We start from the raw sequence: 287,396 nt of genomic DNA, 5'->3' as shown, positions 1-287,396 counted from the left end.
GTTGAACCTCAATATATTCGAATATAAAAAAAACATTCAATGTTAAAATGTTTTAATAAATATAATCTAAAAGTGGAAATATGTTTTAAATTAGTTTGGCTTGCTGTACAAAACGTTTAATTTTCGTGCAATTTTTTTAAATACGTGTTCTTTTTAAGCCACTTTTTCTTTGTAATCCTTATCAAGCGCATCAATTTAATGTGCTCAACGCTCAACCAACAGCCACACGAGATGTCAGCCACTCGCTGCACGCTGTGCAAGCTTCACTTTCGCCACACGACGGCAACTGCAGCACTTGACTTTGCCATGGCTCTTGGTCCATGTGAACCGCCACGGCCCCTCATCACGATCCATCTCACCCATCCACCAGACTATGTCAACTTGGTCTTTTTGGCTTTCGGGCGGCAAGCGGTTTCATGCCTCACGGTAATACACTGAGAGAATTTGGCATAGAATTAGCTTACCTTAAAATGTGATCTATATTTATAATTTATTTAATTATTATAAACCATTTGTTTTCTATACCCTTCGCAACCCATTGACATCTAGGAATCTAAGACTTTTTGGGATTTTATCTTATGAATGCTATATTAATTCAAATTTCCGGTCAGGGTGGGGGGGATTTTCTCGCTGTGGCTTGGAGCCCGGTGCCTGGCTATTAACACGCTGCATGGCACGCAGCAAAAACAAAGCGCATACTTTGACGTCTGCCCTCCTAATGACGACCACGAGAATAACGACGACATGGCAGCGGTAGCAGCTTCCCAAGGGGCCACGACTTTATTCATGTTCAGTTGGCATTAGTCGACACCCCTCGCACCCCTTTGCCATACACCCTATTCCCCCAGCTTGCCCCCATTTTATTTTTTTTCGAGCTAGTCCCCAACTTTTGTTTTATTTTACTTTCTTTTATTCACCCAGCTGTCTGCGCGGGTGTGTGAGTCTAGCAGCCATTGTGCCACCAAACGCAGTAAATGGTTAAGGGTGGAGTGAAGTGAAGTGGGCTGGGTTTGGGGTAAAGCGGCAAACCGGGCGCAAAGACGCAGGTGAAAACCCCAAAGTGCCCTAGGACAGTGCGAAGTGCTGAGTCAAGTGTCAACTGCAAATGACATTTGCATTTCGCTGGCAGGGATCAAGGGGCTGATGACGGGGGGAGGGAGGCTCTGGAACCGCTCCGGTGGCTAGTGGCTGGTGGCTGGTGGTCGGTGGCAACGCGTCAACTACGACTGACATTTGTTTTAGTTTTTCTTCCGCTTTGCGCAAGCCATTTGGCAGTTCGCTGTGTTTCCTGGCCAACAAGAGCAATGGGCAGCGGCGCCCTGAAATATGCAACGAAAAGCGCAGCACAAAAAATGGCTCTGTGGAAATTTAAACTGTCATGGGTGCGCTAATACGTTTGGAGGCCCTTGCCACAGCTTCATCAGAGCCGATTCTGCAAACTTAAGAAAGATACGAGTTAAAGATTTCAGATACATTTATCAAATATCTTATCATCATATCATTGTTTTCCCTTAATTGTAGAATCCCCAACATGGCTGATCTTAATGCTGAACTGATTGGCTTTCGGTTTATGAACACTCAACAATCCAATTGATTAGTATGCGTCCGGAATCCATCAGCATCAGTAATATAATCGACCCAGACAGTATGCAAATTAGATATAGCCAAGGCAATGCACCGCATCTGCGGTAGCTGGCCATGTTAAATTGTGGTTATAAACTACATTAGAGTGCCATATAGTATCTATGTGCATCCATCTCGGCTTGAGTAGATGTGCATAAGTAGAATGCGATGCGTTTCATGCTTGAAATTGCTAACAATTTATCTGGCTTCCAAAAAAGCTGAGTTCAATCTCTTTATATCATTCGACAAATAGAAAATCGGATGACTTAGCAGTTTTGTAAAGAAAAGATGTAATGTATCGTACATCAAATTCAATATGCTGTATATAGGACTTAGAAAACATATTTCATATAATATGCCCTTAAACTGATTCTTCTTAGAAAATGCTTCCACAAAAAGCCCCTTTAAACATTTAAAACTGATATCGAAAAGTACATTCAGGTTTTGTTCGAGTGTGTTATGGCAAATGAAGTCACTCCACTTAACTGGCATTCCCCAAAATAAGTACAACAAATGGCGTTTCGAAACTATTTTTGACTTTTTGGCAACCGCCGGCAGCGGCAATCGCTCGATATTTCTGCCCTTTGTGTTTATCGTGGAACGTTGAATGTGGAGTATTGGAGTATATGCGTTTTCGATCTCCTATGGCTGTCAGAGTAAAAACAAACAGAATCAGACATCTCAACCAGAAAACCCAACCCATTCAAAAACACCCCACCATCCATCCGGAAAAATAAGAGAAAAAATTGAAAATCCCCATCACTCCCACACAATAAAATCGAAACTTTTGCATTGTACATGTAAATTGCCATTGCCTATCCCAATGATGCTCCCTGTTGTGGCCATTGTTGGATTTGCTGGGCGTTATGCAAAAGCAAAAAACTTTTCGCGCAGCGCATAAAATTTTATTTGTTGCTACTTTTGGGCTTGCGCTTGATTTGGCAGCTCTCACACTCGTGCACATGTGTGTATTGTATAATGTATGGGCCATCCTCCTCACTGATATTTGGCATATTTTGCGCACATCAATATCTCGCGTGCTAGTTGGCATCCATTCCAATACCAAGTGCACTTCGAAAAAAATAAATGCTGTCAATCATCTTGTCAAACATCTAATTCTTTTTACATAATATAAAATATAACTATATAACTATTAAGTTACATACTATTTGTTGCCTTGTATTATTACATTCTATTTTCTTAGAATTATGTATAGTATATACTTATACTATGTACTATACTATATATACATATTAATATATTAGTAGTTCTTAAGTATCTTAGTTCTGATATGAATAACGTTTTTTCTTTTATGCCACAGTTTTTTTTTTGCTTGTGCAGTACCAACATAGATACCCATTCCCATATCCCAATACCACCCCCTCTGATCCCAAGTTACCATAGACCCGCGGGCGTATTGGCTGCGCGTTTTGTGGTGCACCATTGAGCTCAAGCGCGCGAGTTGGTGGGTGGCAGTCGGTCTGAAATGGGTGGTCTGAAGTGGGTCGGAGTGGGTTGGGTGCTCAGTGGGTTGCATGTGTGTCAGAAACGTGCAGAAACGGAACCCAGTTGCAATATGAAGTGTGCGTCTGTGTGCCTATTTCATTCTTCTGCTATCTGAGTTTTGGTTTGCGGCATTTAAGCAAATGTTTTCCAAATGCACTGCGTGTCGAAGTCTAAATTTCTCCCGCAGCTTTTCTCACAATTATCGCAAGTACTTGCAGACTTTGGTGCGTGACTTTGGTTAGCTTGCGTCGTATTTTGTCTAATGATTTTGTATGATTTTTGAGCTGTTTAAAGGACGCCACATACGTACGTATATGCAGAAATAAATTCTAGTATTTAAATGTTATTTTTTTAACAGCGACAAGCACTTGCATTAACATGGGAACACATTGTGTGTTCAAGTGGAGCGGAAAGTGTAACAGAAATGTTAATGCAATGAAAAATCCTAACACTCTGTTCCCATGTTATGTTATACCTTTGGATCTACATGTAGGGGGTTGTTTATGGTTGCGCTGTTCTGATTTTAGCATCCACAAAGGGGTTTTTATGGTCACATAACAGTAATGTAAAGTTTGTCTGTAAACATAAGGATTGGATCCACATTATATGGCCATCCTTAAAATGTTAAATCTTAACATACATAATAAGGGGTGGTTTATAGCATTCTGGAACTATGTTAGACTGCAGAAATCCTATTTTAATGGAAGATAAAATATAACTATTTATGAAATTAATATGATTATACAGAAATGGTGTATTAATTAATCTGAATTCCGATAAAGGTACATTTTACCTTATGAAGGAACTACTAATTTGTTTTAAACGAATCGGCATTCCAATTTCATTTTCATTCAAAGCTAAGCTTAATAAATTTGGTACTATGCCTAATTGGGTTGCGGCAACACTGTTTACGATTTGACCGATTTCATCAGGATCCTGTGTCCTTTTGTCGCAATCCAAGCAACTGGGACACTGAGGCGCCTTTCTCCGCTTACTGGCCACGTGCAATTTAATGTATGCTTCTGGTCAATTTCACTGAAATGTAGTTCAAGTCTGCAGTAAGGGGCGGAGGGCGGGGCGATTGCCATTTCGATAATTAAATGTATGCACATGTGTGCGAGAGTGCAGGCTCACTCACACAAACGCACACAGTGAATGGTTGTATGCACCATTAGTGGTAAAATGTTGTGCATTTTTACAGTGTGAGTGTGGCTGGAATTATGCAAATTGAACCGCAGAAACGCTTTTAAAATGTTTTAAGTGCATTTGCATGAATATTTCGGCGGTGCGCACACACTCGCACACACATACAAAGTAGCTGGAAAATAAAAAGCGAGTGCACTGCAGTTGCTGCAATGTGTGTCAACCAATTTTAGTCAAATTGAAATTTGTAAGCGCAGCGACCTTCTCGACTCAACTCGCCGCCACTCGTGACCCCTGACCCCGGCCGAGAATCGGAGTGAAAGCATTTTCCGCTTCTCCACTGGCCTTCTGCGTCTTCTTCTTGGCCAGCATGCTTCTCATTTGGCTGATGAACATCCGGAATTTTTTTGTGCATATTGAAAATGAAAACCACAACAAGACCAGAGCAAAAACATATTATGCACGAGGAAAAATATTTCAATTATACATTGTTGCATTCTACTGAAATCAAAAATTAATATGAAATTAAAGGAAACATTTTAATTATACATCAATATTTAAGAACCACAAATTGTATCCTTAAAATATTGTATATAAACATATTTGTTTGAAATTTTAAAATGCTATAGTATAGAGTTAAATTTTTGTGGGATTAAATGTTTATTAAATATTTCCATTTCCTATTACAATGACTATTTCTCATAACAATGACATTTTTCCTCGCTGTAAAGGACAAGTAATCATAGAAATAAATACGTACCATGTCCGCGGAAGCGTCCTGCCAAAAAGTGAACGCCGGACGGATGATCCGTCCCCGTTTCTGGTGTCGTATTCTCCGGCAGGACCAACTAATTGAAGTGCACTGAATCGGAACCGTTTGCCAATCTCTGTGATAAGCCATGCAGAATCGTGCTGCGAGGCGTAAATTAAAAATATAAGAAGCGGCCGACAGGAAAGCCGAAAAAGAAGAATACCAAAATGAGATACGATGCCAAATGCGCTCGAGTTGATTAAATTCGGTATCAATCACAAGTTTATGGCCTCAAGAGTCGGCAAAGATTTTGATGGATTTTTTTTCGGAGGCGATATTTAAGCCCGTCGGCGAAATTCGCGCTTAGGAAGAAAGCACTGAAAGCACTGAGTCCGAAGAGGAAATCGCCGCCATCGCCGCTTGATTGCTCGGCCACGTTTATATCTTTATATAAATCGCCATCAGCAGGATGCTCGCTAGCGCATTGGTATTGGTGCAGCTGCTTCGTCGGTCAGTTAGTGCAGCCGGAAACGGAAACGACAGAGTCTACACAGTCGACACAGTCGACACAGCATAGCTGAGTACAGTACATCGATGGCAGTCGCCGCTCAATTTGGTAATGAAGTCCTTGTCGTTGTCGTTATCCTTGTGCCCAAACGAAACGATTTTGTTCCAAATACCCGAACATCTTTTCTTTCTTTTCTGTCTGGCTTTATTATGTTTTCTTTGGCTCAACGCTGGCATAACAGGAAAATCATTAGGCCATGCCGATTTGACCCGCCCCCGCTGATTGCCGAGGGGCGAGATTGCCTGCTGCTCCTGCTCCCGGTGCTGTTGTAGTATTTGCTCCACTGGAATGCTAGTAGCCGCCAGCAGCCAGGACCATCTGATCCTGATGCTGCAATTTTCCTTCTACTGGACTGCAATTAATTAAATTTTTCGCCCCCATTGTTGTTCTCGTGGTTGTTGTTGTTGTTGTTCTTGTTGTTGCTGTTGTTATGTTGGCCGTCTGTCGCAGGAACTGCAAGGCGAAAAAGCGGCGAAAGGTTGCCCATGGTTGCAATGCGTGCGGCTTTAATAAATTTACAAAATTCATTAAATCCTTTGTGCAGCATGTGGGCATGGTCGCTCATCCTGTGGCCAGCGCCCTTTCTACCGCCCAGTCGCTTTTCTGGGGGGGAGGGCGTGGCATGGCTGGCAAATTAAAGGGGCCAAAGTAATATAGCCATTTGTGGTCTTAATAACCAAGTCCGGTATAAGAAATCTAATCGGAGCTTAAAATGGTAAAGACCTTAAATAATGTTAGAATTTAAAAACATTTTGGCTACCAATTTTCTGGGTTTATAAGAATTGCGCATTTCGTTTGAAATTTGATGTGTTTGTCAAGACTTTCTGTCAGTTTAAATAAAGCAGATCAAAATGGCCAAGTTTTAAAGTCATGGCTTTCAATTTAATACTGGTTCAAGAGCATAATACTCTTAAAACTCGTGTATCAAATAAAGCTTTTTCCATGATTTTAAAATCAATTTTGTTATTGACAATATGAGCTAGAAATGACACTTGCTTTTCAAGAATTACCCATTAAGGCCAGAAATAATTAAATGCGATTAATTGTGATAATTAAAATTGAAATATTATGCATACAAATTTTCTAAAGTGAACTTTCAATATGAAAAAAAAATGATTATTGTATGTGAAGAATTTAAATAAATTGATTAAATCAAAGAAATAAATTTAAAAATGTAACAGATATTTGTGAAAGTTTGATATTTTGATTAATACTGATAGGCGGATATTTTGTAATTAGTGATATTCAATTGGAAAAATACAACCATAAGTTAGGCCTTCGCTAATTATTTAATTATTTTCCCAAAAGTCCCCCAGCCTAATATATAATTTTGTCATTGTATTGCCTATTGGTTGTCATGAAATTTGTATCATTCAATTAGGCCAGCGACAGAGATGGATTTATGGGCCAATTGGGAGACAGAACGGTATGGAGCAAAAATATAAACATCAATAAGCTCTCGTCTTCTATCTGTTATTCCATTTGCCTGGTTTTTTTTTTGGGTTTTTTCTTTGTTGCGTCTGGCAAATAAATCACATGCACTTATTTATTTAATTAGACTAACTTCTTACAAGCGCTACAATAGACACACACACACACTCGCATGAACTCACACATGCTCACAAATTGACTGGCTGACATGCCACGAGATTGATTAGCTCAGCCGCAAGCTTTGCTTTGCTTTCCTCGATTTTTCCTCGGCATGTGTAGTTGTATCTTGTAGATTGGTGTAAATTGTGCATGGAAATGTAACTTCTGCTCTGCGAAAATTCACACGGTGAGAAAAATTTACCTGGCATGGAAATCAGTAGTGAATAGAAGAGAATTTATTAAGCATTAGTAAATTAAAGTGATGCATATGAACAGCAAAATCATCTTTTTATATCGTTATAATGTAACTAAATTAAAGCCAGTAAGAAAACATACCAGTTTAATATACGCCTATGTCTAATACCTTTAATTAATGCCTAATTAATTCCTATTTTTTTCATAATTAATTTTCATTTCCACCTTTGTGTTTTCAATATTTTTCGCAATGCATTAAAATCGGTTCGTTTCGGTTAGGTTTCTTTGCTTGCTGACATTATAAATTACCAAGCAGCAAGAAGCAGCCGCAAGGCAAAAACAACTTGAACTCATTAATGTAAGTGATTTTTCTTGCGGGCGCTCGCTTACATAGCCGAGTCCTGCATCAGCCCACTAAAATGCGCCCCAAACCCGCGCTCCACCCAGGACACTACCCCTGATCCTGGAACGGATACTGATGGCCGGGAGACCGAGAAGCAGGGAAATCATCTTTCAATTTCAATTGATTTTGCTTGTTGCCATTGCACGTTGATTGATTGCAGCGATTTCTTAGGGAAATTCTAGCGTAGATCCAACATTTTTACTTACGGCATCTTCGTCTTTGGTCTTATCGTCTAAGTAATTGCCATTGCAGGGCCTTCTTCGTTACCTCTCCATTTTCGGCTCCCTGCCTCTGGGCCAATTATTTGCCAGTTTAATTTACATAAATTAAATTTCTTGCCTGCTCGGCTCTTTCGAGCTATTGGTTGTATTTTGTATTCTATTTTGTTGGTTTGTTTTTCGCCTGGCGAATGTCTTTGGGCTTTTATGACCACAATGGACATAATATTTATGACCAGGGGCCCTGAGTCCTTAGGCCTGTTTCCCTGCCTCGTAGATAGGCGATGGTCATGGTGTCTCTCGCCTTTTGGGCCAGTTGCCTTTGTTGGCTTTTATTGCGCCAACTTTACGAGTGGCAACTTTGGCACTTGTCAAATGACCAGCCCCAAAAGGGGTCCCATCATACCACATATCATCCAACCAACTATATTGGGCACGAATTGTTTTACGACATTCACGCGTGGCAGTTCTATAATATAGGAAGTTAAATAGGGCAACTATTAGGGACTTGGCAGATGATAACTTTATAATGTCATATATTCCATAAAATAGTAATTATTTAATTTAAAGTTGAGAGCCACCGGGATTATGTTTAAATGACGTGTGACTTTTTATTAATAGCAATAAAACTGATGATAAGTATATAACGAATTATAAAAGGGTACAAATAACATAACACTTTAAGTATCTAATTTCATTGGATGCATATTAGAAATGCCATTAAAGTTGCAAAACCAATGAACTTGAAACTTTATAACTTTATAATGTCGAAATCGCGGAAACATAATTGCTTAACTTAAAGTTGTTGGCACAGTGAAATCCGGACGACATTGCGGCTGCGACACGTGTCATTTAAGGCAGAGCCACGCCCCACATTTATTACCGCCCACCCTTGAGGTGAGCATGTCTATCCACTATTTAAGCCAGCATTGCGCCTATTAGCGGGCTCATATGCTAAGCTTTCTACAATGGATCTCCGTTCACAAGCTGCCACCCACCACCCCACCGCCCATCGACGGTTTGTGCTAATTGAATCAGAGCGCGCGACGGAAACGGAAATGTCAATGGCAGCTCAAAAACGGTGACAACGGCGGTGAAAACAAAATGTGCGTGCCTTTGTCTCTGCGAATGTGTGTATGTGTGCGATTGGGAGTTGCTGGGTGCAAATGTGTGTGTGTTGTGCGTCTAATTGAATATTGAACGAGGCTTTTAGTGTTGACTTTATTAGCGTTGCCACGTTGCCCGAAAGTGCCGATAGAAAACTCAATTAGGCAACGAAAATGTTCATAAAAATCAAGTGCCTATGTCCCGCCTCCTCCCTGCACACCGACTATGTACATATATACCCAAATCGAAAAAATCGGCACAAATTTCCTGAAAATTATGACATTTAAATAACCTTAGCCCGAGGTCAGTGTTGAAATAACCATTAAGGTAATTAGTACACTGGCCGCAATCAATGCGTTTGCGATTGCAACGTTCACTGCATCAGTCAACAGCTTTTGTTGGTTGGTTGTTCAAAGTGCGAATAGAAGTTGGTCAGAGAGGGGGTGGGGGCGTGGCACAAAGGGAGCGTTTTAATTGCATTTACATGTCCTGCGGCGTACTTGGTTTGCTTTTCGCTTGTTCTTCTTCTTTTGCCGCGTCCCTGTTCTTCCTGTCATTGTTTTTGTGCCCTGCCATTTGCTGCTGGCTTTGTAAAGTTTATTAGACAGAATGCAGTGTGTGTTTTTCGCCTCGGGGCGACCGCTAAATGTGCCAGTCCAATATAATTATGCGCCATTTAAAATGCTCTTAATGTTGCGAAAATGCTGACATCACCACCCAAAAAGCGGCCACTACCCACTACCCAATGCCCATCGTCCGCTGCCCCCCTCCATTGTCCCCACTGTGCGACCACGCCCCACTGCACTTGTCGCCGGAGAAGCGGGAAATTGGAAGTGGAAAAGCGGGAAAACCAGCCAGCGAGCCATAGCCCAAAATTTAATTGACATGTGTCCGGAGAACTCATGTCTGCTGGTCCTTTGTCCGCCACTTTGCACACACAGACACAGGAAAAAAACCATTTGCTTGTGTCCTTGATTAAATTACCTGTCGCATTTTGAAGAAATAAAACTTGATTTGGGTAATTGTAAAAAAATGTACGCTAAACTGTCGAAGGAGTTTAAATGGGGTCTTATGTTTGGAATATCACATTGAAGCTATCATCATATCATTATCATTGTGATCTATATACTCGTACACTTGATGTTTAAATACCTAAGATTCGATAGCAAACTATCAATAATGATTATTAATATCCCCTTGTGTTTACAGTTAATACAAATTTTAATTACATCTAAGGACTTTCTTGAATATTCTTAAAATGTTCAGATTTTTGTCCTGTGCAACTTTCTTTGCTGATGGTTGGAGTTTGGGTCCAGTAGCCCGTCATTATTTCGCTTGGCGGCCCATCGAAGGTCGAATAAAATCGATGATGCGTCTTTGTTGTGACATTGTGTTAGAGGCCCTCGGACTGGCATTAACATTAGAATTAATGGTGCAGAACGGTTTTTCCCCGCTTTTCGTTTGTTTTTCCATTCGATTTTTTTTTGCTTTCTTACTTGTGCTGACTGTGATTTGCGAGCTAAATGTGTCTTTAATTTGAAAGTTCAAACTCGAGGAGGCAAGAGGGCGGAAATCAGTTGGAAACTTATGTGTGTTTAATTAAAAGAAGAAAGTTTCCAAAGGACCTTTGACCTTCACAGGATCCGGATCCGGTCAATTAACATGTCAGAGCCTCGAGCTGTGATTGAAATCCAAAGTTTGTTGTACCAAGTTGCCTGGCCGACGGGATAGATCCCCCCTCCTCGTATTTCCGTTACCTGTATATATAGTACTATTTAATAAATGGCTGCGTCCTGCAAACAAGCATATGCATATATATATATATATATACGTGTGCATGTATGTATGCATAATACTCTTGGGGGCGGAGATATCGTCATTAATATGCCGGCATAATGTGCATTTAGGTCGGCTATTTTTGTGTGTAACTACGTCAGCTAAAGCTTCATAACTGTAATTACGTATTTGGGCACTCGGCTGTGGGTAATTCCAGATCTAAGCTCACATATGACTGCCTGTGCCACACACACACTTCACACACACATACACATACCCACACACACACAGTCGAAGCTAAGCCATTCCTCATTTATAATTTGACCAAATTAGCTCGGAATTATACAGACCTCGAAGAACGCAGCCAGAAGTTGGGCTTAAGTTTATTTAATATTTTATGAGCCACAAACGTTGGCAATCCATTCGCACAATTAATCATTACATTTGTTTTTGACGATCTTCCACAAGCTCATGCATTAAAAATTACCACATTTAAGCCAACGAACGAGCGCATCTATCAGATACTCAGATATACAGATATACAGATATACGGAGACACCTAATGAGAAGGGCACGTGCTGCTTTTCCGGGAAGTTCCGGGGCACTTTCGATTGCATTAAATGAAGCATGAGAACCTTTATCCCCAGACCCTCGCATCCATCTACACATCCAACCAACCAACCATCCATCCATCCATCCATCTATCCATTCAGTGAGGCAGCCGATAAGTAAACATGTGTCAATAAATAAAACCATTTACTTGACGCCCCAACCTCAGCCGCCTGCATCCTTCCTTTATATTTCTTTTTTTTTTTTTGTATTTTTGTAATGCCCTTAGATTCAATATTGTCTGGGGCAAACATAAAACGGCAAATGAAGCGAAAAACTGGTAAAAGGCTTTTAAAATTCACTTAAAAACCAACAATGACAAAATAGCACCATCCAAAATATAGCGAATTTATTTCGTCGAGACTATTTTTTTTATGAATCAATTTTCGTGCGGGTTAATGTTAATGCGGCGCTTGTTTTAGTGTCGCCAAATCGGTTAAATGGCTTAAAAGTTTAAGATATAAAAAATATGTGCCCGAAACGTTTAGGCCTCTTAATTTTTACGCTCGCTTAGCTTGGCCAAGTTGTTGTGCCATTTTATTTTGGCTTAAACCTCGACTACTTGCCAGTCACGTGCGCCTCTAAATTGGCAATCAATGGCAGTCATAATAAAAGGTTTCACCACCCCCGCTTTTCTCGTCCATTTTCTCCATTTATATATATATATTGTATATATATGTAGAAATATATCTATTTATAGTTTGTGGGCGTAGCACATATTATGCCAGTTTAGTGTCTGTTTATTATAGGTGGATATTGGTAACGGAACTTCGGTTTGGAACGGACTTTATGGCATCACAACAAACAAGCCTTAACGACTTAATAGCCAAATTCAATATTATTGCAATTTTCCACTTGCTCGCATGTCGCGAATGGGTTTCCGGTTTTGGATTCCGATTCCAGAGAGTTTTTTTTTGTTTTTTTGGGTGGGGGGGGGGGGTTATTCTTGGATCTGGAACAGCAGTCAGTAGTGACAGCAGTGACCGAAAAAAAACTTTTGCAATTCAATAAAAATGCAAATTTTTTTTTCACTCGCTGCAGTTGGTTGCAATTTTTGGCAGTTTTCATTTCGTTTTTAGTATATATATTTTATTTTTTTTTTGTGTGTGTCCTTTGCCCGAGTCAGTTATTGTTGTTGTTATTATTTTTTATTGTTGTTTTGCCAAGCTTGGTGCGACAGTTTTGTGAAAGTTATGACAAATTGTGAGCGCTTTGCCTTTTCGAGAAGCTCTCTTTATGGAACAAAGTTTTTACTCTTTGTCAAATGAATGTGAGGATAGGAATCCGAGTGAATTGTGGCTGAGGCGAACTGAAAAGAAAGCCAGGGATATTTTCAAGTAAATTGAATTTATTGAAAGGTAATATTTCCGATTGTCTAATACTTAAGCTTAAGGAGAAAATCACAAAATGAATATTAAGTGTGAATCGTCTTAAAGCCTAAATGTACTTCTTTTAACTCCTTTCATATACGAATTTATTAACTTACTTACTCATAATCATAACTTTTTCTGTCAAAAATAGGGTACTTCCCTTTCGACTTGATTATAGCTCTTTTGTTTTACTTTCTTGCTGAGTAATTTAATTTAGTGCAGTTATGCAAAAGTGAACTAAAATAAATAAAAATTCAAATGTACTGTCGCTCTCTCTCGCTCGCACACTCACACACATATACGCAGAGTATTTTTTATTTTGGTGACAAACAAAATGGCGTCTGGTCGTCTAACTGGAACGCCAAAAATTCACTTTCGCGCATTGAAAGGTAAATCAAATTTGGCTTTAAAATGCCACAGCACAGATTTTTCCGTTTGCCGAACACACGAAAATTCAGCTGACGAAGGCGATGGTTATGGGTTATGGGATATGTCAGGATATACGTATATATGTACATACATAGGGTATATATGTGTGTGTAAGGGGGGCGTGCGGCCACGCCCATCTAATGCTCAAAGTGTCAGGCATCTGGCGGTGGGTCATGAATTTTCATGTACTCGCTGACAAAGTCGCTGGATGTGCAATTTTTTACGTGTTCCCATCACGAAATGTCAGTGTGCATGGGAATCGAGCTGGGTACAATTTATAATGCAAATGTCAAGCGAGGGCAGTTGTCTTTTCAGCCCAACCAACCCAGTTAACACCCCCTTCTTAACCCGCCCCGCGGGAAAATGGGAGCGGGGTCGTGACCAAAATTGAATTAAATTTTCTACGGCGTTCACCTTCGTCGAGTTCAAGGAGTTTAATTAATTTTCTTTTGTTGTGTTGCCCTAATTAAATGATTGAATTTTCGCATTTAGCTCTGCCCCACCGCCATCCGAGATCATAAATCATTAGCAGCGCCCATTTCGCGAGGCGAGGGCGTGGCAGCCAGTCGCGCCAGTTGATTGATGAGGCGGCACATTCAGCCAGGTGTAGCCCATCTCGCCCAACTTTCCTGCTCATTGCAACCTGTGGGATTTCGTTTGAGATGCGAACAAAGAAAAAAAAACAAAAGCCGCAAGTTGTTTGCAGTTCATTCAATCATTTGCTCGCTTAATAGACAATTAAGCATGATGTAATTTCTATAATTTAAATTACTATTTGCAATCGCACACTGCATTGCATTTAATTCAATTTAATTAACTAGCAGCGTAAAAACGACATTTTTCGCTTATTGTTTGCAGTCAGTCTCAAAGTCATGTCAAACATTTGTGTTTATCAAAATTTCATTTAACCATTGCCCGAGGGACGGCCATAACAATCAACAAGAACAACATCAAATTCAACATTGGCCATAAATAACCGCATATGAATGCATACATGTTTACAGATAAACACGGTGTAGAAAAACACATTCCACGGCCAGAACAGGTGCAAATAAATGCAAAACATATAGCCGAAACGATTATTTTCAGGTGACCACCAATTGAAATGCCTACGGGCTGCGTTTGTTAGATGATATATGTATATTAGCCAAATCTGCCATCATTGCGAATTAATTAATATGATAAAAAGCCAATACGCATTTGCGGTGCCTTTGTCGCATTTAGAATGGAAAATAAAAGAAACACAAAATGCCTCATTTAACCAATAGTTTGTTTGTTTTATTTTATACACTTGCTGCGAAATTGAGACATTATTAACGGGATCAATTGGTGGCTCTAAAATAAATAACAATTTTTGGAATATGATGCGTTGCTTTAATTTCATTATTTTGCCATTTTATTTCATTTTTTGTTTTTGGCAGCCAAACGAAATGTCGCTTTAATTTCAACATTTTTTTTCTGTACTGTTGTGCGGCTGTATTCATTTTTCTTTTTGTTTTTCATATTGGCCAGAGGTTGCCATAAATTTTCGCCGTTTTGCTATTTAACGAAAATGTAACATTTGGCGCAGACATTTTAGCAAGAACTTTTCGGCGTTTCGGTTTCCGCGGGTGATTTATGCACGTAACTTCAAGTGGAGCTGGCTGGACCCGCAGTGGGTTTATAATAAGGTGGTCCACGTTGCGATAGGTTAAGGCAAGTTGTCGACAACTGTTGATGCAGTCCCCTGGATTGCTGAGAATAATGGCATTTGCATTTAAGGGGTGAGGTGCGCCAATTTAATAGCATACTTTCCAGGGCGGCCATTCGAATGCGCATTCGAGCGGAATTCATTTTGCGGTAGGCACACTGCGGCATTTATCAAAAGTTTCAATTATTACCTTCTTTTCTCTCTGCTGCTTGTAATTAGTGATTTAATTGAATTTAAGTCACATTTCACAAGCACAACGCTGGCGATGGGAATCGCAACTCAAACCAAATTCTAATTAGCACGCAATGCGTAAATAGCTCGGTTGCCTTTGACGCTTACGCTTTTGGCCAAAAGTCCCACCACCTTCCATTGTCAATGTAACTCTCACACACACACACACACATACGCAGCAGGAAGCTGGTAGAGCCGGGAAACACCTGAACACGGTAGCCTGTGCGTGATGTTTCAACTTAACGCAATTAACATGTCCAACTTAATTGATGCAATAAATGTTTGCCCTCGTGTGTGTGCGTGTGTGCGTATACGTGTTGCCAACTGCGGCAGCCTTTTGCGTGTTGCCAAACTCAAATAGCAGGCTTACACCGAGCGCCCTTCTGACTGTTTGACTCCAATTCGGTGACTGCGAAGAGAATGTGCCACATGTACCATGTGCCAAGTGCCGTTTGCCTTTTGCCGTTTAAGCAACGCGTTTGCCCAACAAATTTGAATCAATTTGTTGAAATTGACTTTAGGCGTTCGCTTGATTAATTACCATTGTATTTAAATTCAGCCATGAAGGCATAGCATGTGTGGGTGTGTGCGATGATTTTATGGGGTATTATAAAGAGTTAATTAACGGTAATTAAGTTTATCGCCCAGCCCATCGATTGGATAAACAAAATATCATGTCATGACAAATTGCTTTCTTTGCAAATTTTGAACCACAAGTTCGGTCCCTAATTATGTTGTATTAATAAAGCCGGATAATATACTTTTGACAAGATGGTTAAATTGAATTGAAAGAGAAATTTTCTTAATTGGTCACACTCTTATGTTGAGCGCATCAATCAGCACCTTGGTCACACTGCTACCTTTTGCAAGACCTTATTGACACTTATTATCTTAATTGCCCCAAAAAAATATCATCATCTTTAAAATAGCTTGCTTTGCCAACCGGCATGCATAATTCTCAGCCACAAGCTTTCCTCTCAATTTTTGGCCCTAATAAAAATACACCCAAGACCACTTGGCACGCCCAGTGGCTGCAGTTGTCATATTTGTGGCTATTATGTTGGGCCACACAAAAACACCAGCTAAATATAATGTATACATATATATATATATATATATTATAGATACGATGTGTTGTTGCAACAGGACGTGACTTGGGTGACTAAGAATGCAGGGCAGTCGGGATTCACAAGTGCTCCACGCCAGGCTGTATGACATAGGAAATAGTTTTTTTTTTCACCTGCTGTCCTGGCTGCTCATTTTCTGATCCTCTGACCTGTCTGTCCCAATCCCCATTTCCTGCCCCCTGTGCACCTGTCGTGTTGTCAACTCATGTTGGCAATTTTCACCTGTTCGTTTAGTCAGCCGCAGCTTACATGCTACAAAATGCGGCAGGTGCTTTTTGGGGTTTTTGGGGGTCCTGAGAATGCGTTTATGATTTGCGACATGTCCTTTGCCAAATAAATCAAATGCAATCAACAGTCTTTCAATGGTCAACTCTCCCATTATGTCGCCTGCTTAGCACCTGCCGTAAAGGTAAAAGTAAAAGAACTGCAATGGAAATTCAATTTCTACAGCAATGAAACGCAGCAGGGGGTTAAGAAATGGCCAAAAATGGGACAGGGGTCGATTGCAACTGCATTTCCTGGTGAAGACAAACGATGCAGGCGACAAACAATCTCCAATTCTCCATTAAATATTACCTCCCTTGGGTTCTTTCCAACTTTGCCGGAAGGATAAAGTTTAAACTAACTTTTGGAGTGAGGAATTTTCAATATCCATGATGTTAAGGTTGCGAGGTTAACGAAAGTGAGTGAATGACTTGATGTATAGAGTCAAATGGAATGGTTTTAATTGTATATAAAAGTATTTGAAATATGTCAATGATTTCCTATTTTCTATTTAAAAAAAAGTTCAGTTAGCTTCTTAAGAAGCTGTGAAGTTAATAAATCAAATTGATTGGCTAATAACAAGTCTTAAATGTTAAATTCTTCACCTATGAAATTTTGTGTTGTTCACCTAAGCTGATTTACTCATTCCAGAGTATTAATCGGTTGACCCTTTTCCGAGTTCTCACATATCCTTTTTCCAATATTGAAAGGAAGTTGGACTTTTTCCGAACCGAAATTCTGTTTGCTCCGGCAGATTGAAGGCTATGTGCCGGCGACACTTGAGTTGCACCCGGACATTGCCACGCCCACTGCGAGGAAACAAATAGAAATGGTTAGCCAGTATGTCTTGGACCATGGCACAAAGCTTTGACGGTGCTGGGTGTCCTTGCATTGGAGAGCTCACTAGGATATCATTACCAAAAGCGATTCGAGTTCGGTTTGATTGGAAGTTCGGTTTGGTTTGCCTTGGTTTTGCATTGCTTTTTTTTTGCCCTGATTGCGTTGGGTTTATCCTGGCTCCTGGTGTATTTTTTCGAGCATTGCCTGGAATCGTTTTTATAATTTCTTAAAAATACAAAGCAAATATTGCATAAGACGATGGGTCCCAAAAGCGCAGCGGGAGCTCTTCCCATCTCTTTCCTTCTTCCTATTCCCCTCTCTCTCTCTCTCTTTCTTTTCCCTTGGCAGCATTGACAGTTTCGACAAAAAACTATGGCGAAAGTGGGCGAATGTAAGGCAACAGAGAAGGAAAAAGAATATGAGCGGCACTTTCGAAATTGCTGGCAAAACATGCAACTGTGTAAGTTTGTATCTATGTATGTGTGTGTGTGTGGGGAAGTCTCTTGTATTTTATTGAAATTGATATTCTTGGCAGCAAATGCATTGGTGCCGAGCATATTACTTTTATTATATGTTGTAGCTGCCTTGCTGTGTCTTTCTCATCTGCGTCCTTCTTTTTTTTTTTTGTTCAATCCCCGCTGCCATTAGCACCCATGGGTATATTGCATTCGCAGTTGATTCGTATATTTGTCTGCAAATAGTGAGAAACTCTGATATCTCAAAGTGGATCAAGTGTATTTTGTTTCAATTTCATTTCACTGAATCTTGGAAATCTCTAGGTGCTTCAAAAATATAACAGCTCAGTTGGAAAGTATTTTCGGTTGATTTCCTTTATAAGGTTTATAAATAAATGGAAAATACTTCATATAACTATTTTTTTTTCTATTCAGATAATACATTTGATATTTTCATCAAAAAGTTAATATTTCACTGACCAATTGTGAGGTATTTGTTAGTCCTTGAAGACATTTCTATTCCCCTATTTTTTCATTTCAAATTTGTCCTGCTTTTGTTGTAATGGCGGGAATAAATATTGAAAATGGCAAATGGGAATTGCACACAATGGCTGCTTGATCTCGCTCTCTCCGCCTTATAATATCCATATCGATAGAGTGTGTGTGATATTATTGTCAGGCTGTTAGTTTTGGCCCTGGGTGTGGAGAAGCTGCAAATGAGTCGATTGCATGTCGGCAGGATATTTTAATATATTACGTGCGCCTCAGCGGAGAATCAAACAATATGGAATGACATTTGCATTATGCTCGATTTGATTTTGCCTGAGTATTATATAGATTAAAAACTTGCACCCAACAAAATCATCGCTATCATCCAATTAATTCTCAATTGCCTAACAAGCAGCAATCATTGGTGAGGCGACGGCTTTGGCAAATCATTTTAAAATTAGTTCGCCTCGTACAGAAGCTGGGATTGCATAATAGAGCGCACACAATTTGGTTAAAATGTTAGAGCCTAGCTCTCCGGTTGCATGTCCATGATGCGAAACATAAGCAAACAGTTCATTATGCAAATGCAACATGAAACTTGGCCCGGAGAGGAGGTGGATCCTGGCCTGACAGGATCCTCTGCCAGCCTCTGCTTTATGCCGCGCTCTCTCTCTCTCTTAGTTTTCCCTGTTTATTGTGCAATGGCAGAAGGCAGAAAGGAGCACAAAGCGCCAGGATACGGTGGCAGGCATACGGAGGGGCATAAAGGATGCCGGCGATGTGCAGCCAGATCCAGGTGAGTCGCCGTGCAGCGGCAGAAAAATAATTAGAGCCTGCCAGGTGGGCACGCATTGTGCCCAGGACCCAGAGACACAAAAAGGGGTCGGCAAATTCGGTGAGGGTGGGGGCAAAAGTGAGTCGGGGTATTGTTTACCAGCTACTACCACGGGCGGGTTCTGTTTCTGCCCCTCTGGCTTCAGCTACCCATTTATCCACCCTACCCATCTCGGCACCTCCTGCTGCAACTCCTCCTGCGTTGGTAGTTCGTTGCCGTGACAGTTTCAATGTGCAAATCTGCATAAATGCGCATTTTAATTTTGTTGCACATTTTGCCGGCTGCCTCGTCTAATTGAAATGCATGCGAAGGGGAACGACAAGGGATAGATGTCTATATACACCGCTTGACTTCTGCTTTAAGATAGGTCCTTAAAGCCGGAACATACAGAAATGTATGCTCCTGAACGAATGTCCTGTGTTTTTACATTGTTGGCAGAAATAAAGTCGTAATAAGGTCATATATTTATAGCTCGTTCAAAATATATTATAGATTTCTCCACTTTAAAAGAAGAAAAACCGTGTTTTAAAAATAGATTCTTAGCAGTATAACATTTTGGATAATTAAGAGCCTATAATTCTGCAGCTTTGCAAATACATTGGTAACGCTTCATTCGTGGCTTAGATACTTTCATTATCTGTACCACCCCATTTTCGCCCATCTAGCCAGCTTTTACGACATTCCCATTCCCATGAAGGATGTGTCTGCGCATCTTTTTCAACTGACTGGCCCATTAGCAAAACCCTTTTGCGTTTATTTACCTTTATTTTTTATTTATGCGTTTGCATTTTATTATTGAACGGCCACGCGGCATGAATTTCAATGAATGTCAACCGAAACAGACTGTAACATGCCACCCGGCCATCGTTTTCGTTTTCCGCCGGAGGGCAATGGCATTCCGGCCGTATCATTGTCATAAAACGAGCGTGTCATCACAAATGGCAACAAATTTGGCAAATTGCCAGAAATAAAATTTAAATTAGCACAGCCGGAAAGGGCGACGGCGACGGAGGCCTATTAAATGGGCCAGTTCCTTAAATCATTATCTCTCTCGTCTTGATTTCACCTTGCGCTGCCATCCTTTGTGTGTTTCGCTGTCAAAGACATAAATAATCGAGTTTTTGGATGGGAATTTCATGGCTATTTAGGCACTTGTTTTGCAGCCAACTGGGCAATTCATCAAGTGCCGAATGGTAAAACATCAAGCCGAACAGGCCATACTCAAAAAAGTGTCAGCTATGATTTAATTTTATACCATTTTAATGTCACACACAAACTGAAACGGAAAATAGACTCACTCGCATACGCACACACACACACACATATGTAGGTATATATGCAGCGGGTACAGTGCTCATTATGCAAATTGCATGAAAATTCACATAAGCAGCTCACCAAAACTAATTTGTCACTGTCTTTTGCTTGTTAGCCAAACGAGCCAAAAAACTCGAATGGTGCCGAGAGGGCCAAAATGTGTGTGTGTGTTTGTGTGTGTGGGCCACGCTTTTGTGGCTTACATTTTTATCACTCTTTTGCGGCTAGAGTAGAGAGTCCTGTGGGGTGTCACTCGGGCCGTGTGGGTGGTGTTTATGCTTGTGTTTGTGTTGGCTGATAAACTACGGACAGGACAAACATGCAAACAATTTGATAAAGTTGGCAGCCACACTCACATACTTGGGCCAACTTTAATCGTTCACTAATAAATGCTAACTGATATTAATGGTAAACTTACATTTTACACTTAGCTTGTGTAGTACCATAGTTATATATATTTTATGACTGCCATAGTTTGGGCCTAGAAAATATCGTATGGTTACACAGAGCCACGCAATTTGCATAAACAAGTTGCCAAAAATCTCACACAAACTTAACCAAAAAAAAAAAACAAAAATTTGGAAATTTACCCGCAGAATACGTGAGCCCGATCAATTTGACGGTGTTGTGCGAATTTTCGTGCCTCATTTGAGGCAGACTATTTGATTCGCATTTTGCTGATTTCCCTCGATTCCGTAGGTTCCACCGAAATTATAATTAAACGCTGCATACTTGCGGTACTGCTTTCAATTTAATTATCGCACCCGCTGCACAAAAGCGAATTTCAGCACTAATTAATGAAATTTTGTTTCCAGTGGAGATGGTTTTGGCTTTCGGTATTCATTGACTGCACTCTGGAGAGCACCTGTGTGCATTCATTCCACTTCTGTTTTCCCCGAATCCGAAATCAATCGAAATTGTGCATTTGGTCGTTGCCAGATATTATGGGTATTATGCGTGCTGAGCATTTGGTCTATTGATTAGCTTTACGTAAATATTGCACGCAATTAACTGAATTGGCATTATACAAAATTAAGAAATTCTCGCGCTTTACAAAAAGGGTTGACCTTATGTGGTGTATGTATAATTTTATATTTACATTACACTTTGATTTGATACAAAGAAGGATGAATATTCAATGAATTGAGCTTTTAGTCAACGAGTCTATCTTTATTACAAGAAATAATGTTGATACTACATATACATATATATATATATTTTAAACCTTTAATTAATACATTCTCGTTATCTGGAAGCCTCGTAATATTTAATCATTTCCATTATCTTTAAATGGAAACCATGACTCATTGTAATGATTTCTGGTTGCATTCAAATAACTCGAATCTATGGGTTTTCCCAGAGCGTCACAGCCATCTCTTAATATACTTTATCCACACAATTACCTCGTTGGCTACACGAGTTCATGTCAGACCTTTGCAAAAGTTGGCATAATTTTCCTGTTTTTTTCTTCGACTTCTTTTTTTTCTGTTTGTTTGGTTTTTCCGCAGCCAGCCTGTTCAGATTTCGGCCCAGTTTGCTTTGGGTTTTTCCATCCTCTGCATGGCTATAAGCTCCAAGATATTCGACTGGCCTGGCTTGTGTATAAACTTGTCAAATTCAACTGTCAAACGCACCTGTCAAGCGTAACAATTAGCACGGTGAGCACGCTGCAGCAGCAGCAGCAGCAACATCAGTGGCAGCAACAACTTCAGTGGCAGCAACATGAGCAGCGACAACAGCAACATCGTCGACTGGCATTTGGCATTTGGAAGCGGGCAACAAAGGCTCCAACTCAATCCCAGGGAAGCCGCCGTGGGGAATTCCGATGGCTGGTTAGCCCAACCAACTATCCAACTGGACGGGCCAAAAAGGTGGCAATGATTTACGAGCGTTTGTCGAATTTGTCAAATTTTCTCGTCGCTGCTCTCACTTGTTCGTTTCATACACAGTAAAAATGAATATTATCTTAGGGTTGAATTCAGCAAATAAATGTGATCATTTCATTTTATTTTATTTAAAGAATGTACAATGTATATATACATATACCTGATTTTGTGAAATGTTTTTCTTACATTCCAATAACGTTCAAACGATTAAAGAAACTAAATTTCTTGCCAAATCAATTTCATTTTTACAAAATCCAGATAAGAATAGAAACTGCACTAAATTCTTCAAATATTTCCAAAATGACCATAAGACTAACCAACAAAATATCCTTTGTGGCACAGGGATGTCGAATCGGGCTGCCTCCAGCTTACCTCCGAAAATTTCCTTTTGCCACCCCGTTTATTTTTCCTTTGGCAGTAATTTGTCGCACGTCCATTACTTATTTGGTCAATTAGGTGGCAGCAGCTTCATTCCGCGACCATTGTCAATTGCAAAAACTAACGCAAACAATTTGCTGGCTCATGCTGAAAGCCTCGTCCCTTGATGTTGTTGGCCAAATTGCGGACCGCTTTATAAATGGCGGCAATTGCGACGGAAATGTGGCGCGTTCATGGCGTTTTTATGCGGAAATGACATTGTTAGTTCGGTAGCGTCGAGAAATTTGCATAATAATAAAGCAAAAAAAGGCGAGTTAGGCCTGCCCCAGCATTGGCTTTTAATATAAAATTGGGTGTCGACGTTGGCCACTTAGGCGATGCAGCAACGGTTTTGCATTATTCGGCCAGCGTGTTTTTGGCTAACAAGCCCACTAAGCAACGCGTAGACCTAACTACCTGCCTGGCCAATTACCTGCTGCAAATGCCAGGCAAATGGATTCAATCAAAAATGTTCCACTAGCTGGAATTGTTTGCTTTGGCATTCTGCTTGTTTTCCTTGCCGTGCAAATTACTTCAACAATGGAAAATAGAAGAGAGTGGGGTGGAGCAGAAAAAAAATAAACATTACTTGGGCAAAGTTTCATGAATTTCCAATCGAAGCCTCGGGCGGGGGGTTTGTTACGCGTTCAAGAATTTAATAAGAAATTATTGTAAACGTTGGCAGAATGGAATGGGGCTAGCTCTTAAAGTTGCCATCAAAATCAGCTTCACCTTCAAATTTTAAGTTCAACTTTTGTACATCGCTCTTCACGGCTTTGGGGCATTTTGCGCATAAAGTTTAGCTGTATTGGTAAGTGTTTTGATATCAAAAAGTTATTTGGCCAGGCATTATGAATGCTTTAAGGCAGAATTCTGCGTAAAATGTTGACCCACAAAAAAAAAGAAGACAAGTCTGCGGGCTGGGGAGGCACGTAAAAATGCGTCACGCAATTCATGAAACTGCACAAAAAGTTCAGGACGAAACAGGTGTGGTCCTGTGTATTTCACTGTATTTGTATGTGTGTGTTCGTGTGGGAGAGTTATGACAGCAGGACACAAAAAACTTGAGATTTATGTGCAGGAGTTTACAATTTGATCGTCTGTTGCTGACATTCGCTGTTGCGCTCTTCTAGTCTTAACTCTCAACTTCCAGCACCGAACAAGTCGTAAATAAATTCGCAAGCATGACAAACTTTAAGTGCACGTTGCACGTGTCGTATACGCAATTCGCACAATTAGTTCTGTTGCTCATATGCCGCTTGGTATCTGGGTATCTGCTGCGCTCACAATTTATCAATTTTCATCAATCAATGTCGATTGGCAAATCTCTGGCGTTAAACGGGGCACAGAGAGGAGAAATTTTTTTTGAAAACGAAATTATTTTTCAATTTTATTTTTTCGCAAAATAAATGGCCGCCATTCGGTGACATGTGCGGGTGTACCACCCTCTATCTCTTTCTCGCCCGCCATAGCCATCTCTTTCTGGCTGCACAAACGTTGATTCATTAAAATTCAATTTCCATCGCTTTTCCGTGTGTGCATCGTTTAATTGAACCCTGTAACAGATTGCGTTACATCAACATATAGATTCCATAAAAAAAAGAGGCTAAACCCAACGACCTTGAAATAGCTAACTAAATTGGACATAAGCATCGGTTCAAAGGTCACCAACTAAGCTGAGCGATTTTTTCTGTCCTCCAAATACTTTTGCATTTTAGGAATAATATTTTTGCTTGCGGTTTTTAATAAACTTTTAACAGCACTCATAAAACTTGGCCAAGAAGTTTTGTGCGCAAACTTTTTGCCAAGAAATTGATGTAAAAAGCTTCAAAGCTCTTTGCCTTTGCCTCTCGATTGAGTCGCGGAAAATTAAGTTGCAACTTTGCAACAAAGATTAATTCAAATGGGAAGTAAGAAAACGGAATGCGAAAGTATTGATGCCAAAATCTCAATCTGTAGACAATTAGATGGGGGTTCAAAACTAATATTTGCGGCAAGCCGCAGAAAATCAAATGTCGATTCCCATCGTCATTATTCTAATCCCCCGACATGTCGGCCATCATCCATCACTTGACTTGTTGAAAATGATTTCAATCAAATGTTGCTTAAGTTTTGTGGGCAGGTAACATGAGAAATTAAGTTGCCCCTGTTGTGATTGATGTGCGTGTGGCTGGAGCTTATGGCCCAAGAATTTCCCTGTACAAAAGATGTTGCCCCGGAAAGTGCGTTCGAAAGGCAGTCGAGTGAAAACTTTCAAGGATCCCCGACAACGATGACTCCTGTTTGGCTTTGGCCAACGGATTTGAGTATTTTTATTTGTCTGTTTGTTTGTTTTCTCTCTTTGTCTTGACTGAATCCCTGTGTGTGTGTGTGTGTGGGTGCTGTGGCGTTGACGACGACTTGGCACTGCCAAATGTCAAGCATCATTGGCCAAAGCCAGCAGAAGGAAAGCTGCACTGGAAAAAAATAAATAATATATACAAATTGCTTAAGAATATGGAATTTCTTTAAAAATACATACCACTTAGGTAATTTTTAATATTACGTCTAAAAATATTTAAAATACGTCTAAAAATAAAAAAAAATGTACACACGGTAATTAAATCTTTAGAATATCATTAATATTATTAAGTACTAAAGTTTCTGTTTTACATATTATTTATTTATCACATCTTCATTAATTTTTCTTTGTGTTGCGGACTGGAAAAAAGATCGTGATAAGTGTGGTTGAATATTTAGGAAGATGCAGCAGCCGCAAGGAGTAAATCCCCAGCTGAGTGTTCCGATTCCTATTTCTATTTTTATTTCTATTTTATTTCTATTTCTGTCTGCGTTTCCTGCATTATTTGCTAATCTTCAGAACGACAAAAACGATTTTCAAATTCTTTGGTCTGTGTGCGTATTTATATTTTATTTGTGCAATTCTAGAAGCATTTCAAAGGGGTTCACTTTCTCTCATACCCTCAGATGATGCTTCAACTCCAGTTGGATTTACATTTTGATTTGTTTAGCTTTGCGTAGTTTTTTTTTCGGATTTTTTTTTTTGTTATATACCCCCTTATCGCTGCAGTGCCAAAGTTTTGGCAGTTTTCTCCCTGTTTTTGACACCAAGTGCTGAATAATGTAATTGATTTAGATGACTTCAAATGAATTTCTATTCCGAGACAATGCATTAACAATCTTGCCTAGCACCTGGCATCTTATCTCATCTCATCTCATCCAGATCCTGGCGAACAACATCGCATTACTCATGTTTTGCGGTGTTGAAATACATACACAGATGCGCCTGAAAGGAAAAAGGGAGCAACTTCTAAGACATGACCGCGTGTCTCGGTGTTGAAGTGAAAAATATGTGAAATTTAATTTTCCTAAGTGATTTTTCATGTAATTCGGCACCTGCTATTATTTCTTTTCAATTTTTTCGTTGTTGTCTACTCGTCTACTTGATAACACTTTTTTATGCTTTGCACCCCAATCCCAAGACCCGCCTGATCAATTGTTAATGCCATGTGGATGTAACCGTTCCGGGTTTTTTTTTTTCTTTCTTCCAGCAGCCAAGTCTTCCTCCGCCCCTCAATTCTTTATGGTAGACATTTCAGCGCCTTGTGAACTTGGTAAGAGGCCAGCCATGCATCACTGGGAAACTTTCCTTCCGTTACTGTCGTTGGCTTGCCAGCAGAACATTTTGGCAAGAAATATGAAAATTACATTTTCTATATGTTTTTTGGTGGGCCGAAGAAGTGGTGGGGTGGAAAGTGGGGGCCTTATGGTTTGTGGCGGCTTTCGGAGCAAATGAGCCCTGCAAATGGTGCATGCAAAGTGTGTGTATGTGTCCTGATTGCGCCCAATGATTGCATGACGGAGCGTTTTGGCCATGACATTTCCCCGGGAATTGGGTTAGCAGATGCAGCACTATAACTAACTGCAGGGCCACATTAAGCGTCCCACACCCGTTTATCGCACTCACACACACAGTTATATACACGCATACGCACACACCATACCCACTCACGAATTTGACCCCACGTAGCGCCTGTGAACCCATGAACGCCGGAAAGTATGCCACAGAAAGTTTAAAGCTCAGCGAAGTTCATAAAAATCACCACAACCGATAACACAACCAAATGGAATAAACTGGAGTTAGGCACTCTTCATGAGGTATATGAAAATTCCCAACAGTAATTACATAATTTGTAACCCTAATATTTGATTTAGAATATTCAGTAAATTCATTGATTTATTATTTGCATACCCATTTGATATTATGTTAAATCAAATGTTGTATGGCAATTTCCTCTGAATATTTTCGAATCTAGCTAAAATAATTGTATGCACTCATAACGAGGTGGTTATCACAAGGATCATCATATTAGCAAATATATTTGTTACACATTTGGAACTGATATTTTTCTACAACAAAAATAATAGGAATAGCAAATTGGAAGCATGGAAAAGAAGAAAATTGAGATCTTGGATTATATTTTTAACGAAAATATTACTTAAAATGTAAAAATTGCACATTTTATATACAAACACACATTACAAATTCTACTTATTTTATGAAAAATATGTGCAAGTTATGAAATAAGTGGCTTAAAGAGCATTTGGTAGTTAATGTTGTGGCATTACTTTGCTGGTGTTTTTCCGCATTTCGGAGACGATTGTGGGCGGAAGGGTGTTAAGTTGGAAGAGAGGGGTGAGCCCCATAAATTTGCGGCGCTAATGCCATAATGCCGTTTTATGAAGATGAAAGTCGTGCGTTTATTTCATTAAACAAATAATAACAGCCGAAAATAAACCGCAGCAGCAGGGCTACCAAAGCGACCGCCCGTCCCACGAATTTTCCACCCCCTTTTTTTCCTAACCAAACCAAACCAAGTCGAGCCAGGACATCCCTTCCTATCCAACGGCTTAATGAGTTGCTGCCGGCACATGCCTCATTGAAGGTCGAAAGGCTTACTTAAGATACACTCCCCACAATTGAATTTATGGCATCACAAATATATATATATATACTAGTCGTTTAGACATACGCACATGAATAAGAAGTGGATAAAACTGTGTAAATATTTCTTATGGCATTAACGCAAATTTGTTAACAAATTTGTTTGTGCCTACAAACGAATTAGCCGACATACCCAATTAAGTCGAGGTTGATTTCCAACTTGCAGTCTCAATTTCGCAATTTCTTCCCCTTTGTTTATTTGCCCTCCGGTTGGCTAAATAAATAAGCTACCCCACAATAAATATGTGCAAAAATTTAAGTTCGAGCTACGTCTGGGTTTCATATTTCAAGCTGCTTGTTAAGTGCATGTTTTATGATTATTATCGCAATAAAAACTCCCGAGCATCAGCCAACAGGCGCCTGGGAGCCTTTGCCACAAACAAGTAAATGATATGCCCTAGTCGCATGGCATGGTAACAGAATCCTGGCAGGATGCAGGGCTCACAGGAATCACAGGACTCGCAGAAGGGCAGACAGGTGGGCCCAGTGCCTGGTCGGAGCATTATAAAGGCAATAAGATTTTCAAAATACGACAATTTATGCAATAAACTTTGAAATTTATGCCATTTCGTCGGCACAGACGTAGCAGACATTCAGCTTGCTGCTTCCGCCAACCTCACCAATTTTTTCCAGGACTATGCCAGGACTCTTTTGCTGGGTAGCCTTTTTTCTTTATTGCCGGTTCAGAGTGCTTATGTACCCGGTGGCTGACGTCTTAAAGTCAATCCTTGCGCTAATCCCCGGCAAGTGCGTTCCCGTTGACGTTCACTTTTGACTCTGCCCTTCCCCATTTTCCCATTTTCCCATTTCCCCCCCACCGAACTGCAACCTTATTTGGCGAAAAACGCTCCTCGGTCCTTCAGTTCATGTGAAAGTCGATTGTCGCTAATGTAAATTTATTTGCACTGAAAGTTCTGTGCTTTTTGGGGCTCGGGATTTGCATGAAATGAGATAAACAAGTGGCTTTTTGCCTGGCAGGCATGAACTGGGCTCAGACTTGGTTGTAGCTTTGTTGGGTTAATAAGTAGAAGTTCTGGAAGCTGGTGCACTTTGATATTTAGTCTTTACACGAAAAATCATATCCTAAGAAAAGGGGTAGATTTAATTTTCTTAGTACTCAAAAGAGCATATAGAGCTAAGAAATATTTAATTTTTGAAGAGCTGACCGATTTTTATCCAATTGTTTTGCGAATTCTTGATGCTTGTTAATTTTGAATAAATACTCATTTTAAGCATCTTTTAAAAGTTTTCTTTACTGTTTTTTGTTTACGATGCTTCCCGTTTGATAATTAGAATTTTTGTTGCCTATTCCTGGCCGGACCAATCCATTCCCCTTTCCTTGGCTTTATGAACTCGCTAAAGGCGGTAAATTATATGACTGCTGTAGGTGTTTATATAGCCATAGAGTCATAAAAATTGTTCAGCGCTGGCTATTGGAGCTTTTGTTGAGAAATATAAAAAAATATTGCCTACTTTCCGGCTGAACGTTTTAAGCACCACGCGCATTCGTCAGTTGAGTGTGTTTTTTTTTTGTTGTGTCTCGGAAAGTCTCCTTTTTTTTGGGGGGATTAGGCCAGCGACCGACCGCCCCTAATCTTTGGCAAATCAACACCGCAAAGAGGGAGAAAAACATTTCAGTGAAAATCTTTTTTTTCGCCAGCACACCTGCACCTTTCAATTCGGGCCATTCGACTGGCCATTTTAGCTAAGCTACCGCTTTCTTTTTTCTTGACAATATATTCGCACCTTTTTTGCTGATTTTTATTTCGATTTTATTTCGGCATTCGGCATTTTATTGGTGCCCTTTGCCACGCCCATTTGACGCCCCTGGCTGGGGCAACCTTTCCCTGTGATTATTACTATGACTTTGATGCCCAAGGATATTTCTCAGCTTCTGGTCCCAGATCATAAACGAGCAAACGAGCTTTTGTGCGTAGCTATATACTTGTTCTGGTCTTTTTTTTTCACTGGCCTATTTTGCCACGCCCACACTTAATAGACATATAGATATGTGGGCGGTTGTGTAATTTTCTAGCATGACCATAAAATATGGTAACAAATTTTATGCGCAAGGAAAAATCTCAATTATTTGGCAATCAATATTATAGAGTCGCCCAATGGCATTTTGGCGCCAATAAAGGGGCTATAAATTATATAATAAATGTCATTGCCAATGTCCTTGAATTGGTGTATTGTTTAACATAATTTAAATTTATGTTTGTAATCTATGCCCGAGGAACAAGGACACCGACGATTTGACCGGAAGCCGGTTTAGTTCGTTTCGCTCGTGAGTCCTTTTATTTCCCCAAGGACTCGTTAATCAGCGTTTTTTACGCTTGCCTGCTAATGATCTGTCTGTCAGTGTCTGTGTGGACTATGAGGGTATAATCTATACGTTTGTATCTATGTAGATACATATGTATGTGTGTAGCTGTGTTGGCCAGGTGTTTTTACGTCTGTCGCTATTTCTAGGGATCTGCGGTTTATGCTGAAACGAAATTATGCTATCCATAAAGTACTTCAATAAAAATTAAGCAATTTTAACTTAAAGCGGTATGGTTTTGCAATATTAAATCATAAATTATTTCCTACTCGTTTAATGCTTGATGTATTAACTGATTCATATTCCGGATAATTTGTACGACATTCACAGGTAGGTTTCATGACTCAATTGTAGGGTGTTTAGTGAAGTAATAAGATTTCAATTCGGCAAACTATTTGGGCTTCGGATCCAAGGAAGTTCTCAGGTTCCTTCTCTCAATGTTTCCAAACACTCGGATTCCCTGTCATTTTGACACACTTTCAGCAATTACAACAATGTTTGTTTGCACACTGCTGTGGCCACTCCCTCCCCGCCCCACGCCTCCCGCAAGCAGGGTGATGATGGTGACATACTTGCAAACACCTACATAACACGCCAAGCAACATTTATAGCAGTTCCCCCGAGGAGCATGGGGCGTTAAGGAGGCGAGGGGGCGTGGCAACCGTCTCGTTGGGTAACTCGATTGCTGTTGCATATTTGATTTCAATTGAATTGCCGTTGAGTGCTGCGCACACACCACACACACCGCACACACATTCGCATTCGCACACGCATACACACACACACACACACACATGTGGGGCAATGCAACGCTTATTTGACAGTTGATTTGACTACATTTTCAAAGTGATTGACATTTGGCACACAGCATAGGCCAGGGAATGGCTATGGTCTATGGCTATGGAATTGGCAATGAACGAGGCCCATCGATAGCCTCAACCCCATTTGACCAGTTTCGATCGGGGTCGGGGCATGAAAAACACAGATGCGGTCAAAACAATAGTGCTTAGATACAGGCCCATATAAAAATCTAATAATATATTTATGTTGAATAAGAATTATAGATTTTACTATTATTTTAGTATTTGTCATTGTAAAAAATATTAGTGCTTTTAATATTACTACTACCATAGCGGCAGGCGAAATAATAATTCTGTTGTACATATGTTTGCCTGAGTTTTAAGTAATATGTATGCTTAGACATTCATCTTCTTGCCAACAGGTATAGTTACATTTCCATAGCCCGCACTATACGTTCATCCGCCGTTTCAGGACTAGCTTTAATGCAAAACTTATGGCAAATCATTGGAAATTGCTGCTGGCCGAGTTGAAATTGTTTTGCGTGCTGCTGCATAGTTTGAAGCGCATTAGGCCAAAAGGCTTTTGGCTTCCAACGGACCACAAAACTCGTCAACGCAAAAGGAGGGGCTAGAGCGGCAGGGGATTGGAACAAATTAGACGCCATCACTGTTGCTTCGAACCAATGTGGAGGTCAGGACAATGGGACAGGCTACATGCAATGGCTGTAACTCATAGCACTTAAGGGTTCAGTGGGGTCGGGTTGCTTATAAAATGGGTTTGTATGTATGCATGTATGTATGTAGGAGCACAATCCCCTGGATGTCCATAAACTCATTTGCTTATCAGCAGCAAGAAGCGATGTGCGAAAGCGCGGCAAATTGTTACGCCAGCCAAAAGAAGAGAACTTGTTTTGAAATACTTTTGCTTTAACCGAAAAACCAGAACAGAAAGGGATCCTTAAGCAAGTGGCTAAAAGGAGTAGCACGAGCAGGAGCAGGACCGGAACCCGACCAGTTACCAGAAACAAATGATGCAATAGAATTTTATGAGCCACACTAAATGTGGCTAATAGATTTCAACAACGTGGCAATAGAAAAGATACAGCCAAAGTCTAAGCCAAGCAGATTCAGCTACTGTGTGTGTGTGTGTGTGTGTGTGGGCTTGGCGCTTTATTACAACAATTTATTTTTATATTTGTTTGGCAAGTTGCGTAGAAATGGGCCAATGTGAGCGCATTGAGCCACTGAAAATCGCTCAAAAACTTCCAAAGGGCGTAGACCGACACACTTACGCACATACACACGCACACCCACACACACTCAAGCATAAGAATATTCGCTCAGGACTCACACTAATGTGCATACTTGTGGGTTAGTTGTTCTGCCAAGTATTTAGCCGAAAGTATTTTAATTTGTCGGGGGTAACTTTTTTATGTCCGTCATAAGTTTTTGCGGCTTGGCTCGCATTTGAATTTATGCGTCTTAATATTTTGGCAAATTCCTCAAGCTTTTCGTGGCCCAAATGATTATCAATTTGACACTGCCTTCCGGGAGAAAGTTGTGTTTTCCACACGCATACAAACTCGCATTTCAACAGGAAGGCACATAAATGCGACACTCATTTCGCTTGATGCCACCTTGGGGCGTGATTATGAATTGTGAGCGGAGATTTGATGTTCTGACTTTTTCCCATGCAAATTTTGTGCCATCAAAAATTCTGGCAAAAAAAATCCAAGAAAATAAGAGAGAAAAATAAAGACTAAAATGAAGCCATTACAAAGTTAGGCCAAGAAATTTAATAAGCTTCCAGAAACTGCCAATGAACTGGCAGCTGAATAAACAGCGACTACAGCTCTTTCCCAAAAGTCGACTCAACCTTTTGAGGTAACCGGAGCGCGGCCAAATTGGTAAGCACAAAAAAAAAAAAAGAAAATGAAAATATAGAAAAAAATTTTAAAAATGCCCTCCACCAAAATCAATTTTCAGTCTGTGAAAAATACGAAAGAATTCATAGCAAGCTGCTGGCCAAACAAACGACCCATGTCAATTACGAGCTGAAAGCAAATATATTACAATATCATAAAAATGAAAACTCAAACAGCCAAAAGTCGACTTGCAAGGAAGGAACTTTGGACCCTGTCCCGCCTTCGATTACCGATTCCGGGGATTCCTTTTCGCATTGCCGGCAAAAGCGCAGTACAAACAGAAATGAAGAGGGGACAAAATAAAAAAAAGGGGGAGAAATGGCAAAGAGAACACTTTGTAGCTAAGACTCAAGTTACCAACGGCCCTCATTATACCCTGAAATCGAAGGGTACGTTTTCATATACAAAATGCCCCAAGAAGATATACGAAATTTTTAGCGGACTTCTTTTAGAACATAAAATGTTAATTAGAAACTCATGTGTGATAGGTATATTAACATTTTCCAAATCATCAAACAATATATTGCGCGATTAATTTCAAAAATGCATATGATATGCAAATTTTTGTTTCATATGTGTTTTATATTCATATGAAATTAAAATATACTTTGTTATTTATGTTATTATTTAAAACCAATTTGTTGTGCATTTATCGTTCATGCATTTATCTACTTTACTCACATCTTCATGGTTTTGCAGTTCCCTAAAAACACTTATGCAAAAGTGAAATACCATCGATTTGAAGGTGATTTTTAGCCGCTTGATTGCGATACCTCAGGGCATTTGGCATTCTCCATTCCTTTCAATATCGCACCCATCCTGACTTTTTTCCAGTCTGTTTATTTTTAGCAAATTGCGCGCATTGACTAACTTTCGCTGAGCACGAAACGAAACGAAACGAAACGAAAGTTGCGAGGGGCCAATGGCCAAAAGGCTACTAAAGTAAAGCCAGAACTGGCAATCAAATGTAGCCGATTTTACTTTGTGTTGAGTGCAACTTAAATAAATGGTCGAAAAGCGGAAGTAGCCCAGTTTCTCAACCAGAATCGCAGTGATTTAAGGAGCCAGTGAGCCGTGTTCCGTGCTAGAAACCTTTAAGGCTTCCCCCATTTTCCAGCTGAGCCATAACTTCCCATTGTCACACGAACAGACACAAGGGGATCAGGGGCTGAGTTGGGTGTAATGCCGCCAACTGGCTTCCCGCCATAATGAGCAAAACCCAGGAGGACGTCCAGAACTATGGCCAAATGATAAGCAAGCATCGAGGGCCCCGAACGCATTGCTCCTGTTTGCCATGAGGTCTGAAATCTCAAATCTGAGGTCTGTACCATGTGCAATGGTGCACAAAGCTGGGACATGGGCGATAATTGAAACTATCATTAAGCCAGGCCAAATCCTTTGCCAAATAAGTTGCCTCCGCCTGTCGCATCTCCTTCCCCATCTAACCCCTAATTTTTTTTTTTTTGCCACACTTCCAAAGCGCTTTTGTTGGATATTCAGGTAAGCTGGTGATGCCCATCAATGGTGTCCAGGCAAAATGATGGCCAAGGGAACTTAAAAACTTTAAATCTGCAGCACGACTGCAACTCCAGATATGTTATCTCTCTTGCTGCACTGAAAAATCTGGTATAGTTTTATTATTAGGAAACTTGTATATTTGACCAAATTTACTTTTCCCTATAAGAATAAACGGATATAACTACAATTTTAGACCAGCATTAACGCTTTTCAAAAACACGACTAATCCTTAAATGTCCTTCGCTTAAGGCTGTATATTTTTTGCTCTGTGCCCAGCCAGCTGATCCTGTTAGCTTTTGCTTTGACATGCCTTCCCAGGTGGGTGGAAACATCAGGCCCGTTTGGCTTATGAAATATGCAGCAGGACCACTCATTGGCAGCACATTTATGCGATTAGGTGCAACAGGAAGAGGAACAGAAACAGGAACAGGAACTGCCAACTACCAACTGGCAACTGGCAACTGCCAACAGCCGGCTGTCAGCCGACACTGGGATTTCGAGGACCCGAGCTCAAGCCCAAGGAAACTGCTGCGTTGACAGGACGCATAAAAAGCTACCCTCTTCACACACGCTGAGGAATCAAAAAACACAAAAATACAAAAAAAAAAAAAAAAAAGGAACGCAATAAAAAGGCAACAAGCCACTGACAGTTGTTTTTGCTTCGCTTTTTCTTCGCAGCTCCTTGGGCGCTCTAGCATCAAAAAAAAAAGGTGACAATGGTCCTGGGAAGAACAAAAAAATGGCCAGAAAATGGGCATTTCCGGTGGCTCAACTCGTTTTCACCGGATCCGCAGCATATGCGATATTACAGTGTGCTATGTGACCAGCTTGTAAGAATCATATTGAAAACGAAATCAAAACTAAACAACTGCTGTCGTCGGCCAAAAAGCAGGGTCCATTAAATTATTAATGCCAAACCAATAAGCTGGAAATCACATTTTGTATCCATTTGCAAATTTAAAATCCTTTACTTCAGCACATACACGCGCAGGACACTCGCAAAATATGACGCGCATTTGAATTTTTTAAACAGGTTCTTGTGCTTAAGTAAAAAAGCCTATTACTTGAAGATAAATTTTGCAAAATGTACATTCATATAAAAAAATATTTGTTTATAGATAAACGGACAACTAAGTGTTACAAAAATAAGTTTTCTTTCATAAACCATCTTACTTAAAAGGATATAAAGATTTTTTTTTGAGTGGCTGCTTAACAATAACTACTGGCAATCAGACTGGCAATCGTTTGCTGGCCGTGTAATTGGCGAGATTTCTGATTTATTCAGTAATTTTGCAATGCCTCTTGAAATCAACTCCACTGGCATTCTCGCCGCCGGTAAATGAGGCATTTATTCGGGTATTATCGACATTAAAATAATACGCAAATTCCATGCAGTCAGTGCAACTGAAAATCTGGCATAATCATTAACTACCGAGCGGATAGCCGTGTGTTTATCTAGACGAGTGGGCATTGGGCATTGGATTCTGGACTCTGGACTCTGGACTCTGGACTCTGGACTTTTGGACTCACACAAGCTCAGCGTGTCTGCGGTAGCCATCAAACTCTGGCCGACCAAAGATGATGACCACTGGACTGTTGGGCTGCCCGATTGCCTGGCATTATGTTGTTCTCCGGCCCGTTCCTGGTTTTTCGATTCCTGGTTAATGCACTCCGGATCGTTTCGATGGCAGTAAGCCCCTTTTGCTGTGTGCCGCATTGTGCAAATTACAGCTGATTGAGTTTAAGCTGCAAATGCACTCGTCCTGCAGCAGGACACAAACAGAAGCTGAAGCTGGAGTAGGAAGAGCAAGAGAAGCATTGGCAGGATCAGGAACGAGGGCTATAAACCGAAATTGCAGCAGTTGTTGAGCATCAGTCGAGTTGCTTGTTTGCAAATGGGGCTAGCATAATTTTTTGGGAGCGCTTTTGTTTGCCCCATCCCCTGGATGGCATTCTTTTCGCTTTGCGCTTCTTGTTTCCCGTTTCTGATTTCCTTTTTGACCATTTTGGCGCGCGAGTTGCAGTGGGTGGTGGTTGGGCGGCAAATTGATGAGTGGCGAGCGTGGAAAAGACACGTTCTTCTTCGCCGCTTCTTCTGCCAGTGACAGCAACAATAAAAGTTAAAAAATGTTGCCAACAATTTGGTCCGAAATGAAATGGGCTCGGGCAACGCAACGAGTCAATCGATCAACGTACGATGGCCGGAAAAGTCGCCTTGATTTTGACATATTTTCGTCACAGTCTTTATTTGCTTCTGCCCTTTTCGTTACTGCACCCCAACGTGGCTGCCATCCTGGGGATGCCTTTATTCGAGTTTCAGGCTCCGCCAAGTGTCCTTTAAAGTGGCAGCACTCGGCGAAAGTTTAATTAAATTTTCACAAAATTGTTTGCCCTGCAATAACAAAGTAGCAAAGTTGCAAAACTACTGCAAGTTCTTAGGCAGCTTGCTAATTTGTTTGACAAACAGCGCGGTTACCGTTCGGAGTTTCACTGAACCCCCTGCTAAAAGCCGAGGGGGTATTCCGAAAAAGGGGATTTAGCTTGGGCTTAAGCCGGCAAACCGCATTACCACAATTAAAATTAGAAAGCAACGTGCTGGCACTTTTTGTGCAATTTAAATTGTTCAGCTTTGTGTTGCGCATACGCCACGTAAGCCGCTCAGAAAACTTTATGTGCTTTGCCACATGGATTGCCATTAGCCATTAGCCATTTGCCATCGTGTGAGATGACGTAGAGTGTTACACCGGAAGTACTGGAAATTGCATTGAACATGATAGCTGGTTTTGACCTCTGTGCCCTTTCATTTTTCAGAATTTAATTAAAATATGCTATCTGCGCTGTAATTACATTTCGATGGCTGTCCACTCAAGTGACGCCTTGAAAAAATGATGCCAAATTCAACACAACAATTGCCCTTTCCCTTTCCGTTGCCATTTTGGCACATAATGAAAAATGCTGACATAGTTCTGTTTGCCAGCAAACAGTAAAAACCAAACAACAAACAGTGAACAAATTCGTTTTGCGTTTTTTTTTTCGCCCGCTGCCCAAATCGCATTTTGTTTGTTCATTTCTGTTGTTTGTGCCGTGCATGTTATTACTGTCGGTTGGCAAAAGACCAACGATTTTATTTATTAATGTCGCTGATTGCCATTTGTGCCACATGCATTTTTCACTCCCGATTCGCGATTCGCGGACCAATGGCGAAAAAAAAAAACAAATCAAAACCAAGCGTTCCGCAAGGTGCAGGCCAAAAAAGTGCACGGGCGTCAGACAAATTGTTAAAGTGGTAAACTGCATTTATTATATTTATTCATGTCAACGTTTTAAAAAATCCTGCACCTGGCAGAAGTAACGCAGTCACTGTGGAATTGTCACATACCCAGCGGATTCAATTGGATTCAATTGCTCAAATATGGAGAAAACTCACTTATAAAGTTGTTGGGTTGAATTTACCGGAAGTGCACTTTTTAAGCAAACTTCGTCAGTGATTTTAACACTTTTGTCATTTTAGAAGCTGCGATTTATTCTGGACTTTGTTTATGTTACCAAGTCTGCGACTTCCTTTAGCTACCCTGTACTGGCTTTACATAAACTGCAAAAAGTTTGTATTGGCTCGGTTGGCAAGTCATAAAAAAGAGATGGCAGAGTGAGCAAAGTAAATGGGTAAAAACTATTGCCAGCTTGATTATGCTGCTTAACGGCGCGTTCTGATTGACATATCCATTCTTGAATTTTTGCCAGCAATTGCAGTGTCCCCGGGCCAGTGAGTCGAACATAAAGCTGTCCTATTTTATTTACTTCGTTCGCGACTTTATTGATTTTAAAGCACCCAGCACTCGCATTGATTTCAGCTACTGGCTCTTTTAGCAAAAGTTCATCGAAATTTTCTCCTCGCCACTAGGAGAAACTCGCGAAACTTTCATTTATCATGAATAATTTATTAATTTCAAAGTTGCCACTGTGGCAAAGGAAGCGGCGGCAGCGGCCGCGGCAGCACTTGTTGCAGTTGTTGTTGCCGCCGTTGGCTGCCTCAGCTTTTTGTTTAAATTTTCAAATGACAAAACTTTGCACATGGCAAGCGTTTCTCTTTTCTTTTTTTTTTTTTGCGCTTTTGGCATTGGCCAAAGTTTTTAATTAGTCTTTGATAGGAAAGCCACCAAATGCGCGATCCCGATCCTCTGGTCACAGAATGTCCCAGTTTAGTGCACTTTTCTGGTGTTCTGTGTGTGTTTTTGGTCGCACACCAACAGCAAATGGGTTAATCAAAGTTCGTTGCACCTGGGGCCGCTTAGCTTTTAGACTGTAGCTTTGAAGTTACTGTAACCGTTGCTTCTTGTGATGTGGCCGTTGGCAAAACCATAATTACGAATACGCCACGTTGCACGCAAAAGGCAACTGCCTCGTGGCGGGTTAGAAAATTGTCAGTGTAAATTGCAAATTCATATCAAATTACGAGCCTGGATCGGCTATAAAGCAACTCGGAAAGCCATGTCAGTTTGTCACACTTATCGCAGCGGCAAACGGGACGTATACGTAATGCAAGTCCTTGTAGGGACATATGAAGTATACGTACTGTTGCATCTCCCTCCAACTGCATCTGTGTTTGGTTCTTCTTCTTCTTTGGCGTCGTCGTCTGGCATTTGTTTAATGTTTTTATGTTGCATTTTTGCCTGAAATATGCACACGCTACTCTTTTATTGCCAACTCCCCGCTGGGATTTTCGTGCTCGCCTGCATTTTACACATGGCAGCCCCATAATATCAAGTTTGCAGAGACAGCATCGTTCTGCCCAGCCCCTTCGTCCGTACGCCCCATTTCCCCCTTGGCTCCCATTGTTTAGCTCTAATTGCTTTTTCGCTTAGTTTTCATGTCGGTGCTCGGATGGCTTGTGCTTCTTGATTTCCCTGCCGCATCGCATCGCATTTCCGCTTCCTGTCTCGGCTACAACTATAGCTAAGGCCCTCACCCTTCGGACGGCAAAGTGAAAGTAAATACTTAATTATACCGAAAAAGGATGGCACATTTCTTGCTCGGCTTACAAGCGGCTTACACTCACTGCATCCTGTGAATGGTTGGGAAGGGGGAAAATGTCGGTGAGGACAATTTAAAATCCAGTTAAAGCTGCAGTTGGCCATTTGCGGTAATCAATTTGGCTGGTGGAAAATGTGTGTGCAAAGTATCTTATAAATACAATGAAGCCGTACATCAATTTTCCACTCACTTCGCCACTCAATTATCTATATCTGTCGTCTTGGGTCGAATAAAATCAAGTATATGCCGGGGCCAGCTTCGATTGCAATTTATTTCCGACAACTACTACTGCACTTGGAGAACTCTTATTACCTTTCATTGGCTTCACTTCGATTAGTTGCAGCCAAAGCCATAAAACTAAGCAATTTGCATCTGGTTCTCTTCACACCCACATTCACATATACCCATTTCACACAGCCACCTGCGCTTTTCCGGGCTCTTTAAGTTCGAGCTTGATCCCCAGCCAATTTATTTTTATGCTGCAAATTGCAGTGCGCTTCCCTTCGACCTCGTCGTCTTTGGTGTCCTGAGGATTTGCTGTCATTTGCGTACTTTATTCCTGCCGCTGGTCAAAGGCAAAAGTTTCCTCTGAGGCAGTGAAACTTTCTAATATTTTTCAGCACCTCAGCACAAACGATAAGATCTCTCGCACGCTCTCCTCAGTTTTTCCCCACCTTTCCTCGCCCAGCGTCTTAATTAGTTGAGTTCTATGCATTTTCCACCACCACCAGCTAGTAGCGAAGAATTGGCCAGGGAAAAACTGTAACCGGCTAAGGTAATGCCGGGAAAATAAAAGAACTGAAAATATCGCCAGGAAGAACAAGTTTCGCTCTTTTGGCATAACTTTGCTAATCTTTTGTTACGCCAAAGTTTCGATGTAGATAAAATGTGGCAAATAAAAATTGTTCAGGCGTGTGCTGAAATTCCTATGGGTCGTCCTTTGCCTTTGGACAGCGAAGTGATGACAATTCAGGTAGTAAGTAGAGTCAGAAAGTTAAACAACTGATTTATTAAAACTACTTATGTTCACACGCGAGATTTGGATTGCAGCACTCGAATGCCTTTAAAAAAAAATTAAGTAGAATATTCCCATACAAAATGTTGCGCCCAAAAACGTAAAATTTGAGTTTTTGTTTCTCTCAAATATTTAAGTTAAAATGCCAAGTGTATTTCTATATCACTTTAAACTGAATTTAGACAATTCCTTTTCCGCTTTTGAACTGATAAATCTTGTTAACAAACCTATATCGTTGTCGCATCGTTTATGTGATTTTTCGGCATTTTCCGCACTTTCCGTCAATGCAACTGACAAGTTTTCAATCTCAGCTCTCTGGCAGCGTCAAAAATAATTGCAAAATGCATCAATCAGCTGTCAGAACGCCGACTCGTCTATCCTTTAGTTTGGTGGTGGAAAAAAAGAAAAGTAGTAGTAGATTTTACCAGAAGTTGCCGTCGTCGGTCTGTCAGATGCAGTCGCTGTATTAATGCCACGGCAGTTCATATTTTGACATATCCACAGCCACTAACTCAACGTTGTATTTCAATTTGTCCGTGGCGACACTTGAAGCAGTCGTAACTGCTCATTAGCCGGGATTACGTCTAGACCGCATTTCCGATAATTACTCTTGTATTGGCAGACGGCAAAAGTTTTTCGGCCCGAAACTAAATCGAGCACAAAGGCCACCACAGGAGCCACAGCAAAATCGAAGGGAAGATGCCGTGGAGCTGCAGGATCTGCAGAGGCGAGGAGCAGTAATACAAGGATGAGGACTTGGGCATGTTCTTGGTCTTGGTCCTCGAGGTTCTCTGGTTCAGCGACTGGTTCTGGGATTATGGCCAGAGGACAAAGCGCAATCAGCAAGTTGACTGCGGTTTCTTGCCTCCCAACTCATCCTTCATCATTGCTCGTCTAGTTGGCCAGCTAATGCGGTCGATGTCATCGTCCTCTGATTGATTTTTACATGCCGCTTTGTGGGCGATACTCGTCGTCCATTCCACCGCCCTGTCCCCTGGGATCGGTCGTAATACTTTTAATTGACAATTGCGGAAATGCAAGGATACAAGGATAAAAATCCAGCAGCTGACCGCACAAAAGTTTTCAATATTTCAACAGCAGCCGCCGACGGGCGGCGGACAAGTGACGGAATGAGACGGCAGTTCAATATCCAAAATGGAATCCACATGTAAACGGGAAACAAGCAAATTGGTTAACACAAAAACCGCAAACCTTTTAATATAAAAGGGCCAGATGGGCGAACGGGCTAAGGGAAAATGGAATGTCCTATAAAATGTGTGTAATAATGACCTATTGGAACTATTGGGCGAAATCGAGACAATACTGTGATTTTTGATATATTCGCTATAAGAAGTGTTTCTATATATGAATTATTCGTAAAGCTATGCAAATTCGCTTGCAAGTATTTTGATTTCTGTTTATTTGTATTTACCAAAAATATTTTCAGCTATCTGTTTGGCAAATTCAAATTTTTGAATAGTAATCAGAAACTGAAATTCAAAGATTACATTCCCCATACATTTTACAATGAAGCAATTGAAATTATTATAACAGCAAGCGGTATCATAAATGAGCTCATGAATTGTAAACAATTTTAAGGTGTTATATTATGCATTTATGAATTTCGTGTAAGTAAGAAAATATAATAATTGTAGCATAAATAACCAGCCAAAGGATGGCCCGCAGCCAGGACTCGCATTTAATATTCTTGAAGCGTTTCGATTGTTACGCAACACGAAACGTTCGTCCAAGACAGACGCGCAGCTCCCAAAATATCAATTATGGGACCGAAAAATACGAGCCCATTGCGATGGACCAAAAAGGGGGCGGTGCATGTGGCGTGGTCGGTTCTAATATAACGGGTAATTAAGGCGTACGCAGACAGGACCAATTTCCCCGGCGGATCGCTCGCGGTTACCAGTTCTTCAGGGGTTTCAATGGGTCGGTGAGGAGGGGAGGTGGAGCCCCATTCGAAATGCTGGCAACGTAATTTGGAAATTTACGTGGACGCTGCAGTACTTCAGTAGTAGTAGTAGTAGTTGTAGTAACACAAAACTTATATGCGGGAGTTGAATTTCAATAAATATGCTAGGTAAGTGATATGGACGCCGGCGAATGGCATTACTTGCCACTCAAACCTGCCACACCGTTCCGCTACCATTCAACCGGCCAGCGGCTGCGGAAGGATGGTTAAAATAAATTAAAAATTGTGAATGCATATTTTGCACATTAATTGAAGATGACCGCTCATTAAGCCCGTCGGAACAGTGGAATAAACGGAGCTGCACTCGAAGCACGCATGCCGCGTCCTAATTGGAAATACACTGCGCAACATGGGTGGGGAATCGATTATTGGTTAAAATAAAATAATTTATCAAATACGTAACATAAATATTTTAGATCCCATATTTATTCATAATGTACTCCATAATGATGGTGGTCAGTGAACTTTTTTGTTTCTATCCACCATTATCCTGCTGACCAGTGTAATCCACTGGGCTTTCGCTACTCCATTGCCATGTAAATTGAGGCGCTTTAGCCCGCCCTCATGCATTTTCATTCAACTTCGTCCGATAATTAAGATGTGAGGCAAGTGGACGCCAATCATTTCGATAAATATTTAAAACGACAAACGCGGTCGGCATAAATCAATGGAAAGTGTAAGGCTGCCATGACAGGACTCCACCGCCACGGCAACCAAATAAATAAACACATTCGGGCAGATTTATTAGCACATATAGTAGCTGTGTGCGTGTATGTGTATGTATGTAAGTGAGGCGGTCTGGACCATCCAGGCCCTCATTATGGTAAGTGATTTCGCTGGCTGGTCCACTTCCGCAACCAAAATCCAGAATCGCAGGCGGCATCGGGCAATTGATTTGGCGCTTGCCTTTGATCGATTAGAGCCATCAAAGCAGCGCCCTCTGGCCCGGCAGCCTATTTACTTTTGCTATGAGAAATGGCTGGACCCATCCGGAATGTTTGCCATTTCATCACGGAACGCTCGACTGAACCGCCCGTGGAGCGAAGTGCCAGTGCACGTTTGGGGCCTCATTTGTTTTTATGCCTCAGTCGAAAGGGACGCGGGGAGCAAAGCGGTGGGGACTTCGCCAATCCGAAAGGTATTCGAAAATGTGCAAGCCGACGCTAGAGATGGTAGCTACTTTCGTGAAAAAGTGAGATACTTGCATGCGGATATTTATTTGCTTTTTCGAACTGTTTATTATTATCAGAGAAATTTTAATTCACAGCAAAGTACTTTTAAAGGTGTCTTTGATTATGTAGCATCAATATTTTCTGTGGTCGAAAAGCCGCATGAAATCAATTCTTCTTTCTGCTGCCTACTTGTGAACACCTCATAAGTGATCAAAAATGGGTTCTTTGGCACAAGCAAATCATTTCTGTAATATTTACATATTTGTTTTGAAAAATCTTTTGAGCCATTAGTCACGTGTTCATCCACAGCTTGAACATTTTCGGACTCTTCTTTTTATGATTCCACTTTTGGCTGGCCTTTTCTTTGTTTGCTCAGTGTGTGAGTTTTGCAATGGGACGAGCATATTTGGGGAAAGAAATGGTGGTGTTTTCTCGACCCCACATCTTTCACCCCGCACACACACACACTCCATTTCCATCTGATGCCTTTTGTGTGTACTGGGCAAAGTTAAAAACGGCGCTAATTTTATGACGGCCCAACTTTGGCACTTGTCAAATGGAAAATTTCATACCCCAAGGGCTGCGGAGGGTCTCTTGGCCTAAAAGTCTCACGCTTTGGCCCAGTGGTTTTTATGCTAATGCGGAGTGTGAGTGTGCTAGTGGGCGGTTGTGTGTGTGTGGTGCAGATCTTTTGAGGTTCGCAGTGGTCTTTATGCGTACAGAGGGGCCATCCTTAAGCCGCCTTGCTAACTCAGGCAGTTGGCAGTTGGTTGGTTGGTTGGTTGGCAGTTGGTTCGGTCGGACTGACTTGGCTGTTTGTGTGTTAATTACTGCGGCATGTGCGGTATCGTGAATCATGGCTTCCGACTTGCCAGCCATTCCGCCAACCCGCTTTCTAATTATGTTGCACTAGAGTCGGTGGCAATGGCAACAAAGCAAACGGCAAGGCAACAATTCAACCGCAAACGCATTTAGTTCATGTTGCATACACATCCCAGGAATCCAGTAAATAGTTTACCGAGTTCCGAAGCAGATGGCCTAGCTACTCGGCTTTTGAGCAGTGATGGGTATATGTCAGTGGTATAAGTTGTAAACTAAGATAAGCACTAATTATCTTGATGTGAAAATTCATACGAATAGGAACAAGTAATAATAGGATATTTTTGGGTATCAGTTGCACAACAATTTAATTACGATAACTCCGTTAAAATAATTTATATGTATATGGTTATGCTCAAGTAAACGACATACCTTTCCCACCTCTGATTTTGTGGGTACTGCGCTGTTTTTGGGTAGTTCGTGGACGGTGCTCCATGTCACTGCATTGCACAAGGAGACCTCATAATAAAGGCATCCTGTGCCACCCCTTTGTGTGCGTGTGTTTGTGTGTGCAGCATTTCTCAGCTGCCGCATGTGGCAAGTGCGGTAGACCGTCAATTTGTGCAAATGCTTTTAGCTACCTAAGTCAGTTGGCTTCCACCGGGCAATGTACTATTAAACAGCCGGGTTTATTTGCTCAGCCAAATTTATCTTAATTCATTTAGATTAACGATGAGCTGGGAAGAATGGAGTGCTGACACCTTGAAGGAAGATGAATAATTCATTTACTCATTTAGTTACCAGATGATCCATCAGATTCAAGTTAACTTACCACCCACTAACCGCCTCAAATAAAAGAAGGAATCGTTTAAAATGTTTATTATTATGCTAGTTTTATTTACCATCTTTGTTTGCTTTCATTATGCTTTCACTTCGGTTTCGGGCAGTTAAATGCAATTCGATAACAATATGTTTGCTAAATGTTAATAAATATATCAAATGTCTCGCTCCGACCGACGGCTGCTCATTTCCATGTATTTACTTTAGTAATATTTTACAAATAAATTGGAAATTTATACACGTGGTTAGGCAAGACTATATTGGAGGGCGGGCGAATAAAAATGGCATCTCAAAAGGTTCCCGGGCTAAAAGTCAGAACTGAATCAATTTACGTGAAAGTGTTATAAAATAAAAGTACATTTTTTTTTTGTATTCAAATTTAGATTTTGACTTACGGCTATGCATTTTAATACTAATTGTATTTTGATTTCTTTAATATTGTAGTCATGTTGCCGGGGGCAAAATTCGCTTGAATGCCCATGTTTTTTTGTTTGGCGGTGTCAATTGAGTTTTTTTTTTTTTTTTGGCTCTGTCTCTGGATTTTTATTATCTGATTTGATTCGTAGTCCTTCCTCTAACAACACATTTCTAGTTTCGCACTTGCAAACGCATCGGTATATATGTATATATAAATACTTATTTGTTTAGACAGTTTACCATTTATATTTATAGGTATTTACTCTTGCACTTGAACATACATATATCTCGGTAGTTTTATTTGAATTTTCTGTTTACTATTGATATTAAATTTATTTATGCACTTTAGCGGCTTTGTTTGATTTTCGTTTTGATTTTGTCATAGATTAAATAACGAAAATTGAGTTTAAATGCAATTCACCTGCAACAGTTGTTGTTTGAAGTCTCCCAGCCTGGCTTATAAAACATTTAGGCACCGGCATTCAACCATCCCGAAAAACCATAAGGAATGGGAAGCGTAAACCGAAGTATTGAATGGTTTTAAAAATAAATGCTCTCTAATCAATTTTATGCACACACAATTTTTGAGCTAACAACGATAAATTCATAAATATTTTACAATAGTTTTAAGTATTTTTGGATTTAACGGTTTGTTCAACTTGTTATGTTAGCTTGGATAATATTAGTACCATTTTGAATGCCTTTTGATATGACTTGATCATTGTTATGGTATTTCGCATTCCTTTCCACTTATTATTTTTTAGTGTTAAACTTTTTCCCAATTATTTTGCATGTTTTATGTACAATAAAGAACGTGATCCATGCCAATGCAAAGTATACTAAATATGCTAAAATTTAACTACTTTTAGAGTTGATTTTATTCATTAGTTTTTACAATTATTAATTTACAGCTACATTCTGCTTGCTTTGACCAATTTCAATGCGGAAGTATGCGGCATTTGTTGTTGCTTGATTTGCCTCACAATTCAAACACTATAACTAGCCTATCCTAATAGTTTAGTTAAACTACTCACTGGAAGGGGCGGAATACAAAATGACATCCATCAGGATAGGAGTAAAAAATATTTAAGTAAATCTGGTTAGAACAAAAGTGGATTTAAAATAGCAAAATGTAATAATCTGCGAAAATTATTCTCACTTCGCACAGCTCAGAAATCAAAACAATTTCAATTAAAATAAATTTAATTAAAATTCTGATATTTAGCCACTTGTCAGATTTTTTTTCAACTTGTTTATGCTGAATCCACGAGTCCAACTATGAGTTAAACTATTTTCTTTATTCAGCGCTAATTAATTTATTACAATATTTGTGCTCGGGCCCCCGCCTGACACTCGCTTTGTATTCATTGCCTAGCCGTTTTTTTTTTTTGCTAGCCAGTATTTTCTGTAATTTAATTATAAACAAATATGCGACAACAAATCCTGCCATGATAATTGAGGAGGAAAAAAATTGAACACTTATCCCATGTTTTGTGCGTGTTTTCACAATTTTTCCTTTTAGCTATTGAGTTGCGGCGCATTTGTTGTTTTTGTTTATTAAAAATATTAATCAGTCATTTGAATGCAATGAATTGCAGTGTTTACGTGTATACATATACTATATATGTTAGTATGCAGTTGGCCGCTTATTTATGTGTGTGTGTGTGTGTGTTTATGGTTATTTTATGTTTGGCATGTTGTCCTTTCCGCCTGTATGTATGTTGTCATTTGCTTGTTTGTCCTCGCACCTCTCATTTCACCACTCCACCTGACTGCATCTCATCCAAACCGAACCGAACCGAACCGATCCGATCCAATCCAATCCGATCCTGCCCAGCTCAGCTGACTGTTAACAGTAATGCAATAATTTATACCATTCATTTGCATTGCCCTGCCGACAGGCTCTAAAAAAATTGTTTGCCAAATGATTGCGCAGCGCAATTATTTGAATGCGGCCGCATAAATAAAGCTGCATACTTTGCTGCATCGCACGGCTATGAGATTTATTGTGAAATTCTTGCGCACTTATTGCAAATTAATAACTATCCATTTTATTCTCAACGCGAGCTATGCATTTTTCAACGCATTTTCCTCGCATTTTCACTTTGGAAATCGAAATTGAAATTTAATTTTCAAATTACTTGCACTTTTCAATAACGCAAAAATTTTTGGATGAAACGATTTAAGTGCGTTGCAAAATTTAACGCATTTTCGAAACTGGTTAATGATTTCGTGTCTTATATGGGTCGATTTTTTGAATAAAGCTTACATTCTAATAACAAGTGGTCTTGGGTAATGATAAAAATATTTATAATTTTTTAAAAATGTGGTTTAAACAGCTAAATTTTTAACTAAATTTTTTTCTCAAGTCAAAATTGTAAAATCCTGTTAAAAATGCCGCGCTTCAAAGTATGCAGCGTTTTTTAAGCTTCTGACGATGTGTTACTGCGTGTGCTTGGTTTGCGGCTTCTCGTCCGGCACTTACGACTAGGTGTCCTTATAGCTAACAACCCATCCGAGCACTTACTTGCCATACGGATGCTGGTTGATGTCCGGCGAGTGGCGCATCAGGGTGGCACTCCCGCTGCTCGGCGACAATGCGAGACTGCCCTCGTGGCTGCCGTTCATGCTGCTGGAACAGGTGGCCGGAACGGATACGGTCACTGTGCCGCCGTGACCGCCGCCCATCATCTTCTCCGTCTCTTGGCGGCTGTTGGCCATTATTCGGCGGATCGTGGGCGCGCAGGGAGTGCGTCAGAGTCGCGACTCCTGCGCATGCTCATGTCAGACCTGCCCGTGGGCGTTCATGTGCAGGGAGTCCCCGGCGTCGGGGGGCGTGGCCGAGAGCTGGGCGGGCGGATAGTACTGCAACGATGCGCAATTGAGATACTGTGCGTGGATTAGAATCAATGCTTGGATGAACATCGCAAGTGCGTTAGAAATAGAACGTAATTCTAGCACTCTATAAACTGGTGCCGTACACTAGGAAAAATAAAACTGGTATTTACATTTTATTTTATTTACAAGTATTAAATTTTAGATTATATTAAATAAGCCACTTTTAAGCCAGTATTCATTTTAAATTACTTTAATATCAAATATGTTCTTTTTCAAGTGCAACTTACCCCGACGCGTCCGTTGTCATAGTCGCGACTCGCTTGAATAGTCAATTTCGCCTTGGCATGCATGGTGTCCGTCAGCGTGCTCCTTTGATGTGAGGACGGCATCCCGCCGGGCACGGCGCTCGATGGACCCAACATCATGGATCCATTGGCCTTACCCAGACTACCGCCACTCATGCCGCCGCCCAGTCCCATGCCCAAGCCCATGCCGGAACCACTGGACGCGGAACGCGAGTCCCTGCTGCGGAAGCAGTACTCCAGAATGGCGACGAATACGCTGACGAGCAGGCCGCCAATCAGGATGTAGAATATACCGGCCACATTGCTCAGCGAAAGTTCGCTATGCGATGTCTCACCGTCCTTGTGGGTGCTGCATTCCGCCTTTTCGTACCACCATTTGTTCCGCAACTTGATCAGCTCGCCGTTTTCCTTTAGCGTCAGCACGGCCAGATTGATGGGGTCCCTGTTGAATGGGGAGCGGCAATGGAAATGAGAATGGTGGCGCTTTGTTAAGTATGTGGGTTAACTTTCATCTCTGGCTGAAAACTCCCCAGTTTCTCGCCCGTAAAAGGCATCAATTTCTGACTCCCCGATGTCAAACAGATTCCGTAACTACACATTAAATAATCTTTGACATTTATATAAATAAAATATTTTAAAATATTTAATTTTCGTATAAATTTCATGATTTATGCTTTAAAAATTCTATTTTTTACATATTTTTACATGTTTCGAAGTGAAAAACTGAACAGCCCACTTAAGTTGAGCCCATTTCACCGCAGTGTACTCACTTGAGCGCCGAACCGAGCGGCGTAGCGATGCCAAATCCCTTTGTATCCAGATTGCGGCCCACTTTCATTGTGTCGCAGGGCTCGCGGGCGTTCACATACTCGTTTTTGGGCGACTCCACCAGGAGGGCGTACTTGCCCTTGGAGTTGCGCACACGTTTAATCCCCTCATCGTAGGTTGGCACGAAGACGTGCTTGCGCGAGTTCATATACTCCCACATCTTGTTGTGTAGTCCGATTTGGGAGCGCTGCGGGCACACAAAAGGCGAACGGGTAAATATAAAGTACGGAATTCGGATATAGCGTATACGCCCCGGCATCCCGGGACAATCGAATGCATGCGTATAGGGACACCCGTTTTGCCCAGATATCCATCAGTATAATGCTGAAACCGAGTGCCTAGTCGGCTACCAACGGTTGTCGTAGTTATATATGAACGTACATAGTATACGAGTATACCCAAATATATAGAAATATATCTGCACACATGGCGGGGCAGCAGAGCGTAAGTGTGCTTAAAAGCATCTCAAATAAATGTAGCCATAAAAAATAGAATTGCGTCCCATTTCTTTTGCATTTTTGGCCCGATTGACGGCCGGAGAAATGGAATGTGGATTGCTGAACGGCAGCGGCAAATTGCTTTTTATTTCTCGTCTAACACAAATTAATTCGTGGCCCGGCTGGGGCCTCTCTCAATTTTGACGTCTCAAAAGGCTCAGCCAGCAAATTCCAATGGTTTTCTAGGTCTTGACTGTTGGCTTTTATTGTCTTTGATTTGGCCATTGTGCGGTTGTCAAATGAGTGTGACATGAGCACCCCCAAATTAATTTGGTTGCTAGGCAATCGGGACTTGCAATTCCAAAAGTAGGCTATCAAATGGGAAGTTATCTAGGTATACAGAAAGAATATATTCTTAGATCATTTTCTATTAATTTTAACAATATTAAGGATGTGATTTGTGTTTGTATTCACATTATAAGCAACTACTTTAAGACAGTTATAACTTTCGAACTTTCGCAGACTGTTAATCCTTCTAGGATATATGGTGACCCACTTTTAAATCAAGGAACTTATGGTCCAATTACTTTCCCTCAGTGCATAGTTACCTGTCAGAATGTCTACTCACCCGGAAGAAATCCCATGTGGAGCCGTGCAGCAGAGTGCCGTACTGCACCTCCGTCTGCATGGCCAGGTCCTCCGGTGAATTGATCGGCGTGACCATTCGTTCCACGGTGAGGAAGGCGGCCAGGTTGGCCGTGTACGAGGAGATGAGTATCAGGGTGAAGAAGAACCACGAGGCGGCTGCAATTCGTCCGGATACAGACCTCGGCGACAGATCGCATCCCTGCTGCATGAAGGCGGCCAGCGAGAACCAGAAGGAGTTCCAAACGCTGAACTCGTTCACCACCGCCGAGGACGAGCCTCCGGATCCGGGACTTCCGGCGGAGAGGGCCGCTTGCAAGGCAGCTGCTCCTGCTGCCGTTTGGGCGCCCGGTGTGGGTGGTCCCGGTGGAGCGGGCAGTGGTGCACCTCCGATGATGCCGGGCGGCTGCTGATTGGCAAGCTGTTCGTGATGTGCATGCGGATCTAAAAAGGGAATCAGGCGGAAAAGGGGGCGGTGAGTTGGCCGCAAAACGAAACCGCAGACGGCAAACGCAGTCTGCTAATGCACAGTGAGAAAAAGTGCAATACTACTAAACTAAAGACACAGAAAACATTTAGACTATGTGAAATTTAAATCATTAAGCCAATCAATTTGCGATAAAAGGTCTACTTCTCTAAATATATATAATACATATGGTAATAACATAAAAATGTGTTTCAGATAGATGATGAAGTGGTATCCCATTTTGATCATACTTAAGCTTTTAAGTAGTCTTCAAGAACATAATTAATCATTCTAAATTTAGTTCGGTCGCCCAGTGTGAATTGGATTCGGAAAACAGGGAGTGGTGAGCTGTCAGTACGTGCCCATGTCGACTGTCCAAGTTTCAATCATTTCGTTTGGCTTGGCTTTTTGCGCCTGCTCTAATTGATATGCAATCAAACCCATAGCCAAGTCTCTGTTCCCCATTTGCTTCAATTGCAAAGCCATTGACTGTCGGGTGGAGATGTGATGACATTCGTCCTTTTACCAGCCAAGTCCTGCTCGTGAGGCTGATGTGGATGCTGATTTTATTGCCGGCACGGCGTGTCCTTTTTCATGCAGGAGCATAGTCCTTGTCAGGTTTCATTTTGCACTCGCCTTTGTCCCACTCTGTGGCACTGGGTCTCTCTGTTTATCTATCTTCGTTTTTACACATTCTGCAAACGCTGCCTGCATACAGAATGTTGTTTACTTTCCGCTAAAATTACATTAAGGATGTTTTGCAGGATGTCAATAGATTGTTATGAACAGCCACTCCACATCGCCGGCTCTGATTCTCTCACTGTGACTAGCTTCCCCAGTTCATACGTACGTATCTGACTCTCGTTCCGATTGTCAACTGAATTCCAGCAAAAAAAACAGCAGTGCCAGTGGCAAATTGGATTAAAATAATTGAATTTTCAGTGAAATCAAATAAAATCGAATGCAAAACAAGTCAAAAGTTGTAGCAGATGCATACAATTACGGGATTTTTGGGTCTTCCGCCTGGAATCATCCCTTTTTTGGCTTACGCATATTTTCTCGTTAGGATGCACTCAAAGAAATTGTGCACTTAATGGGGAATTAAATTGTATCTTAAAAAAAGTGACACAATGGCAGCGGCATCACTACCAATCAGTAGAAACGAAGAACATGTGTTATAGGTGTTTAAGTATTCTAGATAATATATCTTTACAACCGAAATCATGCACGTTATGGCCAAACTTAAAGCTTAGTTTATATAACGAACAATTGAAATCACATGTGAAACTAAGTAATAGTAAACTACCATTGTTAGGGTATTTAGAATATAAAGTTGCGCAAATACATAATAATAATACATAAGCAAATACATAATGGTTTAATGGTTTACGTAAAAATAAAAATGAAATTGTGCTCAACGCATTTGCCTTTTCTAAATTAAGACAATTACATTTGTACTAATCGAATGCAAATTTCTAAGCGCTTTTACGTGGGCAAAATCCACGTATTAAAAGATTGCCTATTCCGAACTTTTCTTAAGCGAGCAATTTAATTCAATATTCAAATGCCCAGGCAGGTGGCACCACAAGGGCAGGTGTGCGTACAGTACTCACCTGGCGACTGTGATTGCTGCGGCTGCTGTTGCACGAGCCGCCATTCATGTGGCGAGAAGCGCGACACAAAGAATAGCACGATGCTAACGCCGATGTAACTGAAGATGACGCTCACCTGTTGGCAGGTGAAAGCATAAAGAGAAAGAAAAGAAAGTTCGCTGTAGGGATGGTTGGTAAACATGAGACATGAAATTCGTGACTGGGGACATGGAAGGCTGGCTGGAATACCTGGCATCTGTGCAAGCAGCCACTGTTGCCGCTGCTGCTGCTTTTTTCATTAAATTTTCTTAACTAATTGAAGCGGAAGCGGCCGGGGCTTCCTAGAAAATAACGAAACATTAACCTAATGGGGCGATGGCGCGGGGTGGCAGGCGCTTTCGCGGCAGGAAGAGCCAGACAATAGCACCCAAGGACATCGACAAGAGCAGAAAAGCTGATGTCGACTCTACGGCAACATTTGCCACCGTTGGTGTTGCAGCAACAGGACGGAGAAAAAAAAATTGGTTGCATAATAATACTCGTAGATTTTCGAGTATAAGATAGAGATTTTGCTCATAATTAAGCATTTAGTATTGTCCCTTACAGGACAATAGGGTTTTTTGTAGAATACAATTTATATAAACTTTCTGACTCAGCTGGCTGTGGACATATAAATGTTTATGGACTTGTACCATTTCTTTTCGCCCAGTGCAGAGTCAGGTGTTTGTGTGTGTGTGGGAGCTGTCAGCACCTGAATGGCTGCCATGGCAAGCGCCTTTGTGCGGAAGGAAAGGTGTGTCCTTGTCGTTTTACGCCGCCGCTTTCATATGCCTGAATGGCTTCACCACACTCACACGCACACACACACACACTTACACTCTCCTAAGCAGGATTGTGCCGCTTTGAGTGCGTGTGTGTGTGTGTGTGTGTTGTGGAGTTAGAGTGAGTGTGCAGCTGAAATGCTTCATTTAATTTATGATAAATTTTTTGTAAAAGACTTTTTTATTAGCTTGTTAACTTTGCGCCTTGGCTTTTGCCTTTTCCTTTTTGGCCCGCTACACTTTCGCTGGCATCTTCGGTGCGCTCAGTTGAGTTACTCCCGACCCCGGGAAACTAATTTGCATTTGTAATTTTTTTTTTAGCTCATGTCAAATTACGCATTAGCTTTCACTTTGGCGCGCTGTTCGCCGACTTTTATTAGCATTTAATTTTGCGTTTGTCGCGCTGTCAACACTCTTTGACTTTCGAGATTCTGATTTGGGCTCTGCCCCCCTTTTTATGAATTTTTTATTGTGCGTAAATTTAACGGCCTCCGTCGTCGTCGGCGTCTTCATAATTTTGCGCATCTACAGCGCATTAGTAGCAGTCGCCATCTAATTTGTTTAATTGTCTACCCAGTTATCCTTCCAACGCGCACCCAACATTTTTAGTAGTGGATGTGAAACGCCCGGGTGCAACATAAACATCAACTAAACGCTCATACAAATTTGATGGCTTGCCATTATTTAAACAAGCCTCGAGCGGCAAAGTTCGGACCAGAGACTAGCGTTAAATTTAAAACTTGACGGCCACGTAATTTCGGGGAAAACAACTCCCATGGACACGAAGTGCTGTGCTGCTGTTTATACGAGTAATGTTAAAAAAAAAAAAGCCAAACAGTGGCAAAAGCACAAAAAACTTTGTCGTTTACTCTATTAAACTTTGGGAGCTTACGTGGTGCCAAGTTGAAGCCGAAACCAGAAGAAATAAATATACAAGTCGAAACTTTTGCCGCAAACTTTTCCCCGAGCAGCGCACAGCCTTCTTCGCATCGGGCGGGGCAAAAAAAAGGCGGCGTAGAAAATAATGAAAATAGGGGCGAAAAAAAAATTGGCAAGCGTAAAAATTACCAGGCAACGGCGGTGAAACAGAAGCAGAAATGAAGAAATTGTTTAAAAACTTTACTCATTTGTATGCAGCGCGATTTTTGCAACATTTTGACTCGTTACCAAAGTGAAAATAAACACATTGCTCTATGTGTTTAGCCTGAGTTGCTTTTAGTTTTCGGTGACGGGATATAATTACAAATTTCGAGTCGGTGCCAAGTGCCATAGCAATGATGTAAAATGTTCTTGGCTCTGAGGATACAGGTCCTGGACAATCCACAATCGCAGTCGCGAAATCCTGGTGTAAAATCTTCAACTCCAGTTGCAACGCTTCACTGAGCGCCAATGAGGCAAAGTGCATGCAGCCAAAGGAGAGGGGAAATGGGGCATAGTGGATAGGGAAACGGGGATCTACGGGAAACTACCTAGCATATACGCACCCAAATTTCCTGTGATAAAGGATTCATGAAGCTGAACACGCCGGGCGTCTGCTTCACTGGCTTCTTAATCATGATGGAGATGCCCAGCGACATGAACGGCTTGCTGAAGTCGATGACACGTTCGCGTTCGGCGGTAATCGTCATGGCGGCAATCGCAATATCCGCTTCCTGCAATGCGAAGGAGTTCATTTGGTAGGTGGTTCGTGTCAGTGAGTGCGGAAAGGGGAACAGGATGGAGCACGGAATGGCTCCGAGCGGAGGAACTTACCTTGCGCACCAGCTCACCCACCATTCCGTCCCAGCCGCCATGGGCACTGGATTTCTCCGAGCCGTAATTGCCATCCTTGACCAGGCGCAGCTCGTCTGCAATACACATGGAGTGTTCACACATGAACACGAATATATTTAAAGACTTACAATTTTGGGCTCCGTTCATATCTTATGTAAATGAATCGAGAGCGATAAATTATATTTAGGATTTTGTTATCTAAGGCGACATGGGTGCATTGCTCAAAAACATGTAATTTAAGTGCACACTACATGAGTCAGTCACTTGAGATCGTTCCCCGCCTCCTAAAATAGTCCCTTAGTGGGAGACCACAGATAAGGTCCTCGCCGCTCAAGATAGGCAGATGTGCCCGAGCGTGGGACCTCGATAAGGCGGGGACTATTTACTTAGGCCTCTGCGTAGGCCATTTACTTTAAGATGCGATTCTCATGTCACCTATTTAAACCGAAGATATTTCCAAATAAAATCAGTTTCTTACAAAAACTCAACGAGTAAAGTCTTCTTATTTGGGATTTTACATTTGGTCAATCGAGCCTTTAATCGACTCTGCAGTTTCCCCCTACCAAAGGTAAGGAACTCAGAGAAAGGCCAGCTCCTTTAAGCATCTTACAGCTAAAGGTAGCAAAAATAAGTGACTCTTGTTTCCCCCTACCAAAGGTAAGGAACAGAGTATAAATATAAAAAGCAAAAAGATACAAAAGAATCTTTTATGTTTTAAAACAAGCACCTTATAGTCTATAGCTAAAGGTTGCTTTGTGTACCATTATAAATTGTGGTAAGGCGTGCTTGAGGCCATACATCAGCAATTGTGAAATTAAAAAGTGCATAACAAAAGTGCCTTATAAATGCTGTAATAGCATTAAATCAGCTCAAAAAGAGAGTGCAGTGTATATGCCAAAAGAGCATTAATTAAATAAAAAGTGCCTGAAAACAGTGCCTTATAAATGCTCTAATAGCATTAAATCAGCTCATAAAGAGAGTGCAGTGTATATGCCAAAAGAGCATAAATGCCAAAATAAATGGCTAAAAAACAAAAAATCTGACTGGACTACAAAAATAATAAAACGTGCCAAAAAAAAAAAAAATCATCTTTAAACATCGACGGAGCCTTAAAGAAGAGAAGGAAGTCAAATTCAAAGGAGCCTCTACCAGCAGCAGAAGCAGCAACAACAGCAGCAGCAGAAGCAGCAACAGCAGTAGCAACAGCAGCAACAACAGCAGCAACAGCAGCAGCAACAACAACGACATCAGCTAAGTCAAAACAAGAATTTTCTGTTTATCCAAACACACATATATATATAAATACATATAAAATACATATACACGTACTATATATATTAAGAAATTACAAAAAATTTTCAAAATGATGTCAGAAAAGACTATTCAATTCCTTAAGAAGCAGTCCGAAATTATTTTGGAAATTAGAAAGTTGGAAGTAAAACCAACATTAACAGATGTAGAAATTCTAAAATTAAATGAGCTTCAAAAATGTTTCATTGCTAATCATAGCAATTTGTTAAAGATCGGCGTTGTCGATCATGAATATTTTAACGCGAAGCAGTATGATTTAATAATGATGGTGTTAGAAAAAATTAAAAATAAAAATGAAAAAATTAAGGGCGAGTCGGTAGAAAACACTTTCCCTAAATCAAACACTGTCCCTAAATCAAACCCTCCCCCTACATTAAACCTTGAAATGCGTGGTCACCCTGAAAAAGAGGGTATAGCACAAAACAACGCTTTAAAAGTAGAGCAGGCATTTCGTAATAATGTTGGCCAATTTCGAGTATATCTAGAAGATACGTCTAAACTAATAGACAGTAGTCCAGATTTCCTTAAAATAAGGAAAAATAAAATTGAATTTTTATGGCATAAAATAGATAACCTGATTGAACAGGTGAATAGTCATTTTGAGAGTTCGCTATTCGAAGAAGAAATTAGCGAACTTGAATTTGACAAACAAAATATTCTTACAGCCATTAATAGTCGACTCAGTGGCACAATAAATAAAGCTGAAATGTCGACGGTTGTTAAGGCGGAGGAGTTACCAACCCTGCCTAAAATACAGATTCCCACTTTCTTTGGTGATTCCAAAGAATGGGATCTTTTTAATGAACTCTTTACAGAGCTCATACATGTGAGAGAGGATCTCAGTCCTTCTCTCAAATTTAATTATCTAAAGTCAGCATTAAAAGGAGAAGCCAGAAATGTGGTTACTCATTTACTGCTCGGCTCTGGAGAAAATTATGAAGCCACTTGGGAGTTTTTGACCAAGCGATATGAGAATAAAAGAAACATATTCTCAGATCATATGAATAGGCTTATGGATATGCCAAATTTAAATTTAGAATCCAATAAGCAAATAAAGACATTTATTGACACGATTAACGAGTCAATTTATATTATAAAATTAAAGGCACAATTACCAGAAGATGTGGATGCAATTTTCGCTCACATAATTCTTCGGAAATTCAATAAAGAATCACTCAATTTATATGAAAGCCATGTTAAAAAGACAAAAGAAATACAGGCACTTTCTGATGTCATGGACTTTTTAGAGCAAAGGCTCAATTCTATATCATCATTCTCACAGGAAGTAAAACCTGTAAAGAAAATGATTAATAATAACAAGAATAAAAATTATAGTGACAATTGTGCATATTGCAAACTACCAGGGCATTATTTAATTCAATGCCATAAATTTAAAATAATGAATCCAGCAGAACGGTCTGACTGGGTAAGAAAAAATGGGATTTGCCTAAGATGTCTGAGGCATCCGTTTGGTAAAAAATGTATAAGCGAGCAGCTTTGTTCGACTTGTCGTAAACCTCACCACACGTTACTTCACTTTGCAGGTCATAATCCAGAAAAAGTGAATACGTGTAGAACAACAGGTCAAGCCTTGTTGGCCACGGCCTTGATTCAAGTAAAGTCGAGGTATGGAGGCTTTGAACAATTAAGAGCATTGATTGATAGTGGCTCTCAAAGCACAATTATTTCAGAAGAGTCTGCACAGATTCTAAAATTGAAAAAATTTCGGTCTCATACTGAAATAAGTGGAGTATCTTCCACAGGAACGTGCATCTCCAAGCACAAAGCGGTTATTTCGATAAGAAATTCTCCGAAAAATTTAGAAATTGAAGCAATTATTCTCCCAAAACTTATGAAGGCACTTCCAGTCAACACGATTAATGTTGATCAGAAAAAATGGAAGAACTTTAAATTAGCCGACCCCGATTTTAATAAACCGGGTCGCATTGATTTAATCATTGGAGCAGACGTATATACTCACATTCTGCAAAATGGAGTTATAAAAATAGACGGTCTCCTTGGGCAAAAAACTGATTTCGGGTGGATAGTTTCTGGATGTAAAAAATCCAAAGGAAAAGAAACCATTGTAGCCACAACAATAGAAATAAAAGAGTTAGATCGCTACTGGGAAGTGGAAGAAGAAGAAAAAGATGATATCGAGTCTGAAATCTGTGAAAATAAATTTATCAAAACGACAAAAAAAGATTCAGATGGGCGATACATTGTGTCAATTCCATTCAAGGAGGATGTCACCTTAGGAGATTCAAAGAAACAAGCGATAGCTCGTTACATGAATCTGGAGAAAAAACTAAAAAGAAATGAAAAACTTAAGGTTGACTACACTAAATTCATGAATGAATACATGGATTTAGGACACATGATTGAAGTGAGTGATGAAGGCAAATATTTTTTACCGCACCAGGCAGTGATTAGAGATTCAAGCCTTACGACCAAATTGAGAGTAGTTTTTGATGCTTCAGCAAAAACTACGAATAACAAAAGTTTGAACGACATAATGTGGGTTGGGCCACGAGTTCAAAAAGATATTTTTGACATTATTATTAAATGGAGAAAATGGGAATTTGTTGTTTCGGCAGACATTGAAAAGATGTACCGACAAATTAAAATAGATAATAATGATCAAAAATATCAATATATTTTATGGAGAAATTCTCCAAAAGAAAAAATTAAAACATATAAATTAACCACAGTCACTTACGGAACTGCATCTGCACCATATTTGGCTACCAGGGTTCTGGTAGATATTGCAGATAAATGTAAAAACCAAGTTATTAGTGCAATAATTAGGAATGATTTCTATATGGATGACCTAATGACTGGAGCTGATTCGGTAGAAGAAGCTAATAAATTAATAACATTAATTCCCCATGAATTGCAGAAAGTTGGATTCAACTTAAGGAAATGGATTTCCAACAATTCCAAAATATTAACCACTGTGGAGGACACAGGGGACAATAAGGTTCTCAATATTATCGAAAATGAATGTGTTAAAACTTTAGGACTAAAATGGGAACCTCAAAAGGATTTATTTAAGTTCAGCGTAAATTGTAATGATGAATCAAAAAATATAAATAAGCGCGTTGTGTTATCAACACTAGCAAAAATATTTGATCCGTTAGGATGGTTGGCACCAGTCACGGTTTCAGGAAAACTTTTTATTCAAAAACTTTGGATAAATAAAAGTGAATGGGATCAGGAATTATCCATAGAAGATAAAAATTATTGGGAAAAATATAAAGAAAATTTAATAGCTAGCAAAAGTAGAGTCAACCCTATAAAAAATAGGAAGACAATTCCCAAACTCGAGCTGTGTGCAGCTCACCTGCTTAGTGAATTAATCCAAAGACTAAAAGGATCAATTGACAATATAATGGAGATCTATGCTTGGAGTGATTCCACGATTACCTTAGCATGGATTAACAGTGGTCAAAGTAAGATCAAATTTATAAAAAGAAGAACGGATGACATTCGGAAATTAAAAAATACTGAATGGAATCATGTTAAGTCAGAGGATAATCCAGCAGATTTAGCATCCAGGGGAGTGGATTCTAACCAGTTGATCAACTGTGATTTTTGGTGGAAAGGTCCGAAATGGCTAGCAGACCCAAAAGAACTTTGGCCTCGGCAGCAGTCTGTAGAAGAACCTGTCTTAATAAATACGGTATTAAATGACAAAATAGATGATCCTATTTACGAATTAATAGAAAGGTATTCCAGTATAGAAAAACTTATACGTATAATAGCATACATAAATAGATTCGTGCAGATGAAAACAAGAAATAAAGCCTATTCATCAATTATTTCAGTAAAGGAGATAAGAATAGCGGAAACAGTTGTTATTAAGAAACAACAAGAATACCAGTTTAGGCAAGAGATAAAGTGCCTTAAAATCAAAAAGGAAATCAAGACAAATAATAAAATATTGTCATTGAATCCATTTTTGGACAAGGATGGGGTTCTAAGAGTTGGAGGAAGATTGCAAAATTCCAATGCAGAATTTAATGTTAAACATCCAATCATTTTAGAAAAATGCCACCTAACAAGCTTATTAATAAAAAATGCTCATAAGGAAACATTGCATGGAGGGATAAACCTAATGCGAAACTATATCCAAAGAAAGTATTGGATTTTCCGGTTGAAAAATTCGTTGAAAAAGTATTTAAGAGAATGTGTAACGTGTGCAAGGTATAAACAAAATACAGCTCAGCAAATAATGGGTAACTTGCCAAAATATAGAGTGACGATGACATTCCCGTTTCTTAATACTGGAATAGATTACGCAGGTCCTTATTATGTTAAATGTTCAAAAAATCGTGGCCAAAAAACATTTAAAGGATACGTTGCTGTATTCGTTTGCATGGCCACCAAAGCCATACACTTAGAAATGGTAAGCGATCTAACTTCAGACGCATTTTTAGCAGCACTCAGAAGATTTATTGCTAGACGGGGAAAATGTTCCAATATCTATTCAGACAACGGAACAAATTTTGTAGGAGCTGCAAGAAAATTAGATCAAGAGTTATTTAATGCAATACAAGAAAATATAACGATTGCAGCGCAGCTTGAAAAGGACAGGATTGATTGGCATTTTATTCCCCCGGCAGGACCTCACTTCGGAGGTATTTGGGAAGCTGGAGTTAAGTCAATGAAATACCATTTAAAGCGTATAATCGGCGACACTATTTTGACTTACGAAGAAATGTCAACTCTTTTATGTCAAATAGAAGCATGCTTAAATTCAAGGCCATTATACACTATAGTTAGTGAGAAGGACCAACAAGAAGTTTTAACACCAGGTCATTTTCCAGGAAAACGGTCAGGTACGGAACTTAAGGAGGTGTATACACTGTTAACAGCCAGGGGTTTATTCATCGACGATAAATTGATCATTAGTGCAAAAGTGCCTCTGTTTAGCAGGCATCCATCCAAATTGTTCAGGCTTATTCCGGTGCCAATTCGAAATGAAGATCGGATAATAATGGTGCATACAACGTCCGAATATTTAATTTATAATTTTGAGATAGATTCCTATCACATAATGACGGAAGCCACATTAAATCAATGTCAGAAATGGCAACTAAATAAGAGAATATGCAAAGGAAGTTGGCCCTGGAATTCAGCGAATGATAATGCATGTGAGATTCAGCCTCTAAAGCCAGATAAAGCGGCGAACTGCATCTATAAAACAGTAGTCGACTCTAAAAGTTACTGGGTAGAGTTAGAAAAGAAAAGTAGTTGGTTGTTTAAGGTTCCTGCGAATTCAAAAGTCCGTCTGCAATGTACTGGCTCTCAAATTGAATTGTTTGATTTGCCTCAGCAAGGAGTTTTAAGCATTGCGCCATATTGTACGGCAAGAACCGACGATAAAATTCTAGTTGCCCACCATAACATTCAGTCCGAAAGTGAAGAATTATTATCAACACCTTATATAGGAGAAGTTAGTGAAGCGCCGAAGATTATTTGGGATCCGCTGAAACTATCAATATTAAATCATACTGAGGAATTTGAACGATTGAATAATGAAATTAAATTTATGAAAGAGAACCATCAAAAATTGAAAGATTTACATTTCCATCATATTTCCGGACATGCTGGATTAATTATTGCTTTAATACTAATGATAGTATTAATAATATATTTCATACGGAAATGTGCTGTGCAACAAAGAATGCAAGCAATAACCTTTGCAGGTCCGTTGCCAGTACTATAAATATCAATAGTAAATAAACAATAAAATAATATAACAAATAAAAATATACAGTCCACTATATCGTTGTTTAATAGAAAATGTACTTCTACATAGAAAAAGCAAAATGTTTAAAATAAGTTAATTGAGTACAAATTGTTGAATTAAAAATAATATAAACCATAATTGTAATCCAATAAAATTAAAAGCCAGAAAAACTAGGCCCATTGAAATCTTAGTTGCAAAATAAATGAACATATATCAAATAAATACAGTCCACTACTGTTATAAATGCAACTAATATACTAATGTACATCTCAGCTTGCTGGCCCTTTGGCAGAATGTTCACACATGAACACGAATATATTTAAAGACTTACAATTTTGGGCTCCGTTCATATCTTATGTAAATGAATCGAGAGCGATAAATTATATTTAGGATTTTGTTATCTAAGGCGACATGGGTGCATTGCTCAAAAACATGTAATTTAAGTGCACACTACATGAGTCAGTCACTTGAGATCGTTCCCCGCCTCCTAAAATAGTCCCTTAGTGGGAGACCACAGATAAGGTCCTCGCCGCTCAAGATAGGCAGATGTGCCCGAGCGTGGGACCTCGATAAGGCGGGGACTATTTACTTAGGCCTCTGCGTAGGCCATTTACTTTAAGATGCGATTCTCATGTCACCTATTTAAACCGAAGATATTTCCAAATAAAATCAGTTTCTTACAAAAACTCAACGAGTAAAGTCTTCTTATTTGGGATTTTACATGGAGAAATTGGGATTACAAAAAATATCGATCTTTTTAGACAAGAACTTATTATAATTTATAAAGTTGAAGCAACTAATTTTTGTGAATTTAGAGAGTGTAGTTTATTTTGCTACATTTAATTCTTATTAAGTATAACTTATTTCAGGCACAACACTTTTTTTTGAGTGCACGACTATCGTGAGCCGGCTTGCCCTCACGGCCGATTAAGCAGGGCATCGCCCATCGCGCATTCACTTACAGTTAATGCCCAGCTCCTTGGCCAGCAAATCGGCCAGGTCCTTGCAGTATCCCTCGAAGCGATTGTTGCCGTGCAGCTTCTCACCAAAGGCCACCTGCTTCAGCATGATGTAGGGCTCCTCCAGGACAGTGGTCACGATGTAGGTCCGGTTCTTTTCAAACTCCACGTGCGGACGCAATCGTACGTACTTGGCATTTAGGGGCTGCAGTCCGGCATCGTCATTCCACTCGGCCACCTTGACCTGGGTTGTCAGAAACGAAGAAGATGCCCCCAAAGATTATAAATTACTGAGGTCGGCAGGCCATAAATAATGCAGACATCGACACCTAGATGCCCACATGGGACCAAACCGAATCGATATTTGCCTAACTCTGAATTATTTTCTATTTCTCAGCGGAGAACATCGGAAAGGGGAAGCTTATTTTCATTTGGATTTGTTCATTTGGGTAAGTTACAAAATGTAATTATAGTAAAAAATTGCACTGCTTCCAAAATTTAATATATTTTCCATACTAAACTCAAATCTGTTAAATAAAGTTGTATCTTTAATTCGACTTACAACCGAGTGCTGTGTATTTAGACTAAAAGTTTTATAATTTGCTTGTAATTTGTTTGTTTCACTTATAGTAATAGATTGAAAAGTTGAGATTTGTTTTTTGGCTAAACTTCTTATGCTACTAAATCGAACTTTAAATTCTGGGCTCAAATTAGAACAACCGAGCTGCCTGCCATTTCGCCTGCCGAAAATAGCCAAGTGAAAACTAGTCCCCAGATGTGGCCCAGTGCAAAACAGCGCAACGGCTTTAACTTTTTCCCGGATGGCTCAACGCCGCGCGGACCATTACACACAGCCCCAAACAACACTAGACAACAAAGCACAGAACACAAAACACATACCATGGCGCTGTTTACTGTCATCTCGACGACGTGCAGCGTGTAATTGACGCGTCTGCCGTCATCGTTGAATTTGATGTCCCCGGTTAGGCCCTCGATTTCCACCTGCGAAGGTAAAGATACCAACGGAGAGATATCTGTAGTGCCAACTGGGCCGTAAAATAGGAGCATTGTGGGAGTAGGGAATGGGTGGGTTTTTGGCGTGTATGTGCTTAATTGCTTTGTCAGTTTGCACGGCTGGCAGGTGTATCGATGTCGATGATGTTGGTACATTGTGTCCACATCATCGTCGCGAACATCAATGCTTCTAGCTCACCTTTCTCAAATAACGCGATATTTTATCGCCGTGCTCCCAGGCATTCACCCATCCCTTGGCCGTATTGCAGTCCAGTGCTCGCGAGGCCATGCCACCGGATCCTCCGGAATCGCTGCCAGCAAATCCACCGCCGGCACCACCATTGCCACCACCTCCACCGCTGGCGCTGTAGTTGTAGCCATCGCTGGACGTTGAGGCCGCCGCCTGGGCCACCATCAGCGTCTGACTGCGACGTTGCACATTGTTCCGGAACTGGTCGGGCTTCTTGCGCAGGATTTTGTTGAATGCCTCCACCAGGACGAAAACGGCATCGTACATGAGCGCCGCCTGGGCCTGAGGTTTTTTTTTGGTGAAAGAAAGATGTGGGGGTTCCGATTAAAAAATTTACAAATGGTTGGGTAGTTCTTAAATATAATGTATTACAAGTGACGTATTCTAATTTGAACTTTATAAAAGTATAAATCATAAGATTTACAATGAAAATACAATTCAGTAAAGGACTCTTAATAAATAATTTAAAAAATATGGTGGACTTAAATTGTTTACCAATTTTAAAATGTTATTAAAATATCATAATTTTGAATAGGGTATCCAGGTGTTTACTATAAACCCTGCCAAAAAGCATTGATTTGGGAATAATCCAAAGGGATGGGTTCGTGGATGTATATGACAGTCAATAAAGCCCCCCGTGGATTCATTACTGGTAAGGTTGTTTAGCTGCTGGCATTTAATGAGTGCATTACACGGTGTTATTCACAATTTTGCGAGCCATTGCCCTCTGGGGCAGAGCTATCTTTTGCTTATTTAGCCCAACGGAGCAGCAGGTGTTGTGTAACTAGGGGTTAAGCTAGCTAGGCCCAAGGCCCCCGAGAGAGTTCATCCACGAAACGTGTCGCAGATTAACCAGCACAAAAGAGCGGGCATAACTTTGATTTAATATTTCGCCGCTGGCTGACTGGATGGATGTGCGAGTCCTCTTAAACTGGCCTACTGGCAGTTAGGCAAACACGGAATGAGTGAACTGAAAGGGAATGCCACACAAAGGCTTTAATGTGAATTTCCCCCAGCATACACCCACATCCAAACTCACGCACACACACACACACACACACGCAAGTCAACAAAACAAACAAGTGCTGCCAAAGAGAGCAGCGGTCCGCTGGACCGGAACGGACTGAATAGCAAGGACAACGGTTCAGACCGGACCGGACCATACAGAACCGGACCGGAGAGAACTGTCCTGCAGCAGAATTCAACTAACGTTTAAGCGCCACAAAGTGAAATCTTTGTCAACAAGGATAATGCCAAGGAAATACAAATATAAACAGCCAGCCAGCGCAAAATAAACCAACTTGCTGCTGCCGCAAGGCTGTCCTTTTTACACTAAAAGAAATTTAGTTTAGCCACAAAAAGTCTTCAAAATTGGTTATTAGGTAATAATGATTTGGGCTCACTCTTAAGTATATAAGTATGAAAATTTTAAATTTGCATCTAAACATAAGACAAATAAAAGATCTATATGCTCTATAAGGAAATCAAGTAGAGAAGAAACATGCATGCGAAGTTTTAAGGTATTTTAGATATAAAAGGTTTGTACTTTTGTGTAACAGTTTTCTAAATGCAAGCATGTTTATTTCCCAGTTTTGTTAACTATCTCTTGCCATAGTGTATATGTCTGTGTCCCGACAGCATTCACAAGGACAACGGAGCAACAGCGACAAGGACACATGTGCCTTTGACTGCAAGTTGTGCGATAGCTATCTGTCTTCTGGCCGCTTGGAAAAAGTGAAATCTGGAATCTGTCGCCGGAATACTAGAATACTAGACGAGTATTTGACTACACGCAACACAAACAGAGGCACAAACACAAATGCAAACAGAGCGCAAAGCGGCGACAAAGCGCCGCAAACTATGCTACAGTTCTGTGTCTCTGCCTCACTCTCTCTCTCTCTCACTCTCTGGCCAAACATTAAATCCCCGCAAATATTTAACTGTCAAATAAGTGTGTGCTGGCCTCGTTCGGAACGGATAGCGGCTATGACTATGGCTACTCACCGAAATCGATTCACGGCCAGCGCCCACACTCATCTGGGGGTCCAAGCGCTTCCAGCTGTCGTAGAACTCACGGACCAGCCGCCGATTCGTGTCCACGATGCGGAAGCCAGTGATGTTAATGGCGCCAAATTCGATTATCTCGCTCTCCCAGCGATCGTCCATGACCTGCAATGCAAGACAATGGAATGGAAATTGGGTTGATAAGGCTACAGTGCGAAGAATCGGTAAAAGGTCCAAATACAAAAATATTAATATAAGCCATTTTATGCACGTTAAATTAACCCTATTATGAAATTATAATTTTACATTATTTATGAAGTTCATGTGATTATTTGAATCACAAATTAACTGTTGTGCGATACAATGTCTACAAATATTTTGGTTTTAATATTAATTATGATATGGTATATATGTGAACCATCTATTTTTAATCAAAAATAAAATCCCTTAACAGAAATTAAACATTTCTTTTTGTATAAAAAAATACTGACTATTTAGTTGTTACTAATCCTTGATGTTATTTGGTTTCAGGATCTTTTATAGCCTTTGTTTCGGGGCGCTTACTGGTTGGGTTTTTGGGGGGGGGCAGTAACACTTACCAAACCACTCAGCAAATAGTGGTAGGTACGACGGCCCAATCGCAAATCACGCACATGTTGGATGAGTATTTGCTTGGCCATTTCCGTGGGGCAGTCCAGGACGATGTGCTTGTTCTCGAATCGGCCGATCTGCTCCAGCGTGTGCAGGAACTCGATGGCCATGCTGACATTAGAGATGCGTTTGACCAGCTCCACTTGGAAGGACTCGTTGCCGGGCCGCAGGCCCTGGTATATTTGCTGTAGGCGCAGCAGACCTGCGGGAGTGAGAAGGGTTTATCAAGTGTGATCCTGTTAATTAACTGAGTTTCGGGGCAAATTTACACACATTCTGGGCCATCCGGTCATATGACCAGATCCAGAACCAGATATATAGATGCATTAGCTGAGGGCACACAAATTACAGCCATCAACAGTTTTGCGAGTCGTTAGCCACTGGAAAGGAATAAGCCCCGGGCCCTTTGGGTCCCTCGACGACCAAGGCCACAGTCCCTTATCAACAAGACGAACATTTGCAACTAACAGGAAGCCCAAAGGCTTGGTTGGGGTCAGACAAGGGGCTACTAATACACATAACCATCCAATCCACCCGACGAGAAATCAAATGCGGGGCGTTATTCACGCCAAAATCTGCTTATGCACAAAGCTTGTCTGAAGTGAATTGAATTTAATTCGGTTGTAAGCCCCTTATTTTATTGAAACCGCTGCTAATCAGCTGATGCTATCAACTGCGCTTATCTTAATTTTCCAGAGAATTGTGACCAGACCTCATTGCGATAAGAATGAAATGCAATTCAGGTGCTATTATTGTGTAAATATAAAAAGCCATCAAGAGTTTTTTTGTCCGTACATTTTAAAAGTAAATTTTCGTATTTAAAGCAATTAAAAAAAAAAAATATGCATAATCGATTCGAACAAATCTTAAATTGTGTTAACAAGCAAGACTTAAATTCAATCTTTTAAGAACTATGTTTATTGGCCTTCATTTGCTTTCTAGAATGTAAGCTCCTCAAAAAGGATTACAAACCGATTGATTCCACTTTTCTATCGTTTAATGCCCATATTTAAGCACTTTCACTTTTAATTTCTGATTTTATTTCTTTTCCGACTAAATCCTTTCGAATCTGCCTATACAACGCTCCAGTTTTCTTTGTCGCCTGACCCTTAACATTTGCTTTGTCTAAAAATAGGCCACACTCGGCCCCACTCCCCCTCATCACCCCCTCCACAAACAAAAGCCAGAGGAGCAAAATCAGTTTCAATTTGAAATTTACCGAAAACGGATACAAGGATGCGCACATGCCACTGCGTATCCAGCAGCATATACCTCTGGAAGGGCCGCCCAGAATTTAGGCCAACTGCGGCATGTTTGCAATGCCAGGGCCCCGAGGCAAGGCCAAGTTTTGGACCACTTGGCAGGAACGTCGTTATCCTTGTGGGCCGTATACCATATTCCGTATTCAGTATACCATATTCCGGCATTATCCTCGGCTCCATAGTTAGCACGATATGCGAACGAGAGGAGAATCCTCTGGCAGCGCAATTTGCATTTGTGCTTATTGAGTTATGGCTGCAACTAACTGCTTTCATTCGCACTTAAACCGAGCACTGGGCCTTCGAGCTTCAGCTCTTCCAGCTCTTCCTCTTTGCGTCCTCCCGCAGGACTTTCCTCAAACTTTACGAGTCAAAACTCAACGATTCAATGCGCTTGGGACCGAAGGAAACGTACAAACAGATAGCCTCAGAGACAGACGGACAGATGATTTGTATTACAGCTACGCAGCAAACAAAGAATGGCGATAGACGACGGGGGAAAATGTGAAGGAGCAGCGGAAAACCAAGGAAAAGCCAGCAAGGAAACTGAGTGAGGATGGTGAAATCTCGACTGGCTCTCGGTGGATGTCGCATGAGACATGGCGGTGCAACTTCAATGCGCCTTCAATTTATGTTTGCGGATAAAATGGGATTTGCTTTTTGCTTCTGGCTTCTGCTGGATTTTGATTTAGACATCGCTGTTGCTGTTGTTGCTACTTGCCACGCCCACTGCTACGCACGGGCGTAGCGTACTCAATACTTTTCCAATTTGTTGTTGCTTTGATTTGCACTATGTGGGGAGTAGAGTACATATATATTCCGAAGTTTCAGGGTACTCACGGGTAGTTCGGGCAATTCGAAATTTGAGAGAGAAAGAAATAACTTTACTATTCCTTTACTTAACTATTGTATAATATTCCATGTCCTTGGAATTGACTTGGCACATAGTTTTTAATCTTGTACCAAAACTGTTTCTCTGATCAAAATATATAATTTGAATACAAATAGTTGCAGACTGATAGACATCTTTTGAGATATTTTCAGAAAGCGAAGGATTTCAGTGACATCCCTTTTAGATTTTTTCAAATATATATTTCTACTGAAATATAATACTAAGTATATAAATTGTTAAGTAACTATAACTTGTACGTTTTCATAAAGACAGAATTTCTAAATGCAAAGCACTCTGCATACGAATACATTCTAATCAACTCAGTTGATTAGTGGCATACATCTTTTCGGGGTATCAAATTGTCCTGAATAATGCAGAGACTCCCGATTCTATATCTTCTAAATGTGTGCTTGTGCGTGTGTGTGTTTGTGAGTGTGTCCGTGTGGATGAGTGAGCGGCCATTTTTTGTGCGCTCCGCTCGTTGTGCAATAAATTTTCTGCCTTGCCTTTTATACAATTTCATTTGCTGGCACTTCCTCCTCTTCAGCGAACCCCATACATTTCGCTTCCATTCGCATGGCTTGTGTTTGGATTTGATTTTTGTGCTTTTTTCGATTTGAGATTTGCCGCTCGGATTTGGGGTATGCGTATGTGCGTTTGTTTCTATGTGTGTGTGTGTGTGTGTGTGTGCGAATCGGAAAATCGAAAGTGTAATTGAAGAGCATGCTGTTGCGGCCGAGGATTTTGTTTTATTTCATTTTTGATATCAAAACATTTTTGTGGCTCACCCCGCCGCATATAATTCGACCTTCCCGATTTCCGATTTCCCGTTTGCCTATCGACTTTATGGCTCGAAATTGGCATCCCTCCCAGATTCCCAATTCGAATCCGAATCCGTATTCAAGTCCCCATCCGCTTTCGTATCTGTGTGTGTGTGTGTTCGAGCATTTCCGTTCATTTTTATTGTTTTATTTCGAATTGTGGCCGTTGCTCTTTCATTTTCGTTTATGTAACGAATTTAATTCTCAATTATATATATATTTTTTTTTCTTCTTCGGAAACCACCGGCCCAAATTCAATTTGTTTTCGAGTAGCAAAGAAAAAAAAGTGAATCGAAATTGAATTTGAAAAGTGCCTAAAGAAGAAGATTGCAGGGCTTTGGCTGCCACTCAATTTGGCCACTATCTATGCAGTGGCTATGCAAATCTGTCACAGCCACAGAGCCACGCCCAACTTTCACTCGAATGCGAAAAGTAAACAAGACAATTTGTTATGTTAAACAAAAGTTAGTTTTGCGGAAATGAAGTTTTGCTGCCTTTGATAGCGACACCGGCTCACATCACGCAGATGCAAAGATACACAGATAGGACTAGAGATACGGATGCGGATCCGGATGCGGACATCAGATATCACACACACACGGCCAACAACTTAAGGCATTCGGCAGCATATTTTATGGAGAAAGTTGACAAGAAATAGGGGATAGTAAATTGTGGATAAACAAATGTAATTACTACAAGAAAAGTTGCCGAAAAAGTGATGGCCATAGTAGCAGCATTGCTGTCGGCTGGTTTTTCATTTCCCGATTGACTGCAAAACCAAATATTCCATATTTTATGCATTAACTGCCCGTAATTAGGATACACCAGAGGGCGGGCCACGCCCCAATTTAGCAACTTGTTATGGTTTTTCACTGGTCTCCGTTTCGTACTGCCTGTTGTGCTATCAAAAACTTTGCCGCTTTAATTACTTACAAACTGCGTCGTCTTTGGCGGCCTCGTTCGGTTACTGGCTGGAAAAGTGAGGGAAATTATGCTGACAAGCTCAAAGGCTTTGCGCATATGTTTTCAATGGCCTCGAAAGGGGAAATGTAGTGGAAGGGGGGGGGGGAGGGGGAGGTGGAAAGCGGTAGCTGGCAGCATTAAATGTATCAAATAACATGAAAGTGAAAGCGCCGTAAACCCCATAATGGTTAAATTAATGGCAGTCAGCCGGAACTGGAGGCCTCGTCTCCATTTTCTGGCCAAGGACTTCTGTTCGTTGTCGTTGTCTTAACGCAATTTGCGCTGCCATTTGGCGCAGTTTATGCAAATTCATCTGTGATTTAAATTATGTAACACGCTCTATGGTGGCAACAATCAGCGCTCGCTTATTATTCATGATGCCCACTCTAGCCCAGATTCTTTTCAGATTTTTATATCCCCACAAACCACTCATATTGAGCATCGAACTGGTATGCCATATACATATTTGATGTAGATATCGATGGGGATTCTATTTTTTTTTTTTTGGGGCAAAAGACAATCAAGTGTTTCATCTATAAACGAAAACCATTTGCATAATTCTGCAGTTAGGGTTCAAGGGTCGCATTGATTAGCCGTAGGGTTCAACTTTAATATATCTAGGCGCTGACTTTGGTGTCTTTAATAAACAATAGTGGTCAGTCGGTGAATTGCTGACGTATTTATTGCAGCATGACCAAGCAGATTCTCACATGTCCTTAAAAGAGCTAACGCACCAGGACACATACACACAAATATCTGTATCTGTGCCGCTGTCTGCTGCGTATCTGTATCTGTGACTCTTGCGTGAAATGTTTATTCTTTTTTCTCGCCCTGCCCCTCGTAATAAATTTCATTTCACGGCAAGTCAATGTGCTGTTAACACGGCAATGGGCAGGACAACGCCTACTCAACGCGTTTCTTCTTTATTCCCAGATTCCTTCTTCATTTTCGGCAGCTGCCAGGACACACATGGCCCACATATACAAAAATAAATATATATGTATGCATATATACGTACATGTAAGTAAGACATTTACTTTCATTGCAGACTGTTGATTGTATGCTTTTTCATGCAGAAATATCGATGGCAACGTGGCAGACTGAAGGGGTCACGGAAAATTGGATTCTGCCTTTATAGAAAACAAGCGAAATAACATTCATCCCAGTACTTTGTAAAAAAGAACAAATTAATGATTTGGTGAACCGAAAGAATGAAAAAACAAATATTGAATCAATGAAGTGATTTTTATTTTTTTTCGGCCTGTCTCATGGATCCTTGCATCTGGCTGGAAATCGGCTAGCCGAGCATCGCCACCTGTCACTTTTGCCTGTGCATGTCATTTGTTCTAGTGTCTCGTACGTGCAAATACTTTGCGATTCATTGGCACTGCCTGTCTGTGGGAAATTTGCTTATACGGCTCATTTGACTTGGCTGGCTTGGATGATGTCGATGACTGGAAGCGGGACAGCTGCTCGGAGCAGTTAGCATGTCAAAAGGATGGGCCACAACCAACCAAGTTGCCAACTTGCCACATTGCCCCATTCGAAATGAAGTTATTTCAGTTCGGTTTGTTTGCTGCTCTTTTGCCATTTCAATCGTACAAGTGGAAAGCGATAGGATTGTGCGACACAAAGTGGGTTTTTTTTTGGGATATTTTATTACATTTCATTTTCATCCCTAGAACTCAAATCGAACGATCGAAAGTTAACAGTTCAACATATTACCAATTAAAGGTTAATGTATGGTGCTTAAATTTTTTTTCGAATTATCTATTAAGAACCTGCATTAGCAAACTCATCATTTTTAGACTTAAAGGCTAAGCTGCCGAAAAATGAATATCGCTCAAGACCAAGCCGCGAATCTCGTGTGCGGATTGCTTTAATGACCTGTGGATGTCCCGCCCGCTTTTCTTGTCTGGAAAATCCAATAGCCGGCGGTGGCACAAGTGTTTTTTAGTGAACAATCTCACACACTCGCGCACACATAGACTGCGCGTAAATAAAATGAAGCATAGCCGCTGGGTCGGCACGTATTGGAATTTTCCGGCATCCCAGCGAGAGCGGCCAGCAAATACAATAATTTCACAGCTAAAAGGAAAATGTGTGTAAGCCAATTTCTTGGCCAAGTCGTAAATACAAGCAAGAATAAACTTATAAGCCGCTGGCACACTTCGCATGAATTAGATTCTGTGGAAGGCGGGGGGAAAAACCCATAACGAAATATTGTTTGTGTTTGCATCGATGGTTGTTTCTGTTGTGATTGTTCTACACGCCACTCGAAAAATCGTATCTGAAGCCGGCCATTGCCCATAAATAGTGTTCTTTTTTTTTGGAGCATTCTTTTCGTTATTTTTTTTTTTTTTTTGGGGAGGCAAGGCGCAAAATGTTTTTCCTATTTCTTTGTAATAAACTCGTTGGCGCGTTGAATAAACAAAAGGAGGAAGCCATTCCAGGACAAAACAGTTGCCTGGCCAAAAACAATAGGACGTTGAGAAGGCGTAGGCGCTACGTGCCAGAAGTTGCTTTGTAAACATGGCCATAAACCAAGCAGGCGAAATGGAAATTTATGAAAAATGAAAAACGGCCAAGCAATTTTGTCTGCCCCATCACTATTAATTGGCCATATCTCGCACTATGGTCTTAAAGTCATATGCCGGCAATCAGATTTTATTAAGCTGCTAACAAGAAGCCACAGAGTTGATTGAGTGCCACTAAGCATTTGGCACGGCTTAAAACAGCCGATGAGATACCCACCAACACAGGCACGAAGTGAAAGCGGGATGAAGAGAGATTAACAAACACAGACACAGACACAGAAAATCCGGGCGGTGCTGGGATTATTATGAACTGGCTCGAATTGATTGAGTGCTGTTGGCCACCGCAAAAGATTTTCACGTGGCATTCATTAATAATAATAACGCAAGAGCCAGACACTAGACTCCATCCATCCGGACATCTCTTCATGCCCCCAACCATTCGTCGGTGGCCACATAAACCAATTGTCCAACTGCCAATGGCGCAAAATGTCAGCGAGAATGGAGAAATGGAGAAAGGGGACCCCAATGCAGACGACTGTGTCATTAAACTTTATTTATGCACTGGGTAAATGGAAAATGCTTGCAGAAACTTATAACAAAGCAAATTTACGCTGCAGTGAAGGAGGGAAGGCGGAGTGCTTACAATTTCACTGGCAGAAAACTAAAGAGCTGATTTTGTCTCAAATTTTTAATTATATTGCTTTGTTCTTAAAAATATTATACAAATATTTTAAGAAAGAATTAAAAACTCTTTTTTTCTCAGATGGGACTTTATAATACGAGTGTTTGAGCTTTTACTAAGTTTCAAAACATTTGAGAATAAGTTTGAAATAGTCCGAAAATGTAATTGGCATTAGTATTTCATTATTAAATCCCAAAAAAATATTGAAAATTTTTCCCACACTATTTTATATGAAGTTCCTTTTCCGACCCCGACTACATAGTTTGCATAGATGAGGTTGCAAGAAGCGAAAGCGGAAAAATGCTTATTGACTCGTTCAGCTTCCTTCGAATCCGCATCCCCATTCTGCGAATGTATCTATATATCTGTTGATGGCCATGTATTAGTATGCATGCTGGCTGTACTCACCATCGTGGGAATCGTAGAGATAAATTATTTTGCGCCAGCCATAAAATTGTATTGTATCAATGATGGCCTGATGATAATCCGGGCGCATGCTGAGGGCAAAGTCGAGGAAGCCAGACGATGGCGTAAGCACCTAAAACGCGAAAATTATGGAAAACAGCCGCAAATCGGTTGGTGGAGTGAGCAGGAGGAGGAGGATGAGCAGTGTGGTGGGTAGGAAGAGCAAGGACATGGCGAGTTAGTAAACATGAATCATTATTGAGTGCTCATTGTTGTTGGAGACTTGGTTTTGGTCTCGTTTCGGGCATTTGCCTGGTTGATTTATTGGGCAAACGGCCTAAGCGAGGCCAAAAGTGTGTTATAAATTTTTAAAGCGCACGCACACGACACCAACACCAGCCAGCCAGCCAGCCGAACCAACCAATCGGCTTGGGCCAGGACATCATTAGAAACAAGTGGCCAGGGGTTGACCGACTCGGTCCCAGCTCGCTAGTATTAATAATGATTTGTACCTGGGCGGCTCATAAATATTTTCCAACTGGCCCAGCTGTGCTGGCGGAGTGCTTTTTTGGGCTTTGGACGGTGCGCTTTGTTCGCTTTTCAAGGTTACCAATTTATATTGCGAGCCAACAGTGCGTATGATTAATATTTCATATTTAAATAGCCAAACGACCTTGGCACTCGCTCTGGTCCCACTCGCTTTAATATTTATTAATGTCTTAATGGGCTCACCTTCTCGGGGAACCAGGGCGTCACGAAGGGCATCTGGAAGGTATTCGAGTAGGAGTGCAGTGTGTCGAAGGAGTCGGGCGAAACGGCTCCCAGCATCGAGTATACGCCTCTTGAGAACTGATTGCAAACTGAAAGAACGAACGGGAAGAGCACATACAAATATGACATTATATTCTATGTAATTTATTGAATGTTTGATAAATCTTAAGCTTGGGCTTTTGCTCACAACGTAATAGATAGATTTAAGTTGCATTTATGATATTTATATCTGTTTTAATATTGAATCATTAGTTTTAGACATTCAATGAAAGCAAATTCTAATTAATGAGTTATTGCTCAAATGAGCTCATTCAATATTCTAATAGTTGCAATGCTGACTTGGGTCATTTACAATTTAAGTCAATAGAATATAGAATGAAACTCCAACTATAGCTAAATGTAGACCAAGGTCCAAGGAAATTGAAAAAAATAACAAAATACGTATAATGGCAGACTGGCTAAAAATGCGCATAATTATCACATTTTTTGCTACATTTCAGCAATATTCAGCAATTTCTGCATCTCATGAATTCAATTCAAAGGTGCGTCAAAATTCAATGACGCAAACAACCATCGCCTTGTGTTCTTGTTTTACTCAATAGATTTACTGAATATTACTTAGATACTTACTCAGTCGTGACAATTTAAATGCATCCGCCGTATTGATCACATCCACGTAGGCCTGCAGCTCGAATCGACGGGATGAAACGTTCAGATTGTGATTGAGCATCGCGTATTTGAAGGCCGATTGCACCTCGTCGGTTCCCTGCTCGAAAATGGCACCTGTTTCAGGTGAAAGGCAGCAGCAGCAGCAGCAACAGCAACATGCAAAGATGTGTAAAATTGCTGTTAGTGCTCGACTTGGGGAAAAGTTTGGGCTTTTTTTGGGGTAGCGGTAGCTGCTCCATCGAAATTGTCAATTAAGTTCAAAGCAAAGGCACTTTAAACTTCGTAATTGCTTTTGCGCTCGAATTTTATTTGTGTTGTTGCTCTTGTAATTTTTTCTTCGCTTTATTTTTTGTTTTTGGGCAAACTTTGTTGCCGCCTTTCAGGCAACTGTTTTGTTTTTCTCGTTGTTGTTGTTGTGGTGGGCAATTTGAGCCAATTTTTAAGTGGCGTTTGCAGCAAGCTAATAAGCGTGGCGTTTCAGTTTTCAAAGTGGCCAACATAAAAAAAAATTGAGGAATAAAACGAAATAGAATGAAACTGACTCCTTGCAAACTTCAAATTGTTAGATGATTTTTCGGACAAAGAACGACAGAAATTTTGTTGCGTCTTAGCTTACTAAAAATGTATCTTCTAATACAAGTTAAATGCGTAAAATATTTGCAGCAATTAGAAATTGCAGCGCATTCCATTCTTTTCAATACTAGATATACATTTTAAGGTAAGGTTAGCCCAAGTACTTGAAAACTTTTAACGTAGCCTGTTATTGAATCAATATTTTTTTCCCCGAAAAGGTATTCTCCTTGAGAGTTTTGGAAATGGTGAACTTTTGCGCGTTTCAGCCATTTCCCAGCCAGCTGAGGCGTGTGCAGCTGAACGTTTATAAAATAAGAGTAAGTGCCAGGACAAAACCAGGACACGAATAGCTGGATGCCAGGATGCCAAGAGTGGGTGGGTGGCTGATCCTGCTGCTCGGGTCGCTGTCAGATGCATTGGGCTTACGGTTACGGTTACTCACCTAATGGGATTTTCTCGGTTAATGATGGCTGTGCGCTGACTCCCACCCCGCTACCTCCACCGCCGCCACTGCTCCATGTTAGCCATAATAAAAAGCTTGGCCAAAGGCAGCTCAACTTTAAGCCAAAGCGCATTTTGCAGCCCGTTGATACTGCTGCTGATGCTGGCGGTGCTGCCTTGTTGTTATATTGCTATATCCTTGCTATTCCTGCTGAACAGGACTCCACTTGTTGTTGCTGCTGCTAATTCTGCTTTTCCGCTTATTTTCTGCAGTTGTAGTTGTAGTTGTAGCTTGTCGTCGCTGGCATTGCGAGCATTTTGCCGCACTTAGCGCAGCATTTGCATAATTTGTGCTGCCTGCATATATTTTCGGGTCAGCGTTGAGTTTTTTTTTTTTTTTTTTTGGGCAGAAAGCAAAAAGGTTAGGTTAAAAGTATGTTAAATATATCTGATGATTTTCGGGGAGATTTCGTGTTCGTGTTGGGTTATCATGCAAATTGCGCCCCGTGTAAGTCGCTTAAATTTTCGGCTTTGTGTGCTTAATTAAACGTTTCCTGCTTATTGGGGCAAATTAGTGTGTATTTTTTAAGTCCACCCTTTGAGCCACCCCCAAGCTATAGCTATTCACTCCGGCACGCGTTGGCCCGCACGTGTCCCCAACACCTGGAAAACTGACAAATGCACGGGGAGAAAAGACTTAAGCAAGTCATTCATTTGGAAAGTTATTGCCTAATCGTAATATCGTACAAAAGATACTTTATAAATATGGCTAAAGAACTTTCCAACTGAAATATAGAAAGTCAACTATAGTTTAAGTATATTAAGTTATTATCATGTCGTTTATTGACGTTATAAAATCGTTATATATTCTTTATTGGTTAAACCAAATTTAGCTACGGATTTGCTCATCATTTTTAAACACAAGACTTGACTTGATAAATATATTTATTTTTTAAATAGGCTAGGCTAATTAACAGATAAAAAAGTATTTCATTTAGTATTTTCTTGCTCTGTAGCAACAGGTAAACTGGCAACTGGCACCTGGCACAATGGCAGCCGACTGTCGCGTTTCATTCACTTTCCGCTGAGGCTCGCATTTGTTCGAGTGTGTGTGTGTGTGTGCGTGTGCGTGTGGGTGCGAGTGAGTGAGTGTGTGTGCCCAGTGAACTGTATGCAAATATGTACACTTGGTCTATATGCATGTGTCTCCGCCTGCAAATCCTCTTGTGCTGTTGTCTTTGTGCGTTGTCAGTGTGTCACTGTGCCAGCAGCTTGTGCAGTTATTGTTGCGCCTCGCCACCCACCAGCCCAGCCGCCAACCTGTCCTCCTGCCACGCCCCCATTTCACCTGACGCCTCCGCCGCCCCTTCCGATCCTTCCACCCCGGCAAACACCCTTTGGCGCATATCCCCCAGTCGTTATCCTTTCGGTTCGTTGAATGTTTTTGTGCTGATTTTGCGCTTATTTTAAATGTCTTTTATGCATGTTGTTTTTTGTTCGCTGCTCGCTCCCTTAGCTGCTTTATTTTTGTTTACGTTTTTGTTTTATGCTTTTTATTGTTAATTATTTAAAATTGCAGAGCTCAGGCTGACTGAATGACTGCCCGCTTGGCTGTGTGACTCTGGCGGTCGGTCTGTTGTCGGTATTCGCGAAAATGTCTGTTTTCCATATCCCTTTGGTCTTTTTTCCCATGTTTTACCGCCCCCACATTGGAGCCAACCGAAAACGCACGCTTATTGGAATTTTATTTTTGGATCGCCGTTTTATATGTGGAGGGAGTTTTTTTTTTTGTACGTTTCACGTTTGCATTCCCCCACGGCTTTAATAATGGTTTAATTTTTGAAATTGTTTTTAAATCGGCTTATTTGAGGTGGGCCGCACACAGCTGGGCCCCATCTGTATGTATACACTTCGTTCTCGTTAGTTCGACAGAATTTTTTGGACTCATGTATTTTTCAAGGATAAATATTCAGAACTTGGGCATTGCTTATCTGATATTTCGGGGCGAAATATATCGATTTAAGTTGTGCTTTACTATTTCTGTAAACATTTTTCATAACTAATATATGCACAGATTTCATCTTTACGAGAATGTATGAGATAGTAAAATAATGTGGAATGGTTGCCAATAATAAAAGTCAGTATTTGTGGCTTATTTCCACTACAATTTCTTGTTACAATTTCAATGCAGAATTTTAAAGAGAATTTCTAATTAAAAGTTAGGATGGCAATATACGTAATTACAAATTGAAACAGAAACTGATTGGGCTAACTAAGTTATCTGTGAATCGAGGGGGTAATGGAAAATCCCCAACCGGAGTTCATTACCCCCTCTAGAGCTGTCTGTATAAACTCCATCCTTTGAAGTTTGTCTTGCTGCCTAACCACTCTTTAATCATATCAGTTACAGTAACTAATCCCCGGGTAGTGAAATGGGAACCCTTTCTCCGCAACTCTGGGCCCATTCATTCATTAGGCAAACATTGACCAAAGCAATCTACATAAAAACCACTTGAGTGAAAAGTTGCACTCCGTTGTCTGTTCATTGTCTATTTTGAGCTGGGCCCATAAAAACCAGAGTCCACACCCGGATGCCGATCCGTAATCCTGGGAGTTTGAGTTGGTGCTGTGGGTGGTGTAGCACCAGCGACATCGGGATTATTTAGCGCATTTAGAAAATAGGTTAACAGACGCTTTATATTCATATAGCCGGGGCGCTGCGAACTTTATTCGTTATAATGACGTTGGCAAAACTAACGCAAAGTGCGACGAGAGTCGAGTGGAGTCGAGTCTCGGCCAGTTTCCATTAAACGAATGATCCCACTTAATTAAATTTAAATTAGTAGCCTAAAGTTGAACGTCACGGACGTTTAAGTGGCACCGAGTTGAAGAGCGGGACTTGGCTTATTTAGTGGGTCCGAAAACAAAAAGCCAGCCGAGATAAGTGAAATGAATGAATGGACATTTAGGCCGAAGAAGCAGCAGAGTTGCTGCCATGTTGGAGCAGCACTTCCTTTAATTAAATAATTATTTTGTAGCCACTCGCTGATTACGTTTTGCCCCTGTCTCGCCTCTATTCTTTCGCAACTTAACACGTTGCTGGGATCCGGAGATACGGGTTACTGTCTACGGGATACGGGATACGGGATACGGCAAAAACTGAGCCATATCCGTGAAACTGACCTTCGCGAGTGCCCCCAGTAATTTACAGCTCGCCAGATGATAGGCATCGCCCGGAGTCGGGACCTTCAAAATTTGCCTTTCAAAACGAGTCGCCCCCGCAATGTTTTCCTTTCTTTTTCCTCAGTTCGTTTTGGTTTTCCCTTGTCGACGGGCACGTGCCAACCGTGAATGGAAAAACAAAACACGATGGCAGGTATTTAGCGAATCCGGCGAGATAAAAATGTAACAGGAAAATTATTAGGCCGCAGATAAAATCCATAATATAAGGCGGCTCATTTGCATATCAATGAGGTGATTAGTATGCCAATGTCATGCCGAAAAGGCAAGGTAACCATGCCCAATAATTGAGGATATCTGTATTTCTTTTTTTTTGGGGAACCTGCTATCAATACCAATTTATAAATACGACACTTGATTAGATCTTTTATTTTTTTTGTTTTAGCATTTATACTAATGTCTCTCTTTTCATGTTTCGTATGCCAAAATGTATTTGCGTTGTAATTAGCTTAAGTCCCGCAGTGAAAAAAAGTACTTGTGGCAATCAAAGACAAGTGACCCGATAATTGATAATTTATTTTTTTTGCCTCCGAATCTGACAGCTTCCCATGCCAACGAAAGTCAAAGTCACAAATAATGAGCACAAATTCCGCTGTTTATATTAATGCTCGTCAATAAACTAAAGGTCGAAGTCACTAAGTCATTTCCGCAGTCAGCCAATCAGTCAGTCAGTCAGTCAGTCAGTTAGTCAGTCAGTCAGTTAGTCATTCAGTCACTGAGTCAATGGGGCCTCGACAAATTTGGCAACTTACAAAAAAGAGGGCCGAGCATTTGTCGCTGTTCATTTGCGGCTTACAATTCCTTCCACTCCTTGAGATTTATTTTTCCCTTAGTCCTTTCGTTTTTTTTTTTTTTTTTGGTTTTGTTGGTGGCTTTGTAAGTTGTTTGGTCACACACAGCACACTTAAATTGCGGCTTTTCTTGCTTAGCTTTTTCTTCGCTTTCTTTGGGGCGAAACTTGAGAAATATTTGGGAATTGGCTCTTAAGCGACTTTTACATTTGCATAAGCTGGCACACAATTTTTAAAATGATTGCCGCTACTTTATTATCACTTAATGCGCGCTCGGTTTTCTTTTTGCTTAGCTTTATCTTTTCCTCCTTTTTTTTTGCCCAGCCGTTTCTTTTATCACTCGACTCGATTTCGGTTTTTGGGCCCGATCTGTAGTTCGTTGGGGTCCGTCTTCCGATTTTCCGATTTTCCGATTTCCCTATTCCGCTAGAGAGCCAACATCCTCGAGACTTTCCGCCGTAATCGTCCTGTTTGACGCGCGCACGACTGAGTACTGAGTTGGATGCTGAGCAGGTGTGGTTGCGAATCGAAATCCGGCCGGGCGACAAAACTACAAAAATGCCGCGTTCTCTTGTCGTTCGGAAAAACTCGGAAAACTGGGAGGCTGTGCTCAGTGTACTAAAAAGGGCGGCTTGGAGAGAGATTTTTCCATTGCGGAGAGCGAGCGCACACGCACTTGTCTGCAAAATCGGCGAAAATGCGAGAGAATCCGCCTGCAGACGCGTGTTTCTGGCAGTGTTACTGACCTAGTAACCGTTTTTTTTTCAAGTTTACTCTTGGCCAGGACATAACAACAACAGCAACAATAACAGCGGCAGCAGAACCAGCAATAACAACTGGAGTACATCTTGTCGTTCTCTGGTCGGTTGCCCTTTTTATTGCCCGCTCGTGAGTGCAGCACAATCAGCAATTGTTGCTGTTGTCGCTGGCATTTGGTTAGTTGTTAAGCCAAATCCGAATGTTAGCCGGATTCCATAACAGGCACTGAGGAACTAAGGAGTCGAAATCAATTAAACCCCCTTAAGTATACTCCTTTCGATTGTCAGGCGATGTAATCACAAAACAAAAATGGATTTTCAACGGTTGGGTTTATGGATAAACATTCTTGATATACAAATGAATACAAATATGCATATGATTACATTACACCATTATATTTCATTACAAAATTAAAAAGAGTTACCACATAGATAAGTGCTATAGAAAGGTATCGAAATAAGGGCGGAACAAGTAAGATGCTACCTGCACTGCTGATAATTTTTTCATGAATCCAGTTTGCATTGCTATGCACATTGGTGTACAGGGATGGCAAGTGGCTGACGCCACATCCAGCGAGAATAGTGACGATCCCGTAGACGGTACCATTGTGCAACATTGGAGCACCCCAATCCCCGCCACATGGCTGTTGGGCAGTAAGATCATCGCTATCCACGGCGCACACATGCTCAACGGATGGAACTCTTAGCCATTTGGCACATGCCTCGGAATCTATCACCTGCACATCGATATACAGCATGTACGAGGCAAGCGGACCGCCCTAATGGAACATATGTTTATATAACTTACTTAATTACTTGAAACAAAAAATGCTGATTAATTGCACTCACTTTATACATACGCCCCCATCCCATAACTTTACATTTTAGACCTGGTAGCGGTGGATGAACGGGCAATCTAGCTATGGATATATGCTCATTATTTCTAGGGAATGGATTCTTCACCTTTAACAATCCGAAATCCTGTTTATTGCGCATTGTGAAGCTATCGGGCAACCAAATATGCGTTACAGGAGTAACAAATGTCCTGTTCGGAATGTATTTAAGGCGATTGAGAGTGCCAGCAACAATGAGCAGGACTCGACTGGAAATCAAAACCCTTCGTTTGCTGGAATTTTGTATAGTTATAATAGTTATGTCTTTAAAAATATTTATATTCAGTTACCCACTTTATTAAACAATGCGCGGAGGTCATAACGAACATTGGAGCCAGAATAACGCCTGAGCAAAAATGATTATCCCCAAAGAATTTTTCGGCAGATCTCGACCTTAAGGATACGCAATAATTTGACAGTGCAATGGAGTCTTCATCGAAATCGCCATCAGATAGGCGTTTAACACGATTTAAGGAGGAAAATGCATTTCTAGGAGAATCTCCAAGGCAGTTATAAAGTGGGAAAAATGAAATTACCAGCAAAACGAACAAATTTTGACTACTCATGACGATTTTTCAAAGTGTATGTGATAAAGGAAATATGTTTTGATTTGACATCAAAGTAAAATAACTGGCAGAATACCTTGTTTTAGTCCCGGATATCGATGAAAATTTCACTGTGGTCATTTGGTTAAGGCGTTTAATAGCACTTTAAGCCATTAAGAACAAACATTTTACACATTTTCTCTGTGTATATGCATTCCTCTGCTGAATTTAGAGTGCCCCGAGAAGTGGCTGCAACAAAATTGGAGGGATTAGGTAAGCGGCAGTAGAACAAACCGTTTTACATGGCAATTATGCAGGAACAAGCCTGACCCATGATGCCTGACCCTCGGATCCTGGGCCGTTTAGAACTAGACCCATTTCAGGCAGTCAATTCAAGGATGAAGGACGAGAGTCCTGCAGGAGCAACATGTGTGCACGCGCCGCTGCTCATTGGAAATTCAATTTTCAATAAATGCACACAAATTGATTTCCAGCTCGGGGCCTTTCAAGCGGAGTTACGAAACACAGTCGCACGCACGCACACAAATATGTACCTACACACACACACCCACACCCACACTTACATCGACCACTCACACCTGCATTAAGAGCAAAACTTTTCAATTTACGTTCTGTTGTTTTTCGAGCATCAAATATCCCCGGCTGTCAAAAGTATTTGTCGAGAGATTTTCACCTCCACAAGAGGAATGGATTTTTGTGCTCCGATTTTCGATCTGATCGCCGGCCCTTTTATCTCCGCGGCTCGTTATTAGACTTTTTTGTGCGCCACTTAAAGCAATTCCCCATCCGAATTCCGGAAAATTGCGTCGAATTTCGTATTCAGTAGTATTCCATTCGCACACCTCCATATACCGTATTATTCCATATGCCACACGTATCGCTCGCTTATCCGCGCCTGAAATTCCGCATCATGCAGCGCAAACACTTGTTAATTACTTTTATTATATCCACAGCTTCACTTGCACAGTCACGCAATTCATCGGCGGCGAATCCGTATCCGGGTATGGGTATGGCAATGGGTATGATTGGGAGTCTGTGTGCCGTGTCCCGTATCCCGAATTCCATATCCCGGACAAGTGGGCTCCGGCTCCGACGAGTGCGGCATTATTGCCTGTTGCTTTTGCCAGTGGCACTGCCACACCACAGCTGATGTGGTCGGCCGTAAACATGCGGCAGCGAATGAGTGGGCGTGGGATTCCGCCGTAGTGCACACTCCGTATGCCGCACACCGTACCCCGTACCTTAATACTCCTTCGCCGTACTCGACAGTAACGGGTCGTCGTCACACACAAGTAATTGCAATCAGCACCTTGGCAACAAGCAGCTGCGTCAAAATGAGGAAAAAAAGAAGAAACTCGGCCACGGACGTATTTATTTATAAAGCAACCCGTAACTCACTGTGCGTGCTGCCGTATATCTTAACACCTGAATGCCAAACGAACTCTTGGAATTCAGCTCAAGCGAACGGATTTAAATTTATTGGTAAGTAATAAGATCTCAGTCTTATTTCCATTTGATTTAAAGCACACTTTTGATCTCTTTTTGGCGGCCTTCGAGTGTTAAATGGTCATCTGCCTGCCATTTATATGCTAATTAAGAATTTTTAATTGTAATTTCTTTTGCACTCAGAGAAAATTACAATAGGATGAGATTATAAAAGGATTTTATATAAAGTATATATATACATATCAACTTTTATCTAGTAGCATATATTAACGTATTTTTGGGGTAGCTTTTGCAGCAGGGCCTTCTTTATAGATGGCACAAGTGTCGCTTTGCCAGCACAATGGGGCGTATGCTTTATGTGTGTTTACGAACGCCCCCTGGGTAACCACGCGGCGTATACGCAACGCCAGCTAAGCCAATTTTCCGCGGAACGAGTGGCGCAATTATGCGGTCATATTCCATGTGGAAATTAACGCGAATTGCCAACCAAGATTGGCATTGTTTTCGTCGCGTGTCACGAGTGTCAAGCGTGCCGCAAATCAAATTGAAATCAAATGTGCAACAATAAAGAGCGACGCAGGTCAGAGCTATGTGAATCGTATCGATTGGCTGTCACTTGAGATGCGGCCGTGTCAGCCCCGAGTGGTAATAATTTAGCAACTAATTAAGCGACGGAAATGAGGAGGAATAATACACAGATACTTATACAGATACGGATACAGATACGGATACAGATACGGACAGGCATGAACACAGATTTTTCTGCACACACACACACACACACTGACGAATAGATCCCATACAAAATGATGAACGTACACGCACACAGAGAGATGGCTTTTCCAATTAAATTTATAACTTATTTATGATGGCAAGTAATCTTCTTTGGGCATTAGGAGATGTAATAAAAATGATTGAAATATAATTGAGAATTGACATAAAAGCCAAACAAACACACAATCATCCCACACCACACGCTCACACACACACCACACGCTCACACACACATAGACGCGAGCAAACACATCTAGCTTATAAAATCCTGTCGGCTGGCTTGGCAGGCACTTACAATCAACGATTACCTTTACACCTGCCATTGTGAAAATAAGCCATAAGCGGAAATTACATCAAAAGGATATTGTTATATCGATGAGCAGCCATCGAGGAGCAGGCGTCACAGCTGTAACCGAAAAGCAGCCAAATAGCAGAAAAATAAAGTATGGCAAAAGGTGCCATAAAATAAATAACACGAGGTACCAAATAAACATTTTGGCAAAGGGCGAGCCTTCAGACTCCTGGATCCAGCATCCAGCAACCAGGATTCAGAACGAATCCGGAACTTTCATGTGCGCCATGTGGCATGTGTGCACGGCTGTGTGTGTGTGTGTGTGTGTGTGTGCTCTGTGGGGCGGATGTTTTGGCATAAAATAGACTTATCCTAATGAAAAAAGTCTCGCAGGCACGTTAAGTAAGATATGTGATACCAAGAGACTATGTTGTGTAGGGTGGGCCAATGGCTGAAAAGTGGAACCCGAAGGCAATCTTTAAGGCGTCGAAACGTTAAAAGTTAGGCCTGGCAATAGTAAAAGCTAAGCGGCTTATGGCCCCAACAGCATTGGCAACAAGGACATCGAGAAAAAGGTGGAACAAGGACTCTTAAAGATTGCCAATGGGCCCGATTTCCTTCGACTCATTTGCGTAGTTTGCTCAGATACGATAAGAATTTAAATTGAAATAGTTTTTATACTAGACACTGCCTGCAGAGATGACGACACGAAATTCGTGTGTTCCTATTCCGACTAATTTTGTAATTTATGCGGGACTCACAATTTACATAGGCAAATGAATGCCGACGGAACGTGCACAACCCTCCAGGGGCTTTTAGTTGTATTAACTTATGTTGATGCCCCAAAGATAGCTTCAAACCCAGGTAAGTATCAGTTCAGCATTGCTCGCATATTTGCGACTGCTGCCAAGAAGGCATAAAGAATTCACATCCATGCTGCATTCCTTATTTGGGTCAATTGGAGAGCATTGGAACTTTATAGCTATGCCGCCTCGGTCGGCTCTATCCATTTTTGCGCCTCAGAAGACCACTTGAAACCTCAAGGACCCAAGGACTCCTCGCGAACCACTCGCTTCATTTTGTCAGCCCTTTGTCTTAGCCTGCGGTGAAATGTTTGCACTGGGCATTGTCATCCGCAGGACGGGCAAAAGCCAAAGGAGTCAAGTGTTCATTATGCTCAAGGATGCCGCTCTCCGCTGGCCACTTGAGCAGTGTGAAAAACTGGAGGCCATAGGACTCCGTGCACTTGAAAAAATAATTACGATTTCGGCCTTGACCTAAGAAAATATTATGGGGCTTTCGACTTTATTACGACTAAAAGCTCTAATTTCAAATGCTTCCTGTAATTTAATCTATGGTTGTCCTTCAAGCTTTATTTGTAAAAGCTTTGTCAAGTGATAGTCATTTCATTTAAGTAATAGAGATTTATAAAAAATATAGCATTAAAGATAATTTTCTACAAAAACATAGTTGTTTCATGCCTTTTTTTCTGAAAATTTAACTAATATGTGCATTTTTTTTTAAGTGTTCCGAAGGCTGACAGCCTTTTGCCAGATAAAACTGGTAAATAGAAAGGCTGCAGATGCCGCAGCTGCTGTTGCAGTCGCATTCCGTGGTTATTGTTGTGGCTGCTGGTGGCGAGGAGGTCCTCGAATTCCAAGTGGCCGGGAAGTTGCGACGTCTGCAGATTGTCTGTTTGATTATTTGAGTAGAATTTAATTAGCAATCGCGGGCGGTTGTGAATTTAATGCATAAATCAAATGACAGTGGGTTCTGTTTTTTTTGTTTTTTTTGGTTTCATTTAAGAAGTTTTTTTTTATTTTGCGGGTGGGAAAAGTCGAAGATGGGATGTAGAAGGAAGCGCCGGCAGGCAGTACGGCGACCTAATTGCCAAATGACCTGCATTTGGGCTCAAGATACAAGGAGCAAGTTGCTGGCCGGATTCGGGAAACAAGCGGAAGAGACGGCTGAAAGGCAAAAAACAAACAAACAGGAGGTAACTTTGTCGTTATTACCTTTTATTAACTGAGAAGCTCGGGATTTGATGAGTCCCCGAAAAGGTCGGGATGCCAGGACTCCGGAGATGTATCTTATAATGTGGGTGGGAGCTATTTAAAGAATTATATTTTTCACGGTGGTCCTGGCGCAGTGCATCATTGTGTTGGTTATTCTTAGCTGAAGGGTATAACCAACTTCGTTGCCCGACCTCCAGGTTTCCACCTTTTCATTTCTGGCTCGCGGCATGTTTTTCATTTTCCTTTTCAATTACCCCGCCGCGACGTTCAGTTGGCGCATTTCTCATATATTTTTTTTGGTCTCGGGCCCGGAATTGTTTGTCTAACAGGGAGGAGGAGCAGCAGTGGCAGTGGTTCGCAGGACCAGGACTCAGGAACCGGTTTCCTGAATCCAGGATACGGGCGCTGCTCCTTGCACGGCTGCATGCATTTAAGTCTAATTGCGAGGCTGCATTGTGTGCGATATGATATTTCGCTTCGTTTTGGACTTCAGCTTGGCCGGGGGGCTTAGGCTAAGCGCCTCAGTTTAAGCCTTTTTCAGCTGCCAGCTGGCGACTTAAAGCCACGCAGCGGCTTGCCAGTAGGTAGGCCAAATGAAATAAGGAAATCACAAGGCAAATACAGGGGAATTAACTCAAAAGTTGCACGCAAATATCGAGAGTAGGATGTGGCCATTCGAGGTCGCCGGATGTCGCTAAAGTGCTCCACTTCCGGTTGCTCTCACTAACTGTTAACTGTTATTGCTTGCTCGTTGCTCGCTGAAAGGAAACGGTAGCGAAGTATAAATAAAAATTCATGGCCCATTTCTACGAGTAGCGCGCCCCTGATTCCACCACATACAACATCTAATAAAGCAAATTTTCGTTAGCTCATTAAAAGGGGCGTCCTGGCAAAAGTGCCGCCATCGCCTTGTGGCTATGCATTGCGTACTGCGGATGCAATAAAGTGCAGGATTTATGTGATTGCCAACCGGAAATTGAATTAAATTTCCCAATGCAGCCGCAATCGTGTCTTGTGGGTCCCAAATTGGGTGGCTCAAATAGGGGGTGGGTTGCGGTGTGGCCAGCAAGGACGACTGTCTGCAGTAATAACTGTAATTTTTGGCAAATGTGCACGTCCTTTGCCATCTTTCCCAACTCGTCATATGCAACATGGACTGCCATTCCTTTGCAGTCGCATTACAATATGCTTTTTGGCTCTGCACTTGATATTTATGTCTTAATATATGCACACACGGCCGACCCCAAAAATCTAAGTAATATTTCTTAACATCTCAAAGGTCCTGCCTGTACTCACAGTATGTAGAATCCTGCTTTTGTCATCTTGCTGCTCGTTGGGAATGTGTAATGAATTATTTAGGCCTGGTCCATGACAATTTATCGCTGCATCCATTGGCATTAGTTAAACTTAATTATGTGCGCTCCGAATTGAAATTACTTTCTGGTCGATGTGATTCTTTGACCTCGCTTCAGAGCTTTAATGCTTTAAGTCACATTTATAATTGCTTTGATATGCTGTTCGGAAAAGAGTGCGCCAAAAGTAGAAAAAAAACTACATAAAGCCCCCAAATGGATAAAGCATTGCAAAAAACGCGTAATTAAATATGCAAACTAAGTGACAATGTTTCTAGTTATTAAAATCGAAATTGTTGCGCGAAAAATTAATTTACAATTTCGCTCGAGGGATTTGACAAACGGGAAAGGAAGGCAAGTATCAAAAAAAAAAAAAAAAAAAAACAAGGAATAATTAAATAAATAAATATTGACAGGCGGCAATCAGCTTATGTCGAATTTCAGCATTTCAGTTTTTCATAATTTATTTAGGCGAAAAATAAACTATTCAGTATGCATTATTCCCGCCGGTTGTCGGTCTAAATTTCTGGCCAATTCTTTAAATTTTGAACAACCCATTTTCGCCATATAGAAAGCTGAAAATAGCGGAAGCCTCCGATTTTTGGCAAGCAAATTCCATTGAATTTGCTTTCGAAATTTATGGTTTAGAAAAATGTTGCCAAAAACTAGACCGGAATGGTGGGTGGTCGTCGTAGCTGGAGGTTGCGGGAGGCCCAGCAGAGATAATAGCTTTTGATTACAGTTTATGGATGTCGCCTTTGGCTTTTGGTCTCCATGTGTCTGTGTGTCTATGTCCTGGCCAGCAGAACAGAAACTTCAGTTTGCCCTGAAAGTGGGCGGCTTTTTTCGGTTGTCGGGCGACACAATGGCGACAACATAGAGTCCTAGGACGTAGGAACCACGACCAGGACCAACAAAAACCAGGTCCTGGAATAGAATACACTGGCCTACCAGTGGCTTAGAGGAGCTGGAAATGTATGGCAGGCGTTTGCAATTATTGAAATTGTTCCATGGCACGAAATCCAATTGACTTTTATGCAAATGAAATTACGCTATTGCTCCCATTTCGTATCGTTTCGTATCGTTCGGTTCTAGTTCCAGTTCGAGTAAAAGCAAAACATTGATTTTTTATTTACCGCTGTGAATTAAGTGCAGCGGGCAACAAAAGCGGGAAAAGCGGCTGAAAGCTTTAGTGGGAAAAACACGGCGAGCCACATTTTCATAACGTAAGTGAATAGAAAATTGAATCAAATCTAATAATAAATGCTTTTATGCAGCCCTTAAGCACTCTGAAAAGATGACGACAATGCCGAGGTTCCTGGCGAGGATGATGATGATGATGATGTTGATGGTATGGCGAGGGTGATGCTGATGGTGATGTTGTTGCCAATGGTGGTGGGATGCGAATGTTGATGGGATTGGGTTCTGGAAATAGGGTATCCTCTTTACTCTCGGCCAGATTGGTGTCGCTTCGTTGGCCAAAGCTGCAATGTCGTCGCCGCTGGCAAGTTGCATGTGAGAGTGTCTTGGTGCGGCATGCCCCATTTGGCCAACACGCCGATGCTTTGGTATTGCTATGAGTGTGGGTGCTGTATTTGCTGTATTTGCTGTTGCTGGTACAAGTAGTTGTTGCTTTTGCTCTAGCTGCCGGCATGGATGCTGTTGTTGTTGTGCATCGCCAGTTACTTAAGCATGTGGCGGACTCTAAGTTTTTGCATGTCCTTCGCCTGTCTGACAATTTGATTTGCCTGTCCTCGAGCAATTTAAATGAGTTTGCATTTCGCCTTTGTTGTCTGCTGCTAGCCAGCATGTCTATCCATCTGCTCATCTGCTCAACTCATCCAGACGCTCGTCTGGCCGCTTTTAACTACTTTGACTTGCAATTCATTTAGCTTTGCATGGCAAATGAAACGCACCTGGTGCACGTGTACCGCACGAAATGAGATGAACTTCATTCTTGCTTCCCCTAGTTATCCATTTCGTAGGTCCTCCTCATTCACTTTTCCCCCGCGGCAACAACGTGTTGCCAGTTGCCAGTCAATTTCAATAATTCAGGCCATAAACAGACCGGGGAGCAGAGCACAGGGAGGCAGTACACAAAATAAAACATAGCCATAAAATGAGCTGGGAAACTTATGGCAAATTCTACTGTGAATTTTTGCCATTTGCCTGTTGTTACGATTATATTAGACTTTGCCATATTCGAAAGACTAAGGGCGTAGGGTTTCATAAATGTATGAGCTTTCTGAGAGAGCATGTTACAATAGATCAACTAGTTGTTTTGCTTAAGATGATGTAAGGAAAATCTTACAGCAGTATGTAGTTTCCAGATTAATTAATGATTACCTTTAATGCATTATATCTTAATTACGAATTATTGGACATTATGGCAGTAAGGTTTTAATGGAAGTGAACGTGCCATTTCATAGCAAAGGATACCCGTTCAGTGTGTTCATTTAAGTTTGCAGTCATAACTCAATAAAACATCTTGAGTTCGCGCTTTTATATCGCCATACTTTGGCGATATGGACTTGCGGGTAAATACAAACTTTTACACCACATAAATTGCCTGGCATTTATATTATTTGCTTAGCATCGTTTATCAGGCGATGTCCAAGCACTTGCGATCCAATTGGCTTGGCCCACAGAAAAATACGAGGGGTTGGCTCCTTCTTTATGGGCGAGCTCTTGGCAGCGCTTATTTATTAGTTGGACTTTTGAAAATATCGCATATTTATATTGTATTTATTGTGGCTGCCCGTTGCCGCCTCTTGCAGCTTTAATATTTATTTCCGTTTCCGCTGCGCCATCCCTTTTTCCGTCTGTTTTTTTTTTTTTTTGTCGCTTTGCCCAGCGCCAAGACCCTCAAGTTGCAGCTGTGTGCTCATTACTTCACTTGCGGCGTACGTAATTCAAGTTGCTCCTCGGATGAAACGGCGGATGGCAACGCACACATGCACAGGCGAGAGCGTAAACAGGACACTGTCACTGTCGGTGTGACACAGACACCGATGCATATACACGGATGCACACAGACACACGCGGGGGGACAATTGGGAATGACACAGTTTTGTCGCACAGTGTTTCCATGGCACTTTTATTTTTCTGTTTACACCAGTTAATCATACAGTCGATTTTTTATAGCAATTTTTTAAACAAATTACTCGCCATAAAAAGTAAAAAGTGCAATAAAAAGATAGTTTAAATAAATGGATAGAAGTCTGAAATGTTTATATTTGTCGTAAAAATTCTAGGGACACTATACTACAACTTCCCAAAACTCGTTTAATGAATTTCTTCGATAAGAATAAGAATATAATTTGAAAATGCTTTGCTCAAGTTGCAAAGCTCCGAAAGTTAATTATATCTTAAAGATACATGTACCGAGTATCTTTAAGTCCGTTGTTCGATATGCTCACATCAGTGTTTTACTTTTATTTGCATTATTTCCACACTGCCCCTGGTCTGGTTTCTAAAGATTTATGTGCGAGCTGCTGCTTGCTTCAAATGTAATTTACAACAGACTCTCGCCAAATTTATGCCGGCTGTGGAACAGGATCTGCGAATCTGAGACTAAGCCCGAAATCGTTGACTCCATCTGAGCGGTTTTTAAGAGCTCCTTTCCACTACGCGATAGCGTCCCAAAAATAAAGTTGTGGCCCATGAATACGCCATTAATAAGATAATATCTAGCTGAATACCGTTCGCAAAGAGTTTCGGTAATACTGGCTGGCACGATTTGGGTCTGATGCAATTACGGGCGAAACTGATTACCAGGACATGTCGACACAACAGCCTGGGAACCGGGAAATTTTCTAGTTTTCAGTCAAATGTCATGAACCGAGTTGAACTGAGATGGGGTTCGCCCGCTTCGCTGGGTTCGTGGCACTTCGAAACTGACATTTGCACTTTTTCCCAGGCCAAAAACCTTCTGTTCTTGGCGCTCGTCTCACTTCCATCTCCGAATCGTTCCTTTTTTTTTTTTTTAGTTTGTTTTGACTCCATTTTTCGTTATCCCTTTTAGATATTCATATTTTGCCATTGATGATATTTTCACTACTTTCGTATGCATTACACGTACGGCGCCCGCACAGCCAGGCCATCTTCTATATCTACATGTAGCTCCTGTCTATATCCTGTGTGTGTATATATGTGAATTTTTCGTTGGGGGCCTGTTAGATCCTGCTGCCGCCTTTGGGCCGTATTAACTCTGCCCGGCCGAACACGGCTGTCTGTGTGTGTGTGTGTGTGTGAGCGTGGAATTTGCATATTTTTTGACTTAACACATCCTTCAAAAATTGCGAAACGCGTTTGCGATAGCTTTGGCATTTCCTTGACGTCTTTCCGCTCTTTCCGCTTTTCCTTCATTTTTTCTGTCCCCTTTTTTTTCACATTTTTTTTTTTTGTTGGTGAGCTCTATCTATTTGGCCTGTTGTGGGCCTAAATGGGTGGGTTGAAAAGTTCATTCGCATTAAAGGCAAATGCTTTAAATGCCAAAATTGTGTCCAATGTGCGGGCCTGGCTTTTATGGGACTCCCGTGTGCTGGCCAAATTGAATTGGCCGCATTAAGCGCTCGCTTCCCATTGGGACACTATGTATCGCAAATACATATATTATGTGAATGTGTGGGCCAAATTGATTCGCAGTCACTTTAATGGCTGGATTGTATTTAAATTTCATGCGGTGTTGGTTTGGGCCGGGCTCTTAAGACAAGTGGCGCTAATCCTTGACTTTGCTGCTAATGCACGTCGTATGTCAAACACCAAAAACGTTTACCCCCCCGCCGGCGTTTTCCCCTTACCGACTTTGCCCCCCCTATTTTCCAAGCACACCCGCACAAGTAACGCAATTTATATGCCTTCCTCACTGGCTTGTTTGTCTTGGCAGCGTCTTCTGCGTTTTCCCCATCCTTTGCATCCTGCCCCCGTTTGTATGCCATGCATTTTTCTGCACTTTTGACTTTTAAGCGTGCACTTGGCCAGGCTCAGAGCCTCGGTTTCAGCAGATCCTCCTCTTTCCGCCCTTCTCCACCCCCCCCCCCCCCGCAATACCCCACTCGTTTTGTACGCGTTGTTTGTCTTAAGGGATATAGACTCTCTGGCGTATGCGAGCAGGATATTTGCCAGCACTCTGCCGCAGGCATTTTGATAAGAAAAACAAACTCGCATTCACACACACACACACACTTTGCCATTGCCATTGCCCACAGACCTCCAGCGAGTCGGAGTCGGGCTCAAGTGTCATTTATGCGTTTTAATGCCGGAATTTAATTTTCAAATTAAGTAAATAAGTTTGCGTAAAAAGTTCTATGGATACAGAAACAGACCGAGCATCTTCATCTTGAGCACAAAAGCCGCCCTCGGCTGCTGCGCACTTTGCGCGTTGCGAGTTGCAGTCTTTTTCTGCAATCCGTAATAAACTCTTGGCATTGACGAAAAATTATATGGTGAACTATAAGATACTTAATGGCTCAAGAGCCACTTTACAGTTTAATTGAAGCTGTGCTAGTGCATATCTACTTTCGATGCACTGGATTCGAATGTGAGTATACTGGAAAAAAAATCAATCGCAGCGAAAGAGGTAAATCTCTGTCAATTACAAGCCTTATTAATCCTTGTGGTATTTTAAACACTCTTAATTTGAATTTGATTATACATTAAATGTGTATTTTTAAGCATTTTTTTTTAAAGATTTAAATTTCCCACTTACAATACTCTCGCTGCAGTTGATTGGCTCTTGGAATTTATACTGTTCCCTAGATACCACTTCCACTTGAAATTGATTTTTACATGCAGCTGGAAACAGTTTAATAAGCTCCTCTCAAATGTTCACCTAAGTGCATATAATGTTCGATACGATGGCGACGCTTTAGGATTCTACTCGATTCTCGCTTTGAAGTAATTTTCGATACGTTTATAGATTTATAGATTGCCTTTGGCTCTTGGCATTTCCGGGCAATTTTCTTCGGCTATTGTATCAATTTGCAATTATGTTTCAATCAATTTTATTGCCATCTAATCTTTGGAGCAAAATAGATTGCTTTTTGTAGAGAGCAGTGAGAATATGTAGCCAACAGCTATTGTATGTGCCATCCGTGGATATGTGTTTTAAATTCCGATTGGTAGTGGTTACTTCTTGTTCATTCACCTTGGCAACTTGTGGGCCAATTTATTTTAATCCTTGCTATATAACATTATTTTATGTCACTTTTTTAACCCTTAAACAAGAAGCACAACTGGTGTAATGTTTGCGGTGCTCAGGATACAATATAGATACATTTTAACTTTTGCAATTGAGTTAGCTTTATTGACGTTGCAACATCTTGGTCCCCTGTGCGCCGCAACTCCTGGCCAATTGTCACCTTGGCTTGTTAGGCCCGAGTGGCGCATTGTGGTTAATGACGTCGCTTGTTAGCCAAGTTAACGAGACTTGCAAGTCCCGCAAACTCCCGCTTGGAGACTCATTACGTTCCAACGCCCATGTGTTCATCCAGCTGGGAAAAGCAGAATGTGATTACTTAGTAAATGGTGGACGGCCCACTGCATGCGAGTAATTGGTCCGAACTGTCCACCTAACTATTTCATAAACAAAATCAGGACACCAGTTGGGGGTCCCTAATTATTGTGACCAACCCATTACTAGGGCCTCTTACCCAGCTAACCGAATTTCCGAATTTTGATTTAGGAATTCGTACACTACAAAAATTTATTAATTTTCTTAAAAAATTTAATGTTAAGAAAGTAGCACACATTCTGCATTTTACATGCACTTAAAGCCCTTGGAATAAGTCAATTTAAAAAAACATGCATATTTTCTACTAATAGGGGAAAGCAATTTCGAAAAAGTATCCTCTAATTCCGAATAGAACTCAAATCCTTTTTTATTTCTGTGTGCATTTGAAGTGCGTTCTATTGGCCAGCATCGATTACATTTTGTCTGCGTGCGGCGAAACATTTATCATCAATTAATGGCATTAGTAAATGTTTGGCAAAGAATTTCGCGCTACCAAAATATTATTGTTATATATGCAGCGTCATAAATAATACCAAAATACCGTTCTTTGTGTCCGCACACACGCACACAAACAAACTTGGCAACTCGCATATTGAATGCAATAAATTTATGGCACATTTTAAATTCAATTGAATTCATGCGTTGCTTTGTTGCCGCCTCCATATATCCGTTTGTATATTTCGTTTTTTAAGCCACACGGCGTCAGCAAATATTGCTATTAATTCTTAATAATAATAATAGCAGCAGTGGAAACGTGGAAAAGTCTGGCTGTGTGTCTGCCATGATGACGACTGCGGCTCACTAAGGCTGCATTTTATTTATGGCCTGCATTTTGCGCTTTTATTGTTTTTAAATTTATTTACACTTTTTTTTGTGTATGATTAAAATATTTTTCATTTGCGGCTTAAGAGCAAATTTATACTCGAACGACAGACCCCAGCCTGTTGCCGATGCCTTAAATACGGTTTTATAAATTATCCTGAAATGGCCGCGAACTTTTAAATAGTTGTGCTTTATTTAATTACACGCAAACACCGCGGGCATTATATGAGCCCAACAACATGTGGCCGGCTCTTTTAATTAATCCTCCATTTGGCCAGAAGCATTTCGATTGGGCCAACTGGGCGTGTTTAACTACACTAAATGCGGAGACTCAAACGATTTACAGTGTCAGACGCAGCAAGCCCGGATTTTTTACTCACTGGATAATTGGAGAATTTACTGAATAATCGCAAAAGACAGGAATTTTTTTAAAAATGTGCATCAAACTAAAGGACGATCTGCGGCGCTTCATACACTGGGGTCCAATCACTCTATTAACCCTGACTCTGATTGTTACGTGGACTGTCATTCACATGAACTCGATGTGGTGGGCACCAGGCTCGAGTTTGGAATCCGTATTAAACTATGCCCTCATCTGGATTCAGACCTTTGGCACTTTGTATAACTTCATCAGGTCCTTGATGGTTGGTCCTGGCTTCGTTCCATTGAAGTGGCATCCACAATTGACGAAGGATAAGATGTTCTTGCAGTTCTGCACTCGCTGCAATGGCTACAAGGCTCCCAGATCGCATCATTGCCGGCGTTGCAATCGATGTGTGATGAAGATGGACCATCATTGTCCCTGGATCAACACCTGTGTCGGTTGGTCCAATCAGGATAGCTTTGTGTACTTCCTACTCTTCTTCATGTCGGGCAGTATACATGGAGGCATCATAATCGTCAGTGCCGTAATAAGAGGTATAAAAAAACGATGGTTGATCAGATATGGATTGCGTCACATGGCCACCGTGCACTTGACCCAAACAAACCTGTTGGCCTGTGTATTTAGTCTTGGAGTGATCATGGGCACGGTTTTGGCCAGTATAAAGTTGTTGTATATGCAAATGAAGTCGATATTGAAGAACCAGACTGAAATCGAGAACTGGATTGTGAAGAAGGCGGCTTTTCGTCGCAATGCATATCCTCGAAAAGGGATAAAGCCTTTTGTTTATCCTTACAATCTGGGCTGGAAGACAAATATGCGTGAGGTTTTCTTTTCCACTGGCGATGGAATTTCGTGGCCAGTCCTACCGGATTGTAATGAATATAGCCTCACCTGTGAACAATTGCAACAGAAGAAGGATAAAAGGGCTCGCACTCGGGTCTTTAGATGTATTCGCCCTGCCACGGGACATTGGGTGCCCATCTTCTCCCAAGGACTGTGGGTATCCCTCCAGATCCCCTGCACCGATGATCCTCGTATAGCCCTGAAGCCCGATGATATCATACATGTGACTCGCATCCAGGAGTACTGGCTTTATGGCGAAATAATGATCTCGGAGAAGCAAAAAGAAAAGATCAGAGCAAGGAAGGGTGCCATTAGGGGATGGTTTCCCAGCTGTTGTGCCATCGAAATATGTGAAGATTCTGACAGTGAAAATGATTTGGCTGGCGGGGAACCTGTGAAAGAGCAGGACACTGCAGCTATAGAATCTGTAGAGACAGATCAAGAAATTATTGATTTTATGAGGGATTTTTCCTGCAATGATGGAAAGAAGGCAAAGCGCCTGCATATTGAGTAAAGTGTATGTCTCTGGGCGACTTTAATTCTGTAGAGAAATCCCTGGCTTTCGCCGCAATGAAATTGCTTTGGTCAACCACCGCATTAATCTCTTAATGCTTAATGCTTTTCAATAATGCATAAATAAATAAATCGCTGCGGCAGCAAGCCAAATGAGAATGTTAATGTTAATGCCGCCAGATCATCGGGAGTCGATTCTATGTGCCGTAATTGAGTTGCAGGCCCGATTTCACGGTACATTGGCTTTAAAGTGACGGCAGCAGCTGCTCTTAACCAGCGGGATGTGTGTGTGCATCTGCTGGCAAGTAATTTGCAAAGCTCCATTGTTTTTTTTTTACACATTTTTTTAAGCCCCCCCCTCAGTTAGGTATCCGTGACAGGAAACAGGAACACACACGCTTTTCGCACAGGACATAAAAAAGCAACAGCCAACAAGCAGGAGGTACGGCATTGAATGCCGGCATTGGGAATCAATTGAAATGCACGACCTGAAAAAGTTTAGCTGAGTCGCGGATTTGCCATTGTACTATAAACATGGTCATGCAAATCAATACAACTCCTATATCCTATATCCTGAACCCTCTGAATCCGCATCTGAATCCTGCAAAGGCGTGGTGTAATGGTGTATGAGTAACCAGACAAAAAGTGAATGAATTCCGTTGATTCATTAGCGTGGCGTCTATTAAATTTGAAAACCAGCCCGATCAAAGGAGTTTCTTCAATCGAACGTGGGGCAATGAATGCCCATGTTAAGGCTTTGAATAATCACATACAGAAATCATCATCACTCCTGGCTTTAGGTCATGTTTTGTAACAGGATCGACAAACAAAGCCGACACGCTGTGGGAAATGGATACATATTCCGAATGCCATGTTGTCCAAGTCCAAGGCTGCGACTGCGTGTTTAGCTCAAAATTAGATAAATGCAATTTGAATTTGTGTGTAAGTTGTAGGAAACAGGCCGCTGGGAAATCAGCTGTCGTTGTCATGAGTTAATAGGCGCTGGGAATTGAAGCTCAAAATGGTGGGCATGGTGTTCTGTTGGTTTCATATGACAGGCGGCGCTATGATAATTCAATGCAAAACAGCACAGTACTCAATAAATACATATTTGCACCCAGTGCTAGGACGTGGGGCAGCATGAAATGGACAGGGTTAGACATCTGTCCGGGATTTGTGTTCCGAGAAGCCATCAGAAAACGCCATCCAGGACGATCTAGATCCAGTGAGGCAACACCCGTCTAAGCTTCGTGCTGTTTTTTTGGGGTCATTTGGGTGACGGTGTGGAAAATGCCAAACAAATAATCGCTTGGAAAATCAATAGAAAAAGGATTTCATTTTTGTTCCAGCACTGTCTGTGGGGAATTGAGGCTACCAGTCGAGCAGCAGCTGAAGAGTATGCAGTAAAAATAGCCATAAATAAATCTGCGTAAAAATAAAGCATGTGCCAACAGCTATAAACATAAACAATGCAACTTTCTCTGTGCTGCGCCTTTCGCAGCTAGTTTCCTTGTTTTTTTTTTTTTTTTTTTTTTTGGTTTGCCAACAACACTCCGAATGGCTTTTATAAAGCGGAAACAAAATAAATTTTACATAAACATTTGCCACATAACAAAAGGGAACTTTAATGACTTTTGTCGTTGCAAAATAATTGTGCGTGAATTTTTCGCTGCCACACACAAATCGCTTTTCTTCTTTTTTTTTGGCCGGGGGTGGCGAGAACGAGACTGGCAGGACTCAGCTCGCCTTCAATGTCCTGCTGGCATTTAATTTCACGGACTGTCGTCCATTTTATGCTTTGGCAACACTTTTGACTTTTATTTTGAGGCGCTGGCGCTCCCTCGTTTTTCCAACTCCTATTCTCTGTATATAAATCCCCGGAGAATGCCGCCCCCTGCTTGTTGGCTATTTAGGAGGGGCTGTCGTGATTGAAAGCTGATACCCTCGCTTTGGTAAAAGGCTTTAAGGACGCCGCTTTGTCCGCCCCAACAATTATGTGCACTATGACGACTCGGCATTTATCTGCTCGACAATGACAAGCCATACAGGTGGGCTGGTGGGGGTATGGCACTCGTATCGCTTACAGTCTGCCAGGCAGAACAAAGGCAATTATGGCATCATTAGAGCCAGATGCAGCTGCAATTGCATTGGCAGGAAGCACTTATCCCATATCGGTAGCAACCAGAGTGCCAAAGTGGATAAAAGCACAGCAGCAATGCTCGGCTCATCAGTAGAGGCAGCAAAAGGACGAACAAGTGCCACATGGACAATCACCTTGAGCAGGGTGGAACTTTCTGGGATAAAAATAAATCAAAGTAACATAGCCTCTAGAACGAACCACTAAGCCACTTGTTTAAATATAGTATTATATATTGCTTATCATTTCTATGTATAAAGCCGAACTGCTCATGCAACTTTACTAATTACAAATATTTATGGCAGCTTATATATCCAACTACTACCTCTACCTACTACCTCCAACTATACTACTACCTTTAAAAAGTAAAACATAAAGTTATTTAGTTGCTTGCAAATGTGTATCGACTTCTCTAAAATACATGCATTCCTTCCATAGCTTTTGCAAACTTTCCTCCTCCTATCGCATCAGAAATGAACTCTGTGAAAACTGGTTAGGTTAAGAGCCGCCTTAGAAATCAATGACGGCAATCGCAATCCAATCAAGACGTTGTATAAATGTAAAAATGATCAAATGCGCCGAGGCGCTGAAGCGTTTAGAATTCTTGACGATGTAGCCACATTTGAAACTTCAATTTAGTGCACACTCGCTTTTTGGCCAGCTATAAACTCACAGAATTGAATTGAACGCCACCGCCTGCTACTCCAACCATCGTTCCTTCGCCAATTTCCATTCACGTTCCGCATCGCATCGCTCATTCGGCCGTGCTTTCAATCAATTCAAATGCCAAACGTCTAACAAATTGTGCGATTTTCGCGAGGCACTGGGCTTCGGCTTGGGCATTTTGTTATTAATTTGTGCCCTCGGCGATTCGCAATTCCGCATGGATTAGCGCATCGCATCCTGGACCAAAGACCTTCTGGCCATTTCTGCTTCACTGGCGTCCCTGATCTGTTGTGGATCATTGAATGGACGAGTCCTGCAGTTGCAGGAAGATTGCATTTGTCTCCTTCGCTTTGTGCACAAGTTCTCGTCCTGGTCGTTCTCCTTGTTTATTTATGACGCTGGACGAGAGCTAAAGCAAAGCAATTTTTCATTATTTAAAATGAAGTGAATTGCAGTCGGTTGTTCCTGTTTTCTTTGGCCCCGTCTTGGGCGCTTCTTTTCATTCGTTCTTCATAAATAATTTATTAATTATAAAAGTTTCTGGCACTCTGGGCGCATGCAAATGCGTCCTTCGTCCTTCGTCCTGCCGAGCGGCAACAGTTGCAAGTGAAAGTTTTGGGCCAAATATAGCCAAAATATTACTTGCAATGTCATTTTGCGACTTGCCAGCAAAAAACTTTTTATTAGTTGGCACTGGCACTGGGGCTCACTGGACTGTTTGTCCAGCTCGAGCACCAGTTCCATCTCCATCACCATCTCCATTTACATCTCGGCCTTCTGGACAGGCTGGCGTATTTTTCACATTTTAATTGACAAAACTTTTGGCCAACTGAACTGATGGGTTTTTGCTTAGTTTCTGTTACAGTAGCCTAATCAAACAGCACCAAGGAGAACCCAAGAAAGACATCTTCAATCAAGTTGCGTTTGCATTTAAAGTTCTCAGTTAATTTAGAAGCAAGTTTACTTGACTTTAAAAGGGGTTGTCTAAAGGCAGCAAAGAAACGAGCGCACTTCACTGCACTTTCATACTCTTCGTTGCCAACACAGGCAATCGAAGTGAATCTGTGGCTTTAAAAGTCTCGCATTTAATGGCGAATGGCGTGCCAGGCGACTGCATTTCTGAGTCATGTTTGATGCATGTGGCAACAAGCAGCGACCGACTACATTTCCATCATCACTCAGGCTGCGGGCTCAAGGATTCAAGGCTCCATCCCCGAATCCTGCGGCAGTCGCGCACTCAAATTGTCGCAGTTTCTAGACCACCCCACCACTCCTGCAAGGACCTCCAATGGCTGTGTTTGTGTGTGTGTGTGTGTCAAGGTTTATGTCTAAATATGCAAATACTGCAACATTAAGGGTGTCGCCCACTGAATGTCTCATAAATTCGTGATTAATGTGGCCCACTTTGATTCCGTATGCCAAATCAGGTTTTAATGCAGCTGCCACTTAGACATTGCATTTACTCGTAGCAGTCTGGATCATGCAACTATAATACAAAGCCCGCAACACGGAGCGTACTATTATTGGCTTAGACTTCGTGTCCTTAATGTGTCAGCCTAACGAAATTAGCATTAAAATTTGCCAGATTCCATGTGTGACTAAGTTAATTTTCGTCACCCGGTGAAGGTATTTTGGGGGGCGGACTGCTTTTAGTGGAACAAAGGACATTGATTGCCAACGACAGCCACCTCATGAGCTTCTCACACAGCTAGTTAATGGATATGGAAGAGCGATCCTTTTGGCCACATTGCCCAAGATTACATCGTTAATGGGCTTTAAGCTAAGAGGTGAAGTATTGCGATTTACCATGTTAATTAGTGACGGCACTCAGGCTAAAAAATAAATAACAATAGCCATAACAGTTACCATGAATATTTATGAGATTGACGCCACAGTTTCCGTAGCGATTTCTTTCTGGATTCCATTTCCATTTGATTGAAAACAGTGCAGAAATCGATTAAATTAACTGCTCTATCAAATTACGCATACGCCGCATGGGCGGCTTTCATTAAATTGCATTTAATAGCCCGTACTGAGTGGCGAGTCAATATTTATTAACGACATAATCAATAATTTTCTCTGCGCTCCCCTTAATGAGATTAAAGTGCAGGCTGGCAGCTAACAAAAAAAGAAAAAAAGTTAATGCATTTAGTTGTGTCACGCCCTCGCAACTTTTTTCAGCCTTTTCCTTTTCCGCCTTTCTATTTTTATAATATTTTTTCCACTTTGTTTTGCTCACTCTGAACTTTTCTGCACGATTGCGCCAACTTTCATTTCCTGCAGAACTTTTGAATTTTCAAGTAACCATAAACTGGCTAAGCAAAAAAATTGGTTATACGGGTATACTTATGTATATATGTGTGGGAATGTCTGGCTTTAGAAAATTTGTGTGTGTGCTACTGCATAATTAAGCTTCGCAGTTTGGTGACATTAAGCGACATTGAAGCGACAAACGCCGCTGGCAAAGAGGCTTTTCCAAGTATTCCGTTTTTTTTTTTCCAGCTTCTTGCCAACTTTTGGCCAATTGTTTTTGTAGTTCTGTTTGTTGTTCGTTGGCTGAAAACTTAAGCCGTCTGTCTGTAGGGGTTTGAGTGGGGCCACGAAAGTTAGCAAGACTTAATAAATTAATAAGCCCAGCCATAAAAATATGAAATGAGCCAGGGCCATCAGGAGCTGAGCTGAGTTGAGGCGAGGTACCCCCAGTTCATCATCGGGATCCGCAGCATCTGGCACGGCTAATTTGTCGGCTTGCCTTCTGATAACCATCTGAGGATTAGGCCGCGCCCTTTTCTGTTTTTGTTTGCATATAATTACCGCGACTGTTATGTGAAAATGTTTTGCAGGCGGAGGAGCCTAACTGCTAAGCGACAAATGATAGGCCTCACCCTCAAAAATGTGTGTGTACATTTAAGGGTTATGGGTTGAAAGTAAATTATCATAAGCTCATTGCTTTTGATGTGTGCTTTATGAGTTCGCCGAGGTGTTTTGGCCAGATTCGGTTTATTAAATACTTCAAGTGTGCTTTATTCAGAACGAGAGAGACGCCTTTATGGCCTTCCTTCCGAATCATTTAAGTCTTAGGGGTTCCCAACGCCAATTTGTGGCTTTGAGCCATTTAAAAAAGAGGGAGGATGACTGACTGAATGATTGGTCGAATGACTGAGTGAGGAACTGAATGGGAAATTGCTTTGCATTCAGACGCTGATTTGGCTGTGGCTTGCGGCCAGAAGAAGCCGGGAAAATCCAGCTTCAGTCTCGGCCGCAGTTGCGGTACTGAGGTCGAGGTCAATCACTGCAATTACTTTCGGGAATTCGGATGGAGTTGATAAGCCAAAGAAAGTTGATTTCTGGCCAACCGACCAATCACAGTTTAAGGGGGATTACAATAGTCGAAATTACAATTCGTTTAATCACCTGTCAGCTGAACACTTTAAATGTACATTTATACACTATTCTTAGGCGCAGAAATTCAGCTTGAGCACTTGTCAAACAAATTTGCTGCGCATTAAAAGTTTACAATGCTGGGGGAAATATTTTAAATGTATTAAATGAATTCCAACACCAGCAGCAACAAATGTGTCAAAACTTTTGGCAGTGTGCAAAATTTATGGCCATAGACCCTCATTGCACCCTCATTTCAGAACTATGTACGAATGAAATGTTGACAAACCAAATGAGTAAAATGAGCAAAAATCTGCCAAGTTTTTGGACACCCCCCCAGCCACCGATAGTACCCAGCCTATAAATAAATAATCCCAACATGGGTAACACATTTCCCTGGCAGCTGCCAACTGAAACCGACAAAAAAAAAAAAACAGAGAGGACAAGAAAAACGAGAAAGGAAGGGGAAAAAAGCCTCAACATTCTGTCTTCTGGTGTCCGGTGTCCGGTGTTGGCCAAGTTCGAACATGGCCGCAATTGTTTGCACGTTACGTGGTCATGTAGCCGGGTCAATAATTGGTTTTTTCGATAGCAAACAAGTTGATTGTGATTGCCAAATGATTACACGAATCACACGGAGCGGACCAAAAGCTCCTGGCCAATAGCCAGAACTGTAGCAAAACCGCAGTCGAAAATTGGCTCACACAGCTGGATCCCCGAAAACGTCTTAATCTTTCGGTCGACGGTAGCCTGTTTGTGAATTGCTATGTGTAATTATGTTAGCTTCGTTCTATCTTTTCTGTGGCAATATTAGAATTTTGATAAATTGATCGGAGGCAAAGTTGGCTCGATTCCCAGCGCTCCGTGTGTGCGGACCACAGTCTAATGAAGTTTGCATTTCCTTCTGTGCAAATTGTTTTCATACCTTTTTGCTCGCATTTCCGATTGTGATTGCTAAATCAGTAAAATTCGAATGGCAACTACTTTTCAATCATTGTCGAGTAATTTCAGCTCTAAAACGAATGCCAAGCTCTGAAGTTTCACATAAAAGGCAAATGCTCAGCGGATAAGTTGGTGGGTCTTAACTGAAACTGCTCCATGGGCATAATAGGTGGGAGAAAAAGAGTTACGTTTCGGTTTTATTTCATGGCCATTCGATGGAAACAACAGCACTTTTTGACTATGTAATTTGGCTGACATCTTTACGAGCCGGAGCGCAACTTGAGCGACTTTAAACGGCATCAATAAAACCTGCAGGCATTCAATAAAAATTTCTAGGCCGTAGCACATTTCGGTGCTCGTTTCCTGCCACTTGACATTCAAAACTGAGAAAAAAAAAAAAAATAAAAATAAAAAATGCTGCTAAAGAAAAGTGAAAAACGAAGGAAACGAGTTGCAAGCTGAGAGTTTCTTTCGGCGATTTTCCTCCTTTTCCCTTTTGGTTCAACGTGAAAATGCTTTTTATCCGGGGCAAACAGGGCGAAACTTTCGATATGTGTGTGTGTGCTGGATGGCTTTCGCCTCTTGCCACTCTCATTCTCCAAAGGGCCAAAAGGTGTCAAAGTGCGTGTGCTCATCGGGTGACGTTTTCATTTGGAGGGCGTGTCTTTGGGGCTTTATTGCCCACGAAACCTGACTGAAATCGGAGCGTAGTCATAAATAGAACGTTGCGAATACTGACTGTGGCCACACATCTTTGTCAAAGGCTCATTATGCAAATTGCACACCGACCACGCGCCAAGCTAATTTGTCACTGTCTTCAGTTGTCAAGCGTCACACTTTCCCACTTTCCCACTTTCCCAAGCTTCCCAGCCACGCCCACCTTTGACTGGCCAGTTGGCAATGGTGGGGGGGGGGGGGTTGAGGAGCGAATGAGGTGGTAGTGCTGCTGCCACCATGTTAACCATGGCCCAGAGGCACTCACTCGACCGGTGGCTGCTGCTTTCAGCTCTATCACTTTCATTTCCTTCGCCATAAATTAGCAACACGATGCGCCTCCCATCCGAACTCCATGTATATATCCCTTACAGTCCTTCGTTCTGGAAAGCCAGAAAAGGTAACCATATTTCCTAACCAACTTCAACTGGCTTACGGACTGCCGACTGTCGACTGCTGACTGACTGACTGACACACTGTGCGAAATATTATTCCGTTTTGTCCAACTGCCGGTATGCGTGTGGAATTTATGATTACTTCCGGGCATAATGAAGCAGCCACGTGCGACCAACTCATTCCTTCCGGCTTGGTAGTGGAGCAGTCCCCTTAGCAGGAACTCTGTGTCCCCGCCAGACGCGTCTAAACAACTAATAGCTGCGAGTTTTCTCAAGATCTCCACTTCTCCTTCTTTTTTTCATTTTTCTTTTTTCACGCGGGCTCGCGATGAAAAAGTGCAGCTGCACCAGCTTCTCAAGTGGCCGTGGCCCATGCAGTGCACTGCACTTCACTTCGCTGAAGTCTGAGTTTCCCGGCAGACCCTTCTGCTTTTCGCGCTTTTCCTTCTGGATGCTGCTACTGCTGCTGCTGCTGCTGCTTCTGGCTTTCCCTGCTTGTCTGCTGCTGCCGCTGACAGCGGAGACAATTTTCAATTAAATAAATGGCTCGTTTTTTACGCCAGACGCACAATGGGACCAAACACTTCAAACCGCGGGTTAATTGGAGAACGGATTAAGTGGGTCGCCTTAAATATTTAAGAGCCCGCTGACGTCGATTACTATTTTTATGAATATCGTTTAGTTCTAAATCCATACTTAGAATGCGAACCCTTTTGCGAATCTAAAATTGTCTTGATAATTAGTTCTAAACTTACTGTCCATAGATGCGCAATGGTAAGAGATAACTTTCACTGTTTATTTATTATTGTTTTATACTTTGAAAAAACTTTTTCAGTAATTTTATAACCTCAGTGTTCTTCCTGAAAGTTTTGTTGATATTTGCTGCATTTTTTGCTTAGCCCAATGTCTGTTTTCCCTCTGACAAGAAATACAAGTTATAATTTTGAAACAATTTTACAGCTGGAATGTTTGTGAATTTTTGCATAGCCAGCGATCCCTCCCGGGCGAAACTCAATTAAAATGCGGCCGACTTGTGGTTTTATTAGATCTCGGCTCGGTCTGAGGTCACGCTTAGCCGAGTACAAATAATTAAAGTGCAGCACCTCTTAACGCAAAGTTATGGCATAAGAAAACCCATTGCTCACCGTCAACGGCCCACAATTACCTCCACTGCAGTGACCGCCCACGGATACTCACAGATTGCCAACAGGAACTTACATGGGTTGGCCATTTACCGGGTCCAGTCATAAGCCGCATAATCTATGAAATCGAGTACTGCGAGCAGGAAAGGATCAAAAGGGGGCATGAGGAGGCGCAGACGGCGGCGGCGGGTGGAAGGAAGCTTAAACGGACGCTCCTGGCTGCTAAGTTAAAATTATTGTACATCGGCTTAAGCCCTTCGACGTAGCTGTTGGCTCAGTTTAATTGGGAAAGTGGATGGGGTCGTCAGCTGGAAATGAAATGCTTTTAGCGCGCTCCATTAAAGCCCGACGACTGCATATGCCCAGATTGCCAGTTCAAGATAATGATATATGGACAGCAGCATGCTGGCCTCGACTAATGAGCCAAAATGAATTGTTGCCACATCAAAAATCAACGCAATTTGGCTGGCATTATGTAAAGACCCAGAACGCTGGCTGAAACGACGAAAAGGAAAACGAAGGAGCCGAATGTATAGTCAAGCAGTCAGGAAAGTTAATTTCATTAAGGAAATGAAAAAGTCATATATCATTTTTACCATCGTCTAACATGTCCATTACAAAGGCAAACGCCCGGGACATTCACATCCACCCACTGGCCCAGACTATCGTATCCCAGCCACATCCACATCCACATCCACACAAGCTTGTCGGCCGGCCATCTTGGGGACTGGGTAAAAGAAATGGCCAAGAAGGAAATGCAGTGCCCGAAAGTTAAATTAAAGTGTTGAAAATAGCCAAAAGCCGAGTAATAAATGTTCCATGCCCGTGCCTTTGACGTGCTGCCCCGAAATTAAAATGCATAATTCAATGGCCCAAAGTTCGGGGAAGGTTCATCCCGTTTTTTTATTTCTTGGTAGGGATTCCAGCTTAGCCGGGCATTAGCAGCCATTTACATGTGAGTTAAAAAAAAAAAAAATGCCAAAGACGCCGTGCCCCTGACTCCGGGCAGATAGCTAAAAGTGTTTCACGTTTCACGGGCCATTAAACGCCGAGTTCGTCGAGTCATTTTGAGCGACTTATCGGTTGGTAGCTCGCCTGCATTGTGCCGCCTGATTGATTTCTTTATGCGTAGCCATCGCCATGGCCCCTTTGGAATGGGAAATGGGGGTCCCAGGAGCGCACAGCCCCATCCTCCAGAGCCCGCTTAAAGCGGCCTGCTGCTGACAGGCCAGGAATTTTTTAATAAGGCTCAAAAGGAATTTTTATATGGGTCTATGAGTGGATTTTTTGAGTGAAGGAAGGCTGGCAAAAACATAGGCAGAATAATAAAGAAAAAATTGTATATAAATAAATCCACACGTCCTGCTCAATTGCTGATGCGTAATTCGAATTCAGATTGCCTCTCGATTATTATTCAGTTTTGAGTTATGAGCCATTGAAATTTGCTATGCCATTGCGCTAGAACGGAACATCTAATTCCAACGGCAGCAACTCACTCTATTGCGTTTCGACTCTTTGGCATTTCCTGCATTTATTCAGCGTAATTAACAAAATTCCCAGGTGTATACGAGTTTGGATCTCTCATTTTCAGATTCCTGTCTGCGCACCGAGCTTGAGCTTTGGCCCGAATTTCGTGGGCATTTAAAATTCAGACTGCGTAAATCTTTTATTGGCACGAAATGCCTAGGCAAAAAGGTCCGTCCGCCAAACAGAGTTGCATAATAAATTATCGATGCGCCGCTAGGAATTTTAAGTGGGGGTCCCTGTTCGGGCGCTAATCAGTGGTCCCTGCCCGGGCGCCAAGTCGAGACCAGTGGCCATTTCAGCATTTCAACGAGGACTTCTGTAAGCCGGGGACAAGCGGCAAAGTCAGTCCGGAATCCGAATAGCACCCAATCCGCTCTACAATATCTCCCCTCAGACATTTCACTCGACCCCACTTGTCGCTTGTCAATACCCGCAGACAAATAAATTCTGCTTATCGCTCGACAAACCCTTTTCTGCACTTTCTTTTATGCCGCCCGTTTTACAGCTCTCCTTACAAAGTGCACTTGGCGGTGCTTTTGTCCGTCGAAGAATCATCCTCCATCTCCAACTCCATCACCTCCGTTGGAGACTCTTTTGATGTTTCCCCTGCTGCTGGCGCTGCTGCTGCTGCTGGTCACAGTTTACTGGAAGTATAACAAGAAAAAGGTCGGGGGAAAACGCAACGCAACGAGAGAGAAAACTTTTGCGCACCTTGGCAGCTCTTAAAACGAGCATTTACTTTGAGTTTTCATTTTCTCGTTTTTGTTATTTATTTTTGTTGTTGTTGTTTTTGTTTTTTTGGTTTTTTGTCTTCTTGGTGTCGTGGCAGTTTATTGTTTTTATTGTTTGATAATTATCACAGAAATGCGAAATGCCATCGCCAGGTCAGTGCAAAAAAAAAAAAAAAAAAAACGGAAAAGATAAGCGGGCGGACAGCAGGGGAATCCTCACAAAGGACCATTGTCTGACAAGAGATGAGCTTCAAATTCAGCATCCGCATCAGCGCCAACACCTTAATGTTCCTTAATCTGTCCTGAAATCTGAAATCTCAGCCAGCGGAAACAAATACCCTCGAAATTGCGCTACAATTCTAGGGAATCCAATTTGTCATGGGGAAAAAGAGAATGTATATAAATACGGTTGACAGTTAATGAATGTGTCGCCATGCCTTCGAACCATCAACATTGGAGTGGGCCGCACATGTGCCACCCAAAGTGGGATAACTCCGCTTTTGATCTTCGAATCCCCCGTGGGAAAACTGGGACCCTCCGCTGCTCACGTATGCAAATTCATTACACTAAACATGTGTACGGGCCTCTCTGACTCATGGCATATTTAAATGCCGGCGAAAGTTACGCGGAGTCCTGACTTTTTTTTTTGGAGATACGTTTGATATGTACTTTCAGTTGATTGATAGCTGTATATTGTAATGAATATTTGATTGTGGCAAGTATTTTGATGGCGTTCTAGTTTCGCAAATTGTCTGGCTCAAGTTGCAACCCAAATAGTTGACAGAACTGTCAGAAATCTTGCCGCAACCAAGACAATGTATAAGTATCTCAAGCAGTGATATTTCACCCAAATAAATGACATAATTAGCCACAAAAGGCGAAGGGATATGGGCAAAGTCTTGAGATATTTTGTCAGGTAACAGTTCAGATGGTAAGACAGCTTTCAATTTGCCCAAATGCACTCAAGTTCTTGCCTCAAGACAGGCAATTGGTGGCAAGAGTAGCAACTTGGGCGACAGCTAGTGTATTGTCGTATTAGCCATATTGACTGGCTGTCAGTCTGCCTAGAGTTTGGCTTCCTATTGGACAGCAGCTTGCAGCTGTTGGACAAATATTGTCCTTCTTGGGCTTAATTATTCACGAGTTCACTGCAGGACGGGGCACTAATCAAGCCTTTGGATTTCCATTTGATTGAGTGCCCTGACAGGGGATATTCATAGAACGAACTTATGCATTTACAACTAATTTATTGATATATACCGCATTTAATAACTGCAATTAAAGCAATCCGCATCTAAAGTTTCTTCTAATGAGTTTCGTCGCCATCACGTGCAGAAGGTGCCATTACATTTTTTCCTTTGAGCCAGCTTCAATTAGCTTCAGTTGCAGCGTTGCAGTTGCAATCCTGGCGGCGCTTACGTGACTCCAGCATTTGGCAACCAGGATTTTCTCCATCCCAAAGTCGTTCGTTGCCATATGAAGTGCTTATGCCGAATAATTTTCATGGCGCAGATAACACGGCTTACATGAAGTTGTGGCAACTGCACTTTTGGACTCAGATTCAGCTAATCCAATCTATTAATTTGGCTTAACATCCGCAATTATGACAAAGAAAAAATAAATGTAATTTGCCGCCAGTCGGGTAAAATAAAAAAAAAATGCTGGCAATTTGGCACGGCACAATGATGTCGCCGGCTTTTGTTAATATTTATTATTTATGGCGACAATTTGCCAAACGTTTGGCCATGCTCGATAAGAATCGAGTGCTCTAACCGGACAGAGAATGTTTTAAACTTTTACGCAACGATCTTTCAGCGCAATGCGGTGCTGGAAAAAGTTTTGCACGCAAACTTTACTGTACTTTAAACAATTTCACGCCCTTAGTTGGCCTGACTATAAAAGTGCAGCGTTAGCAGAGATATCGAGCCCGGACCGAAACAAATGGCCAACTTAAAGAATTCCTTTTCGCTGCCGCATTAAGTGCAGCCGGCGGGGACAGTGTATAAAGGCAATAAAATGCAATTATCTCAAACGGCATAACTGTCCCGTTTTTGGCAACGCTTGCCGGCCCCATAAATTGTCAAAGCGCTTGCCAAAAGTGAGAGAGAGGAAAAGCGGCGTGGAATAGCGAGGGAAAACAGAGAGATAGAGGAAAGCAACTGACTCGACTTTGATCTAATTTGTCTGGCAGCGAGTGCAGCTTAAAGATGTTCCCTGCGAAAATGGCCGGGAAAATGCGTTTTAAAGCGGGCCAAGTTGTTGCAACAACTCCTTTACCGAGCTCCCAACCCTCCACTTTTTTGGAAAATGTTTGCAAATGAGCACGCCGCCATTTTCCATTGCACGTTGCACACTTTATTAGTTTTCATACGCGCTACGTTCGCTGCTGCCGCCCGTCGGCAAAGGTACAAAAGTTTTCCACCCGCTCCGCGCTTTTCCCAACCCCGCCGATCTCGTACCACCACGTTTTCCCGCCCACCGACCGTGTCAACCATGCGCAAGTCAAATGCAAAACATGTAACTTTGGGCCCATGAAAGTTTTGCAACAAAAGATGCAAATTTTGCCCCCCATTCTGCCAAACGTGAGTTTTCCGAAAAGGGAAATCGGGTGTTGGGCGGAAAATTCGCTGCTTGGCAGAGCTGTTTAACGGTTTAATTTTGCATGCAAATAATTAGTGAACCCATCGTCGAGTGGGTGGGTGGCTGGCTTTAAGGCAATAGCATGGAGTGCAATTGTGAACTTTTTCTATAGCCATAAAGTGAATGCTCGGATCGGTTATAGTTGCCCAACCCATGCAATTAGTTTTGATTTTTCTTTGGTTTTGCAGCCACGTGTGATTCTACCTCCGCGGCGAAATTCACAAAGAATTTTCTCCGTTAGATAAACCCAAGATTGCGCATACGCCGTGTTGCCACGAGAGTAGTTTAATGCATGCCATACAAAAATGTAGAAGTTGGCACCAAGGAATAGCCAGGGCTAACCCTGTGAACTTTCTGCACCATTTAGCAGCTGCTAACTGGTTTTCCCCTCACAACCGAAATAATCAAAAGAAGTTGTTTATTGGAACGCCGCGCCCAAAGGAATGGAAGTGCCCAACTGGCGGCATGCAATGTTAGTTTTATGAGCACGTGTTGCCATTTTTATGGCTCACCCCAAATCCTATTGCTTTGGCAAGTAAACAATGTGGGCGGAAAGCCACAACAAAGTCCAAGACAAAGGCGCATTCAATTAGAAGGCTGTAGAAGCTCTTTCGGAAGTTGCGAAATTTAAATATTTTCAGCTCAGAGCAACCGCAGACGCAGCCATAAAGAAATTCTTTAATATTTTGATTAGAAGTGCTTGCGGTTTGCCGCTAAACGCAGTTCAGTTTTCCTACTCTCCTCGCCTCGTCTCAGCTTTCTTTTTTTTTTTTCATTTGTATTTGTGCAATGCAAAATGATTTTATTTGACAGGCATTGTGCGGTGTTGCCACAGGAAGGGAAAAAAGGGAAAAGGGTTAGGCAAATGGGGAAGTAGTGCCCAAAAGTATGCAATGCATGTGCTGGACGAATATATATAATTTTGACTTTGTGTGCGAGTGCAGTTGACTGGGGAGAAGCGGAAACGTCTGTGCCACATCCGTTTCCGCCTTGATGGTTATAACTTCTTTTTCCGGCGCTGGCCAATCAACGTTTCTGTGGCCAGGATCACACAACCAGCAGGAGCAGAACACAAACGGGAACCAGCTGTTGCAGCTGCCCACTATGCTATTCCCTGTCCATATTGGCCCCCTGCCTGTTCTACGGCCTGCAGGTATACGGCATTGCTGCGAAGAGTCACCTTAATAAGATCCGGATCTTACAGGCGAAGACCTTAAGAAGAATTTCGGGGGCTCCTTGGTATATGAGAACAAGAGACATCGAACGCGACCTCAAGGTGCCCAAATTAGGAGACAAGCTCCAGAACATCGCCCAAAAATATATGGAAAGGCTTAATGTACACCCCAACAGCCTAGCAAGGAAGCTAGGAACTGCAGCTGTGGTCAATGCTGACCCTCGGACTAGAGCCAAAAGAAGACTCAAGCGACACCACCCTCATGACCTCCCTAACCTGGTTTTGACCTAGAAAGTCTTAGTTTTAAAATTCATTAGAATAATCAAATAAATAATAATTACTATGTTATATCAACTATTATAATTCTCCCTAACATTTTTAGGATTAAAAATCTGTTAGTCTTAAGTAACCAAGACACATTGTAAAATAAAATAATTTAAGCAGATCAAATTAAGTTGCCGCATGGGTAACAGTGCGTTGATCAAATAATAAAAACATCATCGTAAAAAAAAAAAAAAAAAAAAAAAAAAAAAAAAAAAAAAAAAAACTATGCTATTCCCTAGTTTTTCCCTGGCTTTTCCTCCTCTTACACATTTGTTATTTCAGTGCGTTTGGCCAGTATATTTCTTTCTGACAGCTGCACTTGTTGTCCTCCAGCTCAGGCTTAGCTGCTGAGCCTGAGGCTTCTAGTGAAGCAAAAGCTGGACCCTGGAAGCAACACTAACTGGTGACACAAACAATAACAGCACAAAGGTGCAGACAAAGCGTGCGGAAACGGAGTAAACAAGTGCCCACCCGGAACAAGATCGCATGTCCTGGGACTCGGTGATGTGGCTGGGCATTAACCGATTGATAGGGGCCATATGTTGTCATCTGTAAGCTGGGAATCGGAACAACAAATTGGACATTTGGCTCCTCAGACAGGTTATCAGCCTATCGCTTAGAAATGCTTTACAGAAGCTTCACTGGCTGGCTTTCACTTGTGACTCGTACATATTGTTGAAAATTAACCTGTAACCCAACTGTAGGCATAGTTCAGTAAAAGCAGTCAATCAAAAAGAATTCACTTCCAACCTTCTATTACACTTATTTAAGAATGATGACATAATCAAATAAAAGATTCACAGACGAGTAATGAACATTTTAAAAAGACTACTAACTTTCAGTTTAGTCCGTTATTTTGGCCTGCACTTTGAATTATTCAAGATGCAGCATTGTTTATTTTTCTATTGCAAACTTTACTTGCAAACCAAAAAGCATCAGTTTTCCTCAAGCATGCGTCGTTCACTAATATTGTTGATTTTTCACTTTCATGTGCCGTAAACAGCATTCTTAAAAATAAACCCACACTGAGAAGACTACGCACTCAACAGGACTTCTGGTCAGGCACTCAATTTATTTTTTGGACAGTGAAAATAAATTTCGGCACTTGCTTTTAAATGCCGGCAAACAATCAGCATTCAGTTGTGATGACGTCTGTTTGATCTATCCATTTGCATTTGCATACTGTGGCCTCACCTCCGATCCAACACCTTTTTCACATATGTATACATATGTATATGTATATATGCGTTTCTTGTGGGCGGAGGGGCGTGGCCGAGTCGCCTTGCCTGGCCAATTCATAACAATTGCGTTTCATGTGCCGGGAACTTGACACTCAAGTGCGGCATGCCAACATATTTGCACTTGAATTGCCGGCGAGCGAGTTGCAGTTTATATGGAAATTTTTACGTTCACGTATATTTGCATGCACTGGAAATGCTCCAAAAAAAAAAAAAGAGAACAAAAAATGAAGGAGGGATACAAAGGTCGGTGGAGATGGAGGCGTTTTCAGGTCAAAGGCTGCATTGTATGAAAATGGCAATGGAATGGGAAAAAGTTGGGGAAAAGCGGGCGAGCTACGACCCACAGATGGCAATCAATTTGCCGGATGCCGAAAGTAATTCGCTTCGAGTCTGAAATTCAGAATTACAGTTTGACGGGCACTGAACGCGCGATGCCCGAACGATTCTTAAAGCGAAGCATCTTTAACTTTAAAACTAGCAGAGATCCTTGGGAATCCCTGGTGGGGAAAATTGCATCCGGCCCTTATCTCGCCCATAAGCGTAACGAAAATAAAATTGTCTGGCAATTGCCGGCAAAACGGCAAAATGGCAAACGGTGCTCGGCAATCGCGTCAAAGTTGCATATTAGCATTTCAAACGAGCGGCAGTTAGCCGAAAAATTGCTGCCAATGGTCGCCAAGAAAAGCGCGCCAAATTGGAAGGTGCAAAAGGTGCTAGAAAAGTAAAAAAAAAAAAAAAAAACCTGAAAAAATAGCGAACAGATCCACAAAAAACTAGTAAATTCCCCATACCCGAAGGAAGCTCAAAAGAAAGCCACTTAAATGCAGATTACAATAAAAGGTGCGGCGTCGAGTTTTTTGCCGCCGACGACTTTGGATTTTGGCTGTGGCATCGATTCTAGCATTTGCCATTTGAGTTTGCCTCTGTTTTTAGATAGTTTGAATCACACTCAGTTGACATTTTTAGTATGTGTGTGTGTGTGTATGTATGGCCTACAAATCAAATCGTCAGCGGCAGCTCCTTTAATGGCCGCCACATGAGAGGTCTCTAAAATAATTCCCTAATGCTTGTCACAGCCATTACCAGCAGCTAACAGCCAGCAGCAAGGACCTCCATCCAGCATCGCCGCCATCAGGATCAGAAGTTGCTCCAGCATGCAAAATGCAAATGTCGGTGAGCAGGTGAATCACTCAAGCGGCTCACGTAGCCAGGTAGACGCTGTCTGCACTGCCGGTGACGATGAAGGTGACTATGGAGATGGAGGGCAAAGGATGTGGAGGACAAGCTTGAGCAGGAGTGCGAGGGGGAGGGGAAAGTGCGGGCAGGTCCTGGCGAAACCCTGAAGTTGGCAGAGTGTAAAACAAAAACGCTGAAAACGTCACAGAGCGATTCCCGCTGCCAGCACGCATGACGAGCAGCTTTCGCACTCCCGCCGTGAACAGCACTTCACCTCCTTTGGTCGCCTAAAAAAAAAAACAGAAGTCCTTTAACAAAGTCCTGGGGACTTAAAGAATTCAAACTGCACACATGTAGTAAGTTTTATTTTACAGTTTTATGGCACACTCTTTAGATATATAACTACGACCTTCGAATTTGATCTCAATTTGTTTCATAACCAGCTGCTCTCAGAAATATTAATCAAGTATTATTAATCGAAATATTTAATGCTTTCGCAGCTATTGCCGCATTTCATTAAGTTTTAATAAAATATTCATAGTTGATAGTCTATGAAAATGAAAGTTTAAAGCATTGCTCCATATTCCGCGTTTTTATGTTCTCTACCCTTGTGCATTACGATTTTTTCCGTATTCGTTGTGATGCTCCACAATGCCCCAATCCCCGATCCCGATCCCGATCCCCAACAACTGTCCGCTGCATTCTGCGCACCCGTTTAATAAATTGCCCTCAATTGTTTCCTCTTTTTCGGTTTCGTGCATCACTGCACTGCAACAACACCAACAGCAACACCAACAGCCACCCACTGCAGCGCTGGGTTTTCGGCAAATTATTTTCGTTTATTGTAAATGATTTGCGCGGCAGCTATCGCTTAAAGCCCAGAAAAAGTTTATTTACCCCTTTCGCGCTGCTTAAATATTTCGAACGCCTTTGATTGCAAGCGAGTTGCTGCAATCTTGGCAATTTTATTTGCGCTTTAAGCAAATTCCGGCAAGGCAAAAGTTGCCACAAAGTTATTTCATTAGCTGCAGCCGTGCCGAGGAGCAGCCTTCTCCTTAAAGGAGGATTTTATTAAACTTCAATGCTTGTTAGTCGCGTGTTGTTGCCATTTTTTTTGTTTTTCCTCCCCGTTGATATTGTTTCTTACACCTTTTGCAGTGGAAATCGGAGCGCAAGCCATTTAGAGGGTAACTTTTTTAATTTCCTCGCCGTTGTCTCTGTGCATTCATTTTGTATGAGCGTCCCACGCGGCGTATACGTAATGCGCCTGTCAGCGTTGAGCTCAAATGTCAAGCGAATGCAACGAGTGTCCTTGACAACACTATATGTGCATTTAGTAAAACGCATTTAGATGCCCGTTTACTTCGTCCCCTCCGCTCAACCAGTCAGTTGGCAAAAATGGGAATAGCCAAAAATAACTTTTAATTAAGACATTTGCAGGTCCAGAGAACCGACATATTAATTTGCGACTGCCGCAAACAAAACGGGCGAATGAAGATGGCCAGATGGACAGCAGCAAAAACAGCAACAATGGGACCAAAACTATATGCAAAGTGTGTCAAACTTGCACAACAAATTGAAACTCAAATAAATGTCTGTGCAGTGAGAGGTCTGTTGAGAGGCAGAGACAAATGCAGCGACGAGTGATGGGGCTGCCTTGCTAATTGTTAGTTTTAAATATTGAACATTTCTCAGATAAAGTTGTCTTACCTTCGGCCGGTCGAAGCAATTTGTTGCCGTCTGGCCAAGAGAAGAAAAAAAAAACTAAACAACTGACATCTGCAAAAATGAAAAACCCAAACTTCAAACAGCCAGCAATTGGAATTGCTTAAAAGTAAACTTTCGACTTAATTGATTTTTGTTTGATTTCATTTCGTATAAATGAAAATAAGAAAGTGTATATAAAATATATTAAGTACAACTAAAACCTTGTGCCAAACAATTTTCTAAGCAGTATTAAATGAGAAACATGCAAAGTTTTTGAGGTGACATAAAATAATATAAAAGTAAGTTTGGTTTAACCGAAAATTCGATCTCCAGCTGTGTAGCAAACACAACGGCGATTAACATTTTTGGAATTTTCCTCATCCTTGTTTCGCAAAAACATTTGGTAATCCATCAGCTTTTTGGGATCCGAAGGCCCCCAATCGGAATGCGGCTTAATGGAATTGTTAATGCGACTCTTCAAAGATCCTTTCGGTTGCTTGAAGTTTGCATAACCTGCCCAGTAGAACAGCTGGCCAATAATACAGCCCGATACACACCAACCAACAACTATAATTCAAATATTAGTAATATTATTTTTAACACAAATTATACTTCTTTATAATATTGCTCACCTCTATATACCAATGGAAATTCCTGACCATTATAGCTGAGTGGACGCATGGTAAGCAAGCTGTACACCAGGATGACCAACATAACCAAAGGAGTAACAATGGACCAACAGATCCGATAGTAATTTGAAGTCTTGATATTCAGCATGTATTCAGCATCTTGGCAGAGACGTTTGGTGCCTTTCGAGAGATAAACGTATCATATATTAAATCTAATGTCCTTTTAAACACATTCTTAAATGCCTTTACGAGTAAGTACTATAGCTATATAAAATTTTCTTTACAAACAAAAATTAATATTAATTGCTTACCGTAGATCCAGCCCACGGCAATGAGCTCAAAGATGGCCGATACCAGGGAGACAAAGGTGACGCCGTGAAAGTCCATAAGCGTGATGATATGTTGACCTCCGGGAGTGATGTAAATCAATCCCACCAGAAATCCTATCACCGAAAGGCTGACCACTATAATCCACAGCTTGACGTTCACGAACTGATCTTTGAGCACGGTCATAATGCAGCTGACCATGCCCACATTGCTACCAACGCCCAACATGAAGAGCATGGCGAAGAAGAGCAGCGAAAACACTTGAGGAAACATTTTGAACTTGGCAATGGCATCCGGATAGGAGATGAAAGCCAATCCAGGACCTGCCTTAACCACACTGGCAATGTCCTTGGTGCCCGATTCGTGAGCCAGGTTTCCCAGGATTCCAAAGATAATCACACCCGAGAGCAGTGAGGTGAATGTGTCCAGGGTGGTTACTATATTGGCATCCCGATAGACATTGTGACCGAAACGGTTGTACGAGGAGTACATGATGATCACACCGAAACAGACGGCCAGGGAGAAGAACACCTGGGTGACGGCATTGTACCACACCTGCGGCTCCAAAAGTTTCTCCCACTGTGGAGTCAGAAAGTACATAACTCCGTCGTAGGCACCTGGTAATGTGAGTGCTCTCACGAGCAGGATAAACATTACAACGTACGGAAAGAGGGCCAGGACATAGGCCGCCTTTCCTGAACTCTTCACTCCCCGAATGATGATTAGTGTTACGGTTAGCCACGAAATGCCCAGCATTAAGGCCAAACTACCACTGGGATATCCGATGCCCTCCTCCAGGGAATCCGTTTCATTCAGCACGATGCGTTGCAAGTAGAGTTGCGTGGAGGAGCTGAAGTTACGCGACAGTTGGCCCTGAAGAGGCTGCCCCCCAGATGCACTTACGCACCCGTCACCCCACTCCTCGCGACAGAAGCTCCAGGGCAACTCCGATGCGAAGGAATCGAAAAAGTATCGCAGAGTTAGGGCCATCACTGAAGCATAATACGTGGCCAAAACGCCTAGGGCCAATAGCTGAGCATAGCCCACACCTGGTAAAAGAAAAAAAAAAAACAAGAAAAGGAATTAGTTTCTTAATCAATCAACTGGCTGTTGAATAGCCATGCTATTCTCGACCTTTATAATTACACGAATTACTATAAAGAATGAAACAACACACACACAGTTTTTAAACACCAAATATTTGTGTATGTTTCTTAAGTGAATAAGGTTGGCTCCATCTTCTTACCTCTCATGAGGGGCGCAAAGTCAAAGACCTGCACGATGCCACGACTGGAGAACTGTCCCAGCAGCATCTCCATGTAGTAAATCGGCTTTCCCACCACAAACAGGACGACGAGGTACGGAATTAGGAATGCCCCTCCGCCGTTTTCCAGGGCCGTAAATGGAAACCGCCACACGTTGCCTAATCCCACGCTCAGGGCGATGCAGGACATCAGGAACTCCAGCGAACTGCCCCAGTTGTCGCGGGCCTTCCGATCCGGAGAGAGCTCAGACGATTCCAATGCCATGGGCAGCAAGGATGGCTTTAGCAGCGCCTCGCCACTGCCGGCACACTGGAAAAAAACAATTACTCCGTTTCTAATTGAACTTGACACTCGGAAAATAATTTATGTTTTAGCAAATCAATAACATGTTTATATGTTTGGCCCTTAAAAATATAATTACGCTTTAAAGAAATCGTTGTGAGTAACTTACCCTGCTGGTCTCCAGTTTCGGCAGGCCGCCGCTCACTAGGATCTCCGTTTTCAAATCTTTCATCGTAATGCGTTGCTAGAAATAAGATAGGGCAACAATTTAGATACAAGCTGCAAAAAATGCCCAGACGCTCCTCGAATTCAAATTGACGCCTCCGGCGCTCCGAATTATTGAAATCTAATACGCTGAATTGCAGGACTGCGTCGTCGATTGTACTACAGCGGAATGTCGCTAAAGAGAACGGCACTCAAATATCAAAACTGTTTACAATTTACATATAGATGACTGAAAAAAGCACCTCAACGTAAATTAGAAACCAAATCGGTCTTATTTCATAACTTAATCCAAAACTTCTAATCAAAGATTTTCGAGTTGGTCAAGTGCCCCTGTAGTTTTTCAGTTTTCCAGCTGATGCAATCGCATATTACGATTTCAGCAAACCGTTTATTAATGTTTATCCAGCGGCAATTGAAGGGGGCAATTGTTTGCCAAGGCACAAATAATATAATATTAATACCTTTTAAGTATTTCTTGACGTGAATGAGGTAGACGTGATTTTGCAGAATGTTATCAACCGGCACCATGGACACAAAACACACTTTCTGAACTCGCAAACAACGAATACGAAAAACACACACTTTAAAAACAAGCAATCAAGTTTGGCTGAAACTTTGTAATTTTCAACTCTTTTTCGCGAAATAAAATCACAGCAACCCAAATCCACCGATCGAGAACCGTTCCATCAACATTTCCCTTCGAACTTCTGTTTATCTAGGTTTTGTTTATTCCCCTATTCTATTTGGCTGTCTGCTGTCTTTCCTTTCCTGGGACACAAGACTCTGAAGTAAAGTGGAGAGCTGCGACCGGCTTTTATAGAGAAGCATCCGCACTCAAAACTCGGGTTTTGCTCAAGAGAGACTTATTGGATGGGGGTCTTCAATCAGCCGGTCAATTTAATTGATTGAAGTCCGAAGCGGATTTGGGCGGTCTGGATACTTTGATTTGTGCGTTCGGAATGCTTAATTAAAATTCATTTTTGGCAATATTTGCTTTAAAGGAAATTTTACTGGGAACTTTACCTACAAGCAAAGGTTCAAGGCCCACGAATTAAAATATGTCTGTCAATTTGAGCATAATTGATTCCAAATAAATCATATATCAGAAAATTCTTGTAGAAAATATCAAAATATGTTGCCTTCTTTTGGGCATTTTGCATTCGAACTCAAAACCTGAGTGCTATAACAGAAGTGATCGCTAAACAAGTTATATACCTGTCAGCTTTGTGTAGACACACAAATTTTACGGATTTTTGCAGTTCAAAAAGCTGATATAATCTCAATTAATTTATTTCCTACCAAGCCAAGTGGTGAGGTTTCGAGCTTATCAAACGCTTTAACTCTTTATTTATGCGCATCCGTTGCTGTGTACTTTCCTAAGGCCAAATATAAGCAAAACAATAAGATTTATGAAGATACGAGAACAAACGAGAAGTTTAGCTCGTTCTTATCGAAGATCCAGTCGCAATGATAACCTTGCAAACAATGACGGGCCTCGCGCTATCATATTGGCACGACTTTCTGCAGCGGCAATCGCAAATGGAAGCAGTTCATCCAAAATATTGCTCCCATAAAGCCATATATGACCCATAATTGTCATATCTCAAAAACACTTTTTACTGCGGCTAATCAAACATGAATATGTCTGCTAGCATATCAAAAAAAATTGTCATAAATTTCTGAGCAATAAATAGCTTTAAATATAAATGGTTTTTCTAAAATGTAAGTATGTACTTATTTTTACCAACTGTTTGTGTAAGATTTAGTTATAAGATAGTGATAAAAATCACATGAGCCCTTTTTTTCCATTAATAGTGTTAAACACATAAAAGCTTTTTTTAGGTGTTACATTTATTAAATATTTGAACAATGCCACATTTACTAGGAGACTCAGTTAGGTAGACCCATTTTTTTTGTCTGCACCTAATGAGAGTAGGAGTTAGCTAAGTCAATGACCCAAAACCACTGTGACACCACTCAGTGGTTTTGATAAACGCATCACCCGACTAGGCTTAACCACTATTTTTTTTTTTTTACATAATTCGCTTCGCTTTATTTGATGCCACACACAGGCTTCAATTCGAGATCTTGTCTCTGGCAAAAATCGCGGGTTTCCGCTAATAGTTCCTGTCAACGAGTAATCAAGCATATACATATATCCCAAACTAATGCAAACATAACCCTCGAAATCTGAGAATCCGAATCTGAACAATACAGCTGGCACAAAAAGTGAGGCAGCGGTGGGGGAAAAAGTTGTCCGTCATTCTTGGGGGAATATTTTAGCATCTTGATGAGGCCGAAATGAGATGGAAAGTTTGTCATAAACGGTAGTCAAAACACGAACAAATACTATCGTGTTATACGTAAATAACTGCTTTGTATATATAAGGCTGATATTGCCATTTCAAGGCATCCAAATGTATAATTTGACTTGGAATATGTTTATTGTCTGGCAACACGAGATATGGCAAACAAAACTTGTACCATTCCATCGTTAAGTAGATTCTAAACGGTTGTTAAAATAAAATCCGAGGTGAGATACTGGAGCTGTTACTACATCGTAATGATTCTTTCAAGTGCATCATAACAATAATCTCCTTTGGATGTACAATAATGTGGCTTCTGAACAATGTTCCCACCTTGAAGAAAATTATAGCCGAAGTCTGCAGTAAAATGCCATATTTTCAATGCCACACCTATGGGTTCGATAAATGACCATTAAAAGATTTTATTGCCAATTAATTATAGTCACTTGACTAATTCGCCTTTCGAGTGTTTCTGGCTGCTGAGATTTGATAACCGTGCGTCCACACCCCGTGTGTGATAACGTCAAGAGCTAAATAAATAAACCGATAAACAAACACTCGAAATCAAGTGGAATTTCCCAGCCTATGCGGCCAGTGTAATCTAGGATTTCAATCCACCCTTGGAAAATCACTCGAGAATCACTGTGCATATTACTACATCCATGAATGCCTATGCTATGAAACCTGTCGCCTGTGAAACAAGTTTCATGTGTGTTCACTGTCGTTCCCGGTGGCCAGAAATTCAGGTGAGCAAGAGTGTTCCACTTAGATGCTCAGAATCTACAATCACCTGCAGCAGGGCTAGATCAAATGTTGAGCTAGGTTGGCTCAAGAACCAGGAACTGTGCTAATGCTAATTAATAATTAACATAATTACACACAGATTGTGCTATGTCGTCAGACAAAATGCATTGCGAATGAGCTGAGGCGAGGCAAAAAAATAAAAAACACCTAATATCAACATCAATATTTATGGCAAGATTTGTGTGCAGAGAAAAAAATGCAGACCATTTAATATCTAATATTTATAATAACTAGTACATGTTTATTCATTAGGCTACACTCAGCTAAAGTTCTATCTTCATGCAAAAGTATCTTAGAATACTCATATAAATTCACAGAAAATAATAAAAAAAAAAATATTATTATTAAAAGTAACATAGTGGAAAAATTTAAGGATATTTGTTTATTAATATAATAAGTCTTAGAAACAATTGAAAGATATATATATCTTGGTGCATTTTGATAACTTGCCATGGAATAGTACTTATCTTTTCTCTCTGTGTGGCCACTGCTCCTAAGACAAAGAAAGGAAAGGCTCGACCGGACCCGATGCGATAAGACGCCGATCGGAGGGAGAGTGAATATGGCCCGCGATATGGAGGCCCGATCCCATGAAGAGTACTCTGGGATGCGAGAGAGAGAGGCAGAGCTATGGTAGACCGAGCTGCCGTCACATATGCCGTATAAATTGCTGCGTCCAGAGGTCCACCATTCAGTCGCAGAGCGAACCAGAGCAGACCAAGATCATCTCGAGCAGTTGTCCGAAGGCGATTTGGCCATCCAAAAATAGACCAAAGTCATCGAAAGTTGAGGCACCGCAAACAAAAAGTTCTGCAAAAAATAGAACATAAATTTTCCATTTCGTGCGTATCGATTCGAGGGACATAATTCGGAACTGCGCAGTTTGCCGGGAAATTGCGAGGAAAACTCTTCTTTCATGTCTTGCCAAAATCTTCGCAGCGTTCAGGCCAAAGGAGTAAACAGCTGCCGCGCTCGACAAGCGGCAATGTCAGCAGTTTAATAAGAAAGTAAAAATCATACAACCAAACGAATAACAAATCCATCGGGCAACGAGCAGATATAAAGTAGATATATCATTAAAATTGATAATAATAATAATTCGCCAAAGTGCAAGTGAATCGAGAGCGACAGAGAAGAGTGCGGAACAACTTTCCGCAGGAAAACAAAAACAGGAGGACCGAGACTGGGGTGCAAAAATTGATTTCGTTAGCCTTTTGCCAACACCAATTGCATGGGTAAAGTTATGAGAGTGAATTCATTATCGCCGCCCGCCCACAACTGCCACGCCCACGCTCGCTCCAAGCAACAAAAGCAGAAACAATTGAAATTAAAGAAAATCGAAATATATTTTATGTTCAGCAATTTGTGCAAGCGAAAAACTTTAACGGAGTATAATTTATTGACACTAAAACAAAGTCGGGATAGTGAGTGAAGCAAAGCGCTTAAACAGTGACAGTGATCGTTAAAACTTTAATCAACATAAAACATAAGAAGAAAAATTAGTCACATTTCGTAGCAAAAATAAATAGTTAGAGGAACGATTGCGTGAGGAGCGTGGGCTGTCAGCAGATCAAGGATTGCCACACATACAGGTGAGTTTGAGCCATTGCAGTGGATTATTTATTATAGCTAATAGTAATTATATAACTTTATTTGACTTTTATGGTCCTGTGCTTTGTGTTAGAGCTACTAAAAACTAGGTTGAAAACTAGAACTCTACAAGTGATACTTTTTATGCAAGTAAGTCCTTCTTTTATAAATACGAGCCACTTAAAATTCCAGTTTAACTTATAGTACTTGCAATTAATAATCAAATTACCCGAGTGTATCGAATTTCCTAAATACCTTATAATCGAATATAAGACGTCAATAATTAAATAGCCATATCCACAATTTCCACGAAATAAAATAAATTTCGTTAGAATTTTCTCCCATAATTAAGGGAGCCATAATAAAATAATAACACGGTTCATGCCTGTTCACAATAAGAGGATCAATTACGCCTCAATTGTTGGTTAAATAAACTGCCTATGTGCTGAAAGCAACCAATCTACACCTATATGTATATGTATATGCATATTTGTATGTATATCAACAGCACAGCCGGGTTCACACCCCCACAATAAAGTAATATGCATTTTAAGCAGCAGCAGTTTAATAATAATCATGTTAATTACAAAACGGTTTAATCGCCATGGAACCAGCTACGAGAGCAGCAACAATGGAATTCATCCGATTATTTCGCCGAAGACGTGTGAATTTAACATTGTGATATTTTGCTAACGGATTCAGCTATCTGAATGTTAACTATTTCCTCAATAACTCCCCGATATGACCTTGACCCCTTTATATGAAATGTTTTCGAATGATTCACTCAGGCCCCCGAAGAGTTGTCAACTGCGGAATGCTTATCAGGTGACTTCCTAATCGTAACAGGCAATTAAAGCCACCGGCTACTTAATTAATGCCCCAAGCTCATCATTTTGTTGCTATTTTGTTTATTTAAACATTTATTGACCTAGTCTGCGGCGATTTAATTACCAGCCGCCGTTCGTTCGTTTATTTTTTTTTTCCGAGAATATTTATACATATTTAAGTGCAAAAAGCGTCGGTCATCTAACCGTTGGCCCATTGGGGGGATTGGATTTGAAATTCCAGGAGAAAATAAGAGTAGTACAGTACTGTATCTACTACACCCACATGACCTGCAACTTGTCTCAATTACCACGAAAGTGTGACAATGTGAATGACACTCGAGCCGGCGGCGTACAAATTAGATGTTTTGTATTTTAAATTTATTCGAGCTTTTATTATGATTTTATTATTCTTGTTGTTAGTGCTCACGTATGGAGCAGATAGGTTTTGGTCAATGGCTCAGAGGCAACGCTCGCCAGCCAGACTATGTGATTAAAGATAGAGAAACGCGGAGACTCGCAGATTCGAAGACCCAGACTCAGTTGCGATTTGGACACGCGACGTTTTGGTTGTAGAAAAGTTTTTGGTGCCGCCTCGCCAATAGCCGTTTAAAGATCAACCGCAAAGATACAATTGAACCCAATATAAACCGCTGATACGTCAATTTGCAAAAGTGTTCGCCTGCAATAGTTCGAAAATGTGGCTAATTGTCAAGTTTAAGCAAAAGAGAAACTGAGTGAAAGATATTTGCAAAGTGTGATAATAGCTGAAATACTAAAAACCAAGAAGAGTGATCAAATTAGTTCAAATACAAAATAGTGATATTAGACAATTAGGAAATTAAGTAAGTTTATCGATGCTTTCCGATCAAAATGTGATAAACAACTATATTCCACAAAAATTTGATACTAACCCACATAGTAACAAAGCGCAGAAAGGGTCTTTTATTTGTGTATTCCGATTACACGACTAGGTTTGTGAACCCATTTCGGGGCTTACACTCGACTTCGATTTCGATTCCGCTAACCAGATAAGCCTTCGAGTGACAATTCACTCTCGTTTGTCTTTCGCTGTGATTGAATTTGTTTGTAAACAAATAGCCATCGTTCAGGGTTCGCACTCTATAGGCAGTGACACAAATTGCGAGCCGCAGTGCAATTGAATTGGAATTGAAATTCATATTCATTTTCATTTTCATATTTATATATTTCGCCACTGCCGCGTGGCCGCGCAGCTCAATTAATCAGAGATCTTTGACGCTTCTTCGACGTGCCGCACCAGATCCAGATGTTTCCACATTAATGGGTTCAATATCTCTGTTCTCGGGGTGCGATGGCAAACAGCACGATCGTCGTTTGGTAATTAAAGATTGAGATAGCGAAATTAATCCCAGATGTGACCCAATCGATTAATGTGTGGCTGCACCCCAGCAGTGGAAAAGTTTAGCAAAGTCGGCAACATCATACGAACTTTTTGAATCAAAATTGAGAAGATTTTATTTCCATAATATTACGGATGAATCCCGGCTTTGATTCATAATTTTTGATTATGCTTCTTTCTGTAATTTTTATTATAACTTAACCTAATGTAACATCTTCTTATATTTTACTTATATTTCTCCCTTTTACAGTCAGTAAGACCGGATCAAAATGGTTGGAGTTACTGCCGACGCCTCGCAGGCGAATCAGCTGTCCTCGGTCCGGAACCCGATGATCAAGTACATGCTGAAAACACGGGAGAATCATGCTCGGGAACAGGATCGCGACTACTCGCATGTCTTCCGCCGGAAGACGCGGTTCGAGATGTTTCGATTGTCCGCCATCGCCATGGCCATTGAATTTGCCTATGCGGCGGAGACGAGTTTCGTCTCTCCGATTCTCCTACAGATCGGTGTGGATCACAAACACATGTCCATGACCTGGGGACTGTCGCCACTGATTGGATTCTTTATGTCCCCGCTGCTGGGAAGTATTAGCGATCGCTGCAAGCTTCGTTGGGGTCGCCGACGTCCAATTATCTCGATTCTATCATTTGGCATAATGTGCGGTTTGATTCTGGTGCCATATGGCAAGGATCTGGGTCTGCTGCTTGGCGATGCCGGATATACTTATGCAGAGTCAGCCTTGAATTTCACATCTTCGTCGGGGGGATCTGTGGCTGCTTTGGTTTCGGGTGAAGCGACGACAGGACCTTCTGCATCCGACTATAAGTTCGCCGTGATCCTTACGATTTTGGGCATGGTCCTATTGGATTTCGATGCGGATACCTGCCAGACACCGGCTCGCACTTATTTACTGGATATGTGTGTGCCAGAGGAGCAGCCGAAAGCCATGACCATGTTTGCGCTCTTCGCGGGATTCGGCGGCACGATTGGATATGCCATTGGAGGAGTGGATTGGGAGACAACGCATATTGGCAGCTTCATGGGTGGCAATATACCCACTGTATTCACCCTGGTCACCATCATATTCGCGGTGTGCTATCTTATCACGGTGACCACATTCCGTGAAATTCCATTGCCCTTGATCGAGCAGGATGAGCTGCTGAGACCGCTGTCCGAACAGGCCATCAAGAAGGAGTTGAAAAAGAAGAACAATACCATTTACTATATCCAGGAGACCACACAGCTGGAGCTTCAGATGGCCAGTGATGATCCCAAGCGATTGGAGGCACTGCAAGGCAGCTATCAGAATGGCTATTCACCCGCTGTGGAGAAGCAAGGGAAATCCCAGGATTTGGAGACCCAGTCGGATTACGATGCTCCCGTCTCCCTTAAGGCCTATCTCAAGAGCATCTTCATCATGCCCTACTCGATGCGCATGCTGGCCCTCACCAATCTCTTCTGCTGGATGGGCCACGTCACCTATTGCCTGTACTTCACGGACTTTGTGGGTGAGGCAGTTTTCCACGGTGATCCCACGGCTGCTCCCAACTCGGAAGCTGCTCTCAACTACGAGGCTGGAGTGCGATTTGGTTGCTGGGGAATGGCCATATACGCATTTTCCTGCTCCATTTACTCGCTGTCGGTGACCAAGTTAATGAAGTGGTTCGGGTAAGTCGGCACACTACTAAAAATGCCATCGGAATTTGTTTAAGTGTAAACATCATTTTTCTTGCTTTGGTCAACAAATAGATTATAAAGACAAATTCAGATCTTGGTATTAAACAAATGAGGTTTTTCATTGACTGTTGGCAAACAGTGTACGAACTTCTAGTTGCAAACTGTCAAGTTTACCTTTAAAATTCTTAAAGACAGTAGCTTTGATTAACCACCTGAGCTATAATATGTTGACGTCTGCTTCCAAATCGAATATCTAAAAGAAATCCAAATGTATTGAATATTATATGTTAACCGTGATTATCTCGCTCTTTTTTAGAACCAAGGCGGTTTACATTAGTGGAATGATTTACTATGGTATCGGAATGCTTGTCCTGGGCTTGTGGCCAACTAAGTGGGGAGTCTTGGTATTCAGCACGTCAGCTGGTATTCTGTATGGAACCATTTTCACGGTGCCTTTCATATTGGTGGCTAGATATCATGCCAAAAATTGTGTAAGTATACTTGTAAGACCTTTAAAATTCAACTTCTTAATCAAAATATGTTAATTTCAGTTCTCTATTAAGAATGGAGAGATAGTACCACTGAAACAGGCTCGTGGATTGGGCACTGATGTGGCCATTATCAGCAGTATGGTTTTTATTGCCCAGTTGATTGTATCCCTTTCCGTGGGTCCTTTGGTATCCTGGATGGACACAACTTGTGCCGTGCTCTACGCCTCGACGTTTCTGTCCTTTTTGGCGGCCATTGCAGCCATGTTTGTGTTATATGTCTAGGAATATAAGGATATAGCGAACAAGTGTCCAATATGAACACAAATGTTACATGATTTTACGTAGCGTAAATGTATCTAGTTGAGTATCTTTGCCTACTTTCTGGCAGTATCTGCGACTGCACTCACAATGTTGTGGCATACTTTAAGGATGAAGCGTATATTGTACTTGTATTCATTGAACATTTAATTTTTTTTTGTAAACTGCATGAATTATATGAATTTAAATTAGTGAAATACATTTATTTCTACCTTAAATGACCCCTTCTTGACTCAAGGAAATTTATATCTTTCAGCAAAACAATGAGCTTGAGGGCGGATATTAGTTTTTACGCTCGTGCGTGGCATTCAAATGCAATTTTTAATTTCCTCAAGTGCACTTTTTTTCCCAGATGCTGCCAATTTCCTTAGCAGCTGCACATGCCACGCCCCTCACCACCCCGCCCTGTCCGGGGCTTTCTTGTAAGTGTCAGAGACACATTTCCGTTGTCGCCTGAGTGATAAATAGCATTTAATAATTTTCCGTGCGCACATTTCAGGTTCTCCACTACGAATAAAGCAATTAAATTCTCCTTTCTTGGCGGTGCATGCTTCGTATTCCAAATCGAGTTGAAGGTGGTCGAAAAGGCTATGAATGCATAAACAATAATTGTGGAATAAGAAAAAAGGTATATGGCTCATTGAGTGACGAGAGCATAAGTTGTGGGGCGGGTCGTAAAGGCAGGTGTCTTAATAAAACTAAAGGAAATACGGCAATGCTCACATGCAGAAACAATCGCAATAGAAAAGACATGAACAGAGCAAATGAGCGACAAAAAGTGAAGTTCTCGTCAAATTGAAAATAAACTCTTTACGACAAGTTGAGAACGGCACTAGCACTAGCGTATAAGTATCGGCTTTAAAAACTTTGACAATCAGCATCAGCGTGGGTCGGATGGCAAATCGGGAGTCACAACACGGCGTATGCGTAACGTGAGATCCTGTGAGCACGCCTCGTTTCAGTTTTCCTCCCACCCTTAGTCCGCTCGCACTTAAGAGCAAACAAATTGAGTTTATCGGCGGCTACAAATCTACAGGAAGCTCACAATCACAATCATCCATCATAAGACCCAAACCAAGGGCCAAGGGCCCTTCCACCAGCCCCGAAACTCGTCCTTTTTCCCAGCGAGCTTCAAAAAATATTTACATTTGTCTTGAGCTCATTTCGAAATCCGAGCGAGCAATCGCTAGGGGTTTGCCAGCAAATCAACAAGCCACGTTAGTAGTGTCTTCGTTTTCTGCCCCCGTGTGTATGTACTTATGCAATAAACCAAAAGCCGTCGCAAATCAACAAAGGTAAATTCATTTCAGATTTGATTTGGGGGCCCCTGAAAAGGGAAACACGTGCACCATTTATCCATCCCCTATCTATCCCATTCTCCAAAATCTCCATCTCCTTGACGCTGACGATCTGTGACGTAAGACCGCCATCTCAGGCGTACCGGAAGTGCAGCTCCCCCTCCCAGGAAGCAATTCACCCGGATTCCAGCCAAAAGTGCCGGGCCAAAGCATATGCATTAGCATTGTTTACCTGCTGCGCACGAGGATTGCCAATGAAATGGGATGCTCTGCTGCTGACAAGCGAACAGGATATTGCGGCGGCACTACCAACACTTAAGCGAAATTCGGCGACATTACACATCTATCTATAATAATTTTGAGGTAAGAAAAGAAAAGATTGTGCCATAAATTATGATGAGGCAAAAACAAACAATATGGTTTTTATGGAAATATTGTCTCATATATTTTTTTTTAAATATGCAATTTCTAGCAATAATATCTGTCAAATGATTTTCTGAGTGAATCTTGTAACTATTGCCTTGACTTTTGTGGTCACAAGTCAGTGGATTTTGTGCGGGAAGTTGTTGAGATATTTATTGCTTTGCTCGAACAGCGGTGGATCATCAGTTCAGTGACCTCCAGATGGGCAGCTATCACTATTTATTGGGATCTGGGATCGGGCAAGCGTTAAGACCGCTTCCGTGGAGCTTCAGTCAACACCAGTTGACACCTTTTGGCCCCAAAACGCTTTCAGTCATAATTTATATGCAAATTATTTTGGTATAATTTTTTCCCACCAGAGACGCTTAACTTTTAACTCTTTTGGCGATGCCCTTCTTTCCTCGATGTGGCTGCTTCTGCTGCCGGAAGCGAACCGCCATTTTATAAACATTTCACAGAAATAAAAATGGCAGTCCAAGCAGATGAAGAAGAAGCTGGTGCTTGGGGGGGGTGGTGGGTAAAGGAAAAAATGCCAGAGAAGGGTGCAAAAAATAAATGGTTTAAGGGTTTCCGCTTTTCTCCCACCCCCCCCAAGTGATGGCATGTCAAGTCGGGCGACATGTGCAATAAAAGGGAAATAATATGCAAATGCAATTATAAGCAACTGGCTGCGATATGAGCAAGACATCCGCATCAGCTTCCCCCATCCGCATCCGCATCCGCGTTGCCGACAAGTGAAGCTGACGCGGATGTTGGAGCGACGTCGCCTGCCAAGCACAAAAAACCGCAAAAAAGTTTTGCATTTTTTTTTTGTCAGTTTGGGGCGCACTTTCAGTTAACTTAATTTTCATAGCATAAACAGGCTGTATAAAAAACTGCTCGAAAGTAATTTGATTGGAATTTGAATATATGAATTTGCATTGTATTGTTGGATAAACAAATGTGGGTGCTGTTGCGGATGTGTAGGACGTCGATTAATCCTTGTAACAATTACATTTTTAAATTGCAAGTTGCAGAAGCAATATAATGCTTCGATAAACTTTTGCCTGGCAAATCAGAGAAACTAACACGAGCCATAAATTAAGAAGGCGACAGTGTCGCCCGTTCGTTCGAGCATTTTCAGTTTTGTGTGGCCCGGTTGATGTGAAACTTTTGCTGACCCAAAAGCCGGACGTGGCCCAAACCAGTACTAGGTCCAGGACTCGTTTCAGGACCAGAAGCAGGACTTTCGCCCGGCTGTCTGCCAGCCGGCCTGATACATGAAATGTAATAAATTTCGTTATCTATGCATTATTTATGTCGTAATTTGGTATTTTAGCCCCAAAACAGAAAAATGAAAAGCGTCGAGCCATGGCTGGCAGGACATCCAGCAGCTTCAGCGCCAGGACATCCCTGGCATCGGGTCAACATTACACATTTTCACTGGACGAGTGTGCCAGTGTGTGTGTGCGAGTGTGTGAAGACGCATAAATTACACTTGCAGCCTGCCGCACTTGTGATGTGTGCAAAATATATTTTAAATGAAATTTTTCGCCACGTCCAATGAAATTTGTCCAACTCACCCTGTGTCCTGTGGCTAAGCGCTGCTAAATTGGCCTGACCACCATTGCCCAATGCCCCGCCTGGGGAAAAAGCCGCTTCAATCAACTTTATGAGTGTATACCCAAAATCTTAATATGCCAACAACTTCAAAAGGTTAAATTGCACAACATGTTCGGGAAAAATCATGCACAGCCACGCAAATAGGGAAATAAATTAAGTTGTATTTGATCCAAAATTAAAATTTATTCAATGCGCCATCAATCTGCATAAACATTACTCGCAACATCAAAGGAGGCAAAGTTTGTGCATCGATTTCGGGGAGCCAAAGGTTAGGTTAATTTGTTGTTTACACCAACGAGTTCTCTATTTACTTGTGTCCTTGGCCCAGTTGATGTCCATGGGCGAAGTCCATCTACGAGATGAGTGCACTTCCACATTGCCTGACATTTAGAAAGCCAATTGATTTTGGCACTTTCTTGGTATTGTTTATTTTACTTATTGAGTGTCTTAGATATGCATTTGCCACAAACACACCAGCCCACACTCACATATTCCACTCCCCGTTAAAAGGGGGGAAGCAGCATAAGCCATGAGTTGGCCAAAAGGAAAAGACCAAGAAGCGGGAGAAACTGAGGAGGCAGAACAGTTCACTCTGCATGTGAAAGCGGTGCGAGGAAAATTGCATGAAAATTTTATTGGAATTTCTAGATGTTTTATATGGCAACGCTCTTACATGACTGCCTGCCACCGCCTGAGCCTCAGCCTTATGGCCATGTGTCTACCAGCAGGGGCGTCTGTATTTTATTAAAAAAAAAAAGGAGAACTGGTTGATATTGATGCACTCACAAAATGTATAAAATTTGGACTAGATTTATTCCTAAAAAAAATAAATGTAAGACTATTTTTAACCCTTTTTCTACCCCTTTTTACCTACCCCTGTTGGCTGCTGTGTCTGCCGTTGTCTTCTTTGCTGTAGGATGAGGGTGCTAGTAGGAGCTACTTGAATTTCGCCTCAGATGCACTTACGCAATGTTTTTCCAACATAAATTGCATTTTCTACTATTGTCAACGTGGCGTATGAATAACTTTTGCAAATAACAACAACACCAGCAGCAGCGTGGAAAGTCGCAGGGTGGAAAGTCGGTTATTGGAGCCACATCGGGCCCAAAGACATGCAATCGAAGTGCATAAACACTTGCTGTTGTGTGTGTGTGTGTGCGTGTGTTTGTGTATGGTGTGTGTGCGTTGTAATTTTAGTAAGTACATGATCTTTAAATATATGTATGTAGAACTTGGGTCTGTGGGAGCATCAAAAGGGCAGATTGCTGCTCCAGATGCAGCTGGAGATGCAACTGCTCTTGGCCCTCTTATTCATTTTTTTTTTTTGCTATTTGTTGGGGATTTTCTTTTCAGTTCGTAGCGCTGTGTTTGCCTGTGCCGAGAGTACTTCTCAAAATGCATTTAACTCACTTTGTCATAGCCCGTAAATTTGAAATGTCATGGCGACTGTCGACTAGCATACAACCTTGTGGCTTTCATATGACACGGCACACACGCCGGGAGAAGTAAGTCCAGTACTAGCTCCGATTCCTCGCCTGTTGCACTCCGTATATAGTAGACAGGGATACTAAGTACATGAGGGGGGCGTGCCCCAAATCCGACGGACAAAAAAAGTATACACATATAGAAAAGAAATAAAGCCAAGCTGAAAACGAAAACGAAAACCGGACAGTCAAAAGTCAGCCAGTGACAGCTACGTTGGGGACATTTAAAAGCCAAAAGGCTGATAAATGAAAAAGTTGAAATGCGAAATGCAATGCGAAATGTGCTTGCCCTTAGACTGTAACTCCGTTATTCATTTTTCCCCGCATTCCGCCATGCAAATGCTCTTTACGATTTTTAAATCAGAAATGTAATTTAAACTTGCTGCCGGGCAACATGGCGCAGTGATAAAAAAAAAATAATAATATTATAATATGCGATGTGGCCAAAGAGAAGTGCATGATTTTAAATCGTTCCCACTTTGTTCAATTTGACATTTAACATTGGCTTAAACGTTTTTATGTAATACGAGTACAGCGTCTTTAAGGCGGATTTTCATATAAACATTTAAGTTTTTAGGTCGGTTGAGTTCTTAATTAACCAAAAAGGCTGAAAGTGCTTGACCTTTCAGCACATTTAATTGGTCGTTTCCGATTATTTTTTTAAGTTCAATGCCCACCTGCTGGCTCACCTATGCAACACTGACCGCAAATAAATTATTTCTTATCAAACCGAACTGGCCGCAAAAGTTTTTGTCTACCCCGTTTTCATTCCGTCCATCTGGAGATTCTTGGCCAAGTTCTTTTCCTTTTTTGTCACACGATAATTTGTAGAAGACTGTCGTCGTGGCCGTAAATTGTCTTTGGCAGGCGGGATGTCTGGTTTTCCCTTGGCCGGGGTCATTCTCAGTCTATGCCAAAAGTTTTAGGGCCATCGGGCGTTGGCCAAATGCGGGGTGGCAACTGGGCACTGGGTTCGGGTCAAATCAACAAGCAATTGTTGCAGATAAAACACGTTCCTTTAGCTCTCCTGCCGTGCTGCGTGGTCGAAGATTTCAGCAGTGGAAGTTCTAATTTTATAAAAACAAACTGCAGTCGAACTCAAACATGGGACAAAGGTTGAATCTGGGCAGCTTAAAGGGCAGATCTGAGAAGTACAGATTATAATGATGAACTGCTCGAAAAGAAATATAAACAAAAGGGTTTATTAGAGGTTTATATTGAGTTTATATTCACTTATAGTAGCTTATATACTCGTAGTTGTTTAGACATGAAAATTCCTCACTTACCAAGAAAATTAAAGCACATATATTATATTAAATTAAATTCAAATTTTTAAATAAAATTTATACATAAATAAATTTAGCAGAAAATAAATTTATATTAAATACATTTCTTCTTTGAATCTTTTTGCGCACGTTAATCTCTTAAATTCCATTGTAATTTTTAAAACAATTTCACAAAGCTTTACACTTTTTGGATGTGCAAAAAATATTTAAAGCTTCAATGAAGTAAATAGAGAATTTCACAACATATTGTCTTTTCGAGCTTATTTTATCCTCGGAGCTTTACCAAAATATCCATCTTTTATCCAAAGCTCCAAGCTTTGCATTGCAAGCTTTTTCAAAGTCTTCGGTTGCGTAAAAGTCCTGTAAAATTTGGCACAGCTAAGGAATATTTAATTTTCGATATTATGTTAAAAAATCTTGTCTGTAGAATGTGGTTGAGTAAAAATCTTGGACAATGTATGGAAAACTTTGTACAACTTTGTAATGCCTAAGTCAAAAACATAAACAGCTGTAAAATTGCGCAGAAAGTGTAAAATATTTTATAGCCAAAACAGCTTAAATATGTCTGGGATCCTCAAGAGTACACTATCATAAAAATAATATCAGAATAAAAACGCACCTTAAACTCTTAATACGAATTCCAGGGCATTAAGGATGCATTTCCGGAGAAAATGTTTTCGCCTGCCCGCGCTGGAAAATCATTAGACGCGGCTGCCATTTTGTGGCTTCCACGTTTTTTCCGCTGCTTGGTGTTGTTTTTGCCACTAATTGAAATGCTTCATTTATCAAGCTGCCATTGATGCCACAGCAAAAGCCGCAGTACTGCAGTGCCGTCTGCTGCATCTGCCAGTCAGCCGCCAGTCGCTCAAAACCCAAAAGCAAAAGCTGAAGGAGCAGCAGGAGCAGCAGGAGCAGGACCAACTCCCCATCTCGTTTAGCAGTTAGCAGTTTCATTTACTATTTGCTCGCTTTTTGTTTTTCAATAGCGGGGTCGCGAGGGGCGCTTTGCAATTTCCTCTCGCCACACGAGACAAAGGAAAAATTGTAATGAAATTCGAAACTGCAACAGCAAACAGCGCCGGAGACCCAGTGAAATAATAGATGAATGGTTGAATGGATGAGAGGGTTCTCATAGAAATGTCATCTAAAATTTAAGCGAGTGAAAAGCAAAATTGTCATGAGCTCCCCTGGCATCATATGTGTATAGTTTGCAGTATAGCCTTGATTTTGGCATATGCATCAACAATCTGCATTCTGTATCTGTATCTCTGTATCGCTTTCAATCAGAAAATGACACCGAAATGCAGTCGCGATTTGCGGTGTGTTGGAGAAATTTCCATTTCATTTCCATTTTAATGGAGATATTGATGTTACAGCCAAGCGGAATCTCTGTGTGGCAGTGCAAATAAATTCGTTTTATTTTTAGCCCATGCAAAAATGTCATAAATTATCTGACACCAGCATTACACATCATCATTATCACTGGCGACAACCGAACATTCAAACAACCAAACAACCAACCGAACCGCACGGCACTCTAGGCCAAAACCCGTGTGAGTGTGTGGAGTGCTATCATTATAATCGTCAAATATTTGTATATATGCTTGAGCAATATCCTGTGAGAATGCAAAGAGCATGAAATTTAAATGGAAAAAGGCAGCTGGCTTGCCTATGTGTATATTGCTTGCCTTTATCCATTATCTGTATGTATCTGTGTTTGCAGCAACTGTCAACCTTTGTCACTCAATTTACTTGTGAAATACTAATCCAGTTAGGGGCATTCGTCCCCCTCGGCTGCTGGCTGCCTGGTTTAATCAGTGAAAATGAGCAGAGACAACCAGCGGAAACGTGTGCGTGTGACTGCAAAATTCCATTTCCGGTCGCCACATAACACACACACACACTCACACACAGAACACAAACGGAACACACACACAAAACGGCACCCTTTCAGCGAGCCCGCAATTAACAAAGCTAAGCTGCGCTAAAAAAATAACAATAACATTCGCAAATATACGTTTGCCTATGAAGAGGATGTGGCCTCGTGAGTTTATGATGACTACGCAATGAAATGAGGCCAACCAGAAACTCATTCAGCCATCAATCAATCAAAGCGCGCGCCTTGCTTCGCAGCTTGCTTTTATTATCATCAGTGGGCTGGGAAGTGGGATCGGTCGGGGTTTTGGTTCAGCAAGGTCCTGGTGCCTCCTGGTGGTGGACCGTTGGAGCAGCGGAGACCCCAGCTCGAGTCTCATCATCATCCCGCATAGGCAAATCCCCGCACGCTCGCAAAAACTTGCCAAAGCAGCGCACAGTTTAATAAAATATTTATAAATTCTTCAAACGTAGCCCACGATATAACAACTCACTAGGGGATGAGCTGGGTTGGCTTCTTGTTTTTTTTTTCTGCCCCTTGTTTTTCCTCCTTTTTTTTTTTGCTCCTGATTTCCCTCTTTTTTCCCCATTTTTGCATTTTCCCTTTTTTTTTTTGTGTGTGTTTGTTTGACCGCCGCCGCTTCTTGTTATTAAGCCCGCTTTTGTTGTTGGCGACCGCTTAGGTGTCCGCCGATATCGGGTGTCGGTTCTCGTCTATTTTTAATATTCCAGCAATGTGTCAGTTTTGCCGGGAAAACCAAACCAACGTTGGCCTCCACTTAATTGAAAGTGATTAAACGCAAATGGATGCATTAGGGCCGCCGTGCATTAGGGAAATTGTTTTTAAAATTTAATTCAGCTATCTCGGTGATTGGAAAAGGAGTTTCTTGTCGATTTCTGATATCTAAGGCAAATAAGGTAATGACTTATGAGTTTCATACTACGATCTTTACTTCTGCACTTTTAAATGCTCTCATAATTGATTATATTTTTTAGTCACAAGAAACCTTCGGTTAAGTAATTAAAATTGTACTACTTGTATTTAAACCACTTACAAATTATGTTCCTAATAGTATCTTTAAATTAAAGTATGTGCCTAATAAAGCTACTTTTGCTTATATAATCCGTTTAAAGTGTAAGCAGGAAGTTTGTGAGAAATGTAAAAAAGAGTCAGTAAATATACTTTAGCCTTCAAGGTAGATTTAGGTATTCGGGACTCCTAGGGGAAAACTTTAAGGACATTTCTGGACCGGCATCTGGCAACGCTGTCAGCGGCCCATAATCTGCAGAGATCCGCACTATACTCCTACCATACAGCACGTGTGTACTGCCGTGTGTTTTGTGCCACACTCATGATGTGGGCTGCCTCATCATTTGCTCGTTTTATATTTCAACGCCAGGTCGGGTCGCCGTACTTCGGGCCTCTTCCCGGACCTGGACCCCGACTTGGAGCCGTAGCCATAGCCGGAGCTTGCCCATTATGGCATTACGGCGTTACACACTCGCCTACACCGGCATACTAAGCAGCCGCATCATCATTAACACTACGCCAGCGACGCGGCGACATTGGCCAACTATACAGCTGGCTTGGCTTACGCCTTACACCTTTGTTGCCGGCGCTGCCAGCGGTATAAATTAATAAAAATTTCATGTGCCAAATAATTACAATTAACATGAGTTCTTAATTAAGAGCTTGACGCAGCTTTGCCACCACTTTTCCAGCACCTCTCCCATTCCACTTGCCTCCATTACCTGATGTTGCTGGTTGTGGTTGTTGCTGCTGCTGTTGCTGTAATCATTTGCTGTCGTCCTTGTTGCCGTTAATAGGCTCGTTCATTTTCCGCCGCCCTTGGTGCCCCCGCTCTATCCTTGTTCTGGCCAGGACCTCACCTCAGCTCGCCTAACCTCACCTCACCTTAATGCAATACAACACACTCGGCTGCGCTCGGTGCGGTTCGTTAAATCGCCTCGGCTGATGTTGCTCCAGCCGGCTGCTTTATGGCCAGTGTTGTTCTTGTTGTTGCCCGACATGGGCGTTGTCAGCTAAAGGATTTGCCAAGGGGATCAGTCAACAGTCTGGCTCTGACTGATCAGCAAATCAAAAAGATTTGCATTATCAGACAAGAATGATGCGAAATAAAACGAATTGCATTTTTTTATCTGGCTTCATGAGTGTTTGTCTCGATCCTTAATATTATTATTTTTAGTTTTTAAATATAGTTTAAAGTGTAGACTTAAAGTTTGACTATCTTAAATTAATATTTAATCCCCCCCCCCCCCCCCCACATCCATGATTTGTTTTTGCTACTGGCTGCTTAATTTTCTGCCTGCCATCTTTTTTTTTTTTTGCAAATTAAGTGTCGATATTTTATGCCCTGTTCGTTTAATTAAAAATGCCAAAGGTTAACGCATGCGGCCCTCGACTCGTCGCCCTTCTAACCCCTACCCCTACACCTGCCCCTACCATTGCCTACCATCCCCTTTCTCCCTGGGTCCTGCTCCTTTGGCGACCCCATCACTCGATGCTGGCGTTTATGAATTTTATTTATTTTAAGCACATAACTTTGCTCGGCTTTGTGGAGTACAATCTTGTTACTGCTCTTGCTTTGGGGATTCGTTGTTGCTTTTGTTGCAGTTTTAAGCAGCTTTGGGAAAAGGGTTAATCAAAATCAGAGAAAAACGAGTACGAGAAAGTGGCACTCTGTAAATTAACCCATCAAAGCTATGTATTTTGAGGGCGGGGCTCAAATAAAAGACACCAGACATATTTGTAGAGCCCACAAAAATGTTAACACTATCCGAAGGCCCTATCGACATGATTTGTTCATTCATCTCCATCCGCCAGCTACCATTCTCATATTCATTTTATTTGACGCTTTGGTCAAGAGTGGGTTAATGGACGCCAAGCTGAGAGGCACCACAGTGCGGCTACTTGATTTTTAATGCAAAGTGAAAGAACGCTTACCAGCAGGGGAAAGCCCACAAAAGTTGCGTTTTTGAGTTGAGTTCATAAAAGTTTGACACAGGTTTATTAATAGCTGCTGGTCGTTGAGCTATTCCATCTCCATCCCCATCACCTTTTAGGGCAACTATTTTTGGGGTTTTCACTTGGCAGGATAGCTTGAAATGAGTTTTGACAACTGGCAACTGCTCCGTGTGGCCTAATGAAACCGGAAGTGACGCCCGTGTATAATAAAGCAGTGCGCGGCGGGCAGATATCAGTTTTATTAGAGACAAACCCAGAAGTCAGAATGGTGGTCGAGGCATCAGAAAGGCGGTACAGAGTTCAGGTACATAATAAACTTTTTAGAGCGCACATGCGGGCCTATATAATGCACGTCCTTAATGGTCATATGTGTGGATATGTATGGCGGCCACTCACATGTGCATGCGTGTGTGTGTTTGAGCGCCTGTCTGTGTGATTCGCCCATAAAACTGTCCATTGCTCGGACGCTTAACCAAAGACAGGACCTGAAGCTGATGCTAAAGTCGATTCAGATCCTGATGCTATATGCTGGCTGGTGGATACTGGAAATGGAGCTGCCTCTGACGCTGACGATGATGAAAGATCAGACAACGCCCACACCTAACGCTGCCTGACTGAAGGCTGAAGTGCAGGCTGCAAAATAAAGCTGCCATGTGGGGTGTGAGATTTTCAGCGTGATGATGATGGTGGTGCACCAGCAGAAAAAACGTGCTGTAAATAACCACCTTGAGTCGAGCCAAAACTATGATAAGTTTTTTAAGTCACGGGCGTTAATATTTAATAAACTAAGATTTTTGTATATAATCGTATTATATTTGATTCTATTCGGCTAAATACTTTTATACTTTTACTTTGCTACCAATGGTTTTATTATACCAACTCATTCTTTAAAAGTATGATGAATAATTAAGATTATCAAATGAGATTTCAAGTCTGAAAGAAACAGATTTTGGTTAGAAAATTTCCTATTCCAATTAAACTACCTTGTTACTTAGATAGTTTTCCTCCGTGTAGGCACCCTGAAGTGAGGCAAGGCAAACACAAAGGACCCAGGACCAACACCAGCCGTAGGAAAAGGGACTAGAAGGAGCAGGAGCAGGAGCGGGAGCTGGGCCATCACCATCGCCAGGACCCAGTAAGGACAGCCAGCGGGCGAGAGTGAATGGCAGGCAAACACAGAAAAGGAAAAGCGGCGACTGCGAGATGTGAAATGAAGTGAACTGAAGCCAAAGCCAAAGCCACAGTGGGGAAAAGTGAGATGAAAACGGGAAATGGTAGCGCGGAGAGGCTGGGATGCAGACTGGAGTTAGGCAACCTAGCGACCAACTGACTGACATAAATATGTAAACAAATGTCAAAACGAGAGACAGGAATAGGGGCTGGGACCAGGACATCGAATGGGACAGAGACAGATACAGATATATGGGAGAGGAGCACAGAGGACATATTTGAATGGTGGTGTGGAGCTGTTATTGTTGTTCAAGTGGCGACGTTGACATTTTGTGTGCTCTACTATGAAAAATGCATGACAAACGGTCCCAAGCACGCATGGCCCAAAAAGTAAGCTTAGGTTTTTGTGCTGCCAAAGTGATAAAATGCTAGGAAATATGAGTAAAAACGCGCAAATAATTCAAGCTCGCACACATGCTCAGGTATGAGTATATCCTATGTGGGTCTAACATGGCATAGTATGGCATAGGCGCTGGCTAACAAATAAAAACCTGGCAACCAGCGGCGACATCTCACAGATGCCAGCAGGCAGGGTTTCCGAATTTTCCATTTCGGCCGTGGCTGCTTGCTATTTCATATTTGAACAAGGTGAGGCTGTGCGTTTTAATGACGTCATAACTCAAACACAACATCGCGTGCAAGGGCCGCTAACCTGGCTAGAAAGGAGAGCACTCGATTCTCTCTTTCCATGGCTTTCTCTCTCGCTCTCGTTGGCTTGCAGCTATCGGTTTAACAAAGCTTCAATCTGATTATCCCGAATGCTGTGCAGACTGCGAGAGAGTAGCATCCTTCGCTCTCTCACTCTCTCTAACATACCATCTCGTGTTCTCTCATTTCGCACCTGTACAACAATGCGTATGCTTGATATCTTCCCCGTATTTCAACGTGTACGTGTGTTTGTTTACACAGCCATATATTAGTTTTTATTATGAGACACTTTTGATTTTTCACTTGATTTATTAATGAGAATTTATAGCCGACAGGCGGGAAAAGGTCGGATGCATCTAATGAAAGCAGCGCTTTTGCATATTTATAGTATGAATTTGGGGGCGCAAGAATTATGGGGCTGTCATGGAAACGGCAAACGTCTGGCAGGCTGGTTTATAGTTTCCCAGGCTAGCAAAGATATATTTGAATTTGGTTTAATGTTTCTCATTTGGGAATATCATTGTTAAGCAAGGCCATTCTAAGTCGAAATTTGAAATAGTAGAACTGAAATAGAAATATCAATTATATATTATTTTGTAGATAATATACAATGATTGAAATGGTTTCATTTTGATTTAAAGGAAAGTAAATGGAAACCAAAATGTCATCCTGAAACTTTGGATCAAGATTTAAAGACATCATAAACATTTTAATGAATAAAACTATAGTCCGATATATAATTTTCCCTATCCACGGATGACAATAAAATCAAATCCAATCCCATCACAAATTGTGAGGAATTCGTATGCCAAACAAATCATCAGCTTATCTGTAATCTTCAGTTCATTTCAATTTCACTTTTTAATTTCGGAAATCAACTCAACGCCTACGACCAGAAAAGAGACCGCATTAGACTAATTGAACTGCGGTCGACTCAATCGCAAATCAAAGCTCAAACATTTTGATTTTAATAAATTAAAATGTTACCCACCACCGTAGCCAGCACAACACACAGACAGGAATAAAGAAAATAAAAGCGTTTTGCGGTGGCACATCCTGCGGCCCCAACTCACCTGGCCAATTAATTAGGCCCAATGATTAGGCAAATGTGAATGCATATCGTGATTAGGGCCGCAAAACCGCAAATTATATGGAGCAAAAGCAAAGGGGCGCTTTCGGAATGCCTGGTGTTGATTTTACAAAAGCCAAAAGGCGACGAAGGCGATTTTTGACAAAATAAAAAAAAAAGTCGGGGGAAAAAAAAACGAGAATCCATTATGCTAATTTGTATAAGATCTTTGCTTCAGCTTCTGCTTTTTGCTTTTGCCGCTTCAAAGACGCCAGATATACAAAAGCAGATTTTGTGGTTCGCCTGCAATGAGGCGCAAAAAGGAAAATATTATTCTCACACACAGCTAACGCAGGAAAAAGAAAAAGCAAAAAAAAAAACAGAATACAAAACAGGAGAAACAACAATGCTGATGGCAAGTGAATGTAAAAATGAAAGAAAAGGTCACGCACTGAAAGCTAAGCAGCATATAAAATGAAAATGGCGCATACACGCACACACACACACACACTGGCACTCACACTTCTACACACTTGTGCAATAACAGTAAAAATAAAAATGGCAACCACAACAACAACAACAACCACCCCAACTAACACATGTATTTAACCTCAGATTAAGCAAAAATGGTTGGGTGGGGCGTTGGGTGGCAGCCGCTCTTCACGGGTGGCACGAAAATATAATGTTGCAACAAAAATTAAGATGAGTGCTTGGTGCGTGCGAAATTGTTTGGTCGCGAGGTGTGTACGGAAAATGCACACAAACAAACACATGTACCGCCGAAAACAACAACAGCAACAGAAACAATACGATTAACAACAACAACAACAACAGGGAGATTGAAATCTACAAACCAAACAGAGAAGATGAAAAGCGAGGGGAAGTGACGATTTTGGGCAGACACAAAAGCGCCAAAACGCACAACAAAGAGAGAGAGGAAAACTCGAAAGTGAGCGCAGGGAAAACTCAGCTTCTGCAGCATCCTGCCAACAGGACTCTCTCCCGCTCTCTCCCCCACTATATCTTTCTCTCTGTCTCTTAGCTTTTCAGGAAATTCCCGGGCAAACGCTTGCGCTGTAAGCTCTCGCTGTGTTTCTTGTTGCTTTTGGCCTGCTCAAACATTAATAAGTGTTGCCATTTCTGTTTTACTTTTTGCCTCTTGGATTCTTTTTCTCATTTCTTGATTTTTTTTTTTGGGCTACCTGCGCTTGGGCGCTTCGCTGCTCGCTGGTTTAAAAATTCATGCAGCACAGACGAAATTATGTATACGACCCCTTGCCCACCGAACTTCCGACCACTCAAAGTTTTCTTTTTTTTTTTTTGGCTCGGGCACAGGACTAGAGCCAATTTTCACGCTAATGGCTCGTCAGCTGTCCAACAAAAATAAGAACAGGGCCGCGCCCATAACGCGAATTGGGGATCTGGATCCGGATCTCGATGTGGATGCGGATAACTTGGCAGCGGCTTGTGGAAATCAGGAATCTCTGGCTGTAAGCGAAACTAGCGGAAAGTTCAGGCGCCATTTTGTACACGTTTTCCCAACGCATCGTGTTTGTTTGTTGGCTTCTGTGTGTTTGGGTCACACTAATAATTTAGTAACAGGCAAAAAGGACGAAACATGCGAAAAGCGAAAGAAACATTTGCACTTCCTGCTCCTTTGTAAATGGCAATTGCCAATTTTTTTTTTGTTGGTTTTTGCTCCACTCACTTCGAATATTGCTGGGCGGGTCGGTCAGCATCAGGAAAATGTGCCAGCTAAAATGATATTTTTTGCCATCGTTTTGTTTTGCTCTTTTCGCTCTTATTTTGTTCCATTGACAAAGCTAAAAAATGTTGTTGTCGCCTACATTTCGTGTGCTATTCTCCATTTTTTTTGTATTTTTTTTGTATTTTTTTTTTTTTTTTTTGGCGTTGTGCGCCTGTTTTTGTGCTGTGCACATGCATTTTTCACTATGTCCAGCTGCTAAGTGCGCGCAAAGGCGTTCATGTCCTTGCCACGCCCACCCATCAAGAGGCGGCAGCTGGCACTGGCAAATGCTGCTGCTGATGACGATGATCATGATGACCATGCTGGGAATGGAACCCAGAATGGGATTCAGAATGCGACTGCGAATGGGAATGGGATTGATATGGGCTGGGATGGCATAGCAATGAAACGGGCCATGTCGGAGTTAGGTGTATGGCACATTAAAAGATGGCACAGAACCGGCAGCCAACACATGTTGGATATCTAGGTGAAGGAGGTTGGGCATAGGAATAGGTATGGATGGGCATGGGAATGGCAAAGGGATAGGAATAGGGCTGGGGATGTGGGAAAAAGTACGAGGGAAAACATCCTCTCAACGCCTTCCTATCCCATGCAGAGAGTTGGCACTCACATGGACACAGAGACACATTTATTGCTTATGCTGCACAGTGGACGATAAATGTAAAGAGTATAGATTAAATTAAATCAGAATACCGTTTACGAAGTTCGTTCGGCTGTATAAGCATCAAAAATTGAAGTTTACAGAATAGTTGTAAATTACGAGCTATCAAATCTCCTTCAATGGACCAACCCTTAAAGTTCATACCTTTACTACGCTGAGTGTTAAGCACAAACAACCCTTTTCTATCTGAAACACTATGGTTTTAGCCCACTTAGATTTCGGTGAGTTAATCTTGATACTGCTTGGATGTAAATTTAATCCTTGCAACACTTGCCAAATATTCTCCTAATCAACTCACTTCATTTTGAGTTAAATAAATTATCTTCATAATGGTATAGTGGCGCAGAAATTTGTATTCCGATCAGAGGTCCACTGTTTCGGGGCTAACTGTGTCCTGTCGCAGGAGCTACCGCTCCTGCTGTTTTACAAATGGAAATATGGCAGGCTCCCGCCCCTTTTGCCCATTACGAACACTGTTGCTGTTGGTGTTTTTGTTTCGCTTTTGTTTCGAACATTGTCGCTGTCGGTGTCGCTGTATTTGTATTTGTCGTTGTCGTTGTCGTCATTGCCCCTACTGGTCCAGTCCCAGAAAAAGGCATTGTTGCGGGGCTGGCCCCGATTGTCGTTCTGCGAACGCCCCGAGCATAGACAACTTTAATGAATTTCCAGCGCTTCTCATGTGGCCTCCCTGCAGCATCCAACCTCGGAAAACCCCAACCCAACACTCCTCACACAGAGCAGAAAGAGTAATCTGGCGCAGCAGCGGCATTGGGGCCAACAGAAGGGTTAAATAAGCGGTTAATTATGTGTTTAAAATTTCTGACATGACGCAGTGCAAATTATTTATTCACATTTTATTTTTAGCGCACTCGTTGCGCGGCTGCCATTTTATTTGTGTTGTTGTCCATGGCTCACCAGCGATTTATGGCCATGCAAAATGCTCTACACTGTTCCACAGCAATTTAGATACATAAATTCCAAAAAAAAAACAACACCAATAACAATAACAACAGAAAAGCAAAAAAGTTTAAAGGGAGCAGTAACGCGACAAGAAAAACAACTGGCTGAAACTAGGCGGCATATACGTAACGTGAACGCAGGCAATCGACCATTACGTATACGCAACGTGTGCTGCGCGCCACCTAAAATGAACAGGCGAAGCCCTGGCCAAAAACTTTCGCAAAAGTATTTATCTTTTTAGGTCAAATTTGTAGCTGGCATTACGTTTTATTTGTCGATGGCCAATGGCTACGGTCGCGGTCATTTTTCGGCCAGTTTTTCGACGTTTTTCAACTTTAGCCCGGCCCCTTTACACTGGTGACCACTTAATTTGTCCTTGGGCTGCGGCATCAGCATCAGCCGTCCCAACTAGCGGCAAGTGTAATTAATAACTTTGTTTGCATAAGTGACCCGAAAAAAAGAGCAGATCAGAGCAGAGCAGAGCAAACGAGAGAATCCGCACTGCCCCCAAAAGAGGAGAAAGTCAAATAAAACATATAAAAAATAAATGGAAATGGAAGTGGAAGTCAGTGTGGAAACGGAATGAATTTTCTTCGGCCCCCTCGCACAAAGTATTCCCAAAGACATACACAAGTATATGTAAAGTCACCCAATTAAGAATGACATTTTCAGGCGGCGACGGCGACGACGACTGAGGAAATATTAAATATTTGTTAGCGGCAATAGGTCTTTATCTCCGCGTCGGCCCAATTAGTATGCCATATGGGGGCACATCCGGCAGAGCTTCTTGCATAAACAATATCTCGGCAGAAGGAAACAATTTCCCCACCAACTTGGCCATAACTCAGCTAAGAGTCTGAAGCTGCTGCTGCGTCGCAATCGTCGATAATACAGATTATGGCGAAAATATGCAAAACAGCACCAAATATCGCTGCGAATGAAAACAAATGCCAAAGCGAAATCACATAGCATCCACAGGAGCTGGAGAAAAAAGGGAGCTACCAAAAAAAAAAAAAGAAAGGAAAACCAGAGCAACTAACGCGCAGTATTCGAGGCGCATTCAAATGAGATAAGGCAGCATTTTTGGCAGCATCATGCATGAGTTCATGTGTGTTTGCTTGTGGGTGTGTGGGTGGTGCCTGTCTTTCGATGTGTGCGTGCCCCATTAGACGGCAGCCAGCAATTGTACGCAGTTACGTTTCTATTAAGCCAAGCAACATTCACATCCCACTTTTCGTATCACTCCCGCACGCCACGCCCCCTTATCCTGCGCCTTCGTCCTTGTCGAAAAGCCAACATTTTTCGGGCGCATAAAAGCAAATGGAAACAAGCAACAATGCCACCAAACTGCCAAAAACCCAGCTTTAAGGGATATTTAGCTGGAAAAGGTTCTCTTGGGTATTGCAGCTTCTTCGTATGCTAAATTGATATTTTTTTGATTGATAAAATATGAAACGACAGCAAAAAGAAATCTAATTTTTCCTTCTTTTTTTTTGATAACCCATTACAAATGAAAGATTATCTTAAGATTATTGAACTTTGGAATAAAAGCACATATCGCAATCATCAAATTGCATAGTTTACAACATTATGTGAACTTACAGTATGCTTTTAAAAAGTGGCTTAACAAATTTTGGGAAAAAAATCATTTAAATACTTTTCCATTGTCGAATTGTATTTCAGATATTTTCTTTCCTGGTTAAAGTCTTCCGTTAACCAATATCCCCTGCGATTTAAGGATATGCATAATGCATACAGCTTCTTCCAGGCGAGAGTGAAATAACAGCTCACACAAACACACACACGCACTTCCACGAGGACGCGTAAATGGAAATTGTGAGCCTTGGCTGGCATTTTTCGGTTGGCAATATCATGCAGCGTCTTTAAAACGCCATCCATTCCTGTCACAGTCACATTTACATTCACAGTAAGAGTCACAGTTACAGTCACAGTCACAGTACGAGTTACAACACCCGCACTCAGCATAAATCGCGGCGTGAACATTTTGTTTGGCTGCCTGACGTTAAGATTTCCGTTTAAATAATTCAAAAATTTGTCGAAATGACAAATTACGCGACTCTGCATGTGTTTCATTAATTTGACACTGCCTCAGCCTCACCGCACACACAAACATCCATACGGATATATAAACATACAGATTTCCACATACACACACACGCGTGCCGAAAGCGGAAAAGCGGAAGAGCGGAAAAGCGCTGCGTGGCATTTCATTTTCATAAATTTTGGGACCGCCACAGCGACAAATGACAACGGCAGACTCAATCAATTTGCGCCCTTCGAGGGCAGGGGGGCGTGGCAAGTTGGCAGGCGTTAGTACGGTTAGTAGGTTTGCTCGGGTATGTATATATGTGTGTGTGTGTGTCTGCGGCTTACCCATATTGCTTTACGTGCCAAAATTTATGCTTATTAAAAAAAATCAGCAGTGCGCATCGAAAAGTCAACTTGGTTGACATCGCCGGCAAAGGACTCTCTCAGAGCTCCCACATCGTTGTCCTGTGGCCACAAAATGGCCGCCTGGATGTCCATTTGCCAACCGGTTTTGTGTGCTAACTCTGTGTGTATAGCATGCATGAGGTCGGGCCCCAAACGGAAATGTATTTAATGGCTGGCTATATATATTTTAAAAGCCATTACTGCATATGACAGCGGGAGATACATTGGGATTGCGGATAGCGCGACATTTAAATCTCTTTTTCGGAGCAGATTTAATCATTAATTGACCTGCAACGCAAAAAAAAAAGCGAATGCATTAACGCTTCTATAAACTTTCTACTCCAAAGTAAAAATAATATATTTTTACAAATGCATGCATTACTTAGAAACGAGTGAGAGATATAGAAGTTAATATGTTTTACACATTTGTTATATCCACTTTTAGACAAATTCTTTAATCTTATATTCCTTTAAAATGTATTTTCGCTGTTATAAAGTAAATAATTTAAATTGTAAATGGGTTAATTATAATAATAAATAGTGCCGATATGTCAAACTGTCGTTCAAGGGATTACAAAAAATTATCAATTGCAGACGATTTAATTAACGCTCGCAATGAGATTATAATTTAATATTTCAATAATACCGGATTACACTTGCCAAACATCAAGTTCAATTTCAGGCTAAAATGAAGTTTGCCCAGTCAAAATTTGCTCAGTCATGGGTAAACAGATTTGCCCATCAACTGCATTACGCATACGCCATGAGATCCAGCCACTAGTCACTGCACTCTATGCAAACCAGCCCTGTGCCTGCCGCTCAGCCTTCGTATGTTACTACTAATACAGTGCTTTGGCGGCTACTCCTGCATGTGTGCGTATGTATGAATGTGTTTGGCGTGTTTATGTGTGTGTGTGTGTACTTGTATCCTGACGATTTAGCTGATTTATGTTGATTTGTGTGCGAGAAAGTTGGCAGTGGGAGGCAAAACGATTCCCGGTTGTACACAAAGCGCACATATACAGCGAAACAGTTGCGTGTGCTTAAGGCCTGCACCAACAACAATCCCACACATATCCAGATACACATATGTATATGTATATGTGTATACGTATATATGAATATAGGCTATATCTACAGGAGCAGGGCAACCAACTGAGACCTACAACAACTGTGCCAGCAGTGCGATGCCGAAAAGCTCTCCACTCGAAACGCGAAATGCGAAACCCCAAAAGCCGAGCTCAACATTTCCAACCGAGAGAATCCTCGTGTCCTGTCGGCACCACTCGGCCGACCGGTCGCACCCTGAATTTTCGCGGCTTCGTGATGTAAGTGCCACTGTGCCAGTCGGTCTCGGTCTCCGCAAAAAAATCAAACACGCCCGAGCTGAGTCCGTGAGCGAGTTGAGTCGAGTCGAGTCGTTAACGTCGAGCGGATAAAATTTTGTTAAAAAGCCCAGATACATAGATACATTTTGCACATCTTTTTGGTAACCGACAATCCAATCAAAGCCACATTAAATCTAAATAAATCCTAAATATTCGACAATCAAGCGACCTCGATAGCCCAATACCAAGTCAATCGCGTCTTTGGCACATATCGCGAAAAAAGGCGTAACTACTGCAGTATTTGTGTAGGGAGAGGGCGAGTGTGTGCGTGTGTGAGTGTGCTTGAAAAATCAAAGCACGGAAAAGCGAGAGAAAACTACTGGATATGTTTAAAAAAAAAAAAAACAACGCTTAGCGATGAATGCAGATAAATTATGAAAATTATAATTAAGTAAAGAAATGCAAAGGCTAAACTCAGGAATTAAATCCGTCTGCTGTGAACTAATGGCTAAGAACTTGAACCACCAACACGCACGTACGCACACATGTACGCGTGCACATACAATTTGGCCGAGTTTGGCTCACACATACAGGCATAAATGCAAAGTCAAAGAAAAAAGCAGTAAATAAATACAAAAGGCAACGGCAAAAAGGAGTCTGTTCCTTCTGCTGCTGCAACGTGTGGTATATATGTGTGCGTTAGTATGGGAGTGTATTGGTGGGTGTTAGCATGTGAGGGTGAGCGAATTTCGCTGTCGTCTTTCTGTGTTTGTGTGTGTGTGTGTGTGTGTGTATTCGCTTGTTTGCTTGTGGTAGGCACTGTGCTTCGTCTTCGTGAGCTTCATCGTCTTGGCAGCTGCCACTCCCCCCTCGCCCACATCCCACACAGCCGCCCCCACCTCCTGCCACTCCCGCTTTGCTCCTCCACTGCACGCCCTTTGCTTTGTTTAATTTTCAAGCAAATTGTTGGGGCGGCCTCGTTGATTAGCCCCGAGGAGGAGGCGGCCTAGCCCGCATATGCTTTTAATTGCCAAAAACGTGCCCAGCCACACATCAACAGGGCGTCAGAGTGAGACAGTGCCAGATGAGCGTGAAAGAGAGGGAGCACAGGAGGCACAGGCTGCTGCTGCTGCTCCTTCTCCGCCACTGATGATGACAGCGGCCACGAGGTTAATGGCTTAAAGTCTTAGCCGATTCCAGTCCTGAACATGAATATTTCAATGGCAGTTGACTATGAAATCTGCCACTCGTCTTCGTTAAAAGCACAGAAAGAAAAGTATTTGAAACACGAATTTTCCCAATTTAATGAATTTTAATCAAATGTTTTTAATAATAATAATTATAATAAACTGTTATGCAGTATTATTACTTTTAAAATTAGTGCTCTAAATCATTATTGTTTCGCACCGTGCACATTCTGCTCAATTTGTTTCAGCTTTGTGAATAGTAGAACACCAGTTTGGGAGCACTCAAGGATCCATAATTTTCATTCCTGATGAAAGTCGAAATTTTACATTTATTGAGCAGTTTGGGCTAACGAAGTGAAGTCTTCTTGTTTTATTGGCGGATATTTAATCACTTTTTAGAAAAGTATTTGAGCAAGAGCAAGAGAGGGACGTATTGCCCATGAAAATGTGGCCTGTAAAATCGGATTAAGTAATTAGAAAGTTGCCAAACCATTTAATATGCAAGTTCAAGTTAGGGACTGCATATTTAAAAGCCCTGTTGTGGGCCATCAAATATGTAGCAGCGAAAAAAAAGTGGAATGTAACTGGGGCCAAAACTCATTAATAACTGCCGTCGTTTTCGTATACAATATGAAAGCATTTATGCACGCCAAACAAAAGCCGTTTTAAAAACATCGAGGGGCACGGCATAAATTTCCCAAGCTGCAAGTGAAATGTAAAATGTCGAATGTGAGCACCGCACACACGCAACTCTTGCCATTTTAATTAATGTCAAACTCTTATCATTGAATATAAAATATGCACACACACACACACACAGGGGAGAGAAGGAAGACGCGAATGCCGTACGTTCATATATGCATATGGAATTTACATACCAGCCCGCTTTTCTTTGTCAAGTTGAACAGGCTGAAGGAAACAATGCTCGTTTTACCCTTTCCCATCGTCGCCTTGACAAATCCTTTCTTTTTTTCTTGGCTTGCCGCAAAAAGCAATCAAAGCCAAGGCACAAGAAAAACCCAGGAAAACGCATGCTTACCAATTAACGAGATATGTGCGAATGTGCAAGAAAGCGCGAGAAATTTAGCAAGAGGACAAAAACCCCGAAGAGAGAGAGCCCACAAAAAGTGGCATACAAATCAAATGTGCTTAGGGAAAAACGCATGCGAAAAAGTTTATAAAAACAAAAAAACAATACAAAGGCATGCCGACACACACACACACACAGACACATAGCTAGATGATAGACTAGGTTGGGGACAAAAAGCAAGAGCAGGAGAAGGAAAAAGGACGACTTTGGAGCCAAGTAGCAAGCGTTTATGCTAAACAGAGTGTAACTGCCGGGGTTGCCAAAGCTGAGAGTGCACGGTGACATTTCTGCAAAAAGCCCGAAAGGATAACAACAAGGCAACACCAGAGCACACAAAAGGTGCCAGCCGTCACACACACACACACTCACACTTGCACTCGAGGTGCTCAGAGAGCGAGAGAGCTTCTTTGCTCTTTGCAGAAAATGTAGCACACTTTCTCGGGCTCTGGCTCGGGCTATTTTTGGCCGAATCCCTTGCTCTCTCTTCCAATCTCTTTCGCTCTCTCGTCCTGCAAGGACTGCTCGGCTCCTAGCTGGCCAACTGACTGCTAGCCAACTGGCTGTCCTGCCAAACGGTTTTCAAACGCTCAGCGGAGAAAATGTAACGGACGAACGCGGCTGGCAAAACTCACAGACGGTACAAGAGAACCAGAATAAAAAAGGACTCCACAAGAAACGGCAACTCGACAAAATCTATACAAAAGTGTCTGGCTCGACTGTGTGTGTGCTTCTGAGTGAATGCTTGTGTATGTGTGTATAAATTAGTTTGGTTGTGTGAGTGTAAGGATGTTCTTTAGCAATAGCGTGAAATTTTCAAGTAAAACGCGACGCGCCCTGATTCCTGGTCTTTGCACTTGACTAAAAAGAGAAAATAAATTATTACGAAAAAGGCGAATATATTCTAATAAATTGAATTGCTAAACTAAAAAGTGAAAAAAGCGACATCAAAATAAATTGAGATTCTTTAAACATTAATTCGGAATAATAAATACTAAATTAAAATAATTTATTAACGCACTAATGGATGCAACTAACACAACTCAATTAAAAATATAATGCGATCCCTAATTCCAAAAATAGACCATATTTGTGAAATAAAATTAAAAATCTAAAAGTTATTTTATTTTTTTCCTTACTTCTAATTCTTCCAGTGTTAGAGTCAAAGAACTAAAATAAGACTTTCAGATCTAGCAAATATGTCCCATAGTTCCCCGAGACGCGTATCCACTGCTGTAGCCACTTAACAAACAATGCCCAAAGTTAAGGCGCACGGAATCTCTAATAATCGAAACCAATAAAATGAGCCCCGTTGCCTGCAGCACCAACACTAACATCGGTCACATCGAGCAGGTTGCAGGCAATCAAAGGACAAATATAGCTGGGATAAGATCAATCCAAATTGGAACAACCACAATCACAACGATATTGAACCAGCGATGAGATGGAGCGTCCGTTGGGATGACGAACTCAGAAACTCAGTAAGGGAGCTGCAACTGATACTGAAACTGAAACAGAAACCACAGCGGCACTCGGAATTTAGAGGCGACGAAAATAGAAAATCTGTGAAATTCAACCCAAAATAAACGGCAGAGGCAGCCATGAACAGTGCGGATATATTGTAATTATTAATGAGCGCATAGAGCGGGCAGAGTGAGCGGGGTGACGAAGCAGCAGCGACGAACAGAGCGATACGTAGCGGGATATCACGATGTACACTCTGCTGGAGCTCGACTAACACACTGACACACACCCACCCCAAGCCCAGGACCCCCAGTCCCGACAGATTCCCCACAGGACGTAAGGACGACGGCAGGCAAGAAAGGCAACGAAAGGCTCAATTTCAAGGAATTTGCAAAGCGCTCGCAGACAAGCTCACCAGTTCAACAGCTCACCCACACACACACACACACACATGAGCGGGCATCTCGTCAGGATAGAAGTAATTAAAAGTAAATAAAGAAGGCAAGAGAAAACCAAAAAAAAAAAAGAAAGTCCCTAAAGCGTGAAGCGCTGGAAAGGCAGGAAGTAACCTGATTACGGGCAGAGAAGCAGCACAAGCAGCAGCAGCAGCAATTAATGCCGCAGGAGAAAGGAATCCGATTCAGAACCAGAAGCAGAAGCAGAGGAAGCGCATCAGGATCTGCTGCCACTGGACTGAGCTCGACTCGATCTACCATCACGCGAACGCGGACCGAGGATTGGAGAAAGGAACAGAAGAGAAGAAAGGAAGCACTCTCTAAGCTCTAAACACCCACTCAACCATACACATGCACTGATGTACTGACTGAATGCCTCGCTGCCTAAACAACCAACTAACTCACTGACTGAGAGACTTCAACAAGCGGAGAAGTACGGAGAAAGCCCTGACTAGAAGCCCAAGTAGCCGAGCGGATAAAAAAAAAGGGGGAACCAGCTAGCAACTAAACTAAAGGAGCAACCTTGACTAATAACTGCAACCACAAGAACAACAACAAAACAACTACAACTTACTTTATACGCAACTAAACAAAAAAAAAGGGAAAACAAACAAAAAAGAATAACCAAAAAACAAAAACTTCGATTTTTAATGCAAGACTACGAAAAGCCACGACAGCCGTTTTAAATAAGCAACTTTCGCACCCTCCCGAAATTTCAACTTCCAACACCTGAAACAAGAAACCAAATCAACACACAAACACCCAAACACACAGCACCACCATGAGTGATTCAAAAATGGACAAGCTGGCCCGGATGGCGCCCCTGCCCCGCACACCGCTGCTAACCATCTGGCTGGCCATCAACATGGCCCTGATTGCACAGGAAACGGGCCACAAACGGATCCATACAGTGCAAGCGGCGTAAGTATCAGTATTATTCAGTCTGTAATTATGCGAAATCAACGGGAGTGTATTCAGTGCCGCATTCAATGGCATTTACTCAATTAGTGACATTTACAACTATCAATTAGGCTAATAACATCATAGAGGGCCGTGCTCGCCTCTAATTCGCATTAAATTATGGCCAAATAATGGTTAGCATGGCCGCATGGCACCTCCCAATTTTCCGAACAAGGAAAAAACTACAGTTGGGCGGCAGTTATAATAACAATAAATTTCGCTTTCGGGCCTGACACTTTGCTGCAGTGACCAGCCCCCTTAGGTGCGACAGGTGCGTGCTATGCGATTGTTTTTTGTTTTGTGGCGCCCAACGTGGGGCTCATAATTCATGGTAATTTATGATTATTCAAATCATTTTGCTGCAAAATGCGTTCAAATTTTCTTCTGCGCCCCAGCGCTAATTAGGCCGAATGACAGCCAGCTTGACCTGGCACTGAATAAATGTTGAGCTACTCGACATTTTGACTAAGTGCAGGCAATTTATTAGGGCACTCCGACTTCGTATCTACATCGTCATTGTCACATTTGCATGTGGCAGTCATTAAAATGGCAGGCAGCGACTGAAAAATGACAACTGCCACTCGATGGTCTTGTAATTACTCACCCGTCAACGTCCGCGTTGCGATGTTTATGTTTGTTTTTGGAAACCCTTGTGCAAGGATTTGACCGTTGGGCCACCATATATCCCCTCAACCCAACTGACAGCTGTCAGCGCGGCAGCCGCTGAACCAATACACCCGCCGTTACCCTGGGGACAGATCCACGGGGGCAAAAAGCCCACCGCAACCGCATACAACACATTCGGACAACGCAAAGAAATTGCCACAATTGTGGCATTAGTTGTCAGCTACTGTGGCGTTCTGTCAACTTAATCACACAAATTATGCAGAGCACAGCTCTGGTTGCCACAGTCTGCCTTCCTGCCTCCTTTTTTTCCAGCTTTTTTTTTTTGTTCCTTTTTGGGTTAGCGCTCATTAGTAAATATTTAGGCGGCTATACCGAGCCACAAACATTTGCATAACATGGCAACCTGGCAAATTAGGCAAATCAAATGGGGTCTGCGAGACTCCCAAATCCGGATCCCAATCCGAATACGAGTCCAAATGCGACAACGACAGCGGCAACGAGTCGAGTACAAATGCACGTTTACAGGATTACAAGATCGCGTGCTGGGAACGTAGACGAGGACACGGAGATACACGCGACGTGGCATGATGTGGCTTATATAGCGTAGTATAGCGTAACAAGAAGTCCAAAATCGAAAATGTCGTGGCGTTAAGAGAGACGGCAAAAGTCAAGCGACTCCAAGGCGGCACACACAGGCATAGCTGAGTTGTTCGTTTATTTGGGCCAAAATGGCAAAGGCACAAGCAATGGCAAAGGCACATTCAGTGGAGCAAAGTTTACGCTACTTTTTCATGCAACATTGCACAGGCGCCGCCACAAAGTATGCAACACAAAATGACAGCCTTGCCGAGTCAAAGTTCCAGGGCGTCCAAGCTTCCTAGCCACCTAGCCTCCAAGCCTCCTCTTCACCCCAATCCCATTTCTAGTCCCAATCCCAGTCAGTCCCTGGCCCAGCAAAAGGTTAAAGGCCAGAGCGACACAGTTTGCTCACTTTACACGCTGCCACTTCCTGTGCGGCATGGGCTGCTGGGCTTTAGGGCTGCTGAGGTTGGCCGCCCCCCGTTGGGTGTCCCGTTGTGCTCCACTTGCCACACAAGTGCCCACTTCACTGGGAATTTATTGATAGCAGATAATGCTAAAGTGGCAGCGACAAAAGCAAAGACCACCCGGGTTCGCGTCCAACAAGGAGACTGCCTGGCTGCCTGACTGCCTGGTTGCTTGAATGCCTGCCCCACTATTTGAGTTTGCCAGCTGCATCACTCGGGGGCAGGCAGCAGCGTCAACAGCTCGCCGTCGAGTGTCATTGAGCGTAAATTGTTGTTCCTTCACATTTTGAGTATGATTGAAAATATCTACAAACGGCAGGCAGACAGGCAGGCAGCGGGCCAGCCTCTTTTTTTCCCCGGCCTGTGTGTGTGTGTGTGTGTGTGTGTGTCTGTGTTTTGCCAATCGTCATTCCACTTGGGCCTCCATCTGCTTTTCAAATATTTAATAAAGCCCCGACACAAGGCAGGTCTAATTTTTTTCACATTTGCCCCGGCAAATACAATTCGAGCGGGCAACTATTTTTATTGGCCCGCCTGGAGGCGAGAGATATCCGCGCCTTAGCCATCGCCATCGGAGTCACCATCGCCTGCCAGCCAGCTGTTTATATTGCAAAATGTCAAGGACTCGCCGATGCAATTCAATTTTTTATGCATTTACCTCACCTCGTCCGCTCAGCTGGCGCATAAGTTCGAATTTGGTATAAGGATGGGGTTGAATTTAATCAAATGCCCAAACGAGTGCAAATTCTAAGAAAGAATAGAAAAATATATTTGCAGTCGAATGGAATATTGATTATTAATTTTTACGTATGATTCAACCTTATATCATTCGCAAATTTGAACAGATAAAAGCAGCTTGAGCGCTAAGTGACCAGTGAAATACCTCTGATCATAACACATAAAATATATGGGCCAATGGGCCCAGGCTATAAGCCATTTTGGGGATACTTTCGCTATTCCCAGTGTGTCTGAAATTGGCTTTAACAAGTCCATAAAGTGGGGCGTGGCCCACGCTAGCCCACTGCTGGGCTAGCTCATAATAGTTAATGTTTCCATGTCCGAGCGGCTTTCCTGTGTGTCCCGGGTGAGCTGGCTGCTCATTGGCTGCTGGCTTATTAAGCGGATGTGTTTATTTTTAGCGACTGTCAGGCGGCTGTCAGGCATCAAGTTATCACTTTATTAAAAAACGCTTACTCACACTTGCCCCCGGAGAAAGCAGAGGGAGGCTGAAATCTGGAATCTGGAGGCTGCAGGCTGAAGGCAAAAGTATGGGCGACCCATAGACATTTGCTCGAGTTCTTTACTGCGCAGCAGAAAGGCCTAAACCAACTTTTGCTTATCTCGGCGTAGGCGTTTGCCTCAGTCCCTGAAGCTGTCAGGACGAAATCCTTGGTGGGAAAACGGGGAAACAGGGAAACAGGGAAATGGGGTAAAACGGAGACAGCGGAGATGAAGACAAAGACTGCGAAAACGCTAAGAGAAAGATAATATTTGCTAGTAGTTTTCGCATTTCCGCTTTGTTTTAACGTTTCACTTGAATTTATGCAATGGCGCGTGTCCAACGCAGCGTATACGTAATGGCTGGCACTCAAAGTGCCACTAAAAACGACAGCGACAGCGAGAACGACAACAAACAATAACGACAATATTTCCCACAGCTTTGCTTTTGCACAGACACACACACTGGCACACTGACCAGCCACACCCACCCACGTATATATGTGTGTGTACATACATATATACACACCTCTATATATGTGTGTGGCAAACGTGCAGTGCCTCAAGATAAGGCAACAAACTGTGGCCAGCGATAAGATGGCGTGGCACTTGAGGCGACACGTTTTGGGCTCGGTTGTCGTGCGCATGACTTTGCATTTTGGTTTTGTTACAGTTGGGGTTCTAGTTGTGAGTTTTGGTCCTGTTTCTGCTGGTCCTGCTCCTTCAGCTCCTTGCCCAGCCGCTTTTCCCAAGTTGTTGCTCCATTATTGCTGTTTTCGTTGCCCAAGTCACTCTGCCGTCCTGAGAGCTGGCTGGAAAAACTCAAATTGTTACCCACTTACGTGCAAGCGGCTAATTGCCAAGCTACAACAATGTGCACTTACACAGTGAAAATGCACCGACAATTGGGTAATTTTCCTAACATGAATATTTTAAGACTGGTATTGACTTTGCTTGCCCCCGAGAGTTTTGGGAAATTGAAAAAGAAACTGAGCTTAAGGGAGTATCACAAAAGCAAATAGAATAGTAATAGCCTTGATGGTGGCTAAAAATATTCAATAAATGAATCTGTTAAATTGGTTTGATGTTATAATAAATAATATTAAACAACCTATTGGTTACTAACTGCCGACTATACTAGTTTAACTTTCTGTGTAGTAATATGTGCGGCGGCACATCTGGCAACTGCCAACTCAACATGAGGTTCTTCTCGTATTTTTGTGCTCTTTAGTTGCCCTCGATCAATAGGCAAATATTTGACGCCTCAAGTACGACCTATTGACATTTTCTAGTGCACTTAACGACAAGCATGCCACACATACACACACACCAAACTTGGGCTGCATAAATTATTTGACAATACGTCGGGCATAATATTAGTTTCACTTAGCCGTGGCAGGAGCACATTTGCATATTACGTATACGCCACGTTCCGCCATGGGAGCGGCATAAGCGGAGCAATCGGAAAGTTTTTGGCGCGTCCTTCAAGTAATTTTTATTGCAGGCTGTCAAAAACTTATTGACAGCACCTGCCAGCAAAAGTAGCAGCAGTGCATAAATTAAACTTTAATGGCTAGCGCGGCGAGAGGCGAAAAGTGTTGGAAGTTGCCAGTAAACGTAACCCGTAACCCGTAACAATGAACATTGCGCATACGCAGCATTGTACTCGTAAGCCCACACGCACTCACACACAAGCCCAATCAAAAACTCAAATCAAATAGCAATCAAAACTTTTTCATTATCAACATCAGACAAGAGGCCCGAAATATAAAACCGCATAGAATGGGTGCGGGTATTTTCATACATACTTATAAATAGGCTGCCATTTTTGCCGTCGGCTTTCGCTTTGATGCCCACGCTGCGTATACACAATGGGTTCGCCATCGACTTGGCTTAAAGCTCAAGCGTAGCCAGAGAGGAAAACGGGGAAAGGACGAGAGAAATTTTTGGGGGAGAGCGGTGAGAGAATGTGGGCCACGGCACGCCCAGACTTGATTACAAAAAATTATGGCCAACTTTTGTGAGCTGCAAAATTAAAATCGCATCAAATCAGCAAATCAGCCACAACAATTGACATGCGAATGTGCAAATTGGGCAACATTCTAGCACACAAATAGATGTTCTTATATAGATATATATTTATATATATTCCCGATACAAATGAAAGGCAAACAGGATATATGAAAGCCAAAAGAGACACTGAGCTCCGAAAAACGCGCAGGCGCACACCGAGAGACAAAGTCGGGTTTCTGTTTATTTGCAGGCGCAACTTTTATTAAATTGTGATTTTGCTCACCCCGGGGTCCTGAGGCCCGTGTGCTGTGTTCTGAGTCCTGGGCTCTGGGCTGTGAGTCCTGCGACCAGAGACCCGAGCGCTGTGTATCCAATGGCTTTCGCAGAGTTGGAATAACAACAAACGCGCTTTAATAGCACAGTTTAGCGTAGAATAGACGCAAATAAACAGGCATTGAAGTGCCTGGCGACTGGCAACTGGCAACTGGCGTATGTGTGTGCCTTCATTGCCAGGCACATGCAATAAATAATACATACATACATACAAACGCTCGTGTTGGGGGCGCACTTGATGCCGCATAAAGCGAAAGTGGCACACCCACACAGAGTGCCACATGAACACTTAACCTGCAACGACCGCCGAACGCAATGTCTGTGTCGACTGTCAGTCACTTTTCCAGGAAACACTGACGTTCCATATGGAAATGATGCACAGCAACAAATGCCACGAACAAATTTGGGCAATCGTCCCAAATACATATTAACCTAGAATATCTATAGTTTTGTTAAATAAATGCAACAACAAACAAAATCTTCTGAAATTTTGTAGAAACTAATTATTAACTTATTTTACTTTATAAAGATAGATTTCGCTTCAAAATTGCTTACATAAAAGTAGAAGTATTAAAAGTATATTTAAAACAACAATTATGACCGATATATTTATCACAAATGTTTATATATAAAATGACTCATTTAGGACATACCTATCCCCTTTGTTCGTAGAATTTATTAATTTATAAATATTTCCAAGTAAGTAATACCCCTTTCCCTTTTGCAGGACTGGCGGTGGCAGCATGCTGGGTGACGTAAACATATCCGCTATTCTCGACTCCTTTAGTGTTAGTTACGACAAAAGAGTAAGACCCAATTACGGTGGTAAGTAGACCAATCTCCGGACACCCAATCTTAATAGTTACACTTACCCAGCGAAAGCTAAAGCAAAAGAGCAAACCCAAAACGCAACGCGACTTGAACGAAACGCAAGTGGGGGCACAGCCCGGTAACCAAAATGTATCCAGTATATATAGGGAGGTTGAGGCGCAGTGGGATCTGAGATGTGGGAACTGGGATCTGGGATCCGAGAACTTTAACACTAGACTAATCCTTTAAACTTTAAACCGTACCTAGCTATATAACACCTACTATAACATACGTGTTTGCAGGACCTCCTGTCGAAGTCGGAGTCACCATGTATGTGCTATCGATCAGCTCGCTCTCAGAAGTGAAAATGGTACAAACTAATTGAACTTTGTACCTTTCTATTATCGTTAAGCGCTCTCTCGCATTCTATCTCTATCTATCTACTCCTAAATCTATCTCTCTGTCTTTGGTCTTTGTTGTTGGAGTTTTCTTTCGAATTTTAATTTCCTTTCGTACCACAAAACGCATTAGTTTGTTGCTCTCTCACACTCACACACACAAAGTCTTGATTTCCTAATTTCCATGGTACTACCAACTACCAAATGTTTCAACTGTTTTGCTTTGTATGAACTCTCTCTCCAAACACTATTTTATATATATATATATATATAGATAGAACGATCTATTATTTCTTGACCGTTGACCAAAGTACACCAGTTGAAAGCGTTATTTGCGAATCTTATCCACACCCGTACCTATTGTGTTTCCTTCTATTTATATGGTATTATTTTCTCATCAGTTACCCTTTTGGTACTAAATCTCTCAAAAACTCTAACTCTTTCGAATGTTTAGTTCGTTTTATAGCCGCTGTGTTTTAGTGTTTTTCCCAACAATTTCGCATTCATTTCCTTAAATGAATACTTTAGCCAAGGTCTTTGTTAGGAGCTGACGAGCCATACGAACCCAGAAGCCAGAATAATAGGGCCAAATGTTATAGTACTTGCCACGATATTTTTCTCACATCGTCAACACATTGTAAACTAAATGTCAACTCTCAAATCCATCAAAACCAACGATTGGCAAAAAGCTTTTTATGTTCCTTAAGCTCTACAAAATGACTTCCTCCTCTGCTCACCGTTACTTTTAACTCTGTGTGTGTTTGTGTATGTCTAATTGGCCAAGCACATCAAAATTACCAAAAAAAAAAATAAAAACAAAAACAAAAATGAAAATGAAAAACCTCACACATACAAACAACAGCCACAGTTACAAAACAAATCCATCAACATTGTACCCCTTCCGGATCTCAAAACCCTCACATTCCAAGCAAAACTCTTGCCTCTCACTTCATGCGTATTGTTTCGTCTTCTTCTTTTTTGTAGGCCCACATAACTCATAACAAGCTTCAAGATAAATTTCATTACCCAACTGCTGCCAAAAATCGCAATACCCAAAATCCAAAAAAAAAAATACAAATCTCTATCTAAATAAGCAATGCAAACGAAAATGGTGTGTGAATCCGCTATTCAAAACCAAATAATCCACTAGTTCAAATAAATATTTATTTACTAGGCGCCTTTGTTTTTGAAATACTTTCTTTTAATTGAGCTACTGCAACTCTTATTCGTATAGCTGAAAATACATGCAAAATATACAACATTAATGTGAACCTCGAGTAGAGTCAACTGATTTGGTTTTCATTCGGCGCGTGCAATCAACAGAAGCAAAAGCATCAAACACAAATTTAGTTAGTCACTACAAAAAAAAAAAAATATATAGACAGCCAAAACAGTACAACAACAGCAAAGCAATGCACATCGCTTGCCAATTTAAGTGTTAAACGTACCTTATATATTTAATTTTGCTAATGGAAATTAAACAGCACCCGACGAGCACAAGGAAAGGCGCCCGAAAGTAGGCAGCGAAAATAAAATATATGTCAACGTACTGCGTCCATTGTTACTACTCGTACCGCTGTGTGTGTGTTTCAGTTCTCATATTTTGGGTTTTAGCCACATCTAACATGAACAACTACAATAATAATAATAACTACAACAACAACAACAACTACAACTACAGTATAACCATACCAAACGCAAAATGAAAATTCCATCAATCCGTGTGTGTGTATATGTTGCAGGTCCCCCTGTGGAGGTTGGCGTCACAATGTATGTCCTCAGTATCAGTTCGGTTTCGGAAGTTCTAATGGTACATACGTAAAAATATATGCCAAAAATACAAATAAATAAAAAAAACAAAAATTATCCACAGATACAAAACAAATGTTCCTTTTTTTTTTGGTAAAAGCAAACAAAAAAAAATTCATAAATCTACTCGTATACTTCTTAATTTCTCTCAGTCTCTACCTCTAACCTGTAACTATCTCTCGCTCTCTGTCTCTATAAATATCTCTGTCTCCTTTACTATATGTTTCTATCTCTTTCTCTATGTCTGTCTCTGTTGCTTAAAGCTCATTTTGTGTCTTAGCATTTGTTCTCCTTTTAATTTCGCTAATTGGCAACAGACATACAAAATTTATTACAATTACTTTGATTCACTTAAGATTGTGTTTGTTTTCGACCATTCAAAGCCAACTGCAAACCAATATCTATATACATATACCAATATCCTATATATACAAAGTTCTGCCAATTAAATGTTGTGTAAAACGAATCGTTATTGCAATGCAATTGCCAACTATGAAATTCCAATGTTGCATATTCGTTTTGTGTTTATTGTTTCAATGTTAGCCAATAAGGCCATGATGTTCGCAAATTGTTTGTTGTTCCGTTTCAAAAGCTTCTCTCGGCCAGAACAATGCAAAACCGAAATATATACAATGATATACTTACATTGAAATTACCCCAAATTATACACATTTTGAGCTAATTTTTGAGCCCAGACCAAGTGCTGCTCTCTCTTTCACCCACACTCGCGCTCTATCTCTATCTATTATTCAACTACGAGTTTGACGCTTTGAAATGCCATTTCAACATTTGTTCATCCTGAGTTTGTTGCCTTTTGCGTTTCTTTGTCTCCATCGCATCCATCCACTTCGGAATTTTATAGATAACATGGATAACTGCGATAAAGTCAATCAATCTAATTGCTGTATAAATCTTTATTTATCGCCCCATCGAGTACATTACGGCCAAAGTTCATCCATTTCCCCAACCCACATACACAGTGACACTATGATGGGTTCCCTCCACCCCAGAGAAACGAGAGATATTTATGACATATTCATACATACATATATCCATCATACCTATACTCGCATATAGCCCTCATTATGTTTGTTGTGATCTGGTCAAATGCAAAATATCAAAATTAATTAAATAACATTAATCTCAGCGGCCGCATTGACAAAGGCTGCGCGCATGCGTATTTGTTAACAAAATGAATATGAATGAATATCATAATCCACAAAGCATATAATCCATAGCATATACTCAAGCTCGGTGTCGATGTGTTCGTCAAACGATATATGGACTTAGCCATCTCGTACAAGGGACTAATTATTTATGCCTGTTTCTGTGTTTTCGTTTTCCTTAATTTTTTCTCTATTCGCCAACTAAATCAGGAAAGCCGTTACTACATATCAATCAATTTCGATTATATTCTAAAACTTCTTCTAAAAAAAAATATTTTGGATATTCAATTATTTTCAAAAAAATTTCTAAAAAATTAAACATTTTTTTCTGACGTCGCACGTTTTTTCTAATTTCTTTCTGCGAAACTTTTCAAAATCATTTAACAAAATACAAGCCTCTAGGATAGATTCACATAAATTACCAAATCTTAGATCTCAGGAGACTCATTTGCTTAATTTAATCCTTGTCATCATTTCTAGTATCGTATTTATTTTTTTTTATCTTAATACATTTATATCATTTAGTGTGACAAATAGAGAGCATCTAACAGATGAAAAATAATCACATCAATTGGCGCACAAGAGAATTCGCAGATACTCAAATACTTTCGTTGGAAAAAGATACAAAAAACAGGGTGCAACAACTGCACTTAATAGGAAATTACTCACACGAACACAAACTTTTTGCTGCACTTTTGCTGCATACACGTATTAATAAAATACACTCTCACTGTTTTGCCTTAAGGAAATGTTCGTATGACACAATACAACCAAGATAATCGCACAGTTTGGCTTTGGCAATCAATTTATGCGAAAATAACATGCCCACCAGGAACATAAACACGAACATACTGCCGAAAAATAATCTAGCACAGAAAACACGTTAACAAGGATAGCAGTAACAACAAGAATGCAACAACAACAACAACAACAACATGTTCATTTCCAGCCCGATCATTTCTTACATGACAATTTTTCATTTCCACATTTTGCGAGCCGGTAACAAAACAGAATCGCTACGCTGCTAATGAAAATAATTCAAAAATAAACTGAGCCAATGCCAAACCGAAACAAGAACAACAACACGCGTACACACACATAGCCACAGTAACAGATTCCCATGCAAATACACTGAGAATATCCTTAAAGCCAGACGAAAAATTTCGATTGAAAAATGTTAAGTATTTGTAATCCGGTTTAATTATTCTTAAATCACTTGTGAAACAAATCAGTTCAATATAATACTAGTAAAATATATTGTAACTTGTAAAATTTTTCATCTGTAAAAACTGGGACAAATTTACATAAGAGTACGCGTCCAATCCAATTCAAACTCAGGCGAGCAGCGAGCCAGTTAAAATCAACATGACATGAGGTTACAACCAAAAAAAAAAAAAAAAACAGTGAAAAAACGGAAATATACATACAGCACAACATACACATGTCTATACATATGTAAATTGTAAATGGTATACCAGAGAACTGCAGCCCGCCACTCGCACTCTACGTCCACCCGATAAACACTCGGTACTCTAGGCACCCCGTTTTTTTTGACACCCTACTTGCGGCAACACAAAATACTCGAGTGTTTTACCGACGTTGTGTTTTTGTTACGAGTAAAAAAACCACCCGAGGCCTGCTGCGCAAGAGCCGTATGGGTGAGTGGACGCACAGTCAACGATCGGCCGCAGGTCATTTTTTGTATGCGGGCTGCAGTTCTCTGGTCATTTTTTGTACGCCTAAAATTTGTATGGGTGGAAGCGTGACGGGTATAAGAAATGAAGGGTAAAAGGGAATACCCAAGAAAATTTTTGTGCTCATGTCTTTGCTCTTTGATGGACTCAATGGGTGCCTCCCATTTCAAACACATAAAGTAATTGCAATTAAAGACGGCATTTGTTGATTTTTACGTTTTTTAATGTCTCAATCTAAATAATAAAAACATAGTGGGCTTAAAAAGTATCTATTAAATATAAGGACTTAATGTTGTTGGATCAGGTAGTAAGTCATCGACGTCTACCTGTTCCCCATAGATAGCGCCGATTTGTAGGAAAAACTTCACCAAATTTTTAAATCCGGCTCCGGTTACTGCAGAAAACGGCCGACAATCTTGGACAACCCATTGGGTGCATTTTTCAATAGCTACTTTCTTGTCGTTTTCCGAAACAATTTTTAATTCCGTTGGTCGTCTTAATGTTAGACAACATTTATGGCGGGATAAATTGGAGGTGTTTTTGTGTAAAAATTTGAGCACTTTCTGGCATTGCCTGCAGAACAGCCATCCGTCCAGAACAGTTTCATCTTCCTTTAAAATGTCACATAAAATGCTCCAAATAACACTTTTTCCTTTATGTTTATTGGCAACTGAGTATGTTCCATTGTTAATTTTATTTTTAACGAAATCAGCCGCTTCTGCCATTATTGTGACCTTTTCCTTTGGCTTCCAAATAATACTGAATCCTAACAAGCTAGTAATTGCATCGTAAAAAACAAAAAAGGGGCAATTAACAGCCGAGACACTGGACCAAAGACACAAGAACTCAACAATCATTATGTATGGCGCCATTTGACTCGACTACCTACGAGACCACTCGAGTATTTTTGGAAACACCCGAGTATTTTTGGAAACACCCATGTGTTTAACGGTATACCCACAAGTGTTTTTCTCACTCATCCCTTTTTAGGCACTGTGTGAGCGGCACCCGCGACGCAAAACACCGTATTGATTCGGGTGCGCACACAACGGGGTGTCTTGTCTGCATGTTCAGATTTATACTGTGTGTTTGTAAGTACCCGCGATGTGCGTGGCGAGTAGCACCCGCACACAAAATTGTAGGGTGTGAGTCGAGTGGTAAAAAAGTGCCACCCTTGCAGTTCTCTGTGGTATACTATAACGAGATATATAAAAAGAACACAAACAACTCGATAGACCCGTTCACGTTTTGGGTTAATTGTGTACCATCTATAAATACCGCCATGCACATAAGTATTCGTATTTAGAGTTGAGTTTGTGTGTGTGCCAAGAATATACAAGTACGAAAATCCAGGTTGACCCTTTTAGAACCCTTTTTTGCAATGCCAAAATCCCCACCAACACAAAAACAGAGTTATGGAAATTGCATAATCCACACGAAATTTTATTTTCCTTTTCGATTACGCTTGAGTTTTTGATTCGTTTTTAAGTTCAAATTGTGTTTGAGTTTTTGTTCTGGGCGCGCCAGAAGCCGAGTGGAAACCAAATCTGCTAGAATAAAGCCGGGAGAAGATTGCAGGCAACCCACGAGAACCGTGTGCAATTTTCACAGCATAAATAAAACACACATAGCCTTTTAGAAAATACGTATACGCCATGTAGACTCGTATCAGCTAGCACCACTTAGCGTGCGTTAAAGTACTGGCAAAGTACCCAAAAAGCAAGCAGTGTGCGCGCCCTATAAATATTTATAACTACTTACAAATGTTATTACCTGCTACTACTACTACTACAACAACTATTGTTATTACATTTGCATTTGCATTTACCTTTAACATTTACATTTACATGATTTCCTGTTTAATTTTTGGTTCCATGTCGGCCACGTGACGCGCTTGAAGATAATGATATGCAAGACTGAGAGAAACAACTCGAGTAGTGGTCCTTATCCGCCCCAAGCCCCCCAAAAAAAAAACACTATCCATACCCACACACACACACAGCCGCCCACCCACAGATACAAAAGCACACAGATACAAACAGAGCAAACACAGCCAAATTGTTTGTCGTTTTACAATCCAAACCAGTCCCCCTATCGACTCCGATTCTAAACAATCCAATCGTAGCCAAAAACGCTTAGCTTTGAGGCACAAAAGCAAAAGCTGAAACAAAAGAGCCAAGCCAAAAAAGCCAACGATATACAAATGTGTATACTGTGTATAAAGCGTACAAATAACAATCTGCCAGCCTGTTGCCATAGATGCCGTAGTAGTCTAGTAATAATAACCCAACCATCCCAGTTTAGTAGCCAGAAAAATGCCAAGCTACTTCACAATCACAGCAACGAATCCATACGAATATTTGTGAGAGGTTTCTGTACTACTTAAATGCTTTACCCGATCCCAAGAACCCTTTCTATTTCTAATGTAAATACGCTTAGTAATTTCATTTAATTCTGTTTGTTTTTTAGTTTTATTAAAGATCTCAATGCTGATCTATCGAAAAAAAAAAACGAAACGCTGTATAAAGATTCAATTCGATGTTATTGCATGTTGTCTGAAGTCCCGCGACCCTATGTCCCATCTTCCTGCATAAATTGATAACTGAAAATTGTTGCACGTTATGAATTCTTCTTGTTTTCCATTTGACGCAAGTTCTATCCTCGCGTGTTTGTTAAGTGTATCTGTTGTGCCCAAAATGAATATAACTTTCTGCCTAGTTTTCACAAATTCTCTCTATCGATTTCTCTATGAATTTATTTTAGTTGATTGGAATATATATTTTTGAACACACAAGACGTTTAGTTAGTAGTCTATTAGTTAACTAGTTACGTAAGTTCTCACTGCCAATGTTTACTAATATGAATTACCTCTCAATCTCTTTTTGCTACCTTTTCCCCCAATTAACGAAAACCGTATCGTATCGTGTCGAATCGAATCGAATTGAATCAAATTGTGAATTGAATAGGACTTCACATTGGATTTTTACTTTCGTCAATTTTGGACCGATCCTCGTTTAGCGTATAGAAAACGACCTGGTGTAGAAACACTATCGGTTGGATCAGAGTTCATTAAGAATATTTGGGTACCTGACACCTTTTTTGTAAATGAAAAACAATCATATTTTCACATTGCAACAACCAGTAATGAATTCATACGTGTGCATCATTCTGGATCGATAACAAGAAGTATTAGGTAAAAACCACCTCAACTACTGCAACTTCAAACTCTACTTTCTCAATGAAAGCGAACATTAACATTTTTAATTGTCTGTATATGTGTATGTGTATTTAATTATTTTACAACTAACCCTACATCCAAACAAAAAAAACCAAAACAAAACAAAACCGAAAAACTAACCCCAAACAAACAAAAAAAAAAAAATACTTCAAACATTCTAATCTATCGTTAAAATTATCGTTTTTGGCCCTTTTTGCAACTAACTCTTTTTTTCTGTGTGTGTATAAATCGATGTTGTAATTTACTAAATCGAATTGAAAATGGAAAATTTCTACAGAACGAAAAACAGTTTTCTTCCAAGCGATTAAGACTAATCAAGTGAGTTCAATTGGCAAGTGAAAGTGAAAGAAAGTTGGCACATTTCGAGCGAAGCAGCTCTTAATGATTTGTACATTTCATGAAAGTCATCGGTTAGAGGTGCAAACTGTGCGATTGTACTCTCGATACTATCGATTTGATCGATTTTTATCTGGAAATCGTTTTGAAATTCTATTTTAAGTTTTAATTTATGTGATGGTTCCAAAAATGCATCTGGCCATAATTGTACTCAATTGGCTGATGAAAACATAAATCATTTCATAACATCGATAGAATGGAACTATACTATCCATCACTTCGACATCCCCAATTGTGTGGCTCATGAAAGATACAAACGCATTTCCCCCATAACAATCACAAGAATCAAGATCGAGAATCGTTAGACGACAACCATCGAAATCCAGGGATTGCATGACTATCGACGGTACCTTCTTTTGTCTCACGTGTTTTTGACACCGCAAAAAGGTTTGACTGGCCGCAGTAGCTCGGCTACTGGGCTCTCATTTTTCTACTACCTTTAAACAAGAATCTGTCCAAAATCGCCACAAAACCCCAGAAGCCATCCAAAAAAAAAAAAAAAAAAAAGACCAAGCAACAAGCCACAAAATAAGTATGAGTAGCGTTTAGTTTTCGTAGCTCTAAGCAACTCTAAGCAACTAAACCAACGACAACTAAGTAAGCCAATTAATGTTAAACCCTGCGTAAGAGCCAATCGCCTCACTATCTATAACTAAACTGCCACTCAAAGTATCTCTCACTTACCAAAATAAAAAAAAAACAGCAGCAAAAATATATATAACAAATAGCTCATATCCAATTGAACTCGCTCTGTATGTAATGACTTGAATACCCTCAGTCCCCAGAACCTCGTAAATGTTGTGTGTATATAAAATAGTATGTAATTTTTTTGAAACCCTCTGCTCGTTTGTTTGTTGATGTACACCTGGTTACCCATGAATTCGCTACTAATCGTATAATCTCTCTTTCCCCCAAAACCCATCCAACAAAAAAAAAAAAAATGTCAAATAATCCACTTAGATTGACTATAACCGCATCGTGTCCGATGAATCTACAATATTTCCCCATGGATCGCCAGCTGTGCCACATTGAAATCGAAAGCTGTAAGTACATTGATCTGAATTACTGATGAATTTTTTAAGCCATGTAATAAACGACAAGAAATGATGATGATTAAACTGTGAAAATTGTCAATGAACCATATGAAACAGAAATAATCAAAATGTGAACAAGAAACTAACTCATTCAGAATGTCGGCAGGGGAGTGGCCAAAATGAAGTGATTTTTGGCCCAGAAAATTGCGCAATTGTTCAGTGTTGTCGAGAGCTTTGCAATTACCTGTTATTTTAGCCAGTAGCCTGCACCTTTTAGCCACCATCTGCACTCAGTTTTGGCCACTCCAAAAATGCCGAGCTCAACTCTCAAGCAAAGGCCGTGCGCTGTTTGTTCGGTGTGGGCAGAAAATCGAAAACAAGCTTATGTGAAAGAAACCAAACCGAAACAATTGAAATGCAAGCAAGTAAATTTTAAGTGCCACAGATACAGAACACATACACAATTACACGACCGAAACAAATTCGATTGAGAAGGAAAAAGCAATTAAGTCGCCTTTTGATACGAACAATTGTGAACAGAGCAATTATGTTGCCACAAATAGCAGGAAATCGATTTGAATTTACGTCAATTTAATTGTCTTTAGACAGAGATTAGGCGCCAAGGAGTTTCATTTAAATCCTAGCTCTCAATAGATTTGATTTTACGTTCGAATATCTATTTTCAGTTCATTGTGCATATTTTGTTCAAACAAAATTGTCCCCGACGCCCCACCAACGAACCAACTCATGCAATTACTCAAATAGTTCTTGCCCCACCCCACCTCAGATACTTTTTGGTCATTTATGTTTGTTTTTTGAAACCACCGAAGAATAAAAGTTCAAGTGTCACATGCAAACCCAGTTCATGTGCATTATTATCTGCATCTACCCGAATGTTCTACCCAACAGCTATCAACCAGCAAAACAGTAACTATTAAATATCACTATCCACAGTTCACAATATCATGGCGCTAAAATCATGCAGAAGATTGGTTGGTTTTCGGTCGCCTTCTCAATTTCAGCAACCGCAGAAGGTTCCAGCCCATGAATAATATCCGATGATTCTTTGTGAAACCGAAAACGAGAACATCTTTTTTGCCTCTGTCTTTAACTCGAATTATGCCCTTTAAGCGCCCCTGTAATCCTAAGTTTATTATACTACATGTACTGTAAGTCAAAAACCCATACACAGCACGCTTTTGCTTAAGATCTAACTATTGTATATACGTTCGATATGAATTTCTTTGTCAAAACTCGCCACAGAAATCGGTTTCGAGTTATGCCACACCCACACTCATCCTATTTATAAGACTCTCTTTATTCCGAATCAAAATCGAGTGTGTGAGTTAAGTATTCTGTGTATAAGTCCCAGAAACCATCCAACACCAAAAACCAAAACAGAACAAACAAACAATAACATCAATTAATTAACAACTGAACCCCCTTTTTGCAACAACAACAACTACTACAACTACAACTCAACAACTACAACAATCCAACAACAATGTTCTTCAACAACATGCAGTCGGTTACACGATGCGAGATATCCGATATTTCTGGAGAGATGGACTGAGTAGTGTTGGCATGAGCAGTGAGGTCGAACTACCGCAGTTCCGAGTTTTGGGACACAGGCAGAGGGCGACCGAAATAAACCTAACCACAGGTACCCCCATACATTCAAAAATCATACCAAATCGTAAAAATCTATGTATATATATAAACGTATATATATGCAAAAAAAAAAAAAAAAAAAAAAAACATGAATATAATCACATTACCATTTCCTTTGTTTTTGACAAGCATTTTTCAATGAACTTTTATCCGTTTTGCGTTTGTCGTAATGGATTTTCGTAATCGTATTTTGATTTTGTGTTTCCGATAAACGGGTTAGCGCATATCCAAGTACCGAAACACGCACCTCTAACCAATTGAAGTTTTTTATTTTATTTCCGTCTACTTCTACCGTTCCTTCACCAATAAATATATAATTAACTATATCTCTATTTATCGAGTGCTAACTGTAACTTGTGCTACTAACCAGAAACAATCGAACCAACCTCCCATCTAAACCACATATAAACATAAATATATAAATATTTCGTTTGAAGTGTCCACTACTAACCACTGTTGTGACTACTCGTTGATTTGTTGTTTATTCTCTATTCATATATTATTTTGCTTATACGTTTTATTCGTTTGATTAACCGATCAGTAAAGCAGCAGTTAGTGACGTAGTGAGCGTTAGCTAGGCCCAGCAGTTATGATTTCTGGTTCCCCATTTCCGTTTCCGTTTCCCTTTCAGTTCGTTTCGAGTCGCAAGAGAGTCCAGTTTCGTTTGCTTGGGTAGGCAAAAGCAACTAAAACGCAAATAAAAGCTAAGAAACAACTTAAGTAAAGGCCTGAAAACAATGTAAAAGCCTTAGACTTAAAAACAGAAGACACAAGAGCACCCATTTCTGACACCGAAACAATTAGATATGCTAAGCTATAAGTTTTTTAGTCTTAAGCAACCCTACTACTGCCAATAAGAACAAACAGTAGCTGTAAGTCGAACAGAGCGTGCCTACTGAAAGCTCAACAATCTTTATCATACAATAGTTACGCTTTGCCAATGAAAATCTAACAATTATAATGCATTTTTAGCGCAATTGTAATATACGAACAATCTTTAATGATCTTAGAGTTTCTTCTCGATGGAATAAATCAAAAAATATATTTTTGAACAACACTTAAAGCGACAAGTTCTGAATGAGACTATTAATGCAACCGAACCGAATCGAAAATGTTCAACAAAAAACGGAAGACCAAAAACCAAATAATGACAAACAAAAAAAAAAAATGAAATGAATTGAAAACACACTGCGAATGAATTGTATTGAATTGTTTATGAAATTTTCTATTATAGAATAGAACTTATTAATAGTCTCACGAAATGTATTTTTTGTTTTATGCATATTTTTCGTCTACAACAACGACAACCTCACCACCGAACTGTGCCAACAACAACAACAACAACAACTACAACAACTGTAATATAAACTCGCCTAAACAAATACCAAAAACTAAACACCAAACTGTACAAAATGCAACTTGCAAACATAACTACAACCTACAACCTACAACCTACAACGAATACAACAACAACAACAACAACCACAACTACAACAACAACCAACTATATACACCATATATAGTCGGCTACACGATGCGTGACATCCGCTATAAATGGAACGAAGGCCCCAACTCGGTCGGTGTCTCGAGTGAGGTTTCGCTGCCCCAATTTAAGGTCTTGGGTCATCGGCAAAGAGCTATGGAAATCAGTCTTACCACAGGTACCTGTAGACGGTTACCGATTTTCTTTCAAACTTTACTTTTACCTATATATATTTACGATAATACCGATGATGACTTATCTATATATAACAACTATATATAAATATATCGTTTTGATTTTGCGTTTTCGATTCAATTCTAATCTTCAGGCTTTTCGTTTCAATGATTTCTTCTCCTCCTTTCGTTTTCTCAATTCGAAATAATTTTCAAACAGCATTTTGTACAAAGTTCTCCAAATTAAAAAAATAGCAAAAAAAAAAAGACACAGGCTCGCCAAATATCTTGGGCTAACTATCGGTGGAATCGAACCCGGCTTCAAGCACTCAATGATTGAATCAATCATGAACGCTAGTGCTTCAAGCAGGGTTGCTCTGCGATACAGGAAATGCATGTTAAGCATCTTAAGATTTTTTTACGTAATTTATTTTCTATTTTAGCTAGCGTTTGTTTCATCAACTAATCTAATCCATAGCATACCAAATACCAAGCAATAAAGTTAAAAATAATATTAACTATATCAACAAGTGCATTCGCATTCGACATTAGCCCACTTCATAGTCTAGAGTCCAGAGAGCCTGATATAGATTGAGACCAAGTCTTAGTCTTTTCCCACTTTACTCGTACTCGAACCAACCGGATACTGTTCATATATCTTTAAACGCAAATTCAACGCATGTTACAAGCTAGCAACAATTTTCCGATTTAGTTCGTTCATCGTATGATTTTCATTTGTGCTTTCGTTTTATTTTCAAAATCTCAGTTGATTGTGCCTTGATTTCAACGCTCATAAGTTCATACTTTACAGCGAACCATGACAAGAACAGAAAAACAAAATATATAAACGAAGCAGACAAACCCAATTTTTATCATTGGCAATGCCAAAAAAATTACAACAAAAATCGAACTAAATTAAAGAGAAATCAATATGAGATTGAAAAACAATTCACCTAGCGACCTTTGTATTATAAAACCAAACAAGCAAAGTGAAAATAATCATATGCAAAAAAAAAAAACCGAGAACATAAAGTAATCGATATAGCAAAGCTTAACTGAATATGGCTTTTCCTTAGTAAATCATGCTTTTGATTTATGCCTGACATTATTACAACATAATCAACCAATTTTTTAAGCTGCCAAACACCCAAACTCATACTCACACACTCACACCCACACATGGAACACATAATTTTATTAACTAGTCACTGAAATTAGTTTTTACTACCAACAACAACAACAACAACAGCTATCTACAAACGTATTTACCAGTAATTTAAAACGCTATCGAAACTCATTAGCATAATCAAACAAAAAACCAAGAACAATCGACACCAAACATTCTGTATTGTAAATCGACAACAACTACAACAAAAGCATTTATATTAAAATCCGAAATCGAAAAAGTAATGCAAAATAAATTAAAATTTCAATCAACTCACATACGTAAAAAGCATTCAAACGTTTGCAAAATTAACGAAAAAGCGACAATGATAAGTTCAAATCCATTTATACATATTAAATATATATATATTTACATATGACCAGTTTAAAATATCCAACAAATATATATATATATAAATATATATATCGAAAAAAACAAAACGCCCTCCCAAGCATGCTCTCATCTTACAAAGTTTCTTTTACCAAATAAATATAACTATAGACAAATAGCCACAAATTGCAGGCCATTCAAATGCTCCTAATTAGGTCTTAGACTAGCTGCCTCCATTTTGTATACTTTTATTTATCTATTTCTTGAGATTTGCGGTCAGTTTAAGTTATTTAAATGCAAGCCACTTCTATTCCTAAAGTATTTGTGACTAACCATCTACATAATAAAACCTGAATTAATTTTCTAATAACAACGATTATTGCTTCGGTTAAGTCGAAGCGAGAACATCCTTGCAGAAAAATCCCCAATAAAACCTGAAATAAATTATATATGAATGCAATTCAATTTGAAATGCAATTGACATCTATTTTAATTTGGACCTTCTGCAAGGATAAATGTGGAATGCATAGAGAATATTTCTTCAAGTTTAGTTCTTGACCTAGCTTTGACTTGACAATTTGCCATTTCGTTTATAGCCCATACTTAAGTACTTAAATATATTTGTTTATTGAAGTATTGCCTGCCTGATAACGAAGCGTCGCATAGATCGAAACTAACAATGTTTCCAGGAAGGTGCCAGCCATGATTCATGATTTCATATAAAAAGCGCTCATATTTTAATTATATATATATTTCATTTTGTAAGATTACCTTACCTTTTTCTTGTTGAGTTTCAAGTTAATTTTTGTGTATTTTCTTTGGTGATGAATACCGATTTAATAGAGCTGACAAGGAATCACAGGCATCTACTTAAAGTAAAATTTCAACAAATTTCAGAATATTATAACTTATAATGCCATTGATTACTTGCCAGCTCTAGTGCCAATATTGTTTGTAAATATTTGCAAATAAAATCCATTTAGCGAACTAATTACTAATAAATTTTTATACATCTCTACTCTCTCTCTCTCTCTCTCCCTCTCTCTCTCTTTTTCCAAACATATAACACCCGGATGCAACGAAAAATCGAAATTGAAATTAACAAAATAAATCGAAAATAATCGCAATTGGCGCGGGCAGGCAACTATTCGCGTTTAGCCTGCGAAATTCAGTTCGTGCGTTCGATGGGCTACTACCTTATACAAATCTACATACCCTCTGGACTGATCGTTATTATATCATGGGTATCATTTTGGCTCAATCGCAATGCAACGCCGGCGCGTGTGGCGCTCGGTGTGACAACCGTGTTGACAATGACCACTTTGATGTCGTCAACAAATGCAGCGCTGCCAAAGATTTCGTACGTCAAATCGATTGACGTCTATCTGGGAACATGCTTCGTTATGGTCTTTGCCAGTCTACTGGGTAAACAAACAACTATCGATTCCCCTAAAAACCGATTCCAAACCACCGACAATCCATTGAGCGAAAATCCAACCAGTAGCAAAACGATTTTCCCCATATATCTCTCTATCTCTCTCTCTCACACCAAAACACACACACTCACACTCACAGGCAGCGGATCCATATGGATTCCGAATTTATTATTTCTTATATCCTTATTCTTTTCGATATTACTGGCCAAGTTGAACCGAGCCAGCTTACAGTTTTTCGTTACTTAAACCACACTTTTGCCAGCTTTCTGTGCCACGCTTAGCGTTGAGCAAATCAATCTTGCAGATACATCAAAAAAAAAAAAGAAAAAAGAAAACACACTAGTTTCCTCGGCAAAACGATCTGCGTTTCCGGAAATTGCGTTTTAATTATTTAACTGATTGGCTAAATGCGAAAACGCAGCTGAGTTTTGCCCAAACCACAGTAGTTTAATATCTATTTAAATTTAAACTTAAAACTATTTCGCATTTCCTATGGAGCCAAAGGACCAGAGAAAGTCTATCCATAGGAATGCTGAAATGCACTGCACCTGAGGCACTGTTAAGGGGTCAAACGCCTAAATGAAATGAAGCTTGATATATGTTCTATTCTATATAATTCTCTATAAATTCAATTTGTTAAAAATTTGACGATTTTGAAATTTTCATCATATGTATCTCAAGTTTCGGTGGTGACCTCGCGTAATGCTAACTTTAATTTTCTCTCTAACTATCTAACAACTAAAACAATTCTCAAGCAACAACTTACACCCACAACTACAACAACTCCAACAAACAGCAACAACAACAGCAAGAAAAGCAAAAAAAAAAATGATGAAAATAAGAATGAAAAGAAACTGCAAAGAAACAAATCTCTTTTTTCGTATTTGTATGTTCTTGTTAATTTTTCAATACAAAGAAATACTATCATCCAAAGAAAATGTATGCAAATTCATAGATACGCGCCTGCGAATCGAGCGTAAAGGCACGAAAATTTACCCCCAACGTCCCACCTGTCCCAACTGTTTTGCACCTCGCACCTAGAATCGAAGCATGCTTCAGCCAAAAAAAAAAAAAAAGAAAATGAAAAGATACACAAAAATATACCATCCTACAAAAGCAAAGCCTCTCCATGTGTACGAGCTCGTACATATGCCCATCTATTTTAATAGCCGACTCAGGTTGAGTTTGTGTTCGAGCACCCGAGACGAACAAATCGAACACACTTCAACCTGAAATGGTACCCAGATATCAATATACGCCCAGCTTCCGCCAAAATGCAAAAATGCAAGCTGCAAAAATCGCAAGCCGAAAAAAAAATGTACAACCAAAATAACAACGCACCTTAACCAAATCAAAATCGAAACCAGGGTACGTGTAGAACGATCTAAAAAATATATATATTTATCATCAAATAAAAATCATGAGAGGGAGCGCATCAAAAAAAAAAACGAAACCAGCATGCCCTGCGCCACACCTGGCTTGACTCGCGATTGAATTGAATCAAAAAACAAGTACGAAAAAATATGAAACAGACACAAAACACTGTAAATATGGTTCAACAAGTCGTCGATCAACAGCCAGAAGACGCAGCCCCCCCGAAGACTCTACAAGACAACTGAGCCCCGGTAAAAAAAAAAATACAAGGCAGCCTAAGAAAGTGCGCCTACAAAAGGCAAAATAGTATCTTAAAGATACAAGTATCTGCGATTTGGAGCTCTCAAGTTTGGGTCACTTAAACGGGTGACCCAGACATGAAGGCTGCCAAATTGCCAAACAAATATATATAAATAAATCGACCCAGATAATAAACCTCCAGAGGTTAGGTAAGATATCATTCGTAGTCTGCTTTCTTTTTTGTTCTATTGGCTTTTTGCAGCGATTGGTTACCTTGTTTTTCGCTGGTAAGTACTCTCGTTACTAGTTACTCGTTACTCGTTTCTGTTCCGCCCCTGTTCTATCAACCTTCATCGGCGAGTATGCGATTTCAAAGAATCCCTCTTTTGAATATACCCTTCACAAAAACACCGCTCAATTGAAATCTGAACCCGTTACATTTCCAAGGATAAATACAACTCGAGAGAAGCTCAAAACCAGGAACAAAGCAGCTACAAAAATAAAAATCGAATTGAAAAAACGCTGGAAATTTTCGTGTCCTTTATAACAGGCGACCCTGTTCGATGAATTTGCATTTAAGGCACGCACATGAACATTTTCCTTGAATGATGGTCTCAACTGCAGGAATAAATGTGTACATAAATCGTTTGGCTTACAAATGACTTTTTCCACTCATTTCACAAAAACAACAAAACAACTACAACCAGAACAGCCTTAAACACGGACACACTCACATTCACACTCATATAGACACTCACACAGCAACAAACACACACACTTTGTCTCCTTCTCTGTCTCTCTAGAATATTGCTAACTCACTCACACACACAAGACTTGCTTTATTCGAATTTTCCTTTTGCCTGGCTAAAATGGAGATACGAAAAGAAAATCACTTTAATTTTTGATTTCACTTACCCCAAATAACCAGAAACACTGCAATATTTGCCCTTCAAACGACTCTAAATGTTACTTATAGTCAATATAGTCCCCCGATGAGCCCCATCCTTAATCCAACATCCCCCCCCCCAAATCTATACCCCCCTCGCTCACCTCTTATAGACGTTGTGCAAAACTGAACTGAAAATTGATTGCGAAATTCTTGATGGAAATTAAATTTCTTTTGTTTTTCTATTTGTCTTTCCTTGTATCCGACATTAAATCGAAACCGTATACGAAACCCACCCGCACCAAATTACCAAATATACAATGCTACAATCTATCCAACTATATATATCTGACAACTACTACTACAACAACAAAATATATCATCCGAACTTCATGCGGCAATCGACCACGACTCAAAATTCTTGAACTGCATCCGCATATCAACCTATTCTAACAAATCAAAAAAAAAACCCCCCCTCCAAAAACCACCAAATCGTATGCCAAACCGTCCATCAATAATCAAAAACTATCTATCCATCGACAAAATTCCAAAATCTATACGAATATTCGAATTGCAATCTGTTCAATCAAAATCAAATATCAAATATCAAAATCGTTATCGTATCGTATCGCAATCAATAGAATACGCCACGGTCGGCTACATGGCAAAACGAATTCAAATGCGAAAACAAAGATTTATGGCGATCCAAAAGATAGCCGAACAGAAAAAGCAACAGCTCGACGGAGCGAACCAACAGCAGGCGAATCCCAATCCCAATGCAAATGTGGGCGGACCCGGAGGAGTGGGCGTTGGACCCGGCGGACCCGGAGGACCCGGTGGCGGGGTCAATGTGGGCGTCGGTATGGGCATGGGACCGGAACATGGCCACGGGCATGGACACCACGCCCACAGCCATGGACATCCGCATGCGCCCAAGCAAACAGTGAGTAACCGCCCAATCGGCTTTTCCAATATCCAACAAAACGTTGGTACGCGCGGTTGCTCGATAGTGGGACCCTTGTTCCAGGAGGTGAGATTCAAGGTCCACGACCCGAAGGCCCACTCCAAGGGCGGAACGCTGGAGAATACGGTGAATGGCGGACGCGGTGGTCCGCAATCGCATGGACCGGGTCCGGGCCAAGGCGGCGGACCGCCCGGCGGTGGCGGAGGCGGTGGAGGCGGGGGCGGACCGCCCGAGGGCGGTGGCGATCCGGAGGCAGCGGTTCCAGCCCATCTTCTGCATCCGGGAAAAGTAAAAAAGGTAAAGGTAAAGATCGTACATAATGCGGCGATTTGAAAAGGTTGATCCGCATTAGCAACAGTTACTAATTTATTCCGTTACCCCCCAAACCTGATCGATCCTTGATCCCCGATCGAATCCTGATCTTCATTCCACCAACAGGACATCAACAAGCTGCTGGGCATCACGCCCTCCGACATCGACAAGTACTCACGCATCGTGTTCCCCGTGTGCTTCGTGTGCTTCAACCTGATGTACTGGATCATTTACCTGCATGTCAGCGACGTGGTCGCCGATGATCTGGTGCTCCTGGGCGAGGAGTAGGGCGTCGTCCACAAGCGGCGCAAGCAGTCGAGGGCGTGGCCCAAGGACACAGGAGTGAACAGCGCGCGAGAGAGTCAAACTTGGCAGGGCGCTGAAAAACCACACAAAAAATAGAAAAGAAAAATAAAACCCAGAAACCAAAACCCGCAAAAAAAATACAGAAAAATAGGCACAAAAAAACGAAGCGGAAACAAAACTAATTTTAACTAGCGATATGAAAATGCAGAGGCAGGAGAGTTTATGGTTTAATACAATTGCGGGAAGGACACACACACACACACACATATTACAAGGTCGAAAGCAAAGAATATTGTTAAATAGATTTACACAGAATATAAAAGAAAACATAAAGAAAACAACATTAGCATTAACAACCAAACGAGTATAAATGAATGAAGAATAATCAAAAGCAACAGATTAGCAAATTGTAGTGAAAATTATATAACGAAAGGCATAAGGCGAAGGTATTGAGGAGAATTATGAACCGACAAAAAAAAACCATTTCAACCACAAATATAATAACGATCAAAAATCATACGCAACATAGGCATTAAACGGAAACGAACGGTGACTTTGAGAAAAACCTCGAAATAGCGCAGTCGATAAGTTGATTTCAACACACCAAAATACTAGACATTAAATAATTTCCATTATCTTTGCGGCGTTTTGAGTTTAAGTTTAAGATACGAATGTCCTTTGCTTCCCACTTCAAAAGCAAAACACCCGGAGAGTCTTCCTCTAATTTAAGTGCGTTCCCCCTTTCAGCTGCACGCTCCCAGAAACCGCAATGAAAATCAAACCGGAACTTAACCGATACTTAACCGATACTTAACCGGAACTCACTATGCTGATCCATTGATTGCCCATTCAGTTGGTTGATTTGTTTATTCAGAACTGACTTAGCGCTTCCAAGTGAAATGGCCAAATTTATTAGAAATCAAAATGTAGTAATGATTAACAATTTCGACAATTGCAAATCGGTTTGGCGAATAATTTCGTTAAGTTAACTTTAAATGTAAATCGAACACGAGGCAGTCACGTATGATCGAGTGGTTTTTAATCATTTGCACAAGACACAACTAAAAAACACACACATATGTACACACTGAACTCGATACGGATGTTATGGATTACTTTGGAGCGTGCACATTTTATAAAAAAAAAAGCATCGGAGATAAGTCATACAAATAGTTAGTGCAATTGAAATAGCGAAATAATAGTATGAACGATAACGATTCATTTTAGTTACACCAATTTTTATATCAACTTTAAACTAACAACAAATTATTCAATATGCACTCACTCACTCACTGAACACAAGAATCAAACTGAAACCGATATAAAAACTAAAAACTTTTCGAAAACAACTTTGCGGCACCGTAAGAAATCAATCTAAAGTCTAAGTGAAATTTTCAAACGCAAGTAAGCCCAATAAATACCAGTTAATTAAAAAACGAATACAAATAGAACATAGAACATAAAGAGTACACAAGTATGAATGAAACTGCCTAAGAAAAATAGCATATAAGGTATAACAAATAGTTGCTAAAACCAAAAAAAAAAAAAAACAAAACAAAAACCAAACAAAAAATTGAACGAAGACAATTGATTTTCAATTTGTAAATACACACAGAAGACAGTCGGAACATTCTCAAAGCAAAGTAGGAGCAAAACTTCGCAATTAAACTTAGTTAATGTAATCGGATCCGATTAAGCGATTAACTCGGATTCGTTCAAGCAGTCAATAAAGCGATAAGCAAACAAAAGATAATTATACTTACGATGCACCGTCTTAAGTTAGCCTAATGTCACACAGATACACACCAACACACTGACAGGCAGACAATGGGACACAGATACTCGACGTATATATCGACATATACATATATATATATACATATATATATTTGAATTTTCGCTCAAGTTCCTCGATGAATCACAGACACAAAGAGAAAGAAGCAAAAGAAGAGTTAAGTTAATTCTAACACATAAATTAAAGGCAAGTGAGTTTAACTTTAAACGTAAAATAAAGAAATTAAAATACAATTTAGCACAATGGAGATAACTAAGCAAGCCATACCAAAATATCATCAATGAATTTTAATTTAGTGTTTATGATTAGTGCAAGTGCAGATCAGATCGTAAGGCTAAAGAATTTTGTACAGTTAGCTAAAGTTAAAGCTAGGATTTAGTTAAGCGCCATAATATGGCCAAAACACACACACACACACAGACAACCACAAGTATATGTACATAGAGTATGGCTTAAGGCGACACAAGTATATGAGATATATATATATATTCATATAACGTATTTAGGCACCTACGTATATGTAGCACGAGTTTTTTATATGTAAACCAAACCAAAATTGAACCCCTATTCCCTATGGAAAACGAGAAAAACACGAAAAACAATTAACTGTATATACGAAAAGTACTTATGAATGCAAGACAGACAGCATAGGCGAATGCGGATGGTGGTGACCCAATATGGATCAGCTATGGAACCATAGATATACTTAAGACGAAACCTTTAATCCTTCTTCTTAAGGACTACCTAACCAATTCAGCAGAATGACAACAGAAGAGAGAACCCAAGGAAAATTACTTTATTAACGATCTAGACAGACACAAACACTCACTGAGACAAGTTGAAAGAATTGAAACAATTATGAAATAACAGACAGAGTCGTGACTCGACTATTCGATACCCTTTAGCCACAACCTCCATCGTCTGTCTGCTCTACGTCAAAATGCACCAAGAGTCCTTACCCATTTTGTACCAATAGTTGGCTAAAGAGTATCCCCAATCTTAACTAGGAATCTGAGCGAAAGAAAGCAATATAAGGTTTACACAAAAATAATAATTGATTTAACAATTAATTTATGATTTACTGAGCCAAGTGAAACGGATTTGAAGCAACATGCAATTGAGATCAACCAGCCATACAAAACATTCCCCAAGAAAATAGTTATGATCCGAGGACTCGGCAACATAAAAGTGAAATCGGTGATATGGAACATAAATAATATATATCTGCTTATATATTAAAAACCAAAAACAGTCACACAATTATATATATAGATATATTTTGTAGCTATACAAGTCATAAATCAATTATGTTACCGAAGACAGAAATCAAAATGTTTACAAATGGCTGATGAAGTTCATTTGTGAAAATTCTATAAAATAAATAATCCCTATAAATGAGGTCAAATAAATTTTTGATGCGACAACAACAACAACAACAAATAGCTGCTCAACGGTTTCGGAGCGTATTTCCAAAGAACGTAAATTAATGATGAAAACAAAAAAAAAAAACATTTTAGTTGTAAACAATGCAAAGGCGAAATAGTTGACAAACATTTTTAATGAAAAGAAAACACACTTAATGGCAAATTGATACGTTTAATTTTTCATATGGAATTTTTTACTCTACAACCTAGTTTACGATATTATTTGTGGAAATGAAAAACCAAGAAATTTAGTTGCCCATAGTGAGGACTTTTTTATAAATGAAAAACAAATTAACGACGCAAGACGATGATATGCATATGTACGTGCTGCGTATGCAAGAGCATTTAGGACAACAACAAAAACAATGAGGACGGAGCATTAAAAATAAAAAAAAATGCAAAAAAAACGATGAAAATATGTAAAATGTTAAATTATACACACAATGAAATGTTTGAAGCATTTTTGGTGTCGCTGTTTAGACGGCGGCACCAACACCAACGTTTTATAAAGCAACCGAATGGGAGAAATAAATAAGTAAATCTATATTGATGATCGATATATACGTGATGCGATGTAATAATTACGTATGTATGTATATGATGTATATTTAATTATATATTATATATGTATGGTGGTCTCAAAAACAAACAAGCAAAACCAAAAATGAAATTCTAAAGTATTTAGTTAAGCAAACCAACAAGTTGAGAGCCCTAGATTAAGTTGTACCACACAATACACAGATGCAGATGCAGATGCAGAAACTGAAACTGAAACAGACACAGATACAGATACAGATACAGATACACTGATATAAACCGGAACCCAGTTCATGCAGATTGCACCGAAAGCGTAATTAAAAACATTTTTAAAGTGAATTCAAAGTTAATGCAAGTGAATATTATTATTGAGAAATAGTCTATAACCCTAGGCAGCAAGACGAGATATTGATTGAACCATGAATTGTTAGAATGATAAAAACACACACTAATCACACACCACACATACTTACGGTTGTACGTTGCATACTCTTAGTTTGTTATTAAACAAGTCCCCCACTCCGCATCCGTTATCCGTTGAATCCTTTGCTCAAGCAAATTCCAAAAAAAAAATAAGAAATTCGCAAATTTGTTATTACATTTTTAGGATGAGAGAACCCAGAAACTAAAGATAACCCTTCCGCGGGCCCTGGCTACTGAAATATATGTATATGTGTGTATGATTTGTTAGCCATCAATTTACCAGCTTCAAGTCTCATACCATCGTCGTCGAGCAGTTACAGCTATCGAAGAGGAGTGTTTCTATATATAATTTTTGGTTTTATCCGTCCATCAAAAAGAGTTCCTAAATGCAATAAATGAACATGTTTTATGATTACCAGCCAGCCGGCCTGCAAACTGTTAGGATCCCAAAAAAAAAAACCCATAGTTCACATTGGTCTGCTGTCAATTATTGGTTCCACAGCCCCTCCACGACGATTATTTCCAATTCCCAGATTTCAGTTGCTCAACCCATCAGCCTTGGAAACCCAAAAAATGAAACACATCCACATCCATATAAGTATATAAGCAAGCTATGTTTGAGAAGGGAAAAGCAAGAGGAATAATTTAAAACGTAATGCGTATGTAATGATTGATCACTGATCACAAATTTTGACTGTGTTAATTTCGTTATATAAAATGAAAAACAAAATTAAAAATACCAAAAAAAAAAAAAAGGAAAACTGAAATGAGAATAATTATCTATAGCATATAAATGATAAACACACACATAACAAAATAATTAAAAAAGGGAAAATAATGAAGAGATGAGTGTTACAAGAAAGTAAATGATAAAACCCAAGAAGGAACCTATATTATTAAGTTAAATACTAAAACTAAAAAAAACATCCAAAGGGAAAAAATGCAAACCAAGAAGGAATATTATAATATTGCAATGAAGTGAATATAAATAAAGATATGTAAAAAAAATTACAATCCATTGAGTTTTATTTCAAGTAAATAACCTTATAGTTTTTTTCTTGCTTTAAGGTGGAAATTTTATTTGTTATTTGTTTTTCGAACAGAAGGTTTTGTAAACTATGACTTAAAACATTGATTAACTCACTGGGCGGGGTCAAAAATTACATACAATTCAGTTTGCGACTTACATACGTACATATATATTGGGTTTTCATCATTGTTATCCATTGTTATCGGTAATATCGGTTATGTGAATATGAAGTTATCCAATTGGTGAGTTATGAACTTTACTATTCGACGAGTATCGCAAACAAAGTATCGCATTGATTAGGCTTTTTTACTAATATTTCAAATATCTTCTTTCTGGCATCCAACATTAACTTAGACCATTTTACTAGACACGGAAAACATTTAACTAATTAGGCTAGTGTTTTGCATACAATTACAACAATATATATCTGACGGATCCGCTCGTCATCGGCTTCGATTAATTTACTATGCAGAGATGTGCAGAGATCCTATGACTAAGTGGAGCGAACAGAAGCGGGAAATAAGTCCAACTGAATTGACCTTGAAATTGATTGGCTTTTGTTAGCGGCGGCAAGTTCAAGCGAATGGCTAACTTAATGCTGCTAAACTGGATTTTCTAATTCACTTAGATATATATACATATTATTGCTCGATTAGTTGTGGATGCTGATATTCGAAGACCCGTGTCTGAGTGCTACATAAGTAATTGTTGTCTTTCAAAACGTTACAATATGCCATTTATATATATATATATATATATATATATATATATATTAATGTATTCCATACGTGTCCGAGGTTATAACACATTACAAACTAACATAATTATGTATATATTTATATAGTTATAATATATATCGTATGGTGGTTTTGTTTATGAAGGCCCAGTTGATGTCTAACTATAACCCCAGAGGCAGTCAGAAGAAGTATTCAAATGGATGTACACAATTTGAGCGCTGTACGTGAAGTTGGGAGCGGGAATCCCGATCTGATTTAAGTACATACATATATTCTATATCCTGCTATTCGTGTCGTTGTATGTAAAATCGGGCGGCCGAAACAAATCTTGTTTGCTTTAATTAAGGGATAACCAATGATCTATATCCGCCACCCGATCGATAAGTTGCGATAAGTCCGTCTGAGTCTGGCTATATCATCTGTGTGTTTGGATTTGTTGGATAGGTTGTGGGATGAGTGTGAGATCAAAATGCTATCGAGTGTTTTGGGATTTGGTTGTGGTTGTGGCTGTGGCTGTGGTGTTCCGCTGATCCGCTCTATAACTGTCCGTGGCTATAGTCTACATAGTATATTTCATGCTCATGGTAGTGTGCCTAAAAGAACAAAAGAAACAATATTGAAGTGCCGACCAAGAGGTAGAGACCGGAGCTCCGAATCTAAGCGTTCGACTCCTTCAGATTTTGCAAACGTGCCAATTGATTTGAGTCCAATTCCTCGGGTATGCTAGCTCGCCCACCGACCACCTGTTTGGGTGCCTCAATATCCTCATCGCCAGCCGCAGATCCAGATACTATTGCTTCTCCTGCTGCCTCTCCGTTGATGTCCAATTCGTTGGACTGCTCCCCACCGCCACCTCCACCGCCCCCACCTCCTCCGATTCCAGCGAAGGCGTCATCAAAATTGGCATCGAAGTTGGCCTCAAAATTGGCCTCAAATCCCGAACCGTCGCCGGACTCTCCCTTGGCCTTCTCGTTGAATGGATCCTCCGCATCCTGCAGTACCGGCACATCGGCAACCGAAGCCGAATCGGTGCCCTCCGAGAAGGACTGTTGGTCCTCTGCATCACAGGATGGATACTCGGTCAGTGTAATGCTCACCACGGGCCTCACTCCAGCATTACCTTCTTTGGCCGGCGCGCTCTGTGGCGCCACCTTGGCCAGCGGCTTGGGCGCAATATCTGGCTTTTTGGCCACTTCCGCCGGCTGCTCCTTGGACACCGGCTCCACTGGCTGTGCATCGCTCTCGCCTACTGGTGGGAAAGATTTATCGGCACCGTCTTCAACCATGGGGGTTGCAGCGGTAACAATTATTTGTGCCATACCTAAGTTCAGCGTGTTGGCGCCACCTGCCGCCGCCCCCTTTTCGACCTTGCTCCCAGATCCAGGAGCGGATCCGCCCGCCTTCGCTAGTTGGGGCGGCGGCAAGGACGGCGGCGGCTGCCCATCGTCACTGAGATCGTCCTGGAAAAGTGCGAAAAATCATTAGCTGATAAGATAAAGAAAAAGATATATATTCTATAACAAATGTTTATATAAAAAGAAAATTTAAATTATAATTAAGTATAACATGTTTATATCAAGAAGTGTGAAATAATATAGACCTAATTTTTGTAAACTTAACTAAAAAGCATAATTTTTGGTTTTTAAATATGTGAATATTTTACCTCCATGCCAGGCTCTTGGATGAGTACTGAGTATGCGTTAAAAATAAATGAGAAAAGATTTGTTGGCTTAGTATCAATCATATTTTCGGAATGCTATATCTTATATGAATACAATTTTATCGATCCAAATGTTATAGAGCGGTGAGAAGGAAACCAAAAATATTTTGGATCAAGCCAAGGCAGCCTTGGAACAAAAACTATCTAAGTACACGATTAGGTTTGGCAATTGGAAACTAAAAAAAAAACTGAAAACTTTAGCAAAAGTATAATTTTCGGTTACATTTATTCAGATTGGAGGTTGACAAGCATGCGGGAGGAGATCGTTAGAAAACTAGGGTTTCATATAAAGTCTTTGCTTTCCAAATTCAGTCTGATAACTACTACTGAGCTACAGGTGTAAACCGATAGGATTGAAATATATACATAGAACAAGGGCTTTTCTTTATTAAAATATTATGTATAGATTTGATTTAAATGTCTTTAGGGAATAGTTGTAAACAGGTTGATAAAAACCTTATACTGAATATATATTGTATATTTTTTTCTATATACCAAGAAGAAAATCTCATTTTGAAAGTTGAACAATAGTTAAGAGGGGGATTGGACATGCTCTCAAACAGTGGAGTTGAAATAGATTTTCCTACACTAAGAATTACTGAATCAGGAAAAGTTTCGGGTATAAGATAGTTTAGATAAAAGAGCATATTCATTAAATTACCCTTCTTGGCAGTGGTTTGGCTTTGGTTCTGGCCTTAAATGACATAAAGACACAATTACACTGAGAGAAAAATAACCAATGCAAAACGGCAATAAAAGAAAAACGTGATATTTAGAGAAATTAATAACCAATCAAAGCTTCAAATGCAATTAAATTGAAATATCAGTGCCACACACACACATCACAGTTATATCTTCGTATATATAAAGAGATAAAGAGAAGCTGCAAAAAGAAGTTGGAGAAATAACGGTAACACGACACGACACTTTCTGACAAGCAGCCTAAGAAAAACACTGTTAGAAAAATCGTAGGGCATTTCATCGGTTGATTTCGTCTCGCCTGCGGAGACTTGCGAAGACTTTTGGAGACGAGAGACAAAATAGCACATTAACGGAGAGTAGTGGAGAGTAGTTACAGTGATAAATGGTGGTAGTAATTCGTGGTAATTTTGTGGATAACTTTTGGTGATTTAGTGGTGGATTGATTGGTGGTGGTAGTAGTGAGTGGTATATAAGTGATTAGTAGTTAGACGAGCTGCACTTTTGGAGAATAGGTTTACCTCTAGAGAATATAGAAGCAGGTATAACAGTACTTTTGATTGAAAATTTTAGGTTTTCTTTTCTTGCTTTTTTTTTCGATAGTGGAAAGTTGAAAATTATACAAATGTTCGGTACTATAGGAATCGATATGGATATAGTTTAAAGAGAGATATAGATAGGGGAAACAAAAGACCAGTTGATAGGGCGAGGATATGACATTTACCTGGCGGAGGAATACTCGGGGCAGCAGCGCCGTTGGGTATATAGCCGCTATCCTCATCTGTCGAAATCGGGGTAAACGATTAACACTCGGAAATATTTCAAAAATATTTCAAAAATATTTCAATTATATACGAGCTTAATGGTTAAGTACATCCTTACAAAAACTAAAGACAAATGATAATGCTAACCCACAGACAAATAACTTAACTTAAAAACAAAATGACCATAAATAAAATTAATTGATATTCATATATCCTAGTTTAATATCTTATATATATATATATATATATATATATATATATATATTATATATTTGGAGTGTTTCCACGTGCTTACCTGCTGTATCCTGAGAACCAAACATATCCTCAGTGAGCTCCAGTTCCAGTTCGTGGGCGTACTCTGGTGGCAGGGCCGGAGCGGGTGGCAGTGCAAAAGTGGGCGCTGCGGTGGGCGGAGGTGACTCGTCGCCACCCTCGCTAAGCGGCTCGCCCATCTCGTCGCACTCCTCGACGACCAGCGATGGAAAGTTACCGAACTTGCCATCCAGTTCGCCCTCCCACCAACCGTCGTCCACGCCGTGGGCGGTCTTCGTGATGATCTTGATCTTGTCGCCCTCCTCGAAGGTCAGCTCATCCTCGGCGGTGGCGTCGTAGTCGTACAGCGCGATGCACCATTCCACGTCCGATTTGACTCGCTTCTGGGGCGCCATGATGACCGACACCTGGTCGGGTGATTGCATCGAGTCCACTGTCTGATCTTCATTGTCAACGGTATAATCGACAGATGAGAATGAGATTTGAGATCGCAATTGATTGCCGGAAGTACCATTAAAGGCGCTGCCCGCTGTCTCCTGATCGATGTCCAGATAGTTGTGTGGCACGTAGCCCTCCTCGCCGCGATAGTTGCGGGCCCTTAGCCACCCATCGCCGTCGCCTTCGCCAACCACCTCGAGCTGTTCATTTTCGACGATGGTGAGCTCGTCGGGATTCTGGGCCTGTGGAAAAAGTGAAAAATTAGTGGCAAGAAAAAGTATATAGTTCTTTAAAGCTCACATACCGTATAGCTGTAGAGTGCAGTGCACTTGAAGATCGCCTCCTTGGGTTCTGGAACAATCGGTTCGTCCTTGTCGTCCTCCTCCTCGCCAGCTCCCCAGTTGACCTCAGTGGGATCATCCCAGCCACCAGCGCTACTGGCCATCATGGATGACGAGGCAGCAGCTGCAGAAGAAGCTGCCGCTGCCGATGGACGCACTTCGGGCTCATCCTCACTATCGCTGAAGGTACGATCCCTGGATAGCTGTTGCTCCTGCTTGGGCTTCGTTTGGGCAGCTGCCTGAGTCTCCTCCTTGTCGCTGTCGTAGAATGAATCGGAACTGGGATTCTCGCCCTGGCCAGAGGCGTCGGTGCGCATCGAAATGGAACTGGCCGAACGCGTCAGCTCCTGTACACCCATATTCTCGGCCTCCTGCACCCACTCGTCCACGTTAATGCCGCCATCGCGCAGGCACTGCAGACATGCCTCCGCTTTTGTCTTTTCCGTCTCGGATCGACGGATTTGATCACGGAACTCCTCGATCTTGGTGTCCAGATCCGGTCCATTTGGATCGTTGGGATCCGTGCGCTGGCCAGAGTCTCGCAGCGACTGGCACAAGGCCAACTTCTTGGCATTCTCCCTGATCGAGGCATTCTCCTTGACCACTCTTCCGGCCAGATTCTTGGCCTCCTTGGTTAGCGTCTCGGCGGCGGACTCATGCTCCGCGGTCACCTTGCGCACCGGATCATTGTCGCACGCCTCGAAGTCATATTGGATGTGCTGCTTCAGCACCGGATAGAATAGGTAGCAGCACTGCAGGTTGTACTCCCGCGTCAACTGCTGCGCCTGGTCACGGATCTTTCCGAAGCTATTCTGCGTAGCCGAGCAAGTCAACAGCTCTGTGCGTCTGGAAAAGATGTGTTTTAATGGTTAGGCAACATTAAGATAAAGATTTCTTAAGACAGCACTGTTATGTACATATGTACATATTGAGTCATAAGATTAAATAAAATGATTTAATAACTTTATGAGCCATATCAGGTAGCGCCATAAAAATTATCAGAATGTAATTGACGACTTGAGCAAACATTGATTAGAAAATGGCTTTGAACTTGTAAAATTTATAATTGATTTACCGATTTTGCACTTCTGGATGGTTTATAATTTATGAGCAATGCCATTATACACTTACCCCATTAACATCAGGTACTCGGCAACCCGCTCGAAAACATAGTTCTCCATGGTGGTCATCGTTGTCTGCAGATCGACGGTGAAGTAGCGATTCTGATGCGCATTGGCCGCCGCCAAGCTGAGTACGTAGTCATTCCGGGCGCCAGATGACTTCTCCTCCAGCAGCTCCTTGCGAGATGTGACCCGGGCGCTGTTCTTCTGCAGCGAAGTGATTGATTGAAAGAAGGAGCCCTTCTTCTTCTTAAGCTTCTCCTCGATATCGCGGGCCTTGTCCCGAACATCGTGAGCACAATGCTCTTCGTCAAAGTATGATTTCTTGGTCTTATCCACATCGCCCACGCTCAGATGGAGTTCCTTCTGCACATTGACAATTCCGGCTAGCGAACGCTTAGCTATGGCCAACTTATAGTCCCGCAGAACCTTGGCCTCATCCGCGATTTGCTGTTGAAACACCTCTATGGCGGCCAATCGAGCACGAGCCAGTTTCTCATTCTCCTCGAGCACAGTGCGCCAAACGCTCCACATGTTCCTATGAGATTACGTATAAGTAGGTGGGTAATTCAAATTGACTGAAGGTTCTCGAAAGAACGTTACTAGTTAGCTGGAAAGCAATACCCACCAGCGTTCCTCCATGCCCTCCATCTTAATATCTGGTATATTGGGTATCTTCTTGTTGAGATACTGCGATGAGATCTTCAGCAGCGACTCACTGTATGACTTCTCGACAGCGGAACGCTTGATGGTGAACTGCCGGATGTCCTCCAGGAGGTCGCATTCATGCTGATTCTTCAGCTGCAGCTTGGCCACCTGCTCCGTGTGCAAATTCTTGAGGAATTTCACATAGTTTCCCTGCAGGATTACGAGGTATACGATGAATGATTATTGTGGAACTATCTTTATCAATTCGATTTATTTATGATTTACCTTACGCGGCGGCGGCTGCATCATGGGGCTTTTTCTACGACAATCGGGTCACTCTACAATTGGCTTTTTTTTTCTATTTTAGCTCCGACTTAATGGTGTTACATTACCTCTAGCAACTGTAAATAGTATGATTGCTTTATGAGAGGATATGATATACGGGTATTAAAATACGATACGATATTTAAGATCCCATCTTATTTTTTTAATATAAAAAAATTTATATTTCAGTGGCTTAAAAGGGGAGATTTATTTTTAACGCCATGACTTATATCAAAGAATCTAACATTATCAAATTAAAGATTAGATAAAATGTAGCCCTACTGATATTTATTATATATATATATTTTCCGATTATTTTTGGCTGTGTAAATGGGTGGTGTTGGTGGTACATGTGGGTGGTTGTGTGGTCCTTAAGCCGTTAATAGGTTCGCTACGCAGCAACGGGTCTCAAAACTTATGTAACTGAAATGCAATGATAACTGACATCGAAACGCAAAGGAAATCAAGGGTTTTCTTCAAGCTCAAATCTAGTACTATTTTTAGCTGGAAATTTTCACTCGGGCAGCCCACGCAGCAGCCCCCCTTTTTTTGGGGGTATCGTATCGATTTCTCTGGCCCCGGACTAGCTTATTTTTTTTAAGCATTTACACCAACTACGTTATTCAAAACACTTGGCTAACACTTTTTTTGGACATGGCCGGTTAAGATGGTTGTTTTTCAGCTGGATTAGTACTTTTTGGGATTCTTATCGCTGGGTTTTCACTGAAATTTGTGGTCTTTTTCTGGGCAGCTAAAATCCGTTGCTTACTTATCGATTTCGATTTTCACGACGTTTGTGTGAGAACTTTTCAACATGCACCGTTAACTGCTGGTGCTGCTGCGCAAGAAGAGACCGCCAAAGAGAGCGGTGAGAGAAAGTCGAGAGAGAACGAAGTCGTGTTTCATTCATGGCCTCTAGTACCGTTAACAAAGAGGGTGAGTTTTATTGTTTTTGCCCCGTCAGCTGTTTGATAACACCTCACTTGCGTGTAACGGCACTTAAGGAAAATGAAGAAAAAAAAACTACTATAAAAATTCAACCTTTGAATGGTATGCCATTTGATCTTGACACCTGGCGTACGACAACAGCTAAAACAAAAATGTGCGTTTGCGTGAAACTACTCATATGCTGTGGCTATCAAAAACGGTTTAATTGATAACTTCAGATATTGGCCAAGAGGTTTGATAAGATTTTCGAGTCGCGCCCAGAAGTATGCATGCAATAATATAAATGCATTACGTTATCTTGAGAAAGTAGACATAAGCTTATAAATATGGCATATTGGGAACTTGATGTTTTTTTTCAAAAATTTTTAAAAATTAAATTTTAACAGGATTAGAAGATTATTTGTTTGTTATGTTTTTTTTACTTTATACATTTTTACATTCTTACATTTTACATACACATCCTCAATAATTTTTCATCACTACTCACGACAACCTATCGATAAGTTTCTATCGCTAATAGGACCAGCTGCTGACAACAAATAGGTTTCGACCTGGTATTTTAATTTAGGAATTTGTACTTTGTTGTTTTCATGTTTTCAACTTGAAAATGGCCACGAAGCTAAATGTAAATATTCGCACCCTGCTGGCCAACTGCGAGGAACTGGCCAAAAGCGAACAGAACTTCTGGAGGCTGCAGAAGTTCATTAAGTCCCTGGACACAATGCTTGCCGAGCTGGAGGCGATGGGCGATCCGCAGAGTGTCAAACGTATCCCGGGCTACTTGGAGCGCCTACAGGCCCTTAAAATATCCACCGGATATGCAGACGTTCCCGGTTCCACAACAAAGACTCCTTCACAATCCTCAGCCGTCAGCGAAACTGGGGAAAATGCACTGAAAGAAATAAGGCAGCTGCAAAACAGCAAATATCACAACGAACTGCGAAAGGAACTGCTCCAGGGTAATAAAGAATTAACAAACAGTTTTGTACATATTTTAAAATTTCTTAAATTCAAAAATGTAATAGTTCATAACTTAAAAAACATTTATTTTAGATTCCGATGCCCTGCGAAGACGTCGAGGAGCAGATGAATCCTCCTCCAGTTCTGGAAGCGCAAACGTTCAGGAAACTTCTGGTGAAAACATGAACCAGGCTGCCAAGTATTATACGAATGCCCAGGAGAAGATCACCGAGCACATGCTCTCGCTGACTCGGAACTTAAAGGAACAGACGGAGACCGCCAACAGGATTATCCGAAGAGACACGGAGGTTGTGTCGCGTTCCGCCGGAATGGCGGATCGCAATATCAATTCGCTAGGAAAAGAGGCTGAGAAACTGGAGCAACATTCGAAAAAAGCCTACAAGTGCTGGCTGTGGCTGATGATTGCCTTCGTAATTGCCACTTTTATAGGTGAGTCATTGTATTTTGTGGAAGTTTTGTTCAAGCTGCAAAAAAGAACCCCTCTTGGAAAATCCCAATTCATTTACTTAACAAATATACCTTAAGTTATCCAACTCAACAACACACATTTAAACACGTTTATAAACCAAGTTTCCTGAATATGTTAATCACAATATTATAAATATTCATTATAAGAACGAAAACAGATAAATAGATATTAGATTCCATTGCTATTATTATTGTATTTAAACTGAATACGAAAACACTGCGAGTCACTTCACTTAAGCCAAATAAACAAGTTTGCCGTGACTCAGTTTGAAATTACATTTCTTAATTGGTTCGATTTATTGCAGTTCGATTGTTGCTGCTTAATTATACTAATGAGTTTATTACCCTTTCAATTTACAGGTATGGTTTTATTCATGAAGATTATGAAGAAGAAGAAGTCGTAGAAACAATTTCCAAACTAAGCAAACTAAAGATTGTACTCTAAGCAAGCTTTAAACGCTCGTTAAGCTCCCGAGTTCAAGAGGTTATCCACCCAAATCGTGTAAGCAGAACCACATTAAACGATCGAAAGCCGCCCAGCGATTTATTTATGAATAGTTTATGTACAAGCGAAAGCGTTTAGATTATGGTTTTTGAGCATTTTTGTTTCATCATTAAGTGTCATTTGGATTCGTATCTGTATCTCTTAGCCTATTCGGCAGCGATAAGCTGCGTAATGCCGTTTGTGGTGATCAGCTGCAACAGGGATCCAGTTTTGGGCCTCTCCTGATCTTGGGTCCACTTAAGGAAAAGTCCGGCCACCTCGGTGAGCGGTGTCCAGGTTCCAAAATCTGCATCCGGCATCCATTTACGGTTCATGGGTGTATCTAGAGTTACGGGAAGTATGGACACAGCCAGGGAACCAGCTGGCAGACCGGATTTCTCAGCGCCCAGCGAGCGGGTCAGCTGGTGGACAGCTGCCTTGGCCATTCCATAGCCGATCATACCGGGTGTGCCCTCCAAAGCGGGCTTAGCTCCAGTGAGAGCCAGCAAGCCTCCGGCCTTTAGATGCTGAGCAGCCACAGCTGCCGAAATGGCGGAGGTCAACACGCTCTGCTTCCACATGAGATCGGCATTCTTGGCCAGATCCTTCTTGGCATTACCACCTGCCCAGCCGCCAGCCACGCAGATGACGGCATCCAGTTTCTCGCCGGCAAGGGATTCCCCGACTTTGGACACCACCGTTTCCTCCTGTTCCACCCAACTAGCATCGCGTGGCACCACAATGCTAACGTCGGCCTTCTCGTTCTCCGTCAGATCGATGCTGCCAACCCACTGATGGATTATCCAGGTGAAGGTCGTAGTTGACGCGAGGGAAAACAATAGATAATGAGGCAATTGTATTTAATAATTAAGTGAAAGGTAACTCACATAATTGTTGGCTTTAAAGTGATCGACACAGGCCGAACCCAAGGCTCCTTTGCCACCGTAAATAACCACTCGACCTGCGGACATGATGCGTGCTGCCAGTTTTAAAGTTGCAATTTAACTAAATGCGAGAAAAACACGAGAACACCGATTTTGGTGAGTCAAAATCGTGCGGGAGCTTTGAACGCAGCTGGGGTTTTTAACCGCAAGACCAGTTCTACCGGTAATAATCGGGAGAATGAATTTCAAGTCGAGTTTAAGCTTCAGCGTGCAGATATAGCTTTTTATTCGCTACAAAAAGATACAGCAGCAGCAACAAGTGGAAAATCAATAAGATGACCAGAAAACGCACAGCAAGGTCACACTGTCGTGAGTAAGGCGTTATTTGGTATTTTTTTTTTTTGGTATTCCACAGCTGTTCGCCGCCAACTTTACCCGTCTCGCTCACGCATTGCTCGCTGCTCTTTTTTGAAAAGGGAAATGCGTGAAATTCGTGCGCCGCATTTCCACCAGACCAGAGTTACGCGCCGTAGCTGTGTTTTCCACTCAGTCCCACCAGTCGTCGTCGCGTTACGTCATGGACACTCTAAAATATGAGCCACTTTCGAACTACAATGTAGTTCAGGCAAATAGTGAACACAGAAATAAAACTGTCTTATCTCAATTAAAGAAAAATTTCCCCGAATTGTTTAAATCACAATTAGAAAATATATGCAGCGAATATATAGATATATTTGCATTAGAATCAGAACCTATAACAGTTAATAATTTGTATAAACAACAGTTGAGATTAAAAGATGATGAGCCAGTATACACGAAAAATTATAGAAGTCCTCATAGTCAAGTGGAAGAAATACAAGCCCAAGTTCAGAAATTAATAAAAGATAAAATAGTTGAACCATCAGTTTCACAGTACAATAGCCCTTTGCTATTAGTACCCAAAAAGTCAAGCCCGAATTCTGATAAAAAGAAATGGAGATTAGTAATAGACTATCGCCAAATTAATAAGAAACTTTTAGCTGACAAATTTCCACTACCGAGAATAGATGATATTTTGGACCAACTTGGTCGAGCAAAATATTTCTCCTGCCTTGATTTAATGTCAGGTTTTCATCAAATCGAACTGGATGAAGGCTCGAGAGATATAACATCTTTCTCAACCAGCAATGGCTCATATCGTTTCACGCGATTGCCATTTGGCTTAAAAATAGCGCCTAATTCATTCCAAAGAATGATGACTATAGCATTCTCCGGAATAGAACCGTCTCAAGCATTCCTTTATATGGATGACTTAATAGTCATAGGTTGTTCCGAAAAACATATGCTTAAAAACCTCACTGAAGTTTTTGGTAAATGCAGGGAATACAACCTAAAGTTACATCCTGAAAAATGTTCATTTTTCATGCATGAAGTCACATTTTTGGGACACAAATGCACAGACAAAGGAATTTTGCCGGATGACAAAAAATATGATGTCATTCAGAACTACCCAGTTCCACATGATGCGGACAGCGCTAGACGTTTTGTAGCATTTTGCAATTACTACAGACGTTTTATCAAAAATTTCGCCGACTATTCGCGGCACATAACAAGATTATGTAAAAAGAATGTTCCATTCGAGTGGACAGATGAATGTCAAAAAGCATTCATACATTTAAAATCTCAGCTAATTAACCCAACACTCTTGCAGTACCCAGACTTCAGCAAAGAATTTTGCATAACAACAGATGCAAGCAAGCAAGCGTGTGGCGCAGTTTTAACTCAAAACCATAATGGCCACCAACTCCCAGTTGCTTATGCATCCAGAGCTTTTACGAAAGGTGAAAGCAATAAGAGTACAACAGAACAAGAGTTAGCAGCAATTCATTGGGCAATAATACATTTCAGACCATACATTTACGGAAAACATTTCACTGTGAAAACAGACCATAGACCATTGACATATTTATTCTCGATGGTGAACCCCAGCTCTAAATTAACTAGAATAAGGCTTGAACTAGAGGAATATAATTTTACAGTAGAGTATCTAAAGGGCAAGGACAATCATGTAGCAGATGCGTTATCAAGAATAACCATCAAAGAGCTAAAAGATATAACTGGAAATATATTAAAAGTCACTACAAGATTTCAAAGTAGACAAAAATCCTGCGCAGGAAAAGAACAATTGGATTTGCAAAAGCAAACCAAAGAAATAGCTTCAGAGCCCAACGTATACGAAGTCATAACAAATGACGAGGTACGAAAAGTAGTGACATTGCAATTGAATGACTCGATATGTTTATTTAAACATGGAAAGAAAATTATTGCAAGATATGATGTTGGTGATCTTTATACTAATGGAATTCTTGATTTAGATCAATTTCTCCAAAGGCTTGAATTGCAGGCCGGTATATATGATATCAGCCAAATCAAAATGGCACCGTGGAAAAAAATCTTTGAACACGTTTCAATAGATAAATTTAAAAATATGGGCAATAAAATATTAAAGAATTTAAAAGTAGCGCTACTTAACCCGGTGACCCAAATAAATAATGAAAAAGAAAAAGAAGCTATATTGTCTACATTACATGATGATCCAATACAAGGAGGGCATACAGGCATTACAAAAACCTTGGCCAAGGTCAAAAGACATTATTACTGGAAAAATATGAGTAAATACATAAAAGAGTACGTAAGAAAATGTCAAAAATGCCAAAAAGCAAAAACAACAAAGCACACAAAGACTCCAATGACGATAACTGAAACACCAGAACATGCTTTCGATAGAGTTGTTGTGGACACAATTGGTCCACTACCCAAGTCAGAAAATGGTAACGAGTACGCAGTCACTCTCATATGTGATTTAACCAAGTACTTAGTTGCCATACCAATAGCAAATAAAAGCGCAAAAACAGTCGCAAAAGCTATATTTGAATCTTTTATTCTAAAGTACGGTCCAATGAAGACGTTCATAACGGACATGGGAACAGAGTATAAGAATTCAATAATTACTGACCTGTGTAAATATTTGAAAATAAAAAATATAACATCAACAGCTCATCACCACCAGACAGTTGGAGTAGTAGAAAGAAGTCATAGAACTTTAAACGAGTATATACGATCCTACATATCGACGGACAAAACCGATTGGGACGTATGGCTTCAATATTTCGTATACTGCTTCAACACGACCCAATCTATGGTACATAATTATTGTCCATATGAATTAGTTTTCGGTAGAACAAGTAATTTACCAAAACATTTTAATAAACTACATAGCATAGAACCAATATATAACATAGATGATTACGCTAAGGAGAGTAAATATAGGTTAGAGGTAGCATATGCTCGAGCAAGAAAACTTCTTGAAGCACACAAAGAAAAAAATAAAGAAAATTATGACTTAAAAATAAAAGACATAGAATTAGAAGTAGGAGATAAAGTTTTACTAAGAAATGAGGTAGGTCATAAATTAGACTTTAAATATACGGGGCCCTATAAGATAGAAAGCATAGGAGATAATAACAATATTACGCTACTTACTAATAAAAACAAAAAACAAATAGTTCATAAAGATAGATTAAAGAAATTTCATTCATGATTGAATTTAAACTTATATTTTCCTTAATCATTTATACAAATTTTCCATACACTACGTATATTTTTATCTTTGCATTATAAAATCAACTATTGTTGTTCAAACAAAAACACAAACAAAATAAAAATAAAAATAAAATAATTTGCATTTAATAATCAAAATAACTTCACTAGGTTACGTTATTTTTCAAAAGGAGGGAGATGTAGTATGTGCCTATGCAATATTAAGAACAATTAAATAAAATAGCATATTAACTTATGGCAGCACTTTGTTGCTATGTTTATGTTTATGCACGCAGTTAGGCCAGGGCGGATGTAACATGATCACCCACTCGAAGGCCACAAAGTATAAGTGCATTGCCCACTCGAAGGCAAAAAGTATAAGTGCATGGTCAGCATTCACACGCCGACCAAATACATATTACATACGTACATACATATCTCGCTCTCCCGATAAGCCTAGATATATAAGATATACATAAGAACGCCGCTCCGCTGCTGGCGTACCCGGCAGCGCAGCTACGCGGATTAGCCTAAGTCAAAATATATAAAAAACTGTAAAATCGGAGAGACTCTGTAGACGTTGAGCTGACAGAACCATTTCTGCCTACTCTAAAATCAAAAGAAGAAATTGAATAAATATATGTCAGCCCGACGGCTGCCTTCAACTTAAAACGGACTTGTGTTCTTAATTGGAGTTCATCATTACACGAGAGCAGTTGTAGAACTAAAATTGTTGTGCTATATCGCTAAACGGTGAACGGTAAATATTGAAGAGAGTTTTCCTGGCTTCAATTTTCCTTTGCAATCGCCCCCACCATCCTTGGAATTTTGGGTTTTTTGGAAGAGAAAAACACATGTGGTGTGTCGCCACAGTGTTTTGGTTTTTCTCGGCCGCCCAAGTAGACGGCGCGTAGTTTTTCATTTTGACGGGAGTTTTCCTTTCGGTCGTCGCCTTACACTCATTTCTAATTGTGATTCGTAGGAAGTAAGTTGTCTAGTGCTATATATATATATATTCAAGTAAAATTGTTTTAAATCGGAACACACAACAATAATATATACAAGTAAACACCACTAAATATCGGAAAAGAAAGAAGAGCAAATAATTAAATTACAAAAGAAACCAAGAGAATATCAAGCTAAATCCCATCATCCCATCATCCCATCGTTTTTGGTCTTCTGGTTCTTGTTCATCACCGACGTTATTGATATTGATATTGAATACTGGATATTAAGATACATATATACAAACGCATCGTATCTGGGATAAACGTTCATCACAAGGAATATTAATGATACGCAAAGGCTGTAACTGTAAACTGTGTCCCCTCTCACGTAAGACGTAACGTAAGGCAGCCTGTGGAAACGACGTAGTTTGGACGCAATCAGAAAAATCTCCAAGGAGGACGCAGCTAACGGTGAGTTTTCCTGATGACAGAACAGGGGATTGCTTTTGGGTGGGGGGAGGATGAATGTCACTCGCAGGGAAAATGAAAAATGCCAGGCGAAAATTCTTGGCCATGCAACTCGTTTGGCCGCTCTGCCTCTTTCGCTCCCGCGTACGCTTATGTGTGTGTTTATGCAGCGGAAAACGTGTATTCTTGAGAAAAACCAGAAAATCGAAACCCGGAATTGGGTCAGTATGTCACACGCCGTCCCGCTCCCACCGATTCCAATTCCGATTCCGATTCGAGCTGCTAGTCTGGCTAAAAACTCTGGCTAAAACGTGTTTCGTGCTTAGTCAATTTGTTCTTTTTCATCTAGTCGCAGCTGCGCTGCCGCAGTTGGCGTCGCTGCACGGCCACTTGACTAAAAGCGGCCTAAACAGCATCGCCTCCAGAATGCCTAAAAAACAAAACAACAACATGTAGTGCCGCTGCACGTGTGCGAAAGAGAGGGCGGCGAAAGGTGGGAAAAAGACAGAATGTCTGTCACCCGCGCGACCAACTTAAATACCCTGTACTTATGTGAGGGAATATTGTAGAACAGCTTATTAGTATAGATTCTACACAATAAAACCGTTTAATCATATCACGAAATATTGATAATTAGTACATACAAAACATATGTGGTTTTGTCAGCATAACAAATAATATTATAATAATATAAGGTCAATACATGAGATTTTTAGGCCCTAATATAATTTTCCTAGAGGCAGAACTGCTTTTTTATTTATTATTAATTGCTAGATTCTTTTATACAAAGATAGTTACTTTTTAACTTACACATGTATGTACATATGTATGTGAATGTACATATATGTATATGCTGAGTATCTCCTATTCGCCAGCTTATCTTTTGTGATGTAAAATGATAAATGGCTCGCTCTCCGACTTTCGTAGTTTTGCCTCTCTCTAGTTTTTCGGCCACTCGCTTCACTTGATCTTGCACTCGGATTTCGGCCGAGTTGCAGTCGACAGCGCTGTCAGCGTCGACGGCGACTGCGGCGGCGGCGCTTTTACCTTGAGCACGCCTGCACTTGTCACAGCCCCTCCCCCCGCCCACCGACTCACACGCCGTTTGAATTTGAACTTCTGAAAAAGCCAACACCTTTCGAAATTGTAGCCGCTTTTATTTCTTTTTCTTTTGCCTCCGAGCAGCGGCATTTTTATATTTCTGATGTTTGCTAATAAAATTATTACGACTTGGCCGACAGCGGCTGCTAATGCGTTTTAAGGTCGCCGACGCTGCTCTTGTTGATTTTGATCCAATAAAAAAATGTGATGATGCCCCGCTTAGATTTCTCGGTCCATTTAACATGTGTCCATTGGCCCAGGATCCGATTTGATTTATTTCAAAGTTATTTATTATACAGTCAGGCGAAAAGCAAAACAAACATGAATGGGGAAAATTGAAGGCAAATGGCAGACAGCTGGTGCTCATTTTCCGGGATGCGAAAAAGGGATAGAATTGGGATAGTGCACTGAGAAAAATCAGTGAAAGAGTTCATATCATATCATACTGCATATGTTTGCATCTCAAGAATCTCTTTGTATGAGTAGAGATCAAATGGATAAGGAAACAGCTTTCGTTCATGAGATGTCTATCTCTAAAAACTACTTATAGGTGGAAATTTATTCTAGACAAGGGTAGAGAGCACTGCAAATACGTATCCAAAAACAACTCCCCAGATAATTCATCATTACATCATAACCGTTGCGAATTCATGACTAATGGCCGATGATTTTTCTCTCTGTGGGGAATACGCGACGTCGTGGGATAGGGATAACAACACGGAAGAGGCTCCATTATAGGTTGCTGGTTTACTAGTTAACTGGGCTCCAGCCAAGGGAGCGAAAGGGAAAGGTGACGAACGAGAGGGAGAGAGCGAGAGAGCTAGGGGGAATCTGAATTACAGAGAGTGGGCGGGGGTGGTGACACTGACAGTGGAGCACCTTCGTCATCGTCAAACATTCGGGCTGTATAAGAGCAATAAATAATGCACACGAAGAGCAGTGATGAGAGCCAATGATATGGGAAAATATCGGACGAGAAATTCGACAGAGAGAGAGAGAGAGAGAGAAAGCGGAGAGAAATTTGGGGGGCGAGCGTAAGAGATTCGCCTTGGGGGGTTGATTGTGTTTAATTTTTGCACTTAAGAGCGCAAAAAGTGGCTTTGATTTTCCGCCGGCCCTTCTCACGCAGCTTGGGGCATGCCAACTTTGATGGCCGATTTGACCAACCCCCAGGAGGGAATTCCCAACTTGGCTCATTAAATTGATAACATTAAGCAGGCGATATTTAATTTGATTTTCTCCAGACACAAACACAATCTGATACACAAATTGTATAGATTCTATAAGTTATAGTTTTCTGAAGATTTAAACTTAAAACAAAATTACTGTACTGTTTTCATAGTGTAAAATACCTATGCTAATTTTAGTTTTCGTGGCACTTTTAAATATTATACATAAGCATGATAATTTGTCAAAGTTTCTTGTAGTGCATATATTTTTCGCAGAGAGCATCCACTCAAAAATATTTCCGTATTCTTGGCAACATTGTTGTTGGCGATGGGTTAGTGGGCGGAAAAGTGGGTGTTGCGTGGGCAGTCGCCCCACATTTGCATGTTCCCAACACGGCACACATTTTCTCGCTTCTCTGCGCCGCTCACGCGTCTCTCTCTCTCTCGCTCTCTCTTGCCATTTTTCTCGCTCTCTGGACGGATGCCCAAGTATATAGCCCAAAGTCCCAAATTGGGATAGGGATGCGAAGGCTATAGCGCTAACCTATATAATTTTTTGTGTTCCGCTTCTAACAACAAGCACATCCTCTGGTGGTGCTCCAACCAAAAAAGGAAGGAAATCAAAACCTCTGGCAGTTGAAGGTTCTTTTTTCCTACACACTTTTTTAAAGCAGTTGCTGATTTTAATATATATTTTTCCACGTTTGTGGGGGCAGAGCAGCAGCGTTTTTTTTTTTTTTTTGCATTGCTTCTGGCTTTGAATTTAATGTTAAGTATACGCATCAGTGAACTCAATTTAATTATCATGATTGTTTCGTCCGCTGCCTGTCTTTGCTTTCGCTCTGCTTTGCCGTTGATGAAATTCAAATTTTCCAACTTCACAAACAGACGCTTCTCGCAATTTTCCAACGTGTTTTCCGCTGTTTTTTTTTTGTCCAGCTTATGTAAGTGAAGCGCTGAGAGCTGATAAAAATGAAATGAAAAAAAATTACCTAGCTAGCGGACGGACGGGACTGGCTGGCCATAATTACGAGCTTTAGATTCGCTCGCCCTTCGCCCATTTTTTATCAGTGGCGTTATTTATGCGTCCTCCCACAATGACAAAGTTTCACGGAGTGGTTGATAGTGTGGGTGGGGGGGCAGTGGTGGTGGTGGTGGGGGGTGCGCCTTTGATAGACAACAATTGAGCATTTGAAGTGCAGCGTAGCGCAAAGAGAGCTCAAAAGTGGAAAATATGTGGAAAAACAAAACTGAACTAAACTGAACTGACTGACTGCTATTCTCGTCGCAGCCGAAAACCCAAACGAAAAGCAATTAAGTTGCCTCGGATCATTGCACAATAAGTAAAGAATCAAAAAGCTCGAAACATAACTGTGTTTGCTGCCCGTCCAGCCAAAACCGTTGACGTCGCTGCCAACTTCGCAGTCGCTGCCGACGCTGCACACTGCTTTCGGCCCATATGAATAACAATAGGGCCAGTTGGCTGGTCGGCCAGAACCCAACGAATTCGGTTAATTAGTATTATAACTAGAAGCCCCCCAAAAAATAGGTGTTGCTCACCACGCCTCATTGGCCTGGATTTTAAACAAAACCAGTCAGATTAGCACAAAGCAGATGCGAACAAAACGCAGTTTTATGAATTAAATTACTTTATTTAAGATTTTAACGATTAATTACAAGCGTAATTTAATTTAATTTAAGGTAAACATGGACAAGATACGAATTTTATTTCGATTTAATTTCCAGATCAGTTTTTTTTTTACTAATTAATATATATTCTTTTATATGAGATATGCTTGGAAATCAACAGAAATGTACTTTGTTTCCAGTTGGAATTATAGCCACAGGCATTTCCAATTGTCATTTGCCGAAGCAAAGGCACAGTGCCAATCAGATAATCGCAACCTTAACCGTTATTAGATCACTGTACAGCTGCGTCGCAGTCGTCGTCTCTTTCTAGGGCGACAACAACTCTAATCGGAACGGGAGATTATGTGATTGAGAGAGAGAGTGGGTTGTTATTGGCGGTGGGCGGTTGTGGGCGGTGGGTGGTGTGTTTAATAAATAGGCCAAATATGTAATATTGCTAAAATGTGTTTATTGTAATCTTTTCACACACACACACACACAACTACACAAACTTAAAACAACGCACGTGCATCGTTGCATCCCTTGGATTTCGCTCAAAGAGAGCAAGCGCGCGGCAACAAAGAGCGCCAGAGAGAGTGGAGCGAACTGTGCTGCCGCAGTCGCTGCCGCTGTCGACGTCGACTGCGCAGTTGGGGGCCCCCAAATCGGGAAACTATATTCGTTCGACGCTGAGTCGTTGTTCTACCGTCGTTGAGATTGCAACACTTCTCGATTTCGGGTTTTCGGAATTATAAAAAATAACAGAAATCCGCCGTTGCCGCCGCTCTCCGCTTATTTTCGGCCAAAATACACAACTCTCGCGTCGCACGTAAAGTAAAAAAAAAGAGTTCTACATTTTATAACGCTGTGTGCATGTGTGTGTGTGCGTGTGCCAGTTTTTCATGCGTTTTCTGCCGCTGCAACAACAATTAACAACAATAACGACAACAAACAGTTACCACATCGCCTGTCCTCTCTGTCTGCCCCAACTCTCTCCCTGTCTCGCTCTCAAGCGCTTTTTAAACTGCTGCCATGTATTTTTAAACTGCGTTTTTTTCGCCAAAAAAACCATAAAAAAATATAAAAACAAAACAAGAGGGAAAAGTAAAAAAGCAAGATTTTTATGTGCTGGCCGCTGACAAAAGTCAACGACTACTATTTTGGCCCGAAACAAGGCAAAAGGTTGATGTGTGTTAGCCACAATAAAAGCTGTACGTTTGTATGTATCAAAAACTATGTTTGTGTGTGTGTGTGTACGTATGTGAGTGTGGAAAATCGTGTGAGAACGTACTTGATTTTGGGCTCACAAGGCGGCAGTTTGGATTTTTCGCCAGAAAAACAAATTATTATGGCCAGAAGGAGAGTTTTGTTGGCCAGAAGGGAGAATGTGTTTTTTTTATGCGTGACATATACCACTTGGTTTCTTGTTTATTGTTGTTATTGTAACTGCTGCTGTGTTTTTTTATGATATTTTTAGCCAGCATTTTTTGTGTATACCAAACCAATTTGCAAAATCCGCCCACTTCCGCTTTTTCCTTGACTTCCCCATTCCCTTACTGCTCTTACTTCATATACCTACTGTCCCTTTATAATCTCCTTCTTTCCTGCCCCTTTTCCCTTTTTGTGCCACCTTCAAAAAAAAAAAAAAATAGTCACAACCATATCAACGAATCTCTCTCGCTCGTTTTCTACCCCCAACTATAACATTCGCCTCCTTCCCCACATTTTCCTCGTATGTTGCCTTTTTCGCACACGTTGCGTATACGTAATGGCCATAAACAACAACAACAACAACAAAAACAGGAGCAGCAGCAGCCGCAATAGCAATAGCAGAAAACTCGCATAGCTACAACCCTTTGCCCACATTTCCAAGCCCACACCATAGCTCCCTCACAATATTCCCATTCAAATGTGAGGGCAGAGAAAGCTAGAGAATTTGTTTATTCAAATTTTTCCTGGTTGGCCTTTTTAACTGCCATTTGATGAGTGGCTAAACGATATACCAAACAACACCAGCCACCCAAATACAAAAAAAAAGTAAAATACCAGTAAACCCAGATCTAAATCCCCAAATGGTATTTGCCTTGCAGTAGCCCAGCTGAAAAACGAGAGCATCAAATAATCGAAAAGTGATAAAAACCTAATTATTATGCAAAATTATTGTTGAAATTCATAAAGCGCAAACGTTCCGCAACAAAAGTGGTGCTAATTTTTATCTTTAAAGATCCCAATTGTTAAGTTTGAACAACGGCGAAAAGCAAAAGCAATCCAGCCAATAAGTGAATCAAAGTCAAAAACGTGAAAAATCACATCGAGCGGAAAGTTTTAAACTTGATTTTTATTTCGTCTGCCTGCTGCAAACGAGGCAAGGAAAACAGAAAAGAGGTAAAATATATATGTGCAATGTATTTTTAGTTGCATTCTGTGATGAAATGCTCGGGAATCAAAAAGTCGCATAAAGAACTGTGAAAAATGCCAACCGTTTCGAAATAACCCACGCGACGGATTTACTCGCGAGCATCTCAAGACAAATCTAATAAGTTTTTGGGAGCGCGGGGAAAAGCGGGAAAGCGGGAAATGTGACAGGGAAAACAGAAAACCGAACCAATGAAAAGTGTCGCCTGGGGATACAGATTTTCCCTCAGACATTTAGCTTAGAGGGTGCCCCAACCATTTCGATTGATTTGTTTCCTAGCGGAAAAACATTTCAATTAAGTATGTTAAAGGAATTTCTTGCAACATTTAATCTGGGTAACATTTTATTTGTTTGGGAATTCAATATTTAATTCAATCTTGAACTTGAGGAAATTTGTTTAACGTTTGAAATTCACTAACAAATGGATAAAAGTTAATTAAAACCCATAAAACCACATGTACAATGTAATTGAGCGATGATCTTTAGATAGATATATTTATATTTACAACATTTCTGTTCCATTCCAGATCATTAATAAATTAAAAATGCAAATATATTCAACACTTCTGCTATATCAATTTTAATACTTAGGCTTTCCGCTGTGTAGATTTTAAATAAGATACCATGCCAGGCGACATTTTCCGAATAGCAAGCAGCTTCATTATCCTAGGGTTTTTTCGGGGTGTATCATTCCGTGATCCAGCTTTTCCAGCTTTCAATGCCGTAATTCTTATTTTGGCAGTCCGCCTGCCTTTTCGGCTTACATAAATATAAATAAGTATTCCCCACGGCTGTCATGCTGACGCTGGGCTTTATACCAACATCCTCCCAGTTCTCCGAGTATTGCCCAGTTCCCTGTCTGGGACACCCTGTACATAAATCTAAAATTATAATGCGCTCCGCTCTTCAATATTCATTTTCACCCGAGCCCCGTCACCGTCTCCTTAGCTCTTTTTCTGTCGCCTAGGCCACAAGTGAATCCTCCGCCTTGTTACTCGAGAGATTTTTCTTTATAAGCGGCGACAACACACACACACACACTCACACACCAACACACTCGCACATGCACGCGAATGCCAAAAGAGCTAAAGTACTTTTGCCTATATAACATAGTATGTTTTCATTTAATTTTCTCGCTAAAGATACAAAAATGGCGAAAAGTCTTTTGCTCTGCTGCCATCATTGTCGACAGCTGTTCGCGGGCGAAGAAAGGGGGCGGCGACACGCCCATTTTTGACGGCGGCTGCCGTTGGCAATAAAAATATATAATATGCCCGCCAGGCGCTCAGTTATCGAAACGATTCGCTGGATTATAGCCAGCTACAGCTGGTAAACTAAACTTGGTGCTTGGCAGTCTGCGATGAAGAAAGTCGTAAACGAAGTCAAAGTTCAAGACTAAAAAGAAGAGGCAAAAAGGGGGGGCCTTTATACATGTACATATACATGTGGCAGTGGTGGGTTAAGGCCATAAAGAAAATCTGTGTCAAAAGGAAACAAGGCGAAGAAATGCCTTTAAGCTTTGACTTTTCACAAATCAAACTAATCCCCCCGCTATGCGTGAAGCGAGCTTTTTTTTTGCCTACACAATGGAAAAACCATCACCAGTTTTCCGACATTGAGTTCTTTGAGATCGTATCTTTATAGTTATGTGTAGATATTGTGTTTCCAATACATACATATGGTGTGTATCTAATGAAGGATTAGATCATATGGCATTTCAATGTATATATAAAACCATAGTTCATAGTACTTTGCTTTCTCTGTACTGCTACGATTTTAGGGTTTACGTTTTTCGTGAACAGTTTGGGTTCGATGCGTGTTAGCCCAGATGCAAAATGGTCACCAAACGGTAACCAAACTTGCACTCTACCGTGGCGCTGACCATTTGGACCGCAACGCAGGCAGACCCATAACCGCAAAATCGGAATACAGACCTAGAGAGCACTACGGATTCAGTCAGATGCCGATATATTAGATGTACACATACATACACATGCAGATGCAGATACAAAGCTAGGGGCAGACGTATAGAGCTACAGCTACAGATACAGATACAGCTACACCATTTGGACACACCCACCTGAATAATCTATATGCTAAGAGGGCCGAGGCCCCATGTCAGCATGTGTGGGTCAACTGCGTGCGGCTTTTATGGCCGCCATTCGTTGGGGGATTTGAAAAGTGTGGCCATAAATAGAACCGGACTGTGTGCTGCACGCACTGCTTTGCTTTGCTCTGCTCTGCTCTGCTCCCAATTCCTACTGCTCTCCACATCGGCGGGTCTCGAACGGAGCAATTATTTTAGCTTTTTTTGCATATGCTTCGGGGTTCGAACCCACTGGAGCTGCATTGAAGCGAGTCGTGGCTCGGTTCTCTTCCCATTCATTCATTCATTCAGCTAACGAGCTGATTCTGTCTTTTTACAACTATTCCGTTTCCACGCTTCATTCATGCATTCGAACAAAAAGTTAATATTAGTTATCTGCATATTTTCACGGTTCTCAAATCGTTTGCACTGCCCACCAGCGGATGCACACACCAAGACGCAGATAGCGAGATTCAGATACAAATTCAGATACAGATGCATAATGCATATGGAAATTGAGTTTGCGCCACCTGACAAAAGTTTCCACTCGACTAATGTGAGAACTTTTCGTTCAGCTGCAAAGTAATTTGACATCGCATCGATAGACAAAGTTTCGATTCTTAACTGCTTGTGGTGCGTAAATTAAGTTTGTTAAAAATAATGCATAGTTTAATATTTACCTATCACGCACGTATGTTTATCGCCTAAGCAATTTATAAATACTCATTCAAAGCATCTTATCGTGTATGGAAAAACAATTTTATATCTTAAGTGATACGTTTATCGAACGATTTCGGATCCATTAAATAGTAATAATTTCGGTAGCTCTGGGGAATTTTAAGTGGACAGCAAAAGTGATTAACAAAGATTTGTTTACTCAACATTTCATTCATTGAATTGCTTTCCCGTTCTCAAAAGGCTAATTGGGTGTTTCGTTTATTTTGTTTACAACTTGATGATATTAGGCAGCTGCTAATCGAGTAAATTTCTCGCTGCTCGAAATGATGATTGTTATTCCCCAGTTGAAACTTTCATGGCTTTGTCGCCATCTCTCAATGTAGTTAAGAGTTGGCAACTTGAAATATTTCATTAACTTGAACGCAGGAAACGCACACATTTGTGTGTGGGCGCAAATGCAAATGGTTGTAGGTATGTTGTGCATATCTCGGATATTTAGAAATTCCCTTATCTTAGTTGCATTTCATGTGCGAATCTCATTTGCATAACTTTTGATAAGTTAGTATTTTTCATTTAATTTAGAACCCTTAACTGGGTCGGCAAACGTAGCTTAAGTGCAATGAATTTAAGGCGCAATTCGGGCCAAAAACGTTGCCAAAAAGAATTGAGCAAAAAGAACGCCGCTGCTCAAAACAATACAAAAAATGTTGGTCGCACATTTTTCGAGCAGCGAGACAGCTGCGGATGCAGATACATTCGCGTACTTTCGGATGCAGGTACATAGTATTCGCATGCATATGCATATGGATGAAAGTTCTCAAACGAAATGATTGAAGTGTGTCAAAAACTAACAAAAAGCAGAAGCCTGAAGGTGCACTGCCTTTGAGAATGACGTGCTTAGCTGCGCTTTTTCACTTTTACACACAAATACAGTCGTGTAGATAAGCGAATGCACTCGCAAAAATTGCTTTTAAATTAATCGTATACTACTTGATTGATAAGTTCTTACATTCAATTAAATGAGTTGCTTTAACAGTGGAGAAGAGCTATAAACGCAGTTTACTTATTTAAAACACTGCTAAATAGAAAACATTTTAAAATTGCTTATTTTTCCGAGTGCGGGTCTTTATAGCTATCGCCATCTCTTTCGGTCGAGCCATTGTCTGCATTTTCGCATTTTAATTTCATGCTTTTGGCCTAGGAAACGATGGCAACAAAGGAGGCAGCAGCAGTGGCACATTCAGCTGCGTCTACAGAAATAGTTAGCAGCGTCTTCATGCCCCAACTATTTATACACACATACACATACAATCTACACACACACACAATCAGTTAAAGCCCGCCCAAAAACCCCCCGATTTTGTAAACCCACCCGTCTTTTGAGTCACACTTTTACGTCATTTCTTTTCACTTTTTCCTCATCGGTGGCCGCCTTTGGCTTTTACATTTCCTTTGGCTTTTCTTTTGCTTTTTGTGTGATTGCATTTTTATGGCTGTCTCCACTTGGAAAATGCCGAATTTGCATATTTATATTTCGGCAGTTCCACCTGCTTCTTTGGTAAATTGCGTATACGCCCCCCATTGGCTGGTTCAAAAATTGTTTTTTAATGACTTAATTTGCCGTAGCATTTAATGGATGGCTTCGCATCAGCTTTCGTCCTTCGTCCTTCGTCCTTCACTTGCGTCTGTATCAAATTCCGCTTAAATCCTTTGTCAGCATAGACAATAATCCGAACTGGGAGGGCATCAGCCATCGCTCATACGCAGCGTTGTCGGTCTCCCGCAGCTGAAGTGGCAATAAATCATCCGACCGAAACTTTTTCCACACCACACAAAAACACACATATACATACGTGCATACGTACATACGTACATATAGATTAAAGGACGAGGGCATGAGATTTTGTGTATATATTTGCTTGAAATTAATTCCAACAGACTTTAAGTTACTGCGACTCGGGGCAAATATTGGACAAGGGCCAGAAATAAAACTAACACAAATACAAGAAGTTGGACACTGGCGAAGCACAGCACAAGCACAAGCACAAAAGTTTCATTGTTTCAAACAAGTTTTTGGCTTTGCAAATATATCTGGTATATATATAGTACATATAGGTCTGTGTTTACAGCAAGGGGGGATATATGTTACGGACATATGTGTGAGTGGATTTACTGACACAGTGGCAATTTGTGCTCGCGCTTTTGTAGTTTGGCGTTTCCCTTTTGCTGCTGCTGCTGCTGCTTCTGCTGCTTTGGTTGCTCCTTCAGCTTCTGACGAGGATTATGGATTTTTTCTGTGCCACATATACATTGGAATCGGGGTGTGGGTGGCATAACGCTGATGTGTGGGATGGATACCCTGATGGCAGGCCATCAATTTAGCTGCTGAGGCCGCCGAGCCTGCAATGATGACGATGGCGCGATGATGATGATGATGATGAACATGATGATGTTTGTCTGTTGGTTTGTCTGGCCCTTCGTCTTCTCCTCTGCCCATTATCAAAGCCCAAGCCCATGCCCATCAACATCACCATACCCGTGCTCTCCTACATCCCGGTGTGCTACAATTTCCTTTCACTTGACTGACACCCAAAAGCTTCGTCCTCGCTCGCCGCACTCAAGGATTGTATAACATGTAGGCGAAAGAGGCAGCCAGCAGTTTTTCCTTCTTTTATTTTTTCTTCTTATTTTTCCCAGGTGAGGGGTGGTGCGCGGGGTGCACTTCCACTTCCGGCGCACTGTCAGTCAGTGCATCCTTGGCTGTGCATGTGTGTGTGTGTTTGTGTGTGTTTGAGCCTGTTTTGCGCTTTCTCGCTTTCCACTTGACTTGGCTCCTCTGACTCTTGCTCTTTCGCTGCCTTCTCAAAGTTTTAGCACCGCAACTTCAATTGACCTTTGCTTTCCCCACAGCCCACAGACGAACCCACCCACTGACCCCTTTCTCCTCTTCAGTTCATCTTCACCCACTGACTTTCTTTCGTTTTAAGTTATTCACCAACACGTACGCTTTAACGTCATCGTCATGCCTCAGCCATCAACATGATTTCCTCGCCCGCTTTTCCCGCCCGCTCCTAATTTCCACCATCCAACCTTCTCCTCCTCCTCCCATTGGCTTATCCCTACCACGTCGGCAGTTATGGCCTCTTAAACTCTTTGAGCCTGAGCTGGCTAATTGTCCTTATGTGACTTGGATACGCTTATCTGGCCAACTGAGGATACGGGAGTCGTCTGCCCTGCTCGTCGGCACCTGGCGAGTTAAAGGATTTATCCTGCATCCTTGTTTTGAACTACCACTTGGTGTACTGCAAAAAATGTTGCGCAAACTAGTAAACGTTATTTTTACCGTATATAAAGATACAAGAATACATTTACTTGTAAATAAATGATAATTTATATTTTAAATGCTTGTGACCAGTTTACTGAAATCGTGATGCACATTTAGGTCTTATGAAATGAAAATTTATGCTATATAATGAGAACCTACACAGCAAGGAGCTGCAGCACTTGCAATCGATATCCTTTCGCTTTTCCCTGTGTACGCTCCCATATTTTGTGCAGCATACTGCCAGGCGCATTTCGTCCTGTTTCGCAAAGGTTTGGGCTCTGCGCTTTCGTTGTGTCAGCGTTTATCGCTCGCCTTGGGGTCTGCTCTTTATTGTTTTTGGCAAGGACGCTTGCTTATACACACAGATACATACGCACACACGCGAAGGGATGCAGGTGTGCAACTATAATGCGATACAGTAGAGGAGCATGGTAGGGACGAAACTCGGTTTGTTCTTATCTTTTTTCGGCGTATGGTTCTCCGGTGTCTGTCCCATTTGGGCAGTTTAGGTTTAAAATACTACCAACGCCTTTGGAGTCCTTTTCCCGCTCGCCTTCCTTCCGGTTTCGGTTGCTGTTACGGTTTTTAACACTCACCTCGCCCTTTTCCTTTAATTTCCTTCCCTTTTCCTTTGGGTTTTTCGCCACGTTTTTCTTGCCACAGTTGTGTGTTGGCTTCATTTCCCCTTTTTTTTTTTTTTGCTTGCTACTTGCTTCGTATCTGTGCCAAGTGAAGCGCGCCCACGTTGCCATTTTATAGGTCAAACTCGCACTCTCTTCAGCAACTGCTCTGCTTTACGTCGACTCGACTTTCCCACTGCCGCGCCCACTTTTTTTCACTCTCGCCCACCGCCCACTTTGCTGCCCGGCCAACTGCTATACTGGCTACGCAGTCTGGTTATTCAATAGTTTGGCGCTCACTAATTGCATTGCCCTAATTGCCCAAGTTACGCTTGAAATGTGCCAAAAACGGACATAAAAACGAACCGAAAATTTCAACCAGCTAGCAAAATGTTTTTTTAATCCCTGCCATATCAAATATTGAACTGCAGATTGTTAACGAATTGGGAATTATTTCGCGATTTACGTTGTTGCAAATTAAATCATCCTTGTGCATTCCCCATTATTATGGGTTGTATTGTTATTCATCTTGTTTTGCATTGAAAATAACTATGAATTTCTTTTAACTAATTAATTTTCAGCATAAATATACTCAAGCAGATCTGCAATACCATTTAACATTATTCCATAGTTCTGCGCTTCATTCTATAATCATTCTCCAGTGACATTTTCCCCATCTTTTCATAGCATAGATGTGGTTCTTTCAAAATTTCGTAATTAAACGCGATTTTTAAACCTCTGGGGACATAAAATTCTCTGGCTGTTATACTGTATATACCCCTCAACCCTTTTGTTCATATCATATCTCGTGTCATAATCGCTGAGCGTTCAACAGTCGTATCTCTGGCACAAACTCTTTTCCTCTTTTTGGTAATATAAAATTCTTTGACGGTTCCTGTTTCCATTGGCATTACTCGCGCAATTTTCGCACGTGGAATTTTGCAATATTGTTGAGCACGAGAACGAGCACCTCAACTGACTGACTGAGTGACTGACTGACTGACTGACTGAATGAATGCCTGACTAACTGACAGCTTCGTGGGTGGATGGGTGGTTGGATGAACGGATGCATAGATGTGGGTTGCGGGTGGGGGGGGGGATTGTGTGTGAGAGTTTTCAGCTGGCGGCTGCTGTTGATTAAATTCCATTGATATCGCCGTCGCTGTCATGCTGCGAACAGCAGTAGTAGCACCACTCCGGACCTGACTCCGTGATTTTCCGGCTGACCTCAGTCGCTGCTGTTGCCAGTGGTGTTGTTGTCGCTTTTCCGCAGTTGCCATGGCCGGCAGTAATGAAGATTTTAATAATTCAACTTCTGGCACTGCTCGGCATTTTCTCTTTGTCACCGTTTTACTATCCTGCCATCATCAATTCTGCTAATGCGCAGGAATAAAGTTCTCAAAAATAATTTCGTAATATTGTAAATAATTAAGAGCCGCCACATAAATCATCATGAGCAAACTGAGTCGCCCTGTGCCGACCATCTTTGGCTCATCATGAATCATGTCAGGGGCACTTAGCCATCGGCAAATCAGCTTTCGCCTCACCCACTTTATGCTGGCCACATCCGCTCGAGAAGCCAAGAAAAAATCTATATGGCAAAGCTTTTAGTTTTTCACAATTTTCTGTTGCCCAAAGCCAATATATGGTGTGTATTTATAAAATCGCCAGACAAAACAGACCGATATGTATTCTCCTATATTCCTGCGGACAACGTCATTTGATTTTGTTTTTCTCATTTCTAAAAATATGTGCTTTTCTCAATTTTGGAATTGTGACGCGTTTTAATGAGCGGAAGATATATATATGTTAGTTGGCTTTGCATTAATGCATATGTACGGATTTTGTTTTAATTGCGTCTAAGAGAATTTATTGCCATGATTTATACGAGCACTTATATTTCGCTTATTTATTTGTTTGAGATACGGAAAATGGGTTCGAAATAGAGCCATACAATCACATGTTGCCAACAACTTTCCCACACAGTCCATTAAATAGATATCTCCATACGTGCATCCGATTTTCTGTGCACATACATACATACAAATATCTTTAAATCGATCGGGAAGTCGGACGTACAATTGAAATGCCTGGCATAGCAGCACAACTTCAACGCGAACGCAAACAATTTTGACATTTTCATTGTTAATGAAAATTTAATTATGTTTTCATTGCTATGTGTTGTGTGTGTGCACCAATCGAAATCCGCCCGTACACAACTCCGATTGCCGGACAGTCGGGGGCCATCAGACCGCCGGACAGTTGTCAATTCTACGTGGCGGTGGATGGTGGGCGGTGTGCAGGGGGGGGGGGGGGCGGAGCGTTCAGTGATAAATGCCCGACGATAAGCGACCAGCACGGCGGGCAATGGAGCGCGTCGCCCATCATCGATGAGCCAGATACGGATACCACCACCACGGATTGAGATACAAGTGACGATATGGCCAGGGGATACCTACATGCGATATGGCCAATCGAGTCTGAATACTACTTGCATACGAATATGGGGCCAACAAACATGCGACGCCCAGAACATGCAAACATCATCTACAACAAGCAGTCACCGCCCCGCCCCCTCCCCACATCTACACACATCTCAATGAAATGTTTGACGAAGGCTGCGAATATGTATTCAACTCGAACTCAAATAAGTGCATGTAGAAGTTTCCTCGATCGGAATTATAATGTGCATCTGCAGCTCATAGCAACACGTATAATTTTCTAACTGCACAGCGAGAAAATTGTGGTCAGCTAATTGTTTGTGAAAGTGTGCTTCCTAACTAATCTAGTTGGCAAGGAAAAAAAAACTGTAATATCCTATCACGGATGGTCTTTTTAATCTACATAATCATAGTAAAATCAATAACAACTGCTGTATTATAATATGTGTATATTCCTATGTACACTTGCCTCTCGTGTGGCCCAAAAAAAAAAAAAAAATTGTTCAAACCGTGTTGTTGACAAGGCAAGTTTATTGTTGCTGCTGCGGCTGTGATGTTGCTGCTGCGGCTGCTGCTGCTGTTAAAATTAAACTCTCTGTGCTATTTAGTTGTCTCGCTGCCGCTTCTGAAGGTGAATTTATGGTGCACACATGGTGCCCGACGACTACTACCTCTAGTTTTCGCTGCCTGTGTATGGGTGCGTATCTGTGTGAGCAGCCTGCCTGCGCTGAGTTTTCCTCGTGTGACATATGTCGGCTGTGCCAGAAATAGATTCGTTTCGAAATGTAGGGGGCAATTCTTTACGTTATTCTTTTTTTTGTTCTTTTTCCGAGATTTAAATGTTCTCTTTTTCACTCGATTCGTTTTGCTAGCCATGTGGCTGATTATTTTAATGGTTTATTAATGAGCTCAACTAATTTTACGTTTGATTATTTGCCTTTTTTCAGCTAGAAGTACATCCAACGGTATACATGCGTGCTACAAGTAAATCAGTGAAAGACATCTCAATAGCCCCAGCCGTCGCATAACCGTCATCCAATCCGATCCGATCCGGTCCGATCCGATTCGATTTGAGCTGATCTAAAACAACAACCTCCGCCGTAACCAAAAAGGAAACAAATAGCAAAACACCGGAGCCGCTCGATCCAGCGAACGGCAGCGACAAGAAGTTTTTTTCGGCCAGCGCGCACCCCCAAACTCCAGAAACAGCCTCAAGATTCTGCCCTTCGGAGCACCCAACTTTCGTCTGGAGACGACACCCGCAGAGATGCACAAAATAGCAGCAGCGCCGCCTCCATCGGCAACGCCCGGCGGAGGACTGGAGACGCCCCTGGCGGCGCCAAAATACGGCACACTAATACCCAATCGCATCTTTGTGGGTGGCATCAGGTGAGATATGGTCTTTAAAGGGCTATCCTCCGATTCTCGGAAGCCTTACAAAGGCATGCTTTAGTTCAAGAAGGAAAATCTCTGAGAAATATTTCCAAGAATGTAAATCAAATTGCTAAGAGTTCAAGCCATACTTAATTACTAAACAATTGTGCTCAAATTGTGCACAAATGCTGAAAAAGCGATTTTCCATTGGTTCTTAAAACTTTAAATAACTTGTTAGTAGACGCAACTAATCCAGATCTTTCCTATTTTTAGCGGCGATACCACCGAGGCTGATCTAACCCGCGTCTTCAGCGCCTATGGCACGGTAAAGAGCACCAAAATCATCGTGGATCGAGCAGGTGTGAGCAAGGGCTACGGATTCGTCACCTTCGAGACGGAGCAGGAGGCGCAAAGACTGCAAGCGGATGTAAGTAGTACTCCATTGACCTGTTGCTAATGTCGCCTGTTGAACGTTTACCAAAAAAAGAAAAAAAAAAAGAAACAACAAATAGGAAATGCCAGTATTATAATTTCAATGAAGCCGAACAAACAAACTACGAACGATTTAACGAACGAAAACCAAACACTTCATATATACATATATATTATAGAGCTATTTCGATTGTCGCGTTTCGAAAAGGATATGTACGAAAATCACACACAACTTAAAAAATTGTGCTCCGATCTTTTAGGGCATTACCTGACCCATCACACACAAGTACTACTACTACTATGAGACGTCGGTTCCTCCTACTACTACCGATACCACTACTACTACTACTACTACTACCAACAACACTCCCCGCGGGGGGGTCCCCACATAAGAAATAACTCATATGATTGTCGCCACTGTGCGATATATGAGATATATGATGATCTTGATTGATGTACCGCCTTAGGTACGGACGGCACTTTGTTCTTTTATAAATTTCTTCTTATTGCGTTTTTGTTGAGTTTACGTTTCCGAGTTACGTTACATTTCCGTTGCGTTGCCATTCCGTTACGTTACATTCGATTCCGTTGCGTTCCTTATATCGTTTCATTGCCAGAAACCAAAAAAAAAAAAAAAAAATATTACACATTTTTACAATACCACTCACCCAGTTATATAACCCCACATTACCACCTTCCCAAAGCGTAGGCAGCCCTACATTTTCCTCCAATATAATTCTGTGATCCCACACACACACACACCAACACACACACGTATTCCAATCCTATTGATATAATACCGAAGTTTGCCCGTTAAGCTAAAACCAAAAACCAAAAACCAAAATCAAATGCAAATGCAAACAAATGTTGAGTTCGTTGCACCGTTTTTAATGCTCATTTTATGCAATCAATTAAACAATTAGCGAATTTTTGCTCTTTTGGCTCCGTTACACTGGAGCGCGGTCTCCATAGACTTTAATAGACTAGACTATAATATAGACAATACCTTAGTGCGTTGCCTTGTTGCCTTTGATTCTCGTTTGATATCCAAGTCTTGAGTTCCGTTTTGAGTTGTATTTTCGTGTAAAGTTGCATTGTTGGCACATCTTTTCCGTTTCTCGCCTAATTTGCTGATTACAAATCGATTGTGTATTGCACATTTTTTTCCAATTGCGGAATAATTAACGAACCAACAGCAGCAGCAGAGTAATAATAATAATAATAATAATAATCCAATTCCAATCCACCAGCAAAGTAAGTGCGCGGCGTAAAAGTTCCTAGGGAATAATATATATATCTATATATCTATCGAACCCATACTTAGCAGTCCAATCACCTGCTCCCCAGGGCAACCTACGCTCTTGCTTTCCTACACTGGAAGAAATACAGAGTAGGGAAAGGGAAATATCGAGCAATTATACAGAAAATATAAAATGTAACTTTCCAAATAACTTTTTCTTATATCTAAACCCATTAAAATGCATCTTTTGAACAACAACTTCTGATTTTTTTCCCATGTAGCTGTTGCCACTAGTTTCTTGACTCTATATAAAGTAAAGATCTGGGCTAGGTTCAACTAGCACCATAAAAAAAAGTTCAGCCTCCAGATGGCTCATTACAAAATGAACTTGTCTGCCATATTTTGTTTTGGCATACTAATTGATTATAATTATTGCATAAGCTGCCCCGCCAGGGTGAGTGATGCAACTTTTACCCATTTCTGGGTAAATTCCCATTTACCTTTTACCCTTTTCTGTGCGATACTGTGACGTTGCTACATACATAGTTAGTTATATACACTGTGCTGTTCGGAGGCTGAAGCTTCCGCCGTGCTCTGTGGCATATTAAGTGAAAAACTTTTGCCGCTCTCGTCATTAATATGCATTGTTGTCGTTCTGGTTGTTGTTCCACCTCTTGTTGCTGCTGCCACTGCTGCCCGAGACTGGGACACGAGTGTCCTTGTGAATGCAAAAGGGAGAGAGCAGAGAAAGCAGAAGGCATAATGCCCGCAGGCAGAACAAGGATAACAACGACCATACTCTATGCAAAAGGCAAAAGCTGAAACGGGCACACAGAGGAGGCAGCGTCAACAACAATAAAAACAAGTCCTGGCAACGTTTAACCAAGTTTTATAATTTACACACACACACACACCCACGCACATAGACGGTTACATGAACACCAGCACCACGCATCCCAGCGAGAGAGAAGACAACACACACATTACACTAATTAAATTTCATTTAGAAAAGTTTAGCATTTAGTTCGAGTTTTTTGTTCGACCACGAACTCATCAAAAGCCACACAGTGTTCAACAAAAAGGGCCAACCGGGACCACAATCCCGAAAAAACACATTCCCGACTAGAATTATACATACATATTATATCATATCAGTCCAACGAAACCAAAGCAGCCCACACTGCGTATACTAATTTTTGTGTATATGTTCTATGATGGCAAACTAATCATTGTCGTTACCTCATCCGTGCATAAATACGCAACACAAATACATACATATAGATTAGAGCAAAATTTGGGTCCGTAAAATGAACTCGAAACGCACATTTCGAATGTATGAGATTTGCCTACCTCAACTCCAGGAGATGATGAGTGGACTCTAGACTCTTCAATTTTAAATCATTTTAGAGTGGGGAGCATGGGACGGCACAGTTTTGTTGTCCTTTTTGTGGGCCGAAACAAAAGACCACACCGCCATCACCGCCGTAAAAGGCAGCCAGCAAAGGGATTCTTAATTAAATTCAGCCAAGACAAGAGGTGGTTAAGAATGGTTGGGTTGGGGGGGGTGGAGGAGGTGGGCCTCTTTTCAGAGCTCCCTTGCCATACGTTTCATCTTTAGTTTACTTTCTCAACTGTTGGCCCTTTGTTAGGGTCCTTATTCCTTTGCCGCTGGCCGAGGACGATGGCTCGAGGGCAGCCAACTCGAACATAAATGAAAAGAATGTTTGCCCAGCGGCGGTCAGAAAAGGATACGGCGGCTCAGGTTTTTCCGTGCCACATCTCGTCCCGCCTCGCTTTTCTTTTCATTTTCCACGTTATTTTTTAACGACAAAGTAGCAGGCATCTCCTTGGCCCGCAAACATTTGCTTAGGTTAATGGTTATTACCGCTGCCAAGAGGGGTCACCCACTCAAAACCGCCACTCCCCGGCCGACTCCATTTCAAGGAGTCTGGGCTTATCTCTTTGTGGCGTCGTGTCCTTTTCATGCATTTCATGCGCAAATCACAAGGGTATCAGCCGGGACTAATTGGCAATTAAAGATGAACTGGCTGCCAGACGGCCAGTCAGCCAAGTTAGCCCGCTTCCCATCTGGGTTAGTAGTTTTTTGCCGGAGGAAAAGGTATTAAATGTAAATTGGCTGATTTATTGGGTCGAGAGAAGCTAAATGCATTTTTAAAAATGGAATTTTTCGAACGAAAATGAACTTGTGGAAAAGTTCCTTATAAAAGGCTTTGTAAAAGAGGCTTACGAGATTTTAAACGAACGACCTTTCTCCGAAAAAAGATATGACTTTACTATTATTATATATAAATATCTACACTTTTAACTTGGTGTTGGTGTTACATTATTATTGGTTTAACAGTTTTATTGTTTGTTTTTGTATTAAATTGATTTATAATTATTATCATTGTTATTCAGTAGGAAACACGAGACGAGAGAAGAAACGAAACAATAAGCAAGCTTTATATTCCAAATTGAATTTTGTTCTTTTAACAATGCTTTTGTGCCTTTTCAGTTGTTATACTTTTTTAAATGAGTTCATTATTCTGGTTAATTAATTTTTATGTTTATGTTTGTTGATTAAAATAAACATGTTGTTGAATTTTGTGCCGCGAAAATTGAATATGAAAATTACGAAACAATGCGAGCAATAAGTTGGCGATTGAATTTGCTTTTGAAGCCAAATTTAAAACCACAGCAAAAACAGCGCAAATCTAGTTATGCAACATATGTACATGACATTTTGTAATAAACCTTACCTAATATAATCACACCACACACACAAGCACACACCGCAACACAACTACACCCCACCGTATAAACATTTACACCTATATACTTTATATATATATATATAACTTTGGTAATGGTATTTTGCCTTGGCACGTGTTTCTCTCTCTCTTAGCCATGGCCGTGCCATAAAAAGCAAAAAATGAACAGAAGATTTAAATAATAATCAAAAAAAAAAAAAAGACACAATATAAAACCAAAAGCGTTGCGCATTAATTTTTAACTATTTTTTGAGAATTTTTGATGCTGCTGCGTTCGATTTGAATTTGAATTTCTTCGTTCGGCTTGTGTGTTGATAATGCAATATTCTGATATTAATGCTCATCCATTTATGCTTTCTCCCTCTGTCTTTTTCTTCCAACTCTCTCACACTCTGGCCAAAAAACGATTAAAAAAAAAAAAAATAGGGTGAATGCGTGGTACTAAGAGATCGGAAGCTGAACATTGCACCGGCCATCAAAAAGCAGGTGAGTGCTTCCTGTCTGTGCGATTGTTATAAACTAATATTAAAATTCTCTATCCCAGCCCAATCCTCTGCAGTCAATTGTGGCCACAAACGGAGCCGTCTACTATACCACCACGCCGCCGGCACCGATCAGCAATATACCCATGGATCAGTTCGCAGCCGCTGTATATCCGCCAGGTGAGTTATATGCGAAATTATATTAATATATTAATCTATGTTTGATGGGTCTTCATCGTTTCTCTGAGTTTCACTTGGTTTTATTGACATTTGTTTTTCTTTTCTTTGTATTTCATTACGCTCTCTTTCTTAACTCGAAAATACACTTCATCAACACAACAACTACAACCAAAACACCACCACCACCACCAACCAACCAACCAACCAACACCAACATCAATTGGGAAACAATTAACCAAACCTAGTTACTGACTTTACAGCCGCTGGAGTGCCAGCCATCTACCCACCTTCAGCCATGCAATATCAGCCATTCTATCAGTACTACAGTGTGCCAATGGTGAGTGCGATTCGATGCGATGCAGATAAGGTCAAAATAATAGCACTCTGATAATGATACATACATATATTTGCCACGATTTTTGGCGAACAACTTTATTTAGATGTATATTTAAAAGTAAATGTTTTATAATTATATATGTATGTACTTAAATTTTTGTGCTCTTCCTTTGACCACAATACTGCAATACTATGATGTATATATAAATATATAAAATACTTATTCTCATATCTTTTCCTGCAGAATGTACCCACCATTTGGCCTCAGAACTACCAAGGTGAGTTTCGTTGAGCCCAGCCTCACAGTATTTTGTATCTCGCTGGCCATTTTGTCGTTTGTCGTAGCCTACACATATCGGTATTTGCTTTCTTTTCTTTCATTTTTTCTTGGCGCACCACCACCACCACCACCAACTACAACAACAACAACCAAAAACCACCAAAAATCAACCACCACAAAATAGGTTAAATCCGAAAAAAAGAAAAACATAAAGTAAACAAATTTTCGTAGTCGCCAATTTTTCGTTGAGAGCTGCCCTGAATAATAAAATCATACCAACAACTAAACTGCAACAACAACAACAACAACTGCAACGACAACTACAAACTACAACAATCTGCGACAACAACAACAACTACAACAATACCACGCTATATGCTATATATGTATGCCCCTCAACTCTGATCGAACTGCAGCAGCAGCCGCACTCTTAGTTTATAATTTTAGTTGATTACGATTATGTTAATATGCCTATGGTTTAATTTAATTTATGCTAAGTTCGGAGCTTTAGTTTTTGGCCACACACACACTAAAAAATATGTATGTACATGTAATGTAAATTAGTTGAATGCCATAGCGAGGGAAAAACTAAAATTTATATTATTTAATCTTCGATTTCTTTTGATTGGACTCATTTTATTTTCGGTTTTGCTTGCTGTAAATAGCAGAGAATGAATGTAAATAGTAGTAGTTGGCACAATCACTTTGCTTATATATATATATATATATATAGTATATAACAAATACCGATATAATACGTCATATAAATTACGAGACATATGTATGAAGTTTTTTGCCAACATTTTTTCGATTATTTTGTAGGAATTTATCCATGTTAACTTTGAGGATGCAACAGCAACAGCAACAATAGTGATGCTACTACTACTACTACTACCAAAACAAGAACAACAACAACAACAAACATGCAACAAACATGCAACAAAGAGCCACAGCAACAAAAGTAAACTACAAAGCATAAATAGAATTTATATAAGCTGAGAAACAGAAATACACGCACCACAGCTGCAATTTCGGAAATGTTTAGTCAAAGGAAATCGCATATTGAAGGTAGAAGCTCTGGAAGGACACTCACCCACACAAGCACACACACCTACACGCATATATACATATAGAGCGCAAGGAAACCATTGCAAAATGCTGTAAAGTAAGCTGCTTATGTTATTAGGGATGTTGCGAGTGTGGCAGTGTGAGTGAGTGTGATGAGTGATGGGGGATAAAATAAATTTTGGTAGAGGAAACATTTATGATGTGCAATTAGCGGTGGAGCAGGGGAGGGGCAGTGGGGGGAAGGGACTATAACCATAGGGACGTCGAAAGGACTGCAGTGTGTGTGGAAAGTCAGCAAGTGAAAGACAAAAAAAATATATATGTAGAGCTAGAGCCACAGGAGGAGGAGAACTTAAAACCATATTTAAACTATACTATATAGGAAACATCATGCTAAACATACAAAACTGGGTAATACAGATGCAGCAGATGATGGTGGAAAGCACTCACTCAAACCAACAAACAACCACATACACACACACCACACACACACGTGCAGGACGAACACACACTTATAAATATACTATATAGGGAATAAACAAGCAAAATTGCATAACACACACATATACTATATATGGTAGCTAAGAAAGCGGGGCAGCGATCGAAGATTAAAGACATAATATTATGCATAAATTAATTTATATACATATATACAATACATATAAAGCGTAAAGTAACTGTAACTCGTAACTGTAACTGTAACTGTCCCACACAGACACATACAGCAATACAAAGCAAAAAGATGAATAAGCAAAGGAGACGACAAAGTCAAGCAGCAAAGCAAGCACACACTAAAACTCTTACACAACACACACACACACACACACACAGAGACGCACACCCACGAGTCCTGGGCGGAAAGTCAAGGATAACTTATGAAAAATTCCCTTAACTTTCCGATCAGTATTCGTTTAAAAGGAAATGAAAACCTAACTTGTAAGCCAAGCAAAAGAAAACTGAACGAAATTTTAGTCTAAAAGAAAATACTAATGGAGGACAAGTAAAAATTATTACATAAGACAAGCAAAAAGTGAACTAAATACAAAAAAAAAAAAACATCAAAAACAAAAAACACTACAATAAAGATATTCAAAATATGCTAGCTAAAATGGCGAAAAACATACACACAACTCCCGACTATTATAAACGGGAGGCATATATTAGAGAGACTATTAAAGGAAAGAAAAAAAAAACTCAAGCAATACATAGACACTCATAGGTGTGTGTTACACAAGAATATAGTTAAAATATATACGAAAAGCAAGCAAACGTAAAATAAAATAATAAGTTAATAAACTAATGTACAAGCAAAACAAGCTCTGCGTAAATGTTGATTTTGTAATTTCTGTTTTTCTACACTCACTTAAGATTCTGTTGTATCTATTGTTATGATGATGGCATCAAAACTAATCAAAAAAAACACGAACGAGAAAAGCGAGATGTGTTAACCAAAATTATTTAAAGTAATACGAACGCGATGGCCAAACATTTGCGGGGGCAGCCGGCGACCTGCGAGCGAATTCCATTCAAAATTGGTGCATAATTTGGCTGAAATATGAAAATTCGATATAAATATTTACATATACGTATATGCCTTATTGAACGAAACTAAATTATTTGCCCACTAAATACTGTTATCGTATTTTGTAATAAACCACAACCCAGAGGTTTCAAAAATACCTGCTAAAACAGATGTCGCCGAGGTCGCCCATATTCAAATCCCAAAAAAAAAAAATTATCAAAAAATAAGAACAATTTGGTCGAGACTCGTTGCCGCCGCAAAATGGCCTTCGCTGCGAAGTTGTTGACAAATTTTTACTAAATTGTTAAATAGTTAAATACAAAACATTTTTAAATCGAATCGTAACAATAATTAGACATGAAAAATTACTCTTTGTTGAAACGAAGCAACACAAAATGTAATGTAATGAAATGGAAAGCAATAATTCACTTAGGCATGCGCTCTAGTTAAAAACTAAAACTGAAATCAAGTCGAAGAAGCAACATAGAAACCACCAACCAACAGTACTTACATGTATGTCAGTCAATAGGGATTTTATTTAGTTCGAAGGCCCCGGATTCGCGCATTGGGATCATCCATCTATCATCTATCATCTACCCAGTTGAATCCCCAAATTGCTGGGTGGTGGGATGTGTGAGGCCTAATTTCGAAATGAGTTCTTCATTCACTCTTTTCAAACCAGCCAGCCCAGCAATTTAATCTTCCACAGACTAATCAGACACACAGAACCGATCATAACTAATAAATCCAAGGCATAACTTAAGTATATACGTGATATTTTGAAAGCGAAAATTCATAAATAAATTGTTTAGGTTTAAAACAATATTAAATATATATTATACAGATATATACATATATACATTATAAAGATAATGCCAAGGCATAATTAAAACCATAACGATTAATTAATTAATTAAAGAACGAATGAACATTTTTGCTGACAAACAAAAAAAAAAGGAAAACCAAAAGAAAAACAAACAAATGAGACGAGTAAAATGTTTGTAAACTCAATTTATTGTACGACTTGAATGAAGGAGAGCGAAAAGAAGTTCTTAAGTTTTTACTGAACAGCAGCAAAGAGCAGAGAGCAGATTGTCCCATCGTAAAAATCTATTTAGTTTATATATAGTGAATATTTATATTATATATACATATATATATATATATATATTAAATGAACAAATGGCAAGTAACAAACAAACCAACAAAAAAGAAATAGCAATTAGACGAACGTAAAAGGAAAGTGAAAAATTATATATATATACAATACATATATATCATAGCGCAAAGAATAATATATATTTTAATGAAGGAACATCAACTGATTAAGTGCAGCTCAACTAAGAGCACAAAATGTTTTTAGACTAAGTACCTACCTACCTAAATGAATTCAGCAATTGCATAATATACAAAAGATAGGCGAGAACGCTAAAAATGCGCCAGGCCCACAGAAGGGACATAAGATTCTACTTCTATGGAGTCTAATTTGTATAATTATATATATATATACGTGCATATTACGAGGATAATGCCCCCATGATCATCACAAAAACAAAAACCAATTAAACAAAAACGAAGCATATTTAACCACATACAACAAACACACCCACACACACACACACACTATAAATATAGAAATGAGAAAGAAGAAAAGAACGCATAAATAGCAATAACAATAAAGCAACAGCTACTTAATAATTTTAGCAAAATGCAAAAAAAAAAAAATATGAATAGCAAAATATTTGGTTTGCGTTTATTTTATTTCCCCCCTCCCCGTTTGCTTTTCAGTTGGTTATTATATTTGACTTTTACTGCGTTCATTAAATATCTCGAGTGTGTTTTTTTTTTTGAACCCAACGCATTGCTCTCCCTTCTCCTTCCCCCGCCACCCCTCTCAGTATTGCAATTCAGGGCACCATATATACATAAATATTTTATACAGAAAACCATTCGCCATTGCTGCACTCGCCGACGTCAAACCCGCATTCGCCACACTCCCAGTCGCATCCACAATCCCCATGCTGGAGTATCGAGGATCTGAGGGATACTTTGCCGAGGGTATAGCTATCGATGGATGCAATAGTGGCGGGTATAGCAGCAAAGGCTGGAACAGTACAACCATCATATTTCATAGAGGGAGCTACGGCGGAGGAGACACACATTAGTTATTATTCAGTAAGGATCGAAATCGGAAGAAATGGGAGTGACGTTATGGTACGAGGACTGGAGATGATCATCCGTGACAAGATTATAATAATATCCTGGGGCAAAAAGGAACTAAAGCATATACGAACATCATATACGAATCAAATCGATAAGATGTGGGATCTTGGCGAGAAAAATCCATTTGTTATTAGTTATTTATTTGTTTATTTTTCATTTTGTATTCGTGCCCACCAACGCCAAACGCCAACGTCGACGCCACCGCCACCACCCTAATTAACTTCACGCTTGCAACCCCATCGGGGGAGCGCTCACTTCACGTTCCTGAGTTAATATTGTTATTAGTTGTTCGTTGTTTTGTTATCAAAGTTTTTCTGTTATTGGGCAAAGGGTGTGTGCGAGCGAGTGTGCAAAGAAATAAAAGAGTGTAGGAAGAGGCCAATATCAGCAAGCGGAACAACGAACATAAACAACGTCGTTTCCCATCACATTTTACCCACTCAGCCAGCTAAAAAACCCCGAACATAACCGAAGCGTTGCCGAATCATATCCAAACTTCTTCAAAATCGGGAGCCCCAGTGGGAACAACCCAAGTTAACCACCGTACCATCATAACCAACTGCAAGAATCCGCTGCTATATTATCGCCCGATCCGAGCTCTTGGCCCTAAAGGAAGCGTTTTGACCATTGGACAGCGCTACATTAGCATTGCAAAATGTTTTGGGCTCCGTTTTTGTTTGGGGTTATCGTACCGAAATTTCACCATTTCATCGTTAAGGCTTAGGTTCTTTTCGCCGATATTTCGAAACGAATGTAATTATCAAAATTTGTTCTAGTTTTCTGTGTGTAAAATGAATTGATTCCAAATTATTATTGAAGTGTTAATGTTCCGATTTAGATTCGCTTGTAGAATGTCTCATTCCTTAATGAAAATAAAATTAAGCCCAAAACAAAAACGAAATCTTTTTTTATTTTATATATTTATATGTATATCATTTGGTATTTATTTCCATTTTCAGTTCTTCCTTCCTCCCTCTGTGTGTAGCATAATTTTTAGGTGCTGCGAAATACAAAAAGCAACGAATCTTTCAGTAGCATGGCAGTCGAAAAAAAAAAGCTAATCGTTAGGCAGATAAAATGATAAAATAGTTGAATTAAACGGTTGTGTCAAATTAGCTCTAATCTCCAAGTGGAAACCCAAAGGAAATTTATTAGGACTAAACTTGTCGAAAATCTAAATGTAGTTCAATTACGATTGGTTTGCTAAGCTCGCTCGTCTTTGAATCCTATCTCTCACTACCGTGTGTGTAAACTTTAATCTTCCCGAATGCGATCAACCAAAGTAATTATAATCTATATACGGAGGCATACATAAAAAAACACATACACTTAGGCGATGGGTTAGTATATGCGAAAATATATACATACATACATACATACATATATAGAAATGTACAAGAACAATATCTCGATGGCGTCTTCACACAAGTATAATACGGTAATCAGATACCAAGTTATAATATTTATGAAAGGGCAGATAAGAAATGTGGGGTAAGCCGAACATTTTTACATAAGAAAATGCATTTTTTAACAAACGTCTACGTGTGAATTGAATAAAACTTATATGTGTATACACGCATATATTATATACATTTTATTAAAAATATATATATATATATATACATATATATGTATAATGTAAAGCCGAGCAGCAATTTTTTATAACAAGAAGCGGCCCGAGGAAGCGAAAAAGAAACCGATTCAGGAGTGCAGCTGAAATCAACTGCCCAGTGGGCTTTCGTGCTTCGAGGCTTCACTGTGCTCCGTGTGTGTGCGTTAAAACGTTTTTTGAAGTAAAATTTAATTTACACAAGACTGACGCTAAAAAATAACTAAGAATATTAAAAGTGTACTAACCGTTTACGAATTTTTCAAATGCCACACACGGAGTAAGTGGAGGTCAGAGGTCAAGGGTCCCACGGAGAATGCAGGAAGCAGGACGCAGGACGCAGGATACAGGATGCAGGATGGTGGGGTTGTTTTGGGGGCACCGCTTTGTATATGGTTATATTATATTGTACTTAAAAATGAAAAACCTGAGATATATATATTATATATATTTATATTTACAATAAAAAAAAAACCAAGCGTAAAACTACAAAGTCATAATTTATGAACAATTAAATGAAGCGAAATGAAATTAATGGTAAATAACAAAATATACAGTGTTATTTTTATTTTTATGATATTGTACTTACATTAGTAACTAACAAAGTAACGGCGCAGCAATAATAACTAAATTAATTAGCAACCAGAACTAGGCAAAACAAAAAAAAAAATACCCCACAAGAAAATGTGATGAATTATTGTATAAAAACATATTGAAAGTCCCATTATCCGGAAATCACGATATCTGAGTTTCGGTAGATCATTATTTGGCATTAGAATCGCTAGACGGAGATCTCCTTTAATCGGACAAGCCTATGAATACAATAAACGTGCAACGAACTCTTTTAGATTTATCGAGGATTTACCTTAACGGACACATAGGTGCATTACGTAGTTCTCGAACCGAAGTGTTTGAATTATTGTTGTATTTAGTAGCCATCATTACACCCGCGCATTACCAAAATTTGTTTTGGGTCATTGTTGTCAGCAAAAGTATCTTTTTTAAATTACGATTTCTAACATATACATACAGAGCAATTTCTAGAGCGAGATCTCGATGTAGAGGCAAAAACATGGCAAATGGTGAAAAGCAAAACGACAACAAGAACAAAACAAATCGGTTTTTCTATCAATGTTGAATGGCGAATGTGTAGGAAATATTTAACCATATATACAACAAATATAAATTGTAGCTAAAATGGTTTCATGTAAACGAAATTGTTGAGTATTTTTAGTCACGAAAGAGAATCGAAGTAAAACACAACACACCCCAAAAAGACCGAGACAGACAGACAAAAATGAAGAATTTACAATAAAATTGTGCAATTTTTACGCAGTTTCCATAGATTCTTCTCTGAATTAGTAGTAGTTGTCCTTATTTCCACAGATATTTGCACAGAATTTCGTTTATTGCCTTCTGCTGACAAACTGTCCATTGAGCCTCTTTCACTTGTTTAATTTTGATACCCTAGAAAGCCGAAATTCTGTTGCAAAATATATAGAAGAAATTAATCTTAAATTAATTCCAAGTGCAAGTCGCACATTGTGAGAATCTGTGCTGAAGCCGATGCAGGATAAAAATAAATACACTTGTAGACAAAAAAAAAAAAGGATAACGACGCCGCGATACAGATACCGATACACCTATGTTAAGCCAATTAAAGCGCCCAATGAATGTGCTATAAAGCGAACGCGATAGGATTACCAGAAAAATACATAGCAATGATTAGCTGAAACGTAATGAAAATACTAGACAAATTATACTTTTAGCTAAAATCAAGTGGAACTATGAAATTGTATCCAAATTCTTCCGTAAAAGAAAGCACATTTCTAGCAAACAATTTACCATACATAAGAGTCTAATATACATATACTACTATACTGAGCAGCATAAAAGTAGAGTCAAGGAAATACGTAAATCAGATGACACAAATATAAGATACGCCCGAAATACAGAGAAAAACTACAGATCAGATCAAGGCAATTGCAGCCCACTAAGGAAATGATATCAGCATGGAAAAGAGATTTGAGATTTGATTGGGCATAGATGGAGAATGATGGGATTAGGATTAGCAATAGCCGATAGCAAAGGGCCCGATTCTAGAGAAATATCCAACTGATCTCTACTGTGTTCTATGCTTTAGTGGGGGGGACACATATGTATGTACGAAAATAAGCAAAGTACATATAACTTGAAAACCCAAAGTATTACCATTTTGAGCTGCAATATTTTTTAATCAAATACCAAACGAAAGATGAAATGGATTTAATAATAGTAAAATACAAAGATAATAATTAATATATATTTTTCTCTTTTGAGATAAACCAAACGGAAACACTGTTTTCACATGAATTGAGTTAGGCAACAAATAAACGAGGTCATAAAATAACATAACATATTTCAAAAAAAGTATCAAAACCAAAGCTAGCTAAGGAAATGCACAAAGTTTTGTGTGTATTTTTCGGTTTTTATTCATGTGTGTAAATCTTCCGTGTGCAAAACAAAAAAAAAATAAATAAATAAAAACGAAGTATGAAAAAAGAAGCAAACCAGAACTACACTACACTACAAAAGCAAAGCCAGACACTAAGCCCAACTGAAATTGTCAAATATAAATTAATATATATGAGGTCTATATGAGTATATATTTAGATAACAATTATATTATATATATATACATATATATTATATACATACTGTGTGCAAATTATTCAGATCCATCAAAATACGATGCGGAAAAGTCTCTATATATATTTAGTAAAATTAAAACGAAAGCGAATGAAAAATGAATACGTAGTACAATGACAAGCGAAATAAAAAGTATAAAGCAAAAACATATATGAAAACACAAAATTTGAGGAAACGGAAAATTAAAAAGAATCTATGAATAGCATATAAAAATAATTATTTATAAAGGCTGTAATTTTAAGTAAAATGATCAACCCGATAAACATGATAAAACTCAAAAATAAAACACAAAAAAAAAAAAAACGAAAACCAAACAAAAAACTTAACATAAACATATTTCACCCACAATGCAAATTAAATTAAACTAAAACAAAATGTAAACAAATCGCGAGAATATACTATAAAACATAAGTAAGAAACGATATCTAAAAACGAAATTATAAAGCTAAACGAACAAATTATATGAAGTAAAATTACATACCAAACCAAAGGAAGTAAAGCATAAATATAAAACCCCAAAATTATATATATACGAGAACTCAATGTATGTAATAAATATAAAACTAATTAATAAAATCTTAAAAATGGAATAAACCGAATGAATCAATTGGGCTTTCATTTGGAATCATACGATGATTGTGACATTTAGATTTAGGTCATTGCTTCTGGAACTGATGACGCATTTAGCAGACCCCCGTCAGACTTCGGTCCAGAAAAAAAAAAACGAATAATATTCTCTTATCTACGCGCTAGAATGCATTTATTAAATCTTTGCCATTTATTTCTTTTTTTCATATATACATATATGTATATATATATAATGCCAAGGTACATGAAAAGTCGTAGCGCCAGCTTCGTTTAGATTCGATTAACTCTAATTTGCACGATAAGAACTATCGTTTTGGAAAATACTCTATGCATAATAAATACAAAGTGCACAAAAAAAATTTACATATGTATGTCTAGTGCGACATTAGGAACATGTCAAGGCCGGAACTAAAACTAATCCCTAATCACGGATATAGCTGCGATCATAGTTCTGCATCCGTACACTCTGAGGCGCCTTCTGGGTGCGATCGAAGTTCTGCAGCTTGTTGGTCTTCAGCATCCGGGGATTGGGTCCGGCTGAGGTGCGCCAGTAGACCGTCTGCACCGCATTCCGTCCGGCAATGTAGCGCGTAGTCGCTCCGATCAAATGGTTCACCTTAGTGGCAGACATCTTGGGGATATTGTTGTGTGTGTGTGTTCGTTTAGTATCACAGTTGGGTTGCTTTCGCTATAGAGTCGTCTCTATATCTGGGTTGTTCCTAATGAATTCGTACGATCATTGGCGCGCTCGTTTCGTTTCTGTGGCCTCACTTGGCTCCGGATCCACTATTTATAGCGATGCCTTATCAGCACTTTTATACTGGCATATGTATGGTCATTATCTTGCAAGTAGTTGGGGCTTATCAGGTGTGTGTTGCTCAAAAGGGTTTCCAATTGATTGGCTTACGACCAGGCCTTTATTTGCTGGCCATGCAACCCGAATGCAAGGCGAAATGCGACGCACTTTTGGCCAAAGTTTGTTATTCAACGTTTCAGATTGCATTGTTTATTTCTAATTGGCTGTTGTTTAGACGTGTATCCGTAAGCAAAATGGAGAAATAGCCTTCATCGTACTTCCCAAGTGCAGCTCGAAGTCCAAAGGCTGATCTCTACAGCTGTATCATTATTGCACAATTAATCAAATACCCCTCAGGCCATGACGTAAATCCTAATAAAATGTATGTACAGTCAAGCATGCGCCACTAAAGCTGACCTAATTAAAAAACTTAAGTCAATTTGCATTGATTCCGGGAGGCATTAGATTAACTGAAGTAACTCACATATTTATACAACTATAGTTTTGTAATTTTTTTTTTTTGTAATATGACTGTTATGTATGCATTTATTGAGGATGCACCGAACCGCAGCCAGAGATATCTATATTTTGCTAGACTATGTTGATAATTCTGCACCTGATGCTTTGTTGTCTAAAATAATCTTAAAATAATAAAATGTGTGCTGTAGGTCATGGGTTTCGCCTGATAGAAGTTCTTCTGTAAGCGATGTTTCTGGCCTTTGTATTCCAATATTGAGGTTACATTTATGCCTATTTATGACACTAGCTAACCAGCTGATTGCCTAGTTGGACCGAGCTTTAAGATATGTGCCACCAGCTTCGTTCTTCTCTAATACATACATACTATCATGAGTACTCTACGTGTGCGGCGGGAGCTCCTCTTATCAGTTTTGTGAGTCGGCGACTGCTTGTGAATTATTATTTTCAAAACAAAACGTCAAGCTGGCACACGGTCTATTACTGCAATCAGGCGTTGTAAAATCCGGCAGAAAGTGTGCGGGTGAGGAATCGTTAAGTCAACAATAACAAAAAAACCACAATAAACCACTATGAACGCACACTTCAAGTTCAAGTGCGATTCAGAACCAGCGGGGGCCATGCAATCTAGCCCTTATCTAGCCCTAGCACGCTGTCTGCTAGTGCTTCAGGAACCAATGCATTCGCTGGCTGGAAAAAAAAAATTAATCATCGCGATCAGGGGGGAATATTTTGCTGCCGAAACTTTTCCACGCAAACCCTGGAGCTTGTTTTCTCTTTACGAGCGAGTCCAGACTTTAAGTGCTTCCTTTAGACTTCTTCTTTTCAGCCTGATTACAGAGCGAGCTTGTTCCCGTTTCTGCTAATCAACAAAGAAACCGAAAATATCAAAGCAAAAAAAAAAAATGTTTATAAATAAAGCAACCCGCCAGACTATTGTACTTCGACTTGTGAGATCGCCGTGGAATCGCGTGAGTATCAAAAGCTATCCACCCGATTTTATGGTCTCGATTTTGGGGGGGGTCCCTAACTCGTTAATTCCAAAACAAAACCCATGAAGATTATACCGTTTGCTAGATGTCAGTTGCCGAGGCCTGATAAGGATCATCTGCTCGTTTTTCGGTTAGTGCTGATAGTGTAAAAAAAAACGAAATGTTAACAACGTAATCAGACAGAGGCAAGTGGCATTGGGTTTCGATGTGTGTGACTGTGTCACCATGGCGTATGAGTAATTTATATGTATCAATTTCAGCAGCACACTTTTTGTTGCCTACTTTTGGGGTCTGCAGATCCATACGAAGCGAACGTTGCAGCAATATCAACCGAATTTTTTCCGACATTAGTTGTACCGAAATTCCAATGAGCGGGTGGAGATCCCTGCTAATTGAATTAAGCAAACACTTAACGCCTACAACTAGCCAACGGCTAATGCCCACTTAAGTCAGCCCTGCCTTATTCGTAATTGACTTTAATTGACAAGACGAGCAATTAAAACGGAGGCAATGTGAGTTAGTTTTCGGGGAGAGCACTCGGCGATCTCGCTTGTGTATTGCTTATGGGAAAATTATACATAAATTAACGTAATATGGCTGGACTCATTAAATACGCCGGCTGTACTTCGACACTCTGACGATCCCCTCCAGCTCACTGGCCACGCCCCCAGGCCAAACGTACGACCAGCAAAAGGGCTAAAAGAGCGAAGAGGCTGCCACCCAATCGCCCACATCCATTGCAAACCTTGCGAATGGTCTCCGTGTAGAGTCCACGGCGGGAAAGCAGATTCCTGATGCTACGCAGCTCCTGGAAAATTGGAAAAAATGATTAATTAGGTTTAATATATACATATACGATTCCTACAATCCTCATTCTTATTTGTTACCAGCATATACGTAAAATTGTAAACAATGTAACCTCTTTTTACCTCTCAAATATAGATTTGCTCATCACTATCAGTATTTACTAAAAAAATTATTTGCATATTATTACTTGACGCAGCTTGTAAACAAATATTAAGCTTTGTTAAGAAACAAACAAATTTTACGAGAAATAAAAAGGTCTGATTTAAAGATAAATAAAAAGTGTTCTTTACACTTAATCAAACTACAATTACCCAAAGATTTAACTTTCTGGAAAAGAAATTGAAAGAAGACTACTTTACTCACATCTAAACTGAGACCAAGGCGATTGCGGGTGAGAACCACTGTGTATATGGAGCTCTTAACATCGTTGCCGCAGAAGGTCAGCACCAGGTGATCGTTGACCGCTTTCACCACCTGGACAGTGCCCGTGAACTGGGTGTACGTGTTCAGGGTGACCAAGGATCCCCGCTGATCGCCGATGTTGGACCACTGACCAGGTGCACTGGTGGTATAGTTGAAAGTATACTCCAGATTGTTATCACGCTCACTCCAAATCAAACGTAGGTACTTCTGCTGGCTTTGAATCGATCTCAACGGGTACTCATCGCTATCCGGATAGGAGGATTGAGTGGTGGTGGTGCGTCCATAGTTATTCTGGTTACGGTTGTAGTCCTGATTTCCATAGCCATAGCCGCGATTTGCTTGGCTCAAACGGATCTGTAATATTTCATATGATTAAAATCAGTATCTAAATGTTTTGAATTTCGATGGCAACTGACCTGATCCGTGGCATCGGTCAGATGAATGATGACACATGAGTCGTACTCGTAGGTGCCCGGAAAATCTTGGCTGTGCACGATAATCTCGCTGCCGTACCAGAGTCCCATCATCTATATATGCAGAGAGGTTGGGCATTATTACACACTCATGTAGGAGCGAATGGGGGTCATTTGTGCTATTTGCATGCCACTCGCTGTGCGTTCAATTAAATGCCCACAATGAAAAAAAAAAATAACTAAATAAACAGGGCTCAGATCTGTACAGCATTGACATTGGGCGCACTCAGGGCGCAAAGGGTTAATTAGAACAAATCGACCATAATTGCATTAGCTCTCCGCATTCAAATGAGCTTACATTTTCATCTTGGGTGTAGCTAATATTTCCTGTCACTCAAGGATATTATCTTATCATATCGTACCTGCTCCAAGTCCACCGAGTTCTGCGGATTGATGTTCATGCAGCGCAACTCCGCATTACTCCTTTCCGTGGTGGTAATCGGTGAACCACCATATATCCCAAACTGATCAACTACAGTTCCCGCAATTGAGCCCCAAAAAAGGCCAAAGATCGCAACGTATGTCAAGGATTTGATAGACATCTCGGAAAAGTGCTGCTGTTTCTACCGATAAGAGCCACTGAATGCGGTCTGTTCCAGATGAAATCTCCCAATCAACTAACAGAGAAACGTTTAGTCAGTCCGCTGATCGCACTCAGAGAGACTGAAATACCCCTAGGAACCGCCCAGCGCACTCTTTCGCTCAAAAAACAAAGCTGAATTTGAAAACAACCAGTCGGGGTCTCCACACAAAAAAAAAAAATTGTTTTAAATAAATATAAAGATTGCAAATAAAATGTGTGCTTATTTTAAGAAGAAATGAAGATACTTTTCTTTGTGTTGATTTGCAAAGTATAAAGCTTAATAAACCTACATTATATATCATAAATTCATATGTTCACTTGGAGTGCTAATCATAATTATTCGAAACCATTTCTGTAAAATCAGACAGTAAGCTTTCCCAACATTTTCCAGTGCATTGTGGCAAATTGTTGTATTAATTGAGTTAATTGTAGCGCTTCCAAGCCGATCATCCAATCGCGCGTGCAACGCCCGCACAATGCGAGCTGGGCGCGTAAAGAGCTTCGTTCCGCCCGCGCAGATTGACCCTTCTCCTAGCCACCGGTTGCTCCCCTTTGACCGCTCAGTCTGCCGTGGTGTCAATTGAGTGCGTGTTCCGCTGCTCCGGTTGGACCTAAATTGAACGTGGAAAAGTGGAACGAAGCAACCAGGAGGAGAACTCGGTGAGAACCGAGTGAATCCAGTGGAACTCTCGGCTGTGTGGGGGATGAGTCAAAATAACATTGCAGACTTGTGAATTAAATCATTGTCGTCGATGTTGTTTGTTGTGAGCACGATTGTTGTGTATACCCGGCTAAAAGTCGCATTGTTGTTGTGCGTTTTATTAGCATTGATTATGGATTTAATTCATTTTTTGTGTGTGAGCAAATAAATGACGAGTACAGGTTTGCAGTCGCTAATGGGTAGATGTAAGTTGAAGATTTTACAACTGTTCTGCTGATATTTTAAAAACCTTAAAATGAATTGCTCGTTCTAAAAAAGTCTGCTTTATTAGCAAGTTCACTACAAAATTCTTATAAATTAGTAGTCATGTAAGAAGGTGGATATTAAAGTGTAAAGTGAGTATATGCTCCCTTAAAAGCGTAGCAAGCTCTCATTGATTTTCTCGTAGATCCAATCGATATAGTGATTCACACGGACGTAGACACCCGGTCTGTTCTTGAAGCCGCAGTGCTGACCCCACGAAATAAGCCCGTACAGAGTCTCGCCATCTAAGAATATAAATTCATGAAAAATAGTACGTGTCTCAGAACACATGTAAGCTATGCATACCGTCATCGGAGCAGACAAGTGGACCGCCTGAGTCACCTTCACAGGCATCCACACTCTCGTCCATGGAGCCGGCGCAGAACATGCCTGAAATAAGGTGGAACATGTGGGTTATTTCCTGCACAAACTAGTTTTACGCTCTTAGTACATCTATTTAATGGGACTAATTTATCAAAATAAAGCCTAAGTGGTACACACCTTCCGACATGGCTGATCCATACACATTAGATTGCTTGCATACGTGATCGGCCAAAATGGGAAGCTCGGCGGAACCCAAAACTTGCGCAGGAGCTATAAAAAAAAGCAATAAAAATCATGTTTATTAGTGCCCAGAATCGTTATCTCATAAACTACTCACTGGACACTCCCGATTTAATAGAACCCCATCCGGAGATGGTGCACTTGCGGTCCTCGACGAGCTCAGCATTCTTATCTGGCAAACAAATGGGCTGCACATAGTCACTAAATTTCAGAGGAGTCTTCAACACCACCAGGGCAATATCGTTATTCATATGTGTTCCCTTGCGGAAGTTCTCGTGTAGATACCAGTTCTCAATGAACGAATCGACCTCGGAGGACTCGGCTATGTTTGCGTAGTGATCTCCGACGCGCACAAAGTAAGCTCCTTTGGGACTTCCATACAGACAGTGAGCGGCGGTGAGGAGATGGCGCTTGGATATTACCACAGCTCCACACCAATGACTGGAGATACCACCACGTCCGCGGGTTCTGATGGTAGCTTGCCAAGGGTGACGACCCCGCTGTGCCACATTTCCCCTAACCACGCGCTCCTCTCGGTGGGCGTACTCATCGGTCAGGTCATCCTTGAAGATTCCGCATCGACGAGGAGTATGTACTGCCTTGCTCGACCGTTCCCACAGCCCAATTTGTGAATAGGTCTTCGGTGTGGTTTCCCGTCCCAGGGATCTACCACCTTTAATCTGAGTCTGGGAATACCTCTGACTGCGAGGTGGTGGCCCAGCGCTGCAGTGCAGCGCAACATCTTCAGTGTGATTGCAGTTGTGCTCGCCCCAGTTCCAGTGGTTACATTGGTCAATGCTTGTCTCGTTTCCAAAGCACATTACCTGATCGAGCCAAATGGGTCCATTGCTGTTGCCAAATATGTTCTTTTCGATTTTCTGGGAAGTATAAAAAAAAAAGTTAAAACAATTTATACGGAAATTAAAGATTATGTAATACCGCTGGTCCAAAAAAGCCCATTGAGTTGCAGGCAACTTGGGCAGACTTGAGATTAAAGTCATCATCACAAACACTGCCCCATACGCCATGGTGTTTTACCTCCAGGCGTCCTTCATTGGAATTCCGACCACCCTCTAAACGGTATTGAACGGGAGCCTAAGGGTATGATAAGGATTACATTATGAAGCATGTGGAAACTTTCAATTAACCCACCTGACAGACGGCTGCACACTCATCCGACTTATCCGCACAGTCTGGGGTATTGTCGCACACAAAGGCTGGTGGTATGCATTCCTTGGAAGTGTGACACAGCCAGTAGTTATTGGGACACTTCATCACCGGAACTTTGCAGGTCACGCCAGCCACTTCATCAACACCGCAGTTGTGAACACCCCAGCCCTTGAAGGCGCACTGACCCAGCTTGGTTTCATTGCCATGGCACTCGACCTCATCCATCAGGTAGTTAAAATCCTGGTTTGGGGGAGCATAAAAGGAGCTACCACGCACTTCTTGGGCGCCCATCTGAAAGCCAAGTTCTCGGCAAACGACATCTGCATCCTTCAAACCGAACTTGTCATCACACACATATCCCCATTGACCATTAGCTGGAAAAGGTTTAGGGATAATTTTTGTGTTGGTATGATAGTGTATTAAGATTTCTGGGGAACCACTCACCCTTGACTTCGATACGGCCCATGTTTGGACTCTCGCCCCCTGATAGCCGCACCTCGTAGTCCGATGGCGGGCAGTTAGCCTCATCTTTGCCATTGGGGCAATTTTTCTTCCCATCGCAAATCTCCTCCTTCTTCAGGCATTGGCCGTTGCCGCAATCGAAATCACATTGGGTGTTGAAGCTTGAACGGGTAGCTAATTTGGGAGTCACTTCCTCAGCATTGGAATTGGGTAGCAGATCCCAGTCATCATTGAGATCCTGATGTTGCGGAGTTTCATTCTTTAGTGGAAATGGGTTGGGTAGCTCCGGATGACGAATATGGAAGTCAGCACTATGTTCATGTGGGTGACGGTGGTGGTGGTGGTGTTGGTGGGGAGAGGAATTGGGATGGTGCTCGGTAAACGGATCGGGTAAATTTGGATGACGCCGGTGGTAGTCACGACTGTGACCAGGCGCATGCCAATTGGTTTTCATTGTAGTTGCGGTTAGGGTGTCAGGATCTAACTCAGCCCTGCGAGTGCTCCGTTGAAAGTTTGTCGAGGCGTATGTGGTACTGGGATCTAGGGTCTGCTCGGTTCGGGACGTCTCCCTGGCATCTGGAAAAACATAGTCGTCGTCAACGGAATCCAAGCTTTCCTGTTCACCCGCTTTAATAAGTTCGGCGTCAAAGTCAGGGTCTGTTTTAGGTGTCTTGGAAGTTGGCCTTGGTGTGGTGGTGGTAGTGGTTGACGGCTTACTAATTACAGACACTATAGCCGATTCAGCCTGTTGAGCAAGTTGCTCTTGGGCATTCCCACTGTGATTGAAATAGGGACGCAGCATAAGCTTAAGAGCTTCTTTAATTGCCGCTTGGGAGTTGGGACCAGATGCAGATTGATTTCGATTAATGCTTGGATTTGTCGACTGAGGACTATAAAACTTATGGTCGAAAGGCGGAGGCACCAATACATTTCTCACTGTTGTCGTTAAGAAGTCGACATCGTCGTAGAAAGGTTCATCCAATTCAGGATTGAAAGGATCGGGATCTTGTGCTGGAGTCGTACTAGTCACAGGCACTTTGGCCCAAGGGGCGTCTCTAGAATGGGCAATTCCTGCATAAGAGGGACTATAGTGTGGTTGTATTGGATTTCGCAGAGAGGTTTTATTATCCACAGGTGGATAAATAGGAAATGTGTGCAATCGGTTAGCCAATTGCGGAGTTGGAGCCTGGGAAGATGAAGGGTTAGGAGTTGGAGTGGGTGTTGTGTTAACTGGTGAATCTGGTTTGGGAGGTAAGAGACCACCATAAAGATTGGATTCATTATACAAAGGATACCCTGGATTAGGGCTATGCCTTGGGGGAACTTTTGATCCGTGAAGCCCATTGTCAGGATCCAAAGGTTTTTGCTGGTCTGGGTAACCACTGGCGTCAGGGCTGGACTCAACTGGTTGCTGTCTACCAATTGGCTTTGAGCCACTGGGTAACTGATCTGGATAAAAGCGTGGTGGCGATCCCGGATACGGCGGTAGTCCGTTGTGAAGATACTGAGGTATTGGTTCCTCATCATAGTCCAAGTTAATGGGTTTCTGTCCGGGCAAACTATCTTGGGATTGGGGTTCCTTGGCACCAGGAGAATGGGGAGAATAATCTAGATTTAATGGTTGCTGTCCGCCCAATGGATCCAGTGGTGGCATAGGTTTCCATCCATTGCCAGGCGAGCCATAATCAATTCTGCGACTATAGTTCTGACGCGACGGCACATTTTGTTTGTCTTCAACGGGCTGGCCGTAGTAGACACCTCCTGTATTGGTCGGTGCCATGGGGGCCAATGGAGTCTTATTGGTAGGATAATTACGGTTCGGCTGTAGCGATCCCTCCACATATAGAGTACTTTGTGTAGGTCCACGCTGAACGTAGGATGTCTCCTGGCCAGACCAACCCGGGTTGTATCCATGATGATGATGATGCGGATTTTGTTCCACACCTACACCTGAAGGTCGCTGCATGTTCATATCCGTCCAACGGTCTCCGATCACCCGCGTTGTCGTGGTAGTTCTGGTTGTATATCGGTTGCCGAACTGATCCCTGCCAGATGTCTCATATGACTTGGATTGACGGTTGTCTGTAAGCAGAGAAGGGAATTTTAAAAAGGGGGGCAAGATTTATGCCAAGGGTTAGTAACCATTAGAGGGATCCATCCAACCGGAATTAACCCCCCGAACCAAATAGTCAGTGCGATCATAACTAGAGAGTTTATCATCCAGCACGCACACTCTGCGAGAAACGCTGAAAATCTGTTGGCTCGGACAGTCGTACATCTCCGCCTGGCCTGGTCCACACCGCAGGTACTTGGTGGGCACCCTAGGATGTGGTAGGGTTCCAGTTATTCCTTCAGGGCAGGCTGTGACTGCGCCTACTATCATCATTTTCTGTGTCCACTCGAAAATGATGTGCAGTTCATTGATCGTATATAGACGATCCTCACGTTGCACCTGATCAACGGGCTTACAGAATCCATGAGAGATACTATAGTGTTGTTCACCCGGGCAATTTAACAATTTCATTCCGCTCGGTCCACAGCTCAGGTACTTTGAGCAATCGAATGGATACACAACGAAGCCAAGAAAATCTCTAGGACAGTCCAAAGCTGCAAGGAAATGTTTAAGGGTAAAAAAAACATCGAGTTCGGAGTTTTTCACTCACAATTATCCTGATAAGTTTGAGTCCTTTCAAAGGGGACGCGATCCGTTTTATTTACGTGCTGTTCGGGCAAGCAGTAGCCTTGGGAAACACTGAACACATCGAGGGGCTGACATTGCCTAGGTAACGTATGACCATCGATGCAGGTCAGATAGCCTGTAGCGTCGAAAGGATTTGGAAAGAGGCCGCTAATCTTTTCTGGACACAACAGAGGAGTTGGAATAGCATAGGGCGCATCTTGCCCAGGATAATGGCCTGAACCAGTTGATTGGAAAGGTGGCTGATATCCACCAGTTGATGGCTGTGGTGGCTGATATCCACTATTTTGTTGAGAAAGTGGTCGGTAACCTAAATTCCCTTCTAAAGGAGGCTGGTAGCCTCCGTTTAACTGAGAAGGTGCCGGGTAGGCTCCATTTAACTCATTGGGAGGCTGATAGCCTCCGTTTAACTCATTAGGCGGCTGGTATCCTCGATTGCCATCCACACGTGGTTGGTACCCTCCATTTATCTGAGAAGGTACCTGGTGCCCTTTGTTGGTTTCCAAAGGTGGCTGATAACCTCCATTTGATTCGAAGGAAGTCTGGTATCCTCTGTTCACTTGAGAAGGTGGCTGATAACCTCCATTCGCTTGAAAAGATGATGATTGATTTGGTTGATTGTAACCTCCATTAAGTTGATTGTGGGGCTGGTAGCCTCCTTTAACTGAATAGGGTGGCTGGAAACCTCCAACAGTTTGCGAAGGATTGTGAAAATCTTCATATGTTCGATTAGGTTGTTGGAAACCTCCATAAGTTTGAGAAGGTGGTTGGTAACCTCCATGAGGTGGTAAGGGTGGCTGGTATCCACCATTTGTTTGATACGATGATTGATTGGGTTGGTGGTAACCCTCAAAAGGGTTTTGGTATGTTGGTGTGTAACCTCCATTGCCTTGGTAGGATGGTTGGTAACCTCCATTATTTTGAAAAGGTGCCTGATAACCACCATTATTTTGAGAAGGTGTCTGATAACCACCATTATTTTGAGAAGGCGTTGGGTATCCTCCATTTGAATAGTAAGGTGCCTGATACTTTCCAGGCGGCTGATTGCCTCCGTCAAGGGAGAGGTTACTCTCCGGTTCTGTCTGCTCCTCTTCCTCAGCCTCCTCGTGACTTAACTCATGCTGCGTATCTTCTAAATACTCAACACGATCATAGGCTTGAGTGATCTTGTCCCTAGCCACACACTTTTGCTGGGATATGCTAAATGCTTCACCTTGCGGACAGCTTTCTATATGTGTTTGCTTCTCCCAGCACACTATATACTTTGTGCAATCGAAAGGATGTAGGTAATAGCCCTGGGCTTGTGGGGGACAAGACAACGCTGTGGTGTCGTGAATAATGTTAGCTGCGAATGGGAAGGATGACGTAGTATGCATTTGACGGTCTTTCATGTAAAGTCTTACTCGATAATTGTACACTGATGTAGGCATAGTCCAGATAGTCATGGGGGGAGAGGAGCTGTCGGACAACACACTCGCGTTGGGATAAACTGTATAGAGCTGTTGGCGGACAACTCACAATCTGTAAATGACCATTTTGGCAATTTACAAAGTGACCCGCATGGAAGGGATAAGGGTAGTTTCCACGAAGCACGGATGGGCATTCCTTAAGTGGGGACTGTTGAATCTGAATATCTTGGCTGCTATAAGTGGTCTGGATCTGTAATTCCTCCCGGAATCTTACACGATCTTCAGTGGACAGCAGACGACTTGGCCGGCATGCCCGCTGGGATAAGCTAAAGGCCATTTGATTTTCACAACTTTGAATGCTCATCTTGCCGCCGTCAGAGCAACGTACATATTTTCCAGCGTCGTAGGGATAAAGATGAAGGCCGTTGGTGCCATCCGGACAGGCAGATAGTATCATAGCTGATAGATTTAGGTGCTGTACATTAAATATACATCAAGTATAGTAATCCAATAAAGGACTTACTTTGGTCAATGCTGATAACAGAGACTTTGTAAGTCACATAATCGCTGTAAACCAACTGTGTCTTAGGCTGGCAAATACTCTTGGATATACTGAACACATATCCAGACTGACAACTTTGAACCGCCAATTTACCAGCCTGGCAAAGGAGGAACTTTGTTTGGTCGAATGGGTGAACAAATTGACCGTTCACTCCCGAGGGGCACAATAGATCTGTCAGGTGCTCGGCATGTGGGTAAGAGGGGGCTAGAAAACGTTTAATCATTATATCTTAATCTAAAAAGGCAAGGAGAGAATGGGTAGCAAAATGGGCAACCAAGACCGAAATGAAGAAGCAGGTGAATCAAGCGAAGTAGACAAGTACATCCGTAGAGATCGACTTACGCGATGTCTTTAATATTGGGAGAATATCCAATGGTTTCGTTGGGTAACTGGTTGCTATGTTATTCTGGGTAACCTGGGATTGTTCAGGCAATGAATTTCTTCCACTGCAGTCCACCTGATTGGCGTGATCGCAGATATGTTTGGCAGTACTGAAAGCTGTGCCCGGACCACAATTCTTTACAAAAGTTTGCCCATTTGAACATTCCAAGAACTTTGTGCAATCGAATGGGTGGGCATGATTTCCAGAGGCTCCAGGTGGGCAGGAAATGTCACCGGTTTTAGCCAAACTGCTTGCGGACTCCGGGCCATCCGAATCGTAAGTCGTAACAGTTGTAGTTTCAATTAAATATTCGACATGATCTGTCGGTCCTTTACACTGCTCCTTTGGTACGCATTTCTGATTAGAGAAACTGAAAATTTCCCCCGGTGTACAACTGTAATGATGAACTCCAATTAAGAACACAAGTCCGTTTTAAGTTGAAGGCAGCCGTCGGGCTGACATATATTTATTCAATTTCTTCTTTTGATTTTAGAGTAGGCAGAAATGGTTCTGTCAGCTCAACGTCTACAGAGTCTCTCCGATTTTACAGTTTTTTATATATTTGGACTTAGGCTAATCCGCGTAGCTGCGCTGCCGGGTACGCCAGCAGCGGAGCGGCGTTCTTATGTATATCTTATATATCTAGGCTTATCGGGAGAGCGAGATATGTATGTACGTATGTAATATGTATTTGGTCGGCGTGTGAATGCTGACCATGCACTTATACTTTTTGCCTTCGAGTGGGCAATGCACTTATACTTTGTGGCCTTCGAGTGGGTGATCATGTTACATCCGCCCTGGCCTAACTGCGTGCATAAACATAAACATAAACATAGCAACAAAGTGCTGCCATAAGTTAATATGCTATTTTATTTAATTGTTCTTAATATTGCATAGGCACATACTACATCTCCCTCCTTTTGAAAAATAACGTAACCTAGTGAAGTTATTTTGATTATTAAATGCAAATTATTTTATTTTTATTTTTATTTTGTTTGTGTTTTTGTTTGAACAACAATAGTTGATTTTATAATGCAAAGATAAAAATATACGTAGTGTATGGAAAATTTGTATAAATGATTAAGGAAAATATAAGTTTAAATTCAATCATGAATGAAATTTCTTTAATCTATCTTTATGAACTATTTGTTTTTTGTTTTTATTAGTAAGTAGCGTAATATTGTTATTATCTCCTATGCTTTCTATCTTATAGGGCCCCGTATATTTAAAGTCTAATTTATGACCTACCTCATTTCTTAGTAAAACTTTATCTCCTACTTCTAATTCTATGTCTTTTATTTTTAAGTCATAATTTTCTTTATTTTTTTCTTTGTGTGCTTCAAGAAGTTTTCTTGCTCGAGCATATGCTACCTCTAACCTATATTTACTCTCCTTAGCGTAATCATCTATGTTATATATTGGTTCTATGCTATGTAGTTTATTAAAATGTTTTGGTAAATTACTTGTTCTACCGAAAACTAATTCATATGGACAATAATTATGTACCATAGATTGGGTCGTGTTGAAGCAGTATACGAAATATTGAAGCCATACGTCCCAATCGGTTTTGTCCGTCGATATGTAGGATCGTATATACTCGTTTAAAGTTCTATGACTTCTTTCTACTACTCCAACTGTCTGGTGGTGATGAGCTGTTGATGTTATATTTTTTATTTTCAAATATTTACACAGGTCAGTAATTATTGAATTCTTATACTCTGTTCCCATGTCCGTTATGAACGTCTTCATTGGACCGTACTTTAGAATAAAAGATTCAAATATAGCTTTTGCGACTGTTTTTGCGCTTTTATTTGCTATTGGTATGGCAACTAAGTACTTGGTTAAATCACATATGAGAGTGACTGCGTACTCGTTACCATTTTCTGACTTGGGTAGTGGACCAATTGTGTCCACAACAACTCTATCGAAAGCATGTTCTGGTGTTTCAGTTATCGTCATTGGAGTCTTTGTGTGCTTTGTTGTTTTTGCTTTTTGGCATTTTTGACATTTTCTTACGTACTCTTTTATGTATTTACTCATATTTTTCCAGTAATAATGTCTTTTGACCTTGGCCAAGGTTTTTGTAATGCCTGTATGCCCTCCTTGTATTGGATCATCATGTAATGTAGACAATATAGCTTCTTTTTCTTTTTCATTATTTATTTGGGTCACCGGGTTAAGTAGCGCTACTTTTAAATTCTTTAATATTTTATTGCCCATATTTTTAAATTTATCTATTGAAACGTGTTCAAAGATTTTTTTCCACGGTGCCATTTTGATTTGGCTGATATCATATATACCGGCCTGCAATTCAAGCCTTTGGAGAAATTGATCTAAATCAAGAATTCCATTAGTATAAAGATCACCAACATCATATCTTGCAATAATTTTCTTTCCATGTTTAAATAAACATATCGAGTCATTCAATTGCAATGTCACTACTTTTCGTACCTCGTCATTTGTTATGACTTCGTATACGTTGGGCTCTGAAGCTATTTCTTTGGTTTGCTTTTGCAAATCCAATTGTTCTTTTCCTGCGCAGGATTTTTGTCTACTTTGAAATCTTGTAGTGACTTTTAATATATTTCCAGTTATATCTTTTAGCTCTTTGATGGTTATTCTTGATAACGCATCTGCTACATGATTGTCCTTGCCCTTTAGATACTCTACTGTAAAATTATATTCCTCTAGTTCAAGCCTTATTCTAGTTAATTTAGAGCTGGGGTTCACCATCGAGAATAAATATGTCAATGGTCTATGGTCTGTTTTCACAGTGAAATGTTTTCCGTAAATGTATGGTCTGAAATGTATTATTGCCCAATGAATTGCTGCTAACTCTTGTTCTGTTGTACTCTTATTGCTTTCACCTTTCGTAAAAGCTCTGGATGCATAAGCAACTGGGAGTTGGTGGCCATTATGGTTTTGAGTTAAAACTGCGCCACACGCTTGCTTGCTTGCATCTGTTGTTATGCAAAATTCTTTGCTGAAGTCTGGGTACTGCAAGAGTGTTGGGTTAATTAGCTGAGATTTTAAATGTATGAATGCTTTTTGACATTCATCTGTCCACTCGAATGGAACATTCTTTTTACATAATCTTGTTATGTGCCGCGAATAGTCGGCGAAATTTTTGATAAAACGTCTGTAGTAATTGCAAAATGCTACAAAACGTCTAGCGCTGTCCGCATCATGTGGAACTGGGTAGTTCTGAATGACATCATATTTTTTGTCATCCGGCAAAATTCCTTTGTCTGTGCATTTGTGTCCCAAAAATGTGACTTCATGCATGAAAAATGAACATTTTTCAGGATGTAACTTTAGGTTGTATTCCCTGCATTTACCAAAAACTTCAGTGAGGTTTTTAAGCATATGTTTTTCGGAACAACCTATGACTATTAAGTCATCCATATAAAGGAATGCTTGAGACGGTTCTATTCCGGAGAATGCTATAGTCATCATTCTTTGGAATGAATTAGGCGCTATTTTTAAGCCAAATGGCAATCGCGTGAAACGATATGAGCCATTGCTGGTTGAGAAAGATGTTATATCTCTCGAGCCTTCATCCAGTTCGATTTGATGAAAACCTGACATTAAATCAAGGCAGGAGAAATATTTTGCTCGACCAAGTTGGTCCAAAATATCATCTATTCTCGGTAGTGGAAATTTGTCAGCTAAAAGTTTCTTATTAATTTGGCGATAGTCTATTACTAATCTCCATTTCTTTTTATCAGAATTCGGGCTTGACTTTTTGGGTACTAATAGCAAAGGGCTATTGTACTGTGAAACTGATGGTTCAACTATTTTATCTTTTATTAATTTCTGAACTTGGGCTTGTATTTCTTCCACTTGACTATGAGGACTTCTATAATTTTTCGTGTATACTGGCTCATCATCTTTTAATCTCAACTGTTGTTTATACAAATTATTAACTGTTATAGGTTCTGATTCTAATGCAAATATATCTATATATTCGCTGCATATATTTTCTAATTGTGATTTAAACAATTCGGGGAAATTTTTCTTTAATTGAGATAAGACAGTTTTATTTCTGTGTTCACTATTTGCCTGAACTACATTGTAGTTCGAAAGTGGCTCATATTTTAGAGTGTCCATATTGACTAATTGGTCGGAATCGGTTGTATTTAAAATTCGGACAAATGTATTACTTGATGTTGCGATTGTATTTGCAACATAAATACCAGTTTGAATTTCCTGGTTTGGAATTAAAATGTTATCATCTTTTGATGATACTATTAATCTTCGGACAACTTGGGATCTTGCTGGTAATAACGTTGTGTTAATACCAGAGCTGTATGCTATGGGAATATATATTGGAAATTTCAAATTGTTTGGTCTAATTATAAACCAATCTTCTTCTTGGTTTAAATCGATTTGGCAATTGTATTTTTTTATGAAATCTATTCCGATTATTCCATCACACGGTATTGGAAAGTTTTTATCTACTAAATGAAAATCGTGTGGGATAACGTATTTACCTGTCTGTATCTCAATAAAAGTCTGTCCTCGAGACTGAATTTTCTGTTGGCCTATGCCTTGAATGTTTATTTTATTGGTTATTTGAATATTAGAAAATTTGTCAGAGTTCTCTTTGAGAATAGAGATATCTGCACCTGTATCAAGTAGAAAAACTAGTTTTACGCCTGTTTTGGCATGAATGAATGTAGAAAATATGTTGAGATTATAATTGATGGTGTATACTCTACGATCTTCTTCTACTGAGTACCTAAAGGCTGTTGCGAGTTTCCCTGTTCTTGGATTACTCGTACATTGGCATTGTTTCTGTTGTAGTTGTTCTGACTGTTGTTACGGCCTCTGTTTCCATTATAACGGCCTCTGTTATAGCCATTATAACGGTTATTATTTCCATTATAGCGGTTTTGATAACCGTTATTCTGGTAACCGTTATTTTGGTAACCGTTACTTTGGTAACCGTTATGGTAGTTGCCTCTAATACTATTGTTATTAAAGCCTCTACCGCGGTTACTACCTCTATTGGCATTTCCGTATCCTCTATTGGGTCTGTTACCTCTAAAGTACATCACTTTATTGATGTCACCGGTAACTCTTGTACTCGTTCTTATGTATGCGCTTATCGCTGCATCCATAGTGGTGCAAGTCCCTGCTTCCAGTACTGTTTTGATACTTTCGTGCTCAGCACGATGTATCATGGTTTCAATTGCCTCTTTGGTGCTTAGACCAGTGGCATGTTCTAGAGGTATACCCTCATCGATATAGGAAGCTTCTAAAAGTTTTCTCAGGCTATCAACTTCAGCGGTAAATTGCGTTGCAGTTTTACCTCTCTGCTGAACTGTTGCTAGCTTTGCTTTGACATTACTGGATGTCTCACCGACAACTACTTTCTGCAATTTGTTTATAATTGCTGGAATTGTCGTTTCATTGTCAACTGAGTTCAAAATTGTGCCAACTATTTTTGACTTAATGACCTCAACTGCAATGTCTTCAAATGGTCCCTTAGCTAGGTCTACCAATTTGATTGCCTTAATGAATCTTTGTAAATGGATCTTTTGCCCATCAAATTCTGGCACTGTGCAGGCGACTTCCCTAATGTAAGACCTAATGGCAGCTGCTTCTTCTGCCATGGTTAAGTTATTTTCGGAGTCGGCTGCGTTATTTGTTTTATCGTCGTTCTTCAGCATTAATTTTGCTGGTATAGTTAGATCGTGAAGATCTTCCTCTTTAATGTCTTCCTTGACTATAGTCCTATCTTCCTCGTCAGAGTTAGTGCTGTCTTCATTCAAATTTATTCTTAGTGGGGTGTTTACTATGGTTGGAATTTCTATCTGGAGACTGAATTTATTTTTTATAAATATTAATTTTTCTCTTAATGTCACCAGTAGGTTCAAAGCCTTAGCACACTGTTTGCGTTCCAAATTCTTTCTATTTTGTTGGATCAACTCTCTGATTTCATTATAACTATTTACCAAGACTTGGGCATTCCTATTGATTGTTACAGCTTGTGTTGATCTGTTTTGCGTTAAGCACTTATAGGATTTTCTGAAATTTTCATTTTGATCTTTTATCTGATCAACAAGCTTTTCCCAGTCCATGCTGTGGTATACTCATAACTTCAAATTTATTCATTTGTATATATTTTTTTTTTAATGTAGATAAATTCAATATTACGTTTTATATTTTTTTTTATTTATTATTTTTTTTTTCATATAATTTTTCTCATATTTTCATTCATAATTGACTTTATTAAAGATCTTCCTTAAATATTATCTATACCGTTAGCAGTGCTACGGTATCGTTTCTTAAGACACTTGTTATGCAGTTTGTATATTTTTATTAATGCATTGGATACCATAATTAATGCAATTACAATTAGTATTATGGTTATCCAGAACAAGTCTGCATTTTGGACTTCTACTTTATTTATTACATTGGCTGTAGAGTCCACAGTTTTAGTGTCTATTAGACCCATTTTGGGTATACTAATTTTATATTTTGGAGAATAGAATAGAAAATTTCCTTTGTATATACTTTTATTTTCAGTTTTACTTATTTCATTTGTCTCTATAGACATTTATGTTTGGAATTATCTATTTATAAAATCTTTCAATGTTCGCAAGAGTAAAAAAAAATTGTATTTTACATTGTTGCCTGCCTGATTCTAGCTATGGCTTCACGGGCCATATTGGGTTAACAGGGCATAATAGTATATGCTCCGTTTTACAATATTTCTTACAATTTTTCTTATCTATATATATTTTATATTTACTTTATATTTATATATATTTATTATTATATTCTGCTGTTGATGATGCTCATCAGGTGTCAGCTGGGCGTCGCCGGGGGTGGCACGCTGACACTCCCTCGCTGCTGTCTATTTCTTCGCCGCTGAAGACGTCGATGGTCGCTCACAAGTCCCCAGGCAGTGGGGACTCCAGATTCCTTCGCAGCCAGGGGGGCAGGACTTCTTTGGTTTTGTTAATGCTGGTGCTGGTGCTGGACATGCCTGGTATTTTGGAACTTCATTAATTGTGGGTATATTTTTAATATTATCTGAGTGAGTTTTCTCGAGCTTATGGGTCTTTAATTCTTGCTGATATTGCAACAAGTGGTCTAGCTCTGCATGTAGCTTTAGAGCTTTCGACCAAACCGGTGGCGTTTGCTGACCGTATATTAGCCACCTTACGTGGGCTATACGTTTATTCAGCTTAGTTTTCAAACCGCCACGGTGTTTGCCCATACTCAATAGAACTCTACTCACTCAGATTTTTCCTTGGTTTTTGCAGTTCCATTTAATTAGTCCAGTCTTCTTCCAGTCCAGTGTTCCTTTGTTCCTTTGTTTTCACCAGCTTTGGTCAATTCGTCCAGCGTTGGACGACTGTCACGGTCGCCATGTAATGATGAACTCCAATTAAGAACACAAGTCCGTTTTAAGTTGAAGGCAGCCGTCGGGCTGACATATATTTATTCAATTTCTTCTTTTGATTTTAGAGTAGGCAGAAATGGTTCTGTCAGCTCAACGTCTACAGAGTCTCTCCGATTTTACAGTTTTTTATATATTTGGACTTAGGCTAATCCGCGTAGCTGCGCTGCCGGGTACGCCAGCAGCGGAGCGGCGTTCTTATGTATATCTTATATATCTAGGCTTATCGGGAGAGCGAGATATGTATGTACGTATGTAATATGTATTTGGTCGGCGTGTGAATGCTGACCATGCACTTATACTTTTTGCCTTCGAGTGGGCAATGCACTTATACTTTGTGGCCTTCGAGTGGGTGATCATGTTACATCCGCCCTGGCCTAACTGCGTGCATAAACATAAACATAAACATAGCAACAAAGTGCTGCCATAAGTTAATATGCTATTTTATTTAATTGTTCTTAATATTGCATAGGCACATACTACACAACTCTCAATGAAGGTCTGCTGATTCCAGCACCTGACATACTTGGTGCAATCGAAGGGATGCAGATAGAGTCCCTGTGCTTGTGGAGGACAAGAAAGCGTCGAACGATCCACCATAAACTCAGCTGTAAACGAAAAAGTGGTCTGAAATCAAGTCCAAGTCATCAAGATTCCTTGAGATGCTTACTGGAAAGTTCAGCACTGATATAGGAGTAATCCAAGTAATCATGTGCAGAGAGAAGGCTACGAGGCACACATTGACGCTGGGAGAGGCTGTAAAGCTGTCCAGTGGGACAGCATATGATCTCTAATGCTCCATATTGGCACCTGACATAGTGGCCAGCATGGAATGGATAAGGGTAATTCTTCTGGACATTGGGTGGACACGATCTAAGTGAAGACAGCTGGCTTTGAACATTTCCCCGTAAGTCTTGAGAAGTATAAGTGGTCTGAACTTGGACTTCCTGCCAGAACTGCACCCGATCAGATATGTGCACTTGATGACTTGGAAGACAACTTCTTTGGGATACACTGAATGCCATCTGGGGGCCACAACTTAGGATGGACATTCTGCCACCAGACGAGCACTGAACGTACTTTTTAGCATCGTAGGGATACAAGAAGATGCCGTTGATGTTACCAGGACAGGCATTAAGGATAAGTGCTAGTAAAATATTATCATAAATTCTAGTGTACAGTGATGATAAAGTAACTTACAATACTCATAGCTGATTTCGGAGATAATTAATGTGACATAGTCGGTAAAGGCTAATTGTGCTTTTAACTGACAGTAGCGCCTCGATATGCTAAACACATAATTAGGTTGGCAGTTTTGCACAGCCGATTTACCATCCTTACAACTAAGGAATTTTGTTTGATCAAAGGGATGAACAAATTGGCCAACGGCTCCCACTGGACACAAGAGATAGTTGACCTGAATCTCAGCCGACGTGAAGGAGGAAGCTGTTACAATTCAAAGGGATCAGGATTAGAGTCTATCAACTAAGCAGGCAAGCAAAGCGTGTACAGCGTAATATGAGAAAATAACCCGAAATGAAAAAGCAGATGAATCAAGCGAGGCCAAGCAGTAGGGATAAGAAATGAAATGACACTTACAGGAGGTCCGAGGGGAGTCAGAATACACACATACCGAAGAGGAGCCATCGAAGATGTGGCCCCGTGGACACTGTTCCACCTGAGGCTTAACCCCAATTCCGCACCTCAAATACTTGTGCACGTCGTGCGGATGTGGACGAAGCCCACGTGTACCGGGTGGACAGCCCAAGTCATCAAAAGGCAACGCAGGGTAGCCTAACCGAGTGTTAGTCAAGATTTTTGTATTTAAATCACTCATACGTACCGGTGCCGGAGGTATCATCTCGTACTGCTCCAGTTCCCGATCCGCATTTGGCCAAATCCTTGTGCACACATACCAGTGATGCTGGACTAAAAGCAGTTCCTGGTGCGCAGTCCATAATAAAAGCTTGACCATTGGCGCAGTTAAGAAACTTGCTGCAATCCGAAGGATGCGGTTGCAATCCATTCACTCCCGGTTGACACTTGGGTTCACTATCTAATTGCCTAAGTCTTCCCAGTCGAGTAGATGCAGATTCCGCTGAAGGGCAAACCACATTGCTGGGATGATCGCACACCTGGGTCCTGTCATTGAACAGAGTTCCGGGCGAACACGTCTGAATGGTGGGGCTGCCATCGAAGCAGTTCACATAGCGATGACAGTCGTGGGGATATGCAACCAGACCCGTAAAATGCGGCGGGCATGCCGAATCCCGATGGTAAATAGGCTGCTGCTGGTCGCCTCCGTAACTCGAGTGTGCGTTCCCTGTTGCTGATAAGCCAACTGGTTCCGACTGCTCGCTGTGGTAGCCACTGCCTGATCGATAAGCTTTAGCCCCGGGTCGCTGTCAAAAGCGCAATTATGAAATATTATTGAACAACCGTAAGTAATTAGAGGCAAAATTTAGCTAATAGCTTGTAATTAAGTTCAATTAAAATTAAAGTCTTAAGCGCGTTTTAAATTCCTAAACAACATTTTTAGTTTGACTAAAATCTTAAAAAATTGTAAATAATCTAGAATCTAGATGATATCCTTAAAAAACACAATTTGAAATTATTAATAAACTTTCTACACTAACATCCACTAGCAGGATCGCCAGCCAAAGGCCAAGGAGCCACTTGGCCATCATTTTACGTTTCCGCTTTATAAGTATTTGAATTTAAATATTTCTTAAAATGCACCGATGCTGATAGCAACTACACAATTGTTTTTCTCGCGCTTTAAATTCTTCGTTGTGATCCCGTTCGAATTCCAGGCTCGACTGACCCACACCCAGATCGCATTTCAATTCAATTGGACTCGGGATGAATCTCTATCTCTGCCGCCGCTGATAGATGCTCTCGTTTGTCGCCAAACCAATTGAGTGGACCACACTATCAGGGCTTGTAATCTCAAGACCTTTTTGCTGTCTTATCGCCTTGTTTTGTTTGCATTTCTTTTGGGGTTTTTCACTCATTTATTTACTTCTATGAATCTGAGATGTTGGAGCTTAAGAATGATGATGATGAATTACAGTGGCGCAGTCGCATTTAAACAAACTAAACGTCATACCCAAATTAGACTAGGTGATTATGACTAAGAGACTAGATCATTTGGCTGCCGGCTTATCAGCCGGCGCCCTCTCGGCAAGTCTTAGCCTCTGCTGTATTTTTAGCCAGAGCAGATCGTACGGCTCACTGAGTTCCGTTTGTGTTTTGGGAATTCCCACAGATCGTCGCACTTCCGGCGAGAGGATGAGCAGATTTTGAGCAAGGCCAAAACTGCTGGAAGCTACCCAGTATACACATAAAGCTGAAGGCACTGTACAGGCTACTGGAACCATCACAACACTCAATCCACGGAACACATTGTTGGCGATGTTCTGCAAGCGTGTAGAAGGACGAGTTCTAGACATGGCTTGCACTTCAATGATGGCCAAATTGATAAGACCTAATGCTACAGGCAGGATATAAGAGTTATCCACCACCGTAAGGTTTGGTATCCAACCAAATCCGCCAATGGTCATTTCGGTGGTCACGATTTGAGCTTGAATGGACGTGGGATCCGGCAGCATGTACACTAAATTGCGCAGAGCCACGGATTGAAAGATCCACAGGGGAATCTGACCCCATAGCACAATCATGGTCTTCATGGGATGGCAGTTATCCCGAACTATAAGGTTCTGCCACTGCTTCTTGATCTGTAAGATAATTGACATGACGAAGAGTGTCTCGCAAACATTTGAATTTTAACAAACCGAACGCCGATAAACAATCTGAGTCTGCTTTTCGCTCCACTTGAACTTGTGCTTGGCCATGGCTGCCTCTTTTTTCAGTTCCTCCACAATGGCCGGCATCTCCAGCGCTATCTTTTCAATTCTGGCGGTGATTTTGTGCTGGTAAATGGTCAGAGGCAGGGTGACCACGCTCCGAAAAAGGAAAGTGGACAGCACGATGGACGCCCACCAGGGCAGGCCACTGTAGTCGTGGATCTTAATGAGAACATCCTGCATATAGGCCACCGGCGTGCTGTTGGACAAGGTCTGCCAATATCCCACCAATCCACCGGCATTTGCCAGTTGGACACTCGCGGCCGCCGCTTCTGTAGACGACAGACGATGATTGCATGTGTGATTCGCAATAGTTGTTCCTTGGTATGTGTATTTGTAGATGCCAGCAATTGATGAACTTCTACAGGTGCGTAAAAGAAGCAAAGCTGACATTTTTAATTAATATAAAACTAATAATCAACGTAAACAACTATATAGAATCAGCAGTGCGAGTTGTTATCATTGTGAACAGCTGATTGTTACCATAACACGGCTTCAATCAGTGTGGCCGTAGCTAGGCATTGTAGTTGCATTAACCCTTAACTTACGATGCTTTTTTTGCTATCCGAAATTAGGAAACATTGAAATGCAGTTATTAATTTGAAATCATTTAATCGTTGATAAGAGAACAATAACAAAATTTATACAGTCATTTTATACGACAGCAACACTTTTATTTCCTTTGCATTTTTACTCACTTTGAAATTTCTAAATTAATAATTATCTCGGCTTACTTAAAATGGCTAGACCTAATTTAAGTGCATAAATTGTTTTTTAATTGACGTTTAATTTCATACGTATATGCTTAAGATAAAATTGTGCTTGTATTCATATTTGTTTTCTTGGTCTTGGCATATTTGCGACCTCGTGCGACGGTCACTCTAATTTGGCATTTTAAATTGTGCAGCGTACTCGGCTGCACTTGCAACTTTTCATTGTTTGAAACGCAATTAACATTTAAATCGAGTAATGAATTTTAGCCAACGCCAACCAGAATGGCACAGAATACCATCGGTGGCACTAAATCACATATTCGACTATCTAAATCCCCAGGATCGTCGGTCGGCAGCGGGTGTATGTTTTTCTTGGAGACATGCCTTATTTCAAAAACGGTAAGTTTGTCACTGTGTGGGTGTGTCCGTATCCGTGTGGGTGTAGGTATTTGTGTATGTGGCTGAAATGTTTAATTTCAGTACTTATTGGGTATATTTCCTTTGTTATTGCCCCTTACATTATATAGCCGTGGGTTAATCAAGCGCAAAAAAACATCTGTGCAAGCAAGAACGAATCGTAGACCCCAAAACTTGTTCGACATTTATATGTTGTACTCTTCGCATTTGGCAAGCTTTCAATGTGTGGGGGCAAGCACCTAGGTCCGTTTGTTTATATTAGTGTTGAAAAAAGGGGAAAGTCCACGATAAGAGGAATTCCCCTGCCAATAAATGCAATTAATTAAATTAATTGATGCGATAAGCTGTGAGCTGTAAATTGCGATCTTAGCGATTGCGAGAAAGATACTTATTTTTCTTACCTTTTCTATGCTGATTCATTTATTGTATTTATAGTAATTTTCCTATGTTATTTAAATTAATTATATTGGTCTTTTGGACTAACAAATAGAAAAGAAATAAGCCCAATTTTGTAATTTAGTATTTACATCTATATATAATTAATCATTACCTATTTTTCACCCCTCAGCTATTTTAGAAACTTTCGCTTTCAATTGGATGTGGGATGCGATGATCAGTTGGCCTTCTTCCATCGCTCCATGGCCAACTTGGCCATGGAACTGATAGTAGTCTTCGACTTTCAAAATGCAGTTCACATCCAGAAAATGCGAGGACTTCTATACAAGTAAGTTTGCTTTAGAAAACCCAATGAGGACTCAACCTAACCATTTTCCATCCCACAGAGTGGCGCACTGTGATAACATCCAGAAATTGCGTTTCCAAACCCACAATGTCGGCCTTGTTGCCATCGGAAACATGCATAGCGAGCACTTGTTGGCCATCGAACAGTATGTACCATTAGAAATAAATAAAAAGTTCAATAGTTAGATATCCTGACAATCCCAACAGATGCTTTGTGGAGCCGTTGATTCTGTTTTTAAGCCGCAAGCGTCAGCCCTGCCAGCTTCTGGACCTTGGAGCCATCGAGGCCCTCTCATACTATGGCCATGATTTTCTAAAGGCTATGGGAAAACCACAGGAACTGCTGCAGCTGACACTCGCGAGCATCAAGTACGATCCTAGTCACTATCCCATCCTCTCGTTGGACTCGACCCTGCTGCAGAAATGCGCCGCCCTGCAGGTGCTCTCCCTCGACTACGACACACTTTCTGACGAACTGCTGCACACTATCCAGGTGCTTCCGCTGCGGAAACTTTTGATCGCAGTGCACGGCCTGGATAGCGAAGAGCATCCCGATGTGTCGGAGACGGCCTGGTCCAACTTTTCGGATCACTTTTCGAGCATTGAGTTGGTGCTGACCCTTGTGTATGCCTATGAGGCCATCGCACTACTGCAGCATCGTGTGCTGCGTAGCAATATGCCTGTAACCCATGTGCGACTGCTATTCTGCGAAAAGATGAACGCCGAAGCCTTGGACTGGATGTCGTTGCATTACAGGGAAACTCTGCGCAGCATTCACTATGTGGACGCGCCGTACAAATATTCCAATCGCATGAACTCCAGTCGCCGTGTCTCTTTACTCCAGGATCCATTCGTAATGATGGCCTGGCGCTGCAAACAGCTGGAGGAGATCGTAGTGCACGGGTACTTGATGGATCCGCATAACCTCGTGGGCATTGCCCGTCTTCGGGGTCGGCAGCTAAAGCGTCTGGAAGTCTCCATGATCGATTGGTCAGGCGCTCCTTTGCTGAACGCCTACAATGAAGTGAGTTCTTTAAAACGTCCTGTAACTAAACGAGTAACTTAATTGATTATCCTTCAGGAGATAAGCACCTTACTGGGACAACAATGGTCACCCATCAGCTTTGACAAAATGCCGCCATCGTTGTTCTACGACAACGATTTACGCGATCAGTTCGTGTACGAAATGCTGCGCCAGGATCTCCGCCAGTAAGTGGTCGAAATAGGAAACTACTCAAATATAACCAAAAATTGAAGCAGTCATCAAGTGAACGAAAGAAATGAAAACATGACACGTGATCAACTCGAGCGCATAGAAATTAATTTATAAATTGCAAAACCTAATTACGTAGCTAAACAAAAAACCCAAAAGAATAATGTAAGCAAAAAGAAAATTTAATCGTCATAATCGTCACCAAACCTTTTGATTGGCGAGCATTTCATAGATGTTAAATTTTCCTAATTTCTTAGCCTTTGTAATCAAAATCGCGATTAGCCCTTGTTTATTAGTACAAAAGCGACAGATCAAGAGCGACAGGAATGTTAGGAGCAAAGCAAAAGACTTGAGCACTTCACAAATTTATGTAATTATGTAACGGGGCGAGATGAGTTTGTTGAAACCTGCTAGAGAAACATCATTTTATAAGCAACAACAACTGTGATTCAAGCGAATGCAGCAGATGCAAATGCAAGCCAGTGTGAAAGCAAATGCTATACCCAGCTCTCATACAAAGAATAACAAAAACGACAACAGCAAGTTGTTAAGCGAATTGTCTAGTTAGCTAAGTTTAAAGTAACAAAAAGTGTTGAAAATGTTTGTAAAACCAAAACTACGACCAATGTCAAATTGTTTGCTCAAAACGACGCAATTGGCACAAATTGTTAACCTTTGTAGTAGTGTGAATAAGTACAGAATCTGGCGCTCAATTGTGATAAACCAACAAACAACAACATAAGCAAATGTAACAACAACGAGAGCTAGATCCTCGTTCGCTAAGCGCCGCCATTTGTGTAGTTTAAAGTGATATTACCAGCAACAGCAAAGCAAAATGTAAGCAAATACAAAACACCACACAGATATATATGTATTGTATGTAATAGCCAAATGGAGCTAAGGAAATAGCTGTCGTGCGTGTGGTGCATGCGTTGTGGCCAGATAAACGGGCCAAAAAGCCAGGCAATTATAAGACCCAAATCCAACTCTTAAGTATTTTGTAGCACAGGCATTAATTATACAACTATGTACTATATTTAACCTATGTTTGCACAAAACAGCAGCGTGTTGTTACGAGCCGCGGCTCATCCTCCGCAGACATGCTTGCCGACCAACAAGTACAACAGCAACAATGACAACATCAACAGCAACAACAACAAAAATGGTACCTGAAGATCATGCCGAGCATTTAGAGAACAACCGAACAACAACCGCAAAGTACTTGCTCAAATGTAACAATCTAAACAAACACAAAATCTATTGAAACAGAAGACTGAACGATAAAGATGGTGTTGACCTTGTTGTCAGAGCAAAACGGAGGATGGCAATTGGTTTCTGGGACAAGTAACAACCGCAAACAAAATGCGATCTCACAGATAACTCCTACAACTATCCAATCGACCATCTATATTTGTATGTATGAATGTATCTATATGTAACCAATGCATGTAATCATTTTTTATGAACTGCAATAGCAAATATTATTTTTTGTAAAACGAGTTCAATTCATGTGTAAAGCGCGAAGCAAACTAAGAATGTTTGTCAAACAGCAACCGCAACACGGCCACAGAAAAGTCAAATCAAGAACAGAGTCTTGGGTCATAAAGAGATTGCAAATCGACGGCCTACATTATGTAACCAGACCTGTTTGTATGTGGCTGTGCATTTAATTTAAGTCTAGTACGTACCAAACACAACAACCAACACCAACAACAAATGTGATAAAAGTGTCATGCTGCTTCCACGAACAACATAATGTGCAAAATAAGACCTAAGATACTGCACTATTGAAGCAATGAGAACGGTAGTAAGCATTGGAAAGACAGGGCCAGATTAATGGGGGATATAGGTTATATGGGCTCTATTTTATAGCTCCCTGATACACCAGTTTCTATAGTATTATTTTCCAAATTAACCGCCTAATTGAATAGCTACAATTGAATTCGAAGTTGCCTTCAAAAAGTACTCACAGCGCGTTATTAAATTAATAAGAAAAAGAGTAAACTCCTAATATTGTTTATCGAGGAGTTCGATTTGTAAAAAGTTAAAGGAAAGTGCTATTAGCCAAAATAATGTGTCATAAAGCTATAAAATAGAGCTAGGACTGTAAAAGATCGTTAGCTCAATATCCAGCCCGAACTAATTGTCAATCAATGGATTCATTCAATTACAATCAACGTAAATGAAACAAGTATTAAGTTTTTCTGTTATACTAGTGTCACTTCCAACGCTGCTGTATATGAGTAACGTTCTTTTGGTATACTTACTACAAAACAAATATATTTTATATGCCATTTATTGTATTTAAATTCGATGAGAGCGAAAAGAATTTTGTAAACCATTCCACAACCACAACAAACCAATGCGATTTATGCTAACGTATGTACTGATCCAGTAGCAACACTACAGAAGGAGGAAAAAAGACCAACCAAGTTTAAGATAATTGTTGATCGAGAATAACAACAAGTCAGGGTGTTAATATATGTATGTATGTAGGGTATGCTCGATGTCGACATTCAGGGGAACAACAAGTGTGACATGGGCGAGGAGGGTAGAAAATCCGAAAGACGATATGTATGACAGCCGTGCATTAACAGCAATGTTTATATATATGTATATGCAAGTTATGCTTAAAAGTTATAAGAGCAAAAGTGAAGAAAGCTGTGATACAACAAGATCCAACAAAAAGGGCAAACGACAACCGACAACACACAAAGATAACACCAACACATTAAACTACAAAAACAACAGACAAGCCAATTCGAAACGTGTGCGACCAACAAAAGTATGTTAACAACCTTTCCGGAACTAAGAACCAGTATAAGTACCGACCGGACCATCTGAAATGAAATGGCCAACGAGAAGAATTCAAAATGAACTATAGGAGATCGGATCAGATCCAGTAGTAGCTAGCTTAGCGGGTTAACGAAGGACGAACGCGGGGGAACCAAAGTTTTGAACCGAAGTGTTTGAGTGAATCAACAGCGTGCGGAATTAGATTGATATTCCAGTCAGGATGAAAAGTGAAGATGAGAATGATTCAAATGTTAAATTATATATCGATATGTAGTAAAATAATACACATACAAAATGCACATAGCTTAAAATATATGAAAGCAAGCGTTTTATTCAAAGTCAATTTCCATTTGATTTGCAATGATTATGTTTTGTGCAAGATTTTAAAGCTTAATCAACCGAGGCCAACAGCAGTTTGTGTGGCATATGCAATATCATTACAATGTAAGACAACCAAGATATATAAACCAATTAAAGCGTAGCAAACAAAATGCATTCAATTGAAAAACCAATAAAAAATGTTTGAAACTTAAATCAAAATTGTGCTCCTAATTATTTACGGAAGGGGCTCGAAAGTTATCCTTTTCAAGTGCTTTAATCTTTATTTTCGTTGCATACTTCATGGGTTGTGTTATACAATATTTAGTGCTGTAGGCCGAAGGTAGCCGATTAAAAGTACATAATTCGTGATAATAAAAACTTTTTGTCAACAAAAACAGAACACCCACACTCGCAGGAACTTCCGCTGAGCAACGCAAGCGCTCCAGGATGTTTTCGAGCTTTTCTCAGTCCTTGAACTTTTGACCTTGTTTCTGGTCGCCTTTCTCGCTGCCGCGGTTATGTAAGCAGCTGTACGTATCATTATGCAACCTGGTCCACGGGATTCACGGACTCTGTGCGCTTGCCATTGCATCTTTGCCGTTGCAGTGGCTCTCAAACTGCAGAGTCTTCGGCGAGCGATAAGACCCCAATCATCATCACCCAGGCCAATTAAGTGGGCTTTGCAAAATAGATAGCGCTGTTGAATGAATGACTGAACAGTACGCTCGAGTTTATTATCTGGATTTATTTGCCCACGACAGACAACCGGCGAAAGGCGTCAGCAGCGCTTTTTCGACCAAATTTGATAGTTTTGGCCTGGGCCAAACGCTGCAGTAAGCAAAATAAATAGTAAACATTGAACTGATAGTGCCAATTGGAAAAGTGACTCGTCCAGTGCCCAAAAACTGTTTCCGAAAATTCTTTTCTTTTATTGATTAGGCAGCCTTTTGACCAGGTTCAACGCGATTATTGACACATAGCGGTGGCATAGCGTAAGCCTATGAGTAACATTCCGAATCGGAGAGTACACGGAAATAAATATTGAAATCGTGCACAGAGAAAAATAATTAATTAGTTACAGAAAATTCATAGATTTACTATTAGTTATTACTACATTGAAATATCTACATTTAATTATTTGCTAGTGTCCTCTAATAAATATGTATATCCTTTATAGTAGTTAACTCTGAACCCTCTCTGTTGGAATCTGATTAAAGTCTTCTAAGTTTTTTTCGGGTGTACCTGGCACAGAACCCGTGGGTTCGTTGGGAAACGAATCTCGTGAGAAAAGCTTCGTCGCAAGTGCAGCCACAGCTAGGAAACATTGGCGTCGGCGCTCTCCGTGCTCCCCATTCTCTTTGGGGCTCTCTCAGTTGGATGCCGTCGTAGCCGTAGTCTCGTCGCTTTTGCCGCCAGTAGAGCAGTCGATTTTCGCACGGAGCACGACAGTCGAAAAAAACTTGAAAGAAGCATTCAACAGCAGAAGAGTGCCAGTCGAGAGAAAATTAATTTTGTACCTTTACTCAAAATCAAACAACACACAATCGAGACCAGTCCTCGATATTTGACCAGCTGTGAAGCATTTAAACGAAACGAACCTTTTGATATACGAAAAAATCGAACGGAAAACCCTCCGGAAAAGCACTTGCAACTTTTTCTAGTCGTTTTATTATCCAACACAGGCACAAAAGGTGAGTGCACGCAGAAGGGGTCATGCTGCAAGTCCCCAGTTGTTTGTTATGTGTGGCATGCTGCAACAGTGAATGAGTGTTATGGGAATGAGTGTTCTTAGGCACCACCACCCACCCATTTTCCACGCCCCAGCCACCCACTCATACGTTTGCCGTGCGATGTGACGTAACTGTCAGAGTCTGAGTGTGCTATTACCATCGCAGATTGCTCATACGCCGCGTGTGCAAAAGAAAACAAACGCAGACGGAGCTTCATGGTGAATTTTGCTTGCCTTTGCTCAAATCCGAGGGATAAACAAAGCTCAGGGGACTGCAAACAGTGCGCAAAATAATCATATTTAATTGATCGATGGCAGCACTATCTAAATTTAGAACCCTTTCGACCATTGGGCGCCATCCGGTGCACAAAAAGTTCCCCTTTTTCCGAATTGATCTGCAGTGCACAGAGGAAAATTTGCAATTTGTTTGCTTGTGAGAATACATATTAAATGTTATGACATATCTTAAAAATAAACTTTGCAAACCAAATACTAGGCAGGTGCCTCAAATATTTCATATAAAGAAACTTTCATTTATAACTTTTTAATTGAGGCAAACTTTAATAATGTTGGCGTTAGTAGGCTTCAATTGGGGAGGAGTTTAAATAAGAAATTCAGAAATTCAGAAATCAAATTTATGACAAAACATTTTCATTTTCCCATTTATGAGGTTTTTTCTGTGTACTGTTTCCCATCTCTGGCCGTTTGCCCAAAAGTCTCGACTTCACGTGCCTCGGCGCTCAGCGTTCTGCGAATTTGGCATTCTGCATTTTGCATTTGCAAACCCATGCGCGCTTTTGTTTATAAATAAACCTTGAATAATGCCGGCATATATTCACTGCTGTCTTTTCGCCTGTTCAACTGTTTTTTTATCTGTGTGCCTTGGGTCTTAATTGAGCTCTGGCTCTCTGGAACTTACTTTTCTGATGAGCGCCTCGCTCGATTGAGTTTTTTTTTTTTGCATTGCTTGACGGCGACGTCATTTGTTGCGCTTTTCGAGGTCGCTGGGTGAATCAGATTCAGTGCCAGTCCAACAAGTGCATGTGGTGTGGAAATTGCCATTTATAGTCCAATTAATTCGTATACATTAGCGGTCAAATTGCTTTGAAAATCACTTAACTATTTACTCATTCGATCTTCTCTCAATTTCAGCTAATACAAAATGTTCGCTTTGTGGTATTTAACTTTTGCTGTCGATGAAATACGGTAAGTGCAAAAGGGGTTTTCCACAGTTTGGCAAGCACTGCTGTGCCCCCCACAGGGCGGATGAACGTTTTGTGTTGCCTACTTTTCGGCTGGGTAGTGTTAATGGTGAATTGTAGTTTGGGGGCGTAATGAGATCCTTTTTGGAGTTAAGCTTAAAAATATTCTGCAATTCAGAAAAAGGTCTAAGTACGTTTTAAATGAAAAGTTTCTGGTATGTGATTCGAGCTTTGGGGGATTGGGTAATACAAATAAATTTACTGGCTTTTAATGGTTATGCAATGCTAATAACAACACCTTCACCAAGCAAAGCTACTTTCTTGCATTTCATAAATCTTGGCGATAACAGTAGTCGCACTTTTGGGACGCAATCATTGCAAACCCGATAATCTTATCGCTATCAGTTGTTGAATTAGACCAATTTAGCTCTACGTTTCCGTGATCGTTATGGTTCGAAGGTGCTAATGCGACTGTGTGTATAATTTTCCTGCATTTGGCAAGAAAGTTAGTCACCGAGCGGTGTCACATGATGAACTATCTGTCCGTTTTCCCATCTCCCACTCCCCCGATCTCGTCGAATACCCCAGCCCATAACAACCGGCTTTTGTGGCTCTAACTCTCATTCGTGATAAGTGCAATCGGCTGATCGCACACATTCAAACATTCTCTGATTTGCACATGTGCAAAACAAAATTCGCATTTTTTTGGCAAAAAAATAAAGAAAAAAGCGTCCAGTTGTTATCTGCCGGCAATTAGCGTAATAACAAAAGTGATAATTGAAGTTTGGAGCGGTATTAGTTTTTTTCGTTCTCATCCATACAGCCGGCATTTGGGGCCGGTATTTTGCCGATTTGCCGATTTTATGCCGGGTGGAGCTCGTTTGTTTGCTTATCAATTTGCCGCACGAGTTTTTCGTCAGCTATTGCCGTTTTGGCCTACGTGACAAGAGAAATGACGACGCCGGCCCAAAGAAATGGGGGAGTGGAGAAAGTAATTTCGTAACTGGGGAAATGGGTGGGAAATAAGAAATTGTGGTTACAGTTCTAAATTACTGCCATTTGTGGGCATTAAAGCACTGAAACATTTGCGTCTAAGCAACACGCCCACCAATAGGCTAACGCCTTTTGGCAAAGTACAATAAATAACTGGCTCTATTTTGTTTTCTTATCTATAGGGCATTATAAAAGAACTATGATTAACTCTATAACAAAAGCTAGAAAGTGCAGTATTTTCATACTTTTCAAATTTAAATCAATTTCAAAAACCAGGGCTGCCTTAGATCCTTCCAGTGTGACTCTACGAACTACTAAAAGGCTTCATTTACTTTTAATTATATTAAAATGCATATGATTTACTGCAATTACTGCATATTGAAAAATCGTTATTTGCGACTATATTTGTTTTCAAATATTTATCGAAATGTTATGGAGTATAGGGATACACCAATGATTTACAAGGGCTGTCAAAGTTTTCAATGCACTAAGGAGTGGTCACACTGCTTGTAACTTTACATTGTCCATTTTACTCTTGTCATTTGGCGAATTAGGACGCGTAGATCGCAAATTAATTTTATTCTTCGTCTAAAAAGTCTTATTTTCTATAAAAGCAATTGTTATTTATTGATTTTCAACGGTAGGCGGTGCCTATAGTTAAAGGTGGGTAATGTAATCATGGAATATTAGCGCTAAGCGCGCATTTCCTTGTTTCACGCTTCGCCGCATTTATTCTGGAACTTTCTGTAAATCGTAGTGGAAAAAAGATGCTACAGTAGACATTGCATACAAGCGCATGTTAAAATGTTAGTGACTAAAAATATAAATTATCAAATGCAAACAGTGAAAAAAGCATCATACCTTACACATTTCTCATTCTCTTATCAATTTATCCATTTTTCATTTGATATTTTATTTGCAGTGCACTTTAGTTTTATAGATTCCCTAATTTGATATTTTATTTATTCATTTTTTGTTTTGTTGCCATTTCCCCTTTTCATTTGTAGCAAACGTTTAGCTTGGTTATTTAGTTCTAACAAGCCAGCAGCGCCTGCGCTCGACAACAAGCCAGCGAATCCAGCTCCCGCCAAGGAATCAGCACCAGCTCCTGCACCTGCTCCAACTCCAAAGCCCGCTGTAGTACCACCTGCTCCTAAACCAGATCCCCCAAAACCAGCGCCAGCGGTAGCCAAACCCACTCCGGTTCCAGTTCCTGCGACAGCTCCCGCTCCACCGAAGGAAGAACCTGCTCCAAAGCCCAAACCGGAACCTGTGCCATCACCCGTAGTTGCCCCGCCAAAACCAACTCCTCCCCCAGCCAAGCCCAGCAGTCCGCCAAAACAAGCCGACAAGATGCCGATCCCACTGCCAAAATCCTTGACAGAGGCCAATACCAATGGCCAAAATGGCAATGCCGCCAATGGCGGTAATGTGGATGAACTGGTGTTCGGTGGCCAGCAGGCCGAGAAGGTGCTTCCAGCGGCCAAGGAGGCCAGCAATGACTTCATCAAGGGCGAGACCAATGCCTTCATCCAGTCGATTAAGGAGGCTCAACAGTTGGGCGAGCGGTAAGCTTTAAATCCTTTCGTTTTATGTTTTGTTTATTTAAGTCTTTACTTTAGAAAACCCTTGGTTGCCTTTGCTAACCGATAGATTCTATTAGCTGGTATCTCCTTATTTCGGGCACTTTGTTACAACATTCTTCATTTATTTCCGAAAAATATGTATTTTTAAATTTCATTTTTCCTCATCTCCCATGGCGAGAAGTGGGTTCAATGCACTCTGGTGACTTCTCGGCGAAAATAGTTGCCATGCGGCAGAAACTCAACCGCTTGGCGACAACGGTGCTGCAGCATCAGCAAATTCGTTGGATCACCATGATGATGGCGATGATGATGATGATGATGATGGCTATGGGTGGAGACCACAATTTGCTGTTATTTTTGTCCGCTTGGGCGGACAGCTCGGCTCACATGGCGTCGAGTCTTTGGGATCTTGTGCTGGTGCTGCATGTGCAGTCTACGGTTTATTTATGAACCCGAACTTTGCCATGTGTTTGCTCACCACTTTCTCTAATTGTGCACCATTGATTTGCCATTAATATTAATCGGAGACAAACCTTGGCGCACGCAAGCCCTGGACTGGACACTTGTCCTTGCCCAGGTGTTCAAGGATCTCTGCCCGACCAGCGAGGTAGGCAGGTTCATTGGTTTTTGGCAGCCTGCCCAAGTGAAATGGAAATGGAATGGGCATTGGTGATGATGTGGCAGTGCCGGGCCATTATGAGACCTGTCGCGTCGCTGTTGTCAGGTCACATGATCTCCCCCATGCAAAGTTTATTTATATTTGGAAACGCAGCAGAATGTGGCTGCTGTGCCGCCACAATGTACACACATTTCCTTACGGATTCATTGTTCATGTTCAGCAAATTAGCCCGGCAGCAGCGGGCATATTTGCCTCCTGCAGCGAAGGGATCCCATTTTAGACGGGCGTCATGCCTCAAATCTATCTGAACGGCCTTAGGGGCTTCCTTCATAATGACCACTCGTTCTGATGGACAGAGGTCTTCATTTAGGTGTCTTGTTTGATCCCCATATATATATATATGCCTACTATACATATGTACGGATATATATTTTAAGCACTTGGCTCGCGTCTGTGCAAAAAATTGCTTTTGGCAAGCGTCGCTTTTGATGTTGTGCCAAAATATTGTTTAGCAAACAAAGAGTCGAAAACACAGTTGAAAAGCTGACAACGCTAGCAGAGCTTTTAGCATATATGCGTTTTTATTCTATATCTACACATGATCTGTTGCAATCCACGGATAATTAGCTACTGCTAGATGCTAGTTCCTCCTCTAAATTCTAAATTCAAGCAGTAATTTCACAGCTAATTGCCCGGCTAGCGGGTAACAGGCATTAAGTTTGACTCGTGCTTGGCTGGTCGCAAATTGATCTAATTAATAACACATATTTCAAATGGTTTACTCATTTTTTGGCTTTCGTTTTTGCAGCCGCCGAACATATTAGCGCCCCATTCTCGATCGCTGGCCAACAAATGGGCAGCAATCAGTCAATGACTAAAAGTTTCTATAAACATTGCCCCCACCCCATTCATACACATATGCAGTCGGGAATATTATGCAAGATTTTCCGATTAGTCAGATGTTCGGATAAAAATCGTAAGCCATCGCATCTGGAGAATCAAGCGGGTATTAGCTCATCGTAGACTCCGCACATGTAAACCTCTGGCTCAATACAATTTAATCTCTGGAAAAGATACACAAACAGTGGCGGATATAACTATAGATCAAAGATCTTATATCTTATAATCATGTGATTAGTCAGAAATATTTAAGCATTACGTTACACTTACTCAATCGAAATAGTAATGGTAATTGGTATAAATATTATAATACTGATATCAAATTGTATTATCATAGAGTCCACTTCCACATTTGATGGACATATCTATAAATGTGACCCGCTCTGTGCGTTCTACACCCCACCCTGCTAAGTGCTTTCTCAACTGTGTGTCAACAGTAACGAAATCGCCATTGTATCTACATATTCGCGAGCTTGTTTCGCAAGCTTTTCAAGGTCAGCCCGCTATAGTATATGCCATTTCGCTTTTCCCCCACTTGTTTGTGGGGTTTTAGGTCCATTGTTCTATGCGAAATCCTACACGGCACCAGCCCCCAAAGGCTGCTGCCAGCTGGCTGATGTTGGTTATAGGAGTCGTGTTGGTAGGGAAAAGCTGCTGGGCGCATTTACGTAATCTCAGCGCCACTTGACGGCAGCAATTGAAAATGAAAATGAAAACGAAAACAGGCGGGGCTGAAGTGACAGCGGCTAGCAAAGCAAAGTAAAAGCTGAAAATGCGCAAATTTTCCAAGGGAATGGTTGGGGAGGCGACGACATTTCTGGATTATATAAGCCTCCTGCTGTCGCATGGCATTCGAAAAATATGTATCAAAAGTTAATCTGCACATATTTTTGAAACGTATATATAATTTGATTGTTGGAATGGCGGTTTATAATGTGTATTTTTAATGGCAACCTATGGAAAATTCGTGTGCCGATGAAAAGCAAAAGTTCGTTGTTTTTGAAAAAAAAAACAACACACGTAGATAGATGGGTTAGGTATCGTATATATCGTGCGATGTTTGCTGCGCGTTGCATAAATTTCGTTGGCAACTTTTCAAATATTTTTCCTCAGTTTTCGTTTAGCAACAAATGAATATGTTCGCTTCGATGAGACAACATATGTACCTTGGGCATATGTATAGGTTACCCAGAAGATTCTCATGTTTTGTGTGAGAATTCAAAATCAAGTTCAAGACTTTTGTTAAGAATTGTGTAAACGATTATATTCGTTTTGTTTATTTGCTTGAAATATGGAAGGGAAAACCGGCGGGGATAGGTAATTGTTTAGCCAGACTGTGTAATAGATATTTTAGCTTGCATATCTATCTCTAGAATTGAACACATCTCCCCCAATTTTGTTTAAATCTTTTACATTTAGCGGCACAACATTTTTCATTTTATATTGCGGTATTAGTGCCAAAATTTATGACGGCTACGTTTCTTTGTTTGTTTTCTATCTGGCCAAAAACAACATAATTTTTTTTATATAGAAGGTGTACATATACTGCTTCATTTGTTTCGGTCAACTTTCTAGAAATATAACTTATCAAAATGGTTGTTTTATTTTTAGGAGGTTATAATTTGAAAGGGCAAAAAGTTGATTCAAGTTTGATTCTCTGATGCTGAGTTTATACCATTTTGCATGTTTCATATGAATTCTGGCTTATTTTTTAAAGATTCTGAAAGCAATAGGTCTGCAAATATTTAAATCGAATGAGTAAACAATATGCCAATTCTGTTGTATTTTGTCATCAGCTTAACAAATGTCCTATCTGCTAGTTCGCTTTGGTTGTTTATTCATCACTTTAAGCTCGGATCTTGCGAGCTGAGTTCCACTCCCCGAGTATTTGAGATTCTCATGGCGGGAGCGACTGTTTAGTGGTGCAATTGTGCCACTTGCCTTGATTACTTCCATCGCCCAACATCATACCACACACACCATATCGTATCATTCCGTTCGCTGTCGGCGAAGTCTAGTCATAATTAAGCGATGAGACCGCTCCTTGGCGTGCGGTTGTGTGAGTGACACACACACACACCCATCGATTGCAGCACACACTTAATAATTTTGATTTGCGGCTGCAAGAAGTCAGTCGGCGCTACTCTCTCAGCCCTCTCGCTCCCACAAACGCATGGAGCAATGCAGTTTTCTAGCTGTTTGCGAAACACGAACACTTTCCTTTTCTTTCTCTGCGGGGCAGGCAAGCTTTCTTCCCTTGCGTGTGTGTGTGTGTGCGAGAGAGCTTTACTTTGCTGCTTTTCAGTCATACGTCACGTTCTACGTCAATCGTTGGCGTTTACCAACACAAAGACACACTTCCTGTGGGTGCACACAGAAAAATGTATACATGTTCTTAATTTTTAAATATATTTTAAATTATGATGGATTTAATCGATCCTATTACTGAGTTAGAATTTTAAGAAATATTACATAAAAAGTTGAAATTTTTATTGAGTTATTGTTGTTAGTTCATTATGATACAGTCTCGAGATTTTTTCTCAGTGCCTGCAGAGGAGCCAGGAGGCAGGCTTCCTCCTCCACACACGTACACAAATAGGTGCCGCAGCTTTTGCGCTCTCTAAATACATATATAGTATCTGTGTGTGAGAGTGCTCGTGTTCATGTAGTTTGAAAGTGAAAGAAGCAAGGGTGGCCTCTGCCGCAGTCGCAGTCGCTGGCGCTGCCGGCGTTGGCGCTGCTGAAGCACCGACTGCAGTCAGTTGGGTTAAAGAACAGAATATTCCGATCATTGTAACGTTGGACGTTGAATTCTACGGTTGCAAAGGTGAGCCGTCCTCCAAAGATAATATTTAAAAATCAAGTGAAAATTTCAGACGTTCAAGTATCTAACAGATACAGTGTCGTTATCTTAGATTTTAATCTTTAATTTAACAGTTTTGTGGCACCCAAAAAATTAAATGCAATCATTACGAAGTGAATTCTGGTTAAATTTAATTTCCAATTATATAAAGTGAACTACTATTAGAATTAAATTTTCACGGGTTTGTTGTGGCAAATGAAAATCAAATTTCGGCTTTTTAAACAGTGAACGCCTCCTTAATTGCAATAACTTTTTTGAAAAGTTTGTAAACATTTTTGCGGTAATTAGCCAATAAATACAGTGAATGGCTTTTAGATTTGTACATTTAGTGGCCATTAAATGCTGTGCTCAGATTTTGAATAAAATTTTATTTACTTGGGCTTTTGCAAATATATGCCAAACCAAATAGTGGAATTCTTATACAATCGTAATGAAAACTTATAGTTGCAGAAAATTAGTAAAATTAAATTCAATAATTAATAAATAAAGATTTTGAAAGCTAGCTATTTGTTCAGAATTTGTATTTTTAGTAATTTTCATATGTTTTTAAATTTATCCTTAATTCTTAAGCCTCATGAATATTTCAAGTTATTTAATATTTTTTCTGTGCCGTGAGCTTGTGTTGAAGTTTTCACATCCCCAGTTGAGTCATGCGATGCATTTTTGCAAGCCGAAACCGGTTACCGGCGAGAAGAAATTTATACGGGCGGCTATGAGCTGTAAAGCTTTAAGTTTATAGTTATGCAGTTTCAGATTTTTTTTTTTTTTTGCATTTTGCCAGACAGACTGCAGAAACTTGTTTGGCCCACCGCTGTCACGGTCTGGCAGCCGCTGACGATTCGTCCGTCCGTCAGTCTGATGCATTTTGTATACCATTTAGTTGTGCAATTTTTTTGCGGCCAAATGCCAATGAACGGAGGACTGTACCGCTTGCCAAGTGCTGTGGATGGAGGGAGGGTGGGTAGGTTATAGCGGTATTCTTGGGGGCTCGATGTTTGCGGGGGTGCAGTTTAAGGTCGGTCGTTTGTTGGCTCTTAGAAAGTGTTGTGAGTGTAGCGTGTTTTCAGTATCGATTTCGATAAGATATTGGCCCGTGTTAATACCATTCAAACTAACTGAATTTAATGATAGATAAGAGGCGGCAAAGCGAGCATTCAGTTAGCACTTGTGTGGCTTCTTTGGTTCTTTATTTTCTCTTTTATTTTCCACTCCTTGAACTTGCCTCTCACCAACGTCGTCTATAAATAGGGAAAAGTTCTAACACGGCAGTAAAGCATTTGTTTTCATGGTCAATGCCAGGCAGTTGCATAATCACAGATACGTATTTTATCTAATATTTCAATCAATTTAACCAGTAATGCTGGGCAAACAGAAATCAGGGCAACGCAATCGCTGAACGACAATATTATATAAGGCACAGTTTGAGAGTCACTGGGGACGTCCGATCGAATTTACTCGGCCAAATTTAGTTCGGGTTGATATAATGCCGGCTGCTATAAATACAACCCCGCCAAAGCAAATAGGCAAAACAAAAGCACCGGGCACACATCGGGGAATACAGATGGATAGGGTAGGATATATATATATATATATATATATATATTTGTAGGTATAGGTACCTAAACACACGAAAATTCCAAAGGTATTTTATATAGGTGAGCAGCTGACAAGTTTACGGCGCTCTTTGTATATGAAATTGGGCTTTGTATATCATATGGTTTGTTATATTCAGCAAACAAATCGCGCAAATTTGTTGTACAAATTGTATGCCCCTCATAGTGCTTATAGTTTTTTTTTTTCTTCTCCACTGGCACGTTGCTGTTAATTATTCAATTGAGATCCATTAAAGCGCTCGACTTGAATAGGAACGGAAAAGGCAGAGTCGGAAAAAAGCGAGCGATGAGAAGCCAGCCGTACGATTAAGTTGTCACAAAAAAAAAGCTGGGAAAACCGCATTTCCCGTAGTCTAGATAGTTAACTGGGTAACGCTTCTATTTTCCCTGGCCAAACAAAAGGCAGCAGGTTGCATAATCAAAGCTGGGTTGGGTTCTTTGGCTAGACAGGAAATGGAATCGCACACATAAATCAAAGGATTGGCGCGGGAGAGGCGGGAATGGCAACCCACAGTGTGCCAGCCAATCAATTTTGAATAACATCAAGCTGATTTTGCCTCGCCATTCATTTAGCCAGTAAATAAACAAATATTTGAAATCGCTTAAATTTCAGCAAAAACGTAAACAAATCGAATGGTTTAAGTTCTATCGGCGAAAGAATAGGCTATTCAGTATTTCTGAACACGCTGCTACCGAATGAATGAAAGCTTTTAAGCCTTTTTTAAAAACTTGTCAAGGACTTGTCGTGGGTGGTAAAAGCTTCCGGTCGAAAATGTCCTTAATGTCGGGGCAGTTGCGTAGAGATTCATCTTACTTTTTACATGTCAAAAATAATAACTTTGGATGTAACTGTGTAGAGTAATATACATTTTACATTTAATGTAGAATTTGCTAGAGGGCGCCAAAAGCTAGTGTAGAATAAAAGTATCAGCGTGAAAATCCAGTAAAGGGAAAGTTGAACTTCTCGCATTAAATAAAATAAATCAAATTTATTTTACGAATGAAAACCATTTTTCGCATACCCTATGAGTTGCCGGGATATATGCATCCTACTTATAACCCTTTTGCATTCTGTGTATCTTAATGAAGCTCCTCGTCTGATTTTCGCTGATTGTCTTCCCAGACAGCGCAAAATTTAAATCAACGACATCCGGCTAGTGACTGCAGCACATATTTTTCGCCACTTGCTTCTGCTGTGCAAAGAGCTACATTTTTCTTCATCTTCAGCAGTTTCTTTCATATTTATTTATTTGCTTATATTTCTATGCATGCTGCCTAATTGAGTGTGAGGCGCTTTGACGTTTTGCCAAAAGAATTTTAATTAAATTAGTACCGCTAGAGAAAAAACTATTGGGTAAAGAGGAGAATCTCACCATAAAATGCGGGTGACCATCAGCAGCTCTAATAATACTTCTGTATCTCCAACTCACCCCTAATAACCATCCGGACCCCTATAAGGTCAGATATTTATTAATAAGAGCTTCATGTCGAATTCATGTCACAGCCAGCATTGTTATTGGCAGAATGCGAATACTGCTGGGTGGAATTATTGTTTGTGAAGAGAGGGTTTCCATGTCCATATTCATGTCCACATCCATATCCATGCCCAGATTCAATTAGTGTCGAAATGAGTGTGTGAATGAATGTTGGCTACACTCATTTGGTTGGGTTTATCAGTTATGCTTGTGATTGGGCCCAAACTTTCCATTCCCCTTATCAAATCCCGATGACCAGTTTCGGAGTGACTGCCCGCCGTTCCCAATTTCCCGTTGCAGTCGCTCACGTCGTCCAATTTCCCGAAATACATTGGCGAATTATTTTCGTACACTTGCCAATTTCTTTGTGCACTCGACTGGCCAAAATCGCAATTAACGAAGGCAACTATTGCAGCGATTTCTCGGGTGAATGACCAGAAGACCGACCATTGGCCATAAACTTACCCACTGCACTGCACTGCACTGGCCGTTTAGTTGTGTTGCCATTGCCAATTTCCCCACATTTGATTGCGATTTATATTGCAAGCGAGTTATATGATGGCTAAACGCAGCCAGTCCATTTTGGCCAAAAGAACTGAATTTTGCTTAGGACCGGGACTAGGCTATCTTATCTTCATCTCTACTTTGACTGATCATCGCTGACAAGTGAGACGTTTTACGATTTGAAGTTTAAAGCTTATCAACATGGCTGACTGACTTATCTGGCTAACTCTCCTGGCCAATATACAATACACAATTCTCTTCGCGCTCTCACCAGCTCTCTTGCTCTAGCTCCAGTTTTGCGGCAGGTGAATTGCTGTATGCCTACTGTGGCAATCGCTCAATTTTCTCCAGCCATTCGCGAATTGTTGCTAAGCCTTGACGGTTGCAAAAAATCCGTGCGTGATATTGTTATAAAGCGAAGGCTCTAAGTAGCCCAAATCGAATTAAGCCGACTTGTTGGTGGCGCGTGTGTGATTAGAGCCACCCCAAAAATGCTAGAGCTGCTCTGCTGATCCTGCCTCGGGGTTATCCTGTCTAGAGTCGTCCTACCCCCCTAGAATCGGTTGCTCATCAAGGGTTACATAATGAAATCAGTTTTTTTTTTCCAATTGTGCGTCAGCTTAATTTGATTTGCCGGTCTCGGTCTTAAGTGCCTTTTAGACTGTGGGGTTTTTTCCCTTCTGCACTGCTTATTTTGTGTTGTGCTCCAGTTTCAGTTTGTCTGTCAGGGCGGCACTTGAGTTAATTGATTAGTTTCAACGCCTTCCAGACAGGCCAATAAGTCATTACTATTATCTGGCATGATTCGAAGCCACTTAAAACCTAGAAGTTGCCAACCAACGCCCCCTTTGGGTACTCTGCTGGGTACATTGCAATTTGCAAAGCTCACTATCTTTATGAGGCATTAACAAGACCCAGATTACTCATGATGTGGAGTGCCAATACGCGGTACCAAATGAAACGGCTCATATGACTCCGAAACGGTGTAGAAATTTCCACAGCAAATCAATAAACACTTGCCACCGGAGTACCAGTTAAAATCGCAAATTGTTTTCAATTCGCAATCAATATTTACAGAACAGAAAGCCAAATGGCAATGGGAAACGATAGGAAATGTAAGTGATCGACTGCGATTACTCACTCCGACTACTGCCCTCCACTGAGTAATTGAAGCTGCAATAGAAATTAGCCAAAACAAAACAAAATACGTAACAATATGGGTGGATTGTTAGTAAATGAAACTTTTGTTTCACAACCTAATAATGTGCATTAGACATGCAATGAGAGTGTTCGGATCTGACGTGCAATTGGAACCAGTTCCCTGCACTCAAGTTCGATTGAACCCGCAATGGGTTAATTCACAAGCCTCAAGTGCCCGTGTCCTTGTCCTGGGAATCCGGCAAGCTGGCTTTGATTTCCATTTGCCGAGTAATTGATTTTTTATACACACTCAAGGTGTCCCTTTTAGGGGGAAGGGTAAGGCGGCGATGAGGATGGAAGGGAGTGACTGAGTGAGTGGAGTATACGTGTACCCGATTCCTGTCATTATCAGAGCACATTTCACACTCCAGCTCGACACTTGAATTTGACTTGACCGCCCTGATGACTGGAGGCGGCTCAACCATGCCCAGCTGCCCAGTCGCGTGCTATAAACTTTATTGATACGGGGCGAGTGGAAACGGGTGGTCTATGGACATTGGGTGGTTGGTGGTGGGTCGTCCAGCGCATCGTGTAAATATATCCTTCCGCATTATGTTGCCGCTCATCCGGCAACAGTTTGAGCCGGCGCCTGCGGGTAGGCAATCCCACTGCTGCTTCAACCCTCGAACCTTCCCGTTCGTGACGACCGACCACCACCCTCCCCGGAATATTCTGCAAATATACTAGTACTATACTACTTCGATTGAGAGCACTCTCATCGAAACTCCGGTTAAAACTCTCCCAGCTGAGAGCGCTGAATGCGGCTTAATGCCGGCGATAAAGTGCGGGCCCTTGGGTGCGACTCCTCTCAGTCATTTCCTTTCGATTTGCCGATTGGGTTTGTTCCCGTTCGTCCTTTGCCGATAGTCCCGTCCAACGTTCGCGAGTCAAAGGCGCGCGCTAAAATATTCTGCAGACCAGAAGCAGAGCAGAGCAGCTCCAGCAGTAGTCAGTCAGCCGAGCAGCAGTCAGCAAGTCCTTTGCTCCCCCAAAATAGCATCGCGTAGTGTTTGTTTAGTGTAGTATACATTTGGGCGCGGCAGCAGAGAAAAGCAGAGTCGCAGAAGTCTCTCGAAAAGGATAACGCATAAAGGATATAGAATATACAACATTGTTGCGTCCGATATTTTGATACCAACGAAAAAGACCACCAATCAAACAGATATATACGCTGAAACGAGAATCAATCAATCAATCCCAATCACCGAAAATCAAAAGCAATAGCGTTAAGCCAAGCGTGCGTCTGTGTCTGAGAAAAGAGTGTGTGTGTGTTCTAAAATAAGGATCCCAAAACGAGATCCTTGAAGAGCTAAAGCTGCATTGTGATTTCATTTTACCTGCAAACGCAACCAAACATACGAAGATTGGTTTTTTCTATATACAAAATACCGACTTTGTGACCAAGCAAACGCCAAATTTTTAAACGTTTTTTGAAAACTTTACATCAAACCCTACAAAAAAAAAACACCACACGCGAAATGGGTCTCTGCGCCTCCAAGGACAAAAAGGAGAAGGTGATCGAGGGCGAGGTGGCCAATGGCGAACCCAATGGTACCGCCACGGCAGCTGGCGCTGGAGGAGATGGGTGTGTATCCCGGAGTTCCGGGCTCTTATATTCAATTTTTTTTGTAGTGGGCCTACGACTCCTAGACAGGAGTTGTCTGTATATCCCCTGGTTGGGTGACCGACCGACCGAAGGGGGCTGACGTCATGTGTGTGTGTGTGTAAGTGCATGAACGCTGCTCTGTCGAAAAAGCGGCCAAAAATAAAGTGCCATAAAAAAATTATTATTGCCCTGGTCCTTCGTTTTGTCCAGGACTTCGGCTGGGTAGCCATGTTGTTGTAGTGCGCATGTCCTTCGACAGGAGGAAGGCAGAGGGCGGTGGTGGGTGTATAGTGTGCCGTCGATTTGCGTATTCAGCGGCAGCCGGCAAAATTTTATAGTCAGTCAGCCACCACCGAAAGCAGGACACAATCGAGAAACAAAACCAGAGTCACCACCACTAAAAAAGGGGCGTTGTGGGATCAAGGGTGATGGGTGTTCGGTTCTGGGTACTGCTTTCTGGGTGTAGCGAGCTGAAGGGGAAAGGGAGCGTGGGTATATGTGGCAGTCGCGTGCCACAGACCCAAGTCGAGTATGAGCACATGGCCATAACCCGAAACTAATTGCGGGGCAAACAGGCAGGAATTGAGGAAAACAGAAACACAAGAAAACATGTTGCCGACTTTTGGGCGCCACAAAATGAAGATAGGCGAGTCCTTTGTAGCAATAAAATGTTGTACTGTCGCCCCAGCCACGCCCTTTTACTAATGGTCAATACCCCATTCTCTCCTTCTCTCTACGTATTTTTGCAGCAAACAAGACACCATGGTTGATGCCGCTGTTCTCGCTAAACTGGAGGAGGGTTATGCCAAGTTGGCTGCCTCCGACTCCAAGTCGCTGTTGAAGAAGTACCTGACCAAGGAGGTCTTCGACAACCTGAAGAACAAGGTCACGCCCACCTTCAAGTCGACCCTGCTGGATGTGATCCAGTCTGGCCTGGAGAACCACGATTCCGGCGTCGGCATCTACGCTCCCGATGCCGAGGCTTACACAGTGTTCGCCGACCTGTTCGATCCCATCATCGAGGACTACCATGGTGGCTTCAAGAAGACCGACAAGCACCCGGCCTCCAACTTTGGCGATGTGTCCACCTTCGGCAACGTTGACCCCACCAACGAGTACGTGATCTCCACTCGCGTGCGTTGCGGTCGCTCCATGCAGGGATACCCCTTCAACCCCTGCTTGACCGAGGCCCAGTACAAGGAGATGGAAAGCAAGGTCAGCAGCACCCTGTCCGGTCTGGAAGGTGAGCTGAAGGGCAAGTTCTACCCCCTGACTGGCATGGAGAAGGCCGTCCAGCAGCAGCTGATCGACGACCACTTCCTGTTCAAGGAGGGCGATCGTTTCCTGCAGGCCGCCAACGCCTGCCGCTTCTGGCCCAGCGGCCGTGGCATCTACCACAACGATGCCAAGACCTTCCTGGTCTGGTGCAACGAGGAGGACCATCTCCGCATCATCTCCATGCAGCAGGGTGGTGATCTGGGCCAGATCTACAAGCGTCTGGTGACCGCCGTCAACGAAATCGAGAAGCGTGTGCCATTCAGCCACGACGACCGTCTCGGTTTCCTGACCTTCTGCCCCACCAACCTGGGCACCACCATCCGTGCCTCCGTGCACATCAAGGTGCCCAAGCTGGCATCCAACAAGGCCAAGCTGGAGGAGGTTGCCGCCAAGTACAACCTGCAGGTGCGCGGAACCCGCGGTGAGCACACCGAGGCTGAGGGTGGTGTCTACGACATCTCCAACAAGCGTCGCATGGGTCTGACCGAGTTCGAGGCCGTCAAGGAGATGTACGATGGCATCACCGAGCTGATCAAGCTCGAGAAGAGCCTGTAAATTGCCCGCCAACCGCCGAGCATCGTCCCCCCGGCTGGAGGTGCATCGCCTCCGGAGTTAACATCTATCCACGGGTGCCACCAGTTCGGGGCATACGCAACAATCAAGAACAACAACAGCAACACTTAGAAATCTTCGGCTCGTCCGCCTTGTCGCTTTTGGGCGGTTCGAACTGCAAATATGTCTAGTTTGTAGCTATGGTGTGGAGCTGCTGTCCCAGTCCGGCAACCTTCGGCATTTTCGTATACTTTGAGGGTCGCGGGCGCAGGCAGGGATCCCATCTTGCAACACCATCAACACCTACAGCAGCAGCAGCAACAACGGATAACTATTTGACAAAAACATTTGCTTAATTACAACCAAACAATGTAAAACATTTTGACATCTGTGTCAAGCAAAAACAAAAAAAGGAACTTTAAATACTTTTATTTAAGTCTTAAGTTTATAAAAGAATTAAAATTATTAAAAAAAAAATAAAAAAAAAACTTAAAACTCAATGAATGTTTTGTATTCAATGGATATAGAGGACATATAGGGTATACAAATATTTAGTTTATTATTTATTTAGAGTTCATCACGGCCTTTAACCTTTTGTACACTTCACGCTTTACAACTAAGCTGACTTTGCCTTACACTCGGCTTCTATGAGACCCTTGATTCCATCGTGCATCTCTTTGATGATTTCGTATTCGGTTAGTCCCATCCTGCGTTGGTTGGATATATCGTGCACTCCGCCCTTGGCCTCTGAGTGCTCGCCCGAGGTTCCTCTGATTTGTAGACGATACTTGTCGGCCAGCTTTTTCATCTCGTCGGGATCACACATTAGATTGGGCAGCTTGATGTGCACCGAGGCGCGAATAGAAGTGCCCAGATTGGTGGGACAGAAGGTTAAAAAGCCAAGTCGTTCATCCCTGTTGAATTGCAGCTGCTTGCCGAGAGCCTCCACGCCGCCAACCATGCGATCGTAGACCTTGCCCAGGTCGCCACCCTTCTCCATCGAGATGATGCGTATGTGGTCCTCCTCGTTGCACCAGACCAGAAAGTTCTTGGCGCTATTCAGAAAGATGCCCCTTCCCGTTGGCCAATATCGAGAGGCTCCAGCGGAAGCCAGAAATCGATCGCCCTCCTTGAACAGATAGTGATCCTCTATGAGCTGCTCCTGTATGCATTTATCCATTCCAGTCAATGGCATGTATTTACCCTTGTACTCTCCGGTGAGGCTAGTCACTGCCCCACAAATCTTACTCTCCAGCTCCATGTAGTCAGCCTCCGTTAAGCAGGGATTGAAGGGGTATCCTTTGACGGCTCTTCCGCAACGGACACGCGTGGATACGATGAAATGGCCATCGGGATCTAGGTTTTCAAAATCCGCGCCTTTGCCGAAAGCAGTCGCCGGCTGTTTGTCCGTCTTCTTGAAGCACTTATGGTATTCCTCGATGACGGGATCAAAGAGATCGGCAAACACCTTATATGCCTCCGGATCGGGGGCGTAGAGCCCAACGCCGGAGTCATGATTGCACATTCCCGAACTGATGCAGTGCAGCAGTGTGGAGTTGAACGAGGGTGTAGTCTTCGTCTTTAGCTTCTCGAAGATCTCCTTGGTGAGATGCTTCTTCAGCAGGGACTTGGATTTCGACTCGGCCAACTTCTTGTAGCCCTTCTCCATTTGCTCCATCACCTCCTTGTCCACATTTCCTTTGCTGGCATGGCGATTGATTACTAGCTGCGCACAGCGGCCTAGTAATTGAAGTTCAAGCCGGAGTTTTAAATGTAACAGCATTTTTAGGTGTTGAATTTGGAATGACACCGGCCAGGCTGACCCTAAGTTAGAAAGTGACATTAAACCAAATGGCTAGAATAAATCTAGTAAAACGCCATTTAGTACGAACAAAAAACAGACGGTTGAAAACTCCACTTTAATAGATATCGGAAAGGAGATTGCTAAGCAAAGACTCAATCTATGTACAAGTAAATTTGAAATAAATAAAGTATAAAGTAAATTTTGATATACTTGAGTTCCTCATGGATTTAAAAATTGTTTTCACAACTATGGTTTTGCGCTAAAGTAAAGAAATCATTTTCATTGATACTTTTTTAAAGAACCGTTATATGATATTCACTTAATGGTTTTTAAAAATACAATAATGCATTTAAGAAACAATTTTGTTTGATAGTGTACTCATATAGCACGGCTCCAAACCATTGTAAAATACATGGCAAATGTAAAATATTATGTGTAAAATAATGCGTAAAATATGTAAAATACAGGGAAATGCTTAAGAAATGTATACAAAACCCATCGAAAATTGGTAGCTCAAATACTGGTTTTAAAACACTCAGTTCTTCTGTTTAAATGTAGACTTTCTAAGATATATATTACTAATGTAATTATATAATATGTTTAATACGGGTGTAGAAGCCATCAAAACCAAAAACTATGTTTTATTTCCTTTTGACTTTTTTTATTTCAATAAAATACTTAGAACATTATAGAAAAAGGTGTGTTAATTATGATTAGTTTTCACAATCCACCTCGACCTGTTCTCGTTCGCACAATTTAATTGAATATTTGCAAGCTGTTGGCTCGTAAAACAGAGAATGCGAACATTTTTATAGCTTAAAGCTTAAATACCAAATCAAATATATTATAATTAGCAATAAAGAACAACAAAAGCGGCAGCGGCAACAACAATATGCTAACATGTGGCGCAAATAAAATTCAGATCCGAACGGCAACACCTCCTCAATAAAGCATCGTTATCCTCATTATCATTATCAACAGCTTCGAACGAAAACCGGATTTGGATTTGGGCATGAGTAT

The 287,396-nt window shown here is 40.9% G+C and overlaps 17 protein-coding genes, 1 long non-coding RNA gene and 1 other non-coding gene across 61 annotated transcripts, besides 5 other annotated features; 7 read left to right on the top strand and 12 right to left on the bottom strand.

The window, feature by feature from the left end:
- Nucleotides 1-45,328: 45,328 nt before the first annotated feature.
- On the bottom strand, nt 45,329-81,873 carry GluRIB (Glutamate receptor IB). Of its 4 annotated transcripts, none has more exons than NM_080016.4 (17): nt 81,340-81,873; nt 77,349-77,704; nt 76,295-76,447; nt 75,626-75,753; nt 74,897-75,026; nt 67,283-67,536; nt 66,684-66,848; nt 64,629-64,961; nt 64,316-64,417; nt 63,419-63,659; nt 55,370-55,464; nt 55,102-55,269; nt 52,818-52,932; nt 50,722-51,182; nt 49,599-49,843; nt 48,811-49,270; nt 47,076-48,574 (listed from the first exon to the last, which is right to left on the bottom strand). In NM_080016.4, the coding sequence occupies exons 2-17, from the start codon at nt 77,479-77,481 to the stop codon at nt 48,470-48,472; spliced, it is 3,288 nt and encodes a 1,095-aa protein (NP_524755.2). In that variant the 5' UTR covers nt 77,482-77,704; nt 81,340-81,873; the 3' UTR covers nt 47,076-48,469. The 4 variants fall into 2 exon arrangements, with proteins under 4 accessions (NP_001261622.1, NP_524755.2, NP_001261621.2 ...); NM_001274693.1 differs by having other exon boundaries at nt 45,329-48,574.
- Nucleotides 55,482-63,178: a mobile genetic element.
- A 639-nt stretch (nt 81,874-82,512) lies between the features above and the next one.
- CG4477 (uncharacterized protein) lies at nt 82,513-83,626 on the bottom strand. Its single transcript, NM_140038.1, has 3 exons — nt 83,324-83,626; nt 82,986-83,262; nt 82,513-82,915 (listed from the first exon to the last, which is right to left on the bottom strand). The coding sequence occupies exons 1-3, from the start codon at nt 83,593-83,595 to the stop codon at nt 82,517-82,519; spliced, it is 948 nt and encodes a 315-aa protein (NP_648295.1). The 5' UTR covers nt 83,596-83,626; the 3' UTR covers nt 82,513-82,516.
- A 13,576-nt stretch (nt 83,627-97,202) lies between these two features.
- Nucleotides 97,203-98,701, top strand: CG4483 (uncharacterized protein). Its single transcript, NM_140037.1, has one exon. The coding sequence runs from the start codon at nt 97,245-97,247 to the stop codon at nt 98,550-98,552; it is 1,308 nt and encodes a 435-aa protein (NP_648294.1). The 5' UTR covers nt 97,203-97,244; the 3' UTR covers nt 98,553-98,701.
- Nucleotides 98,702-111,417: 12,716 nt separating this feature from the next.
- lncRNA:CR45408 (long non-coding RNA:CR45408) lies at nt 111,418-111,827 on the bottom strand. Its single transcript, NR_124835.1, has one exon. It is a non-coding gene; the product is annotated as a long non-coding RNA:CR45408 (long non-coding RNA).
- A 2,115-nt stretch (nt 111,828-113,942) lies between these two features.
- Nucleotides 113,943-114,546: a mobile genetic element.
- Nucleotides 114,547-118,594: 4,048 nt separating this feature from the next.
- Nucleotides 118,595-121,971, bottom strand: CG4476 (uncharacterized protein). The gene is made up of 6 exons (NM_140036.2): nt 121,638-121,971; nt 121,121-121,195; nt 120,651-120,978; nt 119,389-120,453; nt 119,081-119,257; nt 118,595-119,015 (listed from the first exon to the last, which is right to left on the bottom strand). The coding sequence occupies exons 2-6, from the start codon at nt 121,181-121,183 to the stop codon at nt 118,759-118,761; spliced, it is 1,890 nt and encodes a 629-aa protein (NP_648293.1). The 5' UTR covers nt 121,184-121,195; nt 121,638-121,971; the 3' UTR covers nt 118,595-118,758.
- A 3,026-nt stretch (nt 121,972-124,997) lies between these two features.
- On the top strand, nt 124,998-130,786 carry Slc45-1 (Solute carrier family 45 member 1). Of its 4 annotated transcripts, NM_001274689.1 has the most exons (5): nt 124,998-125,878; nt 125,971-126,026; nt 128,332-129,753; nt 130,079-130,253; nt 130,314-130,786. In NM_001274689.1, the coding sequence occupies exons 3-5, from the start codon at nt 128,351-128,353 to the stop codon at nt 130,533-130,535; spliced, it is 1,800 nt and encodes a 599-aa protein (NP_001261618.1). In that variant the 5' UTR covers nt 124,998-125,878; nt 125,971-126,026; nt 128,332-128,350; the 3' UTR covers nt 130,536-130,786. The 4 variants fall into 4 exon arrangements, with proteins under 4 accessions (NP_001261618.1, NP_648292.1, NP_001261619.1 ...); NM_140035.2 differs by lacking the exon at nt 125,971-126,026; NM_001274690.1 differs by lacking the exon at nt 125,971-126,026 and having other exon boundaries at nt 125,788-125,878.
- A 20,915-nt stretch (nt 130,787-151,701) lies between these two features.
- On the top strand, nt 151,702-188,013 carry Rdl (Resistant to dieldrin). Of its 6 annotated transcripts, NM_168322.3 has the most exons (11): nt 154,496-154,694; nt 155,072-156,757; nt 162,761-162,858; nt 163,146-163,213; nt 170,877-171,103; nt 172,505-172,587; nt 174,104-174,241; nt 178,541-178,825; nt 181,978-182,279; nt 182,367-182,603; nt 182,739-183,236. In NM_168322.3, the coding sequence occupies exons 2-11, from the start codon at nt 156,618-156,620 to the stop codon at nt 182,898-182,900; spliced, it is 1,740 nt and encodes a 579-aa protein (NP_729462.2). In that variant the 5' UTR covers nt 154,496-154,694; nt 155,072-156,617; the 3' UTR covers nt 182,901-183,236. The 6 variants fall into 6 exon arrangements, with proteins under 6 accessions (NP_001261615.1, NP_729461.1, NP_001261616.1 ...); NM_001274686.1 differs by lacking the exons at nt 154,496-154,694; nt 163,146-163,213; nt 174,104-174,241 and adding exons at nt 151,702-151,804; nt 164,984-165,051; nt 175,773-175,910 and having other exon boundaries at nt 181,978-182,597; nt 182,739-188,013; NM_168321.3 differs by lacking the exons at nt 154,496-154,694; nt 163,146-163,213 and adding exons at nt 151,702-151,804; nt 164,984-165,051 and having other exon boundaries at nt 181,978-182,597; nt 182,739-188,013.
- Nucleotides 167,692-169,097: a mobile genetic element.
- Nucleotides 188,014-188,157: 144 nt separating the features above from the next.
- On the bottom strand, nt 188,158-195,991 carry nwk (nervous wreck). Of its 10 annotated transcripts, NM_001300064.1 has the most exons (13): nt 195,962-195,991; nt 195,154-195,269; nt 194,849-195,078; nt 194,231-194,758; nt 193,063-193,945; nt 192,832-193,000; nt 192,343-192,762; nt 192,008-192,064; nt 190,528-190,553; nt 190,186-190,324; nt 189,985-190,110; nt 189,557-189,921; nt 188,158-189,457 (listed from the first exon to the last, which is right to left on the bottom strand). In NM_001300064.1, the coding sequence occupies exons 2-13, from the start codon at nt 195,172-195,174 to the stop codon at nt 189,401-189,403; spliced, it is 3,021 nt and encodes a 1,006-aa protein (NP_001286993.1). In that variant the 5' UTR covers nt 195,175-195,269; nt 195,962-195,991; the 3' UTR covers nt 188,158-189,400. The 10 variants fall into 10 exon arrangements, with proteins under 10 accessions (NP_001286993.1, NP_001286997.1, NP_001246689.1 ...); NM_001300068.1 differs by having other exon boundaries at nt 189,985-190,324; NM_001259760.2 differs by having other exon boundaries at nt 188,158-189,921; nt 189,985-190,113.
- mir-4940 (mir-4940 stem loop) lies at nt 189,154-189,258 on the bottom strand. Its single transcript, NR_048242.1, has one exon. It is a non-coding gene; the product is annotated as a mir-4940 precursor RNA (primary transcript).
- A 678-nt stretch (nt 195,992-196,669) lies between the features above and the next one.
- Nucleotides 196,670-198,142, top strand: Use1 (Unconventional SNARE in the ER 1). The gene is made up of 3 exons (NM_140032.3): nt 196,670-197,099; nt 197,194-197,550; nt 197,950-198,142. Exons 1-3 carry the CDS (start codon nt 196,748-196,750, stop codon nt 197,991-197,993), a joined length of 753 nt encoding a protein of 250 aa, NP_648289.2. The 5' UTR covers nt 196,670-196,747; the 3' UTR covers nt 197,994-198,142.
- On the bottom strand, nt 197,935-199,291 carry Dhpr (Dihydropteridine reductase). Of its 3 annotated transcripts, none has more exons than NM_079266.5 (2): nt 198,961-199,291; nt 197,935-198,864 (listed from the first exon to the last, which is right to left on the bottom strand). In NM_079266.5, the coding sequence occupies exons 1-2, from the start codon at nt 199,042-199,044 to the stop codon at nt 198,241-198,243; spliced, it is 708 nt and encodes a 235-aa protein (NP_523990.1). In that variant the 5' UTR covers nt 199,045-199,291; the 3' UTR covers nt 197,935-198,240. The 3 variants fall into 3 exon arrangements, with proteins under 3 accessions (NP_523990.1, NP_001014580.1, NP_001014579.1); NM_001014580.3 differs by having other exon boundaries at nt 198,109-198,864; NM_001014579.2 differs by having other exon boundaries at nt 198,109-198,864; nt 198,961-199,084.
- Nucleotides 199,292-199,445: 154 nt separating this feature from the next.
- Nucleotides 199,446-236,222, top strand: bol (boule). 9 transcript variants are annotated; one of them, NM_001169923.3, is made up of 10 exons: nt 208,538-208,684; nt 210,075-210,235; nt 220,364-220,805; nt 221,064-221,217; nt 221,483-221,689; nt 225,660-225,719; nt 225,778-225,895; nt 226,141-226,232; nt 226,476-226,509; nt 226,696-227,303. In NM_001169923.3, exons 3-5 carry the CDS (start codon nt 220,684-220,686, stop codon nt 221,492-221,494), a joined length of 288 nt encoding a protein of 95 aa, NP_001163394.1. In that variant the 5' UTR covers nt 208,538-208,684; nt 210,075-210,235; nt 220,364-220,683; the 3' UTR covers nt 221,495-221,689; nt 225,660-225,719; nt 225,778-225,895; nt 226,141-226,232; nt 226,476-226,509; nt 226,696-227,303.
- Nucleotides 199,535-203,243: a mobile genetic element.
- A 134-nt stretch (nt 236,223-236,356) lies between the features above and the next one.
- Nucleotides 236,357-236,974, bottom strand: CG13315 (uncharacterized protein). 2 transcript variants are annotated; one of them, NM_144186.2, is made up of 1 exon: nt 236,357-236,974. In NM_144186.2, exon 1 carries the CDS (start codon nt 236,838-236,840, stop codon nt 236,631-236,633), a length of 210 nt encoding a protein of 69 aa, NP_652443.1. In that variant the 5' UTR covers nt 236,841-236,974; the 3' UTR covers nt 236,357-236,630. The 2 variants fall into 2 exon arrangements, with proteins under 2 accessions (NP_652443.1, NP_001286991.1); NM_001300062.1 differs by having other exon boundaries at nt 236,477-236,974.
- Nucleotides 236,975-238,994: 2,020 nt separating this feature from the next.
- On the bottom strand, nt 238,995-240,798 carry CG32032 (uncharacterized protein). The gene is made up of 4 exons (NM_168317.3): nt 240,540-240,798; nt 240,121-240,231; nt 239,645-240,058; nt 238,995-239,282 (listed from the first exon to the last, which is right to left on the bottom strand). Exons 1-4 carry the CDS (start codon nt 240,717-240,719, stop codon nt 239,127-239,129), a joined length of 861 nt encoding a protein of 286 aa, NP_729454.1. The 5' UTR covers nt 240,720-240,798; the 3' UTR covers nt 238,995-239,126.
- Nucleotides 240,799-241,719: 921 nt separating this feature from the next.
- teq (Tequila) lies at nt 241,720-259,208 on the bottom strand. 4 transcript variants are annotated; one of them, NM_001169922.3, is given in 19 exon segments: nt 241,720-241,969; nt 242,031-242,114; nt 242,226-242,318; nt 242,386-243,166; nt 243,228-243,383; nt 243,441-243,832; nt 243,903-244,496; nt 245,736-246,002; nt 246,063-246,527; nt 246,584-247,963; nt 248,022-248,486; nt 248,551-248,793; nt 248,932-249,365; nt 256,873-256,993; nt 257,056-257,532; nt 257,586-257,831; nt 257,985-258,179; nt 258,229-258,787; nt 259,022-259,208. In NM_001169922.3, coding segments are annotated over 19 exon segments (7,140 nt in total). In that variant the 5' UTR covers nt 259,073-259,208; the 3' UTR covers nt 241,720-241,832.
- Nucleotides 249,367-256,869: a mobile genetic element.
- Nucleotides 259,209-259,383: 175 nt separating the features above from the next.
- On the bottom strand, nt 259,384-260,746 carry CG4942 (uncharacterized protein). The gene is made up of 2 exons (NM_140029.4): nt 260,180-260,746; nt 259,384-260,122 (listed from the first exon to the last, which is right to left on the bottom strand). Exons 1-2 carry the CDS (start codon nt 260,642-260,644, stop codon nt 259,532-259,534), a joined length of 1,056 nt encoding a protein of 351 aa, NP_648286.1. The 5' UTR covers nt 260,645-260,746; the 3' UTR covers nt 259,384-259,531.
- A 373-nt stretch (nt 260,747-261,119) lies between these two features.
- Nucleotides 261,120-266,656, top strand: CG4911 (uncharacterized protein). 3 transcript variants are annotated; one of them, NM_001300061.1, is made up of 5 exons: nt 261,120-261,363; nt 261,950-262,105; nt 262,164-262,268; nt 262,330-263,146; nt 263,204-266,656. In NM_001300061.1, the coding sequence occupies exons 1-5, from the start codon at nt 261,221-261,223 to the stop codon at nt 263,333-263,335; spliced, it is 1,353 nt and encodes a 450-aa protein (NP_001286990.1). In that variant the 5' UTR covers nt 261,120-261,220; the 3' UTR covers nt 263,336-266,656. The 3 variants fall into 3 exon arrangements, with proteins under 3 accessions (NP_001286990.1, NP_001261613.1, NP_648285.1); NM_001274684.1 differs by having other exon boundaries at nt 263,207-264,202; NM_140028.2 differs by having other exon boundaries at nt 263,204-264,202.
- Nucleotides 266,657-267,823: 1,167 nt separating this feature from the next.
- On the top strand, nt 267,824-285,070 carry Argk1 (Arginine kinase 1). Of its 7 annotated transcripts, NM_168311.3 has the most exons (4): nt 267,824-268,143; nt 269,334-269,387; nt 271,384-271,944; nt 283,492-284,971. In NM_168311.3, the coding sequence occupies exons 2-4, from the start codon at nt 269,344-269,346 to the stop codon at nt 284,573-284,575; spliced, it is 1,689 nt and encodes a 562-aa protein (NP_729446.1). In that variant the 5' UTR covers nt 267,824-268,143; nt 269,334-269,343; the 3' UTR covers nt 284,576-284,971. The 7 variants fall into 7 exon arrangements, with proteins under 7 accessions (NP_729446.1, NP_001097555.1, NP_729447.1 ...); NM_001104085.2 differs by lacking the exon at nt 271,384-271,944; NM_168312.3 differs by lacking the exons at nt 267,824-268,143; nt 269,334-269,387 and adding an exon at nt 270,903-271,039 and having other exon boundaries at nt 283,492-285,039.
- Nucleotides 285,071-285,126: 56 nt separating this feature from the next.
- Nucleotides 285,127-286,412, bottom strand: Argk2 (Arginine kinase 2). The gene has a single exon (NM_140027.2). It carries the CDS (start codon nt 286,353-286,355, stop codon nt 285,189-285,191), a length of 1,167 nt encoding a protein of 388 aa, NP_648284.1. The 5' UTR covers nt 286,356-286,412; the 3' UTR covers nt 285,127-285,188.
- Nucleotides 286,413-287,396: the final 984 nt, after the last annotated feature.

The sequence above is a fragment of the Drosophila melanogaster genome, chromosome 3L, assembly GCF_000001215.4.
Source record: "Drosophila melanogaster chromosome 3L".
Lineage (NCBI taxonomy): Eukaryota > Metazoa > Arthropoda > Insecta > Diptera > Drosophilidae > Drosophila > Drosophila melanogaster.
Note: the sequence above shows the minus strand (reverse complement) of the source record. Positions and strands in the feature narration are given on the sequence as shown.

Excerpts from the sequence above, each read along its gene's own strand:
- GluRIB (NM_001274693.1), bottom strand. The coding sequence starts at position 77,481 with ATGCGCTTTGGCTTAAAGTTGAGCTGCCTTTGGCCAAGCTTTTTATTA. Across the intron at positions 67,537-74,896 it reads TCTCTACGATTCCCACGATG|GTCTGCTGCGCCTACAGCAA; the intron begins GTGAGTACAGCC and ends TCACTCCCGCAG. Across the intron at positions 64,418-64,628 it reads TATCGCGTTATTTGAGAAAG|GTGGAAATCGAGGGCCTAAC; the intron begins GTGAGCTAGAAG and ends TTACCTTCGCAG.
- CG4477 (NM_140038.1), bottom strand. The coding sequence starts at position 83,595 with ATGAGTAGTCAAAATTTGTTCGTTTTGCTGGTAATTTCATTTTTCCCA. Across the intron at positions 83,263-83,323 it reads TCCGCGCATTGTTTAATAAA|CAAACGAAGGGTTTTGATTT; the intron begins GTGGGTAACTGA and ends ACAAAATTCCAG. Across the intron at positions 82,916-82,985 it reads GATGGGGGCGTATGTATAAA|GGCGGTCCGCTTGCCTCGTA; the intron begins GTGAGTGCAATT and ends ATGTTCCATTAG.
- CG4483 (NM_140037.1), top strand. The coding sequence starts at position 97,245 with ATGTGCATCAAACTAAAGGACGATCTGCGGCGCTTCATACACTGGGGT.
- CG4476 (NM_140036.2), bottom strand. The coding sequence starts at position 121,183 with ATGAAAGATTTGAAAACGGAGATCCTAGTGAGCGGCGGCCTGCCGAAA. Across the intron at positions 120,454-120,650 it reads CTTTGCGCCCCTCATGAGAG|GTGTGGGCTATGCTCAGCTA; the intron begins GTAAGAAGATGG and ends TTCTTTTACCAG. Across the intron at positions 119,016-119,080 it reads ATTTCCATTGGTATATAGAG|TTGTTGGTTGGTGTGTATCG; the intron begins GTGAGCAATATT and ends TTTGAATTATAG.
- Slc45-1 (NM_140035.2), top strand. The coding sequence starts at position 128,351 with ATGGTTGGAGTTACTGCCGACGCCTCGCAGGCGAATCAGCTGTCCTCG. Across the intron at positions 129,754-130,078 it reads AAGTTAATGAAGTGGTTCGG|AACCAAGGCGGTTTACATTA; the intron begins GTAAGTCGGCAC and ends GCTCTTTTTTAG. Across the intron at positions 130,254-130,313 it reads GATATCATGCCAAAAATTGT|TTCTCTATTAAGAATGGAGA; the intron begins GTAAGTATACTT and ends TGTTAATTTCAG.
- Rdl (NM_001274688.1), top strand. The coding sequence starts at position 156,618 with ATGAGTGATTCAAAAATGGACAAGCTGGCCCGGATGGCGCCCCTGCCC. Across the intron at positions 163,214-170,876 it reads CGCTCTCAGAAGTGAAAATG|GACTTCACATTGGATTTTTA; the intron begins GTACAAACTAAT and ends TGAATTGAATAG. Across the intron at positions 174,242-178,540 it reads CGAAATAAACCTAACCACAG|GCAACTATTCGCGTTTAGCC; the intron begins GTACCCCCATAC and ends TGGCGCGGGCAG.
- nwk (NM_001300065.1), bottom strand. The coding sequence starts at position 195,174 with ATGCAGCCGCCGCCGCGTAAG. Across the intron at positions 194,759-194,848 it reads GAGGGCATGGAGGAACGCTG|GAACATGTGGAGCGTTTGGC; the intron begins GTGGGTATTGCT and ends GTAATCTCATAG. Across the intron at positions 193,946-194,230 it reads GAGTACCTGATGTTAATGGG|ACGCACAGAGCTGTTGACTT; the intron begins GTAAGTGTATAA and ends CATCTTTTCCAG.
- Use1 (NM_140032.3), top strand. The coding sequence starts at position 196,748 with ATGGCCACGAAGCTAAATGTAAATATTCGCACCCTGCTGGCCAACTGC. Across the intron at positions 197,100-197,193 it reads GCGAAAGGAACTGCTCCAGG|ATTCCGATGCCCTGCGAAGA; the intron begins GTAATAAAGAAT and ends CATTTATTTTAG. Across the intron at positions 197,551-197,949 it reads CGTAATTGCCACTTTTATAG|GTATGGTTTTATTCATGAAG; the intron begins GTGAGTCATTGT and ends TTCAATTTACAG.
- Dhpr (NM_079266.5), bottom strand. The coding sequence starts at position 199,044 with ATGTCCGCAGGTCGAGTGGTTATTTACGGTGGCAAAGGAGCCTTGGGT. Across the intron at positions 198,865-198,960 it reads ACTTTAAAGCCAACAATTAT|TGGGTTGGCAGCATCGATCT; the intron begins GTGAGTTACCTT and ends ATAATCCATCAG.
- bol (NM_001274685.2), top strand. The coding sequence starts at position 220,684 with ATGCACAAAATAGCAGCAGCGCCGCCTCCATCGGCAACGCCCGGCGGA. Across the intron at positions 226,233-226,475 it reads AGTACTACAGTGTGCCAATG|AATGTACCCACCATTTGGCC; the intron begins GTGAGTGCGATT and ends CTTTTCCTGCAG. Across the intron at positions 226,510-231,043 it reads TTGGCCTCAGAACTACCAAG|AAAACCATTCGCCATTGCTG; the intron begins GTGAGTTTCGTT and ends TATTTTATACAG.
- CG13315 (NM_144186.2), bottom strand. The coding sequence starts at position 236,840 with ATGTCTGCCACTAAGGTGAACCATTTGATCGGAGCGACTACGCGCTAC.
- CG32032 (NM_168317.3), bottom strand. The coding sequence starts at position 240,719 with ATGTCTATCAAATCCTTGACATACGTTGCGATCTTTGGCCTTTTTTGG. Across the intron at positions 240,059-240,120 it reads TGACCGATGCCACGGATCAG|ATCCGTTTGAGCCAAGCAAA; the intron begins GTCAGTTGCCAT and ends GAAATATTACAG. Across the intron at positions 239,283-239,644 it reads GCCTTGGTCTCAGTTTAGAT|GAGCTGCGTAGCATCAGGAA; the intron begins GTGAGTAAAGTA and ends CCAATTTTCCAG.
- teq (NM_168314.3), bottom strand. The coding sequence starts at position 259,072 with ATGATGGCCAAGTGGCTCCTTGGCCTTTGGCTGGCGATCCTGCTAGTG. Across the intron at positions 243,384-243,440 it reads AGTGTGCAGCCGTCTGTCAG|GCTCCCGTTCAATACCGTTT; the intron begins GTGGGTTAATTG and ends TCATACCCTTAG. Across the intron at positions 242,319-242,385 it reads TATTAAATCGGGAGTGTCCA|CTCCTGCGCAAGTTTTGGGT; the intron begins GTGAGTAGTTTA and ends TTTTTTTTATAG.
- CG4942 (NM_140029.4), bottom strand. The coding sequence starts at position 260,644 with ATGTCAGCTTTGCTTCTTTTACGCACCTGTAGAAGTTCATCAATTGCT. Across the intron at positions 260,123-260,179 it reads AGATTGTTTATCGGCGTTCG|ATCAAGAAGCAGTGGCAGAA; the intron begins GTTTGTTAAAAT and ends ATTATCTTACAG.
- CG4911 (NM_001300061.1), top strand. The coding sequence starts at position 261,221 with ATGAATTTTAGCCAACGCCAACCAGAATGGCACAGAATACCATCGGTG. Across the intron at positions 261,364-261,949 it reads CATGCCTTATTTCAAAAACG|CTATTTTAGAAACTTTCGCT; the intron begins GTAAGTTTGTCA and ends TTCACCCCTCAG. Across the intron at positions 262,269-262,329 it reads CACTTGTTGGCCATCGAACA|ATGCTTTGTGGAGCCGTTGA; the intron begins GTATGTACCATT and ends CAATCCCAACAG.
- Argk1 (NM_168311.3), top strand. The coding sequence starts at position 269,344 with ATGTTCGCTTTGTGGTATTTAACTTTTGCTGTCGATGAAATACG. Across the intron at positions 269,388-271,383 it reads TTTGCTGTCGATGAAATACG|CAAACGTTTAGCTTGGTTAT; the intron begins GTAAGTGCAAAA and ends TTTCATTTGTAG. Across the intron at positions 271,945-283,491 it reads GCTCAACAGTTGGGCGAGCG|CAAACAAGACACCATGGTTG; the intron begins GTAAGCTTTAAA and ends GTATTTTTGCAG.
- Argk2 (NM_140027.2), bottom strand. The coding sequence starts at position 286,355 with ATGCTGTTACATTTAAAACTCCGGCTTGAACTTCAATTACTAGGCCGC.